The sequence below is a fragment of the Lynx canadensis genome, chromosome A3 (assembly GCF_007474595.2).
Source record: "Lynx canadensis isolate LIC74 chromosome A3, mLynCan4.pri.v2, whole genome shotgun sequence".
Taxonomy (NCBI): Eukaryota; Metazoa; Chordata; class Mammalia; order Carnivora; family Felidae; genus Lynx; species Lynx canadensis.
Genome location: NC_044305.1, coordinates 118292557 through 118524189, shown reverse-complemented (window position 1 = coordinate 118524189; position 231633 = coordinate 118292557). Strand labels below are relative to the sequence as shown.

Here is a 231633-nt window from a genome sequence, read left to right as displayed (position 1 = left end):
TTCCCGTTGTCTGAACAGAAAGTCCAGACTCCTCCTCGTGGGAAACAAAGCCCTTTGCAATCTGTCCCTGCCAACCTCACTGTACCACACCCCAACACAAAACCTGCTCCCCAGGCCTGCTGAACAACTCAGAGTCCCAGAATAAGCCATGCCTTTGTTCTCGCTGGTCCTTGGGCCTGCCGGTACCCTTCTACCCCATCCCTTTGCATGTTTGGAAAATTCCTGGTCCTTCCAGACTCCAGCATCTCTGCTCCGAAGCCTTCGCTGACCTTGTCACGCAGAAGAGATCACTCCCACCTTTGTGTCGTCTCTTAACTTCGTGTGTGCCACTTTCGCTGCCCTGCCACTCCCTCCTGTGAGGGTTTGCCTGTCTGTAAACTCCTTGGAGGCAGAGACCACATCTTATCACCAGTTTCTTAGCACATGTCTGGGGTATAGTAGGCACTCGTTAGATGCCTGAAGAGGGAAACGCCTGAAGGGTTTTCCAGGAGGGAAAACCGCAAGGCCGGTCTGGAGGAAGATGCTTTTCACTCACCCGGGACTGTCCAGCTCCTCTGTCCTTACAGTCAAGGAATAGCACGCGGCCCCTGGATGCTGACCTGGCCTCTCGTCTTTCTTTGCAGCTGGGGTATGGCAGTCCATGTGTACTCCACGTCCGTGACCAGTGAAATCTGAGTCGCCATGATATGCTGGCATGGGTCAATGACTCCCTGCACCTCAACTATACCAAGATAGAACAGCTCTGTTCAGGGTAGGAGCCTGGGTGTGGGGGGAGTGGGCCCTGCTGGAGGGAAGAGGGAGAGAGGAGAGTGGGAGGCAGAAGGGCCACGGCAGAGAACAGAGTAGGAAATTAGGATTGAGGAGGAGAGCAGCAGAGCCCTAAACTAGTCACAGTCGTGGCGGTGAAGGAAATGAGGGTCTCGTGGAATGGGAAGAGTCCGAAGCGAAGAGCGGGAGAGGCTCAGGGAGGGCTGCGGATGAGGGCAGGGGCCGTGGGGTATCAAGAGCCGGGACGGGCAGCGAAGCCAGCGGCCCCCAGCATGAGGTCCAATCTGGCCACGCTGGGCCCGAAGCTCAGCTCTTCTTGCAGCGCAGTCCTGGGCAAGTCGCTAGGTCTCAGTTTCCCCATGCACAAGATGGAGAGAACATGCCTGTCAAACTAGGGCTGCTGTTGGGATTAAATGACACGTACGCAGTGTTTGACGTGACTGCATCAATCTGTCGTAGTTGCTTTATTCTGGGAAAGCTGGGGGGGGGGGGGATTCCGGCCGTATCTGTCCCACCTAGGACTGACCCTGCCAGGACAAGGAGAGAGGAGACTGGGTAGTTTGGGGGAGCAGCCCAGGCAGGGGACCCCCCTCAGGCAGCTGTGCTTCTCCCAGGGGCAGCCTATTGCCAGTTCATGGACATGCTCTCCCCGGCTGTGTGCACTTGAGGAAGGTGAAGTTCCAGGCCAAACTAGAGCACGAATACATCCACAACTTCAAGGTGCTGCAAGCAGCTTTCAAGAAGATGGGTGTTGACAAAGTAGGTGCCTGCGCTCCGGGGGGCCCTGAGGAGCTGTGTGACCCTGGGGAAGAAGATGACCGCCAAGCCGGGGCAGCAGGGGCTGCTGGGGTCATTCCAGCTCTCACGCCTCTCTCCACCCCCCTGCTCTCTGGAGGGAATGTTCCCCAGCTCGAGGCATGGTGGAAAAACCCCCCCACTTGATATCCTATCCTGCCGACATTCCTTCCCCTTCCTTCTCTCTGGACCCTGTCTGTCTCAGCAGCTGGGGCCTCAAGTGCGCCGCTCCTACTAAGGTCCTTCTCTGTAGGGCCTGAGGAAGGAAGTCTCTTGGATCACTCTACTGCCTCAGTGGCCCCCAGCCCCTGGTTCCGGCACCCCCACCCCCACAGGCACACGGCTGGCAAGCACCGAGGGCGAGGGCCGCAGCCGGCTCCTCCCGTGCCTGGAGGAGAGGGCCGTCTCTGGCTCCCAGGCCCGGCCACAGCGTCCCGGCTCCGGTGCCGAGGGAGGGGCCCCGTGGAGAAGGTGGAAGACGCCGCAGCCCAGGAGCTGGCTTTCCTGAGAGCAGTGGACCCTCTCACAGAGGAAGGCAGCCCTGCGGCAGCAGGTGGCTAAAGTTCTCTGCTTGTGTGGTCTGTTTCAGATAATTCCCGTAGAGAAATTAGTGAAAGGAAAATTCCAAGATAATTTTGAGTTTATTCAGTGGTTTTAAGAAATTCTTTGACGCAACTATGACGGAAAGGATTACAACCCTCTGCTGGCGCGGCAGGGCCAGGACGTAGCGCCCCCTCCTAACCCAGGTGATCAGATCTTCAACAAATCCAAGAAACTCATTGGCACAGCAGGTAACGTGCCCGAGCTGGGGGAGGGAGCGGGGGGGCCGGACCGGCATGGCTCCGCAGCCAGGAGCGCCCCCTGGGCCGCCGGCCCGGCCCTGCCAGCCTAGAGGAGACTGTTATCACGGAGTTCAGATGACGCCGCCTGCTGCCCGCCCAGACCAGGGGGAATCACAGTAGGGAGGACAGGGATGGAAAGAGGGCCGCAAACGGAGAGCACCGGCACCAGCCATGGGGGCAGTGGTGCTGGGAGGCCCGGGGCACTGGCTTTGTGCCTTGAGATGACGGGGCGGCATTGTGGCGCGGTTCGTCTGTCCAGGTCCATCAGGCCAGGGGCCTGGTGCCTGCACCACACACCCTTCTTGCCCCCTGCCCACTGGACGCCCCCCGGGGACAGGAGTCTGCCAAGCTTCCCCATTGGGATCGATCTTCCCCTATTCCAAAGGCCCACAGCCCTGAGTCCTCAAGAGATGAAGTCTTTGAAAGGAGGCTTGTTCTGGGTTCGAGAGGAAAGGGAGAGAAGCAATAGGGCGTTTGGGGGATGAGAGGGTTGGGGAAAGGAAGAGAAAGGAGCAGCCCCAGCATCTGAACCCGTCATAGCAGAGCCACTCCTCTGTTGCGCTGCTGTCCCCGCCTGGGCCTGCCCCCCCCCCCCCTTCACCTGCTTGCTTTGGTGTTAGAAGCAGCCAGGCTCTGTCTAGGAGCGGCCATAGCTAGGAAGACAAGTGGCCTCAGCATGCCGGGCTTGTGGGGGAGGAGCGGGGTCCCGGAGTCAGGCCCAGCAGACAGCACAGAGGCCCATCCTGAGGCAGGGATGCTGGGAGGGGCAGGGGCCCTGAGACTGAGCTTATCCCGGGGAGGGTGGGGCTTCTGTCGGGAAAGGACCCAGCAAGTGCCAGACTTGAGACCCTGCACCAGCTGCTTTTCCTCAGACTCTGGCTGACAGTATAAGAGGGCCCAACCCTCCCAGCCCCACTTCCCAAATCCTCCTTCCTGGTTGCCCTCACTTCTCCCTCAGGCCAGCTCCCCGCCACCCCCCCACACCTCATACCTTCTTTGCTTCCCTATAGTCCCTGCTCTCCCAGGCTTGCCAAAGAGCTGCCCGGTGCTGTTGGTGTCAGTGTGGCAATGGCTTGAGGCCTAGATGTCGATGCCCATCCCGAGTGGGTAGAGGAGGGGAGGGCAAGAGTGCCTGCCTTTCGCATGGGCTGCCCCCGCAGTCATCACACCAGGCTGTCTCAGCCCCGCGAGCCGTGGGCTCACGTGGCCCCATCCGACCTTTCTCCTCTGGGCAGTTCCACAGAGGACGTCCCCCACAGGCCCCCAAAAACATGCAGACCTCTGGCAGGCCTGAGCAATGTGGCCCCACCCTGCATCCTCCGGAAGAAACCCCCCATCAGCCCGGAATGGCGGCCATGAGACCGATGCCCAGATTCTCGAACTCAATCAGCAGGTGAGTAGGGTGGGCGAGGGTCACTGAGAGAGCCCTCAACAAAAGCCAGGACCTTGGGTGGGAAGGGGAGTCTGGGGCAGGGGCCTCTGGCCTGAACACCGCCTGTCCCCAAGCAGCTATTGGATTTGAAGCTGACGGGTGGATGGGCTGGAGAAGGAGCGTGACTTCTACTTCAGCAAACTTCGAGACATCGAGCTCATCTGCCAGGAACACGAAAGTGAGAACAGCCCGGTTATCTCGGGCATCATAGGCATTCTCTATGCCACCGAGGTGAGCTTGCCTTCACCGCTAATGTCCCAGGCCCACTGGGCCCCTCCCCGTCCTGCCCCCTGCAGACCACAAGGGGTACGCACCCGAGGGGCCTGGGGGGAACAGGGTGGGGAGAGCCCACTGAAGTCAGAGCCCAGGGCCACACAGAGATCAGCAGGGGAGGTGGGACTGGCTCCAGCAGAAGTCTCCCCTCTGCCTGGCCTGCCTGGCTCACACACTTCACCTCTCCCTTCCCACCCTCCAGGAAGGATTTGCACCCCACGAGGACGATGAGATTGAGGAACACCAACAGGAAGACCAAGACGAGTACTGAGGGCGGCTCCAGCCCTGGCTGACTGCACGGCTGCCGTGCCTCCCCGCCCTGCTCCCGCCCCAAATTATAATCCTTTCCTTACAGCCGGTCGGCGCCGGGTGCTTTGTGTCAGTGCCGCAGCACTGGGGAGTCAGGCAAGGAGCGAGGCTTGTGGGGACGGGGCAGGTGAGCAGGCAGAGGCCGGTGGGCGCTGGGCGAGGCCTCTGTCCACTCCTCCACCCCTATTATTTCCGTTGTCTCTACGCTGTGTCGGCCAACACTTCCCAGGGTGGCGCTGCCGCCGCCCGCCCCAGCCAGCCGCCCACTCCCCTGACAGCCAGCAGCTGTATATTTGACAAAGTCATTGGTATATTTTACTTACTGGATTTTCCTTGCACTTTACCTGTTCTTTTCCCAGGGCTGACAGCACGGGGCTCCGGGGCAGTGTGCCTGGCTTGGCATCCCTACCCCATTGCTGGGAGCCTCGGCAGGACTCACCCGTTCTTATTTATTTTGTCTTCTGACTTCCCGGTAGTTGAGGGGAAGGCTGATGTCGGGAGAGGGCTAAGGGGACCGAGTGGGGGGTGCCTGAGGCCCCGGTGGTCAGGGAGAGGCGGGGGGAGCACGTGAGGGATGAAAATGACCTCCTGGCACCAGGCTCACCCACCCTCAGCCCCCTGCCCCCAGCACCGAAGCCCAGCACCGCCCCCAGGCCCCCAGCCACCCCTTCTGCAGCTTGGTTCATACCACACAGATTCTGCCTGGACCTTCCTGTTCGTCTGCCTCCCGTCTGCCCTCCTCCCCGACCCTCTGCCCCCTCGGGCCACCCAGCCTGCATATGTGTTCACTTTATTTAAATAACTTGTGTGGTAAAAGTCCATGCCCTGTCTCCCTCAAGCGAGCCACGGCCTGGGTCTCAATGTTTTTTCTCCTCCCGAGCACTCCCCTCTCCAGAGGTGCCGGCCCGGAGCACTGCACCCTGCCATCCTCTGTCAGGCCTAGAAACTGCCATTGGTGCTTGGCCTCAGAGGCCAGCTCTGACCTAGTCCCCATCTCTCAACACTCGTGCCAGGGCTCTAAGGGAAGGAATTCACGGAGGCCCCAAAGCCCCAATCCCCGTGAAGGAACAAAGTTTGGGGCCGTGGCTGTGACGATGGGCAACCAGTAAAGTGGCTGGGGGTGGGGGCAGTAACTGGGGGCGGGCTGGGGGCCCGGCCAAGGGTGCTTTGGTTCAGTCTCCTTTGGGCCAGTCAGGGCGCATATTGTTATATACCTCACAACTGTGATCCAGCTGGGGACAAGGTATTATGTGACAGAGAGAGCTGAGTGGGTTACAAAGAGCAAGCAGCTCTGAGTGCTGAAGCCTAGGACAGCGGTGCCCGAGCGGTTCCTCCTTCGAACAAGCTCTGAGGAACCAGGAGTCAGGAAGCCTCACATCATCCACACAGCCCTACATTCCTGGTGCGTGCCCCTGCAAAGGGCCATCGTAACCAATGGCCCGGAAGCCGACCAGGGACCGAGGGCCCTGAAATGAATGTGGGAACCAGGCCCAATCAAACAAAGTCATCTCATTTACTGATGAAGGGACCAAGGCCTGCTTGTGACATGACTCGCTCAAGGTGGTAAAAATCTAGGTTAGACTTCAGACCTCCTGACGCATGATTCGGCGCTCATCCCCAAAGACCACGGAGGTGTGACCTCCAGAGTGTTCTGTGGCTGCAGGCTAGTAGTCCTTGTAGGTGTTTCCTCATCATCCTGAATTATGATCAAACTGGAACCGTTTCTCCTGTGACCCTGCTCCCTGAGCCTCTGCCAGACCACTGCCATTCTCCAGTGACTCCGATAGAAGCCTTAGAGAAGCAGTTCATTCCTGGTCATTCCTCATTCGCTTCACCTCCTCCTTTTGACTCCCACCCCCACATAGATACTTCTAGCCCTATTCTACTTCTGTTTTTCTCCTCCCAACAAGTCCTTGCCTGCTTTTATTGATCGTTATGAGTTCATTCCCTTGCCTAACTTCAAAGGGCTTTCCCTCCATTATTCCAGGTAGACACTGTAAGAGGTAGGGGTGCCCGGGTGGCTCAGTCGGTTAAGCGTCCGACTTCAGCTTAGGTCTTGATCTTGCAGTTTTGTGAGTTCGAGCCCCACGTCGGGCTCTGTGCTGACAGCTCAGAGCCTGGAGCCTGCTTCGGATTCTGTGTCTCCCTCTCTCTACCCCTTACCCGCTCATACTCTGTCTCTCTGTGTCTCTCTCTAAAATAAATAAACATTAAAAAAAAAAAAAAAAAGAGGTTAAAGTAGTTGTTCTGTGTGGCCCTAATCTTCAGGCCAAGACCTCACCCCGCCAGCAAAGTGGGTGTGGTCGCCAAAACAATGCCTCCTCCCTAAAGGTGTCTGGGTCATAATTCCCAGAACTTGGAAGATGTTAGGTTACATAACAAAGGGGGATTAAGGTTGCAAGTGGAATTAAGTCACTAATCAGTTGACCTTAAATAAGGAGAGTATTGTGGGTATCCAGATGGGCCCAGTGTAATCACAGGGTCCATACAAGTGGAAGGGGAGCAGAGGAGTGATACCCTGTGAGAAGGACTCAATCTGCTGGCTTTGACGATGGGAGGGGCCTGAGCAAAGAAACTCGGGCAGCTTCTAGATGCTGCAAAAGGTGAAAAAACAGATACTCCCGTAGAGCCTGCAGAATGGATCACTGTCCTGCAGACACCGTAGTTTAGCCCAGTGAGACCCTGCCAGACCCTTGCCCTCCAGAACTATAAGATAATAAACGTGTTATTTCATCCACTAAGTTTATGGCAAGTTTGTTACGGCAGCGATTAAAAATCTAACGTGGTAAGTCACACTGCTTCAGTGAGCTCACCCTTCCTGCCCCCACACTAGACACCCACCTGTCCTGCTTGACCCCACATCTTGATTCTTCCCTCAGACCCCACGTGGGTAGCTGCCCAAGTCCGCTGCACGGCTAGTGTCTGAGGCTGCTCTTGGGAGGCCCAGAGTTCAGGGACATAAAGCCACTGCCGCCTCCTCCACCTCTTCCCAGTACCCTCATCATACTAAGTGTCTTCCTCGTGGAACACTTAGATGGTGAACTATAATTTTCTGCTTCCACATTTGTCTCACACAGGCTTCGAGTTCCTCACAGGCAAGTGAGGTGAATCCTCTAGCCCCCTGGCCCAGTGCCAGGTGCTTAGGTAGAGGTGCTTAGAAAGTGCAGAAGCGCCTAAGTAAGCGAATGACTTCTCACCCCTGGATACCAAGGTACAACAAATGAGCGGTCAGGACCGTCCCAAAGAAAGATAGAAAAGAAAGCCCCTCCCATCCTTTTTAACTACCTCCACCATGGGGCAGGACCCTATGGAAAGCCCGGCCCGTTCTGTTTCTCTTCAGAAAAGAACATCTCTTCGGTGACCCTACACGTGACACAAAAAGGGTGAGCAAAAGAGATCTTGTTGTGAGGTCGGGTAGAACTAAACCGATGATCCGAAAAAATGAACTGATGAACGAGCAGCTCAATTACGGTCCTGGGCAAAAGCACTCCATTTCAGAGGAAACGGAGGCAAGGTCAGCCACGGTCAGGCCAGAAGGGGCTAGAGGACAGGCAGGAGGCTTTCCCCCCGCCCCACCCTATCCTTCACATATACTCACTTATTTTTCCAAAACAGTAGATTGTGCCACTTTTCTCACTGGCTCCCAGTCCACATTTCTGGCAGACCATAGCATATGGGTTCGGATCGCTTTCCACCTTCTTCACCTCCCAAATCTCATTAAACACCATCACACTGAATACTTCGTTTCCCAGCTTTGCCCTGCTGTGCCCCACCTCTAGGCTTTCACTTAAAGCAATAAACCCCATACGGCTGGCCTGTTCTTTGCACCTGTCCTGATCGCCAACCAGTGAAAATTCTCCCTGTCCCCGGACCCATCTCAAATACCACCTCTTTCAGGAAGGCTTCTCTAATCTCCTTCCTATCCTTAGGATATCCTCATCACTTCCCAAGCTGTTCATCCTGTAGGCATTTCGACTCTATCAGTTGTTACTACAAGGCCTCGCCTGTCTTGTACTTGAGTATGGCAGGTATGAATCTCATCCTTGAATCTAGGAGTGTACCTGAAACAGCACATTTCCTTAATTGTAATAAGTTACTTTCATTTCTCCTCTCCTCCTCCTCCCCTACTGGGATGCTTTACATTTTGTGGTTTCACATGATACTACAAGCATGGTGGAAGGCCCTCCAAGGACAGAGAAAGTCAGCAGTAACCTCTTTGAGTGGTTCCTCAGGTCTGGGGCTCTTCTTGATGACTCCCTGCCACATCTGGGACTTGGGACTGACTCTTGCACTGAGGGTCAGAGCCATTCTTTCCTATTCCCTGTAGGGGAAACAGTCCTGGCTTGTCCCAGAACCCCAGGCTTTTCTCTTCCATCAGCGGGGGCCACGGCTCTCCATTTCCTGCCCTCCAAACACTTCCCCTACCCGCAAGCTCCATCCTCTTCCTTGTTCTTCCACAATAGATTTTTTTTTATAGCCCAATAACTTAAAGTTTAACCACTAACAACAACAAAACTAGCACTTTCCTAGAAGGGAGAACAAATGTAATCTTCAACCTCGCCCCGAAGGTAAGGAGAACGTTCCATTCCATCTTTCTGGCACCACTAGAAAGCAAAGAAAACCGCAATTGGTTACATTTCCAAGTCACCCAATGCAGTGCCTTCATACAGTAAATGCCCAATTAAAATGCTCTGAATACAACAGCCTCTCATCTCAACGCCTTTGCGTGGATTTTTTTTTTTTTTTTTTCTTTTTTTTGCTACGAAGGAGACCCCAGCCGCCCGGCCCGACCCGATACCTTGCTAGAGATAACGCGGCGAAAACGAAAGACTACAAGTCCCAGGCTGCCTTGCGGTCGGCGTCACGCGCCGCGAGGCCCTGCGAGGAGGACGTGGCAGAGCGCGGTGCATCCGCGCCGGACCGGAAAGCCCAGGGAGGTGGCAGTGGCGGGAGGGTCGGAGCCATGGCAGCCAAGGCAGCTGGTGGGGGGCGCTGGGAGGTGGTGAAGAAAGGGCGGCGGCCCGGGGCCGGCGGCAGTGGTAGAAGCGGCGGAGGGGACCGCGGGCTCTCGGGGAGGCGAACGGTGTGTGGAAATACGACCTGACCCGTGAGTACCCCACCCGGCCGGCCGCCAGCGCCGCCTCCCGGCCCCGGGCCTGCCCCTCCGGCGAGGTAGCGAGCAGCCACCCGAGCCCCTGGGCTGTCCTGCCGATCGGCACCCCCCGTTCGGCGAGCGCTGCCGTGCGTCGCCTCTTGAGCCTCACAGGAGGTAGACAGCGCTAGGAGGGAGCTGTCCTCGCCTCGCAGATGAGTTAACCGAGGCCCAGTGGAGTTAGGTGCCCTTTCCCGGGGTCACATGTCAGAGGGGACCAGGACTGCCGTCTGCACACACCCTACCAGCTGTTCCCGGCCCTAGCCTGGCCTCTGGGGCCAATGTCTGAGAGCTGGGGATAGGCAGCCGGCTTCATCGTGCTCGGTGCCGCCTCCTTGAGTAACCAGCAGGTACTGGGGGGGGGGGGGGGGAGACCGACGGGGGGGGGGCCGGCAGCGGAAGGAACGACCCCACCACTCATTCTCAACACCCAGCGAGTATTTAAGTGGCGCCTCTTTCCTCGAAGTCTCCTGGAGAGTGGAGAGAGCTTGCCCACTTGTTGATTATAGAGTTGTCACACTGGAACCAAGACAGAAAAGTCCTGACCTCCCAGACTGGTAGCCACTCACCAAGGAAGCCAGCCCTCTGTATCCTACTCCTCTGCTAGTTCCCACGTACTCTGACTTATCTAATAAAGAAATGCCTCACCTCTTTGAAAGAGCCTATGAACTCAAGAGCTGCTATGACTGAAAGAAGCGACCGGGAGGGCTGCCCGCCCTGCTCCTTAAGCAGGACGCAAGAAGGGGCGTTGAGGCAGGCTGCCCACTGGAGACGAATTGGTGACCATGTGGGGGAAGGCACCGCTGTTCCCGTGAGGCCCTCATGACTCAAGGATGGTCCCCCTTTCTCTGCCTGTCATTACCCCAGCTCCAATTCAGACGACAAGCACCCCTCTATGAGCGGGGCTTTGAGAGAATCCTGAAGCGGCAGAATAAGGAGCAAGTTCCACCCCCTGCTGTGGAGCCTAAGAAACCTGGGAACAAGAAGCAGACTAAGAAGGCGGCCACCCTCGCCAACCAGAACCAGAAGCAGGGTCGCTTCCGCAGCCTGGAGGAGGCACTGAAAGCTGTGAGTGTGCCTAGACTTTAGGTGGGGAGACAACAGGGACGTGAGGCGTGGAGAAGATGAAGGAACAAGGGGGGTGGCGGGGGCCACCGAGGGACCTGTGAAACTTGAGACACTACTTTTGGGAGGAAGCATTCAGGAAAGGGCAGAAATCCCAAGGTATAGAATGCTTGCATTTAAGACAGATCGGAAATAAGTTTCTAGGGAAACCTAGATACGCAAGGAGAGCCTTGAAGACCCAGGGATACTGGGGAGAGGGTAGAGAAACAGCTGTGGTTCCTCACCCTGTGGAAGTAGCAGTGTTTCATTTTCCGTTCTGGTCCCCTTGAACGTGTGAAGGGCTTAAGAGTATTGGGCCTTGAGATCAGCAATCCCAGCTGTACTCTTTTCCCCAAATATCCGGGTGCAGCAATATTGTGGCATTCCGCATACTTAACACTTAAAAGCAGAAAACCCTTTTTTCCTTCTGCCTTCACCTAGTTCACCCGTTTTCCCACCTCTGTCCTGTTTCCCTGTACTCACTCATAACGCACCCACGGGGGGCCTGTGTCCCTGGCAGCTCGACGTGGCAGCTCTGCAGAAAGAGCTAGACAAGAGCCAGAGCGTGTTCTCTGGAAACCCGTCCGTGTGGTTGAAGGACCTGGCCAGCTATCTCAACTACAAGCTCCAAGCACCTCTAAGTGAACCCACTCTAAGCCAGCACACTCACGGTTAGTTCTTCTGACTCCCTCAAATCAGACCAGTTCAAGAAAACACCGAAAGGGCTGTGCGTCAGCACATGAGTTAGTAAAAGAGCCCAGTGCCCCTACCCTGTCCTGATTCCTGTGCTGTGAATCAAAGATGTTCTCGAATCGTAACAGCTGTGACAGCGCCTGGGCCTCACTGGGATAGGGAGGATGCCAGCCTCAGTGCAGGGGGCCTCTGCCTGCACTCCCCATCCTCAGGGAGTGCACAGAGCTGCAGAAGCTTCTGGTCCTAGCACTCACATGGAGGCCTGTCGGCCCCAGATTATCCCTACAGCCTGGTAAACCGGGAGCTGCGTGGGATCATCCGAGGGCTACTGGCCAAGGCAGCAGGGTCTCTGGAGCTCTTTTTTGACCACTGTCTGTTCACTATGCTGCAAGAACTGGATAAGACGCCAGGTGAGTGGGCCCCCCTGTGAGGGTTAGCCCCCCCCCCCCCCATCTTGGAAACCTACTAGTCCCTTTTTTCTACTTCCAGATGGGCTGGGTGGTTCTGTTTCCAACAGGGAAATGTACTGATCTCCACACTCTTTTGGAAAGAGAAAGTTAGAAGTCGCTGGGCCTGCGTTCTGGGCTCTCAGCTGCTAGAAGGGAGATTTCAGATTTGGGATGTCAAGTAGGGTATGTACGTCTGAGAACACATGTCTCTTCAGGGGAGTCACTACATGGTTACCGCATCTGTATCCAGGCCATTCTGCAAGACAAGCCCAAGATTGCCACCATGAACCTGGGCAAGGTGAGCTCAGGCTGGTGGTGGGGACACCAGGAGGCTAGGACTGGGGAGGCTGGGCAGAATCTACACTCTGGACCGAGTTAAGAGGTAGTAGAAGACCCTGTAAGACCAGTATTGATGGCTAATGCTGCTGGTGCTTGCCTGGATGTGCTTTGTATGTACGTGAGGTAGGTACTGCCGTTACTCTCCTTTTATAGAGGAGAAGGTTGAGCTGCGGAGGGGTTCAGTAACTTTCCTAGAGTTAGTAAACTAGTAAGCGGAAAGTATGGTCGAAGGCCACAGCCTGGTGCCAGAGCACATGCTCTGAATCGCTACCCTGTACTACTCCACTGCTCCGTGGCCTGTCCCTTGTCTCCCTGTTGACATCTCTTCCTGCCTGGCGTTGGGGTGCTCCTGGTGCTTTGCCCCATCCCAACCTGCCTTTCCCACCGGTCTCCTCAGTTCCTGGAACTGCTAAGGTCTCACCAGAGCCGTCCAGCGAAGTGTCTGACCATCATGTGGGCCCTGGGTCAAGCAGGTTTTACCAACCTCACTGAAGGACTGAAAGGTAACGGAGAAGGGGGGCAGGAAGAAGGGTGGTCTTGGAAGCAGTAAGCTTTTAACATCCCCAGTGGGTCCGAGCCTGAGTCTTCCTCCCTGAACTTTGTCTCCTCAGTGTGGCTAGGGATCATGCTGCCTGTGCTGGGCATCAAGTCTCTGTCTCCCTTCGCCATTGCATACCTGGATCGGCTGCTCTTGTGAGTAACTGCGGGGGGGGGGGGGCAGCCAGGAAGGCTTATGGTGTCCAAAGTTCCTGCTTCGGGGGCACCTCGGTCAGCTGAGCATCTGACTCCTGATTTTGGCTCGGGTCATGATCTCATGGTTTGTGGGTTTGAGCCCTGCATTGGGCTCTGCACTGACGGTGCTGAGCCTGCTTGGGATTCTCTCTCTCTCCCTCTCTCTGCCGCTACCCTGCTCATGCTCCCTCCCTCAAAATAAATTTAAAAAACTTTTTAAAAATTTAAAACAAAAAACACAAAGTAGCTGTTTCAGCAAAATGGGATGCTGTGATCCTGGCCTCCATAGATGTGAGGAAAACCAGGACCAGCCCCTCCCGATCAGAATGTGAGGAAGGAAAGGAAAGAAGCTATTAAGGGGTAGGGGGTGGGGCAGGGGTTTATGCCCATTTCCCTAGATGTTGGGTTTTAGCTGGGTTCACAGCCTGTATGGTAGTCTCCACAAGTCTTTTCCTTCCTTCCCCCCATAGGATGCACCCCAACCTCACCAAGGGCTTTGGCATGATTGGCCCCAAGGACTTCTTCCCACTTCTGGACTTTGCCTACATGCCCAACAACTCCCTGACACCCAGGTAGGACTACCCTGGGGCACACCTGCTGTGAAGGATCCCAGCAGAGTCAGGAGCAGGCAGCATATTTCCGTCCCCTCTTCTCCAACCATCCTAAATTTGAGATTCTCAACCTGCAAGGTTCAAGGGATCGGTGAACCTCCTGAGATTGTGTGGGCCCTCGAGTATCATTGCCATATGGACGTTTTCCTGGGGAGAAGATCCATGACTTCAACAGATTTCCCGGGGACTCTCTGTGTTTGAAAGACTCCTTGCCATTATAAGGCCCTTAGCGACTCCCCTCTCTCGGGCAGGAAAAGGGACACATCACATAGCTCCATTTAGAGCCTGTGCCTGGCTCTCCTCCCCACCCCCACCCAGCCTGCAGGAGCAGCTGTGTCAGGCTCTACCCCCGACTGAAGGTGCTGGCGTTTGGGGCGAGGCCGGAATCCCTCCTGCATACGTACTTCCCCTCCTTCCCTGTCCAGAGCCACCCCTAGCTGCCCTCCTGAGATGAAGAAAAGAGGTGAGGAAGTGGCGGGAGGCCACTGCAGAGGTCCCTACCTGCTGGTGAGGTCCCTGCCTTCATGGGACACGTTTCCTGGGCAACCTCCTTAGCTCCTGATAGCCACCCGCCCCACTCGCACACCACACTCACGAGGACGGAGCTAAGCTGGTCTCTGATGTCCTGCCTCTTGTGGACGGGTGACCTTCCAGCTCAAGCTCTAGGTTGGGAGTTCCAGCCTCCCCCGTTACGACCTCTCAGACATTTCTGGGGTCTTGGCATGATTTCCCCATTCTCTGGGATGGGTGTGTTGCCTGGGCCTGCCCCACTTGGGGCCAGGGGTTACCTGTCAGCACCCTCCCCTCCAGCCAGCCCCAGGCCCAGCAGTTTCTCCTGTCCCCTATGCAGCTCCTGAGCAGCCTGACCGAGTGCCTGACGGTGGACCCCCTCAGCGCCAGTGTCTGGAGGCAGCTGTACCCCAAGCACTTGTCACAGTCCAGGCAGGTGGGCGGTGGGGGGCTGCCCACCTCCAGTCCATACAGAGAAGCCTAATCCATGCTTCCCCACCTGTCCCTAGCGTAGAAGTAGAAGGGGAAAATCTGTCACTGTCCTTTGGGTTCGTGCCTCTCAAATTGAGCGGGAACGTTGCTGGGGTGGCCTCTAGGAAGCTGCCCACTGTGGGAGGGAAGTGAAGGAGCCAGGGCCTAAAGGGGGACGGGAAGGGCCAAGTGGGCCCCCTGATTGCAAGGGGTTGTGCTTTCCCCATAGCCTGCTGCTGGAACACCTGCTCAGGTCCTGGGAGCAGATTCCCAAGAAGGTGAGGAGCTGGGAGGACATGGCAGGCTGAGCCTCGTCTGGGTTCTGGGTTCGTACCCTTCAACCACTGCCCCCCCTCCCTGAGAAGGCACTGTATTCACTGCGTGGACAGTGAACAGGGTGGAGGCTCGGTTCCCTTACAGACTGAATGCTGTCCTCTCAACCCAGACTTTTCTTATCCGATAGACACAGAAGTCTTTGCAAGAAACCATTCAGTCCTTCAAGCTTACCAACCAGGAGCTGCTAAGGAAGGGCAGCTGCAACAACCAGGATGCCGTCACCTGTGACACAGCCTGCAACGGTACCAGCACCCAGCCCTCCCCAGCCCGCGCACCGTCCTACACCTGTGGCTCAGCACATTCTCCGCCCCACCTGTCGCTGGAGGGGAGGAGGCCTGGCTTGAGGCCCGCCTTAGGAGGCGAGGACCACCCCCTTCGCTTCTGACCACCGGTCCTTCCCCCTCCCCTCGTAGGGCCTGTTGCAGCAGGCACGGGGCTACCGGCTGCCCTGGACACGGCTGCTCTACTGGTGCTGATCTTTGCCGTAGGTTTCCTGTGCCATGACTTCCGGTCACATAGCTCTTTCCAGGGTAAGCAGTGATTGGCAGGTGAGGAAGATAGCACGAGGGTGAGGCACGGAGCTAGGTGTAGTGGCCACTGCCCCTAATACAGCCTTGTCCTAGTCCTACGGAAGAAACCTTTCCAGGCAGGCTTTTCTGTCCACAACTGTGACATTACCGCTTCAGATTGGACTGTTGCTTTGCAGTGTAGAAATGCTTATGTATGCACGGTCTGTTTGAGAAAGTGTTATCTCCTTTTTAACTCCTGAGGAAATTGAGGGTCACATTACCAATTAGCTTCAGATCACGGCTGGTAAGTAGACGGGTGGACCCTCCAACCCAGGCTTCCTGACACCTGCCTGGCTGCCTCATTCCCATTCACCGGCCCAGCAGGAGAAACGGGCTCAGCTCCCCAGGCCTGCACCCCTCCCTCCAAGCGAGCATGCTCCAGAGCAGACTGGAGCCAACTCTGCAGCCCTGTGAGCACGCTGCGTTCTGCTACATCCCCCACTGGGCCTGCTTTGGGCCTGTAGTGTCTGTCTCCCCACTCCCTGTCCCCCTTGCCCCCCAGCTCACCACGGGCCCCCTTTACTCAGCCTCCCTCTCTGGCCGGTTGCTTCAGTCATCTGGGTTCTTGCCTGCTGGCCAGCACGTATGTGCCAAGGTCTACTCCTACAGCCTGCAAGGCTACAGGTGAGCTCCGCCTGGGGAGGGGAGAAAGGAGGGTGGCAGGGAGAGGGCTTGGTGCTCGAGGTGGTGGCGGGTATCGGTCGGGAACGATGGCAGTTTTCCCTCCCCAAGGCCTCCCTTCCCCCCAGCTGTTCTCAGGGGAGCCGAGCTGTCTGAGGAAACTCGGCCTTCCTTTCTCCCCTCCATCTTGTACAGCTGGCTGCAGGAGACCCTGCCAGCTGGGGCTCCCACCTGCTGACCGCGGTGAGGCCGGTTTGCAGCTGGCCTGGACCCACACCAATGCCACAGTCAGCTTTCTTTCTGCCCACTGTGCCTCCCACCTTGCCTGGGCTGGTGACAGCCTCGCCGGCCTCTCCCAGAGGGTAAGCCAGATACAGGGAGAATGGCTGGTCTGCCCAGGGGCCGGAAGGTTGCAGCCCCGTGTGGAGCAGGTCCTCAGGACCAGGATGCGTTCTCCCGGTGCTCTAACCGCCCCCCTGCTCTGTGCTCCAGCTACAGATCCAGCTCCCCGACACCCTGATCCAGCTGCTCCGGTCTCTGAGGGAGCTGCTCCTGCTGCTTTACCACAGTGTGTTGCTGCCGCTGTGGCACGTCCTGCTAGAGGCCCTGGCCCGGGCCCAGGAGCGCTGCCATGAGGCGTGCAGGTGAGAGCCGCGTCCAGCGCTGCAGCAGGAGCCCCGGAGCCCCCTGCCCTTGCCCAGGGACAGGGCTCTCCGTCCAGTCTCTCCCTGTGCCCCGCCCCAGCGGTCAAGCGTCCCTCGGCGACTCCGGGATGCGGGTTGTGGGTCTGAGCTGCAACCCTGTGACTTGACACCGCCTCCGAACCCCCACAAATGTTATGCTTTCCTCCAGAGGTGAGGTGACTTGGGACTGCGTGAGGACACAGCTCAGTGCGGCTGCCCGCTGGACCTGGCTCTGCCTACAGGACATCACGGTGGCTTTCTTGGACTGGGCACTTGCCATGATATCCCAGCAATAGGCCCCGCGTCCCTGTCTGGGGCAGCCCTCGGAGACTGCTGGGGGGTTTCCGCAAAGGAGTCTTTTTTACTTGGCGCCCGAGTTCTGTCTCCTAGGCAAGTGGCCAGTGGCCTCGTCCCACTCTTCTACCTTTGGTGGGGACTGAGCCCAGAGGCATCTCAGCCTCCTACCCCTGATCCCACTGAACACTTGCCTGGCCCTGTTGCATGTAGCTCCCGGCCTCTGTCCTCAGGCCGGTAGCCTCTGTAGCCCGTTCTGGTCTCCTGCTCTCCACTTCCTTCCATCTCATCCCCGAAGCCCCAAAACAGCTCCTCTCCAAAGTGGTGGGACTCCACTGAGTGACATCTGCATTCTTTTGACGAGTGATTCCTGCTCCCAGACTTTGGTCACGGTGGAACAAGGAGAGGGGCCTCCAGAAGAATATAGCACCGTAGTGGGCGACAGCGGCCTCGCCTCAACCCACAGCCTGGGCGTGACTGTCGGTGGACGTGAGGCCTGGCCAGAAAGGCCTCTCACCTCCAAATGCCCAACTTAAGTCCTTTGAGGCCCCTCACTGCCCCCCCTCCATCGTGGTCCTACTTCCTTACTCTTCACTCCCCTTGTTGCTGGGGGACTCTGCCTCAAGGTTCAGCTTATCTCTGCCGCCCAGCCCCACCGTCTGCCTGGAGAGCAAAGCCCAGGTGGTTGTGTGCCTCGGGCCCAGCGAACCTTCCAGCAGCTCGTCGGGACGGGATTCAGCATGTGGCCCCTGGGTATGCCTGCTGGGTGGAATAAAGGACACAGGTGTGATTGCCAGCTTTCCTGTCCGCATCGTCACGTCGGGATTCCCGTGGTTGTGAACGGCACAGCGAAACACTGGGCATGCGTGTTCTCCTTTGGCCCCCTGCCTCCTGGAGGTTGTAGCCACTGGCTGCAGGGGAGCTTCTGGCAGGGAAAGCTCACGCCCATCACTCTAAACTTGGACCTGTTGAGGATTCCAGACGCTCCTTTTGCTGCCCTAATCATATTGTCTCACTTGCCACTATGATTCGTGTCCCCAACACCTACCTTGATGGCTTGACTATTTTAAGCTGGAAAAAGCAGGGAGAGTTTCCTAGGGGAATTCTTGGTCTGTGATTGGTGGTGTTCTCTTCCTTGCTAGGACCTTCATTTTATTTTATTTTATTTTATTATTTTATTTTTATTTGTGTTTTTATTTGTTTTTGGGTAGGCTCCACGCCCAGTGTGGGGCTTGAACTCACAACCCTGAGATCAGAGAGTCACATGCTCTCGGAGAGAGCCAGCCAGGCTCCTTGCCAGGACCCTTAATTTATTAATTAGTTTTATAAGGCAAGGATGTGAAAGATGTAGGACTCCAAAAGACACACGAGTCAAGGGCCTATCACCAAAGCCCCTTTTTGTTTTTGACTGGGGACCGTAAGAGAGCTGCACAGGCCTTTCCACTCTCCCCTCAAGATTCTAATGTTTGAAATGTAAGCAGTGCTAGAGGTGTGCTGTCCACTCCAATCCCCCCCAGGCTGGTTCCTGCTTCCATCAAACCCTGAGATGACAGCAGGATGATGGCCAGCTACCACTTTCCCATTCAGTTGTTGCCCTGAGACTCTGCCTATCAAGTAGCCAGCGTTAGAAAATCATGGCACAAAGTGAGGTCATGAGTACAATGGCGTCTCCCGTTGTGTTCTCTTCCCTTGTTAGGATGTAACTCTTACCCTGTCGAGCGGTTAAACAGACCACATTGGGCAGAACCCTGCTCCTAGTGGCAGGTGACCACGACCCTTTTTCCCAAGGGAAAAAAACCCACCTGGCAGCTAAGGTCTGGGACTGCTAGGCAGGACTGTCCAAGGTCCCAAGACCACTTCTTCCCAATCAGAAACAGGTGCAATTCTTAAGAATAGCTAATCCTTCTAACTGCCTGAATTCAAGGCAAGTTGAAGGAAGGGCTGCTGTGAACCTGGCTTGGCAACAGCATAGGACAAGTAAAATTGACGACCCTGTCCTATGATGACATTGAATCACCAACGCTGCTGGACCTGTCACAATCCAGCAAATCAAAGAACGCCACTTAGGAGTGCTGCGTTGGTTTCTAGTGTGTACGAGATTTACCTTGCTGGGTTGTTTAATTTCTGACCTAGAATCCTGGGGTACACGTGTAATCAGGTTGGCTGGGGCCTCCAACAGCTTTTCATAGGGGACACTGACACCCTAATTGGCTTTATTTGATAAACCCCGTTGTTTGACCTGTTATTGGAATGTCCAGAATTTCTCTGGTGTCAGAGAAGTAGTCCAACACTGCACCTGCTGTCCAATAAAGCTAAACAGACACCCAGAAGTTTCACATTTGGCAGACCTGTCAATGCACAAGCCATCTAAGCTGAGCCAGGTGAACTGACCTAGTGTGGACTAGACGAGCAGACCCAGGCTGACAGGTGGGCTACCACCCTATGATGATGGGTGTTACTGGAGGAACAGAAGTCACCTGACGCCTCAGAAGGTCACATTTGGACATTGTAACTTTACTTTTTACAACAGCTGGAGTTCTACAGATAACATGCCCCAAACAACGAAGGGCAGTTTGAGTATGGTTATCTTTTGTCAATCTCTTACCAACTCCTGTATGGGCCTGCGAGTTCTGGTACATGACTCATTTGAAACACTTCTTCCCAAAAGCTTTAAAGCACGTTTCTGGATGTGTACCTATAGCGCCAGCTTTACAGCAGGGCAGCTTAATGGGTGGTCTGACTTCCCCAAAGCATGGCGTCGCTAGACTCACCTGTAGCATTGCCCAGTCCCTTCTCAAATGCCATCACCTCTGGGGTGGAGTGTTTCCCATGGAGACGGGCATTCCTGCCTGTTCAAACGATGATTTCAAAGACTCTCTAAGGACATAGGAAAATGCTTATAATTGAGCTCAATTTGTTGAAAATGGGCTATAATAAAAGTATCCAGAAGAGCGTTGGCAAGGATGTGGAGAAATTAGAACCTCCTACATTGCTGGTGGGAATATAAATGGTTCAATCAGTGTGGAAAAAATTTGGTGGTTCCTCAAAGAGTTAAACATATAATTACCACAAACCCCCAGCGATGTCACTCCTATACACCCAAGATAAAAACACATATCCACACAGAAACTTGTACACGAATGTTTATAGCACTGTTATTCATAAAAGTTAAAAGGTGGGAACAGCCCAAATGCCCATCAATAGATGGATAAACAAAATGGTATAGTGATACAATGGAATATTATGCAACCACCAAAGGGAGAAGGTGCTGACACGTAACACAACCCGGAAGAGTCTCAAAAACATTATGACAAGTGGAAGAAATCGGACACAAAAGGTCACATATTTTATTATTTCTCTTATATGGGATCTCCAGAATAGGCAAAGCCATAGAGAAAAAGCAGGTTAGTGGTTGCCTGGGCAGGGGCGCCGGTCGGGGATGTGGGGGAGTGGTGGTGGGGAATGATTACTTAAAGAGTACAGGATGTTCTTCTAGGGTGATGAAAAAAATAAGTTTTGAAACTAGAGAGAAATCATAATTTGCATAATACTGTGAATGCACGAAGTGCTACTGAACCGTTCATACTTTAAAACGGTTCGTTGTATGTTATGGGAATCTCGTCTTTAAAAAAAAAAAAAGTTCGGTTTACCAGCATCCTTCCCCTCAAGAAAGAGTCAATGGGCACACTAAAGAGTGAGCCAAGAAAACTGCCCAAATTAACACTCTCGGACACAGTGGTAGCATTTGAAGCGCAGCAGAATGAAGCTAAACTAAGAAATCGGTGGGGGAGATGTTAACCTCCTGCTTCGTGGGTGGGCGCAAGAGTGAAAGCCCTGTGTGCTCAGTGACATCAGAGACCTCGGATTTAAAGTGTAGGGCTTGCAACGGGTCCTAAAACCATCACTGGACCTGGATTTGCCCGGGGCGACTGTGACTCCAGGTAGCCCAGGCCGCAGAGCTGGAAATGGTCCAGGTCTTCCCACACAGGCACTCCGCCAGACCACCAAGCAAGGCTTCGTAGGGGAGGTGGGTTTTAGGTTGGCTTCAAAGCCCCAGGAAATTCTGGTGGGCAAAGGATTGTAGGCTGGCATTCCAGGCCCTTGGAAAGAGGCGCGGAGGTGTGACGAGATAGGGGCAGGGCGGACGGGTGACTTGGCCTCGCCCAGGGCCCCCTCCGCGCTTGCGGCCAGGCCGGAATCGCAGGCTTTCTGCGCCGCGGGACGGTGCGCTGTCCTGCACACAGCGAACAGCTCTGTGGTTTGCATGTTTCATGCTCCAGCCAGAACGAATAAATCCTGACAAAATGTTGGTTAACTGACCTAATGAATGTCCTTACATCAGGAGAGCAGTAGGATTTACCGGTGCCCCAAGACACCGAAGGGAAATCTGGAGCAAATAGCGAAAGTAAGCCCTCGGCTTTGCAAACTGGACTTGCGCCTTGCAACTGCAGAGCACATGTGCGTGCCCGCCGCGCACGGGAAATGCGCCCAGCGGCCCAAGGTTGCGAGCGGGATCTCAAAGCGTCCTCAATCCTATAAAAGCCACGGGGGGTGAGGAGATGTGGGTTTTTTTTTGTTTGTTTGTTTGTTTGTTTGTTTGTTTTGTAAAAAACGGAAATGGAAGGTAAGTGTATTGCCCCATTTCCTTTGTCCAGAGTTGGGAAGCAGGTTCTTTGCCCGAACTTGTTTCCGGCTTCCTTTGTTTCTGTGCGGCTTGGAGGGACTCGGCAGGAGAGCTCCTTTTATAAAGCGGGGTGGGGAGCTTTCCCCCAAATCTTCTAGGTCTTGTCAGAGTAATGTGGCGTTGGTAAGCATTAGGGAGGAATTGGCAGACGCTGGAGACAGCGGAGCCTTCGATAGCTCAGTTGGTAGAGCGGAGGACTGTAGTGGTACGAGTTGCGGCAATCCTTAGGTCGCTGGTTCGATTCCGGCTCGAAGGACTTCGTACAATCTTTTTAGCTTCCAACTCAAGCCAATCAAGTCGTAGGGAGAAAGTTTCACTCAGAGGCTCGCTGTGGATTTGCAGGAGGACGGCAGATGTTCGGTGAAACACATGTGCAGTAAGTAATCAGTGTACGATCCAACCCTCTTCTGTGTTAAATGCGAAGATATGTTATTACTATTGCTTACGTGTGATTATTATATGCCTGCTTTTAAAAATCTTGCCCACGATCCCCCTATACACTGCTAGATAAAGGTTTGAATTACGGTCGGTCCTCGGGTCAGCGGCCAGCCTAGAACAGCCTGTAAGGCAAAAGGAAGAGAGGCGGCAGCAGGCCGGGGGATTAGCTCAATGGTAGAGCGCTCGCTTAGCATGCGAGAGGTAGCGGGATCGATGCCCGCATCCTCCACTGAGGCTTTTTGCCCCTTGTATCAGTGTCAGAGGATTCCTGAAGGGCGGGAGATCCGCTGACCCAGGAAGGTATTTGTATTACACAGAAGAGCGCGGTGCGCAATGATTAGCTTCGCACATCGTCCTTTTATTTTGCAGGTGAGTCTTCCGGTTTATTTCTTGGTCACTTTGTATTGCCCTCCTCTCAGCGGGCAGGCCGTTAACCGTCTTCTGAGAAGAACCCGGTGGAACCCTCTGGCCGGATCTGCCCGCGAGCCCCCAAAGCCCACTGGCTCAGGTACCCGCTAACGTGCGAGGGAACCCTGCGTGCTGACCAATGGCAGCGAGCCTTACTGGGCGGGTAGCCAGCTGTATCAGCGGCCAATAGGCGAGAGACTTCTTGTTTCCTGGCAGAGCTGGGGTCCCGGCACCGCGGCGCTCGGGTTTTGTTTGGGTCCTGGGTGGAGGACCCGGGTGCCCGGGCCCGAGGTGGCGCCTCGCTAGCGGGAGAGGGAGCGGGATCGCCGGCCCCGAGAGAGGTGAGGGGCGCTGCGTGGAGCGCGGGCCCCGCCGGCCCCGGCCCCGCCCCCTTCCTCAGCCTCCTTTCAGCCCGGAGCCCCTCTGGAATGCCACCCCGCCCCACGGCCCGGCCGGGCCGCACCCCCTCCCCCCCGGCCCCACTCCCACGCCCGCACCTCCGACCCCCCCCAGTCCTGCCCCGAGTGTGAGACCCTGTCGTCCATTCATGCCTCCGAACCCCCGCCCTGCCCAGGGCGAGCTCGGTCGGTGTGAGGTGAGGGTCGTCAGAGTCGAGGGTCGAGAATCACCCCTACCCCCAAGTGGGTCTCTACCAGCCACGTTTTTAGAGGTGCTCAGCATACCCATCACTTACCACAACTATTGCCAGCGTAGCTTTTTCAGGGACTCCAGTGCTTTGCAGGGCGGGAGGGGGCTGGAGACAGGACCCATGCCCTAACTGGCATTGAGCTACAGTTTTCAGGTGAGCAGGTGGCTTCTGCCTGTTTCTTTTGACTTGGCAAAGGCCACCGTTTTCGAGGCATAGGGTAGTGACAAAAAAGGAAGAACTAGCCCTTCCAAGGGTTTCAGGGGAGCCACAGACGAATGCCTGGTCAGGACTTGTGAGGACAGAGGAGTGGAGAGAAGCAGCTGCCCATTTAAACTTAGAATCTTGGCTCTCTCCGCTGCTCTGCTCTGCTGGAGATCGGGGAGCCAGTCTAGGAACAAGAGATCCAGAACGGCCCGTTTTTCAAGGCGGCCACGTGCTGTGGTGGGTGTAATCTGGGTAGGTTTGAGAAAATCTGACCTCTCCAATGTTATTCTCTAGTCTTTTGCAAAAAAAGCTTGGACTCTAGTGTTTCTCAACATTAGTTAAGCCATGGAGTACTTCATTTTGGGTAAGCCAGGATGTAGTAAATGGGGTCCTTTTAGGTCAGTTCTAGCCCTTTGTGTGGCGTTAGACAACTGCTTTCTCTTAGCCTTTGCTAGAAGGCCACTTCTGCCTTTTCTGAGGTGGAAAGAGCCTCTTGTTTCTTAGGGCATCTCCTAAGAAGAGCTTCCATTGATCAGGAGATACCCAAAAACCTTGTTTTCATTTTTCTTCCTTCTTCCTACGCCACCCCCCACTCTCCCCCAGCTCTCAGGGCCAGAGTGGGCAGGAGGATGCTTTCCCAGCCTCACCATGGAGCTGCGCTGTGGGGGATTGCTGTTCAGTTCTCGCTTTGATTCAGGGAACCTAGCCCACGTGGAGAAGGTGGAATCTGTGTTCTAGTGACGGGGAAGGAGCAGCAGGTGGGGCATCAGCAGCCCCCACCAGTAGCATCGCCTCTTCTCCTGACTACGAGTTCAACGTGTGGACCCGACCGGACTGTGCTGAAACGGAGTTTGAGAATGGGAACAGGTAAGGGGGAAAGAGGGGAGGGTGGAAGAAGGACAAGAGAGGAGGTGGCCAAGGCCCCAAATGCAGGCTCATTTCGCTGTCTTACAGTTCATAACCGTCAGTACCCTTCCTCTCCCTCCCCTCCTCCCTCCTCCCTCGCCTCCTCTGTACCGAACAGGCCTTTCCCAATCTTGCTCGCTCCAGCTGTTTCACGTAGCCTGTCTCCAGCCCTCAGTATATAATGACCTATTCCTCCTCCTCTGGCCCTCAGGTCATGGTTCTACTTCAGTGTCCGGGAGGAACTCCAGGGAAACTCATCAAGATCAACATTATGAACATGAATAAGCAAAGCAAGCTCTACTTCCCAGGGCATGGCCCCCTTGTGCGCACACTCCCCACCCGGCCACGCTGGGAACGCATTCGGATCGGCCCACCTTTGAGGTAAGTTCTCCATGAGGGGGAAAGACAGACTTGGGTGCTAAAAGCAGAAGAGGGAAGAAGAGAGGAGTTACCCTCGATACAGAGTACCAGGCAGGTGGGACGCCAGGTTTTGGTATCAGCTTTCCCTCTACTGCTAGCTGGAGTCCAAGATAAGCCCCTGCTTCAGGAAGCCCAGAAGGAGCCGACTGTCATATGGAAAGTCCCAGAGGGAGGGAAGTCGGGAATTGTGTTGAGGGTGTAAGGTCAGTTCTTGGCGATCCCAATAGGATCTTAGTTCTCACACCAACAGCCCCTCCCTCTTCCTCCTCTGCTCCTCAGATGACAGAGACGCAGTTTGTGTTATCCTTTGTCCACCGTTTCGTGGAGGGCCGTGGGGCCACCACCTTCTTCGCCTTCTGCTACCCCTTCTCCTACAGTGACTGCCAGGACTTGCTAAACCAGCTAGACCAGCGCTTTCTGAGAACCACCCTACCCATAGCAGGTGCCACCCCATCCTTACTCCTGCCACCCAGTCCTCGACCAGACAGCACCTCTGCTACTTCTGGAACTTGCCCCAGGAGCCCCGAACCAAAATGTCACCCGCTCTTTTTCTGTGCAGAGTGTGGGACTTTGGGTACCTTTGACCAATATGTTTCTGTGTGACCATGACCTCAGCCTACCGCTACCTGCATTCTACTCACCCATCTGCCCAGTTCAAGCCTCTTAATACCCCAGCTCCCATCAGTTGCCCAGAACTTAGCCCCGCCATTGCCCAACACACCTTTTTTTCTGTCCCGGCAGAGGGTGAGTCTGTGTACGAAGTCATCACATAGTAGAGAGCCATAAACTAGGGAGAAAACAATAAGTTCATCCCGTCTTGTATTCTGCATTCTACTAATTCAGACGACCCAAATCCTCAGCCTCATTTAACACTCTGAGGGACTCTAAGGCCCCAAAGGTTAGCGTGAAAGACCAGATCCTACAAATCCTAGGCCGGGGACGAGGCTCACCTCTTGCTAGGACTTTAGGGACTTCTCGTGGCTTAATCATTTTTATCCCCATAGCCCCCTGGACACCATTTACTACCACCGTGAGATCCTTGCTATTCTTTGGATGGACTTCGTGTAGATCTGTTAACGATCACTTCCTGCCATGGGCTTCGAGAAGATCGAGAGCCCCGTCTAGAGCAGCTATTTCCTGATACCGGCACCCCCCGACCCTTCCGTTTCACAGGCAAGAGGGGTGAGTGGGAACGCATAAAGGTAGCAGCATGGCCTTTTCGTAGCTCCAAGCCCTGTGGATAGCTTAAGGCCATGTTACCTCTGGGAGTCGTGGCCGCATTGGGAGGCAAGCAGGGCTGCTCCCAGCTCCACTTGCAGACTCAGCCAGCTGCAAATCCAGTGGCTCTTCCTGCCCGCCCCCATTTACTGTTAGAGTGGACCTACCGGGTAACTGGCCTAATGACCGCTCTCCTCTTCCACCTCAGATATTCTTCTTAAGCAGTAGGGTACACCCTGGGGAGACTCCATCTAGCTTTGTCTTCAATGGCTTTCTGGACTTCATCCTTCGACCTGATGACCCCGGGCCCAAACCCTGCGTCGCCTCTTGTCTTTAAGCTGATTCCCATGTTGAACCCCGACGGTGTGGTCCGGGGCCACTACCGGTAAGCAGCCTCCCAGCCTGTCAGGATTGCTCCCGGTCCCCTTCGTGTCCTCCACCTCCGTGAAATACTATCAGCCTCTCCTTTAACTTCTCCTGCATTCCCAGTCCTCTTGTACCCGAACAAGGGCAAGCCCATCTCGTTGTCCAGGGACCAGAGAAGGAATGTGGCACATCTAGCAGCGCTCTCTGGAAGGAGCAGAGTTAGAATAATCGCAGGTCCATCTGGGTAGACTAAGACTAACCGTGCTTAGTCTCTGTGGTCGGGGGGACAGCCCACCAAGGAGAGGGCCTGTTCTCAATCCTTTCCTTCCTAATGCAACCTGGGCCTCTCATTTTGCAAGTCAGTCTCCCCCAGGCCCCCTTTCATCCACTCTCATGTCTCCTTCACCGGCTCAGCGCTCTAGACTCTGCTTCAGTCTCTGTTTTCCTATAGCACAGACTCGCGTGGAGTGAACCTGAACCGTCAGTACCTGAAGCCCGATGCAGTCCTGCACCCAGCCATCTACGGGGCCAAAGCTGTGCTTCTCTACCACCACGTGCACTCCAGACTGAACTCCCAGGGTCCCTCTGAGCACCAGCACAGTCCCCATCTCCCTCCTGATGCTCCCCTTTCTGAACCTCGAGAAAACCAACAATATCCAAAATGAAGCTCACCTTGGGCACGCGTCTGACGGGGATGACCCCGAAGGCTGGACACAGACCGAGTCGGCAGAACAGAAGCCCGGCGGTGTGTGGATTATGCCACAACGGTCCGCTGAGGTTGAGCAGCCGGCCCCCGACACCATCCCCCCTAAAGAGAGTGGCGTCGCTTACTATGTGGACCTGCACGGACATGCTTCCAAAGGGGCTGCTTCATGTATGGAAACAGCTTTAGTGATGAGAGCACCCAGGTAGGAATCCAGAGTGCCACGTGAGTGTGGAAGTGTTGCAGGTCAGGAGATACAGGTTAGGCCAAGGACAAAGGGAAGGTGGTCTTGTGACAGGAAGGCCTGTGGCTGCAAGAGGTGTTCTACCTCCAGACAAGCTTCAAAGGGGCCAAAGGGGGATGGCACTGGGGGCTTTGTGTCTCAGTCTTTACATCATGACCTTTGAACGAAGACCAAGCTGTCAGCATCGTGGTGTTTATTCTACAGTTTGGGAAATCAGCGGGAAAAGGAAAAGTTTGCATTGTGGGAGAGACGAAGCTAAGAGCTTAAAAAGAGAGAGAACTGTACCTTTCCAACACCTGGAAATAAGGTCAAGCACACAGTGACATTTTCAAAAAACACGGTATCTGCCGTGTATTTAGTCACATGGCCCCCTGCTTGCCATCTCTTCCTTGCCCGTTCCTTCTTTCTGTCTGTCTCTCCTGAATTGCCTTTTCCTCCCTCACACAGGTGGAAAACATGCTGTATCCAAAGCTCATCTCCTTGAACTCAGCACACTTCGACTTCCAGGGTTTGCAATTTCTCAGAGAAGAACATGTATGCCGAGACCGCAGAGATGGCCAGTCTAAGGAGGGAAGCGGCCGGGTTGCAATCTACAAAGCCTCAGGGATAATCCACAGGTTGGGGGGAAACTGGGATATAGCTGATGAAGTAACTTCCTTAAAGAAAAACAATACCCAGTCTAAGTTGTTTGAGGGGCAAGGGACAGCCCAATCTTCTCAAAAGACAGGCTCAGCATTAGCATTACTGTCTTTGGCCTGAGAGTCTGACTTTTTGGGACTTCTCGGGTACATGATATAGTGCCGAGGTCAATTGCTAGTTCCTAAGGATTAGCACTTTGTTTGTATCCACTGTTTTTCCAAGTGATTATTTCTTAGACCACCTAGGCTGTCCCCCATGGTTCTGTCCTGATTTTTCCGGGCAGGACACTAATAAAGGTCTCTGTGTCTTAGCTACACCACTTGAATGCAACTACAACACCGGACGCTCAGTTAACAGCATCCCTGCCGCCTGCCATGACAACGGGCGGGCCAGCCCCCCTCCCCCGCCGGCTTTCCCCTCCAGATACACTGTGGAACTGTTTGAACAGGTATGAATACAGGGGATACCTGGGGAAGAGGGGAACCCCAAAGTCTGGAATGGTCTTCACTCCTGCTGCCTAAGGCCCTCTGAAGAGAGGCTCACCCACCGTCGCCATCTCACCACTGTGGTTATTTTCTGCAGTTCACATAGGGGCAGGCCCCTGACTCTGATGGATTGGGACGATGAGTAGGCACTATTTCTGACCTCAAACCACAGAGAATCCCCAGCACATCTGAGTCCGATTCTTTGCGTCTTAAGCTGGTCTTCTTCCTTCTATTGGGTTTGTTCACTCCTACCTAGGCTTAAAAGCACCACCTCTGCAGTGGTCTTTGAGGACCCCAGGGTCCTAGAGCACGCGAGAGAAGGAGAAAGAGCTGCAGGTTATAGAAGAGATTGAAACGCCTTCTCCTGCTGGGAGAATGCCTTCCTGGTGCCAGCCAGAAAGCCCACTTGCTCTTGCCCATAAAGGATGAGGGTCCCAAAATGAGCAACGGTGTAGGGAACGGCTTTAAATCTGCCGAGATAAATAGCCCTGGCACAAAATATAGCCTGCCCGCTGAGGAAATTTGGGGCCGGGCCTCCCCTTCCACTGTGCTGTGCAACCCCCTCCCCAAAATAGCAGCCTGGGTTGGAAGTCCCAGATGCTGAGCCAAACTGGACTACCCCACAGGTGGGACGAGCTATGGCCGTTGCAGCTCTGGACATGGCAGAATGCAATCCATGGCCCCGAATTGTACTGTCAGAGCACAGCAGCCTCACGAACCTCCGCGCCTGGATGCTAAAACACGTGCGCAGCAGCCGCGGCCTGAGCCAGCACTGTGAACGTGGGTGTCAACAAGAAGAGAGGCTCTCGAACTCCACCCAAAGTACAAGTAAGACCCACAGGGTGGAAGGAGGAAAAGGGTATGAAAGTGGAACAGGGCTTTAGAGCAAGGAGTTCCAAGGGGTTTGTGTTCCTCCCCCATCCAAAAGGACCACATGGTGAGTATTTTCAGAGCAAGTTAAAATTGTAAGATTAGTACATTTTTTGAAAATGGGATCCTCTTCCCTCTTCCCTGGAGCTACAGACTTCCTAGGCATCTGGAAACCAGGCCAGGGGATTCCCTGCTCCAGAGCCCGGCACAAAATTAAATTTAATTGTGGTGGGGGTAATGGCAGGTCTCGGTTTCCAGGGGTGGGAATGACCGAGAGGTCCAAGGGAATAAGGGGGGAATTCACTTAAGTTAAGCTGCTCCGAGACAGCCCCGCAGCCCTTAGTATGTTTTCCGCAGGAGCATGTATTGCGACAAGGGCTCCCAGGCATCCTGAGATCAGCTGTATGGCCCAGGTGTAGATACCCCATCTGTGGACACAGATCCCCTCCCTTTCCCTTGCAGTGAGCGCCTTTGCCTTTTTCACCCAAGGTGAAGCTTTCCTGAGCATCAGACCTCAGGGAAAGCCTTGGGACACAACCTCCCGGCCCAGGGCTAACTGGCATCCGCTTGCTTCTTGCAGCGGCTTGCCTGTTTCCTGCTCTGAAAATCCCTTGAGCCGTGCACGCAGTTTTAGCACTGGCACAAGTGCCGGTGGCAGCAGCAGCAGCCAGCAAAAACTCTCCACAGATGAAGAACTCCCCAGCTTTCCTTTTCATGGCAGTCGGCCCACAGGGCTGCCAGGCCTGGCTCTAGCACTCAAAAGGTCAGCCACCGGGTGCTGGGCCCCGTCAGAGGTAAGCCAGTCTGGGAGCCCCTGCAACAGGTGTTCAGTTGTTTGGGGAATTGCTGGGGGAAATGAGAGCTTGAAGATACACACTCTTGGCTGGGACCAAGGGGTGAATCAATAAAAGTAGTTTATAGCAGAATCTGTAGCCTCTCCTGCGACCTTGGTGTTCCCTGCGCCATGAGCCCCAGAGCAGTACTGTGTGTGGCACAGCGGGAGTCCTGGGTACCTGGGCTTCAGCACATGCTGGGAAGCAGGGGGATTTCCAAGAACAAAACACTAGCTGCAACAGGGCCACACTGAAATGTGGAGCCTCCATGTCAGGAATGGTGTCAGACTGTCTTGTTAGGAACAGTGTAAGGAAATGTCCTCACAACGCAAATTGTAGCACCGTAGAGATGGAGAATCCTATCCAAGGTCTCTATGGGATGAAACTGTTCCTGGCTTCAGAGCCTGTTCAGAAAGCGGTATCAGAAGGATTCTAAGTCTTCCAGAGAAAAACGGAACAAGTACAGACAGCTTCTGTTGGAGGCTTACAACACAACAGTCTGGCCCCTCCCAGCAGTCACCACAGCTGCTCAACTGTGCATCAGTACCCCTGGGGTTGGCTTGATGAGACCCTGCCTGATGAGAGATTCTGAGTTCAGAGGTATACCAGAAACAGATGGGTTTTTAGGGAAAAAGAAGAGGAAGAGACCATGGAGCCATTCCCTTGGGGGTGACTCAGACTTGGGTGGGGGGAGATTGTTGTAGTGCCACTTCCAGAATACACGAAACCTCAAAGCAGTATTGTACGTGGCCTCTGGCTGGAGACATCCTGCCAGAGTTTGGAGGCTTGTAAGCTGGAACTAAGAGGCTGGGGGTCTTCAGGCCGCACTCCTCATTAGCACTCCCTGGTAGGGACCCAGAGCATGCCCTGGGTCAGTGGCTGTGGGAACCTGACTGCACCCGCTGGAGCAGCCACAGGGGAGGGAGCAGCTTTGACCAGTAAGACCGTTTATTCCCTCATAAGCAACACAGTTACCGCTGCTTCTATTCCGAGCCCCATTTGAGATTCTCCCTTCATTTGGAGAGGATGCTTTTGTACAGCGTTGTTTGAAGGAGAGTATTAAAATAATAATGCCACGTAATTTAAATAGCATTAAACAGCGAACAAAACAGTATCACATATATATATTTCATTTAGTCCTCACAAGGACCCTGTGGGGTGGATGGTATTTCCATTTCTCTGATGAGAAAACTGAGGCTGTTTAAGGGCGACTTGTCCAAGATTTCATAGCTTAATATTAAGTAGCAAAGTTATTCACTAATCGTTATTCAGACTTCCTCTAATTTCTTTCCTTTTTTCTTTCTGTTTTTTTCCTTTTTGTCAGCCTCTCATACCTCTTCACTCATAGCTCCTGGGAAGGAATGTCAGCGTCCTAAATTCCCCTTCCCTGACTACAAAAGAGAAATAGGAAAGAGTCTTCTCTAGGCCCAGGTCCTCACTGGAGGATTCTAAGCAGTTTTTCGTTCGTAGTTTATTACCGTCCCCACCCACCCCATGCAGAGTGCTGTATGAAGCTCCGTCAGTGAGAGACATGTATTCTGTGTCTTTGTTACTTCCCCAAATAACGAAGAGAAAAAGGTGCATATTCAGTACTAAATACTTCCTGGTTGGCTGACTTCAAATTTAATAGGGGACACAGGACAGTGAACAACATAAAAGCACACACTCGTAAACACAGGGCACTTGGGAGCCACCGTCATAGAACACTCAAGAGTAAATAGCCAAAGAATGTTCAGTTGAGCGAGGATTTTGAAGAATGGATGGTAGCATATGGCTTGACAAAAACATTCCAGAGATGAGAGTGGTAGCCAGGGCCAGTGCTGCTGCGCAGAGAGGACAAGAAGCAGACAGACCTAGCTGGTGCAAAGGGCCAAGCCCTTCAGCACAGAAATTAGGTGGAGAGAGGTTGCAGGAAGAAGTTGAAATGTCTGGAAAACAAAGATGATAAGTTAACTGAGACATAGGACAACGATTGTGCGCTTCAGAGAATGGTGGGGAACGAGAGATTTATGCAAGAGTGGCCTGTGAACTGTATGTATTGGGTAGGTGGGGGGAGGGGAATCCTCACAGTAATTGATAATGAGATAACTAATGGCTATACCAGGGTCTGAAAGGAGAGAGAAATATATGCATCAGAAACAGGTAGCAGGATTCAGTGATGGTGGAAGAGAGGCAAACTAAGAGTTTCAAGGTTACAAGCCAAAGGAGAGAGTCGTGATGTTAAGACATTGTTTGGAAGAAAAAGTGTTGAGTTTATCTATTCAGACATACTTGGATGTCATGGGCTATCTATACGGAGATGTCCTGCAGGCAGAAAAAGAGGCCAGCCTGTAGAAGAGGTGACGTCAAGGTTGGATCTAGGCATCAGCCATACGCAGGTGCAGGTAAAACAAGTGAGAAGCGATGTCCCCCCAGGTAAATGAGCTAAGAAGCAGAAAAAAGGAGCTGGCGCCGGGAAGAGACACCCTGGGGACTTGAGTAAAACTTGTGAGACCTAACAAACTATGTCTCTAAAGTCAATAGGGTTGAGAAGAGGGTTACTAATTCTATCAAACAGGAATACTGGAAGGAGGTGAAAGGTCAGAGCGCTGGAATCTTGACTCCAGGTACTACAGTTTTTGCCGCTTCATCTCCTAGAGTCTCCAGTAGGACTCTAGGATTGGAGACTAGTCCCGGCTTAGGATAGGGACCTGCGGCTTTATTTGTCCGGTTGATCTGTTCTATAGCTTTGTGCTGTTTCCTGGTTCTGCACATCCGGTTCTTTGGCCCCTGCCACATCTAGTCATACTTTATCTTCTGACATAGGAAGAACACAGCTCCTGTATCTCTGAGACCTAACATAAAGCGGCTATACTTTCCAACCCAAAACTGAGATTGTGATCTGACAAAGATTTTTTTTCTGACTTGTAAATTTAAAAGAAGTTCCCACTGATGTATAAAAATCGTATCACACTTAACTGTATACTTAATTCATGACTATCCTTTATTGGCTAGAACAGAGCATAAGATAGGCTATCCAGAAAATTTCAGAAAAGAGCTATGCAGCCCAGCCAGAAGCTTAAAGCAGAGGTTAGGGAACTAGTCTGGCAGGTTCTATTCTCAAGACTGGAGGATGAACATTTTAGGAGGCCAACGAGCAAGGCAACTCAGGGTGAACAGGAATGTTCCTGAGACAGGAGACTGCAAGAGCCTCCAAGGAAGCTTGACCCCACTCCCACCCCCTGACCGCAGTGCCAGGAGCTTCTTTACCTAGTTGCCCCAGCTGCAAAACACCTCTCTGAGCAGCACCTGCCCAGTTATGCAGCTGAGTTCCAGTTCGGCAGGCACAGAACGGCACACAGCGTTAGCAGCAGCTGTTGCTGCAGAGGAAAGCAAGCTCACGGGAAGAGCTTAGTCCAGTGACCGAGTCAGGGAAGTAGGAAGTTGAAAGCCTGCAAGATACTGGTGCAAAACAGAGCTTGAAGGCAAGCCGGCTGGGGTGAGGGTGGATAAATCAACCAGCTCCACCTGTCTGTTATGTAGGGCATAGGACTAAGGTGAAGCTGGTGGGGCGCCCAGGACTCGGGGTCGGGAGTGCACCCTAGGTATCTCATCCTAGTCCTGGCCCTGGATTCATTGCAAGTCTCACCCAGTAACTGAAACATATTCCCTGGCCCTGTGCCTATCTGGTGGGACCCTGGGGTAAAAGACAAGGGGGCAGTGTAAAAACGGAGGTTGTCAGCTGTCATCCCACCACAGCCACCATCCTCCCTCCCCGCTCTGGCACTTGCATCCGTAGTTACTAGAACTCTTTCCTGGCCTCTGCCATGCCATGGCTCAGCCGACGGGCTGCTTCTGGTAGAGCAGCTGAAGTCCGATGGTGAGTGGAGGTTCCTTTGAAAAGTGAGTCAGAGGACAGAGGAAGAATGCCTCCAGCACCATCACTAACTACTTTTACTTTTTCCACTGCACAACAAGTTTTGTGGTTAAGAGTAGATTAAAGCTTGAGGGCAGGAAATGTCTCCTAACACATTTACTTATTCCCTTGGTGCCTTGCATTTATTTATGATCAGTGAATACTTGTTGAATGGAAAAGACAAGAAATTGGGAGCTGAATAAATGCTTGTCTGACCCTTTTCACCCCTTAGAGGGCATAAATCAGGTCTGTGATTATCCCAGGGATTCAGTACGATCTACGGTGCTCCGTGTAGGGACAGTTCAAAGATGCCAAGTCAGTAACTGTTCCTTTAAATTTTGAGACCTTTAGAATAAACCACTCTAACTCCTACACTGGGGAGGTCAGTCGGCTCTACCTCAGACCTTTGCCCCAGGATTATCCTACTCCCAAAATGGAATCTACAGTTGATTACCATAAAATACAATCTCACAACCTCTGGAAGCACAGCTGACTCACATATCACTCTGCACTCAGCCTCAAGCCACTGTTTCTATAGCTTAGAAGCAAGAAATAACAGCTGGGGTTCCTCCCTTAAATTTTTGTCTCCGTGGGAACTGAGGTAGGCCTGGATTATACCAGGGGCCAAAAGTCAAAACATGAGAAATTGGGCTGTGTGCTCACATTGCCAAATTTACAGGGAGGCCTGGCCAGGCTTTAAGACAGTCTTTTAAGGGACACCTGGGTGGCTCAGTCAGTTGAGCATCTGACTTGATTTCAGCTCAGGTCACATCCCAGGGTTGTGGGATCGAGCCCTACATTGGGCTCTGCACTAAATGTGGAGCCTGCTTGGGATTCTCTCTCTCTCTCTTCTCTCTCTCGCTCTCCTCTCTCTCTCTCTGTCTGCCCCACCCTCCCCCAGTGCACACTCATGCTCTCTTAAAAAAAAAAAAAAAATCGTTTAAGTGAGGGTAAAATGCTATTTTTAAATGCCTTATCCTTTCCATATTAGGCCTCTCCTAAACCAGACTGGTCTCCTGTCCTTAAAACTCTCATTAGGGGGCAGGATCCTTGAGTTGTATCTGTCATATCTTTCCCAATAATATGTACATTCACACTGACATTTTTTACATCATATGCCTGTTCTGCTTCATATACCTTCCTGAGTGTTGCTCAGTTTCTTGCTACACAACCTAGAAATGTCCTAAAGGCTTTCATTCACTTTCTTACTTGCTCTTTCTTACCTTTCCTGGGGTGGGTAAGGCTTCATCCTTAACATGATTTCAACATGCCTCTGTGTAGAGATCCCCAGATCATCAAGAAACCCACTATTTCCATCCTTGATCAAGTTCATTTCTGCCTGCTATGCACTGTCATCTGGATATCATCCTGATATCAGTGTTTTACTGAAGAATCACTCAAGGCTAGGTTCTACAGTATTTCTGAGTCATTGGTGGTAGGTAATGCTTCAGGTTGACTGTGGCCATGAGTCTCTGACTTCTGTCCTTTCACTGTGTATCACCTCTTTAGTACCCTAAGGTCTGTTTTGTTGTTGTTGCCTGTTTACTATTGACTTACAATTGACAGGTCTGGTTAGTTTTGACTCTTGGCTCTAATTGGTACTCTAATTGGTACCCAGCCCCTCAGCAAACTCCTCAAAGCTAGAGTAGCTTCTGTCCTGAAATCGCTCCCTTTCTTCTATTCCTTATTCATGTGTCAATTTTTTAAAAATTTGGTTTGGGATTTCCAGAAGTAGTCTGGTCACTGCTGACTACTGCTTCATTATAGCTGGCCAAGATTAGTTATTGTCACCTACTTCCTGATTAGAGGTATTTTGCATCCAACACACGTTACTTTGTAGAGGCCAAGTGGCATCCTGGGACCCTCCACTGAATTCAGCTCCACAAAGCTTAATAGCTCATTCAGTCTGAGAGCATTTGGCACCTGCCATCCCTCTGTGATGAGACAGACCTGCCAAACCTGAGAGCCTCCCTACACCATCCAGTCACCGTCTGCTCTCAGAACTTGTACCGGTGAGGCTCTAGCCAGAGTGGACCAGAAAGAGCTGCCCACGGGAATAAGCATATGTCCTTAGACTCAGATTATTGAGCAGCCCATGGTCTATGGTGGGTGTCTGCTATTCAGGAAACAAAACCTTACTAGCGTCTCTGGTTTCTAGGCAGAGTTTTGTAGGCACCAGGATATACAGACTGGTATCAGACTGGAGAAAAGTCCTTACCCTCAAGAGATTCCAGTTTCAAGCAGAATACTAGTTAACAACTACTGAGTACTATGTACCAGGCATGATCATAAGTACTTGACACGTGCTAGCTTCTTGAGACAAAAAACCATAAATCATTACTAGCCAAGTGAACAAAGGGCAATAAAGCAAGGGAGAACAGTCAATTCTACCTGTGATGGTCAGGGAGGCTTCACAGAGGTGACATTTGAGATGGGACATGTTAAGTTGTTCAAGGTTTCACTAGACGAGGAAACGGACATTGCAGAGGAACCACACAGCTAGCAGCTACAGGGGCTGTAGCAGAGGGTTTGAAGGATCAAGTCAGCATCCTACCAAGGATGGGCAGACTGGAACCACAGTGGATGGAGCTCTGAATGCCATGGTAAAGGGTTTAGACTTTATCCTTTATTTTTTTTATGTTTATTTATTTTGGAGAGAGAGATGCAGACAGAGCATGAGTGAGGGAGGGACAGAGAGGGAGACACAGAATCTGAAGCACGCTCCAGGGTCTGAGCTATCAGCACAGAGCCTGATGTCGGGGCTCAAACCCACAAACTGCAAGACCATGACCTGAGCCGAAGTCGGATGTTTAACTGACTGAGCCACCCAGGCGCCCCTAGGCTTTATCCTTTAAAAGACCTTCAGTATCTCCTCCTTGCCTGAACCAAATGACTTTTGATCAGGTCTAGGTTTGGAATAATTTCTGGCACCGGTGTGAAAGATGGACTGTAAAAGGGAACAGATTCAAGCTAGGGGGACAAGTGGGGAATTTTTTTCAGAAGCCTGATGAGAGATAAAGACCTATAGCTGGACACAGGCCATGGCAAGGGAGAATGAAGGAGGAATCCAAGCAAGGCAGAGGTTAAACACAAATTGTCTAGATTTGGTTAAACACAAATCTAAATATGAGGGAGGAGTCAGACGATGAAACAGGTTTCTAGGACGTTTTTCACCAAGGTAAGGAGAAGAAAAGGAAGGATGGAAGAAAATTAGTTTTGCTGGGGTCATGAGAGACCGCCACGTAGAAATGCCAGTGGACCACTGAACTGTAGTTCGGGAAAGAGGGCTCCAGAGCAGCTTGGGAGTTTAGAGTATGCACAGCAGGAGGGGACCAAGGGTACAATGGGGGAGGGGCACTGGGCATTTGGGGGCAGTAAGAGTAGTTGAAGAGGAGTGGTTAGAGGCAGGAGAAACCTAGGGAAGCTGTTTCAGAAGCCAAGCTCAGTAACTTCTCGGCCAGAAGAATGAATTGGCGAGCGAGCAGGGTGGGTTAGCCACAGAGAGGCGGATGAGGGCTTGCTGTGTCCCAGGTAACCGGAGTAAGTATCAGAGGTCTTTCTACCCACCTTAAATTTACTTCCAGAGAGGAGTGCTGGTGTGATGACAAGTGCGAGAACCAGCAGGGCAGTGGAGTGACAGGGGCCTCACTTACTTGCCCTTTTATCTCCTTGTGTCCCTTCCACTCAGAGCCCCGAAGCCAGGACAGGAGACGGCGGCAGCAGCCACTGACCCATCGCCCTACTTCAAGCAGCCTGGCCCCATCCCCAAATCCTGCTAGTTCTAGCCCAGCAGCCTCACACAACATGGGCTCCTGCCTACTCCCCAGCTCATTCAGCATATCAGGTCTGTACCTACTGCCACCGAAATCTGGGTTGGCCAGCCTCCTTCCTTCCCTACTACCCAGGGTGTAGACCAGACTCCCTGCTAGGCTTAAACCAATCCCTTCAGCTCTTCTTTCTTGACTTGATGCAGAAAGTTAATGCAGGCCTCTCCACACCGGGGGCATCCATTATCCTCCTGGATTATCCTAAACCCGTAAAGCACCCATGCTCTTGTACAGGAAGCGGAAGTTAATGGACGTCTTTGTATAATAAAATAGCTATTGTTTCTTGACCATCTATGTGGCAGGCACTGCTCTAAGCACATTGTCTCACTTAATCCTCAAAGGTGAACAACCTGAATACCTGCTACTTACTCAAGCTTCCTGACTCCAGGAACTGGGCAACATTAGACAAAACTGAAGAACAAAAAAGGCAGAGGCCTTTCACCTGTCATCACAGCAAATGCTGTGTGACCGCATCATCCACATAAAACCTAGGCCACCTGCTGTCCTTTTAAGTTATACACCCAGCTGTGTAAAGGACTGGACGGGAATGATTCCTAAGACTCCAGTCCACATCCTCTAACTCCTCAGAGCCCACTACTCCCAACCTGTTAACGGTCTCATGGGTAGCCCTTGTCAATCTATCATCTTGGGTACTGACTATCCTTGAGCGCTTACTCATTTGGATGCGACAGGCCCTGAAGTCTATAAATTCAGAGTAGTTCAGCTTGATGGGCTGTGGCTCAAGTTGCAAGTTGCTACTCCACTCCTTGGACCCGACTAGAGCATGCCATGCTTCTCAACCAGGGGCCATTTTACCTCGCTAGGGAACATGTGGCAAGGTCTGGAGACATTTTTGGTTGTTACAATGGGGAGGGGACAGAGGAAGAAGAAATGCCATCTAGTAGGTAGAGACCAGAAAGGCTATTAAACATTCTGCAATGCACAAGACAGGTCCCCACAACAAAGAATCATCCGGCTCAAAATGTCAATATTGCCAGTTTTGAGAAACCCTGTTCTAAAGAAAGTTCCCTCTTCTTCTCCACGGCTCCCTACCCTGATAGCAGTTTTCTTTGTTTCCTAGGGAGCAGCTGCTCATTCCTGTCCTCAGGCGACAAGCCAGAGGCGTCATGGTGATTGGGAAAGGGCTGCTAGGGACTGGACCTCGGATCCCCTGTATCAGGACACGACTGCAGGTAACATTTCTGTGTCTTCCCCAAACCCCAGTGTAACAACTCTCACAGAGCCCAGCAAGGCACTGTTCGTCTGGGTAGTGGGAGGGAAAATGCTCAGCACTGCTTTACAACCCCCCCCCCCCGCCCGGCCATATCAGAGAGCTGCTCTGGTGCCCGTGCCTGTCTGTCCAGTACCCCCATCCCTCAGCCAGGTCTCTTGCTTGCTTCCAACCCGCGTCCCTGCCAGATACACCCCAACCTCAGCCTGCTAGCTTTGCACTGCCCGCCCCTGCCCTTAGCTTCTCCTCTCTTTTCTGCCCAGACCTGCCCGAGGAGAGTTCCCGCCAGGAGGGGTCCCGGATTCCCCAGGTAACACATCTGGTTGCTGCTCCTAAGAACAGCTGTGCCACCAACTCCCAATTCAGTCCAGATTTCTCATGTTAAATTGGCTAAAGCTGAGTACAGACAGAGACCGGATGCGTGAAGCCTAAGCTGCTCTGGCAGGGACTGAGGCACAGAAGGCTCTGAGAGACCCACCAATTCTCCAACCGCTTTCCAAACACTGCTTCCCTATTCAGCCAGATGTCAGCCATAATACAGCCATGGAGGTTAAATGCTAGATCCTTTCGCCTCCCCTAGTTAAGTATCACTTAGAGTGTATAGTCATAAACTGAACCTAAGAATTCTCTAGCTATTATCCTGCCTTACCCTCTCAGCTAGGGACAGTGCCCAGAAATTCAAGGTCCCAGTACCGGTGTTGACCCCTGTCCTACACTCTTATGCACGGAAACTCTAGAAGCAAACCCAGAAGCAAAAAAGTTAATGGAAGAATCCAGCCTCTCAGCCCACCCCCTATCCACACAGGCTAGGCCCAGGTTGGGCCGGGGCTCACCGCCGACTCGCAGAGGGATGAGAGGCTCTTCGGGCCCCACATCCCCTACACCCCAGACCAGGGAGAGCAGTGAGCCGGAGCCAGGACCCAGCTCTGCACCAGGGTGAGCACCCGGGTCCAGTCCCTCACCCCACCTCTCACTTCTGTCCCTTCATTCCCATTTCTGCGCACATTCAGGATCATTTTCTTCCTTCCCTAATCCCTCTGACCTCCAAAGACTAAAGGTACTTTCATTAAGAATCTGGTCCCTGATTTTTTTCCCATCATGGCTCAGTCTTCACTCCAAAGGACAAGAAAACAACTCCTTGTTAGGGGCTAAGGCCTAGGAGCCGCCGCATTTTAGCATCAGCCCAAGGTGCAGGCTCAACCCACCTATCATCACCCATCTCCCCTCCCTCCTGTCAGCCCTGTCAGAGTTCTCACAAGCCTGATTGCTCTCTTCTCTGTTGCAGGCTGCCTCACGCCGGGCCCCCACGGCCCCGCTCTGCCCCTGCCTTTTCTCCTATTTCCTGTAGTCTATCTGACTCCCAGTCCCGGATATGTTACAGCGGGGGGCCTTTGGGCCAGCCTGAGGTTTGTTTTGTCCCTAATCACCCCCACTCACTGTTTCTCCCCGGGTCTGATGCCTCCACCTCCATGCCCAGGATATAGCCCCAAGATGGGGTACACAGGGAGAAATGTGCTAGCCTCCTCCCTCAGCTGTTGATTCCATGTGACAACCATAACTCCTATATGAACGGACAGTGAATACCAGCCACACTGTTCTGAGACATCCCAGAGCATCACCTTGAGACAGCACAAAGCAGAAACCTGCTACCCCATCCCTCCCTCCACAGCACAAGATTTTGGGACCACAAAAAATATATATCTATATTTTTATATTGGGGGGAGGGAGTAGAAAAAGCCCCTATACTGGGCCCTACTCAGTGGCAGCTTCTTGTTCCATAGGGTTAAGGAAGACTTTGAGGAAATAAAAGTTGTTTGGAAAAATCCAGGTGTAGTTGCTTTGTATGTTGTGATGGGTAGAGGGATGAAGTGAAGTGTGAAGGCCCCTCACACCCTCCATCTTGCCTCAGCCTATGTCCTGGAACCCTAGAAAAAAGGGGGAAAGACCCGAGGTAAGGAAAATGCTGCAGCTTTCCTCTGGGGAAATCCTTCAGGTATCCACTCCCATCCATCCTGTTCCCCCTTTACATTTTGACCAACACTTAAGGTTCCCCACCCTACCCCACCTTTCTTGTCTAGGGCTTGGGTCTACAGGAGCCACCCTACCTCAGTGCCTCTTGCTCCAGAATTCTACATCTTTACAACCCCCCCCCGCCTCCCCCCCCCCCCCAAATTCTGCCTAAATAAAAGCCTCAACAAGCTTGGAGAAGTGAGGACTCCTTAAGTCCCCCTTAAGTGAAGAGCCCAAATCCTCATACTTGGATGGCATCCTCAGTACCTTTACTCCTCTCTGTGTCAGTGTCTCCTAGTACCCAAAGGCCCAACTTGGGCATGGGGGTACCACGAAGACGGGGGCAGAGGAGTAGGAAAGTCACCCCCATTCTAGCAGGTAAAGGGCGGGGCACTGTAAGGCATTCCCTACTGTGTGCGGATAAAGGGGCTCAGTTCTGGACTGTATCATGCTTGGCCCGGCACTTTCTGATTTGAAGTTTCGAACCCTGCAGGCCCTGGCGCGGCCTCGCCACTCCACTCTCCGCGGGCTGGGCGCTGCAGCCCCGGACCGTTACCTGGGGCGGAGAAAGCGCCACTTTCATTCCTGCTTCTTGGGATTGTTGACGGCCACGTAGTGATAGAGAACCACAAGCAGAAAGAGCGACACGCCCAGCATGTTGGCGAAGATGGCGAGCTGCACGTCTGTGATCATCCTGCGGAGAAGAGGAGGGACTGAGCCTGGGGCTGGCGCATTCCTCGCCCAGGCCGGGACCCGTTCTCGCCCCCTGGACCAGCCACCGCCGAAGCGCCGCTGAGCGCGCTTACGCGCCTCTCACCTGACCAGCTGGGCTCAACGCGGTGTGGTCTGCGCACTAGCTCCAGGTAGGAGTTCCGGCCCGGAAGTTGGTAGCGCGAGCGCAAGCCCAAACCAGGCACTTCCGGCCGTGCTGCTCGGCCGGAACGGGCTCTCTAGCCCCGCCGTCTCGCCTGCTCCCCGAGGCGCCTCGCAGGGGCGGGGTCTCGGGCGGGGCTGCGGCCGGACTGCCCGCCGCAGGGGGTGGGCGAGCCGCGGGCGCGCGCCACAGGCGGGCGGAGCGCAGCTGGCCGCAGCTGGCGCAGCGGGGGACGCGGCAGAGCCGTGGCCGCCTCCCCGAAGCCCAGCAGCGGGCCGGGGCGAGGGTGCGGCGGCGTGGTAGGGTGAGAGGCTCGGCCTGACCCCTAGACTTCGACCCCCGCTTCCTGCCTTGGCCCCCCGCGCTGCTGCCCACCCTCCGCTTCCCGGCTCGGCCCAGCCAGGTGCTTCCTTTGGGCCCTGCCCTCAGGGTCCCCTCCCTGGCCCCCGCGGCGGAGAGGGCGGTTAGAGGCGGTGCAGAATAGGGAGAGAGCTGGGGCGGCCAGAGGCTCCTCTCCTCGGCTCCCGCCTTTTTGCCCCACACCCGCCCAGGGGAACGATGCTGCCTGCGATCCGGCCGGTGCCTCCCTTCCCCGGGCTCGCTCCCCCCACCCCACCCCCGGAGGTGGGCGTCGGAAATAGGGCGGACCCTCCCGGAATCAAAACCCAAACCGTGGGACTTGGGCCAAGTGGGAAATCACCCCCCGGATGTGAGGGAGGGAGAGTGGGAGGGAGGGCCAGGACAAGCAAGAGGGGTTGTGTGTTCTGAGCAGAGTGGATCACTGAGGAGAAAGCCGACTGTGGGTAGATGACTGAGGGTCTCTGGTGAGGGAGCGGCCCTGGAGCTCTACAGCCCTCTGCCCCAGCGAGAACCTACTCCCCACCCCCACCCCCCTCCTTGCTTTCCCTCTGCTTCACCATAAAAGGGAACGGCACCGAGCCAGGCTGGGGCCGGGGGCTGGGCTGTTACTCTGGAGCTGTCAGGGGTAATGGAAGCCAGTTGCTTTGCGGTAGAGGGGAGCCAGGGCTCAGGGGACGCCTCTGCTTCTCTGAGCCAAGGAAAACTACAGGAGCTGCTGTGGGACTGGAGCAGCTGGGGCAGGGGACCGTCTTGGTGCCTGTGTGCACCATGAGCAAGGGGCTCAATAGCCCAGAGCTGGCTTCTGAGGCCTGGGGCCATCAGCAGTGGGTCCTCCATGCGCTAGCCCAGTGGCTCCGGAGGTCAGTCCCTGCCTTGAGCAGTCAGTCTGTCATTCCCCCTGGCCTTCCCCATGCCACCCCCCAGCATTTCCCCGAAGTTTCCTATTTAGGATCCCAAGCCCATGTCCCGTCTACGTAACCGTGAAACCCCAGGCGTGTACATCCTCGTGTCCCTCAGAGTGTCCCAGCCCTGCTCTGGGAGAATGGGGGGTCTAGGTCTCAAAGGACTACACACATTATGCTTTGTGGCTCCTGGAAATTTGAACCAGATCCAAGTCCAGCCAGACACTTAGATCTACTGTTAAAGCAGAACGAAACCCTGGAAAGTAGACTTTCTAGACTGCAAATGACATGAGGGAAGGCCTTGGAAGTATTTCAGATTAACAAGGGTGTCCTGAAAACCAACTGACCTTAGGCTGACAGAGCTGAAAGGGGCCTTCAAGATCATTTTACAAGAAGGAACTGAGGCCCAGAACTAATTGATTTGAGCAGGACTCTACAAATAGTTTGAAACCGTCAACTGATTCGCTTTCCTCTATTCCATACTCCGTGTCAGACTGTGGACTCGACAGGTTTATCCTAGGGCCAGGGACAAGAGGAAAAGGTTTGTTTTAGAAACATCCAGAAATGTCCTTCACCTCTCAGAACTTGCGTGCCTGGGTCAGCAAATCTTTATCGGCCTTGAATGGGTCGTTTGGCCTAGTGCCTGGGGAACTGAAATTAAAAAATGGTCCCCAGGACTAACCTAGACTCAGCTAAGAACTAACAAAACTTGAAAAAAGCTTGGGTGGAAATGTCTGTGGAAAGTGAAAGAGTCAAAGCCTCACCCTTGGGGGAACTGGAGGAGAGAGAGAATTGCTGCGAGGGGCATATGTGGAGCTTAATCTCTGGAGTTAGTGTGACATTTTCAAGGAGAAGACATGAGGGAAGGATCTGGCTAAGAAGTGAAAAGGCAGCAAGATCCCGGAAATGGGCCTGGGCCCTGAGTCCAGAGAGGCTGGCTCTTAAAGTATTATACCTGTGGGAAGGGTTGGGAAGAAAAGGAAAATGTGTACATTTGAGCAGGAGTGGACTTCTGCTCAAGAGTCCCCAAAAGCTTGAATTCCCATCTGGGTTTGCATAACCTAAGACCCAATTCATATCACTCTCATTTTTTCCCTCCCAATATTCAGTCCTCTGACAGAGGGCATTAGACATGAAATGCCCCTCACTGCTGGTGCCCCCAGCTGTCCTGGCCTTGGTACATGAGCTCATTGCTCAGCCACTGATGCCTGACTGAATAATTTAGTTGTCCAGTATAGCGAGGATTTCCCATTGGCACTAGACCCTTGATAATCCCCTATCCTGGAGAGGTTATAAAATAGATCTTGTCCTCGTGCTCCAAGGACTTAGCCATTTTTGGTCTCCGGAATTCTCTTGGCAGTTTCTTTGGACATTTGTGGCTACTCGTCAGTACCACGGCCATCGGCAATGTATTTTCTCTAACCTTAGTCTCCGTTGCAGCCTGCTGGCTCAACACCTCAAGCCTCCCCAGTGAACCCAGAGCCACTGATTTACTTGAAATATCACAAACATTCTATGTCAGCCCCTAGGTCGGGGCTCCTAACTGCAGGACTAAATGAAATGCAACCTACCACAATTGTATTTCAAAGCCAACCTTTTTGGCCTGACATAATATACAACAGATTTTTAAATTTAAGGGGGACACCCATTTAAACTTAAGGAATGAAGGACAACCGGACAGTGACAAGATGGCTGGGATGACTTTTCAGATTGTCAGAGGCCCCCTGATGGGAGGGAGGGTGGCAAGAACAGAGAAAAAAAAACCCACAGCAGCAGCCAGGGCAACCTGAAATGGGTTGGCTTCCTGCCAGGGCCAGGGCCCAGAACTGATGCAGAGACCAGGGACAATGCTACAACCTTCCACTGACAGCAACTTTCAAATCGATCTCTTGGGGCTCTTTCCTTCAAGTCTCCCTGTGTGCTGATCCCCACACTTCCGAGGGCAGCCACACATTTCCATTTCTGTGGATTTCAGCATTCACTTTCATCATCCTGTCGTTTTACGAACATTTCTCCCAGCCATCAAGATCATATTCTGGGCCATAGGACCTCAGGGGCAGATCACACAGAGTCACATAGAAGATTTGGTGGCATCCATTCTCATGATTTCCAACTATTACCCTATAAATGGTTTCCGGAATCAAGACCCACATCTCTGACCATCTCCTGGGCATTTATTACCATTGAACTACGTATTCTCATCTTAAACTCAGTATGTCCAAACTAAGGTCATCTTCTTCCAAACCCGTTCCTCTTCTCAAGTTACCCATTTCTGGCTCAAACCCCGGAATCTTCTCTGATATCTCCTTTACTGTGGCCCCTTATCACCCAGGCAGTCACCAAGCAATCACAGCCTTCTCTTCCCAACCTGCATCATTTTGCAACGTAGAATTTCGAAGGCACCATAGACGGTAGCCAACAGACCTCTAGCAGAGTCATGGATTTGCTCAAAGGGATAAAGATACTTAGAGGAGGAGCAGGAACCGGCATCCTTGTGCCTAAAACCCTGCCCATTGCTCCTGTCTTCCTTCTGCATGTATATTGAGCTCCTACTCAAAAACTTACAATGCAAGCTCCTAACCAGTCATCTGGGCCTCTCCCCAGGTTTTCCACAATCGACTTCTCTGACTTTCTGTCCCACTTCTTCCTGACACAAATAAGAGCTAACACTTACTGAGCGTGAACACGCGCCAGGCACTATTCTGAATGCTCTACGTGTATTAACTTAATCGTCACAAATCTAGGAAGGAGGGTACTGTTATTGCTGCCATGTGGAGCAATGAGACGACAAAGGCAGACCTCTTTCCCCAACCTGAAATCTCTCCCCTCCCCCTGTCTCTGTTCTTCACTTTTCCCCCCCAACACTGTTCCGGCTCTCTCTTCCAAGGGCTCTACTCTGACTCCCCCGAGCGTCCAGCTGTCTTTCCCCTCCTCTTACCCAGAACACATCATCCATTTGTCTGGCTCCCTTGGCACGCTGTCTATCCTGCTTTGTGTTCGTTTTCTGCTTCAGTGTCTGTGTCCCGTTCCCCCGCGGCCCCAGTTACTCATTTCTGAGTCTTACATATGCCTTTGCTACCTGGGCACCCGGGCACCTGGGCACCACCACAGTGCTGCACACAGCACTCCCATCTCCCTTCTGTCTGATACTTCTGCTTCGATCTTGCAAGCGAGCGCCCTACCACACAGGGACACCTGGTCCAGAGCGCAGTGCTGAGGCCAGATGGTGAGGGGGGGGGCCAGCTGACGGATTCGGACATCTCAAGAGGAGCTTTCCCGTCAGGCTGTTGAATGGGACTGAGTTCCTAGCCGGCTACAGAGGCTATCAGGCTTGCCTCTAGGCTGGGGAGTGACTTCCTTTGGGCTCTGTAGATTTAGATAACTGCCCAGTTTGCCTCCTTCCTTCCCCTCCCCCACTTACGGCCTGGCCTTTACCAAGAAAGGCCTGGGATCCATATTCATTTGGTTTTTTGAGAATAAGTCTCCTCCTGCTCATGTCCTCTCCATGCTTGACAGAAGGCTGTGGCCTCATTTCCAGATTCCTTTCTTCCTCCTCTGGCTTCTCTGAATTTCCTGCCTGCCTCAGTGGTGTTCTTTTCCGCCTCCTCCCTGGCCCAGTAGCTCTCTCACCCATCCTACTTCTTCCTCCCAAGTCACTGACCTAGGTATTTAAGTTCTAATCACAGCCCCACTCTTGATGTGCTGTGTTACCTCGGACACGTTACTTTCCCACTCTGGGCCTCACTGTTCACATCTGTAAAAGCAGGCAGCTGGACAAGATGGTTGAGTGATGCCCTGCTGAGCCCTACAAGTTCATTCTCCCTTTTACAGTCCTCCCCTCCTTGCTCGGGTCTTCTCTCCCAGAGGAGGCTTGCCCTAGCCCCAGGGGAGCTGTGGCTCCAGCTCCCGTTCCCTGGCTAAGCGACCAGCCCAGGGCCTCCTCCCCAGCTCTGGCCCCGGCTCCACTCCATGTGGCCCGTCTGAGAGGCTGGCCCCAAGCCTGGCGGCAACTCCACATTTCTCTGTTTTTCCTTTTTTTTCCTCTCTTTCCCGGAGTTAACAAGAAGCAGATGTGGCGCACGATGGTTGGAGAGGTGGGGGGAGGAAGGGGGAGGCTGGACCGCCAGCCAGACAGGGGGGAAGGGAGTGAGCAAGAGAGGGAGGCGGGAGGCCAGGGCCCGCCCCGCAGCCACTCTTGCGCCTCTGAACAGCCACAGGGGCAAAGCCCTGTCACCCCCAGGATCCGGTCATTGGGGAAAACAGATAGGGAGACCAGAGGAGGGCCAGCTGGGGCGAGGGGGGTGGAGGCCCAGGAAGCAGCATCTGAGAGGGGCAGGGACCAGGCACAGGAGGCCAGGGGGCACAGAGAACAAACTCCCCTCAGAAGTGGAGAAGAGGAGAACGGAAGGAACCAAGGGAGGGACAGACAGGAGCCTGAGGAGGAAAGAGGGGGAGAGGGGTCAGGCCAGGCGGCCAAGGAGGAGGCGTGTGGCTGGGGGCTGCCGCCGGCAGGAAGCTGGGGACAGGACCCGGCCCCGGCGCTGTCCCTCGGAGCAGAGGCATCCCGGCTCCAGACAGAGGCGCCAGTGGTCAGGCCGGGATGTGCCTCTGAGGACCACTGCGGAGCGCCCCCACCATGGCCCCCAGCACCCTCTGGAGCTGCTACCTCTGCTGCCTGCTGACCACAGCCGTGGGGGCAGCTAGCTACCCTCCTCGTGGTTATAGCCTCTACACAGGGGGCGGCGGGGCCCTCAGCCCTGGTGAACCCCAGGCCCAGAGCGCCCCCCGGCCTGCCAGCCGCCACAGGTAAGAGTCTGGGTCCCAGCCCAAGGCTGGAGGTGGGTGGGAGGGTGGGTCAGGAGGTTGGTATCCTGGTCCTCGCCTTGGCTACCCTCTCCGGGGCCGTATGCCCTAGTGCAGGGAAGAGGGGGAGAGGAAGCCCATCCATCAGGTGGCCCTGCACAAGCCCGCCTTCCCGTGGGGCATTTCCAGGGCCCCCTAAATAGATAGGTCCCTCCCTTACCTCAGGGGGACCCGTAGTTAGGTGCCCGGGAAAACTCCCCTGAAGGGCACGGGCCGGGCCTTCCTGCAGGCTGACCGTTGCGTCCCAGCCTGGTATCCTCCGGCAGACCTTTATCCCTTCTTAGGGCTTCCTCGGCCCCATCCAGTGATCTGTGATTCTTTCTGACGCTGCGGCTGCTCTGTCCCTTCGGGCTCTCCAGCCGGACACAGATCAAAGGCCAGCATGAATGGGGCCAAGGGTGTAGAACGGCAAGCGATGAGAGGGGCAGCGTTCATCAATGGCTTATTCTCTACTTAACCCTGAGCTGGACCCCTGCCTGCCCTGTCCTCTTCTCTTAGGGGTGGGTGGAAGCCAGCATCCAGGGGATCACCAGAGGGACCCAGCCAGCTGGCTCATACAGGCCACGCTAGGCTGGGGATTGGGACAGAAAGGGACATGAATGAATGTGTGAATTCAGAGGCTCCCCAGGACCCCCCAGCCATGAGAATCAACTTCTTATAGTTGTGGTTTTCCATTCTGTGCTTCCTTTTGCTGTCTTGAAAAGTCTTTACTGACTCTTACGGCACAGGAAAGCGTGGGGGGAGCTGCCCTGCCAAAGTCCTGGCTCCTACAGGTCCCCAGGGGCCCTTCATCTTTTGACCCTCCCTCAGCCCCTCTGGTAGCCCCTGGGCCCTCCTCTGGGGCTTGTGTCTTGGCCCTTGGGCCCAGGTGGGGTTGTGCCTACAGGAACTGGTGTGCCTATGTGGTGACCCGGACAGTGAGCTGTGTCCTTGAGGATGGAGTGGAGACCTTCATCAAGCCCGACTACCAGCCCTGTGGCTGGGGCCAGCCCCAGTGTCCCCGCAGCATCATGTGAGCCCCAGTGCTGGGGGATGGGTACTTGGTGGGGCTGGGCTAGGACAGAAGGAGGGCAGCCAACTCAGGGAATTTGTGCAAAGCAGGCAGCAAGGGACAGGACCAGGGGCTTCGGTCAGAACCGTTTGAGAAGATGCCGAGGCAACAGTTTGGGGCGGATACTGAGGGCAAAGTTACCTAGACCACCCTGCCAACCCCCAAATGCCTTCTCTGGGCTGAGTCAGGCCCCAGAGGAGGAGTTCGAGGTTCCAGCATAGGACAAGGGGAGGAAGAACAGGGATTTGGCTCCTGGCCAGAAAGCTGACAGCTGTCAGCTGAGCACAGACACATGCTGGACAGTAAGGGGGACCCAGCCTGAGGGACAGGCCTTGTCCACCACCAGCAGCTGCCCATCTCTGAGGACAGGTCCCAGGGTCACTGACAGTACAGGGAGGAGTAAAGAGGCCTCCCTCTGCCTCTCCCAGGTACCGCAGCTTCCTCCGTCCTCGTTACCGAGTGGCCTACAAGACAGTGACAGATATGGAGTGGAGGTGCTGTCAGGGGTATGGGGGCGATGACTGTGCTGAGGGTCCTGCCCCGGCGCTGGGTCCTGCACCTACCACACCACGCCCCCGGCCCCGGCCCGCCCGCCCCAACCTCTCCGGCTCCAGTGCAGGAAGCCACCTGAGTGGACTAGGTGGGGAAGGTGAGTGTGGGAGCCGCTGGGGAGAGAAGTGGGAGCTGGTACCGAGTGGAAAATGTGGGGCCAGGTTGTCGAGGGAAAAACCCTGTGCCCCAAGTCAGAAGGGAATAGAAGGGAGTGAGATCACTGAGATTCTCTGCCTACCCATGAAGCCCATGCACTGTGTGTGTGTGTGTGTGTGTGTGTGTGTGTGTGTGTGTGTGACAGAAGCAGATTGAAAGAGAGGGAGAGAAAAAAAAAGGCTGAGAAAGAGAATGTGCTCACGCACGCCCACATGTGGACGAGATACTTCCCAGTTGCGAGCCACTTCGGGAGGAAGGGGGAATTCCTGGGAGAAGCTTGTTCACCACGGGGATAGACTACAAGTCCTAGCATGCACTGCACCCGACTACAGGTCCCAGGCCCCTCGGTGGCCTCTGGAGACTGCAGGTCCCAGAATGCAGCAGTCCCCCCTGCTTTCCTGTCGTGTGTGCACCAGGCACTGCGGACAGACGTGCTGTGTTTGCCTGCCAGGGAGACAGTCATGCTGTAATGATGGAAACAGGAACTTTTGGCTGATTCTCCCACCGTCCAGCTAGAGCTCCTGCAGGCTTCCCGCGGAACCTCGCCTGTCCCTTGGTGTTAGGGACAGGTGCTTGCCGCCCAGGAACATCCACTGTTATGGGGTCCACAGTGCCTCCCCATATTCCCATTTCACAGATGAGAAAACAGTTTCTGAGAGAAACTCTGGATAGTAGACTTGGTGGTCAAATGGATGCCCTGGGTTTGAAACTTGCCTCGGCCACTTACTAAACTCGTAATCCATGGCCCAGTTCCTTAATGTCCCCTGAGCCTCAGTCTCACGGTCTACAGAACGGGGAAAGCTGTGATATCTGTCCGGTGGAGTTTGGTGTAAGGGGTGGGGGAAGCCATGTTACAAACTGGGCCTAGAGGCATTCAGTAAATGGAGTTTCTTTCCATCTTTTCTTGCCCAAATTACCCAGCTAAGGAGTGGCTGACTCAGCCAGGAGCTCTTGCTGGAGCCGGGGAAGGCAGGGCCTCGGAGGTAGGCACTGAGCTCTGAGGCCCGGCCCCTCCGCCTTATGCCTTCGCCTCTCTGCCAGGTCCTGGGGAGTCAGAGAAGGTGCAGCAGCTGGAGGAGCAGGTGCAGAGCCTGACAAAGGAGCTGCAGGGCCTCCGCGGTGTCCTGCAGGGACTGAGCGGGCGCCTGGCGGAAGACGTCCAGAGGGCCGTGGAGACGGCCTTTAACGGGAGGCAGCAGCCAGCGGACGCAGCTGCCCGCCCTGGCGTGCACGAGACCCTCACTGAGATCCAACAGCAGCTGCAGCTCCTGGACAACCGCGTCTCCACCCATGACCAGGAGCTGGGCCATCTCAACAACCATCACGGCGGCGGTGGCGGCGGTGGCGGCGGTGGCAGGGCCCCCGCCCCAGCCCCGGCCCCTCCCGGCCACAGTGAGGAGCTGCCGCGGGAGCTGGAGCGGCGGCTGCAGGAGTCCTGCTCCGTGTGCCTGGCGGGGCTGGATGACTTCCGCCGGCAGCGGCAGGAGGACAGAGAGCGGCTGCGAGTGCTGGAGAAGCGACTGACCTCGGTGGAGGAGCGGCAGCGGCAGCTCCCCGGGCAGGCCGTGGGCCGCAGGCCCCTTCAGGAGTGCTGCCCTCCGGAGCTGGGCCGGCGGCTGGCAGAACTGGAGCGGAGGCTGGATGTAGTGGCCGGCTCGGTGACAGTGTTGAGTGGGCGGCGAGGCACCGAGCTGGGAGGAGCGGCTGGGCAGGGGGGGCACCCCCCGGGCTACACCAGCTTAGCATCCCGCCTCTCTCGCCTGGAGGACCAGTTCAACTCCACTCTGGGTCCCTCACAGGAGCAGGAGGAGGGCTGGCCCGGGCGCCCTGGGGGCCTGGGCCACTGGCTGCCTGCCGCCCGGGGCCGACTGGAGAAGCTGGAGGGACTGTTGGCCAACGTGAGCGGAGAGCTGGGTGGGCGGCTGGATCTGCTGGAAGAGCAGGTGGCAGGGGCTGTGCAGGCGTGTGGGCAGCTCTGCTCCGGGCCCCCGGGGGAGCAGGACACCCGGGTGAGCGAGATCCTCAGTGCCTTGGAGCGCAGGGTGCTAGACAGCGAGGGGCAGCTGCGTCTGGTGGGCTCAGGCCTGCACGAAGTGGGAGCAGCCGGGGAGGCCCGGCAGGCTGCACTGGAGGAGCTGCAAGGGGTCGTGGGCCAGCTCCAGGGGCGTGTTGACGCGCTGGACGAGACGACGGCGGAGTTCGCGCTGCAGCTGAACCTCACGGCGGCACGGCTGGGCCAACTGGAGGGTCTCCTGCAGGCCCGTGGGGATGAGGGCTGTGGGGCCTGTGGTGGTGTCCAAGAGGAGCTGGGCCGCCTTCGGGACGGTGTGGAGCGCTGCTCCTGCCCCCTGTTACCCCCACGGGGCCCCGGGGCCGGCCCCGGGGTTGGGGGACCAAGCCGAGGGCCTCTGGACGGCTTCAGTGTGTTTGGGGGGAGCTCAGGCTCAGCCCTACAGGCCCTGCAAGGAGAGCTCTCCGAGGTTATTCTCACCTTCAGTTCTCTCAATGACTCACTGCACGAGCTCCAGACCACCGTGGAAGGGCAGGGTGCCGATCTGGCTGACTTGGGAGCCACCAAGGACCGTATCATCTCTGAGATTAACAGGCTGCAACAGGAGGCCACGGAGCATGCTACAGAGAGTGAGGAGCGCTTCCGAGGCCTGGAAGAGGGACAGGCCCAGGCTGGCCAGTGCCCCAGCCTAGAGGGGCGATTGGGCCGTCTTGAAGGAGTCTGTGAGCGGCTAGACACTGTGGCGGGGGGACTGCAGGGCCTGCGTGAAGGCCTTTCCCGACACGTGGCTGGGCTCTGGGCTGGGCTACGGGAAACCAACAGCACCAGCCAGACGCAGGCAGCCTTGCTGGAGAAGCTGCTTGGGGGGCAGGCGGGCCTGGGCAGGCGGCTCGGTGCCCTTAACAGCTCCCTGCTGCTGCTGGAGGACAGGCTTCACCAGCTCAGTCTGAAGGACCTCACTGGTGAGGGGGCGAGAGAAGGCATGCGGTGGGAGGTGGTGGTAGGGGGCCCTTTTAAGTCTTTTCTTTCTCCTATCCCTACCCCACAGTAGCCAGTCTTAATCTCATCTACTTTCTCCTTGCTCTGCCCAGCATGAATGGCAGACCCATCACTGTCCCGGGGGTCGGTTTGTCCACAACAGATGACCCAAGCTCCTGGCTCCCCACTCTCCACTGGCAGCTCAGACAGGCCTGTGGGCAGGGGTGGGGTGCTGCTCCGCCAGCCGGGTATCCAGCACGGGCAGCAAGGTGCCCCACCATCTGTCCATGGAGCCATGACTTTCCTTGTCCTTTGGAAACTCCTTTTGTGGCTTTCCTTCAACTGGATTTTGTCACTGTAGGGCCCGCAGGTGAGGCTGGGCCCCCAGGGCCTCCCGGGATACAAGGACCCCCAGGCCCTGCTGGACCTCCAGGACCTCCAGGCAAGGATGGACAAAAGGGACCCATTGGGCCACCAGGTATGTGAGATTCCTACTGCAGCGGGAACTCCCCCACTCCTCTAGCAGCCCTAGGCTCGACATTCTATTCTGAATTTGACAGAGAAGGGAGGAAAGGGGCAAGGAATGGGGGGAGGCCTATATGGCTGACAGGGAGTGACTAGGAACTGGGACAGTCACTATATGGGCTAGTTGGATAGGGTGGCCTCGCTGCTGTATTGAAGACTAAGGCTGGGCTCACAGGGCTATGTAGGGTGTGAAAGGCTGCGGGCTAGTTGCACTGAAGGGACCCTATTCCTCCTTTTCTTGACACCCCCCTTCCTGCTTTGGAGTCTGTGTGACGCCTAGCACAGCGGAGAGATTCAGCAGATGTTTGCTGAGTGACTTAGTGAGAGCTGCCCCCTTCTTACTGCTCCCTCTTGTCTTCCCACAGGTCCCCAAGGAGAGCAGGGTAAGTTCCTCTCATCTGGTGCTGGAGGGAGGGGAACTGAACTAGGGGTTGGAGGATGGAAGGCCTCAGGCAGCCCTGGAGGTAGAGACCCAGGAGGGGAAGGGGGCCAGGCAGCTCTGCACTGAGCATCCACTCTGACACCCCCCCCCCCTTTACCCCTACCCAGGAGTGGAGGGGGCACCAGCAGCCCCTGCACCCCTGGTGGCCTTTTCAGCTGCCCTGAGTTTGCCACGGTCTGAACCAGGCACAGTGCCCTTCGACAGAGTCCTGCTCAACGATGGGGGCTATTACGATCCAGAGACTGGTAAGCCTGGAAGCAGGCTGGCTGGGCAATGGGGGAGACCGGAAAGGCTGTGTAGTGATATGTTCTCATTCTTGCCCCCTCAGACAAGGGGAAATCTTCTCATGCTCTGGTTTGGGGAGATCCCTACTTCCTTCATTTACCCATTTTCACCACAGCTTGGGTAAGGGGTGAGCTGGGGAAGGCAGGAGCGCTTCTGTTCAACAGCTCTTTATTGGGGCCCCGGGGATGCTGTAATGTGCTGGGCGCGCAGTAACGAACAAAACGCCAAATGCCCTGCCCTGGTAGAAAACACTCTAGTGGAAGACAGGTGAAAAGAGCCAGCAGGTTCCTCCTTAGTCCAGGAGTTCTGGGTGGGCTCCCCAACACCTCCCTGGCCCCTGCCACCTGTCTCCCCTCCTGACTGCCATCCTGGTTCCCAGGCGTGTTCACAGCACCACTGACCGGGCGCTACTTTCTGAGCGCGGTGCTGACTGGGCACCGGCATGAGAAAGTGGAGGCCGTGCTGTCCCGCTCCAACCTGGGCGTGGCCCGCATAGACTCCGGTGGCTACGAGCCTGAAGGCCTGGAGAATAAGCCAGTAGCCGAGAGCCAGCCCAGCCCCGGCGCCCTGGGGGTCTTCAGCCTCATCCTGCCGCTGCAGGCTGGAGACACGGTCTGCATCGACCTGGTCATGGGGCAGCTGGCGCACTCAGAGGAGCCGCTCACCATCTTCAGCGGAGCCCTGCTCTACGAGGACCTGGAGCCCAAACAGGTGTAGACAGGGGGCTGGGCCCGACCGGCCCTTAGTGTCTACGCCGGCCAAAGAGCCAGCTGGGGCCGCGGGGCTCCCCCGGCTTCCTGCCTGGGGTGGGGCTCCGTCCCGCCACGCCAGCCCCAGGCGAGCCGCCGTCCCTGTCCCCTCTGTGGCACAGGCGCCCAGAGCAATCTCTTCGCCACGGCCTGAGCGCGCCGGGTGGGGGACTCTGGCATCCCCTCGTCCAGACTTTTGGCCTGCTCGCCGTCCCCTGCAGGGCCGACTGCGGAGGAGCCCATCCTCGCACCTTCTGCTCCTCCAGCTGGCCTCCAGGCCGATGCAGGGCTCTCCCGACGGGCTCCGGCCCCCACCGCCATACTAAACTATTCAGGAATAAAGACACTTGGTTTTTCTAAAAAACAAAACAAAACAAAACAAACCGTCTGCTCCAGTACGTATTCAAGGGTAGACAGAAGTACACAAGGGACGGACGGGGTGAGGGAGGTGAAGCCCCAGGTTGGGGACCCTGGTCGCCCCTCCTCCGGGCTCGGTGGCTCTGCGCGCACTTGCTGTGCACGCGCCTGCGGCCCGTGCCCGGCGCTCCTCCCCGGAACGCCCGTTCCGCTGGTGTCCGCCAGGGGGCTCTGGGAGCCGACTCCCGTCACGTGACCGCCGTTGCTCACCTAGCCGCCCCAGCTGCCCGGTGGGGGAGGCGGGGCCTCGAGCTGGGATTGGCTGGACCTCGGGGGCGGGGCGGAGCCGCGGCGACGCGCCGGGGAAGGCTAGGGCTGAGGGGGCCAGGCCGCAGCTTCGAGGCCCGGCACTACCGCGGTCTCGGGTCTGGAGTGGGAGTCGCAGGTGCAGGAGAGGGAGGGGCAAGGGGCGCCTTTCTACTGCACTTTTTTTTGCATTCAGGAGATTGCCTAGCTGCAATCTAGAGAGGTTTGCATGAGCTTCGAGTCTGCCTGACAAGTGAGGAAATGAGGCCAAGAAGCGGGAAGGGTTGCCATCTGCTGGGCCACGCCACCTGCTAAGGGAAGGCCGGGAACCAAGGCCTCGGGGGTCTGCGTTCCCAGGACCGCTCGGTGGGCGTGGGGAGCAAGGGCCCTGCTCCGTTCCCTCGAGACTGCAGAAGGCTCTCTGAGGGGAGGAGCTCAGGACGCAGAGGAGGAGCCAAGTCCGCCCCAGGAGCGGGGACCCGATCCTCGGGGATAAAACGCAGACCCCGGGAGGAACCCCGTCAGCCAGGCGGGCAGAAAGCTCCGGGAGCAGCCTCATGGAAGACAAGCAGATCCTGTGCGTGGGGCTAGTGGTGCTGGACATCATCAATGTAGTGGACAAGTACCCGGAGGAGGACACGGACAGCAGGTAGGGGCGCCCGGGCCCCTCGGACACCCCAGGGGCCGCTGCAGCCCCACGTTTGAGCCCGGCAGCGCAGACCCCAGGTCCGCGGGGCCAGGGGCCCAGCAGTGAGAGTCCAGCCTCGGGAGCTGGTGTCCCGTCCCCTCCGCCCGGGAGGACCTAGGGAAGGAATTGAGGCCGTTAGTAGTAATAAGGCCCAGGCTTTGGATAGCACTGTGTTCGCCAGTTGCCGTTCCAGGAATCATTATCCACGTTTTACCCATAAGCAGGTAGATGAAGAGATTTAACCAAGGGCACAGAGCTAGTAAGGTGCGCGACCAGCTTCTCTCTTTTTAACAAAAAGACGGCTGCACTTGCCTCTTACCAGCATTTACTTCTAATTTATCTACCACGTATATCTCATCTATTTCTTAAATCTTGAGGTAGCTTACAATAAGTATGCAGTTAGACCGCAGGAACATTTAAAACCGTGGTATTTGAGCTTCACTCTAGCTTCAAGGCCTTGCTGGCCCTGGAGGTGTATTTGGAGATGCTGTGGGTGGTGGATAGAGCTGGTTCGCGTGCCATCACCAACGTGTTTCCCTGGCGCTAAATTCCAAAAGGAGTTTACCAGAAGTCCTTTTTACAAAACACAGCGTCTTTCTTGGTTGTCTGGTAAAAGTGGAAGAGTCGCTGGTTGGCTCTTACATTTACTCTTGATAAGAACCTCACCGTTAATCACTGCAATCCCAAGAGGGCATTTCTGTGGGCTAGAATCTTTGGGTCCACCCAGCCCCGTCACATGCATTACCACATAATTTCCTTACAGCAGCCAGTGGGCAGTATGGAAGGGTCAGTAGGATCCTCTCTTTATAGATGATGAAGCAGCTAAATATGTGGAGAAATTAAATGAGAATCGTAAGACCACATAGTTACTGAGTGGCAGAGCAGTAATTACAGCGCCTAGGAATCTAGTGCTCCAGGCCTCGGTTGTCTCCTGTGCTCCCTCTGCCCATCTCACGGAGTTGACCCTTTGCTTTGGGCTGCTTTGTTTGCCAGAGGTTAGAGCCCTTGCCAGGGGCACAGGGACAGTGGGGGAGGGGCACAAGGGGATGCTGCTCTGTAGACCTAGCCCCCCTCCCTACCAGGTCAAGCTGGCCCCAGGATGCAGTGCACCGTGAGGAGTTAGGCCTCCTCTCAAGAGAACAGTGTGGATCCCAGGACCGGAGGGGCCGGGGAGGAACCGGAGTGCCTGCTTTTCACAAGAGCTGCAGGCCCATTCCCTTTGAGCTTACTTAGGGGGAGAGGTTAGGATAAGGAGATCCTCGGGGCTCCCACTAGGACGAGCTCATTCTGAAGGTGGGCGCAAAGGAAGGTGCCTCTCTAAAGAGACCCTTCCCATGTTCTCCATGCTCTCTGCTCCCAGGGTGTACCCCCCTCTCCCCCAGACCCATAGCTCTGCTCCTCTGCTGAGCAGAGCCCTTGCCCATAGGGCCTCTGTCTGTCATGTGCCTAGCCCACCCAGCCCACCTTCTGGACTCTGTTGTGCTTCCCAGATGGGCAAGCCCAAGTGGGGACCCAGGCCTTCCCAAGTGGGCACCTCAGCCCCATCTGTCCCAGACTCTCTGTGCTCCACGGGCAGCTGGGACTCTCAGGAGCTGCCACCTGGAACTTGGCCAGACCCCTGAGGAACGGCCCTGCCTCCCAGAGTCCAGGCCAAGAAGAGCCTTCCAGAAAGCATCCTCTTGCGCAGCAGAGCATTTCTGCACAGGAAGTTGGGTATTCGTGTGACTTTGAAGGATCTCCACAAAGCCAAAGTGTGCAACCTTTCTGTGAAACCTCATCCAAGCTGGGGCCTAACTACTTTCTATTCAGAAATATAGAGCGCATTGCAGTGGTTTAGGGAGTAAGGAAACCTGGGTTCTGACAGCAGCTTTGTCATGAAGTATTGGTGTGATCTGAGCAAGTCAAATCCCACTAGGCTCCCCCTTTCTAATCTGCATGAAAATTTCTCTAAAGCTCATAGCTTGAGTAATGTTTGACCTTTTACAAATTAGTATCTTTTCTTTTTTTTTTTGTTTATTTTTGAGAGTGAGAGACAGAGAATGAGCTGGAGAGGGACAGAGAGGGAGGGAGACACAGAATCCGAAGGAGACTCCAGGCTCTGAGCTGTCGGCGCAGAGCCTGACGTGGGGCTCGAACCCACGGACCATGAGTGGGATGCTCAACCGACTGAGCCACCCAGGCACCCCAATTAGTTTCCTTTCTAATAAGATCACGGACACCTTTTCCCAAGGCTGAAGAGAACCACAGGGTTAAGTCTTGTGTGCCAAAATACCTTAGCCTAAAAATTCTGTTTCATTTCTTTTTTTTTAAGTTTATTTATTTTTGAGACAGAGAGAGACAGAGCATGAACGGGGGAGGGGCGGAGAGAGAGGGAGACACAGAATCGGAAGCAGGCTCCAGGCTCTGAGCCATCAGCCCAGAGCCCGACGTGGGGCTCGAACTCACGGACCGCGAGATTGTGACCTGAGCTGAAGTCGGACGCTTAACCGACTGAGCCACCCAGGCACCCCTGTTTCATTTATTTCTTAATTAGTGGTTCTTCTTACTGTAAGAGGCCACAGTTACTCTTGTTTTTGGAACTGGAAGAATATAAATAACAGCCTGCACTGTTTACCTCCCAGTATTATTGGAGCACAATGAGAAATCGTTCCAGTGCTTTGACATGCATAAGTAATCATTTTTGTTGTTGAGAACAATGCAGTCCTTCGGGTGTATCTCCAGTTAGTTTCCTCGGAGTACACCTTGAGTTAGGTTTCCAGCAAAGATAGAGAAAAACTGAGGGAAAAAAAGGTAATTATGTGATGGGATGTTGTGTTAACAAACCTTATTGTGGTAATCATTTTGCAATACGTGCGTATATCAAATCACCACATCGTATACCTTAAACTTATGGACTGTTATATGGCAATTATATTTCAATAAAACTGCAAAAAAAAGGGGGGGGAATGGAGAAAAACTGGTTTTCATCCAATAATCTTTTTTTTTTTAATTTTTTTTTTCAACGTTTATTTATTTTTGGGACAGAGAGAGACAGAGCATGAATGGGCGAGGGGCAGAGAGAGAGGGAGACACAGAATCGGAAACAGGCTCCAGGCTCCGAGCCATCAGCCCAGAGCCTGACGCGGGGCTCGAACTCACGGACCGCGAGATCGTGACCTGGCTGAAGTCGGACGCTTAACCGACTGCGCCACCCAGGCACCCCTCCAATAATCTTTTTAACTTTTGACATTGCGTTTTTAAATCTTAAAAAAAATTTTTTTTCCTAAGTTTATTTATTTTGAGAGAGAGGCAGTGCAAATGGGGGAGGGGCAGAGAGAAAGGGAGAGAGAGAATCCCAAGCAGGCTCAGCACTGCCAGCGCAGAGCCCGACATGGGACTTGAACCCACGAAACCACGAGATTGTGACCTGAGCTGAAGCCAAGGGCCGGATGTTTAACAGACTGAGCCACCCAGGCACCCCTTAACCTTGACATGGTAAAAGTTAGCTTTCCCTCCACATAACTCCTACATTGGTTACAGCGTACAGGTTTGCTCCCTGTCTTACTTATTTTGACCTGAGTTGTTACTGAAGCAGGCTCCCCAAGGACAGGAGTAGGTAGCAGATTTGACACCTTTGGGAAGAGGCTCTTGAGTTATCCAGCAATCAAGGTGGAGGCTGAAGGTCCCTCTGCCTGGGGGAGAGGTGGGTCATTGTAACCGAGGAGGAGGTCACCTGAGTTAGTGGAGCCCTCCTCTGAGATACCTGAAGGAGTGAAAATGGAAAAATCAAGATGCTTTCTGAGGGAGGCCTCCCAGCTTTTACACGCCCCGGGGCCCTGCCCCAGGACTGCGTTCGGTCTTGCTTATCCTGGCATCAGCCTGCTGGAGCTGCAGGGACCCTCCCTGTGTTTTGCAGGTGCTTGTCCCAGAGATGGCAGCGTGGAGGCAACGCATCTAATTCCTGCACCGTCCTCTCCCTGCTTGGAGCCCCCTGTGCCTTCATGGGCTCGCTGGCCCCGGGCCATGTTGCCGAGTGAGTGGAGGAAGGAGCGGGCAGACTACCCTGTAGAAGGAAGTCTTAACCCTGGGTGGGGGTGGGGGGCTGGGGGCAGGCTGTGAGAAATGGTTTGTGGCCACCAGAAATGGGTGGGAGGGGCAAGAGTGGGGCACCAGCATCCCAGACCCTCCCAAGCACGGCTGTTTGCTGCTCGGGTGCTAACGCTCTCCTGTGAAAGCTTTTATTTCCACAGCCTGTTTCCCTGGCCACTGCCCAGAGCCTGCTCAGCTTCCCACCTTCTCCTTCCTTGCTTCCAACAGACTCTGCAATGGATGTGACTTTGCCCTTCTCAAGTCCCTAATCCTGGCTACGCTTGTGGCAGGAGGCAGCTAGGGACCTGCTGTCCCAACCCTCCCTCGGGGATGTCCAGCATCCATGGTCCTAGGGTTCAGGCCCACGGTTTCTTCCCCAGCTGAGGGGGCAGGGCCACTGCTGTGTCCCCGTGGTTCACTAAAGCAACAAGAGCAGCCTGCTGAGGACACCCTGAAGCCACGTGCTAAAGCTGGGCCCAGGCCCAGGCCTCCCAGCTCCCCGGCTGTGAGGCTGCAGCCCGTAGGTGGCCCGTACGCTTTCTCCATGTTGGCTGCTGTGGGGACCCAAGAGCCCTTTGACCCCTGGCCCCGCCGACTCAGCAAACGCTTATCAGGAGGTGAGGCCCACACTTTGCCCACTGTGGGCACTAGGGCAGGCTGCCAGGTTGCTGGCCTGTGAAGCACAGCCCTTTGAACCCTGGTTTCATGGGGCTGCTGCCAGAGCCCAGCCCCCTGAGCTGTGGCCAGATTCTCTTCCTCGGTGATCCGGCACAAAACAAATCAGTGGGCAAGGGCCCGCCCTGTGAGGTGGGACAGAGGGACCTGGTGCCAATAGCTGGCCACTTGTCAACCTTCTTCAGTGGCTGTCTTCCTTCCTGTTCCTCTGGCTTAGGGTGGTAGACTCACCTTTCTGGAACAATAATGCCGTTAGGTAGGCCATTCCAAATTCTCCCCCTTTGTTCAGCAAGCATTTAATGAGCACCTACCACGTGCTAGGCATGGAGGGTGCAAAAAATCATTTGGAAAACCACCCTGTAGTTTGCATGCTTTGGAGGGATCCTACTATTTAAAGGATCTTTGAGGTGTACGATGAGGAATGATGCCCCAGCTTGATCAGCGTGAGAAAGGCCAAGATGGTGGCTGGACCAGCGGTCATAGGACACTTTCCAGAGACGCTGCGGCCAGGAAGCGTGGGGGTGGCGCAGTCTCCTCCAGGGTCCACCTCCCACTCACTCTGATTAGAGGGGATTCTGGGGAAGAGTCCTGGACCAGGCCCCACGTCGAGGAGCATCAGGCACTGGGAGCCAGCTCACTGCCTGCGGGGTTCACCTTGCCACGAGAGGTGAGGGTGGTGGGTGGCCTCACCAAGGCAGCACCACTTCCTGGCCGGGCATCACGGAGGCAGCCGCGGACTGAGTGGAATCCCAGTAGCACTCAAGGGACTCCCGAGGGAAGAGTACCGTGAGGATGAGTGTGTAGAGGGCAGCTGGGGAGCGAAGTACCACCTTGGTAATTATCAGTTCTGCCAAGGCTTTGCATGAGACAGACCACAGTGCCCTCACCTGCTTCGTTCAAACAGGGCACGTGCTCCAGGCCCCCAGATCTACCCCATCTGGGTTCACTGAGCACATCCTTCTGGCTTGAGTCAGACTGAAGGACAGGATCCGGGTTGGAGTTTACCTCAGCCAGGACCTAAAAGAACATCCCTTAGTGTTTCTCTCACTGAGTTCCAGGCTCTGTGCCCCTGCCTCTCCTGCCCCTGGCATAGCCTCTGACAGCATGGTGATTCCCGGCTCCCTCCTAGCCCCCTCTGCTTGCAGCCGGAGTCCCTGCCGCCTCCCTCCAGTCCCCAAACCCTTTGCAGCCGGAGTCCCTGCCGCCTCCCTCCAGTCCCCAAACCCTGTCGAACTACACCTCCCCTGGGTTACTCCGTCTCGGCAGTTTTGTCCTGGATGACCTCCGCCGCTATTCTGTGGACCTACGCTACACAGTCTTTCAGACCACGGGCTCTGTCCCCATCTCCACAGTCATCATCAACGAGGCCAGTGGTAGCCGCACCATCCTCCATGCCTACAGGTTTGTACACCTGTCCGCACCTTGCCAGCTGCCGCCGCCGCCGCCATCACCGAACTCCCGGAACGGGACCCTTCTTCTCAGAGAGGCACCCCTGCTCCGGCATTCCTCCTCAACCCTGAGGGAGGCCCAGGCCACTCGTAGGCTCTAATTTGTGTCTCCTTGCCCTTCCCTTGGCTCGGGCTCCACCTCAAGCTTCCTGGTGGCCGACTTCAGGCAGCGGGGCGTGGATGTGTCTCAGGTGGCCTGGCAGGGCAGAGGGGAAACCCCATGCTCTTGCTGCATCGTCAACAACTGCAATGGCTCCCGCACCATTGTGCTCTACGACACGTAAGGCCCCCCCGGCCTCGCCCTGGCACGGCCCACCAATCAGTTCCCTCCCTTGCCACCACGGGCATCCCAACTGCCTGCTCTCTGCCGCCTCTCTCTATACCAGAAATTGTCCTCATGCCAAACTGCTCAGTGATTTCTGAATTGTTTTCAATTAGGAGAGAAGTGAGGTGGGAAGAGATGTGCTTTGTTCTGCCTGGTGACTTGGCCTCGGTCACTACCAAGGATGGGCGGGCAGGCCTGCGCAAAACATAATTCGTGATGTAATTCCTCCGTAATTGGCCAATCAGCAGCCTGGGTATGGGTGTGGGGAAATTGTTCTGAGGAGCGGGGGACAGGAGGTGTGATTCAAACCATCTGAAGCCCTGAAGGGGACTCACTGGAATTTCCAGGGTCAGCCCCAGGGTTGCCAGCCTGCAGCATGGCACCAAGGAGCTGTGTTTGGGTGTTCAGAAGAGATGAGCCCACCGCAAAGCTCCCTGCATAATGAAGCCAGGCCAAATGCCACACACAATTCACAGCTGTTGCTGAAGTAGAGGGAAGGGGAACATTGGGTCAGCAGATCAGGGCCATCTGATGCCATGTTAACTGGGGGGAGGGAATCCCTTTAAAGTTCCAGGCTGCTAGGGAGAGGCCCTGTGGGCCCAGACCCTTCTTGTCTCCCCTAGATTGCCTCCTGAAGAATCTCAGACATTTAGCTTACTAAGAATCTAGCATGTGCCAGGTACTATGTTAGGGCTGAGGTGGTCCACACCCAGCAGCCCTGGGGTTCAGGCTGTCCCTACTGCCCGGCATGACTACTGGACCTGGGGAAGAGGGGGCAATTATCCTAGGACAAGCTTTATGGCCAGTGGTCTCTGGGCTCAGTGTGTCACAATGAATAAGTGAGTGGGCATATATGCAAGCAATGACCTTCACCTTGGTCAATCCTAGTGTTCTGCCCATCAGGTAACAATCTGTAGCAACTTTGATCAAGGACACCACATGGGTATTCACAAGAAGGGAAGGAGAGGAGTTCCAAGGAGAAACGTTTGTTGCCCTCTGGCCTCAGTGTAGGGAGATCCACACACGTTACCTTCAACTGCAACAAGCTGGTGGGTTTGGACCCATCTACCAAATGGGGAAGCAGCCTCAGAAAGGCCCAGGTACTCAGCTAGTTAACTGGATGGATTCGGCTGCAGAGCGGGAGGAATATAGGTTAGGTGTAGCTCACTGGTCAAGGCGGACCCTTCCCAGGGCTCCACACCTAAGTCAGCCAAACAAAAACTCATCCTCAAGCACCAACCTTGGCCTCGGAGTTGTAACACAGAGCCGCCGAACTTAGAACGGTGGTGCTGTCACGGCTGGGACGCCAGAAGTGAACAGGACCAGACCCAGAGCAGCCATAGCCTTTGTAGATCACCAGGGCATTGCATGCTGGGAGCTGTGTGTGCGGCTGGCAAGGCGGAGAATTCTGGGAATTGTAGTCCCTGGTGCTCTTAGAGTATTCTGGGAGATGTGGTCTCCAAGGCACTCAACTGGCCTCTTGTCACATGCTGCAGTTGAGTTTACCCTTAGAAAATATCACAGCCTCCAACACCCAAAGGGCATTCTAGCAAACTGCTTCTAATCCCCTGTCTGGATGGAACTGAGTGGGGCAAGGAGTGGTCAGGAATTTAGCCTGGAATAGCGCCTATCCTGGAGCTGAGCCTCAGAAGCCTGTGCTGTAGAAGCCTGTGCTGTAGAGTAGTTTCTGGCCATGCTGCAGGCAGCACCAGGCAAAGGGGCCCCAGCAACCAGTTAGAGATCCCAGCCTTGGCTGACCTCACCATCATGCCTTTTCTGTCGTTTCTGTCCTATGACTTAGGAACCTGCCAGATGTGTCTGCTGCGGACTTTGACAAGGTTGATCTGACCCGGTTCAAGTGGATCCACATCGAGGCAAGTCCTGCCTTACCTGTGTTTTGAGGGGCTCAACGTGCCAGGTCCTCCACATATTTTGCCTTCTTAGTTTTTTTGAACCATGATGTACCTTAGAGATAAATGAATCCAAGTACCCTCATCCCCTCTCCATTCTTCTTTGTGTTTTCAGGTAGGAAACTAAGGCCCAGAAAGATTGGGTGACTTACTCAAGGTCACACAGCAGGGTGTAGGCACCAGAAGCGGGATGCCGGCTCCAGGCAAAGGCCCATGCTTTCTGTGTTACAGACTGCCCACCTCCTCTAGACTCTGAGAAGTCCCAAGTTCTAATCCTAGCCTTGTGATTTAATTTATTGTAGGTCCTTAAGAAAGTCTCTCTTTTATTCTTTTGTCTCCTCCTCTGTGAAATGGGGGGGGGGGGGGCTGGTTAATAAGGTCTCCAAGGTCCATGACTGCTCTAGAATTTTGAAACTTAGAATGGAGTTCCCGCCCCCTGCCTCCCCTCACCCAGAATTCCAGCAGGGAGGGAAGAATGAGCCAGATCAGCTGGGCACTGCCCAGCTGGTCCTGAGCTGCCCCGCCCCGCCCCGCCCCAGGGCCGGAATGCATCGGAACAGGTGCAGATGCTGCAGCGGATAGAACAGCACAATGCCAGGCAGCCTCCAGGTCAAAAGATCCGAGTGTCCGTGGAAGTGGAGAAGCCCCGAGAAGAGCTGTTCCAGCTGTTTGGCTATGGAGACGTGGTGAGTGGCCCACACAGCTTCCCCTTGCCGCATCCTGCTAATTTGGTCCTTAAAGGGAGCCAAGCATTCCCTTGTTCTGCCTCCCACACCTGGAATGGCTTGGTGTCATTGGCAGGTGGGGGGCAAAGAGGCCCCCAGCTTTGGGCTCCCGTGCAGGCCTCAGCAGTGGCCACGGAGCAAAATTTCTCCGTCCCAGTGGGTGCATAGGTACGAGAGTAGCCAAGGGGTGGGGGCTACTAGAGCCAGCCTCGGAGCACCCTGCGTGGGAGCATCTCCTCCCTGGGCCTCCTCAGTCTCTCCTTCTGTCAAATGGAAGAATGGGACTGTTCTCCCAGGTGTCCTCCAACTCTGGGGTGGGTGGCAGGCTGTGGGGGCCACTGAGGGGTGAGGGAGGATGGGAGGGGACTTGCATAGGGTAAGTTTGGGCAGTTCTGGAATGGAAATGAAATCTGAGTGACAATCCTAGCATCATAGCCTGAGCTGGTAGGACCTCCACTGTGGCAGCACAAAGGTACAGGTGCCTGAGCCACACCCTGGGTTTTTATTTGATTGGTGGGTGTGGAGCTCAGCTGAAGTATTTTTTAACAAAACTCTCTCTGGAAGTTCTAATGTGTAGCTGGTGTTGAGGAAGCTCTACAACCCCTGCCCCTTTGTTTTATAGGTGAAGAAACGACCCAGAGGGCGTAGTTGCATTAGGAAAACAAAACAAAAACGCCCGCGAGAGCCAGAGGTGTAACGTGGCAGTGGTAGCTCTCACCGCCAGATGGCGCTCAAGGCTCGCTGTGGGTTTTCAATTGCAGGGACATTCGTTGCTCTAGAACAAATCGGGGATTTTTGCGTCACAATTTACAGGGCTGTATTCTAGCATATCTAGAGCAAGTATGAAAACGCATCCCAGTGGGACAGCGAGATACTACGTTGGGGATTTAGGTGGCCACATTGGAGGAGTGACATTGCACTATGGGGGCAACGCCAGGCTGCTGGTGGTGAGTGACTGAGCCAGGACTAGGGTGAAGGTAACCGTCAGCCTCTCTTCCACTGCCCACAGGTGTTTGTCAGCAAAGATGTGGCCAGGCACTTGGGGTTCCGGTCAGCAGTGGAGGCCCTGAGGGGCCTGTATGGTCGTGTGAGGAAAGGGTGAGCAGGGGAAAGCCAGGAAGAGGCCTTAGGTACAGAGCGTGAGTGAGCCTGGACACTGGGGGCCGCCCTGAGGAGGGGGGTGAGGCTGGGGGCCCGGGTGGGCTGACAGCCCGGCTGAGTGGAGGGTCTTGCAGGGCTATGCTAGTCTGCGCCTGGGCTGAGGAGGGCGCTGATGCCCTGGGCCCTGACGGACAGCTGCTTCACTCGGATGCTTTCCCTCCACCCCGGGTGGTGGATACTCTGGGGGCCGGAGACACCTTCAACGCCTCAGTCATATTCAGCCTGTCCCAGGGTGAGTACCCCCCCCCCCCCCCCCCCCCCCCCCCCCCCCCCCGCACGAGGCCCAGGGCTGAGGCCTGCCTCTGCCCGGAGGACCTAGCTCATCTAGCTATTTGTCCCTCCAGGGAAGAGTATGCAGGAGGCTTTGAGATTTGGCTGCCAGGTGGCCGGCAAGAAGTGTGGCCTGCAGGGCTTTGATGGCATTGTGTGAATGCCCGATGGTGGCGGTTGCTGGCTTACACCACCCCCCTCCTTGGAGGCTGGCATCACCGGCCGCCGTTGCCTTCTCCCCTCCATCCAGCCTGGCTCAAGGGCTGCCCTGCTCCCTGGGCGGATGCAGACCGCGGGAGGGTTCCGCCTGTGTCCTGTGTCTCTCTCACACTGCTGAGCCACACAGGAAATAAATCTGCCCCAAAGCCAGCTTCCTTCTGCCAGTCTGTCCTTGATTCCTGAACTGCTCTGGCTGGGGACTCCGGAGGCTTTGATACTACAGCCCTTCACCCTCTTCTTCTCTAGTCCCCAAATTAACCTCCTTGCCGAGGCCCAGAGGAGGGGCTGCCTACACCAGAGCAGCAGGGAAGTACCCCAGACTTGCCTCCAGCTGTGCCCTTGGTGGTGACCCAACCGGTCTGGTGAGGAGGAGCCACAGGGAGTGGGTAGAGACCGCGAGGCTTCCTGGCTGGGGGCAGGGGGACACTTCTGTCCTTGTGCCCCAGGGAACCTTCCGAACAATACGCCCATTTGAAAATCTCCTCTGCGCCCCTGGGCTGTCACAAGACTCCAGCCTTAAGGCTCCAGGACTGTCCACAAGGTTGAGCCAAGCTGATGGGCCAATAGGCAGGGAGCCTATTCTGGTTTGGTGGTGCCTTCACAATCTAAAAATATCTCCCCCCCCCCCACGTGACTGTCCCAGAACCAACAAGCCCCACCCTTAGAGCCGCCCTGTAGTTAAGGCTGTGCTTCAGCCACAAATGTGCCCCAGGATACAGTTGCTGTCCCGGAGGGAGACGGGGCCTGAGGGCATATTGGAATTCGCCTATTTTGTAAGCTTCATAGGGGAGTTGGGGCAGGGTGTGTGAGGCCACAGAATGTGATACAGAGCCTGGGCTTTGCAGTCTGACACACGTGAATCCAAATCGGCCACTTAACTAGCAGTGTCACCTTGGGTGTATTACTGAATGCCGTCTTCCTCAGTTTCCTCATCTGTCAAATGGGGCTAATTCTGCCTGGTCATAGAATTATTGTGAGGGTACAATCAGACAACATATAAAATGTCCAGCATGATGGCTGGTACGGACCAGGCTCTCAATAAATGGCAGTTCTTGTTAATATTTGGGGGTGGGCACATACAGGGTGGTGGGAAAGACCTGCTCGGAGCTGCAGGAGGCTTCTGGGTGTCTGAACACCCGGTGGCGGGGGGGGGGGGGGCGGGAAGGGGAGCACTCGGGCTCCAGGGAGAGGCTGTGCTCTCTTCCCCGGCTTGTCTGCAGCCGGCCGGGCCCTACTGCTGCAGCCTGCTTGCCGGGCACCGTCCACGAACACTGGGAAAGCCGAAGCCCCTCCGAGAGGCCCTCCCGGTCCCCAACCCCCTGTGTCCCTGAGATCAGGCAGGCTAGACCTGTAGGTAGACGGCCCGAGTGGATGAGTTCATTCAGTTTTTTATTGGCTGTCTGGGCCCTAAAGCTGCCCCTCAACTTAGGGTCTCCCTGAGCTGCACAGAAAGACCTGTCCCTACTGGGGCCAGGAAGTGGACAAAGAGGCGGTCCTCGTCGCAGCACGTGCGCACACACACACACGACTCTCCGGGGCTTATGTTCTGGTACTGAGACTTCTAGGGAGGCAAACTTGTGACCTCAAGATTTATATCTCATCATTCTCCAGTTGAACAGCATGAACTTCAAAGTCATTTGGGGTGTCCTTCGACTCCAGTGTTTCCCCTGGAAGCTCCTCTGCTTCCTTTCCAGTATCCCTGGCCTCTGCCTGTCCTATAGCCTCCGCTCCAGGGGCTGGGGCTTCTCTTTCAGCCTCTGCCTGTCCCCCAGCCTCCTGTACAGGCTCCAAGGACTCCCTTCTGGCCTCTACCTGTCCCCCATCTTCTCCTCTAGGACCCAGGGCTTCCTGCGTTTCTGGTCTTGATGGGCTTTTAGCCACCAGGGACTGCCTCCCAACATCTTGTGGCTCCAGAGGCTCTTTGGGCTCTGTGTGGCTTGGGGCCTCTCCTGGGAAGTTGACGAGCTCCGCAGGGGTCATGAGCCCATCCCCATTCAGGTCCTGGGTCTCGAGCACCTTGTCCACTACCAGGATCACCTGTGGAAGCACACAGTTGCTGTGAAGTCTACAGTGAACAGAGGTGCTCCCAGAAGCCCTGACCCTCCCAACACCTTCCTACATCCCTGCCATGCAGCGCTTTGAGCATTTCTTCTATAGTGGATTCACCAAAGGAGTCATGATGAAAAAACCCGAAGTCCCAAGAAGCGGCGTCTCCTTCGTGGGGGAGAAGGGGCCCCCCAGCCGGCAGGGCTTACCGGGTTGGCAACAGGAAAATCAGCAGCTCCAGGGGCCAGGGCTGCGGTCAACATGGACAGCAGTTCCAGGCCATCCAGCTGTCCACTCTGGTCATAGTCGTGGAGGGCAAAGAGGTAGAGGAGAACTAAGGGGGAGAAAGAAGCTACATCAGAAGGGGCGCTAGGGACAGATGGAGGAGGCAGGGGGCACCCGACGGCCTGGGGTCAGTCCTGACTCTGCTGCCCTAAGCCCCCCACCCGCCGGCCCCACGGCCCAGGCCCTCACCCTGCTCCCGGCTCATGTGTTCCGGCTCCTCTTCCATCTTCTCCAGTCCCTGTAGGTAGTTCTGCAGAAGCCTGGTGGAAACACGGGAAGTAAGCCCCAGAGAGGCCGGTCTGCAGACCCAGGCCTGCCCCCCAGACCAGCCCACTCACCGGAGCTGCTCCTGGCCTGGCTGGAAGGGGTTGGGCAAGGGCTGCTGCTGCAGGTCAGGATCCAGCCTGGAGGAGGGAGAGAAGGGCCGGCCTTGCAAAGAGCCTCTCACAGGATGCAGCCACCCGCCTTCCACCCTCAAGCTCTTTGTAGGGTTCTCTCCCCAGACCCGAAGGGCATTGTTCTCTCAAATTCCCAAAAACCTGGTGGGGAGGGGGCCCTCCTGGTCTCCGAAGCAGAACCTTACTCCCTCAGACTATTCTTTTTGCAGATTCCTAACTTAGATGCTAAGTGAAAACCCAAATAAAGCATCTGGTTAGACAGAGGCCAGATGAGGCCACACCTAGTAGATACAAGTTGGAGATCCAGGAAAACAGTGAGCGGGTGGCCAGACCACATGGATTGTGGTCACCCTTCTACTTTGGTGCCAGGCCCCAAGGGGCAGGTCTCTGGCTCAGCCCCGAGGCACTGCCCAGTTTTACACAGACCCGATTTGCTCCACAACACAGACTGGATTCTTTTTTCCAAGCTGAGGGCATTTATGTTGGTTTTGGAGTTTGGACCTACTCAGGGTCTCTTTCTCAGTCCTTAAAGCTCACGGTTTGCTCCCAGTTCTGGACAGGGCTACCTGTTTGCCCAAATCAGTCCAGACCTGTGAAGCCAGACTGTTGGCAGGAGCCACTGCAGTGGCCTTTGTCACCGCTGCCAGTCTCGCTGCTGCTCCTGGATCTGTCCCTCCACCCCACCCAGCACATCCACCGTGTAGCATTCATACCAAAAACCTTGACAAAGGATGCTCGCGCAAAATAGAAATGGTCTGCTAAGGAGCTTGATGTCGTCGGCATTCCCACTATAAGGTCTTGCTAAGGGGACCGCAGCCCCTTGCTTGGCCCACAGCTTCCACCTCATGCTTCACACCCGTGGGAACGGAGCTCCTGGATCCCAGACACACTGACCCCAGCAAACGCGTACTGAATGCCCACCCTGCGAGGTGGCTTAGAGGCTGCAGTACCTGGGCAGGGAGCGGGGCTCAGATACAGAGATCAGGGAGCACAAAGCCCCGTCTCCTGCCTCCCAGAGGGGCCCACCACACCCTCAGATTCCCCAGAGACTGTCCCCGTCCCAGCCCACGGCCCTGCCCTCTGAATCCCCTTACCTCACGGTTCCGTCCTTGGGAGCGGCCTGACCCAAGGGCAGCAGCAGCACTAACACTCTCACTGTCAAAGGTAACATCCTGGAACTGAACTAGGAACAGAGGTAGGGAGTCAAGGGGAAGGGGTGGAGGGTCGGTGGGCTAGACAGGAGCACCTTCTCTCCCTGCCCCCACGTGCAACCCAGGTGACAGGACTCCTGCTCAGGGCAGAGGCACAGACATCAGGGATCCCCTGTGGAATTCATTCAAAATGAATCTTACTCCAGACCCCAGGTGGAAGGCTCCTAAAGCAGACCTGCTGTGGTGGAAGCAGCAGTTAGGGCAGGAGCCCCTCCCCACACCCAGCCCCCTCTCCCCCCACCAGCCTCCCCGAGGTGCTCGGAGAAGTGCAATCTCAGTACATCTAATCCAGTCCAGTCACTCATTTTGCAGATGGAAACTAGCTCAGAGAGGTCAAGAAAAAGGCCAAATCAGAAATGCATAGGGATACAAAAAGACGAAGACTCGCACAGAGTAAGACTGTTAGTTTGTATTTATTAAAACTCACCCAAGAACAAATCAATAAAGGCTCAGTCTCCTTGCAACAGATCTAAACTCACATAGGGACGGAAACAAATCAGGGTCAAACCAACAGTGGCCCCAGGAACTATTTACTAAATGCAGTTAGGAAATCCCAATATAAAGAAAAAAAAAAACAACAACAACAACAACTTTCCTTTGGACCTACTTTCTGTAAGCTCCCTGGCAACACAATCGCTTGGTTATATGAAAACAGTCAAACAGAGGAAGGATCGATCAAAAGCACAGAACATGGAGCTTTCTGATTACTCCCAGGTGCATGTACATATCATATGAATTTCTGAGGAGGCACACACCCACCACAGCTGAGGCCTGAGACCCTAGTCCCACTTCTAGGAAGACCAATCGTCAGGTGCTTGACAAATCACCTGGGCGGAGGACCAGGAACCCTCTGAAACCCTCTGCACCCTCTGAAATGCCATTCTGGCTAGCACTGGATTTTCCTGGAGAAACGTTTCATGAGATTCTCAAAGCGCTCCATGATTCTAACAAGGGAGATTCTCAAAGCGCTCCATGATTCTAACAAGGTTCAGAAGCACTGCAAGGTTGGACATCGACTTCCTAAGAGATGTGGGGTAGAGCAGGTGACCATCCGGCCAACGGGAAGACACTTATGGGAGCCTGGCTGCAGTTGCGCAAGCAGAACTGCCTTGAGGAAGAAGCAGCAAAACAGGGACGTCTACAAGAAGGTAAAGCAACTGAGAGGCACGGAAGCCGTCTTTAGTTTTCTCTGCATACGTGGCCCCTACAGATATCGTGAGTCGACACAGTTTATTGGCGTCCATAATCCCCAGTGGCCAAACACGAACACTGGCTGGCAACACAGATGCTTGAGCTTCAGTTGTCGTCCCCAAAAGAGAAGACACGTCTTGGGTCCATCCAAGGGAGGTAGTTGGGACTGAGATCTCCATATCAACTGCGGGCCCTCAGGGGTCTGGATACACCTCAGTGAAAGGGTTGTCTAGAAGAATATCCAGATCTCTATGTCGGAGACTATGATTGTAAATGTTCAAAGAAAGTAACTCCAAAGTTGGATAAAAATAGTATTTTTTCAAATGCATTGAGTTGGCAAGAAAATAAGAAATTCTGAGTGCAAAAGCACAGTGAAAACGGTCATCCTGGGGGGAAGTGAGCTTGAAATCAGCTTTGCCTTAAAAGTGTCTGCCAAACCAAATCCAGGTGAATTTGCACTATCAATCTGAGTGCTTTGTGCAACAGAGGAGCCCAGAGATAAGGTCTGGACCCACCCATCGTGAGGAGACTGATAGAAGATCCCCTACGGAAAGTTGGGATTCAAACAGCCTGACTCAATCTAAGGGTGAACGAAAAGTAAATGTGTCACAAAGAAGGGCAGCACAAATCTTGCCAGTCTTGACCTTGGTGCTGGGTAGAAGGGATAAAGTCTTCCCTCAGAATTTGTAACAAGCCTGCTCTAATGTGGGTTCAGGACCTGAATTAATGCTATCTCTGTGGTTCAAAAACCTAAAGCAGATCATTTATATTTTAAGTGGTACCTGGTTGATGGTACCTCCAGTTGACTAGCAGAGGAAATTATACATCTTGTCCACGAAACACAACTCCAATCCCAGCTCAAAGAAATTCCGAGTATCGGTGAGCATGACCTTACAGCCAGAAAGTCATAAACATACAAGGAAATAAGACACTGTGAATGAGAGCCAGCTAACAAATAACGGGTGAACCCAGACTTGCAAAAATTAAAGACACTGGAATTATCATACAAAGAATATAAGGTATATTTAATATGTTTCAAGAAACCAAAGAGAAGTTTGAAACTATGCAGAAGGAATATGAACATAAAAATGACCAAGAAGATTCGAAGAAGAAACAAACATAACTTACACAAATACAAAGAAAAGGTTGATTTTAAAATGCAATGGGTGGGGTGCCTGGGTGGCTCAGTCGGTTAAGCATCTGACTTCAGCTGGGGTCATGATCTCAGGTTCATGAGTTCGAACCCCACGTCAGGCTCTGTGCTGACAGCTCGGAGCCTGGAGCCTGCTTTGGATTCTGAGTCTCTCTCTGTGTCTCTCTCTTTCTCTGCCCCTCCCCCACTGGCACTCTCTTTCAAAATAAATAACTTTAAAAAAAAAAAAAGCAGTCAGAAAGAAAAGGTAAATACCCCAGAAGGAAGAATAATTAGACTGACAGCTGATTTCTCAACAGCAAGAGTGATGCCAGATTACAGTAGTATCTTAATACATTGAGAAAGGCAGGGGGGAGGGGTTGGGGGTGGGGAGCGGCGGTGGGGAGATTGCCATTCTAGAACTCCAGTCTCAGCAAAATTATCTTTCAAGAATGAGGTGAAATAAAAACAATTTCAATAAACAACAAATTAGAGAATATGCCACCAACATTCCTCCAGTAAAGGAAATTCTAAGGGATCTGTTTCAGGAAAAAGGAAAGTGATCCCCAAAGGATTTGAAATGCAGGGGAAAATGGTGAGCAGAAAAGAAATCAGAAAGTATTTGGGAAAATATAAACAAACATAGATTGACAACTATGTTAATACAGGGGGCAGAAAAGGTGGCCTGAGCTACAATATTAGACAACATTAAGATGTAAGGTGTGGACGGTTGTTTGGGAAGAAAGTAGACATACTGAGCAACTTTGTTAAATACGCATGTAAAAGTTTTAAGGATAACCACTAAAAAATAGAAATGGAATGCATGACCTCAAACCACCAGAGGAAAAAATGAATGGAATTAAAAAAAAAATCAATTCAAAGAAAGGCATTACAAGAGAAAAAAACTAAAAAAAAATTAAAAAGGAAAAGGCAAGTAGAAGGGCGCCTGGGTGGCTCAGTCAGTTAAGTATCCAACTCTTGATTTCAGCTCAGGTCACGATCTCACGGTCTTGAGACTGAGCCCAGTGCCGGGATCTGTGCCGGGTATGGAGCCTGTTTAGGATTCTCTCTCCCTCTGCCCCTCCCCTGCTTGCACACGCATCGGCACTCTCTCTCAAAAAAAAAAAAAAAAAAAAAAAAAAAAAAAAAAACAATAATAGACAAAGGAAAGCTACTATAGCTTTATTGACTAGACTTTTTTTTTTTTTAATTTTTTTTTTCAACGTTTATTTATTTTTGGGACAGAGAGAGACAGAGCATGAACGGGGGAGGGGCAGAGAGAGAGGGAGACACAGAATCGGAAACAGGCTCCAGGCTCTGAGCCATCAGCCCAGAGCCCGACGCGGGGCTCGAACTCACGGACCGCGAGATCGTGACCTGGCTGAAGTCGGACGCTTAACCGACTGCGCCACCCAGGCGCCCCTTGACTTTAACGCATGATTATAAACAAAAGAATGTCATTAACAAAATTCATAAAACTTGAATCCCATAGGAGGATAACATAATTCTGAACTTGTACGTGTCTAATAACATAACCTCAGAACATCCAAAATAAAAACTGGCATATCACTACACACCTATTAGAATTGCCAAAATCCAGACAAAATCCAGAACACTGACAACACCAAATGCTGGCAAGGATGTGAAGCAGCAGGAACTCTCATTCGTGGCTGGGGGAATGCAAAACGGCACAGCCACTTTGGGAGACACTTGGGCAGTTTCGTATAAAGCTAACCACATTCTTACCACACAATCTAGCAATTGCACTCCTTCACATTTAGTGAAAGGAGCTGACAAATTATGTCCGCACAAAAACCTGCACACAGATGTTTATAGCAGTTTTATTCATAATTGCCACAACTTGAAAGCAAAGAAGATACCCTTCAGTAGAAGGATGGAGAAATAAACTGTGGTCTATCCAGACAATGGAATATTATTTAATGCCAAAAAGAAATGAGCTCTCAAGCCATGAAAAGACCTGGAGGAACTTAAATGAATATTACTAAGAGAAAGAAGCCAATCTGAAAAGGCTGTGAGCTAAATGATTCTGACTATCTGACATTCTGGAAAAGGCTAAACTATGGAGACAGTCAGAACATCAGTGGTTGCTAGGGGCTGGGGTGGAAGGGATGAGTAGGAGGAGCACAGAAGATTTTTAGGGCAGTGAAACTACTCTGTATGATCCCATCATGACAGACACATGTCATTATACATTTATCCAAACCCACAGAATGTACACCACCAGGAGTGAACCCTAACGTAAACTATGGACTTTGAGTGATGATGTGTCAATGCAGGCTCAACCGTCATAAAGATTGGACTCTCTGGTCTGGAATGTTGATAATAAGGGAGTTGTGCATGAGGGGCTGAAGGGGGGAGGTATATAGGAAATCTCTATACTTCCTTCTCAATTTTGCTGCGCTAAAAAAATAAAGCCTTTAAAAAAAAAAAACAGGCAGAACTACAAGGAGAAAAGTCGAATCTGCCATTATGGTAGAGAATTTAACATATCTCATTTAGTGTTTGAAAGATTAAGCAGACTAAACATTAGTAAGAATGTAGAAGGTTAAATAAAACATTTAATATGCCTGGGCTAAATGGGGGCGCCTGGGGGGCTCAGTCAGTTGGGCGGCTGACTTCAGCTCAGGTCATGATCTCACAGCTTGTGAATTCAAGCCCCACATTGGGCTCTGTGCTGACAGCTCGGAGCCTGGAGACTGCTTCGGGTTCTGTGTTTCCCTCTCTCTCTCTGCCCCTCCCCTGCTCACACTCTCTCTCTCTCCCTCAAAAAATAAATAAACATTAAAAAAAGTATATGCCTGGGGCGCCTGGGTGGCTCAGTCGACTTCGGCTCAGGTCATGATCTCCCGGTCTGTGAGTTCAAGCCCCGGGTCAGGTTCTGTGCTGACAGCTCAGAGCCTAGAGCCTGTTTCAGATTCTGTGCCTCTCTCTCTGACCCTCCCCCGTTCATGCTCTGTCTCTCTCTGTCTTAAAAATAAACGTTAGAGGAAAAAAAAAAAAGAATCTGTCTCACCCTGTATTATATGCCTAACATACAATTACATTAGAAAGCAATAACAAAAATTATGTAAAAAATCTCACGAATATGGAAATTTAGAAGTCATACTTGTATGTGGATCAAAGAAGAAAATCATAATGGAAACTGTTAAATACTTAGAATTGGATAATACTGGGAGGATATGCATGAAAACAAGATAGGTAATCAAAGTGGTATCAGAGGGAAAATGGATTGACTTCAAAGTGTATATTAGAAGAAAGGACTAAAAGTTAATGAGTTAAACCTTCCAACTCAACAAGCTAGTAAAACAGAATAAACTAAGAAATAAAGTAATAAAAGATGGCAGAAATTAGGAACACGATAGAGAAGAGCAGCAAAGGCAAATACTGGTGTTTCTTTTCTATTTTTTAATAATTTTTTTAATGTTTATTTATTTATTTTTATTTATTTATTTTTGAGAGAGGGTGACAGAGCCTGAGCAGGGGAGGGGCAGAGAAAGAGAGGGAGACACAGAATCCGAAGCAGGCTCCAGGCTCTGAGTGGTCAGTGCTGAGCCCCACGCGGGGCTCGAACTCATGAACAGTGAGATCATGACGGGAGCCCAGGTCGGAAGCTCAACTGACTGAGCCACCCAGGCGCCCCATCACTGGTGTTCCTTTAAAAGGACTAATACAGGGGCACCTGGGTGGCTCAGTCAGTTGAGCTTCCGACTCTTAGTTTTGGCTCAGGTCATGATCCTAGGGTTGTGGGATCGAGCCCTGATTTGGGCTGAATGCTGAGCATGGAGCCTGCTTAAGATTCTCTCCCTCTCTCCCTCTGCTCCCCCTCTCTAAAATAAAAAATAAAAATAAATAAATAAATTTAAAAAGGGACTAATTCAATAGACAAACCTCTGACAATTCGCATTAAGAACAAAGAGAAAAGGTACAAATAAACTGAAAATGGGGACATAACTATAGAAACAGCAGAGATTTGAAAACTTCTTAGAGGATAGAGCTAATTTCCTAGAAAAACTTAGTAGCAAAACTGATGGAAAAGGAAATAGCAAATCTTAATAGTCCTATAACCATTACATAATTTGAATCAGTGAGGATTAACCTATATCACTTGAGGGACTACAAACCTGAAACGTTTCTAGAGAGGTAATCTGCAAATATGTATTAATTGCCATTGCCAATAACACCATCCTGAGGATTACATAGGGAAGAACTCAAATGGAAAAAGAAACTACAAAGATATCTATAACTGTGCTATAAATATTAGTTAAAGAAACAAACAACCTGACATTGTCTAACATTTAGGCAATGGCTAAGCAAATCTCATTATAAGACGGAGCAATAAAAAATGATAAATACTGGGGCGCCTGGGTGGCTCAGTCGGTTAAGCATCCAACTTCGGCTCAGGTCATGATCTCACGAGGTTAGTTGGAACCTCGCATAGGGCTCTCTACAGAGCCTGCTTCAGATCCTCTGTTCCCCTCTCTCTGTCCCTCCCCAGCTTTCGCGTGCGCGCACTCTCTCTCTCAAAAGTAAACATAAAAAATGTAAATACTACAAACTCATAAGTCTTAAAGGAAAAAATAGACAGATTTGAATATATCAAGGGTTTAAACTGCTGTATCACGAAGGACATGGTAAGTCAAGTGCAGTGGGACAAGTGAGGACTGGAGGCAAGTAGGGTTTCAACACCGCTGCCTACTGCAACAGGGGGTTCAAGACAGAAATCTCAACAGAAAGTCCATGGAGACTGAGTGGAAATGCAAGAACTGCAGGGATGTGTGCCTTAGCCAGGAGGGTTAGAGGGAAGGTCCTGCCCGCAGGGCACCGGAGCACCCAGGAAACAATGGCTGAAGGACGATATAGATGAAGGGGTCTGGTATCCAGAATGCTGCTGGGTTTCGGGGGTGGTGATGGCAAGGTTCAGCTGAGGGTTCTCTAAGGTGGAAGGAGAGGCACATAATGGCTGAGAGGGCCAGCTGGCCAAAAGAGGCCAGACGGAGAATGCCAGAAAGTATAGATCCTGGGACCAGATGCCACAGAGGACAGCATGGGTAGCACCAGATGTCAAAGACTTTTCATGACAAAGGCCAGGAGCGTGAGCATCTGTAGGGAAGGCAAGTATAAATACTAAGTTTGCAGAATGAAGATAAAGTGTATTTGGTTCTTCAATATTTATTGAGCACCTACTATATGTGAGGCACTCTTATAAGTGAGATGAGAGTATGAAGTAGAAGTACTTATTCCTTTTTTTCTTAAAGCTTGCAAATATATAAGTAGGAAAAGATACAGATGTTAAGCAATGATTAAGAGAAAGAGAAACACAGAATTATAAGGCATAGGTGGCACAGCCCAAAGTGTAAGGGAAGGGGCCCTAACCTCAGGCTGCCTGAATCCAAATCCTGGCTCTGGAACGCAGTAGCTGTGGGACTTCTGTGTTTCGGGTTCTCGTGTGGCACGTGAGGCGGACCTCTCGTGGGGTGTGGTAAGGGTTAAATGACACAAGATTTGGGGCGCCTGGGTGGCTCAGTCGGTTAAGCGGCCGACTTTGGCTCAGGTCATGATTTCGCGGTCTGTGAGTTCGAGCCCCGCGTCGGGCTCTGTGCTGACAGCTCAGAGCCTGGAGCCTGTTTCAGATTCTGTGTCTCCCTCTCTTTGACCCTCCCCCGTTCATGCTCTGTCTCCTTCTGTCTCAAAAATAAATGTTAAAAAAAAAAATTATAAATAAATAAATAAATAAATAAATAAATAAATAAATAAATGACACAAGAGTTTACATATCTTGTAAAATCCCATGCCTGGCTGTACAATAATGCCTTCTTCCCCTCCAGAAGTTTTCTTGGAGTGCTCTGCAGTGGCTTCACACATCCCCACCCCTCCCTGGATACCCTCAGATGGTGTGGGCATACCCCACACTACCGCACCCCCCCACCCCCATCTGTTTTCTGCCAGGACCTACGCCTACAGGAGGCACTGAAGTAATTTCAATCCCTCAGAGCTGTCCAAACCTATTATCCAGGCTTAATGTGTTATCATCCACTACGAGTTGCCTTTTAAAAGAGGACTCTCTGGGGGTAGCAACTCAGGCATAAAGGAGAAGCACCCTCCGGGCCCACTAACGTACACACTCGTTAGGCCAAATGTGCTGGTTTGAAAAAACATGTCTGCAAATTCTTTGACACTTCTTCCCACAAGGGATTGAGTCTAATTTGCCTTTCCTTGTATATGATCTGGACTCAGCCACTCACTCCTAATGAAGAGCTGAAATGATGCTACGTGACTTTCAAGTGTAGGTCTTAAAAGGTGACATAGCTTGTACCCGGTTCTGGTTCTCTCTCCCTCTCTCTCTCCCTACACGCAGATATGCGCGTCTGAAGCCCTGAGCTGCCGTGGAAGAAGTCTGGCGTCCCTGAAGCTACCACGCCGAAAAGACTGGAGAAACCACAGACAGCGAGATGTCTGAGGAGCCTCGGCTGTTCTGGCCTTCAGCCGCTCACATCTCCCCAGCCCGAGGACCATCCAGGAGAAAGAGCAAACCTTCAGGTGATTCCGACCCCCAGCTTTCCAGGTGCCCCAGCCCACACTGAATGGAGCAGAAATGTGCTTGTCTCCATACCCCTGCCCAGACGGCACGCTCGTGAGCAAAGTCAAAGTTATTGTTTTCAGCCACTAAGTTTCGAGGCGGTTTGTTAAAGTTGCCTGAGTAATCTGAACTGCGTGTGACCTGGGCAGTCACACAGGGGCCCAGCTCTCGGAGGGGCCCTGTGCTTAGTGTAATACTCTGCTGTCACTGTTTTGAAATTCTTTTTAATATATTTTTTAATGTTTATTTATTTATTCGTTTATTTATTTAGAGAGTGCAAGCAGGGGGAGGGGCAGAGAGAGAGGGAGAGAGAAACTGTCAGTGCAGAGCCCGGTGTAGGACTCAAACCCATGAACTGCAAGATCACGACCTGAGCCAAAATCAAGAGTCAGCCGTTTAACGAACTGAGCCACCCAGGCACCCCTCCATCTTGAAATTCTTAATTTTGTTTTTGTCCTGGGCCCTGAAAAGCATGTACCCTGTCCACACGAATTACCAGTACTCTCCTCCTCTCGGTCATATGCACCCATCACAAGTATGTAACTATGCAGCATGTGTAGTGGACAGAGAACAGAGCTTTGGAACCAACCAGGCCTAGGTTCAAATCCCAGCTCCACCACAGGCTGTCCTCACTGAACTTCAGTTACCTTACCTCCACAAGGGAGATAATAACAGTATGCAACTCACAGGGTTACAGTGAATGTTAGTGCATAACGAAGTACTTCTTGCACAAATTAGTGCAGTAGCCTCTCTCTTGCCCTTGCCTCTGGTATCTTCTCCATTTAAAGGACCCTCCATACCCACATTACATTGATCTTCCTTAGCTGGAACTCCAAAATCTTCAGTGGCACCCTATTTCTATTAGAGTCCAAAGTCCTCACCTTGGCATTTTCAAGGCCTTCTACAATTAGATAGATATCAGGTCACCATTTTACACTCATCTTCCGGTGCTCTATGACACTAATGCTCTGCTGCAAACAGAGGAGAGGCTCCCAAAATACCTCTCACTTTCACTTTACAGTGCTTTTGCCCAAGCTGTTCTACCTTCTACCTGGAATAACCTGGGCCCTCCTGACAACCTTAGCATTCTGACGATAGTTCACGTCACAAACTTGAATAACTGGATGTGGACTGTTAATGTCAATCCAAGTAATATTCTCAGGAGTTATGCTTCAAACTGGCATTTTTAGTACAGATGACCCACCTATATTGCTTAAAGGAAGTCAGCTACAGCACTTCAAGTAATGTGTAATGAGGTTGGCATAATGTGGTCCACACGTAAGACATTCCTCAGCATTTACAGAAGCTTTTGTAAGCAACAGAAGAAATAAAGCCATTATTGAACCACTGCCTGTCAATTAAAATGTTCCTAATCATTTCCTATAACTATGATGCTCATAAACGTAATTTACTCTCATGACGACACGAAAGCCACTGCAACTCACAGTTAACAGTTGTGATGTAATAGTTACTCACATCCTTCACACACACTCCCATTCATACACTCCCAGTCACAGCGACTCTCAGGCCTCAGATTTCTTCAAGCCTTTGCCTCCGAGCACGGGAGGGGAGCCCAGCCTTGGGGTCAGACCTCTGATCAAACCCGGCCCCTCCATCCTGTCGCTGGGGCCTAGGTGGGTGCCTGAGTCTCTCTGCGCCTGGAACAACAGTATCTGCCTTGTACGGGCCTGGGGAAGATGCAGTGGGATAATGTCCGTTACATGACTGGCAGCGAGCGCATGCTCTTTGAGTATTTCCAGAGAATCTAGGAAGTGGCAGGGGCCTTTTATCTTGGGTAGCTTCCCATCCAATGCAAAGCTTTCTTCCACAGCATCCCTGTCAATGGCCATTCAGCCCCCGCTTGACTTTCCAGGGCAGGAGTCTAGCACCTCATAGGGCATCCATCCCATTTCTGGCTGAGTCTAACTGTCCCAAAGTTCTTTTGAACCAAATCCTCACCCTTAACTTATCCCTCTGGTGCCCCCTGTGCCTCCCAGGACACTCCCCTCCCCCAAAAGAAGAGAGAGTGGCTTTCCGGCCAAGAAGGTCCCCCACACCTGACAGCTGGTCTCCACCCTAACACTTCCAGCTGGCCCCAGCTGGGGTCCCTCCCCAGTCCCCCTTTTCTTCATCTGTCAAATGAGGATGAAACTCCTGCCTGCCCCCAACCTCCCTCCCACGATGTCAGAGAGACAAAGGAGACATTGGGGGGAAAGGCGGCCGGGGAACTGTGAAACCCCATCACCACGCCTAGAGAGCTCGGGATTCGCGCTCCAGCCCCTTCCTCTACTCGCCCTCCGGGATAACCTCCTCCCGGGAGGTGCCCCGAGGCTGGAGCCGCCGCTCCTCGCCACCCCCGCCCGGGGACGCAGAGGGGCGGCGCCCGCAGCCTGGGCCCCCAGAGGCCGGAGGCCGCCCCCGCCCCGCGGCCCCGCGGCCCCCAGCCCGCCAGGCCCGGGGCGAGGCCGCCCGACGCCGAGCGCGGACCCACCTGCGGCGGCGCGGCGAGGGCTGGGGTCCGGCTTCGCGGCGGCTGGAGGTTGTGCGCCGGCCGCGCCTCGGCTCGCCGCCGCCGGGCCCTCCCCCGGGCCGCTCCACGTGGCCGCTCCACGTCGCCCTCCGGCCGGCCGCCGCCCTGGCCCGGGCAGAGTCCGCAGCGCCAGCGGCCGCGGGCAGGGCCGCCGCCCTCCGCAGCCCGCGCCGGGCTTCCTCCCCGCGGCCCCGGCGCGCGTGTGCGTGCGCGCGTGTGCCCGTGTCTCCGTGAGAGAGACAGGGACAGACTTCTAGAGAGACAGCCGGTGATGCTGGTGTTCAGGAGAAGCGTGCCTAACTGTGGTGGTGCTGCCGGTGCCACTGCCCGCCGGCGCCCAGCCTGTGTACAAGACAGGACGGAACTGTTAGTGTGGCTGTGACTAGTGGATGTGGCCGTGTGCGTGAGGCACTTGTGACAGTAGAGGTATTTTGTGTGACTGTGTATCCAGAGCGACAACATGGCCCTGAGAGCGTATGGCCAGGGTGGGAATGATTGTCCGGGGGTGTGACAGGAGAGGACAGTAGCGGTACATGTGTTAGGGTAGTTGGTTGAACTCTTTCCTGAGTTGTTTGTGATGCTCACATGACAGCTGTGACTGCTGGTTTCCAGGGAAGGTGTCATTGGGTGGCTGTGACCAGGTGCATCACTGAGAAGCGGCTGCATACGAGACACGGTTGGCGAGAGGGCTGGGAAAAGTGTCATCTTAAGGGTGATGGTGGCAGTCATTTGCCAGCAAAGTGTCACCTCAAAATGGAGTGTCACCTACTTTTGTCACAATATCAATTCCTCCTAGGCTTCAGACTACATCTTCACCCACTGGCCCAAGGACTGACTGACTTCCTTCCTTCCTTTCCTTCCTTCCTTCCTTCCTTCCTTCCTTCCTTCCTTCCTTCCTTTCTCTTTTATTTTCTTTCTTTCTCTTTCTTTCTTTTCCTTCTTTCTTTCTCTCTCCCTTTCTTTCTCTTTCTTTCTTTCTTTCATTTTGTGTGTGTGTGAGAGAGAGAGAGAGAGAGCACAGGAGTGTGCACACATCAGCAGGGGAGGGGCAGAGAGAGAGGGGGAGAGAGAGAATCCAAGCAGGCTCTGGGCAGTCATCACAAACTGCAAGATCATGACCGGACCTGAAACCAAGAATCAGACGCTCAAACAACTGAGCCGCTCAGGCACCCCACAAGGACTTAGTTCTTCAAAGGAATAACTTATCTCTTCAGAATCTTCAACGTCTCCCTCTCCTTCAGCTCCTTCCAATCTGCATCTTTCAGAACAACTGACTCTCATCGAAGTCATTCTATCCTCCTTCCTATGGCGGACATTGCTGGACACTACCTGCGAGAATTAGGGGACCCACTGTCCAGCAACACCATCTTCTCCCTCTACTCGTTTCTTCTTAGTTTTCTTTACGCAACAGAGTTCCTCTGGGCTCTCCCCTCACTCCTATCTGTTCATGTTGCTTCCATCACTATCTGTTATGGGTTGAACTGAGTCCCTCAAAAAGTCATATGTTGACATCCTAACCCCCAATACCTCAGAATGTGACTTTATTTGGAAGTAGGGTCGCTGCAGGTATAAGAAGTGAAAATGAGGTCCTACTGGAGTAGGGTGAGCCCACCCCACTCCAATTTGACTGGTGTCCACGTGAAAAGAGGAAACTTGGGGGCTCCGGAGTGGCTCAGTTGGTTAAGCATCCGATTCTTGGTCTCGGCTCAAGTCATGATCTCACAGTTTGAGCCTCAGGTTGGGCTATGCGCTGACAGTGCAGAGCCTGCTTGGGATTCTCTGTCTCTCTTTCCGTCCCCTGCTTGCTCTCTCTCCTCTCAAAATAAATAAATAAGCTATTTTAAAAAGGGCAAATTTGGACACACACACACACCCACACCCCCCCCCCCCCACACACACGGAAAGCATCTTGCGAAGATGCAGGTAGCATGTTCTTGTGGCCATGAAGCTTCTACATGCCAAAGATTGCCAGCATACCACCAGAAGCCAGAGAAGAGACCTGGGACAGATTCTTCCTCACAGCTCTCAGAAGGAACCGATCTTTCTGGCACTTTGAAGTTGGACTTCTAGTCCCCAGAACTGTAAGACAATAAACTTCTGTTGTTTAAGACAGCCAGTGTGTGGTACTTTGTTATGGCAACCCTGAAAACGAATATATCATTTAAATGCTGATGGCTGCCAAACCTCAAATTCCAAGCCCCAAGCCCCAGACCTCTTCAGGAAATGAACATCCTCTAATTTGTGCCTAGATTTTAATGTATAAAGGTGACTGAGTGACAACGTGGAGAGGTCAATGTCATTGAAAGAAAAATTTAGTGCTCCAGTTATCCTGGAAACGACAGGCATAGCTCACTACACAGGATGACAGGGGGCAACCCCAGTGGGCTTCTGTCATGGGCAGAAAGGAGCAAGGAGGAAGGCAGAGGCCACAGCCTTTATTAAGTGGAAAGGCAAGGCAGGGCAAGGTAGACAGCTTAGAATTGGCTAGTTTGAGTAATCAGGCAGGCTTTGGGACATAGGGACTGTCCCTAGTTATGTGATACCTGACCGTGGGTTGATTTAGGACAGGGGAAATATTGGCTTGTCGTGTGAAGTTTAGATAAAAGAAGTGGCTCAGAGTATGGGCTCTGGATTGCAGACGAAATGTCAACTTCGGCTGTTAGTTTGGCCCTGTGACTGACGGATGCCAAATAGACAAATACAGAATCTAAGAAAAAGCAATTAGAACACCTACCAGCACCCTAACCTCTGCGTGTCTGAGTTCAGAACGCATCCTCTTCCTCCTCAAACCTTCCCTTCCCCCAGTTTCCTCAACCCAGGGACTGGTACCGCCATGCATCCCTGAGTCACACAGTCAGAAACCTGGGCATCCTTCATGATTTCTCCTTCTCTCCTGACCTCCTATTCCATTCTGCCTCCTGTCTGAAAGATCTTCACTCCTCTCCCAAGCTCCTCCAGTCCAGGCAGCCACCTGCCATGCCGAAGTACTGTTAACAGCCTCCTAACTGGCCTGTTTCCGTTCTCAGCCTCCTCCAATCAATCCGTTCTCCAAGTCGCCTGAATGATTCCTCTAAAACATAACGCCGGTCGTGTTGCTCACCCCTTTGTAAAACTCTTTGATGGTTTTCCCCCATCCTTAGTCTAAACTCTCACATCCCTTGTGTAGCTGCTCACAGCCTGATTCTTGACCATCTCATATGCTCCAGACAACCAGATTTCTTTTGGTTCCTTTAAGAAGTCTCTCACACCCAGGCTTTTGCTTACGCTGTTTCTGCTCCTGGAACAACTATTCTCTTCCCACCTCTCCCTTGCCTGGGAAACTCCTACTCAATTTTTGGTTTCACCTTAAATGTATCATCACTTAACATCCGGGTACACTTGCTCTGACCCATGGTGTTCAGGCACCCTCCTCAGTGCTCTCACTGCAGCTAGTACTTCCCCTATCTAGCTAGCCCTGTGCCCTACCGCAGGGGTTCAACCCTGACTACACATTTGAATCTTCCAAAGAACTTCTAAGTTATATTGATACCTAGTCTCCTCTCCAAACCAACTATAGCAGGGGGTGAGGCCTGGGCGCTGGCTGTTTTTAAAACTCCCAGATGAAGGGCGCCTGGTGACTCAGTTAAACGGCCAACTTCGGCTCAGGTCATGATGTCATGGTTCATGAGTTCAAGTCCCACATCGGGCTCTGGGCTGACAGCTCAGACCCTGAAGCCTGCTTCATATTCTGTGTCTCCCTCTCTGCCCACCACCCCCCTCTGCCCCCAGCTCACGCTCTGTCTCTCCCTCTCTCAAAAATATAAACATCAAACAAATTAAAAAACAAAACAAAACTCCCAGATGATTCTAATCTTCAGTCACGGCTGAGAACCACTGCTCTATTAGATTACTTATTCGTTTCCACATTCCAGTGACGACAGGAAAGAGCATTCCAGGGGTATCCCACTGCCTGGTACAAAGTGGGGGATGAGTACGTATCTATTGTACTTACTTGACATTATGAAAGACGGTGTAGAGTGATGGTATGTGACTTTAACCTTTGTGTGTGTGTGACTCCATGTGGAATGCCATCCACCCAATAGCTGAAACCTATGTGACTGGGTGCCACAGTGTGAATGGCTGTGTCCAGTATGGGAAGTCCACTGTGAATAGCTGAACACTGCAGGACTGCAGGGCGTCACAAGGTGAGCGGCCACGTCCTGAATGTGAAGTTCACAGTGAATGGCTGCCCTGTGTGAAAGGGCAGGATGTCACCAAGGAGTGGCTGTGTCCTGTGTGTCAGTGACTGGTTGACTGGGGGACCGTAACCAAACTGTCTAACTAGCGTGGCGGGGGCAGAGTTTGAGGAAGGCGCTGGAGGCACGTCTCACCAAGATGGAGGCTGGGGAGAGGGTGGTGGTCCTTGCAAGGGGCGGCACCGCTAGTCACCGGGAGGCGGAAGCAGGAGGCGCCCAGGCGCGCGAAGCGGGCGACGGGCGGGGAGGTCACCACTGGTAACTCGGTTCTGCTCGGCGCGGATCGAGGTCCGGGCCCCGCCCTTTGCCACGCCCGCCGCGGAGCGCGGCCGCGGTGGGCGGGGCGGGGCCCGGACCCCCGCCCCACCCGGCAGCGGAGGCCGTCCTTGCACAGGCTGTCCAATGGCGTGTAAGGGGCGGGGCCCGGCGCACACCGGCCGGCCTCCCGGCCAAGAACCAGGTGCAGGAGCCGGTCAAGAACTGGGAAGTCAGAACCCAACCACCCAAGATGCTGAGCTCTTCCCAGAGCCCTCAGACTGGCACCTGGACAGAGCCCTTCTCTCTGCTTTTGAGTCTTGGCGCTACCCTCTACTTGGGCTACTACTGGATATGTGTGCCCCAGGTGGGTGCGGGTCCAAAGCTCTGGCCGGTGGGTTTCGGATACTCTGGCCCAAGGGCCAGCTTCTAGCCAGGGGATAGAGCCCTTTGTGGGAGGTGGCATGATTGGGCCCCCTGCCCCAGGTGAAATTTGATGCCCCAATTCCACCACCAGCCCTGCCATGCTACAGCAGGGTTCTGTTTTGCTATTATCACCTAACGAAGAGTTTTGCTTCTTTGTCTGCCTAGATTCTCTGCGTCCCAAACGCTCCCCATGCCAGTTGAGCCTTTCAGCCATCAGAGGGGTGCTGCTCCCTATGATAGAGACAAACATTTGAGGAAGGGCCGGCTGGAAGGCATCCTCAGGTGTCAGGGAGACGCTTTCCTCTTCTAAAAAGGCAGTCGAGTTGAGTTTCTCACTAACTTCACAGAACAAAGGAACCGGAGGCCTGTGCAGATGTGACTGACTCCCACCATCCTGTCCACTTAGCAGAGCCTTGCTTCTCTTAAGGGTGGGTAGAGGTTCCCTGTGTAGCTCAGGACTCGTGGATAACCCTGTCGTTGTTCATTCAGCCCTGTGTTAAGTTCTAGGCTCTCCGTGTATATATAATGCAATGGTAAAGTCTCAAGAGGTTGATTTTGATGAACTTGGACACTGAAGTTTAACACTGAAATTTAGACAAAATACATAATTCATATATCCAGAAAAATCTAAATCTTTTAATCTTCATTAAGCTGTTCTAGGTAACTGAGTCTAATAAAAAAATCTATCGATTCAAGCCCTTAAAGATCTATAGGGAATTTAAATGTTATCTAAACTTTCTGTATTTTCAGAGCTTTTTACATTCGCATGTATTAAATCTGCCTTAGTAAAACAAAAATCCAAACCTCACAGTACCCTATAAATCCTACCTTATATGCCTGATTTCAAAAGTCAGTCATTTCAGACCAGAACTGTCCTTAATAAACATTTTCCTTTGCTTGGACCAGCCACAAATAACTCAGAGACCTCTGCCATTTTTTACTCCAAACCCCTCCTTGACTTCCAAATATTGGTTACAATGCAGGAAAAAGCACATTCTGGAAGCCCTGAGGAGTTTGGATTGTCCAGCATGATAATGGACTATTATTGATTTACCCACAGTGACCAATGGCATATTACTAATTAATTCTCAGGAATGAGTCAAGAAATACTTCACTATGGGGCGCCTGCGTGGCTCAGTCGGTTAAGCATCTGACTTCGGCTCAGGTCATGATCTCACGGTCTGTGAGTTCGAGCCCTGCATCGGGCTCTGTGCTGACAGCTCAGAGCCTGGAGCCTGCTTCAGATTCTGTGCCTTCCTCTCTCTCTGTCTCTGTTTGTCCCCCATTCATGCTCTGTTTCTCTCTGTCTCAAAAATCAATAAACGTTAAAAAAATTAAAAAAAAGAAATACTTCACTAGAGCTAAAATGAAATTAACCCATATAAAATATTTTTTTTTTCAACGTTTATTTTTATTTTTGGGACAGAGAGAGACAGAGCATGAACGGGGGAGGGGCAGAGAGAGAGGGAGACACAGAATCGGAAACAGGCTCCAGGCTCCGAGCCATCAGCCCAGAGCCTGACGCGGGGCTCGAACTCACAGACCGCGAGATCGTGACCTGGCTGAAGTCGGACGCTCAACCGACTGCGCCACCCAGGCGCCCCGAAATTAACCCATATAAATCAAATGTGTGACCTAGTTTATTCGACACTACTGAGCTTATTTAATCAAGAATTCCCTAAATTGGGGCACGTGGGTGGCTCAGTCGGTTAAGTGTCCGACTCTCGATCTCCGCTCAGGTCATAATCTCGTGGTTCATTGAGTTTGAGCCCCAAACTCTGCCCTGACAGTGTGGAGCCTACTTGGGATTCTGTCTCTCCCTCTCTCTTCCCCTTCCCTCCTTGCATTCTCTCTTTAACTAAACTTAAAAAAAAAAAAAAAAAATTCCACAGATTGATAACAACTCAAAATCCTGGCAATTAGGAAGTAATATAGTACGGTGATTAAGAGCATAAGCTCTAGAGTCAGACCTGGGTTTGAATTCCAGTTCCGCCACTAGCTGTCTTTGGCAGGCTTCATGACCCTTGACAACTTACTCAACATTCCAACCTGTTCCCACGGGGGATCACAGGATCTACTGTCAAAGAGCTATTGTGAAAATCACAGGGTATAATTATGTAGAGTGCTCAGCACAATGCTTGAAACATGAGCACTCAACAAATTCAACCTACTAGTATTGGTGGTAGTATCATAATTGCGAATTCTGCTTTGCCTCTTGCTTGCTGTGTGACTTTGGGCAAACAACTTAAACTCTTTGAGTCGCTGTTTCTTCACCTATGAAATATGCTCCCTCATAAGGTTGGGCTTAGCCTAGAACCTGCATATAGCATACAATGAATCTCAAGCATTATTATTCCGGGGGTTAAAGACCATGTTATGAGTCACATCTCTCAACAGCTGCGCTAGCAACTTGGCCTCTCTAGTTCATAATTTACCTAGCCTTTTTTGGGTACTAAAACTGCAGAAGACATAGGAATCTGGTCCTCAGGTTCTTTAGGGCTTGCAACAGCAAAAGAAATTTCTTGAGACTGTGACCTTTTGGCTTTGTACAGCATGCCCGTTTCATAAGCCTGCTATGCGGCTAGCCCTCTCATTCACTTGATGTGTACCCAAGAACCAAGCAGAGGGGTGGAAAGTCAGAGCCGAGTCCCCACTGACTTGTCCGTCCCTGCCATTGTGTTACCTTCCCTCTAGCTGGCATGAAACAAAAGGAAAATCTGTTCACATCGAGACCATTCCTCCTTTGGAGTATGGTCTGGCGACAGGGGTCCTATGAGCGAGAAAATGAGGTGCTGTGGTAGAAGCAGCAGTGAGCGCGTGGTAGGGAGGGAACGCGAGTATGTGGCAACGGGGTGCTAAAATCAGGCGCAGCCAGCGTGGCTGGAGCTAGTCTGAGGAAGAGGAGTGTGGTAAATCAATTGCAAGGCAGAAGTCACAGATTGAATGGTACTGCATTTCTTCAGCCTCTGACTAGGATGCCAACCCTTTCCGCAAGGACTCAGCTGGGCAGTTGATATTACCTGCTCTCTGCAAAATGGGTTTGGGGCACAGATAGCCTGAGCGGAGGAGTCAGCACTCAGTCAGCTGCAGCAGTTCCCAGCCCTGGTTCCAGGTCAGTTGAGTCCGTGCCGGAGTTCGCCCTGCAGGACTGGAGTTCGCCCTCCAGGACTGGAGTTCTTTGGGGCTCCAGCTGGACTCTATTATAAACAGAGGTGACTTGGCCATTCCAGGCTAAGGTATGTTAGGTCTCTCACCCCCAGAGGCCGGCCTCTGGAGAGGGGTTGCTCTGGTGTCAGGTGCCTCACTGGCTGTGCAAAATCCAGGGGAGTGAGGTAGACTGTTGTGGTTACAGAGGCCTCAACTGGTGACTGGGCCCCGGTTTCTGGCCCTCCTGGAGCAACACTGTCCGATCACTCTGGAGACTTTCTACCCTACGCTGTGGTGTTTTGAGGGGCGGCTACAAACCATCTTTCGAGTCTTGCTGCAGTCTCGGCCTCCAGTCCCTTACTGGAGGTAAGAAGGGACAGAGCGGGTGAACAGTAAGCTGCAACTATAGGGAAATCCTGTCTACTTCTTAAAACTGAAGGTAATCTTTGCCCCACGTACCTCAGTGTGTTGAGGATAACGAGAGTGGTTATACAGAAGGGCTATTTAATTGCACAACAGTGAGGTAATATTTAATCTTTTACGTCCCATTACACCTTGTTATGGTCTTAATGTGGGGCACAGTGTGTGCCCTCAAATGATACAGGAGGGAAGTTGTGGGAGTTGTTTGTGGGGAAGAGAGGTAAACCTTCTGAAGCACACGGAGTTCCTCAGAGTATCTTGGTGTGCCCTTTTCTCCAAAACCACAGCGAAGTCCTCCAAACCCCAGATGGAGGACAGCTCCTGCTAGACTGGGCTGGCCAGCACAACAGCAGTCAATATCCTGACCCCACCACCCAGCCCATTGTATTACTGCTTCCTGGTATCACAGGCAGTAGCCAGGACTCCTATATCTCACAACTAGTCAACCAAGCTCTGAGGGATGGTTATAGGTAAGGATGGGTCCAGCCCAGAGGCAGTGGGTGGTATCTGAGGCCTTGTAATAGGGAGGCCGATCAAGACCCTGATACCTCCGGGAAGAAAGCACTATATGAGGGGCACTTCTGACTGGGGTCTTCCTGAAGGCTACCAAAAGGGGAGCGGGGCTTCTAGGAAAGGCCTGGCTGAGACGTACCTGTGTGTGTCACAGAGCTGTTGTATTTAACAACCGAGGCTGCCGTGGGGAAGAACTGCTGGTGAGTATCCTTTCCTCATCGTAGCCCTTCACCCCACTCCCTTAACGGATCCTTGGCCCTGGGGTTCTACCTACCCATCCTTCTTCCATTTTCCTTCCATCTCTCGAACCCTCCCATCTTTCTGCTTCTGGCCAGGGCCTCCCTCCCTACCCAATTATCTGGTTTGCCTCAGACTCACAGAGCCTTTTGTGCCAGCAACACTGAAGATCTGGAGACAGTCGTGAGCCACATAAAGCACCGCTACTCCCAAGCGCCACTGCTGGCTGTGGGCATCTCTCTTGGAGGGTAAAGGTTGCCTGGGCTTGACCCAAAGGTCCAGTCTTCCTTTGTTTCCTCCCCCATGTCCTCTCCCCCTTTCCCAACTCACTAACGCAAACCCTTCTTTCACGGCCCCTGGATCCATCCTTCAGGATATTAGTGCTGAACCACCTAGCTCGAACAGGGCAAGATTCGGGGCTGGTGGCAGCACTGACTCTATCTGCATGCTGGGATTCCTCTGAAACCACCCGCTCCCTGGAGACCCCACTCAACTCACTGCTCTTCAATCAGCGCCTCACTGCCGAGCTCTGCCACATTGTGAACCGGTAGGGTTTTGGCAAGTGGGAGGGGGCAGCAGGCAGGATGGGATGGCAGAAATATCAGGTTCTCCCAGTGCTCAGACTAGTTTTGTAACTGGGTTTGCTCATTCATGAGATACGATAGGGTCAGGTCCAGGAGAGTCACACCTCTATGAACTCTTTTGCAGAAATAGGAAGGTGATGGAAAAGGTGGTGAACGTAGACTTTGTGCTACAGGTAGAGTCTTTCAACCACCACCCCCTACCCAAAATTGTTCAGTATCTTCTTATTCCCTATCCTCATCCTAGCGTACCCCACCCTCTGCCACATGCAGGCCCGCACAATCCGCCAGTTCGATGAGCGCTACACAGCTGTGGCTTTTGGATATCAAGACTGTGTTACCTACTACCAAGCAGCAAGCCCAAGAACCAAGGTAGATGCCATCCAGACCCCTGTGCTCTGCCTCAATGCAGCTGATGACCCCTTCTCCCCAGTCCACGGTGAGCACCCCGAATCTGGATGCTTTACAGGCCCTGGGGAAAACAGGTGGTGAGGTGCAAGGGGAGAGAGACCGGGCTCTCAGAAAAGGCCAGTTCCTGACCTCCTCTCTAACCCCTCCCCAAGCCCTTCCCGTACAGGCTGCCCAACACTCTCCCCATGTTGCACTGCTCATCACAGCCCGGGGTGGCCACATTGGCTTCCTGGAAGGGCTGTTCCCCTGGCAGCACAGCTACATGAACCGCCTCTTGCATCAGTATGCCAAAGCCATCTTCCAGCACCCAGTGTCGCTGCTCAACCTCAGGGATCTCTCACCTTCTGAGGGAGGCAAGAACTGACAGGAGTACCACTAGGGTCTCAGTTCAGTCTTTGCTTGTTTATTAAATATCAACTTTTCCTGCTGAATGTGCTGAGGTTCATTTTCCCTTTTCTCAAGGGTAGGGAAGACCATCCAGGAACTTATTGTATATGTCGCCTGGCTGGCTTGGAGCTACCCGGCTGGACCCAGAGATTACTGCCTGGGTCTTCCTTCTGCCCCTTCCTTCCCTAACGGCAAGTCCCAGGCCAGTGCTTGCTCCAGCAAACGCCAGGGGTTCACGTGAAGACCAAGTGATGGACAGCAGTACCTCCAGGTTCTTGGGCATCCTCACATATTTCTGGAGAAAGGACAAGCTCAACTTTGGAGCCTCTGGCAAGCAGAGGAAGAATGCAGGTGGTGTGGCCTGGCCTTCAGATACCACTGTCCTGGGAGGATCCACGGGTGAAGAATGAAGGGTTCTCAGGATTCAGAGTCACACAGGGCCACAGCCAAGCTTTGAGTGGGCAGGGCAGGCAGCGCCCGTCAGTCTCATCAGAGGAACGCCAACTATGGATTCAGGTGGAATGAGCAACGGGGTTCAGGCCTCCACTCTGTTCTAGAAGGTAGTAATGTCCAGGCCCCTGATTCCCTAAGAGCAGAAAGGCTAAAGAAAACCTGGAAAGACACTCTGGAGCAGCAGGATGGTCACAACAATAAGTCCGACACATAGCAAGAGCAGCAGCCACACAGGAGCACTCCCTGCAGGAGGGGTAAGGGAAGAAGTCAGCAGGCAAAGGGGCTAAGAACAAAACCATTCAAGAAGGGGGCAGATGGCTACAAACAAGCGGCCCATTCTCCAAGGGGCAAGTTTTTGCTATAGCTAGAGGTAGGGCGGTACCCACCCCCATCCCAATGACTCACTCCGTGAGGGCAGCAAGTGCAGCTGGCAACGACTATCCACAGCCACAGAGAACAGGGCAGTTTCATGGAAGCCAAGGAGCTCTGGACCACGACCCTTCTCAGGTAGAAAGGCCACATCTGTCACGACAATGCCATGAGCCTCCCTCACATAATAGAGGCGCTGGAGACAGGAGAAGAACTATTGAAGGATGGCCCTGTTCAGAACATTCTCCTGGAAAACAATCTCCCTGTCCCCAGATGGCTTTTCCTCTAGAGCTGGGCCAGACCCTTCCTACACACTTAGGTTCGAGCAGGCCCAGAGTCCCCACCCCAAAGAGCCCTCAGGGCAGTGCCCACCTTTACCCATTACCTGGAGAGAGAAAGCTATGTAGATGGCAACAGAGCCAGTGACTGTGCCCAGGCCTAGAAAGGTGCCCGATTCACTGCAACAAAAAATAAAGTGCTCACTGTCCCGGGGGCCTATGCAGCAACATTCACCAATAGTACTCTTCAGAGCCTCAGACAGGACATCTTTCCAAGCTCCCCCAGGCAACCCACAACCAGCCAAGTCACCACTGTCTCACACCTGACACTAAGGCAGGAGATGACTTCATGGCCGCAGGACTTAGTCCGAAGGGGCAAGAAGGTGGAGCCATCCCAGGCTGTGAGGTAGCAAGGTGGGGGCTGGCGCAGACGCTTGTGGGGAATCTGCACTGTGAAGAGTCGCAGCCTGGCAGGCTGGTCTGGAACCTGCCCAAACCTGGGGGCCAGGTGAGAGGATATTCAGCTCCTGGGGCCTGCTCAGCCCTTCTCAGAGGTTTGTGCCCTCCTGCACCCTGGTCAGGCCTGGGGTAACACCCACCAAGGCTACAATCCTCCCCAGCTTCCCCCCAGTCTCTTCCCTCTCCCCCACCACATCTAGGCTGTGCCTCTTTTAGCTACCCTCTGGGGTCTCACACCTGCAGGCCTGGTAGCGGTAAGGCGTGTTAGAAAAGGTGGGTCCGTTCTCTTGCCAGTGCAGCTGTGTCACCAGCTGATCCTTCTGCCACACGGAGGCCTTAAGGTCCCAGCCCACAGTTACCAACTAGTCAGGAATCAAGATTCCAAGGATGGACAGTTAGGGGATCCACTTACTGGACAAGCAGCATAATCACCTACTTTTTTGACACTCTCACTTCCTCACCTTGCCATCAGGCCCCAAAGCCAGGTCCTCAATCTCTCCTTCATGGGCTCTGAACTCCAGAACTTTCTCTAGGCTGGGTACCTGCGACCAAACCACCATCATGGTTACCCTAGGTACCCAGCAAGGGTGCAATGATCCCCACCCTTCTTTTTTTCTGCCACTCAGTACAGGCTCCACTCAAGTTTCCCAGAACCCATGATCAGTTCATCACAATCTGACCTTGCTGCTACTGACACTCATCCTCTAACCCACAAAACCACACCTTCCAGATACGAACGTAGCCATCCGTCCCTCCAGTGGCGAGCAGGGTGTTATCGTGGTTGAAGCATACAACTTTTTGCAACGGATCAGGGCTGAAGTCTGTCTGCACCGCTTGCAAATTCTCTACACTGAGTTCTACCCCCTCCTGGTGGGTTTCAGCTCCAGACTTCTTCTCTACTGGGGCTGCCCCCTTCCTCTGTCGTGGCCCCTGTTCCTTGCAACCTGAAATACAAAGAGTCTGCCAGGTTTCAGGGCTCTATAGTAAGTAGTACTTGCCCCCTCCCTCGTAGTGAACATCCAGCTTCTTGCCTGCTACCATAACCCACTTCCAACCCCACTTTTTTTGGAACCAAAATAAGTGATCTTACTCATTTAACCCTTACCCCAAAGCTAAAGAGGGAGCTTCTCACCTGCCTTCTCTGTCTTGTTTTTGCCCTTCTGCTGATGGGTCTGGAAGCGCAGAAGCTGACAGTGGGCATCCTGCCCTGCAGCAAGGATGTTACCAGCCAGCGCCAAGTTCATGGTAGCCCGTGTCTCTGTGTCATGAGAGTGTAGCAAAGAGGCGCTCAGGCGCCCATTAATTTGTTCTAGCTGCAGAAAGTGCTGTGGAAGAGGGAACCAGGGTGAGCAAGGTTCAGGGGTGCCCAGACAGCACCTCAAGGACAACCTTACATCCTCTAGTCTAAAGCCCTATCTCTTTGCTTACTACACTTTTTTTTTTTTTTTAATTTTTTTTTCAACGTTTATTTATTTTTGGGACAGAGAGAGACAGAGCATGAACGGGCGAGGGGCAGAGAGAGAGGGAGACACAGAATCGGAAACAGGCTCCAGGCTCCGAGCCATCAGCCCAGAGCCTGAGGCGGGGCTCGAACTCCCGGACCGCGAGATCGTGACCTGGCTGAAGTCGGAGGCTTAACCGACTGCGCCACCCAGGCGCCCCTACACTTTCTATTTAAAAGGCTTTTCCCAGCCTGCTTGCTTCTTTCCTTTTCTTTCTTTCTTTGGAACGTCACAAATCTGTACAGCAAGGAGGGTTGGGATTAATACCTCCAGTTTACAAAATAATTGGGTAATCCTCAGAAGAGCGAAGAACCCTTGCCTAAAGACCAAATGCAGCACTCTTGCCGCTGCTAGAGAGCAGAGACACAGGTCTATGCGATCTCCCCAGAAAAGACCAGGATAAGACCCCTGGAGCTGCTTGCGAGGTTGAGTTGAAGCGTTCCTGCCTAAGCGGTGTCGTGTGCTGTTTTTACTCCACTTTACGATTCGTGGTAAATTCTCAGGTGAAATTCCCGCCAGGGCGCCGGGCTTTCCACCGGGGAGGGGGCAAGCTAGAAATGCAGCTAGTGTGCAGCCGGAGGTACAGCCCACCCCCAAGGCCCCTTACCCCCGTCGCCCGTGCCGTGACCGGCCCCAGTGGCTCTGAGCTCTCACCACGCCATTCTTTATGCCCGTCTTGGCAGCGCCTCCTCCGCCCGCAGCGATGAGCAGCCCCGCGCTGGGGTCGACCTGAAGCGCGTACAACGGGAACGGGGCCCGGTACAGCTCGGGCGCCCGGCGCCGGCCCATCCTGCTCGCCGCGCGCTTCACTGTCCGCACCGGGGCACCCGGGACATGCCACGCCCGGCTTTCGACCACTCGCCCTGCCGCGATTCAACTTGATCCCGTCGCCGCCAGGAGGATTCTCGACTGCTCCCTCGCTCCCTCGGAGTTGGCAAAACTCTTCACCACACTCAGGAATCCATATCTCGGCTCCGAGCGGTCTTAACCCTGTCCGGTGAACGCGCAGTGCGCACGCGCACTTAGCCCTGGGCTCTCCTTGCGCAGGCGCAGGCCCGCCAATACGCGTCAGCACTAGCGGGCATCGGGATGACGCAAGCCCCGCGCCAAGATTCTGTCCGCCTGGGTCGTGAGTCTCCGTCGTGTTTGCGTGGGGTCAAAGAGGCAGGCTCCCCTTCCAGGGGATGTGCTTGGTGATTCTGGGGGAGGAGGGGAGCTAATAAAGGTTAAAAGAGGCTAATAAACCTTTACAAAAAGAAATCCTTGGATGCTCCTGGCTGTCAGTCCCAGGGCATGCTTCCCTTGATCTCTGTGTTGTCCATTCGAGCCCCACCTTGGGCGTAGAGATTACTTAAAAATAAAATCTTAAAAAAAAAAAAATCTTGGATTAGGGTTGTCCGCATTTCAGGAGTGATACCTGATGTGGGTGGGGGGGGGGCGGTCAGAGCGGATGACCAAGAAAGAATTCTTGAGACGTCTTTGGTGCAAAAAGGTGGTTTTATTAAAGTCCAGGACAGGACCCTTGGGCAGAAAGAGCTGCACTGGCGCTGTGAGGGGTGACTGATGATAGACTTTCAAGTTGAGAGGCGGTTAGGGACAGCGTGGGCCTCCAAGGTATTTTGGAAGCTAGGTTTCCAGGACCCTGAGGGGGCTGGCTGTTGTTAGGAAAACGTCATTTATTACTGGTCAGTAAAACCTCAGTCACAGATGCTTCAGATGTGTATCAGTGGGCCATATGCTTGGAGCATGATTCCCAACATGTATCTTGAGGGGTAGAGATAAAGATTCCAAAGGAATTTTTATATGTTAAATTAGATCTACAGGATCCTAGAGGGGCGGGACAATGTTAAGCTAAGACTGACTTTTGCCCTTAGCAAGGTGTCAACATGGAGGCAGTCGAGTTTCCAGAGGTCACTCTGCCTGTCTCAAGGAATTGTCAGTTGTAAGGAAATGTAATTTTTTTCTTTTGCCTTTGTTTCCTACACCAATACACAAGTTTAGCCTTTACCTTTTACCCCAGAGAGGAAGTGATGTGTCCCGGGTCACACACTTTGGAAATTTCACATTTGGGAACTTGAACTGTGTCTCTTGCCTTTTCATGGAGGCAGCATGGACTTTAAAGTCAAATTGGCTTCAAACTCGGAATCCACTGCTTCCTAGTGTGAGGAAACCACTATTTACCTTAACAAATCACCTCACCTCTGTGGTTGGCGGATGTGAGAACCGGCCATGCTTGCAGCTCTGTGACAAGGGAGACGATTCATTTTCAGAAATACCAAATAAGAGCTGAGCTGTCTAGTTACCAGTAGGCTTACAACCTATTGGAAATCTATATGAACTCCCCCTCCCCCCATGGAGTCTCAAACCCTTAGACACTTCACTTCCTGGTTCTTCTAACCCTCTCCGTTTTGCGGGCTTATTTTCCAAAGGCTTTGCGAGAGCATGCGCCAAAGAACAAAGGAGGGACTGAAAGTCTCTGCGTCGCCTCAGGAAATGTACATATGTTCCAAACAGACTACTTTTTGCCTTACGTGGGCATAGGCGAAGTCTGGGTAAGGCTGTAACCTCCATTGTACTCCGCCAATGAGGAATCAGGAGGGACTTGCACGCTAGGAAATAAATTGTTTGCTGTAACTACACCAGATGTGCCTGTCCATCACACACCCGCTCTTGCAAGAATGTTGATTAAATCCTTGCTTCACTGTGCTCCAAGTCTCCACGTCCCTCCTTTGATTGGGTCAGTGGCCTTATTTCTCACATGCATTCAGGGGTTTGGGAATGGGGATTGCTCTACGCTGACACCCTCAGAGGGAGGTGACTTGGCTCCCAGGCAGGGTAAGTCTCTTTAACATGAGGACTCTTAATGTTTCTCTTCAAGTGAACCCTAGGAATGTCCATCCCTTCAAGGAGACACCTCCTGCTGCTCCCCTGGCTGCCCAAGCATCCGTGTGTGTGTGTGTGTGTGTGTGTGTGTGTGTGTTATGTTTATTGCTTTATTTTTGAGAGAGAGAGAGAGCAAGCACAAGTGGGGGAGGGGCAGAGAGAGAAGGAAACACAGAATCTGAAGCAGGCTTGAGGCTCTGAGCTGTCAGTGCAGGGCCCTATGTGGGGCTTGAACCCATGAACTGTGAGATCATGACCTAAGCTGAAATTGGATGCTTACCCAACTGAGCTACCCAGGTGCTCCAGTATGCATCCTTGTTAACCTAATATGATAGGGAAAGATAGGATAAAATAGGCAGAGAGACAAAGATTAGGACCTGAGGTCCCTGGATGGGGAAAAACATATATTTTGGATCAATGCTGGGAGGGTCTGACCACAGTAAACCTCGTTGGGCATAAGATTCCTCTCAAGAATGTAACAGACAAAGCGACAATACATTAAAAAAATTATTTGGGGCGCCTGGGTGGCTCAGTCAGTTGAGCGTCCGACTTCAGCTCAGGTCATGATCTCTCAGTCCGTGAGTTCGAGCCCCGCGTCAGGCTCTGTGCTGATGGCTCAGAGCCTGGAGCCTGCTTCCGATTCTGCGTCTCCCTCTCTCTCTGCCCCTCCCCCGTTCATGCTCTGTCTCTCTCTGTCTCAAAAATGAATAAATATTTAAAAAAATTTCTTTTTTAATTATTCATCATGACCAAGTGGGACTTATACCTGGGATTCAGGGCTGATTCAATATCCACAAAACAATCAATGTGATACATCACATCAATAAAAGAAAGGACAAGAACCACATGATCCTCTCAATAGATGCAGAGAAAGCATTTCACAAAATACAGTATCCTTTCTTGATAAAAACCCTCGAGAAAGTAGGGATAGAAGGATCATACCTCAAGATCATAAAAGCCATGTATGAAAGACCCACCACTAATATCATCCTTAATGGACAAAAACTGAGAGATTTCCCCCTAAGGTCAGGAACAAGACAGGGATGTCCACTCTCGCCACTGTTATTCAACATAGTATTGGAAGCCTTAGCTTCAGCAATCAGACAACACAAAGAAATAAAAGACATCCAAATCAGCCAGGAGGAGGTCAAACTTTCACTCTTTGCAGATGACATAATACCCTGTATGGAAAACCCAAAAGATTCCACCAAAAAACTGCTAGAACTGATTCATGAATTCAGCAAAGTTGCAGGATATAAAATCAATGCACAGAAATCGGTTGCATTCCTATACACCAATAATGAAGCAATAGAAAGAGAAATCAAGGAACTTACCCAATTTACAATTGCACCAAAACCCATAAAATACCTAGGAATAAATCTAACCAAAGAGGTGAAAAATCTATACACTGAAAACTATAGAAAGCTTATGAAAGAAATTGAAGAAGACACACACACATACACACAAAATGGAAAAAGATTCCATGCTCCTGGATAGGAAGAACAAATATTGTTAAAATGTCAATACTACCCAAAGCAATTTACATATTCAATGCAATCCCTATCAAAATAATACCAGCGTTCTTCACACAGCTAGAACAAACAATCCTAAAATTTGTATGGAACCAGAAAAGACCCCAAATAGCCAAATCAATCTTTAAAAAGAAAACCAAAGTAGGAGGCATCACAATCGCGGACTTCAAGCTGTATTACAAAGCTGTAATCATCAAGACAGTATGGTACTGGCACAAAAACAGACACTCAGATCAATGGAACAGAATAGAGAACCCAGAAATGGACCCACAGACGTATGGCCAACAGATCTTTGACAAAGCAAGAAAGAATATCCAATGGAATAAAGACAGTCTCTTCAGAAAATGGTGCCGGAAGAACCAGACAGTGACATGCAGAAAAATGAACCCGGACCACTTTCTTACACCACACACAGAAATAAAACAGATGAAAGACCTAAAGGTAAGACAGGAAGCCATCAAAACCCTAGAGGAGAAAGCAGGCAAAAACCGCTTTGACCTTGGCCGCAGCAACTTCTTACTCAACACGTCTCCGGAGGCAAGGGAAACCAAAGCAAAAATTAACTATTGGGACCTCATCAAAATCAAAAAGTTCTGCACAGTGAAGGAAACAATCAGCAAAACTAAAAGGCAATCGAAGGAATGGGAGAAGATATTTGCAAACGACATACCGGATAAAGGGTTAGTATCCAAAATCCGCAAAGAACTTATCAAACTCAACACCCAAAAACAAATAGTCCAGTGAAGAAATGGGCAAAAGACATGAGTAGACACTTCTCCAAAGAACACATCCAGGTGGCCAACCTGACACATGAAAAAATGCTCAACATCACTCATCATCAGGGAAATACAAATCAAAACCACAACGAGACACCACCTCACACCTGTCAGAATTGCTAACATTAACAACTCAGGCAACAACAGATGTTGGCGAGGATGCGGAGAAAGAGGATCTCTTTTGCACTGCTAGTGGGAATGCAAACTGGTGCAGCCACTCTGGAAAGCAGTATGGAGGTTCCTCAAAAATTTAAGAATAGAACTACCCTACAACCCAGCAATTGCACCACTAGGTATTTATCCAAGGGATACAGGTATGCTGTTTCGAAGGGACACATGCACTCCCATGTTTATAGCAGCACTATCAACAATAGCCAAAGTATGGAAAGAGCCCAAATGTCCATCGACTGAAGAATGGATAAAGAAGATGTGGTATGGTGTAATACAATGGAGTATTACTCGGCAATCAAAAAGAATGAAATCTTGCCATTTACAACTATGTGGATGGAACCAGAGGGTATTATACTAAGCGAAATTAGTTGGAGAAAGACAAATATCATGACTTCGCTCATATGAGGACTTTAAGATACAAAACAGATGAACATAAGGGAAGGGAAGCAAAAAATAATATAAAAACAGGGAGGGGGACAAAACATAAGAGACTCTTAAATATAGAGAACAAACAGAGCGTTGCTGGAGGGGTTGTGGTGGGGAGATGGGCTAAATGAGTAAGGGGTGTTAAGGAATCTACTCCTGAAATCATTGTTGCACCATATGCTAACTAACTTGGATGTTAATTAAAAAATAAATAAATTATTTTCAAAAAAGGAATGTAACAGACACCATCTACTCCCCCTCAGGTTTCCCTCAGGAATTTGACAAAAGACCTGACTAAAAATAAGTAGACCATAAAATGTATGGCCCACAAGGAATGGTACGGCCATAGACCACACCTCATACAGTGGAAACAAGCCAATCAGGAATGGACAACCCAACACCTAGAGCTATCAAGCCAATAAGGGTAAAACCTGAGAAGGAACAAGGGGGGAGGGAATGGGTGTGTGTGGAGGGGGGGTGGGGGGCAGCGACCAGAACCTTATAAAAGAAAGACCCTTGCCTATAGTCCACGGACATTCACTTTCGAATGGCCCCTCTCTGTAAAGAGAGCTTTCATACTGTTCTTCTTTATGATCTTAAATTCTAATACACTTTTACCTGCTACTCATTTTGTGTCCACCTCTTCATTCTTTGAAGCGGCGAGACAATGAATCCCAGGTGTGGAGGTAAAAAATCCTGCAACACTGATGTGCACTCCGAGGAAGGGGCCCACGGCTCCATCTTTGGGGATGCCATTATCTGTGCCACCAAACTGAATTAAACGTGTGAAGAGCCGTGCAGAGCCCTCTGAATATCTCAGGTGCTCATGCCTTATGGATCCCATGCCGTCCTCAGATATATGGTAACAACTCTCCCCGGCCGCTCTGGTTCCTTTGACTCTCCCCCTCCCCTTCTTTAGTTGTGGCCCCCTGTAGGTTCAGCTACCCACTGTGTCTGCTGTGCAGGACGCAAACACAAGTTCTGCAGGGTCAGGCTTTATTGGATACACTGAAGGCCGAATGGGGTCTCAGGTGTCCTTCGTCCTCTTCAGCCAGGAGAGAGCAGACTCCATAAGGGGCTCCCAGGGTTCAAGGCTGGAGAACACACCTGACCTCCGGCCAGCCAGCCCTTCAGGGAGTCTCGGGGGCTCCCTGAGTTCTGGAGCCTGGTGGGGGCAGTGGGGTTCAGAGGAGGTACTCCAGGGAGCCTCCTTGTCTCTGGAACTAGAGTGGCGACTTTCGGAGAATGGGCTCTGAAGAGGCAGGACTCTTTCGGGCAGAGGACGGCCTGGGCTTCAGGGAGACAGTGGCCTGTTTTGGTGCCTGTGGTAAAGGCCCTGAAAAGCGCATAGAGTGTGTAGATCTGAGGCTCCTGGTGGGGGAGGGTGGGCCCCGGGCTGGATCTGCCCGTGCCTGAGCCACCGGTACGTGAGCTGCTGGGGCCTGGGACGCCCGGGTTTGATACCCACGGGCCTGAGCGGCCTTGCCCTGTGGACCTACTTCCTCTGGCCTTCTTTCTGGCAACAGGTGCAAGGCCCTGGCCTGGCCCCGAGGCAGGCAGAGGCCGAAGCCAATGCCTAGGCGGAGTGGTCCAGATTCCTGGCCCTGCGCACAGGGCAGTAGTTGGGGGAAGGCAAGCAGCCGGGGTCCGGTCTTGTACCTGGGGATGGGGCACGTGGGGCTGCGGGGCTTGAGACACACCAGGCATATAGGATATTCTACAACTGGGGCCTGGCCAGTTGTGCCTAGCCACAGGTGCTGTAAAAGCAGTAGCCGCAGGTCGCGTGCAATGCGGCGGTGCCCCAGATGGACCACTAGGGCCTGGGCCAGGGCTCCCGGGTCCATGAACTCTGCAGGGTCCCTCTGGCTTGCCACGCATCCCCCCACCACCCCAAGGGACCCGGTGTCCCTGTACTGGTGCCAGGGCCATGTCTGCCTCTTCCCGTGGACCCCAGGAGAAGGAAGGCTGGGGGCCGGGGAAGTGACAGTGGAGCTGGGGTGGTACCCTGGGTTGGAAAGAGACAGACGGTGAGAGTGGGGGAGAGAGTCCTTCTGTAGCTGAGTGGAAGAGGAGGAAGAAGTAGGAGGAAGGGAGGGGTATAGCTGGCGGGTGGGAGAGGAAGAGCGTGTGAGGGAGAGAGAGAGGTAATTCTGATGAAAGAAAGTGGGGGAACTTGGGAGGGAGGAAGAGTAGGGATGTAGGACAAAGTCAGAACCTGAGTCAGAGTTGTAGAAATGGGAGCCAGGAGAGTGGGACCGTGGGGGAGGGGAGCAAGGTGGGTGAGAGGGAGGGAGCGATGGCTGGGGAGGCAGAGACTGCAGGTTGCCAGAAGACAAGTCCACAAGTTGTGAGGAGCCCTGAGGGGGGCGCCCAGGGGGTGCTGTGTTCTGTGGCAGCACCTCGTCCTTGTTTTGAGGCAACATTGCCTTGAATCCAGAAGGGACTGGGGCCTCGAGACCAGAGATTAGAGACCTAGCAGAATCAGGACAGTATCTCTGAGGCCAGACCTGGCGGAGAAATCAGGGCCTTCTGTGCGCAAGTGTGACTCCAGCCTGGTGTCGGTGCTGCTGTTGGTTGAGGACAAGGAGACACCCAGCCCTGTAGCACTAGGCTCTCCGAGTGTTCAGGCAGGCACTTGGATCTAAACTTGGCCTCTCACTTTGCAGTCAGCCATTGACGAGGGATATATGGGGACAGAGAATCAGAGCTGCCTCTTGGGAGCTGAGGGGCAGCAGTAATCATCTGGGTGGGCCAGGGAGGAAGAACACAGCCCATGGGACCTGTAGAGAAAGAACGAGAACCTAAGATATTGGGAGAATTGGTCCATTTCTGGCTCTGAAGGCTGATTTACTAAGACCCTGAATCCATGTCACCTTTGGGGTCACAAGAGCTGGCAAAATGCTCCACGGAAAGTGAGAGCCGAGGAGGAGAAGGGAGGTGGGAGGTAGAATGGAGTTGGAGGAGGGGGCTTAAGGATGGCTGCTGAGATGGGACTAGAAATTGGGGGTGTTCTGGTGATGTGAGCTCTTACCAATGAGGGTTCCTCCAGGCTGTTTCGCAAGGCACTTTAGCAATTGAGGGAACCTGGGAGAAAGAGGAACAGTCACCAAACGGTGGATACACCCCCCTCTGTCCCCAGTATCTGTCACCCTAAACTCACTCTGACTCAGATTTCTGTTGGAGCCGTGCCCTCAGTGCTCCTTCAGCCAGGAGGAAGTCTTCTGTTACAGGCTTTTGCTGTCCTCAACCTGAATCAAGGATTCTGCAAGCATCCTGGTTTCCTGCCCACTTTGGTTTCCATGACCCCTCGTCACCCCTAATGCTGATGTCCTCTGGCTCAGCCTGGTCCTCGCTGAGATGGCTGAGCACACCCAGAAACAGCAATACCAGTGGGGCCAGCTGGTGAAAGCCTGTGGAAGACCGGGCTTCGTCTAAGGGGTGGCGTTGCCACCCCCATTGGGAGCCAGGAACCCCATTCCCTGGGGGAAGTTCTCCCTGGCATCTAGTGCCTATGTCACAAAGGTCAGGTGCTGACATAATACACTCTCCTCCTCAAGGCTCTAGGGCCTTCTTTCGGAGATCGTCAAAGGCTGGTCCTTGACAAAACTGAAGCAGACAAAATTCTTTGGGGCACTCGGTCTCCCTTTCAGGCCCCAATCCTCCCCCTGCTCTCTGCCCATATACTTTACACTTCCTACCCCTTCCTACATCCAGGGTCCTCTCCAACCACACAGCCTATGTGGGCCAGGCTCTCCCTTCAATTTGCTATTTTCTTTTGCTTTCTGAGCAGTGCTTGTGCTCTACATTGGTTCCCCCATTTGGGATATACTTCTATAGTTTAATAACTATTTTCTTAGCAGCTTTAATGAGATATAACTCATATACCATACAGCCCACCCATTTAAAGTGTGCAATTCGGTGTTTTCTAGTTTACTCACAGGTTGTGCAACTATCACTGACATCTAAGCATGTTTTTCTTTTTGATGCTATCTACATCTAGGTAGATGATAGATATAGATATATCCTAGCGGTGTTTCTCTAGAAAATGGTTTCATTTAAGGTATCTATTTTTATTGACATATAGATTATATATATTTACTGTGATAGATATACAGATATTATAAGAAATTGGTTCATGTGGGGCGCCTGGGTGGCGCAGTCGGTTAAGCGTCCGACTTCAGCCAGGTCACGATCTCGCGGTCCGTGAGTTCGAGCCCCGCGTCAGGCTCTGGGCTGATGGCTCGGAGCCTGGAGCCTGTTTCTGATTCTGTGTCTCCCTCTCTCTCTGCCCCTCCCCCGTTCATGCTCTGTCTCTCTCTGTCCCCAAAATAAATAAAAAACATTGAAAAAAAAAATTTAAAAAAAAAAAAAAAAAAAAAAAAAAAATTGGTTCATGTATCTATGGAGGCCGAGAAGTCCGAAGGTCTGCAGTCTGCAATTTAGATATCAGGAGAGCCGATGGCATAGCTACCCCAAGTCCAAAGGCCTGAGAACCAGGAGAGCAGATGGTGTAAGCTCCGGTTCAAATCTGAGCCCAAAGGGAAGAGAAAACTGATGTCCCAGCTTGAAGACAGTCAGGCAGAGAAAGTGAATTCTCCCTTATTCTGCCTCTTTTGTTCTACTCAGGCCTTCCATGATCGGATGAGGCTCACCCACATCAGGGAGGCAAGCTGCTTCACTCAGTCTACCGATTCAGACATTAATCTCAGCCAGAAACACCCTCACGGACACACCCTCATTAATGTTTAACTAAATATATGGGCACCCCATGGCCCAATCAAGTTAACACATAAAATTAACCATCACAATCTACAACTGAAAGATTAGATGCCCTTCCAAGGGGCTATGGTACCTGTATTAAAGGAGGCTTTGCCCATATCAATATTTCTGATAGTCTTTTTTTCAGGTGCCCTGGAGGTTGTTTTTTTATTTTTTTATTTTTATTTTTTAATGTTTATTTATTTTTGAGACAGAGAGAGACAAAGCATGAACGGGGGAGGGTCAGAGAGAGGGAGACACAGAATCTGAAACAGGCTCCAGGCTCTGAGCTGTCAGCACAGAGCCTGACGCGGGGCTCGAACTCACGGACCGCGAGATCATGACCTGAGCCGAAGTCGGCTGCCCAACCGACTGAGCCACCCAGGCGACCCTGGAGGTTTTTTTTTTTTAGTCCAGGGCAAGTCATGATAAATTTAGGAATGAGTAAGAGTCGTGGCTTGTATAAAGTGACAGAAGGGCACTTATGGGTGGTGGGAAAGAAAAACCAGGCAAGATCTCAGGCACATCAGTTTTACGGAGGAGGAATTATGTGAGTTGAGATCCAGCCTTCAAGGATCGAGAAGCTTCCTGGAACATGGGACTTTTAGTGCTAAAACCAAGACAGTTCTGGAAAAACCGGGACAATTGGTCACACTAGAACTTGGGTCTTCTTGGAGAATATTCATGTTCCCCTCGGGGTATGAGAACCCCACTCTGGAGATTGCTGTTCAAACAAAAAACGTCTGTAGTAATTTCAATTTACACTAATGAATCTCTCCCCTAGTTTGTGCTAATTACCCTAATTACTTGGTTTGTGCTTAGTAAACCTTTCTGGACTGAGTGAACAGAAGTTCTCCAAGCATTTGGCATCCAAGGTGGAAATGTGATATTGTAACGGACTCGTTTTAGTTTGCTAGTTATTTCCTGTTGTAGATATCATCTACCATGCACTCCTCCCACCCTCCGTTTTCTAACCCTGGGCAAGAACACTGTGTATTATTTCCTCCAAATGCTATATAGCATGATCCTTCCAGAAATTTGCAAATGTTTCTTAAGAGGATGGATGGATGAATGAGTAAATTGATAATTATTTAAGAGAATTTGACCTTTGCACTTTTTTCTTGTCCTTTCTTTTCTGATTGAGTTGTACATATGATATGGTAGGAAGGGGCTGTTTACAGAACTACCTTGAGTATTCTTGCAGAGATCATAATTATAAGAGAGGTGTCAGATAACTGCAGATAGGTAAATAATTTATTCAAAAGGGGGAAAAAGACAAATTCTAGGAGCTCAAGTCAGTTTCTAGTTGCTTGCTAGGAAAATTTTACTTTATAATTTCTAACGTTTACTTATTTTTGAGAGAGAGAGAGTGTGTGCACAAGCGGTGGGGAGGGGCAGAGAGAAGAGAGGGAGACACAGAGTCTGAAGCAGGCTCCAAGCTGTCAACACTGAGCCTGACCCGGAGCGAGAACCCACGAACAGCGAGATCACGACCTAAGCCGAAGTAGGATGCTCAACTGACTGAGCCACCCAGGTGCCCCGGAGGAAAATTTTAAACTGGATTATTAAACAGAATGTATGTGAGCTCTGAGAAAGGAAACTGATGATCACAATGGCCAGAGTTGATTCAAGCAAAACAAATTGTGGAGAACATACGGCCATCTGGAAGTGGCATATATGCTGTGTCATCAGGGAAAACAATTATATCTGGCTTTTTACTTTCCAGGATGAGAAATGTGCTCTTGACATTGCCAGCTAAAACACAACAGCCTAAAGTAAGCGCCAGAATACCAACTTTTAAAAAATAGTTCACACAGACGGGAAATAATTCACTCTATAGTCTCTCTCTATAGTCTAGGTATTTGGGAAGACAAAATGTGATCCGAATCCACATCATTGACTTACCATTGGAAATCATATGTTGCAGGGACTGACTTACTGCTTTCAACATCATCAGTATCCTCAAATCATATAGACAGACCTGCCTGGGAGCCAGAAAGATGTTTGATGCTTGGTCTCTGAACAAGGGAAGCTGAGAAACTTAATGAATTAATTGCCTACTAGCATCCAGCTAAGGGGGTTAGTTTCATTCACATCAACAGAAATACTCAAATAACGTTGGGCAAAGTTCTGTCTTTTTTGAACAGTGCTGGGGTGAGCATGATCGGATTTGCCTCTATGACCCTTCTTTTCTTACTCTTCCAAAGTTGACTGACATATTCTTTCAAACTGGCTACTAAGGAGCCTTGTTAGATGGGAATTGAAACCTGCACACCTGTGCTCTGACCTACTGTGAGTTGCTTTTGCAGTTCAGCAAGGCAATATACTTCATCCCTAAGTGTTTGTAGGTACCCACATATACTCCTTGAGTACTTACCGCACATATTTTCCCACGTTGTTTTTATTTCCTACTTTGTAAATGAGTTTTATAACCTGGGAATGATAATAATCCCTATGTATTTTTTATGTTTATTTAGTTAAGTAATCTCCGCACCCAACATGGGGCTTGAACTCATGTCCCAGAGATAGGCAGCCACAGGCTCTTCTGACTGGGCCAGCCAGGTGCCCCTCCCTACATATTTTGATTTCATCAAGGCGTTGACTATTGTGCTGGAAAAATGTGAGCCAGCCAGTTGAACCCCTATTGCTTTTTTGCCTTTTGTCTCTTATTGTTCTTTGAAGTATACAAATGATACACAAATAAATTTCAGTCTACAAAAGCCAAACAATACAGAAGTATCCAGGTAAAATTTAAAAGTTCTTCTTGGCACTCTTCCCTTTTTTTTTTTTTTTAATTTTTTTTTTTTCCAACGTTTATTTATTTTTGGGACAGAGAGAGACAGAGCATGAACGGGGGAGGGGCAGAGAGAGAGGGAGACACAGAATCGGAAACAGGCTCCAGGCTCTGAGCCATCAGCCCAGAGCCCGACGCGGGGCTCGAACTCACGGACCGCGAGATCGTGACCTGGCTGAAGTCGGACGCTCAACCGACTGCGCCACCCAGGCGCCCCGGCACTCTTCCCATTTTTACTCTCTCCAGGGATCTTCACTGTTTGTCCTTTACTTTTGGATTTATCTAATATCTTGAGTTTATTAACTATAATTCAGTATCTCTGCTTATAATCTCTATTTAATCTATCAGTTACTGAAAGGGGTGTGTTAAGATCAACTATAATTAATTTCTCTGTTCCTACATTTCTGTCCATTGTGCTTGATATATTTTTGAGGCTGTGCTATCGGGTGCAAAAATGTGTTTATGATGACTGTCATCTCGTTCCATTGTTCTTCTTATCATTTAGCAAAACACAACAAACTTTAAGATAAACCAACCAAGCTTTCTCCTCAAGAAGTTGGAAAAATGAACACGAGGGCAAAAGTGAAGAAATGAGAGGGAAGAAAGTAAGAATGATCAGGCTAAAAATTAATGACACAGAGACGTAAAAATAATATAGTCACACTCATCAGGGTGGCAATTACAGAACAGAAAATAACAAGTGTTGGCGAATATGTGGAGAGATCGGAACACTCGTATACTGCTGGTGAGAATGTAAAATGATACAGGTACTATGCAAAACAGTACAGTAGTTCCTCGAAAAATTAAAAATAGAATTATCACATGATCCAGCAATTCCACTCTTGGGTATGTGCCCCAAAGAATTGAAAGCAGGGTCTTAAAGAGATACTTGGAGACCCATGTTCATAGCAGCATTATTCACAGTAGCTAAAAGGTTTCTATAACCCAAGTGTCCATTGACAGATGAATAGATAAACAACAATTATATATACATACAACGGAATATTATTCAGCCTTTAAAAAGGAAGGAAATTCTGATACCTGCTTGCAACATGGATGAGCCTTGTGGATGCACAAAGTGAAATAAGCCAGTCACAAAAGGACAAATATCATATGATTCCACTCATCTGAGGTACTTAGAAGAGTCAAATTCATAGACACAGAAAGTTCAATGACAGTTGGCAAGGGCTGGGATTAGGGAGAATGGGGAGTTATTGTTTAATGAGTATAGAATTTCAATTTTGCAAGATGACAAACGTTGTGTGAGTGGATGGCAGTCATGTTTGCACAACAGTGTGATGTACTTAACGCCACTGAACTGTATACTTAAAATTCTTCAAATGGTACATTTTATGTTATGTCACAATTTTTTATAAATAAACATTTTTTGGGGCGCCTGGGTGGCTCAGTCAATTGGACGTCCTACTTCGGCTCAGGTCATGATCTCGCGGTCCGTGAGTTCGAGCCCCGCGTCGGGCTCTGTGCTGACAGCTCAGAGCCTGGAGTCTGTTTTGGATTCTGTGTCTCCCTCTCTCTGACCCTCCCCCATTCATGCTCTGTCTCTCTCTGTCTCAAAAATAAATAAACGTTAAAAAAAATTATAAATAAATAAATATTTTTTAAATATATAGACTGCTTTTTATTTTTATTTTATTTTTTTTTTTAAATTTTTTTTTTCAACGTTTATTTATTTTTGGGACAGAGAGAGACAGAGCATGAACGGGGGAGGGGCAGAGAGAGAGGGAGACACAGAATCAGAAACAGGCTCCAGGCTCTGAGCCATCAGCCCAGAGCCCGACGCGGGGCTCGAACTCACGGACCGCGAGATCGTGACCTGGCTGAAGTCGGACGCTTAACCGACTGCGCCACCCAGGCGCCCCTAGACTGCTTTTTAAAGAATAAAGGCTGGTCCTTGAAAAGATGGATAAGTGAGGCACACTTCCGGTAACACTAAGAACAAAAAGAGAGTTGGGTACAAATGAAATACAGGACAAAGAAAAGGGGTGGGGGAAGCATCTAGACACATAATGGAGATTTAAAAATAAGAAGGGACACCTGGGTGGCTCAGTCCATTAAGCATCTGACTCTTGGTTTTGGCTCAGGTCATTATCTCACAGTTCGTTGGTTTGAGCCCTGAGTTGGGCTGCACGCTGACAGTGGAGCCTGCGTGGGATTCTCTCTCTCTCCTTCTTTCTCTGCCCCTTCCCTACTCATAGACTCTCTCTTTCTCCTGAAAATGAATAAACTTTACAAAAAGAAAAGAAAAGAAAAGAAGGGGGCGCCTGGGTGGCTCAGTTGTTAAGTATCCAACTCTTGATCTCAGTTTAGGTCATGATCTCATGGTTCATGAGAGCCCTCATTGGGTTTTGCACTTGGGATTCTCTGTCTCCCTCTCTCTCTGCCCCACCCACCACTTACATACACACTCTCTCTCAAATATAAGTAAATATTTTTAAAAAACTCTTTAAAAAATAAGAAATACTTGAGGCATTAAGAGAAGTATGAGTGACTGTACTAGCTAGAGGCGGAGGGAGAAGGCTGCTCTTCCTGTCCCCTCCCACTGAACCCACAGCCAAGCAGAAGGATCCTGAGCTTGCCAAGCACTTCTTTTTCAAAGGGACTTCCACCAGTATCCAAGAGGTCATTGTTCCGAGTATAAATAACAACTCCTGAGAGATGGGGCTCAAGTTCTGAGGTGAAGACGATCCTACTCTGCATCCACTTCCTCGCTACACCTCAGTGAGAGCCAATTCCACCCAAGTGGGACTGTGCCTGGGCTTCTTCCTCAGCCGGTGATAGTGGGGGCTGATGGTGCTGTGCTGAAACAAAATCCAGGAAGAGGAGAACCTGTCATCAGCACTAGACGCCAACATAGAAGCCATGAGACCCAACTTCCACGAGTTACACTAGCTTCTGGGACCATACCTATGTCTGACCCAAGAAGTAGATATCCCAGACCAACTTCAAGAGAATACATGATAGAGAAGATGGGCCTTCACCCATCTGCTTCCTGTATTCCCCCTAAAGCCCACTTGGACCCGTGCGGTAGAAGCTGTCCTTGCTATATCCGTGGCCTCGCTGCTGGAGATGAAGCACAAGGCTATGACAGAGTTGCACTCCACAGAGCCACCCACACGTGCGTCTAGGTAGAACCATGCCCCAGAGATAGCCAAGAACAGCACGGACCTGAACTGTGCCCTGGAGATGAGCTTCACCACGCAGAACCCTACTGCCTTGAAGACCAGCTTGTTGAGTTCCAGTCTGCCTTCTCTGATGCCCGCCAGGGAACCTGTAAGATGATGGAGTACTAGAAATGACCTCTGCACCTTCTGGCCTGGGAGGCACCACTCCTTGTACATCAGTCTCACTCTCTCCTGGTTCACCACTTGGGGCTTTGTGGACACTGTTTTTCACTGTGGAAGTTTTCCTTTCTACATCAGCACCCGTGCTATGGATGCAGTGCTGAGGCGGTAGACTGGCACTCCCAGGTTCATCTGGCCATGACCTTGCAGTCCTTCTGAGGACTGAGTCTTCAGGTGGAGGAGCTCCCTGAGGGTGTTCAGATCACCTAACTCTGAAAAGGCACTTGGCACAAGAAGATCTGTTTCCACATAGCTGCGAGTGTGGCTTTTTTCTTCCCTCCTACTTTGTGTCCTGCTGAGGCTCAGAAAATTTGGAGTCAGACCTCCCTCCTTCCCTGATGGGTAAGTTCCTACAGAGGGAAAGAGATCATACCCCTTTACCATACGGTAAGGGCTTCCACAGCTTCTCCTAAAGTCTGACGTTGGCATGGACCTGATTAAATTTCAGATGGAAGCTTCTGGAAGTCTGCCCTATCAACAACTTCATGTCTTCTGAGAAAGAATATTGACCTGAAAGCCTAGAAATGCCCACCATTCATTCCATGGGCTACTCCTCATCTCACAGATGGTTAGAATGCAAGAAACTCAGGACTGCCCAATGAGCTCCCTGGTGGTGGTAGATTTTTGGGGGGTGGCTTTTTGAACCTGTTCTCCGGAACTTGGGATGGGAGCCCCTGTTGATTTTTAGCTCATCACTGGAAGGTTGGTGTCTGATACCTTCAGAGTAGCTACATAAATATAGGAGGATAAAAGACAGTTCTTTTAGGTCTAAAAAACATCTTCTTGCTCTATCCTTCAAAATGATGTTCTTCTGTCCTGAGGTTCTGGGCAGTTCTCTCAAGATTAGAACGCTCTCTGACTGCAAAGGGGCTGTACTTCCCGTAGACGACCTTGCTCTTTAGGAGTGCCATGATAGTTTCTTATGATCTTGAGTTTCAACAGCAAAAAGGTTCATGTTCTAGGAATGGTTCTTATGCCTCTTAGAAGGTGTGGGTCTTTTGTGCAGATCTTGGAGATGTTTCACATCAGTCTTAGCCTCGCAGTCCAGCCACAGAACTGTTGGCCTGTTAGAGTCTCTGAAGCTTTGGGTTTTACCAGAGATCCAAGGTCATGCCCATTTTGTGGGCCAAGTGTTGTTCTTGGGCAAACTGGCCATTCTCAGAGTTCTACACTGTTCTCAGGGCTGAGGAATGCTTAGATTTTTTAAAGAAAATCTCTTCTGGACAGAACTTTTGTTTTTTTCTCATTTCCTTGGAGATACGTTTCTAAGAGCATTTTGTTCATTAAAGTGTTAGAATTCCTTAATGAAATGGCTAAATTCAAAGAAATATAAAAAAAAATACTAAGTATTGAAAAGGAACAGGCGCTTCAATCAGTCAATAAGAAGCCAAAGAAATTGAATGAAAGTTAAAATTTCTTCCCCTCTTCACCAAAAGAAAACTAGTCCTAGTGGTTTTACAAGTAAGTTTTACCAGACTTCAAAAAAGAGTTAATTTCTATATTATGTAAAAAGTTGTTTCAGGGGCGCCTGGGTGGCTCAGTCAGTTGAGCATCCGACTTTGGCTCAGGTCATGATCTCACAGTTCGTAAGTTCGAGCCCCACGTCGGGCTTTGTGCTGACAGCTCGGAGGCTGGAACCTGCTTCGGATTCTGTGTCTCCCTCTCTCTGCCCCTTTCCCACTCATGCTCTGTCTCTCTCTGTCTCTCAAAAATGAATAAACAACAAAAAAAATTTTTTTTAAGTTGTTTCAGACAATAGGATAAGAGCAGCTAAACATCCGACTGTTAGTTTCAGCTCAGATCATGATCTCATGGTGGTGAATTTAAGCCTTGCACTGGGCCCTGTACTGAGCATGTAGCCTGCTTAAGATTCTCTCTCCCTCTCTCTCTCTCTGCCTCTCCTCCCCACTCATGCTCTCTTTCAAAATAAATAAATAAACTTTAAAAAATACTTTTACTTTTAAATTAAAAAAAAAAAAAGAAAATAGAATAAAAGGGAGAGCTACCCAGCTCATTTTATGAAGTTAGTGTAACCTTGATACCAAAACCAAATAATGACAGTTAAGAGAAAATTAGAATCTCATTTCACTTATGAGATGGCTGTAAAAATTCTAAGCAACATATTAACTATACGAAGCAGAAAGTATATTTTTAAAAAAGTAATCACAAGCAGATGAGACTTACCACAGGAACTCAAGCAAGATTTGTCATCAGAAAATACAACAAAATAATTTGGGGTGCCTGGGTGGCTCAGTTGGTTGAGCAACGACTTTGGCTACGGTCATGATCTCATGGTTTGTTTGAGCCCCACGTCAGGATTTGTGCTGATAGCGTGGAGCCTACTTTGGATTCTCTGTCCCCCTCACTCTCTGCCCCTCCCCACTAGCACTCTATCTGTCAAAAGTAAATAAACATATAATAAAAAGAAAATACAACAAAATAATTTAACATATTCGTAGACTGAGGGAGAAAAATCATGATTGTATCTCAGCTGATGGCGGAAAAGCATCTGATAAGTTATACACCTAGTTAGAATAATAATAATAAAAAAAAAACCTACCAAAAACCTCTTAGCAAACAAGGAATAGAAGGATATGTCCTCAACTTGCTAAAAGTTATATATCAAAAGCCTACAGCAAATAGTATGCTTAATGGAGAAATTCTAGATACGTTCAGTGGAGGGTTAGGGGAAGAAAACAGTGCCGTTACCACTATTTCCTGTTAATGTAGTATTGGAAGCACAAGCCAATGCTCTAGGGAAAGAAAAAGAAACAAGTGTAAAGATTGAGAGGAAGAAATAAAACTGCCATTTTGTATCTACTCAGAAAAGCCAATGGAAGCAACAGAGTTTTAAGACTAATAAGAAAGCTCAGCAGGGTTGCTGGATTCAAGACAAACATTAACCAGCATTTCTGTACAGCAGCCATCATCAACTAGAAAACAGAATAAAATAAAAGCATTTGCAAGAGCAACAAAAACTGTGAACTAATTAGTTCAACAAAACTGTGAGCTATTTCACTGAAGCAAGAATACACAGACATTCATGGAGTAAACTATGCAATTAATAAAGGATATAGATGTTTAAAACAAAATGAGAGGGGTGCCTGGGTGGCTCAGTTGGTTGAGTGTCCGACTTCGGCTCAGGTCATGATCTCGCGGTCCGTGAGTTCGAGCCCCGCGTCGGGCTCTGTGCTGACAGCTCAGAGCCTGGAGCCTGCTTCGGATTCTGTGTCTCCCTCTCTCTGCCCCTCCCCCACTCAGGCTCCGTCTCTCTCTGTCTCAAAAAAGAAACATTAAAAAAATAAAATAAAATGAGAGACAGTTCATGTTTTTGGAAGGATTGACTCAAAAGTATAAAGATGGCAATATTCCCCCAGCTAACTCATTTACTCAACAAAATCTCAATCAGAATTTCAGTTGAATTTTATAGGAACCCAATGAGTTTTCTCTAAAATCTATATGGAAAAATAAGGGTCCAGAAATAACTAAATCAACCTTCCAAAATAAGAGTAAAGAGGAGAGTTTTATCATTCCAAGTAGTAAGACATGCTATCAAGTCAGAACAATAAAAGCAGTGTGCTGTTAGCTCAAACACAGACAAAAAGATCAGCAGGACAGAACAGAGAACTCAGAAATTAGCTTTTATACGAATATGGGAACTTATCATATAATAAAGTGGGAGCTACAACTGAACAGGAAGAGAGAATGGACTGTTCGGCAGATGATGTTGGGATAACAGTCTCCCTATAAGGAGAAAATAAAACCGGCTCCCTATATGGAGAAAAATAAAATGCAATCTCTACCAAGCACCACACACAGGATGCTTGAACTTGTCAGTTATCAGATAAAGGCAAATTAAAGCAGCCCTTTATAGCTCTCCCACCATAAAACTGGGAATCTGGTTAATATCAGGTGGTGGTGAGCACGTGGGGCTCTAGGGTCCTGTGCAGTGCTGACTCGGCAACTGTTCCGGATGATGGCACTCTGGCAACACTTAGTCGATTAACCCAGCATTCTGGTCCCAGACCTATGTTGTTTTGTTTTGCCAATCTTGCATAGATCCACAAGGACACATGCAATGGTATCATGATGGCATTTTTGAGGTGATGATGAGTTGGCAGCAATCTGGATGTCCATCCCGGGTTCTCTGGGTGATCAAAAGGTGATGGGTGCGCACTGTGGGGCATCCTGCAGCAAGTCAGAAGAAGGGGCTTAAAAACATAGGATTGGACTTCCGGTAGTGGCAGCGGGAAATGGGTTACCGGGCGGTGTCCAGGCCTGTGCCGAGGGGAATCCAGCGGGAATCGGATCCATCAGAACCGTCACTATGATGCCTGTGGGCAAGAACAGCAAGATGCTGCAGCACATTGACTGCAGGATGAGGTGTCTCCTGCAAGATGGCCGTATCTTCGTTCACACCTTCAAGACTCAACAAGCATTCGAATTCAATCCTCCGTGACTGTGATGAGTTCAGGAAGATCAAGCCAAAGAACTCAACGTAAGCAGAAAGAGAAGAGATACTGCTTTGGAGGGGAAAGCCTGGTCTCAGACGATAGTAGAGGGACTTCCTCCCAAAGATACTGGCATTGCCCAAGTGCCACTTGCTGAGCTGCCGGGGGTCCAGGCAGAGCAGCTGTCAGAGGAATCCCAACTGGTGTTCCAGGGCCCCAGGTTCCTACAGGACTTGCTGGACCAGTCAGAGGGGCTGGTGGGGCACCCAACAGGTGGTGACCCCGCAAGGAAGAGGCACGGTGACAGCCACTGCAGCTGCTGATACAGCCAGCACTACAGGGGACCCAAACCAGTGTCTGCCTGGCCGTGGGGGTCCTCCCCCACTATGGGCCAAGGGGCACCCCCTCCGGGCATGATGGGCCCACCACCTGGCATGAGACCTCCCATGGGTCCCCCAGGGGGAATCGCCCCTGGATGAGGAACTTCAGTGGGCATAGCCCTCTGGGGATGTGGGCCCCCTCCCCTGCAAAGCAAGGGCCCCTCCCCTGGGAATACACCCACCAAGACCCTAGACTCATCATGGCCCCTATAAGTTCCCTCGCTATTTCCTGAAAGGCTGTACATGGTCCTTTTACTTCCTTTTGGCCTGTGAAACTAGTTCATAATAAACTCTTAAGATTATAAAACAGAGGCACCTGGGTGGCTCAGTCGGTTAAGCGTCCGACTCTTGATCTCGGCTCAGGTCATGATCTCACAGTTTGTGGGATGGAGCCTCGCGTTGGACTCCCCAGCTGACAGCGCAGAGTCTGCTTGGGATTCTCTCTCTCCCTCTCTCTCTGCTCCTCCCCTGCTCACGCTCTCTCTCTCTCTCTCAAAATAAGTAAATAAATGTTTAAAAAAAACCACAAAGAGGGGCTCCTGGGTGGCTCAGTTGGTTAAGCGTCCAACTTTGGCTCAGGTCATGATCTCACGGTTCGTGAGTTCGAGCCCCGCATCAGGCTCTGTGCTGACAGCTCAGAGCCTGGAGCCTGCTTCCGATTCTGTGTCTCCTCCCTCTGCCCCTTGCCCACTCATGCTCTCTCTGTGTCTTACAATAAATAAATAAATAAATAAATAAATAAATAAATAAAACCCACAAAGACCTCTCGTTAGGATGGGAAGACATGTGCGTAACCCACCCAAGGCAGAACACCACAGGGCGTGGGGCCACCTTCCAAGTCCACCTGGCTGCCTGGGCTCTCATCCCAACCCCGTCACTTACTAGATGTTTGACGCTGGGTGAGTTGTGTCACCTCCTGATACCGGTTTTCCCATCTGTAAAATGGGGATGTAAGAGTCTCTTTTTCTTAGAAGTTTGTCCTGAGAAATAAATAAGAGAATATGTATAAAGTACTTAGCGCAGTGCCTGACCCAGAGTGACCTAAACGCACCGAGCTTTGAGGAAACTAGCCAGGGTGTGGTCGGTCACGCATCAGTTAGAATACCCATGAAACAGGGAGACCTGGGCTCTCTGCTCTGTGGGGTTTGAAGAAATCTTCACGAACGAAGGGCATAACCCAACAGGCGAAGGCAGCTTTTCCCTGGCAGAGCTGGAGGGAGATATTCCAGGGGATGGAAAAGCACTAGGTTGGAAATAGGAGGCCTGTTTGGGGGGATGGGGATTAGTGCCCCGGGGCTGGAAGGTCAGGTCATTGGCAAGGGGAGGAAAGGTCCTTTTAGGGATGTGTGCAGGCACCCTTCTGGCAGAGGAGGAGGTTCCAGGACCTTCCATTGGCTTGAGCCTCAAAGCTGGAGTCGGGCGACCATCGCAAGACTACTGCGGGGTCAGGCAAGTCTCTGCGAAGGGAGCTCCCTTCCCACCATCCTCCGGCCTTCTGGAGCAGCGGGGGGGGGGGGGGGGGGGGCTCCTCCCAGGACTTGGCCACTCCCAACATCCAGTACCCCCACCCCGGAGGAGCCGGGTGGGAGGCAGGCAGGCAGGCAGGAGGCTTCTCGCGGGGGCTGTGCCGGGTGGGCGGTTTTCCCAGAGCAAGGAGTGAAGCGCGACTGACTTGGCGCCAGCTCCCTCAGATACAGACATGGTCGGCTGGGTGACCAGCCTGCCCAGTTAGCCCGAGCCCGGGGGCTCCCTCAGGCACTGTGCTCCCGTCCTAGGGGCCGCAGCACCACCCTCCAGGGGTGTGGCATGTCACGGAGGGAGGTCAGAAGGCCACCAGCCATGCCAGGAGTGGGGCAGACCCCGGCAAAGGCCAAGCTGCGGCTGGCGGCAGGCACTGGCAGGAAGAGGAGCCGCCCGTGCGGGACAAGGCAGGACCTGTGGGAAGAGACAAACTGGAGGGACCAGATGTGGAGCAGAGCTGCCCCCAGCTTAAGAGGGGCCAGGGCTCCTGGCAGGGTAAGGAATCACTGGCCCTGTGGAGGGAGTGGGGAGGCAGGAGGGGAGGGGCTGAGGCGTCACCTCTGCTGGCAAAACCTCACTCGGTATGACCGACCATACCGTCCCTTCCCAAGAGGGGGACACTGGCACCCGGAACTCCACGGCTCCACACTTGGGTGGTTGGGATAACCGAGCTGGTCTTACCCACAGCGCAGCTCAGAGAGCTCCTTTTTCCTTCTCTGCTGTAGCTGCCTCTTCATGTCAGGACCTGGCTGGGCAAGGATCAGCCCTGCAGAGCAGGGGTGGCTCTGTGCTCCCTGCGGGCCCAGGGCACCCCGACAGCAGGATTCAGACTTGGCCGTGGGTTCAGCAAGGGCTAGAGCGATAGGAAGAGTAAAGGACTCTCAGCTCCTGAGCTGCCATCTGACCCCAAGTGAGGCCCTCTCTCCATTTCCTCAGCCATAAAGCAGGGCAGGACTGAGAGTGCACAGAGAGAGCGTGAGGCCCTAGGGTCTCTGCTGTCCGGCGCATGGCTGCTCACACTAGAACGTTCTTAGAAACCAGGGGCAGATGGGGATCCAGTCAGACTCACTGACCTGGGGTCCTCTCTGCAGAGCGAGGCCAGTCCCGAGAACGCTGCTCGGGAGCGGAGCCGCGTGAGGACGCTGCGCCAGGCCTTCCTGGCCCTGCAGGCCGCTCTGCCCGCCGTGCCCCCTGACACCAAGCTCTCCAAGCTGGATGTGCTGGTGCTGGCCGCCAGCTACATAGCCCACCTCACCCGCACACTTGGTCGGGAGTTGCCTGGCCCCGCCTGGCCACCCTTCCTGCGTGGACTCCGCTACCTGCACCCTCTGAAGGTAGGCCACGAGCTCAGGGCCTCAGGGGGTGGGGTTTGGGATGGACTGGGCTTAGGCCCCCGGCCCTGAGCAGAGCTGACACTGGGACCAGCTGCTTCCTGCTCTCTCGGAGGGAGAGGAGCCAAGGCTGGCTCTTGGGACTGCACTGACCTTGGGTGTAGTGGGGGTGGTGATTGGAACTGACTTCACGAAAATGCGGTTCCTCCAAGAGGAGGGAGATTCACAGAGTCCCAGGACTCTGGGGTGCCTAGCGGCAGGGGAGAAAAAGGAGCGGTTTCCGGGCCTGGGGCCTGGGAAAGGAAACCGCACCAGGAAAGCCCTAGATTCCAGGGCATACCACCCTTTCCTACAACGCCTTGGTGTCCCCTGGACTTCTGCCGTAGGAGGGATCCCCCTCTGGGAGAACAAGGTCTGAGAAAGCCTCATTCTAGAAGCAATCAAGCTGGGGTCGGGGAGGAGTTTGGGGGGTGCTTCCTGCATGCACCACCTCCCCAGACCAGGACCTACCTTTTCGGAGCCTCGGTTTTATCAGATGTGAAAGGAAAGAGGACGTGAGCCTTATTTCTCCTTCCGGGGCATGAAACGAGATCATGAATGAAAAGTATAATTAACAATATTCACCATCGCAATAACGGCAATAACATCACTTGGGTGCTAAAGTGATGTCAGGAGCTGGGCTTAGCGCTTCGGCCATCTCTACCTTTTAGTGTGCACAAGAACCAAATGAGATCACTTTCTAAGTGAGGAAATCGAATCTCAGGGAGAGTAAGTGGCTAAATGCAGTTTGAACCCAAAGGCGTCTGACCTCAGAGCCCGTGCTTACAGCCACCAGGCAGGCCAAGGGGACGGCACTGTAAGTTGCTGTTTGCAGAGTGTAACTGTTATAGAGGAAGGGCCATGCTTGCCCTCTCAGGATAGATACAGCACCGTGATGGGGTCCACCTTGTTTTTATAGAGGATACTTTCACTATCTCTCTCCCTGAAACACAGTTCTGAAACGTCTTGAAAACTTGAGATTGTTTTCTTCCATGCAAATATAGCTTAAATGCAAGAATTCGAGACTACGTGGGGGCAACTCTGAAATACTGACGGGGGCATAGTCACTTCCTTAGCTGTAAAACGATGAGCAAAGTAAGGCCCTTGCACGTAGGAGGTAATGGATACATGTGTTGAAGAAAGAACAGATGAGAGCTGGTTTAGGTCAATACTTGGGCAGTTTGGTGGCATAGGATAGTTTGCTGGGGGCAGTGCCCCTTCGACTCCCCCGGTTAAGGGGCTGCCAAGAGGAGGGGAGACCTCAGGGCAGAGTAACCTGGTGTTTTTGGGGTTGTCCACACTCCTGCTGGAAGAATGGGTGATCTTAGGAGGTCCCCAGCTTAGACGGACAGAGCAGCACTGATAAGTGTGGCCAGAGGCACTTGGGCGGGGGGCTGGGCAAAAGAAGAGGTCGGGACCGGTCAGTACCAGGAGGAACCTCTCCTTGCCCTAGTTCTCTGCCCTCCCCACTGCCTAGCCCCTGGCCATTGCCAACACTGCCATCCACCTCCCTCCCCACTATCGGGGGGCTCTGTTCAGGGCCCTTGCTCTCCTCGAACAGCTCCTTATGGCCACCAGGCTCAGGTGGTCAGGAGAACGCATGGGGCCATAAGTGGCGGTGAGTCCGAGACCACTATCAGAGCAGTGATGAGGGAGGGCTCGGGGAGGGGGCTAAGGAAGGCCATGTTTGGGGTGCCAAGGACTACAAGGGGCTGTAAGAGTGAGTATTACTCACTTACCATCCCCATGTCTTGCAGAAGTGGCCCATGCGATCTCGTCTCTATGCTGGAGGCCTGGGGAGCTCTGGCCTCGACTCCACCACAGTCACCACCTCAAGCCAAAGAACAAAGGAGGCAGAGGCTGGGCCCCAAGTCTCTGAAGAGGCACACGCTCTCTTTCCCACGAAGCCACTCTCACCAGCTCTCGGGGGCAAATGAGTATCACACTTGCCCTTTTCTCCTAGACTACAAGTCGAGCTTAGGGACCTGGATTCTCTACCAGCCCTGCCTGCCTTCACTCTCACTCTCAGCCCTCGGATCAGACGGACTCAGGTTCAGCTCGCAGGTTCCAGCATGCAGACCAGGCAAAGCTGCGGGCTCTTCAATGGGAGGGGACTCAGAAGCACCGGTGGGGGTAGGGGGGGCGCAAGTGCTCATCTGGGCACCCGAGGGGGGGGGTGACTTCTCAGTGGCTCCTGCTGTGGCAGCTGCAAGGGATGTGGGAGAGGAAGAGGTTTGGCTGGGTTGGAAGTTGAGTTAGGGCACCCTCCCCCCCGCCCCGCTTTTCTCCCCTAAGCTTCCCACAGACACTCGGAGAATGCAAGGACAATGACAAGGCTGTGCAGGTGCAGAGGTAAAGGCCTAGGACGGCAGCAGCTGCGGGTGCTGGTGGGAAAGTCTAGGGCCAGACACGTGCGTGTGAATAGAACTGGGCCGGGTCACGTGGCCAGATCCTGGCGACACGGGGACCTGTCGTTATCGCTCCACAAACCCTAACCTGATGGCGAAGAAGCAGCGGGGAATTTAGGAGTCTTGTCCACATGATGGTCTCTCCAGCAGCCCAGCATCACTACATTTCCTCCCTCTCTGGGCCCCGAGACCTTCCACTCTTTTCTTGGTATGACTTATACTTACAGGTTAAGCCAGAAAAACCTACATTGCTTGCATTCCAGTTTCCACAGAAGCTTTTAGATGGTCCCAGCTGCCTAGTTTGAGACGATCTTATCCCAGAGGCAGGTCTATCTACCGGAAATGAACCAGACAGCACCTTGCATCTAAAGGATATTGATGGGCCTGATTACATCCTTGAAGGACCTTAGAGAGAGAACAGATATCTTTTCCAGAGGATGATAATTACAGCCTTCTCTTTCCATTATGTTAGAAACCCAACTTCCAGGACAAACAAGATAGGCCTGGGTTCAGTGGGTTCTTTGTATGATTTTTGGCCTGAGGTCTCACTGGCTCTGGAGTTATTTCTACCATCTGGCTACAGACAACTGCCCCAGAGGCAGCTGTGCCCCACAGGCGCTGCCCTCCTAGGCACTCCTTAAGTCTTGCCATGGGGTGCCAGAAATCTGTTAGAGCTTTAGTGGAATTTCTCTCTGGCTCTGAAGAAATAACTTAAGGACTAATCACAGAAGTCTACACATACTGAAAGTAACTTTCCTTTCCAGATCAAGTATAGCTTCAAACCCAAAGGCACCTGAAGTCCAGACAGAGAAGTAACCAGCTTTTTTTAAAAATTTTTTTTTAACATTTATTCATTTTTAGAGACACGGAGCATGAGCAAGTGAGGGGCAGAGAGAGGGGAGACACAGAATCCGAAGCAGGCTCCAGGCTCTGAGCTGTCAGCACAGAGCCCCACACGAGGCTCAAACTCACAAGCCAGGAGATCATGACCTGAGCCTAAGTCAGAAGCCCAACCCACTGAGCCACCCTGGCGCCCCCAGAACCAGCTTTTTGTTAAACATCAGTGCCTCAGAGCGGGAGGGGATGGGCCAGGCCGACCCTGAATGGGGTAGACTTAGAGCCACCGTTGCCACTGTGAGACTAAATGAGGTTCTGGGCAGGCCGGGAGTGGCCAGAGGCCTGGGCTCTGAAATGACGAGCCACGGCTCCTCCACAGGGCTGGCCAGGGCCTCAGGGGAAAGGGGCTGAGGGGTGACTCAGCAAGTCGGGGTGGAGGCTGAAAAAGACACACAACACGCCAGCCACAGGCTGCATGGGATGTGGGAGAGCGGCTGATCTGTGGCTGGGAGCCACAGGGAGAAGGTCTCAGCCAAGGCCAAACTCGTAAATCTACCAGGTCCCCACCGCGGGGCCTGGAGAGCTTGTGCAGAAGCGCTTCTGAGCAGCTGGGTGAGGCCAGGCAGGGGCAGGGACCAGGTGCGTGTGGGCGTGAGCGCAGTGTTCTCCACGAGACCATAAAAGTCCAGCTTGAATATTCTATTTTTAAAGCCAAATAGCAATGTCTTCCTGGTTGAGTCTGAAGGTGGCTGGAAGAGGAGCAGATGAATTTCCTCCCAAGCTGGTGGCACAGTCTTTTTCTGGGGACGAAACTGGGAAAGCTGGTTTTAGGTGTATGGAGGCTGCCCCAGCCCACCCCGCTCAGACTCGAGCCTTTGCCCAGCAGTATCAGACCCCGTCCTGTGCCTGACCCCGAAGAGACAAGGAGAGCAAAGGAAGATGAAGCTGGCGGAGGGTGGCTGAGGAAGGACAAGCGCCATCCCGTCGATACAAGTGGCTTAGGCTGCCTCAGGCTCTATCCGGGCAAAGCTGTTTTCCTTCGTACCCAGGCCAGTCTGGGGTCCAGAGGCCGTGGCCTCCAGCCAGAGAGCACCCAGCACAGGCCACGTTGCCAAAGGGCTCTGAGAAGGCAGGCAGAGCCAAGGGAAGGACCGCAGCATGAACAGGAAGAACCAGACGAAATGTCAGGTCAGAGACTTGGATCCACAAACGAACCAGAACCAGGAGTTCTTTGCCTCTGCCGCAGAGGAAGAAAACACCTGCTCACTGGGAGACTTTTTATTCCCACCAAGTCTAGGGGCATGCGGTAGGCAAGAGTAGAAAGAGGCAGGTGAGACTCGGGTCCAGAGACAGCTTGGTCCCCTGCGAACAGGGGTATGTGGGAAAGAGGCTCCAAAAGGAAACAGAAGCACAGAGGACAACACGTCACTAAGGTGGCCTAGCTCAGGAGTCAGAGGGATGCCTGGCCCACTTGGTTAGCTTTTCCTGCCTGCCCAGGTGCCCAGGACATGAGGTGGGAGGGGAGGAGGCAGTGATGCTAGGACGGCTTCCCCAGAGTTGGATGTGCATTATGTTTCCTGATGAGCGGCAGAGCCGCAGGGCAGAGGCTCGGGCCATGGGAGAGGGAATGGCTAAGGAGAGGGTAGAGACGGTCGATTTACCACTTGGGAACTAGGTAATTAAATTGCAAGCTCTAGTTTTCTCTGAGAAATTTCTTTTCTCTTCCTTTGGAAGGCGCCTGGCTAAGTCACATGCCACCGTTCTCCCTCTTTTGTGACACAAGCCCTAAACTCAGGGCACCTGCAAGCTTGGTATTGTAGATCAGAAGCTGGCTCACTGGCCACAGCGTATCAAATCCAGCCCACCTCCTCCCTCCACCCACCATGTTCCTGTAAATAAGTTTTTGTGGGAATACAGTCACATCCATTTGTTACACATACTATGGCTGTTTCCTGATACAGCACAATTGAATAGATGCCATAGGTTAAGCCTAAAATATTTATAATCTGGTTTTTGAAGAAAAAGTTTACTGACCCTCGCTCTAGATCATAGGTACTAAAAGTGTGGTCTGGGAACTCTGGGGGTCCCTGAGGCCCTTTCAATGGTCTAAGTGGCCCAAACCATTTTCTTTTCTTTAATGTTTATTTATTTATTTTGAGAGAGAGAAAGCATGATGGCCTGTGCACAAATTGGAGAGGGGAGGGACACAGAGAGAGGGAGAGAGACAGAGAGAGAATCCCAGCAGTCTCCACACTGCCAGCATGGTGCCCAACATGGGACTCGGTCCCACAAACCTTGACATCATGACCTCAGCCAAAACCAAGAGTTGGACGCTCAACCGACTGAGCCATCCAGGCACCCCTAAAATCATTTTCATAATACCAGGCACTATTTGCCTTTCCTTACTCTTCTCTCACGAGCATAGCAGAACGTTCCAGAAGCCACACAACATGATATTGCAACAGATGGAATGTAGAAGCAGATAGGAGAACCCAGCTGTCTATTGCAACGGACATTAAAGATATTTGCAAAAATGTAAAACAATGCCACTCCTCTCACTAAATATTTTCCAATATGGAAAATAATTATTTTTCATGAAAACATTATATATATTCACATACAGTGGATTAATTAATGTAACTTTTAAGTAACAGCAAGATGTCAGCTGTTGAGCAAAACAGAGGACAAGGGACCACCCTAACTGCCTAGGGCAGGAGCTGCAGGATTAGGTGCAACCTACAGAAGGTACTGGAAGAAGGTGACCACCAGCCACCAGTAAGGTATTAGCAGGGACGGAAGTGGGAACTAAGGACCAGTGCAATGAATAAACTGAGAAGTTATGAAGGGGCAAAGACAATTGAGGTTTTTTTAATCTGAAAAGAAACAAAAATATGATCCAGAAATCAGAAGAAGAACAATCCTCCACAGCAAGGAGGCTAGAAGGAGAAAAACAAATTCAGTAAATCAGACCTAAATCACATCAGTTACATCAGACTACAGTGGGCTGGAACCTCTGGGTTGTGGCCAAGTTGGATGAAAATAGATTCTATGTTTCACATCTCAGAAACCACAGCTAACTGCAGGCTGGGTGGCAGAGCCCCTGGAGCTCCTGGTACAAATACAGGCACACTCTCTATAAATGTGCTTGGGGAGGGAGCCAGCCATAACTGATGCACCCATGTCGGGTGAAGAGAAAACTATGAAGGTCCAATAGGCTCTGAGAAGAAGTACAGCAGCATAAATCAGAAGTTGAAGCAAAGCTCAGTTATAACCGCTGACGTGTGGGCATGTGCCAAGCCTGCTGGGAAGGGCTACATCTCATCGCAAGAAGCCATTGGCCCTGATGCTGGGAGGGCTGCCAGATGTGTGATGTGCCAGTCAGCAAAATTCCTCCTCCTCCACGGGCAAGGCTGGTTGAACGTGCCGCTCTAACACAGTTCTAGTACTCCACCATCTGGCCAAGGAAGTGAGCCTCCCCTTGACCAGTCTCACCTATCTTGGCAACAATGTGCCACCACCATTAGTTCCCTGGACATAAAGGCAGAGCAGGGCACACCCTTCTTGCTTTGGGGAGCTGCATCACAAGAATACGCCACTGACCCGAACGGGCAGGCCCCTCATACGTTACTATAAAATGAATATCGACTTGTGCCTTTAAAAGGGAGAACTCAGGTGGGGGATAAAATGGTGTTACTAAAAAATTATGAAATCCTAGGCTGTATTTGAAATCCCAGACGGGGTACATACAGGACCCAGGGTCAGCAAATTTTCACGGAGTTCCTGTTACGTGCTAGCCAGGGGCGTGTGGGGCGGGGAGAGGAGTTGAGGGAGGAGTACGACTGGAGAGCCCTTTTTGAAAGGCAGTGTCACGTTGTAGAAGAGATCTTGACATTGCAAATCATTCCAAGAAACCAGCTGTTAGAAACACCACCAGTGAAGCGGTGGGTGTGTTACTAACGCTGTGCTTATTTAAGAACTAGAATGGGTAGGGGCCCCTGGGTGGCTCAGTTAAGCGTCCAACTTCAGCTCAGGTCATGACCTCACGGCGGGTGAGTTCGAGTCCCACCAGCATTGAGTTCTGTGCTGACAGCTCAGAGCCTGGAGCCTGCTTCAGATTCTGTCTCCGTCTCTCTCTGCCCCTCCCCTGCTCATGCACACACACACATACACACACACACACACTCTCTCTCTCTCTCTCATTTATAAATAAACATTAAAAAAAAACAAACCAAAAAACTAGAAGCGAAAGGGACTGGTCTCATGAATATTAAAAGAAGCCAGAGCCTTCCACAGCTTCCCAGAAACAGTAAAAATCCAAAGTCAATCATTATATGTCCATCCTCCTCAAGCCCTTTTAAGAAGAAAAGTGTTATTTCCAGCTAAAGATGACACAGAAATTGGTGGTGCTTCCTGCCCCACACCCTTTACTGGAGGATATTTTTTCCTTACGGTATTACAAGGATGATCTTTGTCATGATTAAGTCAGAAGTGGAACTATCAAAAAGCCGCCCCCAAATTGACAAAACATCTATGTTGAAATATCCCCTCTGACTTTACCAGAATCTTTTCCACTTAAGTTTACATCCTAAGCCAGGGAAATCACCTATTTTGAAACAACTCCTACCTCTTCCCAAATTGCAAAATTATGGAAGAAAGTGACTCTGATGTTTTGTTCTTTAAGGTGTTCTTTTTTTGTTTTGTTTTTTGGGTTTTTTTTGAGAGAGAGAGACGATGGGGGAGGGGCAGAAAGAGGGGGACAGAGGATCTGAAGCAGGCTCCATGCTGAAAGCGGACAGCCTGATGCGGGGGCTTGCACTCACAAACTGTGAGATCATGACCTGAGCCAAAGTCAGACGCTTAACCAACTGAGCCACTCAGGGGCCCCAAAGTGACTCGGATCTTGATAGAAGTGTATCAAAAGGGATCGATCAGTTCTCCCATAGCCTTTATTTTATCCCAACTCGATGTGGTCCTGGATGATCGTCTCATTACCCGGGGCAATAATTCCTCACAGGGCTTTCGTTCAATCTGTGCTCCCTTTACCTGTGCTCCCTTTACGGCAACTATGCAACTCTGTTTCTCCAGAGACACTCTAAACAAACATGAAGAAACAGAGCAGGAAACAGAATACTTGGGTTTATAAAACATACTTGACTGTGAACTAGAAATTACCTGCTTTATATAGGACTCCTGCATGAGGGACATGTCTTCTAAGAAAAATCGGTGGACTTCCATTTCTGACAATACGGTGGACCTGATATGTGGAGAAATCTTCCTGGTACAGAACACTCAAAATGATGGATCAAATATTGAAAACATATTTTTAAATGTACTTTTGGGCCAACAGAAAAGTAGGGGACAAGAATAAGAGAAGGGATAAGAAACCATAAAACCAACACTGGTAAGCCAGCACTGAGGCCCATACTGCCTTGGCAGTATCTGCCGATCGTTGGTGCCCCGAGCCAGGGTTTTAATAGGCCAAATTTGGATACAAGAGACAAAGCCTGGGACCTATACAAAATGGGAAGTTGAGTCAGAGATCCTGTCACAAAGCTGGGGTCGCCGAAATGCAACACCCTCAAGTATGTAAAAGAGAGTTGACCATACTTGCCCAAATAGACCTTGGCTGGGGTGGTGGGAGTGAGGGGGGGAGGAGCTTCCCAGAAATTTCTTTTTTTTTTTTCATGTTCATTAATTTATTTTTGAGAGAGAAAGGTGCGCACAAGCGAGTGGGGGAGGAACAGAGGGAGAGACTGAGAGAGGGAGAGAATCCCAAGCAGGCTCTTCACTGTCATCTCAGAGCTCGAGGTGGGGCTCGAACCTACAAACGGTGAGATCATGACCTGGGCCAAAATCAAGAGTTGCCCGCTCAACTGACTGAGCCACCCAGGCACCCCTTCCCAGAGATTTCTAAGCTCTCAAACTTTGGGGGCAAAAAATGCCAAAAATTTTCATGACTCTCAATTTAGGAGTGTTTCTAGGCACAAGCAAGTACAATTCCTCTGTGGAAGAATATCCTTTAAGTCTAGCCTTCGAAGGATTCCCATGAAAAAAATTCTAACAAACTTGGGCGCATAGCAGTTATAAACATCTGAAAGAAACATAAGCCCCCATAAGCCAATGATGGCAGAAACACTGAACTGTAGAATCACATTTGCAATGACTGAAGATACTGTAATGTTTAGGTACATCATACCCATTAGACATGCTTCCTGTGTTTAAAGAAATAACGAGTATTTTGAAAAGACAATCCAGGAACAACAAACTAAAAATGAACAGGCAAAATTGGGGAAAATCATGATTTGTCGCAATTAAAAATATAATATTTTATTTTTTTTAAATACAATATTTTAATTAGAAACCCAGCAGATGATTAGAAACTGCTGAAAACAGAACAAGTAAATTAGAAAATACATATGAAGAAACTACTCATAATTCAGGACATACGGACAAAGAAAAGAGATGAAAAATAGAAAAAGAAGACTTTGGAGACTATATTCATGGATCTGGAATAAGGAGATACTGTTTAAAGAAAAAACAGCCTAACCCTAAAGGAAAAAATGTAAAGTTGTACCACGTAAACTTAAGAACATCTATTCATCACAAGACACCAGTTCAGAGAGTGAAAGAGACAAGTTCACAGACTGGGAGCGGATATTTGCAATGCATATAATCAAAAGGGTTTATACCAATGATGAGAGAAACAAAGTCAAGAAAAACGTAGTTGAAATTAAATTCCCTTACAGCCTGGAGCCCACTGATAGATATCAGAGACCTGCATGCAGCATGTAATACTTCCCAAGACGTGTATGGCTGCCTTAATGCCTTAATGTTTACACTCCCTTAAAAAACTAAAAGCAACCTTATCTTGACAATAGCTAAATCTTCAGGGTCCTGTGAGACCCTGCTTTCAGCGTCCAGAAATTCCTTGGAAACTAACTTTATCTCTACCCCCCTCCCAAACCTAAAACTACATAATCAGTCCCTCCTCACAACCCCAGGGCAGCTATTTCTGCCCATGGGTCCTGTCCCCGTACTTTAATAAAATCACCTTTTTGCCCTAAAGACATCTCAAGAATTCTATCTTAGCCATTTGCTCACGAACCCCACTTCAAATTTCATCAAGAGTATATTAAAAATCCCCACAGAGCAATAAGAAAAAGCCGGACCATCCAACTGTAAATAGGCTAGAGACTTCACGATGCACCTTAAAAAAACAAAACAAAACAAAAGTGGGGCTTCAACTTGCAACCTCAAAATCAACAGTCCCATATTCCACCAACTGAGCCAGCCAGGCCTCCCAATGAGGAACCTTTTTAAAAGTTTTATTTATGTAATTAATCTCTACACCCCACTGTGGGGCTGCAACCCAGGACCCCAGACATCAAGAGTCGTGGGCTCCTCGGACCCAGCCAGGCAGGCGCCCCACGAAGATACTTTCTAATTAGGGAGGATATCCCAATGGCCAAAGATGGCCAACTTCAATAGTAATTAGAAACATGCAAATTGAAGCAGCTCTTTCTGCCCAGGGGTCCTGAATAAAACCATGTTTTCGCACCCGAGGGGGGGAAAAAAAAGAAAAAGAAATACGCATATTGAAATCACAATTCACAATCACCAGAACAGTTATCTGTATCTATTAAATCCAGCAAGTACACTCCTTGGTATACACACCCAAAACACGAGTACACAAGAATGCTCGTAACAGCATTATGTGTAAGAGCCCCAAACTAGAAACCTGTACTCGTTTCCCGTAGCTGCCGGGACCGGCCTCCTTGCAGCTGCAGTTCTCTTTGCCAGCTGGCTCCTTGTTAAAGTCCGCCAACAGGGGGTGCTAGAGGAAACCTGCAAAGTGGGCGGGGGAAGCGGGAATGGACTCGCGACCCACGCCAGACTGTAGTGGTGGCAACAGCTCTCCCCAACCCCGGCCCCGCTACCCTTCCCCCCTACCCAGTTCCCGGCCACCTCAGGCGGCGCGCTAGGTTCGAGTTTCCAGCTTGAACCCTCCCTACAACTAGTCTCCATTGTGCCCCTTAAAGATACCACCACCAACGCTCCAGCACTCCTTCCTCCGCGGTCCGAGTTCCACCTCTCCCAGGCTCCTCCTCTAAGCTTCCGGGTTCTAGTAAACTTGTAACTCTTAGCCCTTTGTTAACCGCTACCCGTCCAGGAGCTTCCTTCCGTGGCCACCTGTGTTTTCTTGGCATTTCCCTTCGGCTTTTGCCGCCCTTACAATAAATTTTCTCTGTTAACTGGTTTCTGTGTTCTTGACTGGACCCTGACTGATAGGACAGACAAGGTTTGATTCTTTCGGAATCTGCCCTGCCTCCTGACCAGGAATGCATTGAACATCACTCCCGTTTTAAATAGGGAACCTGAGGGCTGCGACAAGTTTCACGGATCCTCATAGCCTCAGTTGGTTGTCCATGACGTCTTGACACGGTTACAGAAATCAGCTAAGGCCAAAGAGAGCAGAGCATCTTGGGTGTCTATTAGTGTGCCTGCCAGGAGGACAATTAGGTTCGCACCAAACATGAACACTCTCTGGCCCATAAATATATATTTATTTGTTTGTTTGTTTGTTTATTTTAATGTTTATTTATTTTTGAGAGAGAGAGCACGCGAGCAGGGGAGGGGCAGAGGAGAGAGAGGGAGACACAGAATCCGAAGCAGGCCGCAGGCTCTGAGCTGTCAGCACAGAGCCTGATGTGGGGCTCGAACTTCGGAACTGCGGGACCATGACCTGAGTTGAAGTCCCACACTTAACCGCCTGAGCCACCTAGGTGCCCCTCGACTTTTTTGCCCCCGTGAATGTGCACGGGAAAATGGCATCTTTCCTAACGTCTTCGTGCCCCTCTTCAGGTAAGCTGTTGAGGAAACTAAATTTGAGAACATCTAACTCCACAGGTGCCCTGCCTGCCGTTGCCATGGCCACCATTGTGTACATTTGTGTTTAATAACGTCATTGTAAGGGCTGATTCTTTAACCAGATGGCAAACATGTGTGCAGAGCTTGCCCAGCAAAGGAACAAGAAAGTTATGCAATTTGTAAGCAAAACAACTTGAGCCAAGACCTTGCTTGATGGGCCATGATTTTTCAGTGTTCTTCCTCCCGCGGGCTGTACCGACCATTATGAATCCTTATAAACCCAGACCACCTATCCTCCCCACCCCAAATCCCTCATGGTGTATAATTGTCCTACCTCACCATTGGTTTAAATGGTTCACACCATTTAAATTTGTGTCTAAACAAGGCAGAATACAAGCCATTATTCAGAAGCTTATTTTTATTTACACTGTAAGCCAGAGTACTCTCATAAGATTTTCCTAATGCATAAATTCTAAATTGTGCCACAGTTTGGGTTCTGCCCAGCGGCATCAACCATCCTGGGGATCTCGGCTCCTCACTTCCGCAAATGCGACGTCGTATTATTTTGCTTCAGCCACCTACGTGTACGGTCATGCCCTTTACCATTTCATCACCAATAACTGCACCGCCTCCAAACTCGCTATTTCCAGAATTCTGACTTGATATTTTGATCCTTATCGCCTATCCTCCGTCTTGCTTAGGCTAGAGCATGCAGTCCAGTATATCTTGAACCTTACCGAAACCTATGACTCATATGCTAACCATCTGCCCTCACGTCCTCACTTCCTCTTTACTCATCTCGGATCCTCCGTTCGTTATTGTGATTGCTCCCTTGCAAATACCTCTATCCCTTGCCCCCCTTCCGCTGTTTTTGCTTGGCAACACCCTGACCCTGTACTATTTTCTACTCCAATCCTTGCCTGAACACTGCGGGAGATGAACACACCGTTTAGTCAGTGGCCTCCCTTGAAATTCTCACCATGAGTCTCAGATGGGCAACTCAACACTGTGTGGCAACTTTCCCCAGTGTGTTTACTTTCCACATTCTAACACACTTATTTCCCACTCCTTTTCTCCACTCAGACCTCCCAGCTTACCTTCACCACATGGCTTCGTGGAGAAAGCAAGAACCATCAGGCAGGAACCCTCCATCATCATACCAACAACCACACCTACCAATTTCCAGCTGTGTGCCCACGCTTCCGATACACAATGTGCCTTCTATGTGGACCAAGGTCCCACCCCCTTTTGCCCTTAGGAGGGCCTCACTTCTAAAAATATTCCCTCTGCCTCCTTCTGAATCCTTAGATTTTTCCATCCCTGGGTCATTTCTCCCATTTAAATCAGCCTACAAACACTCTCTCAGTGTAACACCTTCCATTAAAAAAACTTCTTTGACCTCATAGCCCCATCTGGCTATGACCACACTTCCCTGTTCCAGTGCATAGCAAACCTTTAAAAAAAATACTCTCAGTTGTCTTTCCTCATTCACTCACTCTAACGTATATCTCCCTCTTACCTCTAAAACTGCACTGATGGGGTGCCTGGGTGGCTCAGTCGGTTGAGCATCCAACTTCGGCTCGGGTCATGATCTCAAGGTCTGTGGGTTCGAGTCCCACATCGGGCTCGGTGCTGACAGCTGAGAGCCTGGAGCCTGCTTTGGATTCTGTGTCTCCCTCTCTCTCTGCCCCTGCCCCACTCATGCTCTGTCTCTCTCCATCTCTCAAAAATGAATAAATGTTAAAATAAATAAATAAAAATAAACACAAATAAAACTGCACCGGTAAGGTCATTCATAGCCTCCTTTTTTGCCAAATCTGATGTTCGTTTCTATGGCCTCACCTTAGTGTTTTAAGTATCATTTGACTCGTTTGACAATTCTGTCCTGTTATTATTATTGTTGTTGTTTTAAGTAGGCTCCATGCCCAATGTGGGGCCTGAACCCAGGACCTCGACATCAAGAGTCGCATGCTCTACAGGCTGAGCTAACCAGCCAGAGAGAGAATCCCAAGCAAGCTCCACAGCCTTTTTTTTTTTTTTTTAAACTGAAGGAAAACTCTTTTTAGTCTTGTTAAAGCAATCTAGTTTAAAAACGAGCTGAGGGGCGCCTGGGTGGCGCAGTCGGTTAAGCGTCCGACTTCAGCCAGGTCACGATCTCGCGGTCCGGGAGTTCGAGCCCCGCGTCAGGCTCTGGGCTGATGGCTCAGAGCCTGGAGCCTGTTTCTGATTCTGTGTCTCCCTCTCTCTCTGCCCCTCCCCCGTTCATGCTCTGTCTCTCTCTGTCCCAAAAATAAATAAACGTTGAAAAAAAAAAAAAAAAACGAGCTGAGGTTGGGGCGCCTGGGTGGCACAGTCGGTTAAACGTCTGACTTCAGCCAGGTCACGATCTCACGGTCCGGGAGTTCGAGCCCCGCGTCGGGCTCTGGGCTGATGGCTCAGAGGCTGGAGCCTGTTTCCGATTCTGTGTCTCCCTCTCTCTCTGCCCCTCCCCCGTTCATGCTCTGTCTCTCTCTGTCCCAAAAATAAATAAACGTTGAAAGAAAAAAAATTTTTTTTTTTTTTTAAAACGAGCTGAGGTTAAGCAAAAAGAAAGAACACGAAACCTTCCACAGACGCACAGTCAGACAGATAGACAGGGGGCAGGGATGCTGGCAAGGGGCCTCCTCATCAGATCTTCTCCATCTTGGAGATGAGGTTATCACCGATTTGGGTCAGTTCCTCATTTTCCTTAGTCTTTTGCTCAACTCTGTTCTTTCTTTTTCTTTCTTTCTTTCTTTTTAAGTTTATTTATTTATTTTGAGAGGGGGGAGGGGCATCGAAAGAGGGAGAGAGAGAGAATCCCAAGCCTGCTCCACAATATCCGTGTGGAGCCTGATGTGAGGGTGGCTCGAACTCATGAACCATGAGATCACAACCTGAAGTCGAAATCGGACGCTTAACCAGCTGAGCCACCCAGGTGCCCCAACTTTGACCTTCTTGAAACACTTTTCTTCTCTAGGTTCCCTAACCAACTGTTCCTTCTCCTTCTCTTTTCTGTTTTTAAAGGTCAAAATAGCATTGTACCAGGATTCTCCCACAGAAAGTTGTGACACGGAGGCTTTTCTTTCCAGGAAGCAACTTTATTCCTGACGGCACCATTCAGTTGGGTTCGTATCCGAAGAACTGAGCCCCAAATGTCCCGTGGCATAGTTTTTCATACTTTTTTTATTGTTTTGTCTCCCATATATGGTAACACACACAAACAGGTAGTCTGATTCAGTAGTCTCAGTTTACAAGGTCATGAGGGATGTTGTCACATAGGCACATAACCAGGTTACCTTGAAGTTTTCTGTTTTGTTTTGTTTTTCTTTTCTCTCTTCTTTTTTTTTCTCTCCTTATAGAGGGGACCTTACCACATTCCCCCCTTTGATGCTCGGACCCCTGTATTTTGGGTCTAAGACCAACCATCATCTTGGTTTAGAGGTTTATATTTTTATAACATTATTACATGAGTGGCCGTCCTTTTTATTTTATTTAAAAAAAAAATTTTTAATGTTTATTTATTTTTGAAAGCGAGAGAGAGAGACAGAGCATGAATAGAGGAGGGGCAGACAGAGAGAGAGACACAGAATCTGAAACTAGTGAACTCCAGGCTCTGAGCTGTCAGCACAGAGCCCGATGCCGGGCTCGAACCCACGGACTGCGAGATCATGAGCTGAGCGAAGTGGGACGCTTAACCGACTGAGCCACCCGGGTGCCCCCGTCCTTTTTAAATCGTGGCCTCATTGAGACTGGAGACAGACCGTACAACCAAGGGAGCTAAGCAGGGGAAGATTAAGCACCCTCCTAAAATGAGAGGATAATTCCCATGAGGGTTTTGAATCCCCCCATGAGTTGAAAACCATCCTCCAAATAACTCCCCAGGGTTCCAACAGTTCCAGGTCTGGACTGGACGTGAGCAACCTTTTTTATTTGATCTGTGATCTCCTCTATGACTCCTCCCTCATCGTCTATCTGTAGGCAGCAGTTGCACGGGTAAAATCCTCTGCAAACACCTCCCTCTGAAGCAAGCAGGTAATCTAAGGCCAAGCGATTTTGATAGATGGCATTGAGCATTTTCGTTTGCTGCTTGGCCAGTAAGTTAAGAGCTCTGGCAGTTTTATTGGTTATAATTTCTACAACTGCTTGCAGTCTGATGATGCAGTTTGGCACGTAAATGGGAGTGCAGTAGCCCCAGGACGCATCCTCTGCCCAGGCGGCAGGGCCATAATACTGGATTATACACTCTGGAGCCATTTATCATCTTTTTAACTGCCAATTTGTAAGGCACGCTGCTTCCTTTGAGTCTCCCTGTCCCCATACACTTGGACTCCCAAATGTTTCCCTCTGGCAAGTGGGAGCAGGAAGAAAGATGGATGAATAGTTTCCAGCACACATGACCCTGACCAGACTGAGAGAAGTACTATGTAGGCTGTCCTTCCACGTGTCTAGTATAATCCACCTGGGACCCGCCATTTGATGGCCGCGTTGACACTGTCTCAGGCCTCTTGGAGATGAGAGAGGTTAGATAAGGAATGGGGATCTGGCTCAAGGTGATCTTGGGTCCCCCATCACTGGGTTTTTTGGGCAGTTGAGTTACAGAATCTTTGGCCTAGGCATGTTAAGTTTTTAACAGAGACAACGATGAACTTTTTCCCCATTAAGCAAGACAGTTTTTCCCAATAATTGAGCTTTTGAGAAGCCAAACCCTGGTTGTAAGATGGGGGTATTTTGGTTTACTACAAGGTTTGTGGGGATCTACTTTTCTAGTCTCTTACAGCCATTGTTTCCCCATTGTTTCATTGGTACCAATGACGTATCCTATCCACAAAAGGAAGGTGAGTGCTAACAGAAACCTCTCACCACATTTCCAGCCGGCCGGGGCGGCCTCAGCCAATCCTGTGGCAAAGAGTAAAGCAAGAATCACGAGAATAGTGAGAAACAAGGTGTGACAGTGCATCACAGTAAGGAAACATATAGAAAATGAGGACAGTCTTTTGTTGCATCAGACCATCGATTCCTCAAGCTTCTGCAGTGCGTAGATTAGTCAACTTCCGGAGTGACTAAAGCAGGGCTGCAGCCTCCTGGAGCCTCTGGAGTTGCAGATTGCTTTTTTTCGTACGGTCAGCTTGCACAGCATTGATGGATCAGGAATGCACTCCCAGTTTCGGGACGCTGGCTTCACTCTGCTGTAGTGAATCCAGGGACCCACGTTGGCTACATTTACTGCAGGAGGGGTGGACAAAATGATAGTGAACGGGCCCCTCCTGAGGGGTTTTAGGTGTTGCACATTTCACTCCTTTATCCATATTGCATCGGATTCACAGGCGATCGCTCCCTGACCCAGCGGTGTAAGGTGGTTAGGGTAAAGCTAAGGGCCCGCATCTGTTGTCGTAGGGTTAGGTTGTCTGTCTCATTCAGATCCCCTCCTTATGCCCTGGATAATGGGGGGAGGGTGCCCATAAAGGATTTCATCTGGGAGAACCCCAGATGTTTCTTCAGCCTCCCACCTGCAGCTGCAGTGTGCCTCCCTGAAGGTCCCTTACCTCTTCCTGCCTAATGTTCACCCTTTCCCTATTTATTTCTCCCCTGGAACAGGTCCTGTAACTGCTGTTAGGGAACAAGGATGATGACTGTTCTGGCTTCTTCACGCTGATAAGGGACGGTGTAGGGGTACAGCAGTTAGGGTCAGTCCAGTGGCCCACGGTATGGGTTTACAGGAAGGCTGGCAGGCATGAGGCAGCATAAAGATTAGCAGACACAGAGAAAAACACAAAGTAAAGATTATACTGACCAATAAGGTGGCATCTTAAGATAATGTCTACAGTTCCCAAACCTGACAAATAACTAGGAGAGACCCTGACGTTGTAGACAACACATGTCAGGGGATCTCTCATAACCCAGGTGATAGAGGAGCAGTAAATAATTAATGGTGGCTCTGTTTCTGAGAGTTTGGCCCTAACTTAATTTAAAAAGATGTTTAAAGCATCCAATGCTTGTGAGGTGTTATTTATAGTTTTGCTGAGTATAAGTAGACAGTTCGCTTTATTTCGAGGTGTAAAAGTTTTCCAAGAGCCAGGAATTCTACTCCAGGAAAGAGGCAAGGCAGCCATCTACCATTATTAATTTGTAAATTTTTAGGTAAGCCAAACCTGGGTATTACTTCATAAAGCAGAATTTTTATTACTTTTTGTGCCTTTTCCGTCTTGTATGGGGAAGGCCTTTACCCAATTAGTAAAAGTGTTAACCCATACCAACAGATGTTGGAATGTTTTTGACCTTGGCAGATGAGTGAAACCTAATGGTCAGTCTTTTCTGGATGGCCTCCAGTTTCTTGATTGCCTGGGAGAGCAAGTTTGTGGTTGAAAGGATTGTTCCTAAGGCACACTTCACAGGCTGATACTACTTGAAGAATTGTCCTTGACAATTTTTTTTTTCAGTAAACATCTTTTGGGCCATTTGATAAGTTTGTCCCTCCCTAAATGAAAGTCCTGATGCTGTGCTTTAATGATCTTTTAGCTCTGTGAACTTGGGAATAGTAATTGCCCTGCTCTGTTTGTAACCATTCCAAGGGCTGGAGACAGTGTCTAGGAATCAGACCCCCGTTTATTTTTAGGGGGACAGTAGGTGGGATTGAGTCTCCTTTAATAATTGGTAAAGCAGGCAAACTGTTAGGGTCAGGCGTAAGGCAGGGTAAAGATAGGAGTCAGAGGCTAAAAAATTTTAGCAGTCAAAGGCTTTATTTGGGAACTAAGGTCTCAGGCGAGGTTCCGTGACTCAGGGAGAGAGAGAGAGGAGTCAGGGAAGTCACCCCCAGGTATGGTGGGATGGGGTTTTTAAGCTGCAGCGGTTCTGGGTTTAGGTCCGGGTGGGCCTTTTTCGCATCAGGTCGTGCTGTCGCTCTGTGATTGGTTGACCTCCAATTCGTTCTGGCACCCTACTAGGGGCTTTTCGTTGGGTTGCCCTGGCAAGATGGCCGTCCCCTCTACTGTGGTTCCAAGGACATCCTAACACAAACTATTTTCCTGAACCTTGGTATCTGTAGCCTACAATATCCAGTAATTTTCAAAAAGTCACATAATTGTTTCTCTGTCCTGGGGTTAGTAGCACCATAGTCTCTAATTTAGCTATAGTGTCCCTTTCTAGCAAGGGGGTAAGGCTCTCTGGCATTATGAGGAAAGAATGAAAAAAAAATTAGGTTTTTCCATATACATCCCAGGGGCTGAGAGAAAAATTTAGTTAGAAGTTTTTCGAAGACGGCTCTAATTGTCATGCTGCATTTGGATAGTTGTCCTGGAGTGGAAAGGAGGACAGAAAAGGTAGCTCTGGTGTTAAGAAGGAAATCAACCAGTTTCCCTTCTATATTTAGAGTTACCCGAGCCTCTGGGTTTCTGACAGACAGTTGGTTTAGGTGAGCCACTGTGAAGAGCCCCAGGCCCTGGCTAGTGCCTTCCAGGGACATTGGTTATCTGAGCCCTCACAGATAGAAGTCCCCGAGGGCATTCAGATCTCCAGTGATTGTCTGTCTCCACAAAAGGGACAGACAAGGCTTATGGGGTTTTCATTTTGGTTGTCCCTTCTGAGGACATTCTCATTTTAGTGCTCTGAAAGGCCATATAAATGGTACTTGGTGCCAGGACATCAGGAAGTCCCATCTGATGTAGTAAGTAAGGCCATAACTAAGCCTCCTTTTCTCTCTCTCTCTCTCTCTCTCTCTCTCTCTCTGGGTGTGTTTTAAATTCTTATTCTCCTCTTGATCTTGGTTGTAATATACCCAATTGGCAGCTTGTAAGAGCTCCTCTAGGGTCCCTTCAAGGCCAACAGCCAGTTTTTGCATTTTCTTTGAATATCTAGGGCAATTGAGTGACAAATTCATCTTTTAAAATCATCTCAGCCTTAGGGGTGTCAGGGGAGATAGCCATATATTTAATGAGAGCCTCCCTCAACCTCTCCAGGAAGGCTGTTGGGCTCTCATTTTGTGTTTGTAAAATAGTGGCTAATTTAGCATAATTTAAGGGCTAAATCTTAGATTTTCTTAATTTTCTTTTAAAACATCTGTCTCATTAAGAGTCTGATTTAACAAAAGCATTATATCTTGCCAGGTCAACTCAAAAACATACGTAATATTCTGAAAAGCCTTTATATACTTATCCGATCAGAAAATTTACCTAGATCTCCTTTTATCTGTCTTAAACCTTGTAATGTAAAGGTTTTTTTCTTCTGGCATTCTAGTTTCTTGTAAGCGGAACATGCCTGTTACATTACAGGGAGGGCCTGGATAAGGCGGGTAGCAGGGAGCAGAATTGTATTATTATATATACATATATAGATTGAGGACCTGAGGAGGAGGTGGTTAAGGTGGCAGGCTTCCCTTCCTCCTTCTCTAGGTCTGTTTTGGGTACAGGTAAGGGGCCCTTAGTTGTTTCCCCTCCTGTTTGCTGGACTCTAGAAAAGAGTTGCCATTAAATTAGGATCCACCTTACACTGCTTACATATATCTCATTTTTTTTTTCTTAAGGCCCAAAAGCAATGAACATAGGGGAATTCTCCCCATTTCCCTTTACATTTGCAAAACCAGTCCAATTGTAGGATAGTATTGTCATTGATATTTCCCTCTGGTGGCCAGGTTCCCTCTTCCAATTTGTATTGGGGCCAAGCCTTTGTGCAAAAGAAATTGAATCATAATGCATTCCAAAGGAGTAATGGCCTTGGTTGGGGAGTTACTCATCTACAGGAAAAAGGAAGAAAGTTGTCCCTTATCTCAATTTCCTGTAGCTGGCCAGGAGAAACCTCATCTCCTGGCCCGGCATTTTGGGTGGCTATGGGATTGGCAGCCAAAAACCCTGTCAGTCTCGCGAGGTGCTGGGAGTAGTCCTTCTTACCCAGACTTTGACCCTACCTCTGAGAGCTGATCTGGTCTTTCTTGCTTTTTTTACCCCTCCAGTTTCCCACCTGCAGGACCTCGGGGGTATGGACTGTGACCAAGCAAGACTTTCCTGGTTGTTGTAGGATGCACTCATTTTATTTTGGCCCAACAGTAACTTACATATTGATCATTGGCCTTTGAGGGAGGGGGTTAAAGGGCCAAAGTCAAGGTCTATTCCCCTGCCTTTTTCAACAATGCCCGCATAAATATGTTTTAGCCATGTGGATATCCATTTTTGGCATACAATGGGCTCAGTTTAGTAAAATGGCTCCCATGTATCTTAGTAAAAGCCCTTCATATATCATCCCTCTCTCATATGGCAGAGGCATCCAGTCCTCTGCTAAATGGGAACAACACAAATGTGGAGGATTTGGAGGCCGGCGCCAAGGGTATTGCCATCATTTTCCCGGCCTTTGGATCAAAGGAGGAGGAATTTTAATCTTAACCCAGTGTACTTTTAAAATCCATTTATTTATGGGGCGCCTGGGTGGCTCAGTCGGTTAAGCGTCCCACTTCGCTCAGCTCATGATCTCGCGGTCCGTGAGTTCGAGCCCCGCGTCGGGCTTTGTGCTGACAGCTCAGAGCCTGGAGCCTGTTTCAGATTCTGTGTCTCCCTCTCTCTGACCCTCCCCTGTTCATGCTCTGTCTCTCCCTGTCTCAAAAATAAATAAAACGTTAAAAAATTTTTTTTTAATCTGATTTATTTTAACCTTAGTCTGTTCCGACCATATATTAAAAAAAATTTTTTTTTAAGATTTTCCTTCACGAACCCTCTACAACTTTTCTTTACGTTTAGATTTTGTCCCAAGCCATTTCTCTCCAAATAAACAGTCTCATTTAGGACAAAATTACTTTCTTTTACCTTCAACAAAAATATATTTTCATTTCTTATATATTTTTTTATATCTCTTACTTTTCTACACACACACTTGCTTTTCTTATCTTTATCAGTTTTAACTACATTTAGTAGAATTTTAACTCTTAGAAAAGTTAGTCTCCAGTGAAAACTAAGTAGTAACCAATTGTGAACTCTACGTTACATCAGAATTTTTTTTTTTAGATGGCAAACTTATGAATCCATTAAGCACAAAGCATGTTTTCCCACACACCCAAATATTCTTAGTTTTTTTGCAACAAGTCAAAAGCACAGACCTACATCTAGTAATTACTGCTTTAGCCTCTTATCTCATTAGATATCCAAGGAATTTACTCTCAATTTATCATGCAAGCAAAACGTTAACGTTTTGGGTTACCAAAGACTTTGAAAGCTATCTTAACAATTACCCATGAAAACTCTGAGACAGACAGTCTGATGGGTGGCACTCCCTGAGCTGGTTCCTGGGCCTCCCGGGTTCCACTGGCACACAGGGGGTCCTTGCCCCGGTGCACTGGGAGAGCTAGTCTCCTGTGGATCAAGTGGTTCACTGGCACCAGGTGAGGTCCCTTTTCTCAGCGCTCTGATGCTCGTATCCCTGGTGGCAAAGGAGGTGGAAACGTAACATCTCTGAATCCTGGACAAGGCCCCAAGTAATGTAGCAGGATTCTCTCACAGAGTCATGACCCTGAAGATTTTCTTTCCAGGAAGCAACTTTATTCCTGCCAGCACCATTCAGTTGGGTTCATACCCAAAGAACTGAGCCCCGAACGTCCTGTGGCATAGTTTTTTTATACATTTTTTATTGTTTTGTGTCCCCTATATAGTAACATACACAAACATGTAGTCATTCGGTAGTCTCAGTTTACAAGGTCATGAGGGATGTTGTCACGTAGGGACACAGCCAGGTTAACCTTGAAGTTTTTTTTTTTTTTCTTTTTTTTTTTTTCTCTCCTTAGGGAGGGGACCCTACAATAGCATGAGAAAATTAGCAAGGCAAAAATCACTATAAGAAAAGTCAAAAGGCAAGTGACAGAATGGGCAACAGTTGTAATGGAAAAAACTCAGTTTTTCCCTTCCAATGTAGGGGAAAACCCAGTTCTTTTCTGCTATGTGTTTTTCTCTTGTGTGTCTCCCTTACAGAGAATACTTCACTTCTGACACTTCTGGTCACAAATGTTTGAGGGTTTTTCCCTACAACAACAAGCAATTCTCCCAACACCAGCTAGGTGTCCTACAATTTAACCCAATTCTAGCATTATCTACCTGAAGATAGAGTCAAATCTCACAGGTAAGGGCTCAGTCCTACAAGACTGCTCCTCACGAATCTCAAGCTCAGGTTATCTATCACCTGTGCTTCTGATCTACTGGCTATCTATCCCTCCTTGGTTTAATTAACTCGCTAGCACAGCAGAACACTGTTTCCAAGTTTATTAAAGTATATGATAAAGGATACAGATGAACAAACAGATGAGGAGACACACAGGGCAAGGTCTGAGAGGGTCCCAAGAGCAGGAGTGTCTGTCCCAGTGGATTTGGGGTACATCACCCTCCTGGTGTGGATATGTTTGCCAGCCTGGAAGTTTCCTGAACCCATACCACCAGGATTTTATGGAGGCTTCTTCACGTAGGCATGATCAATTATTAAATCTATTTCTACCCCCTTTTCCCCTCTCTGGAGGATGGGGGGGCGTGGTGGGACTGAAAATTCCAAGCTTCTCCTCACAGTATGGTCTTTCTGGAGACCAGCCCCCATCTAGATGCCCACCCAGGATCACCTCATTAGAACAAAAGATATTCTTCTTTCTCTTATCCTTTAGAAATTTACAAGGGTTTTAAGAGCCCTGTGTCAGAGATGGGGTCAAGACAAGTATTAGAACAAGAGATATTCCTAGTGCTCCTAACATTTAGAAAATTACGAGGGTTTTAGGAGGTCTGTGCCAGAAACTGGGGGCAGAGGCCAATATATATATTTTCTATTGTCTCATAACAGTATTTACAGTTCAGGTCATGGACATAGTGATTATATCCTAAATATTCAGAGAGAATTCTCTTTATCTGCCAAATCAGTAAAGAGACCAACAACCCAACAGAAAATTGGAGAAAGAATATGAACAGACAGATCTCAGGAAAGTGATATAAATACATTTTATGATACAAAGACATAGGGGCACCTGGCTGGCTCAGTCAGCAGAGCATGTGACTCTTAATCTCAAGGTCATGAGTTTAAGCCCCACACTGGCCATGGAGCTTACTTAACAACAACAACAACAAAAAGTTACAAAGATATAGGCAAACTCATTAATAATAAAGGGAAATAAAGATGAAAATCACACCAAATATCATTGTCAACTATCATACTGATAAAAATTCAAAAGTTTGACAATATACCCTATGGGAAAACAGATCCCATATGCTGCTGTGAAATTAATATGAAAAGATCTCTGAGATAGATTTTTAAATGGATAAAAGGAAAAAGACAAACCAGCTCCTAGAGCATATATGATTTCCATTTTTATTTGCATAAGGACACACACACACACACACACACACACACTGAAAAGTGGTTACTTGTTGCAGTGGGAACCGGAGTGGATGAGGGATAAGGTGAGAGTAAGTGTATACCTTTTAAAAAAAAAACCAAAAGAACTATGGTCCAAAGAGTTTCCTAAAAGGCAAATCATTATATGTGATAAAAACAGAATACTGTTGTTGTTTTTTAAAGTATCCAGAAGTTTTGAAATGTACCCTATGGCAATGACTCCTATGTGTACAATTGCAAAAATATTTTGTGTGTGTGTCTGTATCCTGGCTTATTTCCGAGAAGACTAATTGGCAGAGAACTTTTTTTTATATCAAAAGGGTGGTTAAAGGGTATCTAAAGTGCCAGAAAAAAAAATGTGGTGCAATGGCTTCTTGGCAGTCTTTGAACAGGATGTTACAAAACATTTCCCAAACATTCAGTTAATGGGAATCCTCCTGGCAACACAGAATAACAATGAGCTTATTCATATGAAATGTGTCAATATGGTGGTTATGAATAACCTGAGGCAGACAGGAAATGCACAGTCAAGTGAAATACCTTCACTGAACATTTACGATATCAGAATTTGGAATCCTTTCCATCATTCAAATATGTTCTGACCTGTCAAGAGAAACCACACAATCAATTAATTTAAAAAGACAAGTATCATATGATTTCCCTAATATGTGGAATCTAAATAAACAAACAAACAAAAAAATCAAACTCATAGATACAGTGAACAGATTAGTGATTGCAAGAGGCAGGGAGTAGGGGATGGGAGAAATAGGTGGGCCTATTTTTTTTTTTTTTTTTAGTTTTTATTGAACAAAAAAATTTTTTTTTTCAATGTTTATTTATTTTTTTGGGGACAGAGAGAGACAGAGCATGAACGGGGGAGGGGCAGAGAGAGAGGGAGACACAGAATCAGAAACAGGCTCCAGGCTCTGAGCCATCAGCCCAGAGCCTGACGCGGGGCTCGAACTCCCGGACCGCGAGATCGTGACCTGGCTGAGGTCGGACGCTTAACCGACTGCGCCACCCAGGCGCCCCAACAAAAATTTTTATAAAGATAAAACATGGAAGTAACCTGAGTGTCCACTGACAAATGAGTTGATAAGCAAAATATGGTATATACATGCAATGGAACGTTATTCAGCCTTTTAAAAAAGGAAATTCTGCAATATGCTACAATATGGATGAAACTTGAAGACATTAAGCTTAATGAAATAAGCTGGACACAAAAAGACAAATACTGTATGATTCCACTTACATGAGGTGCTTAGAGTAGTCAAAATCATAGAGACAGAAAATAGAATGGTGGTTGCCAGGGGCTGGATGGAGCAGGAGAATCGGGAGTTATTGATTAATGGGTATAGAGTTTCAGTTTTACAAGGTGAAGAGAATTCTGGAGATGGATGGTAGTGATGGCGGCACAACAATATGAATGTATTTAGTATCACTCAACTGCACACTTAAAAATGGTTAAGATGGTATGGGACGCCTGGGGGGCTCAGCTGGTTAAGCATCCAACTTCAGCTCAGATCATGATCTCACAGTTCGTGAGTTCCAGCCCCGCATTGGGCTCTGTGTTGACAGCTCAGAGCCTGGAGCCTGCTTCAAATTCTGTGTCTCCCTCTCTCTCTGCTCTTCCCCCATTCATGTTCTGTCTCTGTCTCCTTTAAAAATAAGTAAAAACATTAAGAAAAAAAATTTTAAATGGTGAAGATGGTAAATTTTAGGCTGTGTGTTTTACCACGATAAAAAAAGTTTAAAGAAATAGAAAAAAAGAAAGCTAGAGTGGCTTTGTTAGTATCAGACAAAATAGACTTCAGAACAATACAATTACCGACATAAAGAGGGACTTTTTTGAGAGAGAGAGAGAGAGAGAGAGAGACTGAATGAGTGGAAGAGAGAGGCAGAGGGAGAGAGACTGAGAATCTTAAGCAGGCTCCATGCTCAGCATGGAGCTTGATCCCATAATCCCAAGACCCTGGGATCATGACCTGAGCTGAAATCAAGAGTCAGACGCTTAACCAACTGAGCCACCCACGTGCCCAAAGGGATACATTTTATAATGATAAAAGAGCCAATTGACAAGGAAGAAATAGTAATCCTAAATGTGTATTCACCTAATAACAAAGTTTTAAAACACATGAATGAAAAACTGATGGAACCAAAGGAGATTTATAGTTGGAGACTTCCACACCTCTCTCTGTGTAACTGATGGAACAAGTATACAGAAAATCAGTAAGCACAAAAAAGCTCTGAACAACACTATCAACCAACTTGATGGAACTGACATTTAAAAAAAAATGTTTTTTAATGTTTATTTATTTTTGAAAGAGATAGAGTACAAGTGGGGGAGGGGCAGAGAGAGAGAGAGAGAGAGAGAGAGACAGAATCTGAGGCAGGCTGTAGGTTCTGAGCTGTCAGCACAGAGCCTGATGCAGGGCTCGAACCCACAAACCATGGGTTCATGACCTGAGCCAAAGTCCGGTGCTTAACCAACTGAGCCACCCAGGTGCCCCTAATGGAATTGTGTGAAATAGAACAATCCACACAACAACAGTAGGAAGTCTTTCAAGTTCACATGAAACATTCACAACCAATAAGGTAGACCATATTCTAGGCCATAAAATAAATCTTTACAAATTATTAAAAATTAAAATCACACAAAGTACATTTTATGAACTCAATAGAATTAGGTTAAAAACAATAACAGAAAAATATCTGGACAATTCCCTAATAATTAGATAACTTCTAAATAACCCATGTGTCAAGGGAGAACTCTTCAGTGAAATTAGAGAAAATATTTGAGCTAAATTAAAACTTGTGCTATATTAAAACTTGTGAAATGCAGGGGCAGCTGGGTGGCTCAGTTGGTTGAGCATCCAACTTTGGCTGAGGTCATGATCTTGTGGTTCATGGGTTCAAGTGTCACATTGGGCTCTTTGCTGTCAATGTGAAGCCTGCTTCAGATCCTCTATCTCACCTCTCTCTCTGCCACTTCCCCACTTGTGCACTCTCTCTTTCTCTCAAAAATAAATAAAAACATTAGAAGGTTTTTTTAAAAAAAAACTTGTGAAATGAAGACAAAGCAGTGCTTAGAAGGAAATTTATGGCATGAAAAACTTTTATTAGAAAAAATGATCTAAAATCATCTAAGCTTCCACCTTAAGAAATATTTTAAAAAATTAAAAATAAGAGCAAATTCAGAGTGCCTGGGTGGCTCAGTCAGTTAAACATCTGACTCTTGGTTTTGGTTCAGGTCATGATCTCATGGCTTTGTGGGTTCGAGCCCTGCATCAGGTTCTGCACTGGCGGTGCAGAGTCTGCTTGGGATTCTCTCTCTCTCCTTTCTCTCTCTTTCTCTCTCTCTGCCCCTCCCCCACTCGTGCTGTCTCTGTCTCTCTCAAAAATAAGTAAACAAAAAAAAAAGAACAAATTCAACTGAAAGCATGCAAGAGAAAATAAAGAGCAGAAATCAATACAATTGAAAACAAAAACACAACAGAGAAAATCAATAAAATTAAAAGCTAGTTTTGGGGGAAGAATAATAAAATTGATAAACCTGTAGCCAGACTGAAAAAAGAATACACAAATCATCCATATAGGAATAAAAAGAGAGATATCACTACAGACTCTACAGACCCTACAGACATTAAGTGTATCAGAGAATACTACAAAACAAAAAACAAAAAAATCAAAACCCTCTATGCCTATAAATTTGATGACTTAGATGAAATGGACTGATTTGTTAAAAGATACAAATTACCAAAACCTGTTCAAGAAGAAATAAATGAGCTAAATAGTCCCACATTTATCAAAGAAATTGAATTCATTGGGGAAAGCCTTCCAACAAAGAAAACTCCAGGCTCAGATGGTTTAACTAGCAAATATTTAAGTAAGAAATAATACAAATTTGACATAATCTCTTCCAGAAAATAGAAGAGAAGGAAGCACATCCCAAGCCATTTATGAAACCAATATTTTTGTCTCAGGTCAGGCTGCTAAAATGAAATAGCATAAACTGGGTGGCTTAAAAACAACAGAAATTTACTTCTCACAGTTATTGAGTCTGTAAGTCCAAGACTGGGGTGTTAGCATGGTTAAAATTCTGGTGAAGGCCCTCTTCTGGGTTATAGACTGCTGTCTTCTCATCCTGTCCTCATATGGTAGCAGGGGTGCAAGAGAGCTCTTTGTGATCTAACGGCCTTAATATCATTGAAGAAGGCTTCACCTTATGACCTAATTACCTCCCAAAGGCCCTACCTCCTAATACCACCACACTGGTGGTTAGTATTTCAACATATGAGTTTTGAGGGAAACAAGCTTTCAGTCCAAGTGCAATTACCTTAATATCAAAACCAGAACCAGTGTGGTATTAGGTTACAGGATAGGCACACAGGTCAATGGAACAGGACACAGAGTCCAAAAATAGACCCACACAATTGATTTTTGACAAAAGCGCAAAGGCAATTCAATGGAGAAATGATTGTCTTTTGTACAAATGGTGGTGGAATAACTGGACAGCCATTTACAAAGCAAAATAAGCCACCACCCAAACTTCACATTTTATACAAATTTAACTCAAAATGGATCATGAATTTAAATATGAAATCTAAAAGTTTCAAAACTTTAGAAGGAAACACAGTAGGGAATCTTGGTAACCTGGACTTAGGCAAAGAGTTCTAAGAAATGACACCAAAGGCCTTAGAGAAGAAAGACTTGATAGATGGGAGGGATTTCAGGACTTAAAACTGACTCTGTGAAGAATACTCTTTTTTTAATATAAGGTTCCAAATTCCTGGAAGTTTTTTTTTCTCTTCTTTTTGTATTTGAGAGAGAGAGACAGAGACAGGGAGAGAGCATGAGTGAGGGTGGGGGGTAGAGGGAGAGAGAGAGAGAGAGAGAGGGAGAGGGAGAAAGAATCTTAAACAGGTTCCATGTTTAGTGTGGAGCCTAATCCTGAGTGCGGGATCATGAAATCAAGAGTTGGACGCTCAATTGACTGAGCCACCCAGGAACCCCTGTGAAGAATACTCTTAGGAGAATGAAAAGACAATTCAGGGGCGCCTGGGTGGCTCAGTGGGTTGAGCATCCAAGTTCAGCTCAGGTCATGATCTCACAGTTTGTGAGTTCAAGCCTCACATCAGGCTCACTGCTGTCACCCTGTCAGTGCAGAGGCCACTTCACATCCTCTGTCTCCCTCTCTCTGCTTCTGCTCCTCCCCTGCTTGTGCTCTCCCAAAAATAAATAAATATTAAAAAAAGAGAGGGAGAGGGGCGCCTGGGTGGCGCAGTCGGTTACGCGTCCGACTTCAGCCAGGTCACGATCTCGCGGTCCGTGAGTTCGAGCCCCGCGTCAGGCTCTGGGCTGATGGCTCAGAGCCTGGAGCCTGTTTCCGATTCTGTGTCTCCCTCTCTCTCTGCCCCTCCCCCGTTCATGCTCTGTCTCTCTCTGTCCCAAAAATAAATAAAAAACGTTGAAAAAAAAAAATTTAAAAAAAAAAAAAAAAAAAGAGAGGGAGAGAATGAAAAGACAATTCAGAGATGGGAAGAAAAAATTTAAAAATCACAAATTAGACAAAGGACTTGAATCCAAGATATATAAGGAACTTTCAGAATGCAATTACAAGGAAATCAATTTTTTTAAATGGGCAAAAATTTGGAAATATAAAATTTTAGAAGACAGCACTGACAACAATTTCTTTGACATTGGCTATAGCAATATTTTTCTAGATATGTCTCCTGATACAAGGGAAACAAAAGCAAAAAAAAAAAAACAACACAACCCATTGGGACTACATTAAAATAAAAAGCTTCTGGGGCGCCTGGGTGGCTCAGTTGGCTGAGCATCCAACTCTTGATTTTGGCCCAGGTCATGATCCCAGGGTCATGGGATCGAGCCCTCGCACTGGGCTTGGTGGAACCTGTTTAAGATTCTCTCTCTTTCCCTCTGCCCCCATCCTCTGCTCTCTTTCTCTGAAAAAAATAAAAATAAAAAGCTTCTACACAGCAAAAGAAACAATCAACAGAACTAAAAGACAACCTGCTGAGTGGGAAAAGATATTTGCAAATGAAATAAAGGGATAAATAAAGGGATAGTATCCAAAATACATAAAGAACTTATACAACTCAACACACACACACACACACACACACACACACACAAATAATCCAATTAAAAACGGGCAGAAGACATGAACAGATATTTCTGTAAAGAAGACATACAAATAGCCAACAGACACAGGAAAAGATGCTCACCATCACTCATCATCAGGGAAATGCAAATCAAAACCACAGTGACATATCGCCTCACACCAGTCAGAATGACTAAAATCAAAAACACAGAAGACAAGTGTTGACGAGGATGTGGAGAAAAAGGAACCCTCGTGCACTGTTGGTAGGAATGCAAACTGGTGCAGCCCCTGTGGAAAACGGTATGGAGATTCCTCAAAAAATTAAAAATAGAATTACCATATGATCCGGTAATTCCACTAATGGGTATTTACCCAATGAATTATGAAAACACTAATTCAAAAAATATCTATGCACCCCTATGTTTATTGCAGCGTTATTTACGATAGTTATATTATGGAAGCAGCCCAAGTGTCCATCCACAGATGAATGAGTTAAGATGTGGTATATACATACAATGAAATGTTACTCAGCCATAAAAAAATAATGCAATCTTGCCATTTGCAACAACATGGATGGAGCCAGAGAGTGTAATGCTAAGTGAAATCAGTCAGTCAGAGAAAGACAAATACCATATGATTTCACTCACATACGGAATTTAAGAAAGAAAAACAAATGAACAAAGGAAAAAGGAAACAAACCAAAAAACAGATTTTTAAGTACGGAGAACAAATTGATGGTTACCAGAGCGGAGGTTGGTGAGGAGATGGGTGAAATGGTGAAATAGATAAAGGGAATTAAGAGTATACTTACGATGAGCACGAGTAATGTATAGAATTGTTGAATCACTATATTGGACACCTGAACCTAATATAACACCGTGTGTTAACTATAGTGGAATTAACATTTTTTTTAAAAAGGGCAAAGATTTGAACTGATAATTCACCAAAGAAGCTACATGGATGGCAAATAAGTACATGAAAAAATGCTCAAAGTCATTAGTCGCTAGGAAACTGCAAATCCAAATCATAATGGTGGGGGCATCTGGGCATCATAACGGTAGGGGCTCAGTCAGTTAAGCATCCGACTTCGGCTCAGGTCTTGATCTTGAGGTTCATGAGTTCGAGGTTCTGCTGTCGGCCTGTCAGCACAGAGCCCGCTTTGGATCCTCTGTCCCTCTCTCTCTGTACCTCCCCCACTCATGCTCTCCCACACACAAAATAATAAATACTAAAAAAATCATAATAGTATACCACTTCATAACCAATAAAGTGGCTATAATAAAAAAATACAGACAACAACAAGTGCTGATGAGGATGTGGAAACACTGGAACTCCAATACACCACTGATGGGAACGTGAAATGGCCCAGTTGGTGTGGAAAACAGTTTGGCCGTTCCTCAAAAACTTAAACATAAATCACCACACGATCCTGCAAACCTACTCCTAGGTATACACCCAAGAGAACTGAAAACACGTTCACACAAAGACTTACTTGCACTTGAATATTCATAGCAGCATTATTCATACTAGCCAGTGTGTAGAAATAACCTAAATACGTGAGTGATTAATGGATGAACAAAATGTATTTCCACCCAAGGGGATACCACGCGGCCGTGACAAGGAATGAACTATGATGCACACTGCAACATGCATAAGCCTTGAAAGCATTATGCTAGGTGAATGAAGCCAGACACGAAAGGCCACGTGCTGCATGATATGATCCCATTTATATGATTGTCCAGCAGAGGCAAATCCATAGAGACAAAAAGTCGATTAGTTATTGTCAGAGGATGGGTGTAGAGGGGATTAGTAGTGACAGGGCTTCTGCTGTGGGTTATCTTAATCAACTGCAGCTGTCATAGCAAAATACTGTAGATCGGGTGGCCTAAACAACAGAAATTTCTTTTTCATGCATCTAGAGGCTGGGAAGTCTAAGATCAAGGTGCTGGCAAAGTAGGTTTTAGTCTGAGGCTCTTGGTGTGTGCATATGGAGAGAGAATCCTCTCCACCTCTTCTTATAAGTGCACGAATTCCATCAGGGGGGCCCCACCCTCATAACCTCATCTGTCTCTAATTACTTCCCAAAGATCCCAATCTCCAAATACCTTCAACTTGAGGAAGAGGACTTCAACATGAACTTGTGGGTCAATTCAGTCCAAGCAGGGACTGATGGAAATGTTCTAGAATAAGATAGTGGTGGTGGTTGCACAACTTTGTGAATATACTAAAAACTATTGAATTTTATGCTTAAACACACACATACACACACACACTAAGATGCCACCATCTACCTGTTAGAGTGGCTAAAGTTAAAAAAATAAAGAAATAAAACAAAACACATATGACAATACAGAGGGCTGCTGAGAATGTGGAGGAACCAAAACTGTCACATATTGCTCAGGAGGGTGTAGAATAGTTCAGCCACTCTGGAGAACAGTTCGAAGGTTTTTTACAAACTTAAACACACACATACCACAGAACCCAGAAATCTCACCCCGTGTTATTTGCCCAAGTGAAATAAAAGCCTGTATTTACAGAATAACTGAAAACCACTTCACAAATGTTGACAGTAGCATTGTTTGTCGTCACCAAAACCTGGAAACAGTCCAAAAAATTGTAGCACATCTATAAAATGGGTCGCTAGTTAGTCATTAGGAAAATTGCACTGATACCACAACACAAATAACTCTCAAATGCATTATGCTCAATGAAAGAAGCCAGATTCAAAAACTTACAGGGGGCGCCTGGTGGCTCAGTCGGTTAAGCATCCAACTTTGGCTCAGGTCATGATCTCACAGTCTGTGGGTTCGAACCCCACGTCGGGCTCTACGCTGACAGCTCAGAGCCTGGAGCCTGCTTCGGATTCTGTGACCCCCCTCTCTCTGCCCCTCCCCCCGCCCCTCGTGCTCTGTCTCCCTCCATCTCTCAAAAATAAATAAGTGTTAAAAAACAATTGAAAAAACCTTACACACGGTATGATTCCATTTACGTAATATCCCGGAAAGGCAAAAGTGTAGGGACAAGACCCAATCAGTGGTTGCAGACAGACACCGTACCTTCGGTTCCTGCTGGCCAATTAGCTTTCTCTTTATTGGTGTGCCCTCCACTCCCCACCTCCACCTGCCGCAGCCCTCCCTCCCATGAGCGCCCTTAGGCTTAAGCTTCTCCGTTCTACTAAATCAGTTATATTACTCCTCCGCCGGCTTTCGTTTTCCAGAATTGTGTTGACATTTCTTTTTTTTTTATATAATTTTTTAAAGTTTATTTATTTACTTTGAGAGAGAGAGAGGGTGCACGCACAAGCAGGGGAGGGACAGAGAGGAGAAACAGAATCCCAAGCAGGCTCCAGGCCATCAGTGGAGAGCCTGCTGTGGAGCTTGAACTCAGAAACGTTGAGATCATGACCTGAGCTGAGATCAAGAGTCAGATGCTAAACCGACTGAGCCACCCAGGAGCCCCTGTGTTGACATTTCTTAACTCTTATCATCTCCTCCCCCCTCTTTAGCCCTATAGGTTTATGGTCTTTTTATTTCTTTACTGTTATTACAGTGGGGATTTGGAAGGGAAACGGATAAATGCACAGTCAATCTGTCACGTTAACTGACACAGCTGTTCTTTAATCAAGTCTACAACATAAATACAGTTGAGGAAATGGATACTATTTTCTCATGAATATATATAAAGTTTATCACTAGCCAACCTGAGAAAATATAGATGTTTAGCAGATAGGATCCCAGTAAGGATGTCCATGCAAGCCATTTGATTTTTGACTCCCAGAGGGGACACCCTAAAAAGAGTTGCCTCGCGGTTTCCGGTCTGTCAGCCAGAATTTCCAACAGCTGCCTAGGCTATGGGCCAGAGTTCATGAGAGTCTGGCAAACCAACAGTTTTATACGGGCCTGTGGGAGCTGGGGCAGCCCCCTAGCAGCGGTAAGCTGGTGACTCAGCAAAGGAGTTGTAGGTCTGCGTGTATCTATCAGCAGAGTCCCAGGAATCACACTTAAAATCAAGACCCAGAAATGCCTTTTCATTACTTACATCATAATCATCCCCTCACATAAATGCGTAAAACTTGTGTTGAAATAGCACTGACTCCCAAAGGAAACATTCCTGTTCTCTCTCGTTTCTATGGCACTGTGATCTTCGGTCTCAAGCAGTCTTTGAAAAAGGCAGTAATACTCAAATCTTCCACATCAAGATCACATCAAGTTCCACAAAAACGCCAGAGTCTCAGGAAGCAGCTGGGCTGTTGTTTCCCCCTTCTTTAGATGTCCCACAGAAAAACTGAAGCACACTGGGTGGTGGCTTTTAAACCTTTGGATCCCCCAGATGTCAATTGCAGGTTGTGATTGCATCTTACTCTGTCACTGTTCATCTTTGCCAGCTGACCCTGAAAATTGAGATTTTCCTCTGTATTACTATAAAACTGTGATCTTGTATCTCACTCCAGCACACCACCAATACACAGAAAGAGAGATAGACATACAGACAGAATTGGGTGCCTTTGTGTTTATGTGGAAACTCCGGGCCATGTAAACCAGGGCTTTCTTTTTTACGTGTGAGGGTGTATAGTGTACTTTATTGATGGTACGTGACAGGTAGGGCTCCCTAAATGCCTCCCCTTCTTCAGGGGGTTTGGAATGGAAACTGTGTTGAGGACAAGCGATTTTTCAGTATGTCGAGGGACCCCTGTAGGGCAAGGACACCCCAGCAGCTGAGGGCCTCTCTCTTGCTCACATGCCTCTCCCTGGGGCTGGTGTTCCCAGGGTTCTTATTCCTTGGAGTCCATGTGTCCATCGCCCTATTGCTAGAGACAGATTCATTTTCATCAAAGGAAATAAGCTTGACAAAATGGTCATTGAAGGCAATGTCAGCCCCAGCACCAAAAGTGGAAGAGTGGGAGGGACGCCTGGGTGGTTCAGTCAGTTAAGCATCCCACTTTGGCTCAGGTCTTGATCTCGCCGTCTGTGAGTTTGAGCCCGGCGTCGGGCTCCGTGCTGACAGCTCAGAGCCTGGAGCCTGCTTCAGATTCTGTGTCTCCCTCTCTCTCTGCCCCTCCTCCACTCATGCTCTGTCTCTGTCTCTCAAAAATAAATACACATTAAAAGTTTTTGAAAACCACATTAAATAAAGGTGGAAGAGTGGGTGTCACCGTTAAAGCTGCAGGATACTGGTCCGTAGTGTAGCCCAGGATGCACTTGAGAGGGCCCTCTGATGCCTGCTTCACCGTCTTTTTGATGTTATCCTATTTGGCAGCTTTCTTCAAATGGTAGGTCAAGTCCATGACCAACACATTGTGGGTGGGGATACAGAAAGTCATGCCAGTGAATTTCCCATTCAGCCCAGGGATGATCTTGCTCACAGTCTTGGCAATACCAGTAGAAGGAGGGATGATGTTCTGGCTGGCTTCTTAGCCATCATGACATAGCTTCTCAGAAAGGCCATCTATGGTTTTCTGGGTGGCTGTAGCGACATGTACTGTGGTCATGATTCCCTCCGCGATGCCAAAGTTGTTATGGACGATCTTGGCCAGGGGCTCAAGCAGTTAGTGGTGCAAGAGGCGTTGCTGACTATCTTGAGAAAGTTGTCATGCCTCTTACTCTTGGTTCAAGTCCATCACAAATATGGGGGCATCAGCAGAAGAGGCAGAGATGATGACCCTTTTGGCTCCACCCTTCAAATGAGCCCCAGCCTTCTCCAGAGTAGTGAAGATACCAGTGGGTTCCACAAGAAATTCAGCACCAACCTCACTCCGTGGGATGTTAGTGAGATCTTACTCCAGGGAGACTGAGATAGGCTTTCCATCAATGACAAGTTTCTCATTCTCAGTCTGGACTGTGCCATTGAACTTTCCATGGGTGGAATCATACTGGACCAAGTAGACCATGTAGTTGAGGTCAACGAAGCTGTTATTGGTAGAGACAATATTTACTTTGCCAGAGTTAATAGCAGCCTTGGTGACCAGACACCCAACAGAGTCAAAGTCATTTACTTGGGCCTTCACCATCATGTCTCAGGGACACAGCTGTTGTCAAACAGGGAGGGGCAGAGAGCCAAAAGGAGCCAGGACTTTCTTGAACAGAAGTTAAAGGAAATCTTGTAAAGCAAGGAGGCAGATGGTTGGTTGCTACTCTTAGGCACTACTGTCTTATTCTTGCTAATGAAACGCTGATTTTGTGAAGTATGGTCTGGCAACAGACTCAGGAATGAGGAAGGTGTCACCTAGCAGCATTGCCGGAGTCTCAGAAAAAAAAATATAAACACACCCAGTTAAAACTGAATTTCAGACAAACAAGGAATTTGCAGCCCTATTCACCACCTCCTTCCGAGGACGAACTGTGATTGGTTAAGACGAACATGGTAATTCCTTCTCCCTTTGCTAGGGATTGGTTTGGAGGTGGGCATATAGCACACTTCTGACCCATTGCATCTGGGGGAGAAATCTTCTGGGGGCTTCTGGGAAAGATTTTCCTCCCTGATTAAAAACAGGAGAGCTAGGGGCGCCTGGGTGGCTCAGTCAGTTAAGCACTTGACTTCAGCTTCAGGTCATGATCTCACGCTCTGTGAGTTCAAGCCCCACGTCGGGCTCTGTGCTGACAGCTCAGAGCCTGGAGCCTGCTTCAGATTCTGTGTCTCCCTCTCTCTCTGCCCCTCCCCTGCTCATGTTCTGTCTCTCTCTGTCTCAAAAATAAATAAAAACATTAAAAAAAAATTTTTTTTTAAACAGGAGAGCCAGCCTGTGAGCAAGGGAGAGAAAGCACGAGAGCAAGCAATGCGGGAAGCTCTTCATGCTTCGTGCCTTCAGTAACCTCATGTGAGGATATGGTGCTGGGACCAGCAACAGTCACTTTGTCACCATGAAGAAAAAGTCATGAGGAAATCAGAGAGACCGAGCCAGAACTCTGCCATTGTTGAACTTCTGAATGAGGCAGCTCTGGAATTCTCTTTGCCAGACTTCTTGTTTTGTGAAAGAATGAATGTCCTCACTGTTTACGCCTCTTTTAGTTGGGCACTCTGTTTATGCTGCTGGAAGCCTCCCAAACGATTCACCTGAAGGTATTTTGAGTCTCGCTCGGTGTTAAAATGGCTGTGGTTCACAGGCCCAATCTCCTGTCCAGATCAGCAAAACTATCTTGTTATACCATCTACTGGCCTAGCAGTATCGCATGGATCTTTCTCAACTTCTCACAAAAGAATCACAGAAACCCTCCCACGGACTTTGGAGGTGGGCAGGGGACTGTTTCTTGCCTCTTAGGATGGAGTAACTATGAACAGTTCTCTGTGTCCTCAATGTCACTGACAGCTTCAGAGATCTGAACTGGCTGCATGGGGAGTGCTAGCCAGGCAGGCCAATTTTATGGGAAAGACGGATGCTGTTTCACAACTGTGGGTATAAGATAAGTAACCTTTAGCCCAGAAGAAGTTGAGGCTCAGCATCAGTGGCGTTTGTGCTACTACTTTCTTTTTTTTTTTAAGTTTGTTTGTTTGTTTTGAGACAGGCCCATGGGGCGCATGCCTGGCGAAAGCAAGTGGGGGAGGGGCAGAGAGAGAGGGAGAGAGAGAGAATCCCAAGTAGGCTCCGCCCCGTCGGCACAGAGCCCTACGATCTTACAAACTGTGAGATCATGATCTGAGCTGAAATCAACAGCTGGACGCTTAACCAACTGAGCCACCCAGGCACCCCACTTTTAATAATACCCACTATTGGTTGGTTCTACTTCCAAACATTCTAAAATTAATACAGTTTATCAAATGTTTGATGGCCACAGTTTGTATAGGTGGCAAACATTTTTACTTTTTAGAATTTTGAGGTGTGCCTGTGTGGCTCAGTCGGTTAAGTGTCCAACTCTTGACTTCTGTCAGGTCATGATCTCATGGTTTGTGGGTTCAAGCCCCACATTGGGCTCTGTGCTGACAGCAAGGCCTGCTTGAGATTCTCTGTCCCCCTCTCTCTCTTCCCCTCCCCCACTCATGTGCACACACGCTGTCTCACTCTCTCTGTCTTTCAAAAATAAACATTAAAGGGGCGCCTGGGTGGCGCAGTCGGTTAAGCGTCCGACTTCAGCCAGGTCACGATCTCGCGGTCTGTGAGTTCGAGCCCCGCGTCGGGCTCTGGGCTGATGGCTCGGAGCCTGGAGCCTGTTTCCGATTCTGTGTCTCCCTCTCTCTCTGCCCCTCCCCCGTTCATGCTCTGTCTCTCTCTGTCCCAAAAATAAATAAACGTTGAAAAAAAAAAAAAAAAAAAAAAAAAAAAACAAAACAAAAATAAACATTAAAAAAAAGTTTTCGAATAGATTATAGATGCATGTGGCATATGTAGAACTCAGACCAGTAAGTTCCCCATCCATCCTCGTCTCCTTTTTCCCTTCTCTAGAAGCAACCATTGTTACCAGTTTCTTGTGTACCTTTCCAGACTTTTGTATACATGGACGAATATATAAATATGTACAGCTCTTTTAAAGTACAAATGATAGAACATAATGCACATTAATTATATCTTGAAGATTCCCCAACACTATTAGTCTTTACACTACCTTACTTTGTTCAAGAACTGCATAGTGTTCTAATGCATGGATGTGCCATAATGTATTAGGTACCTCCAATTGACAGACACTTTAGTGGACATTTGTCATGTTTTCTGGTTTGCCAACTCCTTTGGAATACTTTTCTTATTTATTTATTTATTTATTTGAGAGAGAAAGAGACAGAGTATGAACTGGGGAGGGGTAGAAAGAGAGGGAGACACAGAATCCAAGGCAGACTCCAGGCTCTGTGCTGTCACCACAGAGCTTGACGTGGGGCTCCAACTTGTGAACCATGAGATCGTGACCTGAGCCGAAGTCGGATGCTCAACCAACTGAGCCACCCAGGCGCCCCTGGAATACTTTTTATGTTTGTGGAAATACACATTCTGCAGTCTCTGAAACTCCACCAACCAGTTGCACCCATGCCAGTCTCCAAATCAGAAGTGGACCCCAGGAGGAAACGGGCTTTGTGCAGGACGCCTATTATGCTGGCAAGGGTGCGTCACAGCCTTATGGCCTTGGGGGCAGCATGGGTTACAAAATGAGTTCCTGATGCAAAAGAGACATTAGTGGTGCAGGTCTGAGCGACAGGTGCGATTGCAGTCAAGTTCTTGGGGGCATTGCAAATACAGCATCTAGTTTTTGGTGGCAGCAGAATGTTCTGGGCCTTTTGTTCACCAGGCTATTTATATATGTGGTTTGTGGCTTTAATTCTTGAAGATTGTCATCAAGCCTCTTCTCTAGCCCTCTCAACGGTTTTCTTTATAACAAATGACTTTCTGCTCATCAGCCAGAGTCACTTCTGCTTCTCGCGACCAAGAGCCCAATCTGAGACAAACATTTTGTGTTCTTTCTAATTTGTTGTTTTTATCGTCTAATTTGTTATTTATATTATTTGTCCATATACATCTTTGTACCTGTGTGCAAGTAAACCTGTGGCATAAAGTCCTAAAAATGGAAATGCTCTGGAAAAGCATATTTGCAAAAGATATGTCTGATAAAGGAGTATTATCCAAAGCATACAAAGAACTCTCTTTTTTTAATGTTTGTTTATTTGTTTTTTAGAGAGAGAGAGAGAGAGAGAGAGAGAGAGACATAGAGCATGAGTGGGGGAGGGGCAGAGAGGGAGACACAGAATCCGAAGCGGGCTCCAGGCTCTGAGCTGCCAGCACAGAGCCCAGTGCCGGGCTCAAACTCACGAACTGGGAGATCATGACCTGAGCAGAAGTCAGAGGCTTAACCGACTGAGCCACCCAGGTGCCCCGGAAATGCAAATTAAAACGAGATAACACCACAAGCCTATTAGAGTGGCCAAAGTCCAAAAAACTGGCAATACAAAAGCTGAAGAGGATGTAGAGAGTAACAGTAACTCTCACGCCTTGCTGGTCGGGTTGCAAAATGGTACAGCCACCTTGGAAGAGAGTTCGGCAGTTTCTTACACAACTAAACATACAGTCTAGCAATCATGCTCCTTGGTATTTAACCAAATGGGCTGAAAACTTATGTTCACTCAAAAACCTGTGCACGGATGTTTATAGCAGCTCTAATCATAATTGCCAAAATTGGAAGCACCAAGCTATCCTTCAGTAGGAGAATATATAAGCAAACTATGGCCCATCCATACAATGTAGTATCACTTGGCGATACAAAGAAATGAGCTACCTAGCAGCAAAAAAGACATAGAGGACTTTTTTTTTTTTTTAAGATTTAAAAAAATTTTTTTAAAAAGTTTATTTATACATATATTTTTGAGAGAGAGAGAGTACAAATGGAGAGAGAGAGAGAGAGAGAGAGAGAGAGAGAGAGAGAGAGAGAATCCCAAGCAGGGAGCCCTATGTAGGGCTCGAACGCACAAACTGTGAGATCATGACCTGAGCCGAAACTAAGAGTCCAGCATTTAACCGACTGGGCCACCCCAGGTGTCCCCCCCCTCCCTTTTTTAAAGTAATCTCTACACCCAACATGGGGCTCAAACCTACAACCCTGAGATCAAGAGTCACGTACTCCACCCACTGAGCCAGCCAGGCCCCCTGACATGGCGGAACTTTAGAAAGTGTGTTGTTAAGTGAAAGAGGCCAATCTGAAAGGGCAATGTACTATAGGATTCCAACTGTATGACATTCCAGAAATGACAAAGCTATGGAAGACAGTAGCAAGATCAGTGGTTGCCAGTTGTTCTGAGGGAGAGAGGGATGACAAGGTGGAACACACGGGATCTTTAGGGCAGTAAAACGATCCTGTATTATACAGTAATGGTAGACACATGTCGTTATACATTTGTCAAAACCCAGAGAATGTACAACACGAAAAGTTAACCCTAATATAAACTATGGACTTAATTAATAATAATGTATCAATATCGTTCATCAATTACATGTATTACACATTGTATTACACATTAATACAAGATGTAAACAATGGAGGAAATTGTGTGCTCAGGGAGAAGGGATATGTGGGAAATTTCTGTACGTTTCAATTTAGATTTGTAAATCTAACGCTGCTCTTCAAAATACCAAAAAAAAAAAAGGGGTGCCTGGGTAGTTCAGTTGGTTGAGCGTCTGACTCTTGATTTCAGCTCAGGTCATGATCTCATGGTTCGGTTCAAGAGATAGAGCCCTGAATTGTGCTCTGCGCTGACAGTGTGGAGGCTGCTTGGGATTCTCTCTCTCCCTCTCTCTGCCCCTCCCCCAGCTTGCACACATGCTCTGTCTCCCTGTCTCAAAATAAATAAATAAACATTTTTTAAATATCAACCCCCCCCCCCAAAAAAAACCCCAATGAAAACTTTCTTACACCCACTAGGATAAAAAAGATGGGCAATAAAACTTGGTTAGGATGTGGAGAAATAGGAGCTCTCATACATTGCTGGTGGGAATGTTCAATTTGCAGCCAGTTTGAAAAACAGTTTGGTAATCCCTTAAAAGTTGAAACATAGAGTTACCGTACGATCCAGCATTTCCACTCCTAGGTATATAACCAAGAGAAATGGAACCATACATCCACATAAAAACTATCCAAAGACAGAGAGGAGCCCACTCTAAGCACCATCTGTGCTTTGGATTTTGAGGCTCCCTTGCAGAAAATTCATACAGAGCATGGCTTCTTGGGATTGCCTGTCAGAGTCGAATGCTAAATATCCACGAAGGAGATTGCATGGAAAGTCACTCACATCCAGTACTTACATCACCCAAGAAAAGCTGTTTCTATGCTGTTGCCATCCAGGACAATCAATCTATAAATGTAATGCAATCCCAACCAAATTTTAAGAGAATTTTAAAATTGGAATTCAAGAATTCTGATTCTTTTCTGGAAGAGAAAATGTTCGATAACAGCCCTCAAAATCTGAACAGGATTATTGAGTGGGAATTCACTCTATATAGATGAAAATGTAAATGTAAAAATATATAAAGCTATATGAATATAACCCAAGCAGATTTAACAACATACAATAAAGGGATAATTATAAATCAGTGGAACAGAATAAAGTGCAAACGGATCCATATATCTGCACAAATGAAGCTTACATAGAGGCAACATGTAAAATCAATGAAGGAAGGGTGGCATTTTTAGTAAATCATGTGAGATAATTGACTATCTACTGAGGAAAAATGACATTAGATTGACCCTCCTCCCCCATCACATCAAACACAGCTGGTACAAATAATTAAACATTAAGGGGCCAAAAGTTAAAATACTTTAAAGGTTTTAAAACCAAATTTTAAATAATATTGGGGTGGAAAATGTCTGCCTAAACGATACAAAATCCAAAAGCCGTAAAAAACTGAGAGATTTGTAGGTGTGCCTGGCTAGCTCAGTCAGTACAGCATGTGACTCTTGATGTCAGGGTTGTGAGTTTGAGCCGCCTGTTGGGTGTGGAGCCTATTAAAAAAAAAAAAAAAAAAAAAAAGCAGAGAGATTTGTTCTCAAAATTTAAAACTTCCGTTAAAAGAAACACTATAACAAAAGTTATAAGAAAAGGGAAAGTTGGGGGGGGGGGATTGTTGCATGGAATTAGTACCCAGAATATATACAGAATTCTGGCAATTATTTAAATCAACAAAGGAAATGACCAGGAAACTCACAGAAAAATCCAAACCAAAAAAGAAGGAGGTAGAGAAGGAAAAAAAAAAAGGAGGAGAAGAGGAGGAGGGGGAGGGGGAGGGGGAGGGGGAAAGGGGGAGGAGAAGGAGGAGGGAGAGAAGAAAAGAAAAGGTGCTCAAATTCAATAGTAATCAAGAAAAGTAAATAAAATGAGGTGGAGTGTTTTTCCCCCCGTCAGCTTGTTCAACACTTAACCAACTGAGCCACTCAGGTGCCCCAGATTGTTCAACACTTAAAAGATTGCTTGTCTAATTGCTCTGTAATGCTTTAGTTGCAATATGATTCTAAAATGGTTTATAATTGCCAGTATGATTTTATTTTTAATACAGGTTTATTTAGAAGGGTTATTTAAACTTCCAGATGTATAGGGATTTAAAAAATATTTTAGTATTGGGAATACATGAATTGTTCAAAATGAAAACGTATAAAAAGTGTAGAGAGATGAGACACAAGCTGCCCCCCGCCAACCTGTCTCCTTGTCATCTCATCCCCTCTCAACAGACAGGGAGACTCCCCTCTTCATTGGTGTAAGCTTCTTTTGTGCCCCTTCCAGAGGAAGTTTGTGCATACACAAACAAGTAGGAATGTATTCTTTTCCACATCATTTTACTACAGTGACCTACATTATTCTGCACCTTGCTTTTCTTCTTAATATGTGAGAAGGGAGAGCTATGTCAATGACCATCATATGATATTTAAAATTTTTTACTGAAAAATATACATAGAACATATAAGACATACTTTAATGGATGTTTAAAGTGATCCTTTGTGGGTGCCTGGGTAGCTCAGCGGTTTAATAGCTGACTTGGGCTCAGGTCATGATTTCATGGTTCGTGAGTTCAAGTCCCGTGTCGGGTGAGCTGAAGCCCCGCTTTGGGTGAGCCCTCCTTCTCTCTCTCTTTCTCTCTTTCTGCCCTTCGCTCGCTTGCACCCTCTCTTTCTCTCAAAAAATAAAATAAATAAAAATAAAATGATCCTTTGTGGGGCACCTTGGTGGGTCAGTTGGTTGTGCGACTGACTTTGGCTCTGGTCATGATCTCCCAGTTCATGAGTGCCAGCTCCAAATCAGGCTCCCTACTCTCAGGATGGAGCCTGCTTCGGATCCTCTGTCCCCCTCTCTCTCTGTGTCCCTCCCCCACTCTCTCTCTCTCTCTCTCTCTCTCTCTTAAAAATAAATAAAACATTAAAAAAAATAATGGAAGGGTGCGTGGGTGGCTCAGTCAGTTAAGCACCCAACTCTTGGTTTGGGCTCAGCTCATGATCTTGCAGCTCATGGGTTCAAGTCCCACATCAGGCTCTGCACTGGCAGTGTGGAACCTGCTTGGAATTCTCTTTCCCTTGCTCTCTGCCCCTCCCCCACTTTCACTGTCTCTGTCTCTCAAAATAAATATACTTAATGAAAATAAATAAGTCATGTGACCCTTTATGATATTCCCACTCAGTGTAGCACTAGAATATTGCAGGTGGCTGCAAGCCCCTTCCCGATCACATCATCCGCTCTCTTCCCTTGAGGTCATCTCTCTTCCTGGCTGTAGGGTTAATCATTTCTTTGCTTTAAAAAAAAAATGGTTTTACCACCTTTGTATGGGTCCATAAACAATAAAGCATAATTTTTTCTGTTTTGAACTTTAACAAATGGAATTACGGTGTTTTCTTCCATGACCTGCTTTCTTTTGATCAACATTTTACTTGTTGATGTGTATGGTTGTGGTTAATTTTTTGTCATTGCTGCACAGCATTCCTGTAAGAATATAACACTAGTTTTTATGGACTTCGGGGTTGTCTCCAGTTTGAGGCCACTATGTTGCTAAGAAAGTTCTTGTACATCTCCTGGTTTAGGGCAACAATTCCCAAAGTGTGGTCCATGAACCCCTAGGAGTGCTGGAATGTTATCAGGGAGTCATTAAAGTTAAAACTATTTTCTTTTACGCTAACACTAAGATGCAATTTACTCTTTTCGCTCTGTGGACATTTGCACTGATGGTACAAAATCAATGATGGATAAAACTGTAGTCACTTAGCACAAATCAAGTCGATAGCGCCAACCTATACCCGGAGTTATTTTTTTGCCAGTTTGGTTAAGAACGTAATTGCATATTATTTGGGTTTTAATTGGAATATTCCTGGTTATGAATAATATTGAGTTCCTTTCCACATATCCTTGATTACTAAGAAGACTGAATTCTTTTTCACATATTTGTAGACCATTTGGATTTCCTTATTTATAAACTGTCAATTCAAATCTTTTCCTCAGTTTTAATTATTTGTCCTTTTTACATTGACTCGTAGCTCTTTATGTCATATGTTCTTTAAGTCAGATATATTTGTTGCAAATAGATTTTCCCTACTTTTTGTATGCTTTTTGTTTGTTTGTTTCTTTGTCATGTTAGCCAACATTCAGTGTAGTCTTGGCTTCAGGTGTAGATTCCTATGATTCATCACTTACATCCAACACCCAGTGCTCATCCTAACAAGTGCCCTGCTCAATATCCATCACCCATTTTCTCCACCTCCTCAACACCCCACCCCCATCAAACCTCAGTTTGTTCTCTGTATTTAGGAGTCTCTTATGGTTTGCCTCCCTCTCTGTTTGTATCTTATTTTTCCTTCCCTTCCCCTATGGTCTTCTTTTAAGTTTCTCAGATTCCACATATGAGTAAAATCATATGATATCTTTCCTTCTCTGACTGACTTATTTCACTTATACCCTCGAGTTCTACCCACATTGTTGCAAATGGCAGGATTTCATTCTTTCTCATTGCCAAGCAGTATTCCATTGTATATATAAACCACACCTTCTTTATCCATTCATCAGTTGATGGACATTTGGCCTCTTTCCATAATTTGGTTATTGTTGATAGCACTGCTGTAAACATTGAAGTACATGTGTCCCTACAAATCAGCACTCCTCTACCCTTTGGATAAATTCCTAGCAGTGCTATTGTTGGGTCATAGGGTAATTCTATTTTTAATTTTTTAGGGAATCTCTACACTGTTTTCCAGAGTGGCTGCACCAGTTTGCATTCCCACCAACAGTGCAAGAGGATTCTCCTTTCTCCATATCCTCACCAACATCTGTTGTTTCCTGAGTTGTTAATTTTTAGCTTTGGATTCTGTGCCCCTCTTTCTCTCTGCCCCTCCCCCGTTTGCGCACACACACTCTCTCTCTAAAAAATAAACATTAAAATTTAAAATTTAAAAACAAACAACTTTGATTATAGTTAAAGAAATTAAATTATTTTTCCTTTAATTTTGGTTATAGTTTTAAAAGCTTTGTTGTAGATTGTTTTCATAGATATACTTAATCAGGTTAGGGAAGTCCTTCTTAGTGCTAGCTTTTCTCCTAAATGAATGTTGAACTTCATGAAACCTGTTTCTGCATCTGTTGAGATGATAATGAGATTTTTACTTTCATCTGTTAACATGGAGGATCATATTATTTGAGTTTCTATTGTTAAAGCTACCTCCTATTTCCGAGATAAACGCAATGATGATGATATATTATCTTTTTTATATACATTGCTGAATTCAGTTCACTAATATTTCATGATTTTGCAGCTATGTTCATGATAATATTGACCTTTATACTTTTCCTTTCTGCTTATGCTGTCTCTGTCTGGTTTTGATATTGGATTGATGCTATGATAAAAGATACTTAGGGGCGCCTGGGTGGCGCAGTCGGTTAAGCGTCCGACTTCAGCCAGGTCACGATCTCGCGGTCCGGGAGTTCGAGCCCCGCGTCGGGCTCTGGGCTGATGGCTCAGCGCCTGGAGCCTGTTTCCGATTCTGTGTCTCCCTCTCTCTGCCCCTCCCCCGTTCATGCTCTGTCTCTCTCTGTCCCAAAAATAAATAAACGTTGAAAAAAAAAAATTAAAAAAAAAAAAAGATACTTAAAATTTCATGCTTTAAATGTTTGTTGCTGCGTGTGCCTTGGTGGCACCAACTTGGTGCCTCGGTTAAGCATCCAACTCTTGATTTCGGCTCAGGTCATGATCTCACGATCAGCCCTGCTTATCGAGCCCTCCATGGGGGTCTGCACTGACAGTGGGGAGCCTTCTTGAGATTCTCTCCCTGTCTCTCTGTTCCTCCCCCACTTATGCTCTCCTCTCCCTCTCTCTCAAAATTAAATATTAAAATATTAAAAAACCTTTTTAAGAACTTTAAATGTTTATTGCTGGAAAAGAGAAAATGCATTCAGGAAAGTTCCCTCTTCATCTATACTCTGGAATCGTTTATGTAAATTTAGAATTAGTCATTCCTTGAAAGATTAGAACTCAGCAGTGAAGCCATGTGGGCCCGGGATTTTCCTCACGATTAGAGGTTTTATTTAATATTGTTTCTTTTTACTGGGAATAGGGCTATTTGCATATCCTATTGCTTCCTGAGTCCGTTTTAGTGATATTTTTCTAATAATTTGTCCATTTTCATCTAAAGTTTCATATTTGTTGGCCTAAAGTTGTTCATAATCTGATTACCATGTTAATGTCTACAATATCTGTCATTATGTACCCTTTTTGTTTCTGGAATTATTTGTGTCTTCTCTTTTCTCTTGATAATTTTTGCCAATTGGTTTTATTATTCTTTTCAAAGTCCCAAATTTTGCCTCGTTGAGCAATGTGAAATTGGACTGCAAATCTAATGAGAGCGGATACGAGATTTTCCAGAGATTTTTTTTCACTGCTTTGTTTGGGTCTAATCCAACTCTCCTTGCACTTGGCTGGCCCCTCTGTGGATGTCTTCATCACCCTACTTAGGCTGACACCACGCCCCAGGCTACCTCACCCTTCTTGGGCTCCCATCTGACCACAGGTCTTCCTCCTACACAGATGTCCTCACTTCACTCGGGTTCTAACAGCTCAGGCTGGGCTGCTCACATAGGCAGATACCCTCTTCATTCTGTTTGAGTTCTGCTTCCCCATGTGGGACACATGCAGACACACGTACAGGCTGGCTCTGACAACCCACATCAAGCCACCCTCCTTGAGGATGCCCTCCTCATGCTGCTCAGACTGACGCCCCACATCAAGCTGCCCCTATGCACAGACCCCCTCCTCCCGTTCCACTCCAGCAAACAGCCCACACCAAGTCTTCTTTTGTGGGGGTGTGTGGGGTATGTCTTTTTCATGCTCCAACCCCTCACCAGGCTACCAAACCACACGGACACTTTCTTCGTCCCAACTTGGGCTGTAACACCACACGGCAGGCTGTGCCTCCATGTGGTTGCCCTCCTCATCCTGCTTAGACTATGATGTCTAAGCTGGGCTACTCCCATCCATGGTCTCCATTTCACTTGAGCTCTGACATGCACACCAGACATCCTCCAGCACCGATGCTACTTTGCACTGCTCCACCTAATGGCTTTAGGACTGAATTATGCAGCAAGAGAAGGGAAGAGGAAGAGCTCAGATAACTATACCCAGAGGTATTTTTTCATGAAAGTTCTTAGTAACATAAAGAATATATATGTGTGGACTGGATCATAACGTGAACATAGTCCTACTGTGGGTCTGTCAAAGGTTTGAAAGCCACTGACCTACAAAGGTTCTGGAATGATGGCATAGTAGCACCCCCCATTTAGTGTGTTATAGTTGTCTGGACTATCTCAAGATTCCCTGTCACCTGTGGACACCCCATCCAAACTGACATTCTTCCATGGCAACAGAGATACAGCTTTGATTCTAGTCCTACAACCTGGGTTCTAGTTCTGCCCCTCAACCTCTCACTAGCCATGTTATGTTACCTTATATATTAAAAATGCAGATGTTACACAATGCACTTCTCTCCCAAGGCATAATATGGGGTAGTACATGAAAAGTGCCTTGAAAACTACAATAAACATGATCACACTGACATCAAAGGAATGAATAAGTCCTTTACATGCAATGTAACTAAATATTTTTTTGTTTATTTAAGTAATCTACACCCAACGTGGGTCTCAAACCCACAGCCCCAAGATCAAGAACTGCACACTCCATCAACTGAGCCAGCCAGGCGCCCCTGTAACTAAATCGTTAAACAGCTCTGTGAAATTCACATTTAATAGATGAAAAAACTAAAGCTTAAGGAGGTTAAGTGGATGAACCAGCATTTGAACCTAGATCTGTATACTCGACTCCACCATCACCAGTGGTATTTTTAAAGATTCAATTTTTAAGTCATCTCTACTCTCAATGTGGGGGTAGAACTCACAACTCTAAGACCAAGAGTTGCGTGGTCTTCTGAGCCAGCTAGAGGCCCCCTAAGTGGTACTTTAAAAATGTGCAAATAAGTTTACTTTGTTAAAAGCAGAGCATCTTTGTTCTGTTATGGACTTTGAATTATTTACACGGAGTACCAAATGTTTTAACCCTCTCCCCTTAAATGTCATAATCCTTGAAACCTTTGAATCCTGTGGTTTTTCCTCTTTTCTCTGCTAACATGCAAGGGTTTTGGACTGAGGCAACTTTGAAATAATGGTGGCACCTGGTGCAGGGTCCTGAGGTGGCATAGTCATTTTCTTGGATGCAAAATGGCGGTCAACTTTAACGCCCTTGCACGTAGGTGATGGATAAACATGTTGAAAATGAACAAAGCACAGCCTGGTTAGATCTAGAACTCTGATAGCTTGGTGCGTGGGGGTAGTCAGCCAGGAGCAGCACCCCCTTTGCCCCCAGGTAGAGGGGCTATCAAGAAGGCAGACCTCAGGGCAGTCAACTTGGCATTTCCTGAAACTGTCCACAGATCTGCCTGAGGGGCCTGGAGAGCTTATGCAGAGTTACTTCTGTGCAGTTGGACAAGGCCAGGCCAACCGAGGGCCTAGGGTACACGGGCTTGAGCTGTGCTCTTCACAAGAGTCCAGCTCCAATGTTCTATTTTTATTATATATTTTTTTAAGTTTATTTATTTTGAAAGAAAGAGCACAAGCAGGTGAGGGGCAGAGAGGAAAGACAACCTCAAGCAGGCTTAACACCACCCAGCAAGTAGCAGCATTCTCCCAACAGCCTCCAAAGTGAAAATTTGAGCAGCGGTGATTGTACCAGTCAAGGACAACATGGGTGGGACAGGAGACGGACTGAGCTGCAGGGAACGAACAGCAGCAGAGGGAGTGTGCATCTTCCACCCAGATAAGCACAATGCTGCTCCCTGAAGACATGACAGCCAGTCTGTGCAGGGGTAGAAGGGGCTCTATCACTGCCATGGACGGGCATGGGGTGAACCAGAGCAGCTGTGAACAAATAGTACAGGAACCCCGATTCTAGGCCCATTAAGCTTTTATTTCCTAGGAACAAAGATATGTGGGAAAGAAACTCCAAAAGGAAACGAGTACAAACAACAAAATGACACTAGGGTGGTGTGCCAGGTGGGTGGCACACTCCACAGTGGACCTGGTCATGCCCTGGTTTCTTGGATCTACATCTGTCCCGTCCCCAAGTGCCCATTACATAGGTGGAGGGTGCGGGCAGCAAGGTAGAAAGCTTCCCAACTTTATGCAAAGGAGATGAATGTACCAATCCTTTTTGGTTTTTTTTTAATCTTTTTTTAAATGTTTTTTGTTTGTTTTTTTTGAGAGAGAAATTGAAAGCATGAGCAGGGGAGAGACAGAGGATCCAAAGCACAATCCACGTTGACAGCAGTGAGCCCATGTGGGGCTCAGACTCATGAACCGCGAGATCACGACCTGAGCCAAAGCCAAGACGCTCAACTGACTGAGCCACCGAGGCACCCCGTACCGGTCTGTTCTGAGAGGACTCTTGGGGACAACTAACCCTCTGCCTCAAGAATGGAGGTAGACAGGTAAGAATGAGAGGAGCCTCGGTGTCACGGACAACCTGAAAGTAGTCACGGGCTCTCTGTGGCTGACAGAAACTATGCTCAAAATAGGACTGCAAAAGAAGTGACAGCTGGCCAAGGCAGCTTTGTATTTAACGGTAAACATGGCCAACCTTGTCAAATCAGGCCCCAGAACAGTGATAACCAGCACTGCAGTTTCTATTCACTTCAAAGGATCCTGATGATGATTAATCAGAAGCCATTACCCACTCCCCAGAGGATTTGCTTTTATACCCTTTGCTAGCAAAATCCTGTCCAATGCAAGCCCGGTCTTCTAGAGAATAGACTGTCAAGGGACAAGTAAAAACCCTGTCCTGCCCTCACACTTCCCATGTTATGATGGCTTCTACTGCAGCCCAAACATCTAAGAACAAGGTCCTTTGGTGGGCTAGGTAATCTAGTCCTTGATTGTCTCTGCATCATGCATCACATAACTCATCACTATACTACAGGCTGCCTCTGGGACTGGGACCCGAGCTCAGATCACAGTGAGGTCTCCTGCAGGATGAAGGTGGGGCTGCTCCCCTGGTGGGCTGAACCTTCCTCAGGCACGGCCATGGCCTCCTTGTCTCTGCTATTCTTCAACATCCCATTACTCATCTTTTCTGGAAACGCAGGGGTATCCACCGAGAGATCCTGGAGAACACACAGACCAAAGGGAATGAGACACTGCTTTGATCCTTGCTGGAAGGGAGATCAGCAAGGGGCAGCGGGAGAGAAAGGGAGAAGCAAAGCACACGGTGAGCAGGGAGGCAGGAGAAAGGAAAGGCCAGCATGTTGGGCACCTCTCCGGGCTGAGACCCTTCTGTCCACCAAGCCAGCACTCCCCCATGGGTAGAAGCCGGGGGGTTGCTGGGGGACGGTCCAGGTTCAGGCAAACAATCAGGTTTGCTGGGGAGAAAGGAAAGGGATGGAAGGAAACCTAGAAGGTCTGGTAATAATCTGGAGAGGTAAGGGAGGGTATAATCTGGGCAACATAACTGCTACCTGGCTGTAGCTTTTGCAGTAAAATCGCTTCTGACAAGACAGGGGCAGGAGATCAACAAGTCTTGAAAACACTGGGGAAATGGTCCGAGGGTTCAGGGTCCGGCCCCGCATTCCCCCTGAAGGCAAAGGCAAAGGCACTTCTGAGTCTCCTACTCAGTAACCAGTGCACACCCAACAAGCCATCTGTTCTTGGGGCTCTGAGTTCTCAGCCCCTGACAACCTCCCAGAGCTCAGCCAAGAAGTCTGACTGTTAGACACCCAGGAGCCCAGAGGGCAGGGTCCGTTCTACCCCAGAGTCCAGATTCCCTGATTAGCCTCCCTCAGCCTGTCTTGCTTCTCTGTGCCCCCATCCCACATGCCCTCACCAGTGAGCCAACTGACAATCAGGCCCACCACAATGACTGTGGTGGAGTTGTGAGCGCTGTACCATAAATACGACAAGGAGTAGAACCGTTGCAGTCCTGTAGGCCTGGGGAGAACAGGAATAAGGATAGTTAGCAATTTACTGACAGGGCATTCCTCAGGGACCTGGTTCTACCCACCTACACTGTCCTAGGGTCTTGGGACCCAACTCTCAACACTGCCCTGAGGACTCTGGTGGTCCATCCCTTAGCAAGGCCCCTGGGAAACCCCTCAAAAATGAGCTATTCTCCCCAAGTAGAAAGTAAGTGAACCCCAACTCACCTGGAGCGAGTGGTTGAGGGCATCAGTGTGGTCATGGCAACGGTGGTCAGGTTACTAGGCAGGGAAAAGCTGGATATATTAGAGGGAGAAGGTGCCACGCCAAAGGCCATCTTGGTCACTATGCTCCCAATGCCAATCCAGAATGCCATGACAAGTCCAGCCAATAGGCCCACAATGGCACCCTGCCCAGAGACACAGCACATTTCTCCAGTTATGATGCCAGCCCTAATAAACCTTCACATCAGTTCCCAGAACTCACAGGGAGAGCCTTGCCAAGCCATTCCCCAGGCCCACCCCTGTAAACGACTGTGGAGCCAGACGGTCACTCACAGGAGGGTTGGCACAAGGAAAGAACATCCCAAGACAGAAGAGTCCGAGCAGCGGCCCCCCAACCATGCCAAAGATGCTGAGTGCTGCCTGCGGAGGATAGGGTTGAAGAAAAAAATAACAGAGAATATTCAGGCTCAGAGACCCCCCCAGCCTCACCAATGTAGAGTACAGCCACCCGCCAATGGCTCAGCGCCCCCCTTGTCAGATCTGTGTCTTCTACGTGAAAATGTTAGAATGCAGGATTCCAGAAGGCATATGGGTAAGGAAATGTGCTGTGGGTTCTCCTCTGAGGCTAAAATAATCCCCAGATGTCTGAGCCAACAAGGACCTGGGAATGACTCTGGAGAAGGCTACTCACAGCTAAAGGTGGTCCATCAAAGACGAATTTTTGACACCCATCCCTATACCATTCCCTTCACATCAGTGGTATTCCTCAACTTCCCATCTCAATCACCTCCTTATCTCCCTTAACAATTGCTTTCTTTTCTGCATAGTCCTTACCTGCAGCACAGGTCCCATCTGAGAAGAAATATAGGCCATTCCCAGACAAAGTAGCCCATAGCCAAACGCTGGGGGAAAAAAAGGGAGAAAACACGCAGAGGTAAGTAAATAGAACTAAAAGAAGAAAAAGCAGAGGAAAGCTCCTTCCCCAAACCGCTACCTCTGTGTCCCTGGAAACAGGGCATATTACCTCCTGCCCCAGCTCCAGGTCCCTCCCACCCGGTCCTCACGCTTATAGGACTCAGAGACCTTCCCAGGAAATGCCCTGAGATAATAAACAAGGTTGTGTGCTTCATGTGGCAAGCGCCAAGCCAAGGCTAAAGCCGGTGCCGTCAAGCAGACTGATTGATGACAGTGCTTCAGGTGTGTCTTAGAAAGAACACAACTGAAAAGATGAGGAAGCATAATCCCACCGAGGATTCTGGAAAGCATGATGGCCTGGACTTCAGAGAACTGAGGGAACCAGGGTCGGATCAGATCTTCCATCGTAACAGTTGCCAATGAATTAAAAGCAGAGGATATGGTGCTGAAAGAAGGAAGAAAAAGATGAGCTGTGTTGACTCTGGGAGCTGAGAGGCAAAACCACCAGGGGCCCTACTAAGGGAGTAGCACTCTAAAGGCAGGAGAAAACATATGCAGCCAGAAGCCATCCTCACAGTTGGCAGCCGAGGAAGAGGCCTGGAAGGCAAGGACACCTGTCCTTTTCTGAGTGGGGTACAGGTTTTGATCAAGTAGAATCAATTCCTGGTGTCGTAAAAAGAAGAATCCTTCACCAAAAGGGGGGCATCTCCTGGAAGATGATATGCTCTCTCCTACACAGATAAGCTGTCCCTCATCATCCACAGATAAAAGGGCACATTGAGAAACTCAGAGAGATCCCCTCCTCCACCTGTCACCTTGTGTCAAGCAGGGATCAGCTGCACCAAGCCTGAGGAAAATGGTCAAAGAAGGTACCTGAGGGAACCACTGAAGAGGCAGGCAACAAAGAGCCCAGGCAGGCCCGGCAGGCCTTTCAGGAGATCCATCACAAAATACAGGACGAACTGCAGGCAGAGCAGAAGTGCACAGCTCTCTTGAGAGAGGAGCCCTTCCCCAGGGCAAGACACGTGAGAAGCCCCCTACATGTGCCCCTGCCAGCCTACAGAAACCCGGTGATTAAGAAGGGCGCTAAGCACTGAAGGTGACCCACAGGAAGTAGAAAAAAACGGGCTCTGGAGACAGAACACAGTTCGCACCCCAGCCATGCCCAATTAGCAGTGTGACGAGCATGTGGGCCACCCTGATGACTTTTTTCCATTCTATAAAATGAGGCTGTTGTGGGGATTAGACGAGACCGGGTACGTGACAGCTCCTAGCAAAGCGCATCACACGGTGCATAGTGGTGAGCCAATGAAGGTAGGTCCCCACCCCAGCAGGGTGAGCACTGTGATTAGGTGATACTGGGAACTGGGACCCTCATGTGCCAGATTGTAGAATCCCACAGTGAAAAGCCACTTACATCCATTTCCTACCCAGGGTGGGAGTCCTTTCTGCAGCCAACCAGACACTCCTCTTGGGGGCCTAGGTTGGCCCTCATGGGCACAGAAGAGTGCCAGGGAGGCCTTCTCACCTGGTCAGGGGCTGCTTGAGCCTGCTGGGTGCTCATGGGATACTTCTGGTAATAGGCAAACATGACCAGGCCAATGAGACAGCTCATGCAGAGGACCACCTGCTGGCAAGGGAAGACTGCATAGCAGGAGCTGCAAGACACCAGTGCCAAGGAAACAGAGACTGTTAATAGACATCTTCAGGCATGTCCCCAAGTTCCAAAAGGCAAACCTGTATCCTGACCCCAATGGGTATGTTTGCGCTCTGGCATCATGCCCCCACCCAACTGCCCCGTAGAACAGGGTCCCACCATCTTCTCTAGCCCCTGCTCCCTGGTCTTCCTGTCCCTGCACTCACAGTATAGCAGCCTTCTCCGTGCGGGAACTGAGGTAGCGCTGCACCTGAGCCTGGTTCACCCCATACAAGGAGAGCATCATGAAGACACCCCCAAAAGCCAACGTCCAGAAAGTGTGCCGTACAAAAGGATCTGGATTCAGCCTGCAACAGATGCCAAATGGTCACTGTGGCATAGCCCCCAACAGTCTCAGCCTTCCTCGCACTCCTACAATGAGGGTCAGAGAAAAGCAGAGCACAGACGCTGCTGCAAGGGCCAAGGAGCTACCGAAGGCAAGAACTGGGTGGACACGAGAGACGGTGCAGCAAGATGGAGGAAGGGTTCTATCCCTCCAACCCACAGCCTCATTCCAAGTACCAAAAACATCCTGCCCCTCCTTACCCTCCAGCCAGATTCCTGTGATCACCCTCAATCTCTGCAGTGCCAGCTTCCCACCCATCTCAGTGATGCCACCTAAGGCTTACACAGCTTGTCCTCTGCTTACTGCAGCCCTGAGTTCAGGTTCTAGGATGGGCTCGGCTCAGAGGCACTACAGACCCCAGCCAGGGGAAGGGGTACACTTACTCAATCCCAGAGATGCGGCCATGCTGGGAAGCCACTTCCCACGCATTCCCCAAGCCGCCCACCCTGGTTGATCCCACAATGATAACCACCAGCTGCCCTAGGAACATGACCAGCGTCTGGAACACATCTGTCCAGATGACTGCCTTCAGACCACCCTGCAGGGAAAAGAAAGCACACCTGACACGGATGTCTTTAAAACCATCCACAAATTAAGACACCGGACCACAAGCAAGGGCACTATACCACCAGGGGCCTAATTCCCACCCCACCCCCTACCTTCAGTATGCCGTCCCCTCTCCTACGTCCCACTTCCCACCAAAGTCCTATCATATCTCCTACGTATTATTTCATCCCACTCTAAAACTCCATCCCATCTTCCCACCTACATTTTTACCTCATCCCTTCTTTTTCTTCCCATCTCCCCTCCTTACTTGACCTCTTCCCCTCTCTCTTTTAAGATTCACCACACTTACCAAAGCAGTGTAGATAGTACAGACAATGCCTAGGGTCAGCACTGACAGCCACAGATCAAAGCCAGTCACTGCAAACAAGTAAAAACCACAATTCTGTCTCTAGAAGAGGGTTTCCCAAAGACTAGAAAAAAACCCAGTAAGACATGAAACGTGCAGTCATCAAGGATGTAATAAATCATTCACTATAATCGAAAAAAATGTTCGAACCCCACCAAAAGGTACTGATTAACCAATTCAGACGAGACATGGTAATGTCTGATTAGCTTTCAAGTGAGGCGAACCAAGGTGCTTCCACCTCCGGCAGAGACAAGCCAAGGGCCCATGCAGTGAAATAACTCCCCGGCCAAGGTCAGATTCTTTTCTGCACACTCTCCTCTACCTGCCCCTCCCAAAGGTGTTTTCCCAGCCTGCTGTGGCTGACAGCCAGGGGCTGTGACTCCTCACCTGCATTGAGGGCCAACGATGGTGCATAGAGCACAACCCCCATGTAGATCACCTGTCAGGTATGGAAAAGAGAATGTGAGGGGGAGGGGAAATGAGGGTGGGTACGGAAAGGAGAAAAGATGGACCTCAGCTCCTAATGGCCTCCCTTCATCTAGGCTCACTTTCCTTTCCCTTCTTCCAAATTTTAGCTTGCTGCCACCATACTGACTGTGCTGGAACCAGAAGGAATAGGAAACAGGATGCCTCTGGTGGCTTCAGGGACACTGACACCTTGCAGGACCTTTAATCCTGCCTGAGAGCAGAGGAAGCTCAGAGTGCTTCAGAATGCCTGAGTTTGGGTCCCCCTACCAAATCCCAGGCTCAAATTCTACCTTCATTTCCACTTACCATCTGAAAGATGAAGGTCACGGTCCCACAAATCCGCACAGCCTTATTGAAGCGGAGCTCCAGATACTAGATAGAAATATGCAGATATAGATATATAATTGTAGACATCTTTATACATTTAAAGGCATTCCTCCCCACTCTACCCCCACAATTCACACACAGCATCCCTCAAGAAGTCCAGGAACATGAGGGAATATTCAACTCCTATCCACTCTGGGCCTCCATTCACAGTACCTTCCTTCTCTCCCCACTCCCACCTGACTTCACCCAGAAAGAACTTGGAAACACATGATGTGTCCCATCGCTCTAATTAGGCAGAAAAGGTCCAGGGGCCCAGATCCCTTGTATGTGCCCTCTTCCTCCTTTCCATCTCTGACCCTGGTGGTCCTATGTGCTCCTCCCTTCCTCTCTGCTCACCTCATAGGCACTGGTGAGATGCAGGCGGTAGAAGACAGGGATGAAGACGTGTGCAGGGATCACCAGCCCCAGGAAATAGCAGCAGCCCAGGAACCAATACTGGGTCCCAAATCGGTAGATCTCGGACGGCACACCCAGAATGGCCACAGCTGACTGGAAGGTGGCCAGCAGCGACAGAGCCACAGGAAGACAGCCCATTTTGCGGTCTGCCATGAGCAGCTGGCCAACAGTATGCTGGCCCCAGCCACGAAAGGCATGGTAGAGCCCAATGGCAAGGGAAAGAACCAGCAGCAGGGCAAACACCACATAGTCCACAAGGGAGAAGGCAGATGTGACCACGTCTGTGTCTGAGGCTGGAAGCAGGGGAGTAGAGGTGCTAACCCCCACACTCATCTTCACTGTGTCTGTGACCTACAGTCACTTGCTGCTCCTGGGCTCTGGGCTGCCACTCAGCTGGGCAACGGCAGGCAAGTGGCTACAACCTGGCTTCCGGCCACGATCTCACAGTCCTTCTCCTCCACCAAGTGACATTGTCCAAGGTGAGTTGCAAAGGAATCAGCTCCTAGTCAGGCCTGTCTTGCCTTCATGCGCATCTGCCCTCAGGCCTGTGTATCCAACAACCATCAAACTTGGACCAGCCAGTTCTGTACAGCCCTTGGAGATCTGGAGGTCCTGGTATGGTTTGGTAGGGGAGGAAAGAAGCAACAGAGTGAGACAGCCAGGAGACAACTATTTGGCTAAGACCGTTTTGGGCAGACACAGCTGAGAAATATAAAAACTTTCTTAGGTCTCCACCCCAGTAACAAAAGAAAAATCAACCCGAGCCCACATTTCTTCTCAAAAAATTTCCCTGCCCCCACCTGCAGGCACAGACCCAGTCACTACAATGTACTAAGCCAGCAGACCCCAACCTGGCGCCACAGCCCAGCAGGGAAGAAGAAATGGAGACCGATAACAGCATGGCTTCCTCTATTTCCCCTAGCCTCAGCCCCCACCTCCCATATTCCTAGTGTCAGCTTCCTAACAGGACGCCTTCTTAGCCCTGATCCCTAGTTAGATTACCTTCATGGAAGCCCAAACTCCATTCCAGGCATCCCCAGGCCAACCACTTTGCTCTCTCCTGCCACCCACCTCCCAGCTCCTCCCTGTAACACAACAGTTAATAGCAGATCTGGGAAGAGTGATAGAATTCAAAAGTGAGAGGGTAACATGCTGGAGCCAGGAGTTCAACTTATGATTATAGAAAAGCAGATCAGCCAGGGAGCTGGGGCAAGGGCAGCTGGGGAGAGTGCTCCTATCCTCCTGAGGTAGACACCTACCTAGAGAAGTAATCCTGTTCAGAGGCAGCGCTGCCTGGAGAAGCTGTGTGTGTCTAGAGCTGGGCAGAAGCTGAGAGTCTGGCTCTGTAAGTGGTGGAGGTGAAATCGGGAATTAGGGGTGAAGTGAAGTTCAGCAGTTATTTGTTCTGGCTGCTTTAAGGAACCAATGTGATCCAAATGGCCCTATCACCCTATGGCCCCCAAACTCTAGCTCAGTCCTAGAGATTCCAGAATGGGGAACAGGGAGCTCACATTCAACAGCATTCCTAGCTGGATTAGGCTTTCGCTGTAAGTCACACTTGGCACTGTGTGCTAAAGGGAATTACAAAGAAGGAGCTGAGAGAAATGGGAAAGTTGCTTTTCTGACTCGTGCACAAAAAATACTAATCCTCAAGAATATAGCATTATCCTCAGAACAAGGACAAGATTATACACTTCAAAACTTAAAGGAATATTAAAAGATCACTATTACGACCCCTCGTTACCAACAAAGACACCGAGGCTCAGTGATTCAAGTGATCTTTCAAAAAACCATAGAGCTAATTATTGTCAGTCCAGATCAGAGCTCAAGTCTGGTGATTCCCATCCAGCCACTCTTCATTTATACCATAATGTCTTCAAAGAATATCTGTGAGATTCTCACTGATATGGAGAAAATACCACAGCATGTCAGATTTTTAGATAGCCTAAATGATGACAGGTAATGTTGTCTTCAGTATCTCTTTTTTACGTTTTCTTAGTGAAGCATCTCACTTTTTGTAACCCAGCGGTATGCCGTGAACTTCAAAAACTCCAATAATGATAAATAAGGAAAAAGTAACCATTACTCTCACTTTTAAAACACCATGCCTCAGTTTATGCACTTTACACAAACATTCTCTGATTCTCAAGGAAGCAGAGTTAGACAACTTAAATAACTTGCCTAAGGTTACAGGGCACAATACAAAACAAAGGAGAAAGAGCGAGCACTAACTGCAGGTATGACAGGTGATTCACCTGGGGGGAGGGGGACATCCTTACTATTCCTAGAACCAGGGTAGGAGCAGAACATTAACTGCAGTCAGTCATTCGCAGAACAAAGTTTAGATTTAAACTAGTCTAGACACACATTAATATAACCTATGTCTTCTGTGCTTGCCCACTAGGAGAAAGATCAGCCTGGCTGTCTTATGGTTCTCCCACACTGTGTTCTTGGGCAGATGTTGCCTGGCTGGCAAGATACGGCCTTACACAGACCAAACCTGAACTCTGAACCTCGTGGACCCAACAAAGATAGGAAATCAGAGCCGGCAACTCTTGGATCACATGTTCTACAAGTCTCAAATGTTAGTTCCCAAAAAAGCGTTCCCACCAGGTCCCTCTGGTTTAACCTAAAGATTCCCTGCGGCTCCTCTTTGGCAAATTTGACTATGACAGAGGTGATGAAAAATACTAGGAGTAAGAGGGTGTCTGCTGTATGCAAATAAGAATGTGTAGCCTCTGTCTCCCTCTCTCTCTGTCCTGCTTGCTTTCTTCTCTCTCTCTCTCAAATAAGTAAACATTAAAAAAAAAAAAAAAAAAGAACATGTAGGGTTAGTGACAAAGACAGAGCGGTTACAGAAAGGAAAAAAAGTCTCGGTATAGACTAGAACACAGACTTACAGAACTGGTGACCCTCTACTTCTGGGGTAAATTGGTGGAGCTTCTTGATAGAATTCTATTAGCATGAGGTGCAGAGAACCTTCCCAGAAGGCTGAAGAGAGGCAGGCAAGACAGGTAAAACCTGACCCAGTGAAGTGTTCCTTAGACAGGATTCTGATTCTAGGAACAGGAGAGTTAGTGGCTTTCCAAAAACTCTACACCATTGTAAAGCCCATGGACTCGCATCTGAGACAGTGGGAGCCAAAAGTAAGAGCTGAGTTGTGTCACTAAAACTGAAACACACAAGGCACAAATAGTGGACTGTGAGACCCCTTCTTAAAACTATAACACACACAGAAAGGGAAGAGAATCACTTACACCACCCTACCCCCCCCAACCCCTTGCGCTGAACTGCCTGGACTCCTACAAAAGGCAAATGGGGCCACCGCAGGACCCACTGCCTTAAAAAGATTCCTTCAAAATCTGTCCTTGTGCCTAGAATTCCTCAAGGTCTGAAAGGGTTTAGTACCCTCATTAAAATGCTAATAACTACCAAAGCCTTAGAGAACGTGCCGCCAGCTGAAAGTAAATCCTTTTAGGAGAGTCCACGTGCCCGTGGATAAGTGCAAGGGAAGCCCGGGGGGCCACTCTACAGGCGTCAGCTTTGATGAGCTTTTGCCTGGCCCTCAGCAAAGGCACCACGCAGTCCCTTCGGGCGCGGGGCTCCCCAGGGCCACCCTCGGGGAGCGTTCGCCTTTCCCTTACCTCCGTGGCTCAGCCAGGGCTAAGAGAGTCCAGTCGTTTTTCTCGTGATCAGCATTAGCCCGTTTTTCTGGGAAGGGAAAGGAGATAAGAAGGCAGCGAAGCGCGTGTCCCGCCCCTCCCTCCTCACCAAGCTCCGACAGCCACGCGGTCTCCTGACTGAGGTGACGGGGCCAGGGTGCCCAGGGCGTCCCCAGGCTCATCTCCTCCCGCCGGGGTTTGCCCTTCACTCTTCGCTCCTCCATCACCCTTACCCTCTTTATTTGCTGGCTTCCCGCCTTCCCTCCACACGTGAGGTGGCTTAACCACTAGCACCACGAGGCTCGCAACTCAGATCTTCCCGCGCCTCCACGAGGGGGGCCGACTCGCCCCGCCCCTCCCTGCCTCGGCGCCACTCTCGGTAGCCTTTAGGCACTGGCCCCCTGGCGCCGGCCCGCCCCATTTGCCGGGTCTCCACGGTTGAGTGCGGCGGCGGTGGCAAAGCCTGGCCTGCCACCTGCCGGCTGAGTGACAGCGGGGCCCGCCCCCTGGCCGCCTCGCGTGGCGCCGCCATGTTTACTGAGGGCGGCGGGAGCTGCAAGTCGCTGCGGTGACGCGACCTCGGCATCCGGAAGCGAGGAACGCGGAGCTGAGACAGCGGCGGCTGGGAGGCCTTCGCTAACGGGGGAAAGGAGAGGGGGTTGGCCAGTCCTCTCTAACGGGGACTGGGACGCACTGAAAAGAACTCTGACCTCCTCAACCCGCAGCAATCCCCCAGCCCGCTTCGGGCCGACTGGGCCACACCCGCGGAGGGCGGAGCCACACGCGCAAATCTCGCGAGGCGCTCAGAAGGACAAAGGGAGCGAAAAATGGCTCCTCGCGGGCCGGGTAGTCCTTCGAACCTGGTGCCTTGGGCAGCTGCCGTGCTCCTTGTTGTGGGCGCGAAAAGGGCCCTGGCGCTACCCGAGGTACAGAAACAAGTTAGAGGTCGGACTGCAGCATAGTTCCTGGGCAGCCTTGTTTCGCGCTCGCCCGCCCTGGTCTCTCGGCTCTCCCCAGCCCGCCGGCGGCGACGATTTCGTCCCTGAGGCTTCCCTCGCTGTAGCCCCGCCGGCTCCCGCTCCCGTGTACTCACGCTGCGTAGGTCCCCCAGTGACCTCGCCTTGCTGACGTGGACCTTTAAAATTTGATCTCCTTGCTCTTTTGAATAATTGTAAATTGTTCTTCTACCGACGAGTCCTCTGACTGTACTTCACCCTCGTCACGCGCGAATGCCGTATATCGTGCCCTGGCAGGACTGTACTTTCTGTAATGCTTGATGACTTCTTTGTATACCTGCAGTGCTTTTATACCTGGCCAAACCGGGTCTGTCAGATTGAGAAGTCACTGGATAGGGCATAATAAATATTGTCGAATGGTGATCCTCGAAGACGAGGGCCTGTCCTGGGTGAGCTCTGGTACAGAAAGTCTCTAGTGTGCTGATTTGGCTCCTGGCTCTAGGCGAAGAAATGCATCTCCTAGTCAAACTTGACATAAAGATAGGACACCTACCTGCCCATTGTTAAAGGAATTCTGAAGAGTGTACTGGTAGTTAACTTTTGGCCCCTGCTTGTTCTTGGTTTTTCTTTCTGGAATCCTAATCGTTTTCTCTCCTCTGCAGATATGCATCCAGTGTCCAGGGAGTGTGCGAAATTTGTCAGAAGTGGCGCTTTATTGTAAGCAGACACCGGAGCTAATGCTGCAGGCCCGCTGCTGCCTGAATCAGAAGGGCACCATCCTGGGGTGAGAGAAGACAACCCTGGATACTGGAAGAGTTCTGGAACTGGATTCTTAAAGGCTTACCTGATTGGCTATTGGGATAAATATTGGTGCCTATTTTGGAGTCATCCAAGCCATGATTCTCACACTTTAAAAAAAATTTTTTTTTAAGTTTGTTTATTTTGAGAGAGAGACAGAGAGTGAGCCAGGGAGGGGCAGAGAGAAGAGAGAATACCAAGCAGGCTCCACAGTGCATGAGGCTCGAACTCATGAACCGTGTGATTCTCATGCTTTTAAATGTTAGTAGCATTTTTAGCTAAACAACCCTGTTATTCTTCTATGCAGTTGAAACTGCATAGAAGTCATAATTTTTACCCACTTAAAAAAAAAAAAAGGCTTTTATGGCTTTCTTTTAAAAGAAGCTTTGTTCTCTTGTTTGTTTTCAACTCTGGATTATTCACTGTGTGTCTCCATGAAATGACTCCCTTAGCCTCCAAGGCACGATGCTAACAGAATTTTCTTCCCTTCCAATTAATTCAAGTTTGTCTTTGAGGCAAATTCCTCTTTCATCCCTTACGAACATTAGTCTCTGTGTTTACTCCCTTTACGCTTTTTTTTTTTTTTTTTTATTTTTTTTTTTCAACGTTTATTTATTTTTGGGACAGAGAGAGACAGAGCATGAACGGGGGAGGGGCAGAGAGAGAGGGAGACACAGAATCGGAAACAGGCTCCAGGCTCTGAGCCGTCAGCCCAGAGCCTGACGCGGGGCTCGAACTCACGGACCGCGAGATCGTGACCTGGCTGAAGTTGGACGCTTAACCGACTGCGCCACCCAGGCGCCCCTCCCTTTACGCTTTTGAGGCTCCACCTATTCTCATGACTTCAGCTATAACCACCACGCAGGTGTCTCCCAAAACTAGATCTCTTTTAGTATCCTTGGCCTTCTCTCCAAGCTGTACACATGGGCACCTCTAGCTTTCTATTAAGCATTTCCTTTTGAGAGCACCCTCACTTCAAAATCATAAATGTCATCTGTCTTCCATTCTCTTTCTCCTCTAATTACCTAAATACTTCCTTATAGGAAACTATCTGAAAACCATTTTTTCCCCATTATCCCTCCATTTTTAAAATTTAATTGTCTGTTGCCCTCAGGATAAAGTTCAAACCATAAACCACCACAGATTGGTTTCAATCCACCTTCCCAACATTTTTTCCCAATTATTTGCCCACTAAAATCCTTCACAAGGGTCTGGCTTCAGCCAGACTTGCCTACTTACAAAAGCATTCCACTTTTGTTTTCTTTGTTCAGGCCTCTCTCCTTACCTGAAATGTCCTTCCTCCACCAAATTAAAACATATTCATCCTTTAATTCCAGCATCTTCTGTGAATGCTCTCTACTACCAAATACCAGGGTAATATCTCATTTTTTTACTTCCTCTAATTCTTAGTGTTTGTACCACTTAAAATTATTTATATACTTTCCTGTGATTTCTTTCATATCATACTTTAATGTTTATATTGCTTTTAAATTTTTGGTTATGGTCTTCCTCTGCTACGTTGTAAGCCACTTGAAAGCTAAGATACTGAGGGTTTTCTTTTATTCTCCCAAGTTTTGCAGTTAGTAGGTACTCAATAAATATTTGAAAAATAAAGGAACTAGCAATAGATAGTGAAGAAAAAAATAATGTGACATGGTCCTTAACATCCAGTAATTTATCTCCAATCTATGGTAGAAATGCATTTGGAGGGGCACCTGGGTGCTCAGTAAGTTAAGCATCTGACTTCAGCTCAGGTCATGATCTCACTGTCAGTGGGTTCAAGCCCTGCACTGGGCTCTGTGCTAACAGCTCAGAGCCTGGAGTCTGCTCCAGATTCTGTGTCTCCTGCTCTCTCTGCCCCTACCCTACTTGCACTCTCTCTCTCTCTCTCTCTCTCAAAAATAAATAAACACTTAAAATTAAAGAAAAGAAAATGCACTTGGAAAAGACTTTCATTTATGTGACTTGCATTTTTTTTCCCATTTGAAGGCCCTTTGTGAATCTGAGAATCATAATACAACGTGAGATTCACTAACCTAGACAAGAAACAAATTTCTTCCAATACATGCACAGATGCATAGGTATACCGATGAGAACAGCACCGTCCAATAAAACTTTCTGCTATGATGGAACTGGTCCATATCTGTACTTTCCAATACAGTAGTCACTGATCACAAGGGGAGTGGTTACTGAATACTTGAAATGTAGCTAGTGCAAATGAGAAACTGAATTTTTTTCACTTAACTTAAATAGCTACATGTAACTAATGGTGACAATGGGACAGTGCAGATTAAAACATATATCACAGCATCTAGTGTGTGGCCCTGAACACAGCCGTGTTCACTTAATATTAGCTGTAAAAAGGGTTGTATTAGTTTACCATGAATGAAGAAGAGAGACATAATTGTACTGATTATTTCCTCAGGCTGGATCTCCAGAACTGTTCTCTGAAGGACCCTGGTCCAAACTTTCCTCAGGCACAGACTGCTGTCATCATGTAAGTGGTTGGTTATCCTCCCTCCAAAGGGCCAGTATGGTGAAAGGGTGATGGGAAAAGTCTTTAAGGATGAACTTCTAAAAAGATGTTTGAATATTAATGTCAAACGTGGGCAACTCAGAATAAGAACTGGATTGCCAGTCCAGGAAGATGTGTAAATGGAAGCAGAGTGTTTTCCTAGAGCACAGTGCTAACAACGTATGCTTTGCAGAGACCTGCAAGCAAACCCCCTCAAGGATGACTTGGCCAACATTTTCCGTGGCTTTACCCAGCTCCAGACTCTGTGAGTAAGGGTACAGGGTGTGGGAGAGAACCAAAAAGGGACAGTGCTGTGAGCGCGGCAATTTGGGGCTGTGTGTTATGACTGCCTGTGTTGTGTTCAGGATACTGCCACAAGATGTCAGCTGTCCTGGAGGTATTAATGCCTGGAATACTGTCACCTTTTATATGAACAACCAAACCTGTCAAGGACAAAGGAACCTTTGCAACAGCACGGGGGACCAAGGTATGTTGTCTCACTTCCATCCTTCTAGGAACTGCCTTTCTTCATGTCTACTCCCCATTTTAGGTCCAACTGTAAAGTTGCGTACGTGCCTCTTGTTCAAGTTTCTGAAGCTCTAACACCTTGAAAGGAAAGGTCATAAGATGCATTTTATTATTGTTGTTGTGTTCTGTTTATCTGAAATCTTCTTTCTTCTACTTTGACCTAGAAATAATTGAGAGAATGAATCTAAGTTGAAGCAGATATTCGAGAAATCTACATGATGAGATCCAGTGATTTTCTCTGTTTCTCTCTGGCTCCCAGAAATGTGTCCTGAGAATGGATCCTGTGTACCTGATGGTCCAGGTCTCTTGCAATGTGTCTGTGCTGACGGCTTCCATGGCTACAAGTGTATGCGCCAGGTGAGGAATTAGGCCTTCTTATTAGGAATAGGAGAAATGCATAAGGAAGAACCTCTTTGAAAGAAGAGCCATAAGACCAGAACTGATGCAAATCATCTAGAGAAGGAAACTCTAAGAGAATTGCCCTGGGTAAGGGGATTGGTATACTAGGAAAGAAATAGCTGTTAGGATGTAGTCCTTGATGAAACGCTGTATGAAGTTTTTTTGGTCTGTCATTCACAGGGCTCCTTCTCACTGCTTATGTTCTTCGGTATTCTGGGATCCACCACATTATCCGTCTCCATTCTGCTTTGGGGGACCCAACGCCGAAAAGCCAAGGCTTCATGAACTGCATAGGTCTTCCTACTGACTTAAAGATTATCTTGATCTGCCTTAGCCCAGCCAGGGAGATTTTCTACCTAGACAGGCATGGTGGCCAGCAGATCCTCCTCAAGGATGAAGCCGCCATTTGGCAGGAAGATGGGAAGTTGCATAGCTTTGGGGTGTTGTGGACACTGCAGTCCAGGAGTGGACAAGGACCGGTGCCCCATTTGTGCTTGACTATAATAAACATCTTTACTTGTCGTTCTTTTTTTGTTTTTTTAATTTTCTTATTTTTTAGGGAAAGACGTCGTGGATTTGTGTGTTTCTTGGAGTGGGAGAGAGTGCTTTGGACTAGTCGGTTGTTTTTCAGGTTTCCCGGGTCTCTGCGGTGGGGCGGTGTTGGGGAGGGCGGGGACAGGAGACGCCCACCACGCCGAAGTTAATTTGGCCCCGCCCTCTTACGTGCTCGGCCCCGCCCTTCACGCTGCCGGCAGCTCGCGCCGCCGCAGTCTGCGGCTGCCCAGCGCGCCGGGAGCTCCTGCGCCTTCCGCGGCCCGCGCTCCAGCCACCAGCGCGGTTAGCCACGTGGACCGACTCCTGGCGCGCCGACCTCACGTGGTTCTAGCATCGGCTGGGGCTTGCTGCGTTTCCCGCTTCTCTGTGCTCGCCCCCGCCTCTGAGCTCCGTTCCCATGGCGGCCCTGATGTTGGAGGATGGGTCGGTCCTGCGGGGCCAGCCCTTTGGGGCCGCTGTGTCGACTGCCGGTGAAGTGGGTAAGCAAGCTCGGGCCGGCTGCCGACCTCATCCCACTCTCTGCTGCCCCTCTCTGCCCAACCTGCCCTGCCCAAACCCGCCATTTTCCCGCCTGCACACCCAGCCTCCCACCCCCATTTGGTGCCCGTGTCCCCACCCTAGCCCCTTTTATCCCTCAAGGTCAAGGCAGCCTCCGCTGGGGCATTGTCATCGCTCAGGGCAGTGGTGGGAAGGGTGTCCTGCCCAAGCCCCAGCCCTGCCTCTTTCTTGCAGTGTTTCAAACCGGCATGGTCGGCTACCCCGAGGCCCTTACTGACCCTTCCTACAAAGCACAAATCTTAGTGCTGACATATCCTCTGATCGGCAACTATGGCATCCCTGCAGATGAAATGGATGAGTTCGGTCTCAGTAAGGTAGCCACACCCAATGCTTTCTGTACTTTATCTTTTCAAATCAGTGGTTATTAACTGTTAGTCAAGTGAAGACATTGACATTAAGTTAGACATCCTGGAGAGAACAAAGATACACACTGAAGTGATAATACAAGTACTACCCACAGCTTAAGTACCTTAAGAGGCACAGTGCTGGAGGCCAAGCCAAAGAGTCTGGATTTTGGTAAGGAACCAGTGAAGATTTCTTAACAGTGGTGTGATGGGAGGAATGCTTTAAAATACATAGTAGGAAAGAGACTGGAAATTAGGGCCACACCCTTCTCAGTGGCTGTGGGTCCCAGTTCACCCAGCAAACCAAGTTGGTAATCGTCTTGTAAACCTACTTTCCTTGCCTTGACTCATTTTTTGCCACTTTTCAGCGGAGTTCTTATCTCTAGATAAGAAAACTCAGTCTCCTCCCACAGTGAGGTTCCACCTATTCCTCCTCCTCTGGAATTTGGAAACTAAGTTGCGCTGTGAAAATTAAAGTAATGAAAAAAGTCCACAGAGATTAATAGTGGAAATCACCACAGCCTAGATACAGTATTCCTCAAAACTCATTTTGTCCTGGTATTCCACGCTTAGTGGGCCTTTAATTCCTTAATTCACCCTGACATTTAGGAGAGGGAACTCGAGATAAGGAGTGAAAGGACCATTCCTTATCACAGATCTGTAAGTACACTGCATTCTAGTTTATAATGCAGTATGTTGGTTAACACATGGCAGTTTTTAGCTTTGTTAGCTGTAGACACACTGACAAAATGAGAGTTTATGAACCTGCAGAATTGAGGCCCATGACAGAACCAGGGTGAGTATGGCCTCCTAGAGCCTCTAGCCCACCATGGATACTTTTGTGGCACGTGTGCTGTGAATGCACCTGTCCACATGCAGACTTGTCTTCCTGGCCACGGAGGGTTCTGCCAAACTCTCCTTCAGATCCGTAAAGAACAGTCTCAACATCCATCTTCTTTTAAACCTCTACCACTAAACAGATGTGATTTAAATATACCATTCCCTCCCATGTAAATGACCCATTTTTCTCTTTAATTATTAAATGTTTATCTACTGGGTAGCAAATTTATATTAACTTTATTATTATTATTATCCCTTACATGGAGGGGGGTAGAATCATGCCTAGCATTGTACCCTGAACCTTTATTTTTATTTGATGAGGTATTGTGCACCTATCTTATTTTCTGTTTTTACCACATTCTGTAATTGTGATCTTGTGTATTTGCATGTTACTTTATTAATTTTCAGGCTCCCTAAGTAGTAAATTCATATGGTAAGGACAGGGATCTTGTCTTTTTGCATACTCACTGCTCCTCCCCCAACATCTGTTACAATGCCTGAGTGGGCACTCTGTAAATGTTTGTTGACTGCTGCTGTGTGTCAGCCACCTTGTTCTTGCTAAGTTCACAGTTTGGTGAGGAAGACAACACAAACACATATACGATACAATGTAAGTAGCAAGAACAATAGAAACAGTGAGTTTAGGTGAGCCCCTAAGGAGGAGGCACAAACTACAGTGAGTGAGGGGGTGGTATCTTCACAGAAGTAGGATTTATAATCTCAGTTTTGGACTAAAGAAAAGGAAGGGAAGGAAAATATTTTCAGTTATTAATCAGGGCCCAGCTTTTGGTGTTTCATATGAGGAACAACATTGTTGGGAAAGGACAAAAGCAGGAGATGCTTGCTGTGTTAAAGGAATGACTGGGTCATTTATTCAGTGTGGGTGAAGTGTAGGGTCTCAGCCGTACGTTGGGAAAAGAAGATAGGAAGATGTGTGGCCCTCGGCCCCTCATGCTCTCTTCGTTCCATCGACAGTGGTTTGAATCCTCAGGGATCCATGTGGCAGGACTGGTGGTGGGAGAGTGCTGCCCCACACCCAGCCACTGGAGCGCCACCCACACCCTGCATCAGTGGCTGGAACAGCATGGCATACCTGGCCTGCAAGGTACGGTGCTAGCACAGTTGTGTCTGGGCAGAACACAGGTGCCTGGATGGAAAGAATCGAGATCGAGGTTGTGATAGAATGTATCAGATTTGGAAGGTTTAGAGTAGGGTCTGGGAATTGGAGAAAGAACTGAGTTCTCACTCAAATGGAAAATTTTGTACATACAAAAGGAAAGAAGAATATAATGAACCCCCAGCTTCTGTAATCATTAACTGAGGACTAAACTGCACCACCATGACTAGAACCTCCCTAATTATTTTGACGCAGGTCTCCATCGTTGTATCATTTCAGCCACAAATAGTTCACTAATCTATGAAAAAGGAGTCCTTTTTAAAAGAGCCACAGGGGCGCCTGGGTGGCTCAGTCGGTTGAGTGACCCACTTCGGCTCAGGTCATGATCTCACGGTTTGTGAGTTCGAGCCCTGCGTCGGGCTCTGTGCTGACGGCTCAGAGCCTGGAGCCTGCTTCAGATTCTGTGTCTCCCTCTCTCTCTCTCTGACCCTCCCCTACTCATGCTCTGTCTCTGTCTCAGAAATAAATAAACATTTAAAAATATTTAAAAAAAATAAAAGAGCCACAATAACATTATGGTACTTTTAAATAAGTAACAATAGTTGCTAAATATTCAGGTGATGTTTATAGATTTCTCTGTTATCTAAATGTTTTTTATTGCTTATTTGAATTTGGATCTAAATAAGATTCATATATTGCATTTGGTTGGTATGTCTAATTTATGGGTATTGTAACCCACTTGACAAAAACAAGTCGGTTTTCCTTTAGAGTATCCCACAAGCTGCAATTTGTCAGTTACGTTCCTGTAGTGTTGTTTAGTGTGTTCTTTTGTCTCCTGATATTATTTTCTGTAAACAAATCTAGAAGTCATGGTTCAATTCAGATGTGATATTTTTAGCAAGAATACTTCATGGTAGTGTATTTCCATCAGGATGGCCCAGGATTTTGATGCCCATAGAACAGCTGTGTGTGACTCAGGGCTCTGGAATGCAGTGCTCCTGAAAGTCTAACCTCATGCATGACTGAGTTGGGGGAGTGTGATCTCTGAGAGTGTGCTATTTTGACAGGAGTGGATACTCGGGAGCTGACTAAGAAGTTGAGAGAGCAAGGGTCTTTGCTGGGAAAGCTGGTCCAAGATGGAACAGAGCCTTCAGCCCTGCCATTCTTGGACCCCAATGCCTGCCCCCTGGTGCCAGAGGTCTCGATTAAGGTACAGAGGTAGAGTGGGAAAATGTTGCAAGCTATAGCACATCAGTTTTATTCTGTTCCTAACGGGTGAACACTTGAGGGCAAATCAGAAGAGGCCTCAAAGGCAGGGGTTGGTGTGTGTATATCTATACTCATTGATTACAACTGCCCGCTCTTGCCCTTTATTCTTCAGGCTCCACGGGTCTTCAATGCAGGGGGCACCCCTCGGATCCTTGCTTTGGATTGTGGTCTCAAGTACAATCAGATCCGATGTCTGTGCCAGCGTGGAGCTGAGGTCACTGTGGTACCGTGGGACCATGCATTAGACAGCCAGGGTGAGTAGCTGGGGCGTGTATAGGGCTACAGACAGGTAGCTTGGGTGGAAGATCTGTCCCTTGGTCCAGTCGCTGTAAGTCAACATGAATTGCAGGGAAGGAGACAAGAGATCAGGGCTTTTGCTCTGATGGTAAGGAAAGGCTGCAAGTTTGTCTCTCTGGTTAAACTACTGGTTTTGACATCATCTTTTCTGCCCACTCCAGAGTATGAGGGTGTCTTCCTGAGTAATGGCCCTGGTGACCCCGCCTCCTATCCCAGTGTGGTATCCACACTGAGCCGTGTCTTATCTGAGCCTGATCCCCGACCTGTCTTCGGGATCTGTCTGGGACACCAGCTGTTGGCCTTAGCCATTGGGGCCAAGACATACAAGATGAGGTGGGACTTGTGGGGAGAGGAAGGGCCTGAACTACTGACATGAGCGGTGGGGAGTCTTGGGGATGGGAATAGAGTTGGTGTTCGTTAGTGTTGAAACAGGAGCAGGGGCTGGTGAGGGTCCTAAGCTCAACAAAAGCTGGGTTTGGTACAACGGTGAAGGGAGGGTGAAGAGGGCCTGTGACTCAGTGTGCTTCCATCTCCAGATACGGGAACCGAGGCCATAATCAGCCATGCTTGCTAGTGGGCTCTGGGCGCTGCTTTCTGACATCCCAGAACCATGGGTTTGCTGTGGAAACAGACTCACTGCCAGCCGGCTGGCTTCCTCTCTTTACCAACGCCAATGATCGTTCCAATGAAGGCATTGTACATGACAGCCTGCCCTTCTTCAGGTGAGCTAGAGTGATTCCGGCAGGGTGACTGGATCTGTACAGCTTGGAAGCCCCGGGGTCTTGAAGATCAAAAAAGGAAGCGCAACAGTGGGCCCCAATCATCTATCCTGATGCCCGCTTCCAAGACTACCAGTTCCCAAGTCAGGGATAATGGCAGATTTCGTGATCCCATCTCTTCAACAGTGTCCAGTTTCACCCAGAGCACCAAGCTGGTCCTTCAGATATGGAGCTGCTTTTTGATATCTTTCTGGAAACTGTGAAAGAAGCCACAGCTGGGAACCCCGGGGGCCAGACAGGTAAGCCCCTGAGTAGAACTGGGTTTTGTAGAACTAAGTAGAAGTAAGAACAGGGTTGGCTCCAGGATGGGCATAAAATGGGCATGCCCTAGGAAACTGAGATCTGTTTGGGAGGTTAAGGGGATGAGGTGGGAAAGCAACCAAGCCAGGATGATTCATTTACTTCTTCTACTGAAAGGAGCTCCAGAGTCAAGAGTCCTGGGTCGTTGTTCCGCGTCTGCCACTCATTAGAGGCATGACCTGTTTTGAATTCTTCTGTAAAGTGTGGGAGTTAATACAGGTGATCTCTCAGGTCTCGTTCAGCTCTAACATTTATGACTTTCTTTGCCTCCACAGTTCGAGAGCGGCTGGTTGAGCGCCTCTGTCCCCCAGGGATTCCCACCCCAGGCTCTGGGCTTCCACCACCACGAAAGGTTCTGATCCTGGGCTCTGGGGGCCTCTCCATTGGCCAAGCTGGAGAGTTTGACTACTCAGGCTCTCAGGTAAAGCATGTCCATCCCTGCCCCTCTGGGTGTGTGACCCTCAGGAACGGATGGTCTTGAGGAGAGGGCTGAGGCATAAACATTGGTTGTAGGGAGAGAATGAATCAGGAGATCTGGGGAATGTTCAGAAAGGTGAAGTGCTAAGGAAAAGGAGTTGGTTATGAGAGACTGGGAGTACAGGAAGGGAGAGACACGTTGGTGGTTTCAGACTTGGTAGTCTTGCTTCTGTAGGCGAGGCTGGTACGCCATTTTTGTCTCCCTAGGCGATTAAGGCCCTGAAGGAGGAAAACATCCAGACGTTGTTGATAAACCCCAACATTGCCACAGTGCAGACTTCCCAGGGGCTGGCTGACAAAGTCTATTTCCTTCCCATAACGCCTCACTATGTAACCCAGGTATGACTGGCATAAGGGTGGACTGAGGAAGGGACCCACGTGGGCAGGGGTATTCTGTGGTCACTCTGGGTTTCTAAACTTCTTTGATCCACTCTATACCCCCAAGGTCCTAACGTTTGTTATTCCTCTTCTCCCTCAGGTGATCCGTAATGAGCGCCCAGATGGCATCTTACTGACTTTTGGGGGCCAGACAGCTCTGAATTGTGGTGTGGAGCTAACCAAGGCTGGAGTGTTAGCTCGGTATGGGGTCCGGGTCCTGGGCACACCTGTGGAAACCATTGAACTGACTGAAGATCGGCGGGCATTTGCCTCCAGGATGGCAGAGATTGGAGAGCATGTGGCCCCCAGTGAGGCGGCAAATTCTCTTGAACAGGTTCGAGGGGCGGTTGGGGGAAGGTGGAATGATGTCATTTTCTTTGTGTCTTATTTTCTCTGGGGCCAGGAACCCTCTATGCAGCAAGCAGTCGAGGCCTGATCACTGTGTTCATCTCTTCTGCTCGTTACAGGCCCAGGCAGCTGCTGAGCGGCTGGGATATCCTGTGCTGGTTCGTGCGGCCTTTGCCCTGGGTGGCCTGGGCTCTGGCTTTGCCTCCAACAGGGAGGAGCTCTCTGCTCTTGTGGCCCCAGCTTTTGCCCATACTAGCCAAGTGCTGGTAGATAAGTCCCTGAAGGGATGGAAGGAGATTGAGTACGAAGTGGTGAGAGATGCCTATGGCAACTGCGTCACGGTGAGTGATGGAGGTGGGCTGGGAGTAATGTCAGGCAGTATGAGCTCCAGTAAGAGCAGAGGTCATAGCTGAGATCTTTGAGGGTTCGATGTCCCTCAGACCCAGAATGGGTACTGTCCCAAAAGCAACAGGACCCTGGGATGCAGCCTCTTGCCTCTCTTGACTTCCTTTGGCAGTGACCTCCACGGGATCCTTCTTTCACAGGTGTGTAACATGGAGAATTTGGACCCATTGGGCATCCACACCGGAGAATCCATAGTCGTGGCTCCAAGCCAGACACTGAATGACAGGGAATACCAGCTACTGCGGCAGACAGCCATCAAGGTGACCCAGCACCTTGGAATCGTCGGGGAATGCAATGTGCAGTACGCCTTGAACCCTGAGTCTGAGCAGGTGAGACCCTAGGCCCTGGAGCTGATATTCTAGCTGTTGCATCTCCATCCATAATTTTGGGTCTTTGAGGCCAGGGGACTCTTTGGCCCTACAGACCTTGAAGTAGAAGTCAGGATTGTCTGTGGTAAGGTTGGACTGGGATGGGGGTGGTGCTTTTGTTATCTGTGCCTTTGGAGAGGGCTTAGTTTTCTGGCCCTTCTAATACCTCTCCTAGGTGGGCCTTCTGGGCCAGTTATCTGATGTCTTTCCCTCTCTCTCTCTCTCTCTCTCTCTCTCCCTCTCTCTCTCTCTCTCTCTTTGCAGTATTACATCATTGAAGTGAATGCCAGGCTCTCTCGAAGCTCTGCCCTGGCCAGTAAGGCCACAGGTTATCCACTGGCCTATGTGGCAGCGAAGCTAGCATTGGGCATCCCTCTACCTGAGCTCAGGTACAAGGGTGGGGAAAAGATCACAGAGATGGGGAGGGGAGCTGAAGAAAACATTCATGGGACAAGGAATTTAAAAAAGATATTGGCCTGGATGTGTGGGGTCAGAGGAAGCTATCTGGAAGCTCACTCTGCGTCTCCCACTCTGTCCTGACACCTCCACGTGACGGCTCCCAGGAACTCAGTGACAGGGGGAACAGCGGCTTTTGAACCTAGCCTGGATTATTGTGTGGTAAAGATCCCTCGCTGGGACCTCAGCAAGTTCCTCCGTGTCAGCACAAAGATCGGGAGCTGCATGAAGAGCGTCGGTGAGTGAGCCGTGCCCCAAGAAACCCTTCCCCAGGTCACTCTATGGGGTCCCAGCAGTCCTAAGAATCTAGAATATCATAAAGTTAGTTCCCTGGCATAGGCTTTCAGATCCTATATTAGCGGCAGCTTGGGAACATGGTTTCTTAGAACTCGGACATTTCAAACTCCGTGGTCCTCATCAAGAGCGGGAATCAAAGGCATCTGGAAATCTGTGCCAGAATACACATGCCACCTCCACTCCCCCGCCGTCTGTCAGAATCTCTGTGATGGGGTGATGGCCATCAAACTATCTCCTCTCTCTTGGTTTACAAATAAGTAAACTGAGGTGCCCGCAGAAGGAAGGTGACATGGCCGAGTAGAGGGTAGAGCCAAAAACTGAAAACTAGATCCGGTTGCTAGTTATGTGCACCTCTGTCCTACTATGTTGCCTGTCATCGGCAAGACCAGTTTCATGAAATTCTACCCACAGCCTTGCATTGCATTTTGCCCACGGCCTCATCACTAGGTTGTTAATGCCAGTGACAGTTTGTTCTCCATGTGACTTTAAATACTGATGCTTCGGGGAAAGAAATGATGCCTGTTGTTTTGTGAACCCTTGTATATCCAAGTTAGCACAGTGACAGTCGTCGTTAACGCCTATCAGCTTCTCTGGGTACTTTCTGCCATGATCACCCCCCAAATTTTTTTTTTTTTTTTTTTTTTTTTTTTCAAATTTTATTTATTTTTGGGACAGAGAGAGACAGAGCATGAACGGGGGAGGGGCAGAGAGAGAGGGAGACACAGAATCGGAAACAGGCTCCAGGCTCTGAGCCATCAGCCCAGAGCCCGACGCGGGGCTCGAACTCACGGACCGAGAGATCGTGACCTGGCTGAAGTCGGACGCTTAACCGACTGCGCCACCCAGGCGCCCCACCCCCCAAATTTTTTAACATGTTTAAGATCAGAGCCGAACATCAGAGCCCTTTTTCATAAAAACAAGGAAATTTAGTAGCGAACAGCATGCAAGCAGTGGTAGAGTATGCTGGAATTGAGTTAATACGCTTCCCTGTAACGTCCCTTTAAGTCATGTTAGGCTGTTCTAAAACGTTTCAACCAAAGCAAGCATTTCACATACCACAGTGCCACCAGCCAAGGATAAGAACATTTCATTGTGTTGCAAATATCCATTTACAGCAATAGTAGCCTTTATTTATTTTTTTATATATATTTTTTAACGTTTATTTATTTTTGAGATAATGCGAGAGACAGAGTGCAAGCAGCCAAGGGGCAGACAGAGGGAGACACAGAATCTGAAGCGGGCTCCAGGCTCTGAGCTGTCAGCCCAGAGCCTGACGCCGGGCTCGAACTCACGAACCGTGAGATCATGACCTGAGCTGGAGTCGGAGGCTTAACCAACTGAGCCACTCAGGCACCCCATCAATAGTAGCCTTTAAACAAGCAAGTCTAAGTAAGCTCAGATATTATTTTGGAATTTTTAGAAATCTTACAAGACTGCCAACTTGTTCCTTCTGGAGATGAATTCCTGTTGTGTGAAAATTACGATAAACATGGGAATAAAGCCATAATTAAATTGTTGGTAAAAGAAGTGGACTGAAATAGGATGAAGATTAATCCCCAGATGAGATGTTTAATGTTTTATATCTATTCAGGTGTTCTTAGAACATGATCTTCTTTGATAACTTTTTGTGACTTTTATCGTGCAAGTAAGATACATGAACCATTGAGAAATTAGTAAAGTAGTTAAACCAAAAAAGAGTAATCCTCTGTAGTCTTGTTACACAGGGATTATTTGGGTATATATATATGATTCCAGAATCTTCCTAGGCATGTATATGTGAATATGTTGGGTACCTCTCTTACTCAAAATAAGCATTTACAATAAAACCATACTACAAAGGAATTGAACAAAATCATTTATCATTCTCTTCCTTAACACTGCTATTAGCATTTTAGTGTTTTAAAGTTCTTTTGAAGAAACAATTAGGATTGTAAATAGAAAAATACAGTTAGTGGGGCGCCTGGGTGGCGCAGTCGGTTAAGCGTCCGACTTCAGCCAGGTCACGATCTCGCGGTCCGTGAGTTCGAGCCCCGCGTCGGGCTCTGGGCTGATGGCTCAGAGCCTGGAGCATGTTTCCGATTCTGTGTCTCCCTGTCTCTCTGCCCCTCCCCCGTTCATGCTCTGTCTCTCTCTGTCCCAAAAAATAAATAAACGTTGAAAAAAAAATTGAAAAAAAAAAAAAAGAAAAATACAGTTAGTAAAAAAAGAAAGAAAGAAAACACAATTGGTAAGATGATCCTAGGGTAAATTGTCAGAGGACATTATAAAACTTTGTGGACGAGGAAATAAATAAGCAAATCTGGGGAGTTGTAGGGAGAGGGGAGTTCCCTTTTATTAATAAATAGAAATCTAGCTAAAATGAGCAAATTTAAGAGAAAAATTGTTTAAAACGATTGTATGTACTTCTTAGAAGATGGTGAAACTTATACTTGTAAGCATAAACTTCTGTGAAGCAAGTAATACTTATTAAGACCCAGAAAATTCTTACCTATTTCTCCTGTACTTCTGCAAGTTTATACTAAGGAGGTAACCCAAAGCACTGAAGAACTCACAGCCTCACTTAGAAGGATGAACACTTCAAAGCTAGGTGTCCTTCCGTAAGTGAGTAGTTAAGTTATGGTAAATCATACAGGAATTAAACTGCCGGTAATAAGGTCACAAAGCAGTGTGGGAACATGATTATGATAAAAGAAAAAGCATGATAGAAATTGTATGTGTACTCTAGTCCTATATAAAACATATATTTGAAAGAAGTCCAGGAAGGAATACTCTAAAATGAGAGTTGTGAATGTGATTATTTCTGGATGGGTTCAAAGAGCAGTGGGATCGGGGCGCCTGGGTGGCGCAGTCGGTTAAGCGTCCGACTTCAGCCAGGTCACGATCTCGCGGTCCGTGAGTTCGAGCCCCGCGTCAGGCTCTGGGCTGATGGCTCGGAGCCTGGAGCCTGTTTCCAATTCTGTGTCTCCCTCTCTCTCTCTGCCCCTCCCCCGTTCATGCTCTGTCTCTCTCTGTCCCAAAAATAAATAAAAAACGTTGAAAAAAAAATTAAAAAAAAAAAAAAAAAAGAGCAGTGGGATCATCTTCCTATTATTCAGACTGTTGAAAAGTTTTAAAGGATGAGACTGATCCCAGATGGTGTCATCATGATAGGAATAAAGCACATAACTGGATAGCTATCAGTGGTTGGGCCATTGTGATCAGCTGCGCTATTTCTAGTATCCACATGTCCATTTTAGGCATCTTAATTTCATAGTCCGTAATAAACACAAAACAGAAAATGGTAAGGAGAGAAGTTCCAGGTTAAGATTGCTCAATAACAAAACATGATAACATACCACTGCTTTGGTTCTTGTCCTGAGAATCTTCCAGAATCTTGACTAAATCATAGACATAGGAACTTCCTACCTCCAGGGCCTCAGTTTTCACATCCTGTTCCTCCAGGTGAAGTCATGGGCATTGGGCGTTCTTTTGAGGAAGCCTTCCAGAAGGCTCTTCGCATGGTAGATGAGAACTGTGTGGGCTTTGATCACACAGTAAAGCCGGTCAGTGACATGGTAAGTGGCTCTCTTCCCCTGGCAACACCCCTGAAATGGACCCTCCTCTGTCCCCAGTCTGTGGACATGTTACCATTAATAGCAGCAGTCATTACTAGACATTTGCATTTTTCACTTGGCTCAGAATTTTGTGGTTCCTCTCATCTATTCTATAAGGATGTATTCTTTTTTTTTTTTTTTTTTTTTTTTTTTTCAGTAATGTTTGTTTATTTTTGAGAGAGACAGACTGTGAGCAAGGGAGGGGCAGAGAGAGGGAGAATCTGAAGCAGGATCCAGGCTTCGAGCTGTCAGCACAGGGCCTGATGTGGGGCTTGAACTCACAAACCATGAGATCATGACCCGAGCCAAAGTTGGACGCTTAGCTGACGGAGCCACCCAGGCCCCCCTCATAAGGATGTATTCTTAAACTTGTTTCTGTGGACATTGAAACAAGCCTAGAGAGCTTGTGGAACTTGCTAATACATTAGCTGCACAGCCAGAAAGTGGCAGAGGTAGGATTTATATACAGGTTTTTGCAATTACAGAGTTGCTGCTTTGGCTCCTTTTTTGCAGTGTCTTTTCCTAAAACAGTGTCACTCATGCTCTCAGGCTTTATGAGGTGCTAAAAATAGATTGGGAATGTTTTGCTTAACAATCGTACGTCTCCTCCCTCTGCGCAGTCCTTCCATATCCATCTGTCTGCCCTCCCCATTAGGAGTTGGAGACGCCAACTGATAAGCGGATCTTTGTGGTAGCAGCTGCTCTGTGGGCTGGCTATTCTGTGGAGCGGCTGTATGAACTCACACGCATCGACCGCTGGTTCCTGCACCGGATGAAGCGGATTATAGCACACGCCCAGCTGCTGGAACAGCACCGTGGACAGCCTTTGCCCCCAGACCTGCTACACCAGGCCAAGCGCCTTGGCTTCTCAGACAAGCAGATCGCCCTTGCGGTTCTGAGGTCAGAGGTGGTGGTGAGGGCCTTGGGCTGAGGATGTGGGGCAGAGAATCTTGGTACCAGTGAGGGGCCCTCGGAGAGATTGGGGTGTTTTGGAGGCTTCTGACCTTCATCCCTGGGTTGTTTTCCTCTTAAATTCCTGCCCTGGCATCGCACCCCTTTACTAAGTCTGAACCCCACCAGGGCTATATTTTTGACCCTTCTTCTCCTTTAGCACAGAGCTGGCGGTTCGCAAACTGCGTCAGGAGTTGGGAATCTGCCCAGCAGTGAAACAGATTGACACAGTTGCAGCTGAGTGGCCAGCCCAGACAAATTATTTGTACCTGACATACTGGGGCACCACCCATGATCTCACCTTTCGAACGCCTCACGTCCTGGTCCTTGGCTCTGGCGTCTACCGTATAGGCTCCAGCGTTGAGTTTGACTGGTGTGCTGTGGGCTGCATCCGGCAGCTCCGAAAGGTCCAAGAGCTAGTCTTTCCTACCGTCTTATCTGCTGTTCTATTCTTTTTCAGTTCCAGCAGTTGCCTTACGCCCACATTTAATCCTGGCACTTTCTGTTAATTGCTACGCTTAGAGCTTTGGGAAGAGTGTGGGGGTGGTAGGGGCGGGGGACTCCCCTTAGGCCATCTTGTGCCCCACACAGGGTATGTGTCTTTTCTCCCAATACTTTGTACCTGTCTCTCTAGTGCTTGGCCCCACTTCCCTCCCAAGGCAGGTGTCCCATACAGCTATTTCAGAGAAAGCTTTTTGGCTTTGCCTTAGTTTCTCCATGTTTTTCCTCCCATCTTATAGTTCAATCTCATCTCCCTCCCTCTCGCAGATGGGATATAAGACCATCATGGTGAACTACAACCCAGAGACAGTCAGCACTGACTATGACATGTGTGACCGACTCTACTTTGATGAGATCTCTTTTGAGGTGAGAGAGTTGAAGGCTGCTCGTTAGCCTGGGTGGCCAGGGTCAAGTGGGAATGGCTGGCTGACTTAAGATTCTTTGGGCTCTGTGGGGTTTGAGGGGACGTGGGTAGAGGGTGAGAAGCAGTGAGCAGGAAGGCTCAGATCCCTGACTACCTGCTACCTCCACTTGATTTCTCCTGTTGCACTAAGGTGGTGATGGACATCTATGAGCTAGAGAACCCTGAAGGTGTGATCCTATCTATGGGTGGACAGCTGCCCAACAACATGGCCATGGCTCTGCATCGGCAGCAGTGCCGGGTGCTGGGTACTTCCCCTGAAGCCATCGACTCGGCTGAGAACCGTTTCAAGTTCTCCCGGCTCCTCGACACCATTGGTATCAGCCAACCTCAGTGGAGGGAACTCAGTGACCTAGAGGTGGGCTGGGGCTTGGTTGGGGGCTGGAGGCTAGATGCGGTCAGGGGTGAGTGTGACCAACCCAGCTGCACCCTTCTTAGTCTGCTCGCCAGTTCTGCCAGACAGTGGGGTACCCCTGCGTGGTGCGCCCCTCCTACGTGCTGAGTGGCGCTGCTATGAATGTGGCCTACACTGACGGGGACCTGGAGCGCTTCCTGAGCAGTGCAGCAGCCGTCTCTAAGGAGCACCCTGTGGTCATCTCCAAGTTCATCCAGGAGGCTAAGGTAGGGCCTCAAACAAGTCTCTGAGGGCAGCCTCCCCAGCCTCAGAGGAGACTCCTCTCTCTGGTCCTATAACAATTTCTAGGCACAGAAGGCTGGGAAGGATGGGTTGTATCAAGGCTCTTCAAGGAAGGGAGCCTCCTGGGGCAAGTGGGAGAAGAAAACGGTCCCCGCCCTACATCACATTGCCTTCACGTCCCCACTAGGAGATTGATGTGGATGCTGTGGCCCGTGATGGTGTAGTGGCAGCCATTGCCATCTCTGAGCATGTGGAGAATGCAGGCGTGCATTCAGGCGATGCCACACTGGTGACCCCACCGCAGGACATCACTGCCAAAACCCTGGAGCGGATTAAAGCCATTGTGCACGCTGTGGGTCAGGAGCTGCAGGTCACAGGACCCTTCAATCTGCAGCTCATTGCCAAGGTAGTAAGAGGGGGCTAAAGGAAGAGACTAACGGGCATTAGTACCTTCTTGCTCTGTGCTGGCCACAGTGCCAGTGAGCACTCACTGTCTCCTGCCCTCATCAGAGTAGGCCCAAAAGCTGGAGGGAAGGGGCTCCTAGCTAGAGCCCACAGTGTTGTAATGGTTTGTGACAGTCTGTTCACAGCCTGATCCCTGTTCCCCTGTTCAAGGTTGATTACCCACAGAATGGTAAATGAGGGAAAGAGTCCAGGTCAGTGGAATAGTGTCAGCAAGCCCAGCCTACAGAAAGTCTGACCGATCCCTGTCTGCTCTAGGATGACCAGCTGAAAGTTATCGAATGCAACGTGCGTGTCTCTCGCTCCTTCCCTTTCGTCTCGAAGACACTAGGTGTGGACCTAGTAGCCTTGGCCACACGCGTCATCATGGGGGAAGAAGTGGAACCTGTGGGGCTCATGACTGGCTCCGGAGTCGTGGGGGTAAAGGTACGGAGGATTGAAACCTTGAGGTTAGCAGTCAGAAGCAGGGAGACATAGTGGGAGAAAGTTCACTTACCACACATGTGAGTCCGCATGTAAACTGAGCACCTATCATGGGCCACAAGGGTGATAAGGGTCTTTGTCCTTTAAGAGCTCACACTAGTAATGGAGACAAGGGAAGTTGGGTTAAAAAATAGCTTGTTTCTAGAACAGTCTATGGTAAACCTGCGTAGTAAAGATAAGACTAAAATGCTATAGGAGTTTACAGACAAGAGATGGCACTTCCAAAAGGAGTAATCTGGGAAGGGCTGGGAGAGGTGGTATTTAAATGGAGTCCTGAAGGGTGGTCAGGATGTTTGATTGGCAGAGCTTGTTGAGGAAGTGTTCCAAGGCCAAGGAATTAGCTTAGTGGAAACTGCCGGAAGCCCCGAACTATATTTGAGAAGCAGCTCACCTACTGGTGTAGAGCATAGGCAGAGCAGCAGCAGGCAAGGCTAACCCTGCCGTCTGGCTGAGACCACGGGAAAGGAACTGTGGCTGCTTCTTCTGATGAGGGGAAGTGGGCCCTCCTTGCCTTGGTGTCTCATATCCTGCTCCCACAGGTGCCTCAGTTCTCGTTCTCACGCTTGGCGGGTGCTGATGTGGTGTTGGGTGTGGAGATGACCAGTACCGGGGAAGTGGCTGGCTTTGGGGAGAGCCGTTGCGAGGCCTACCTCAAGGCCATGCTAAGCACTGGCTTTAAGATCCCCAAGAAGAACATCTTGCTGACCATTGGCAGCTATAAGGTACAGAATCCAGAGGCAGGGGCTGCCCAGAGAGGTGGGGGCAGATAGCCTTGGTTCTCTGGGCCTGGGCTGACCTTGAAGTGGAAGACAGAAGAGATACAACCGCATCCTCCTTCTGCTTGGTTCAGAACAAAAGTGAGCTGCTCCCAACTGTGCGGCTGCTGGAGAGCCTGGGCTACAGCCTCTACGCCAGCCTGGGCACTGCTGACTTCTACACTGAGCATGGCGTCAAGGTACCGGGGCTCCCGCAACCTACCCCTGCTTCGTACCAGAGAATTCTGTGTTCTCTTGCTTTTTCTGTCATTGCATAAATCCTCTATATTTCGCATAGAGCAAATAGAGTATACAGAAAAGCAAAGAAAAATTTTCCTTACAGTCTCTCTACCACTCTTAACATTCTGGTGTATTTCTTTCCAGAATATCATTTCTATATGTACATGTATGGGCTCATATTGCACAGTCCTTGATAACCATAGAGTAGATGTTTTTCCTATCAAGAATGTACTCTGCCAATAATAAATAGAGGCAGCCCTGGTCCCCACCCTATAGGTCCTCAGTCTCTTCCTCATGGGTTCCTGGGCTACCTCTCCTCCCTTTGCTGTCCTTCGTGACTCCTGCCAGGTTCAGGTTGGCCCTGACCTTATCTCTGGGCCACAGGTAACAGCTGTGGACTGGCACTTTGAGGAGGCAGTGGATGGTGAGTGCCCACCGCAGCGAAGCATCTTGGAGCAGCTGGCTGAGAATCACTTTGAGCTAGTGATTAACCTGTCAATGCGTGGGGCTGGGGGCCGGCGTCTCTCTTCCTTTGTCACCAAGGGCTACCGTACCCGACGCCTGGCCGCTGACTTCTCTGTGCCCCTCATCATCGATATCAAGTGCACCAAACTGTTTGTAGAGGTACCTGGGACCTGGGTGCTAGGAGAGCAACAGCCAGTGTTAATGGGACAAGAGGGAGAAGTGAGTGTGCCATGGGGTTGGGAAATCTCAGTATGAAGCAGTTACGGTAATAACCGGGCTTTGGGGCTACAGAGAGAAGTTGGGTATTGGGAGGTAGAGCCTGGTTTATGCAAAACCTACAATTCCTGGGTTGCCCTTAAATCAGAGCTGACTGTGGTTTTCACCTGCAGGCCCTAGGCCAGATTGGGCCAGCCCCTCCTTTGAAGGTGCACGTTGACTGTATGACTTCCCAAAAGCTTGTGCGGCTACCTGGTAAGTGCATCTTCTGGGAGAACCCAGCTTCTGCACACTGGTAGCATCTGGCTCAGAGATCTGGGCTGTGGGACCCACGCCCTGCCTGGACTGCATAGAGTGTGGGGGCCAGAATCTTTCTCACTGAGCTCTTTCCTCCCACGATCCTCTGTGCCCTTGACTGAAGAACCTTGCCACCTCTCACCCGTATCAGTGGCTGCTCATTTTCCTACCACCCCAGTTCACATCTTTGATGTCCTTTGTGTCTCTGAACCTTCCTCTAATCTTGCCACATCCATGTTCTCCCAGGACTGATTGACATCCATGTGCACCTGCGGGAACCAGGGGGGACACACAAGGAGGACTTTGCCTCAGGCACAGCTGCTGCCTTGGCTGGGGGCGTGACCATGGTGTGTGCCATGCCTAATACCCGGCCCCCTATCATTGATGCCCCTGCCCTGGCCCTGGCCCAGAAGGTGAGCCCTTGTACTCCTGCTTCACGGTGATCCAGACGTCTCTGCCTGTCTCCCAGACCCATCCTCCTTGTGCCCTCCCAGAAGCCTAGGGGCCTAGGCCACTGGTTCCCAGGCTGGCATGGATGCCAGGGGGTCTTATCTCATTATCTCATATGTATCTTCCCCAGCTGGCAGAGGCTGGCGCACGCTGTGACTTTGCCTTATTTCTTGGGGCCTCGTCAGAAAATGCAGGGACCCTGGGTGCTGTGGCTGGGTCTGCTGCTGGGCTAAAGCTCTACCTCAACGAAACCTTCTCTGAGCTTCGGCTGGACAACGTGGCCCAGTGGATGGAGGTAGGGAGTGGGCACGTGGGAGGAGGCAGCCAGTGTCCTGGCTTGAGGACCACACAGAGTGGGCTAACCAACAACAGTGAGGTGTCAGGAGCTCTGTGAGGGCTCTGGGCTCTGATGAGCTCAGAGAATTAAGGGCTCTGCACGCTCCCCGATAAATTCTTTCTGTCCCCAGCACTTTGAGACATGGCCATCCCACCTCCCCATTGTCGCCCATGCGGAGCGACAGAGTGTCGCCGCCATCCTCATGGTGGCCCAGCTGACCCAGCGCTCAGTGCACATATGTCATGTGGCACGGAAGGAGGAGGTGAGAGTACACCCGGGATCCCAGTGCCCCTTCTGTTTTCTCAGTTGACACCCAGAGGTCAGGGTCTCCTTGGGGGCCGGAGGGGGTGGGGAGCAGGGAGCCAGTACCCTCAGCATGTCTGCCCCGTAACTTCCCTAGAGGGGGTGTTGGCTGCGGAGACTTGGAGGGCAGGGCACGAGGGAGGCCCCTTCTAGATCTCCTGTCCCCCCAGATCCTGCTGATTAAAGCCGCAAAGGCCCGAGGGCTGCCAGTGACCTGTGAGGTGGCGCCCCACCATCTGTTTCTAAGCCGCGATGACCTGGAACGCCTGGGGCCCGGGAAGGGCGAGGTCCGGCCTGAGCTTGGCTCCCGCCAGGATGTGGAGGCCCTGTGGGAGAACATGGCTGTCATCGACTGCTTCGCCTCAGATCATGGTGAGAGGGCCCACAGTGTACCTTTCTGCCCAGCAGGGCTCGTGCCCCAGCTCAGGGCCCCTGGGCTCTGTGAGGATACAAAGGACTTGACCTTTGTAGCACAGTGCCTGGGCTGTGATGGGTGCTTGATAAATGCTCCCTGAAGGAACTAATGAGCAAATGATAAAAATTATAAATGAGAGAACATGGGTAAAAGGTGTAGTCCCCGGAAGGTGGCAGCTGTCATGGTTTATCTGTTTTCCAAATAACCAGAGGAGAGGAGCATTGAGATGTGTAGCGAGGCAGTGCAATCCTGGTGGCCTGTGTGACTCCCCAGATGTGGAGGCGATGGGGCCTGAGGGTGCTGCTCTCTTCCTTCAGCCCCCCACACCTTGGAGGAGAAGTGTGGGCCCAGGCCTCCACCGGGCTTCCCGGGGCTGGAGACCATGCTGCCGCTGCTGCTCACGGCTGTCAGCGAGGGCCGGCTCACTCTGGATGACCTACTGCAGCGGCTGCACCACGGCCCTCGGCGGATCTTCCACCTGCCCCCACAGGAGGACACCTATGTGGAGGTGTGGGCGTGTGGGCGGCTGTGGAGGGTGGGCGGCTCTGTATCCCCCGCAGCTGTCCCAAGGTGTGGCCCTACCCTAGCATCACCCGTGACTCTGGGCAGGTGGATCTGGAGCATGAATGGACTATCCCCAGCCACATGCCCTTTTCCAAGGCCCACTGGACACCCTTCGAAGGGCAGAAGGTCAAGGGCACCGTCCGCCGTGTGGTCCTACGAGGCGAAGTGGCCTATATTGACGGGCAGGTATGTGTGTGGCCTGAACCCCATCCCAGTAGTGACTTCCTTGGTGCTATTGTCAACTTGCTCTGGCACATCTCTGTGGTTCCAGCACCTCCTCCAGCTGCCCTGGACATGGGTGGGCACAGGTCCCCTGAGGCGTGTTTCCTTTTTGCTGGCTTCCGTTGCTTTAGGGTCTCAGTCCAGCTCTTTGCCCCCTGCTCACTCGCCTGCTCCTGCTTTCTGTCTGCAGGTCCTGGTGCCCCCGGGCTATGGACAGGATGTACGCAAGTGGCCTCAGGGCGTTGTTCCCCAGCTCGCACCTCCAGCCCCTGCCACCAGTGAGATAACCACGGTATCCACAGTGCTTTGGGACTGGAGGGGGGTGTTGGGGGATGTGGCCAGGAACAGCCAGCAGCACAGATGTTATAATTAGTGGTTTAGGGGTGGAAGGCTCTGTAGTTGACACTAAAAGTCCCCCACCTATTTCTTTGTCTACTACAAAACATAGACTTAACTCTCAGTTTAGGAGATTACCTACCTAGGGGAAACACAAGCCCCTTATTAACCCAACCAGAGGTTTATCTGAGGGCCTGTCATGGGGCTAGCACACACCTCTAGGAGGCTAGTTGGTCTTCCTGTGCCACAGCAGCATAGCAGAGGGATGAACCTGAGGGGAGATGATGGAGAACGGGGTCCATTCCATTCTCGCTACGGACAGTGAGCAATTTGGCTTTTCTCGAGGAATTAAATTTGAGGAGTTGGGTCAGTACTTTTTAAAATGTGAGGCCTATATCTCTCCAGACACCCGAAAGGCCTCGCCGGGCTATCCCAGGGCTTCCCGATGGCCGCTTCCACCTGCCTCCCCGAATCCACCGAGCCTCTGACCCAGGTCTGCCAGGTAAGAGGAGGGTCCTGTGACACGGAGGATGGGGCCACCTGGACTCAGAGATGTGTAGGGACAGGCTTCTTTTCCCCCAATGTCCCCCTGATGGACTGGGGTCGGGCTCACAGCCCCCCCCCCCACCCCCCCAGCACCTCACTTTGGTCCACTTACCCTGTTCTTCCTGCCTTTCCTTCATACTACTAGTCTGACCCGCTGTACCTTCCTTTGCCTAAATCAGTCTGCCCTCTGTGAGGTAGGTACCCCACAGCTTCTCACAGCCCTTTCTTGTTGTGGGCAGCTGTGTTCCTCCGCCCAGGAGCTGGGATCCCACGGGGCAGCAGAACGTGGGGTAAATCCAGGTTACTGGTTGGTGTGAGCCTGGCCGTTCCCCTTGCCTAGGATCCCTTTGCCACTTGGGCGGGCCCTGGGAGGGCACCACTGCTCTCACACAGCAGCCCCCGTGGGAAATCACTGGTGTGTCCCCAGGGCTACTGATCCTTGTTGTCCCCTAACCTGCTATAGCTACTGTTGTGTGAGTTGGTTTAACACAGACGCTATGATCCAGAGTGTGCGGAAATAGGGGTTCTTCACAGACCTTAGTTGCAGGCTTATATCTGTCCTGTTGCCCTATTTGTAGCTGAAGAGCCAAAGGAAAAGTCCTCTCGGAAGGCAGCTGAACCAGGTGAGACTTCCCCAGAGCCCACGCTCACTTCGGGGACCTGTCTGACCTGACCTCTGTAGGAGGAGCCCTCTGACCCACCTCTTCTGCCCCGTCCCTCACTGCAGAGCTCATGGGAACCCTTGATGGCACCTGCTACCCTCCACCACCAGTACCTAGACAGGCGTCACCCCAGAACCTGGGGACCCCTGGCCTGCTGCACCCCCAGACCTCACCCCTGCTGCACTCATTAGTGGGTCAACATATCCTGTCTGTCCAGCAGTTCACCAAGGATCAGGTGCCTGGGGGAGGGAGGATGGGGACACCCAGAGCTTTGAGAATCTGAAAAGTTGGGGCTAGGACCCACTGGGGTCCACTGCCTTTCCAGCTGACTTGGGGTCTTTTTTAGATGTCTCACCTGTTCAATGTGGCACACACACTGCGTATGATGGTACAGAAGGAGCGGAGCCTCGACATCCTCAAGGTCAGGGTCAGGGCTGTGGGCTACAGATCCAGGACCCTGTCAGAGGGATCTCCCTCTCCTGCCATAGGTCACCTTGTGTGAGTCCAGATCCTCCACTATAAGTTGCTCTGCCTTCTTTATTCTGGAAGGTCCTGCTGACCTAGACCCCTGACCCCCACATGTTTGCTCTCCTCTGACCAGTATTTAGCTGATTTGTGAGGCCCTGAGTGCCGGTGCATCAGCCTGCTAATCTGGTCACTTGCTCTGTGCAGATGTATTCAGTGGGATAGATCTGGGGTGTTTCTGTTTCTCCCAGAGAATGAATATTTCATTCAGATATTTACCAGCGGTGTTTCGGAGGCAGAGCCTTTAGCTCAGAGCGATGCTAATAGAAATGTCAAGGTTAGGACAGGTCACAAGGAGGTTTGCAGGGAGTTCTCTCAGTGTCCCTCCTGTGTAAGTGGGCGAAGCAAGCAGCAGCCTATACTTTCCCCAAGATGAACACACACTTTCACACTGAATCTTGGCCCTCCCCCCCACAGGGGAAGGTGATGGCCTCCATGTTCTACGAGGTGAGCACGAGGACCAGCAGCTCCTTTGCGGCAGCCATGGCCCGGCTGGGGGGCGCTGTGCTCAGCTTCTCAGAAGCCACGTCTTCAGTCCAAAAGGGTGAATCCCTGGCTGACTCTGTGCAGACCATGAGCTGCTACGCCGACGTCGTTGTGCTTCGGCATCCCCAGCCTGGAGCCGTGGAGGTGAGGCCAGCTGTCCACTGGACAGGGTTGATTGGGATGGATCTAGGGACATGACTGCAAGTCTCTGGTTGGGCCACATGGGTGAGGGGACCCAAGAAGAGTGGGACTCAGGCAGGGAGCAGGGGCCACTGGGATGCAGAAGATAAGGCTCTCCTTTCTTATTCCCATTTTCACAGCTGGCAGCCAAGCACTGTCGAAGGCCAGTGATCAATGCTGGGGATGGGGTTGGAGAGCATCCCACGCAGGCCCTGCTGGACATCTTCACCATCCGGGAGGAGCTTGGGACTGTCAATGGCATGACGGTGAGCGCAGTGGCAGGGGTTGGGAGCCTGCCCAGGCAGGGTCTGAAGAGGGGGGGCAGTTGGGCAGTACCTTCTCTGTTCCGAGGCATGCTGCATCAGGGAGGCCTGTGTCCTGATCCTGAGACTGAAAGCTTTGAAGTGGGGGGACAAGGTGCTTGATCTGGGGGCCCTCTTGGTGATCGGGTTCCTCCCCTAGATCACAATGGTGGGGGACCTGAAGCATGGACGCACGGTGCATTCCCTGGCCTGCCTGCTCACCCAGTACCGTGTCAGCCTGCGCTACGTGGCACCTCCCAGCCTGCGCATGCCACCCAATGTGCGGGCCTTTGTGGCAGCCCGCGGCACCAAGCAGGTGAGGCCCTGGGAGGCCATGGGGAGCTGCGGGTTGGGCAGTGAGAGCCTGGCACTGCATTCACTCTGACTCTGCCTCCCCCTCCAGGAGGAATTTGAGAGCATTGAGGAAGCGCTGCCCGACACTGATGTGCTCTACATGACTCGAATCCAGAAGGAACGCTTTGACTCTAGTCAGGAGTATGAAGCTGTGAGTACCAGGGCTGAGGCGAGGCCAGGGCTGGAGCCGTGGGGCATCCAGGCTAGTGGCCAAGAAGGCTGGGCCCCAGGAGCTTGATTGGGCCTCTCGGTTGTGATAACTGCATGTGGGTGTGGAAGGAACCCTGGAGGAACCCAGGCTTGTGGCCCTACGGCCACCCTGGCCCTGAGGTGCTGACAGGGCCCCCGTCTGCCTCGCAGTGCTTTGGCCAGTTCATTCTCACTCCCCACATCATGACGCGGGCCAAGAAGAAGATGGTGGTGATGCACCCGATGCCTCGAGTCAATGAGATAAGGTGACACGGCTTCAAAATTGAGGATACACCAGGGGCTGGCTGTGGGAGGACACTTAGTCTTGGACAGGCTGGGGTAACTGTTTTCTTTCTCTTGTAGCGTGGAGGTGGACTCGGACCCCCGAGCAGCCTACTTCCGCCAGGCCGAGAACGGCATGTACATACGCATGGCTCTGTTAGCCACTGTGCTGGGCCGCTTCTAGGGCCCAGCTCCTCAGACTCTTCTCGTCAGGCCCAGCTGCTGGGCACAGATTCTGGTGCCCCCCACGGGGGCAGCACACTTAGGAGATGCTCCGGGGCGTCCAGGCAGCTCACGTGCTCACACATACACATGCAGGCCACACTTGGGCACTGGACTGGACTGGAGCGCTCTAGCATGGGGGTAGGTCCCCATCTCCTTTATTGCACCGCAAACCTGTAAAGTCATTTTTCTACTGACTTAATAAATAGCTAAGCTGCTTGTAAGTGCCTATTTCCTTGCATGTATCCTGGCTTCAGCATAGAACACGAAGTGTAGTGGGCAGGACTTCTGGAAATTTCGAACAGCTGCCCAAATCCAAGAGCAGCCTTGCTGGGCAGGCTCTTGCTCTGGCCAGGGCTGAGCAGCGGGGCTCAGCGTTTTCAGTCGTGGCTCTTTGGGGTTCTGGGCGGGGGTGTGCTGTTCTGTTGGTGCTGAGTCCTGTGCTGCACTGACAGGTGTCCAGTGTCCTTCCTCAATTAAGTTGCACTCAGAGTTCTGAGTTATGGGAAAAGGAATGCCAAACAGCTGGGTCCTCTGGTGAGGCCTTCACTCTTCTCTCTTCTGTCTGGTTAGTTCTCTCCTTCAGAGGCTGAGGTGGCCATTGCGTCCTCAAAACCTGGCCTTGGAGTTCAGCTACCATCACTGTTAGGAGCCCCTCCCACCTGCTATCCCTGGGAGCCTCTGGCTGACGCTGGACATTCCAGACTGGACACGGGCAGACGCTATGGAGGCTGAAGAGCACTTGGCTTAGAGACCGTGGGATTGGGGACTGAGGTGGAGTAGCTCCTGTGTCTTTGCGGTTCAGGGCTTCTGTGGATCATACAAAGTACGTGAGCTATTCCATTCCGTTCCATTCCATTCCATGCACGTTAGCAGCATTCAAGAAATTTGATCCAGGAGACTCCACCACCCAGGTACAAAGTACCATGTGCAGCGAGAGTGCAAGAACAAACAAGAGAATTCTCACCCTCAGTTTTGAGGCCTCTTAGCCAGTAAGGCATCCAATGACTACCACAGGTCGGACTGCTGCATGCTGGCACATGATGGTCTAAACTGCATTCGCATCATTCAGGAGGAACCTACTTCACACACACAGCTATTAGCACGTCACAGAGATGGGAAAGTGAGAAAGGCACTCATTTTCTGAAAACTGTGAGCACAGAATTTCACATATTCTCATGTAATCTTACACCAACTTTCTAACTGTTTTACAGATGTAGGAACTCTGAAAGGTCCCTGGGTGGCTTATTCAAAGTCACGTAGCTAAGATTCATATATAGGACCACTTAACTCCAAACCCATCTCTCCTCTAGTAAGAAGCAAAAAGGAATTTCACGCGTTAAGGGCATCCAAAACCAGTGTGAGAGACAAGCCACTCAAATCTAAACAAGGAAAGAAGTCTAAGATGGGAGCCAGTTTTCAGAAGAGAGATCAGCACAAACCTGGACCTCTGTCCACGGAGTGGGGTTTGGGGCTGTTGCCCGAGGAAAGGGCAGGTTGGGTGGGAAGAGAATCCTACTGCCAGCACCGCTTGAACGTAGGAGTGGCAATTCTGTGTCTGCGGCACAGTGAAGGGCTACACCCGGACCCCACAGGGAACACCTGCTTCATACTGTTAGGGATGAGGGTGACAGACCAGACCGAGAGGTCTGGGTGTGCTTTCCAACAGAAACAGGAATTCGTAACCACAGGCGCTGTTGGAGGGTGGAACTGGGTATGACTCTATCTGCTCCTGGAGAGCTGAGACCTCTCGCCCTGCTAATGTTAATCCTTCCAGGCTTCCCAAACCCTGACCCTGACCAGTTCTCCCTCTGGTACCTAGAGGACTTTGTTGGTTGGAAAAGAATATCATTTGGAGTACGCTTCTCCTTCCTAGAGCTCCGGTTACCCTTCTTAGGCTATTCAGACACGTCAAGAGATTATTTTCCCAAGTACCTGGGAATCTGCCACACACAGATTCCCATAGAACTCCGTCTCGGAGCCTCGTCCTCAAGGAGAAGCAGGGTTTGCTGCCAAGCGGCATACACATTCTACTCAGTTGCTAAGTGGTGGGAGGTGTTCCTGCTCTGTTCCTTTCCTTGACTCTCCTGATCATAAAACGGCTCCAAGTTGAATAAACCTCTTTTCCCTACAACCAGAAAGATCTTGGTACATTGGGCAATAAATGAAGCTATCAGCAAAGAATAAAAACAGTCCTTTAAACAAAATATATCTAAGGCTATTCCACATCCACTGAGAAACTTCGTATGTCCCATGTGGTTATCATTATAAAAAGTTAAAAGTTTTCCGGGCTCCTGAGATACTTAAGCAATTTGATCTTTTTTTTTTTTTTTTTTTTTTTTTTTAAGTTAACATAGCTCTAATTATGTGCCGAGCACTGTTCCAGCACTTTACAAATATTAACATTTTTTTTCACTTTTACTTTTGGATGAACCCTTTAAATATGCCGCTCTGTGAAAAAAAGGTCTGACCTAATGTGTTCACTCATTATCGTTGCAAAGTCACTTTCCGCAACTCTTCACTGTCTACCCTAGTGAAGAAGAAAATCTCAAAATAGGAAAATAGGTCTTCTTGGAGCTTTGCCACTTTCATCCTATTCCTACCTGTTAGGATTAATGAGCTACAACCATGGCAAGTCGGTGCAGCTTTGGGCTTCAGTTGAAAGCCTAGAGTTGGGAATTCCCAGGGTGACATTGTAGGTGTCTGTAATTGTGTAACGATATCCCATACACGGGGGGGGGGGGTGGTGGGAGAGGGGGGACACTGGCTGGAAGAGATGTGGTGCAATGACTGCTAGGATAAGGGAGTGCACAGGAAGACTAACCTGGCAACAGCATCGGGAAGAGTCCACCGTCGGGGAAGCCAATTAGAAGGCTATTGCACTAAAAGCAAATGACAGGTGAAAAGGGTCTGAGTGTTAGAAAATACGAAAATACTAAGGATAGGAAAGACTAGAAAATGACTCCATGGCATGGGACCTCGAAACTGGGAGAATGAGGGCTGATGTAGATCAGAGAGCCAGTGTCGGGTAGGGAAGGATGAATCCTGTTTGGGCATGATACTTTTTAGCTGCTGTGGGACATATATGGAGATGTATAGATACTGAAGCTGGGAAGTTGGGGCAACGTGCAAGTTGGGATAAATATGTGTTTACATAACGACCTTACTCATTAATATATCCCAAGCACCAAGAAAAGTATTGAGTCCATAACAGGGGCTCAATCAATATTTGTTGACTGAATCATTAACAGAAAGGTAATCAAAGCTCTTCAAATATGTATCTCTGTATTAGTTCACCAAGAGAATGAGAGCAAGGAGAAATGAGCAGAATCTTAGTGTGGAGAAGAACTCTGAAGAAAGCCCTCAGAGTCCCAGGGTTGCAGGTGTGTGAGGTGTGGGGCGAGATGTCAGCGGATCAGATCCTGCAGTAGGTCAATGGGGCAGGGACTTGGTCACAGTAGTTACTCTGATGCTTTGTGGCTGTAAGGTGGACACCACATGTCATGCATGGGCTTAATGAGGGACTAGTCTGGAAGCTGAGGTCATTTGCCAAGAGGTAAGGAAAGATGGGTGTGGCATTAGGACCTGAAAGGTCCAGAAAAAGCTGGGAAAGCTGTGATGAATCCTCGGGAGGGTAATAAAAGGGTCACCGAGTGGGGCTCAATGGAAAGATAGACATCATGAGCTTGTAGTAGGGTTGGGGAAGCAATGTGCAGGGCAGGACCAGAGACAGGCATGTCACCCACCATGGAGGACTCTGGAAATATCAATCACTTCCTCTTTGGGAGGCGTCTGATTAGTTACCACCAAATGCTGGTGCAGATTTACCCTGGAGAGTCCGCTTGTAAGGCTCATTGGCTCGTGGGCAGGAGCCTAGGGAATTAAGATGGCAGTTTATAGGCTTTGTGTGACCCCGTGTCCATTTGTTTACCATCTTTTCATCCATTCACTCCACCAACACCTATTGCTGAGTATCTACTAAGTGCCAGGCAAAGGTAAGGAAAGCCAGTGCCTTCTTCCCTCCGGGGGGTGTGCGATTTACCGAGCAATCTCACCCCATCACTGTGCTTCCCAGAAGTTCCATGTGACCGAGTCCTGATCTGAACCCTGCTCTGGTGCAGCAGGTGGGCAGGATGGAGGAGAACAGGGAGGCAATCTCCGGGCCAGGGAAAGCAAGTTTGCTATTGTAGGGCCCGAAACCTGCTTATTTTGGTAAGCTTTAGCTGTCTTTTAGTTCCTGGGTTTGGTTCCATTGGTTTCTCCTTAGGCTTCTGGCTCCAGTCCTTTTAAAATTTATAGTGTGTCTTAGTTGAGCCAAAGAGAACAAGAGACTGGAATTGAATGTTCAGACTGTTTGGGTCAGAGAAGATGTCAGGCAGTAAGCCCTGGGAACCAGGTGCCATGGGCATAGCACCCGATTGGAGAGAAAAACTCAGAAGGGATTCACCTGGAGACCCCCATGCGGGGCTCTTCTGTTCTATTCTGGGAAGCTTGTATGTTTCCTTTTAAGAATGGAAAAGGAACCTACATAGAGTGCTAAGCTAAGGTGAGAGAGGACATTGCTGGCTGCACTTTCCTTCTCTCCCTCCTGAGGCACCCACTTAGGAATGGACCAGAGAGTCTTCCCCAGGGAGTGGAAGATCTGGTGCAGGAGGGGAGGAGGGGACTAGCCCATGAGCGGCCATGGGATGTGCCCTTCCCAGGGTGGCCACCAGGGCCTCTATACTGGTGACTAGCGCAGAGGGTCAGCTCTGACACAAGGGGACCTGTTCTATGAGTGAGCTTCTCCAGGCCCAGTGGGAGCTGCTTCCTGGGGCTTCAGGATGCTGTAGCCAGAGAGCAGGTGAGGGAGGCTGGGGCAGAGAGAGGGCAGGGAGTGGGGACTGAAGGAGAGAGACACAGGTCTGGCCACCCTGGGCCTATTCTTCCTGGGCATTCTCCCCACCCACTTTCTCTCACTAGACGTAGCAACAGGGCCCACTACGTAGGACCATTCGTGATCACCTCAGACTCTGCCCCACTGCCCAGCACCCCTTGTAAGGTATTGATCTAGTGGTGATGGGATGGCTCTGGTGCTCAGATCAGGGACTGAGAGGTCCTGGGCACTCCCAGAGTTGGGGATAAAGAGTCCTTCAAGTACAAAGGAAACTTCCTAAATGCAGTTCTCCACAGGGGTGGGGGAATTTGCCCTGAAGAGGGTGAGGGCTCTTCCCATCTAGCCTTGATTCTGAGATTCCCTCCAGAGCCTTCTGGTCTGGTCGCCTCTGCTGCTTATCATAGCGTGGGCCGCAGGGGGGCGCTGCTCTCCCTTTGATGGTCTGGCTAAAGGCGGCCGGGATGGGCTCCCAGCTCACTGAAGTTCCTGAAAAGACGGCAGGGTCACCAGAGGGAGGAAGATACCAATTTATCACCCAGTGCTTCCTCCCGGCCCGAGACAAGCAGTTCCCCCGGTCCGCTGGGTCGTCAGGCCTTCCCCTTGGACAGAGAGGTTCAGCCCCACCCCGCCCAGAGGGCCCCAGGTGAGCCCCACAGTGAGGGGGCGGGGCCTGCCCATGTGCCCGGATGTTCCCACGCCCCCTCCCCACATCCACGCACCCCCATTCTGGCTTCTCCTTCTGACTGCTGGGTCTCATATCTCTCTCGAACGCTCTGACCATGGCACTTCCAGCATCCCGGCCTGTCCCTCTCTCCCCCCTGTCCACCCCATCTTTTTCTGGTCCCTGTCTGCCTCACAGGCGGCCGTCTCCCCTCCCATCCCCTGGTTAACCAGCTGTGTAAAGTGCTGCCAGGGCTGGACTGATGGATGGGCCCTTCCCCAGCCCTGCTCTTGCTCGTGCCTCCCCGGCAAGCCCTTTCTCCTCACCTCTCCCTCCACCACATATTTTATCATCAGGGAAGGACACCAAGAGGAAAGGACGTTCTGGATAAGCAAGTGGAGGTGGGTTGGGCAGATAATGGGGGGATGCGGGCAGCTCTTGCAGATAAGGGTTTCCAAGACTCCCTGGAGAGTGCTGTATGAATGAGGGAGAATGCCCCTGATCCTTCTGTCCTTCCATGACCCTGACTGAGCAAAGCCTGAAGCTGGGAGATGGATGGAAAGGGAGGGTGGTGCGTAAAAGGGCTGGGGATTTAGAGCAGCCAGAAGGGAATTTGCATCTCAACCCCAACAGTTATTAGCTGCAGGACTCCGGGCAGGTACACCTCAGTTTCTCCATCGGTAAAGTGGAGGTAAAGCGGTCTATGGTGCCTTGCACCAGTGTAAGCTCAGTAAATGTTGGCTCCTATCCCTGCTATTAGGGTGCTGGGCCACCCTGTTCCCCTGAAATCTCTCTCACCCCTGCATCCTGGATTCCATCCAAGAACACCTATTCCTACACGCCCTTTATATACCAGGAACCTTCACATCCACACTACCATGTAATTCCTCTTTTTATAATTACAAAGGCAGGAACACAGAGAGGTTAGCTGGACCAGTGTATTAATAGAAGCTGAGGCAGAACCAAGAAGCCTGAGTCCAGAGCCCCAGGATCTGCCATGCTGGTGGCAGCAGGTTGCTGAAAAAGAAACTGAGCAAAGGTTTGCTGAGAAACTCCACTGGGCAAGAGCTTCAAAGAGGCCTGAGTGGGAGTGAGAACCCTGGTTCTGCTCCTGCCCCTGTCACTTGCTGGGTGACCTTGAGGAAGTTCTTTTCCCTCTCCAAGCCTCGGCTTCCACTTCCTCATCTCGCCAGGGTGTGGGGCAGAGGTGGGCCACATCCTTTGTGAAATCTCATTCCACCCCGAACACTGTGTTCCCTCCCCTACAAAGGAACCCAGCATTGTGATATATAGTGGGGCTGAGCTCAAGGCTGGTCATAGGGTGAAAATCTAGTCCTCATTTTCCCCACCCTTCATTTCCTCACTCTTCCCCACCCCCATCATGTCGCTTGGGGCCTGTAACCAATGAGACGTAAAATGAGAAAGTATCAGGAACTAGCAAAGCATGGAGAGCAGCTGGGGCATCCTCGAGTGTGATGGACTGCCAGCCCTTCACCTCAGCCCAGCCTCCCGTGCCTGACTGACGCAGGCCAGCAGGCCAGCCGAGACTCACCCAGCCTGGGGGCGGCGGGGGGGGGGGGGGGGGAGTGCAGTTGGAGATCAGAGTGGGGAGGCGTATTTTCAATGAGTCCAAAAGCCTCACCTTAAAAAAAAGCAATGAAATGTGTATGTATTGCCATGGAAAGATACATCCAGCACGTATGTTTGAGTCATAAAAGCAGGTTACGTGATCTCACCTATAAAGTGATCCCATCTATGTTATTACATAGAACTGTTGGTTCATACATAAAAATATGGGCAGAGAGACTCCAAACTGAATAGCAGTCACCTCTGGGAGTAATATAATAGGGGAAACATTCACTTCCTACTTTATACACTTTTCCTTTGTTGGACTCTTAAAGCAATCATATATTGCTCTTATAATAAAAGAAAGATCGTTTTATAATAAAGATATTTCCATTACGCAGAGGAAAGCCTTGCAGAAATATGCACGGGCTAATGAAAATGCTGTTTCTTTGCTTCAGGCTGGAATTGTATTAACCTAGGGTCGCAAGGTGTGAACTGCTGATCCAATGCACTAGATCTAAAATCGAAGCACAAAGAGTTTGATTTTTAAAAGAGAAAACCCACAATCCCTTAAGTTTAAGGGAGGCCTTAATAGTAATAATAATCCTTTAAGTTTGGTTTCTAAGACTAAATCTGTCCAAATATATGATACTTAGGGGCGCCCGTGTGGCTTGGTTGGTTATCTGACATTTGGTTTTGGCTCAGGTCGTGACCTCACGGTTGTGGGATCGAGCCCCACGACAGACCAGACTCCATGCTGTAGAGCCTGCTTGGAATTCTCCATCTCTCTCCCTCTCCCTCTGCCCCTCTCCCCCACCCATGCTCTCTCTCTAAAATAAAACAACAACAATAATATGTATATGATTCTTAAAGGCAAAGGGAGGATAATTATAAAAGAGGTGCTTGGTGGGGCACCTGGGTGGCTCCGTCGGTTGAGCGTCTGACTTCAGTTCAGGTTATGATCTTGCAGTTCCTGAGTTCGAGCCCTGGATTGGGCTCTCTGCTGTCAGCCTGTCAGCGCATAGCCCACTTCAGATCCTCTGTCCCCCTCTTTCTGCCCCTCCCCCACTTGTGCTCTCCCCAAAATAAATTTTTTTTTTTTTAAAAGAGGTGCTTGGTGTCCACAGCCCAAAACTGGTCTCAGGATGAGGGCCTCTCCCCCTGACAGCTTATACAGCTCAGGAACTAGGCCCACAGCAGCATGTGGTCCAACCACTCTCCCCGGAAGGGACAAAGCTTCTCTATGACCAGCCTGAGGCCATGGTGCCTGCGGGAGTCTTTAGGAACGAGTCTCCAAGATCCCTTGGCTCCCTGCCTCCCAACTTTCTCCTGCAACCAGGCCCGTGGTGTGTGGGGCCTCTCCCTGAGCCAGCGACCCAGGCTGTGAAGTCAGGTAAGGTAATAAAAGGACTGGAGGGTTTTAGCCTACATGGGAATGGATATTGGAGGGTAGAGAGGGTGGAGGGGCTGGGTAGGAGGTGGGAGGGCTGTGGAAGGAAGGTCACTGTGGCTTCATGATTCCTTTAACCCCTCCTGAGGAGTCAGTGCAAGGGCTGAGAGATGCAGTTAGACACAAGTTTATTGGTGGAGCTGCAGCGGAGTCCTCCCTCTCTCTGGGATAGCCGAGGGCACAGCACCAACAGAGGGATGGACAGACAGACCCCCAAAAGGACACATGGATGGTGCAGACTCAGAGAGACTATAGCACAGCCACATAGGCACAGAGACACACAGGCCACAGCACCAAGAAACACACACACACGGAGACAAAACCACAGGGCTAGAACACACGGACAAAGTGCGGGCTTTGGGGCTCCTGCATAGACAGAGCGAGGGCCACGTGGGGAGGGGGCCCCTGCTGACCTCCCCCAGGCATAGGCACACCAACAGCACACAGACAGGCAGATGCCCCCAGCCAGCCAGCCAGCCAGCCTGCCACACAGACAAATGAACTGCATGGAGAGGACGCTTGTGCTCCCCAGACCATAGAGTGGGGACTGAGGGCCTTCTACACACCCCCACCAATTGATTCCCATTCAGCCTGACTCCTGCCCGCCCCCCACACCCACTTTGGTCTTGCCCACTGGGGCTCGGGGCTGGGGCGCCGGCAGGTGGAAGGAGGGAGAGAGGAAGGGGTATGGGCCCAGTTCTGTCCCTTTTCGGAGAGCGGGGAGGCAGGTACTGAGAGTCCAGGGCTGAGCCAGGGCCTGGCAGTGGGGTAAGGGCAGGGCCTCGGCTCAGGCCTGGGGGGGCTCCCGGCAGCGCAGGCACTGGGCCATCTCGGGCTGGTACTGCTCAACCTGCAGGGTACAGCTGGAGAATCCAAACCGGGAGTGGAGCTGGGATGTGGCTTCAGCCAGGACAGCTTCAGGGTCGGCCGTGGAGTCTGTGGGAGAGTGATAAGAGGCAGCAGGTTCCCAGGGGAGTCGGGAATCAGGCAGGGGCCAAGATAAGGCCGGGTGAAGGGGGACCCAATGGCTTGCACAGCATTAAAGCCAGGTTTGAATGAGAAGCTTTATTTTCTTTCTGTATTGTATGAACAGCATAAAAATGCCAAAGAAAAGGCTGGGGAGACTCACCCCCTAATCAACCATGCTACCAGGCTAAAACACCAAACCATTCTTATTTTTCTATTCTCTTCTGCTCTTTGACTATTAACACGCAGCTGTATGTTTCAGCAGCCATAGTACCCGACTTTCCAAGACAATCCAGATGTTAAATATTTTCTCCCATTGTCCCTCTAGAGTTACCATCAACTATCCTACAAAGTATAATATTTTTGGCATCCAAATTGCATGTCTCTGATTGCTTCTTGCATCTGGAAGAAACTCAAAAATCCTTTGTCAGCTTGTGAGTCACCATATATATTTTTAATAGTTGAATCATAATGTAGATATAATTTTACATTCAGCTTTTTTCTCTTAGCTTTATACCATAAACATTTCTCCTAGTTGCCATACAGTGTTCATAAATCATCATTTTGAATAGTTCCATGTTACCCCATTGTCATAACTTACCTAACTGTGCCCCGTCACTAGACCTATTGGTACTAGTAATCTGTTTTTTTTTTTTAAGTTTATGTATTTTTTTTGAAAGAGAAAAAGAGAGAGAGAGAGAGAGAGAAAGTGTGTGTGTGTGTTTGTGTGTGTGTGTGTGTGTGTGTGTGTGTGTGTGTGTGCATGAGCAGGGAGAGGGGTAGAGAGAAAGGGAGAGAGAATCCCAAGCAGGCTCCGCGTTCTCATTGTGGAGCCCCACACAGGGCTCAATCTCAAGAACCGTTAGATCATGACCTGAGCCAAAATCAAGAGTCGGACGCAGAGCCACCCAGGTACTAGTGATCTTTTAAAGGGTTGCTGATTCTCTGCACTACCTCAGAGAGGGGGAAACCTCCCCTCCAGAACACCCTGTCCAGGGTTCCTTGTCTCCAACATGCATGTGTGTGTAAGAGAGATCAAGAAAGAGACAGAAACAGCAATTCAGGCTACCTCCCTAGGTTTGGAAGGGGAGTGTGGGGGGTGGGGTTGGAAGATGGGGGACTGTTTCTAGGAGGTAACTGGCTAGGGCCAGTGAGGACTCACCGATAGCCAGGTGTGCGGAGGCAACATGGTAAGTGAGCGTAAGGGACCACAGGTGCAGCTCATGAGTTGCCCGGACTCCTGGCACTGACAACAGTGTGTCCCGCACGGGCTCAAACCCCACACTTCGCGGGGAACCTGCAAACAGCACCCGCCATGCTTACTGCCAGGGCCACTCCTGCCCAAAGGCAGCCCCCCCCACCAGACTCTACCTCTCCTACCCTGTACCTGCTTACCATCAACCCCCACAATTCCCCCTGTGCCTGAATCCTCCTTCTAGCAATAGGCCCCAGGGCCCAGACCTTCTCCCAACATTCTCTTCAGGGAAGAGAGGTGGCTCAGAGCTGGAGGGAGATCAGAGAGGGCCCTGGGCAGGGAGAGTGGCATCTGATTTACCTTCCATAAGGACACGAAGAACATCTCGGAGGGTGGGAGCTGTGGATCCAAGGGCACAGATGGAGAAGAGGAAGGTGCTGATGGGGTCAGCTGCCTTGTACTGAGGCTATAGAGAAAGAGATCTCTAAGCCCAGGAAGCAGGAATATTCCAGTGGAAGATCTAGGGGTGTCTTGGAAAGACAGGACCCGAGAGGCCCCTGAGAGCCCTGCTAAAGGGGAAGGGACCGTGACCTGGGGAGCCGGGAGTCGGCGGGGAGGGAGGCCAAGGGTCCTGGGAAGGAGGGGACGGATGTGGAGCTGGGGAAGGCAGGCTGGGGCAGGCTTGCGTGCACAGTACCTTGAAGTAGATGAGGACAGAGGCGGCCAGTACCCCAAGGCTCTGCAGGAGGTCCCCCAGCACATGCACAAAGGCTGCCCGGACGCTGGTGTTCCCCAGGGGCAGGGGCTCCCCCGGCCCCTCCTCCAGCGGTGCATACTCCGCCCCCCTAGACCCGTGGCTGTGGGGGGGCCCGGCCTGGTGCAGCACAAAGGCCATTCTGAGGGGGAAGCAGAGCAGCTCAGCCCAGGTGGCCTGTTTCTGGCCTCCTCTGCCCTATTTCCATGGCTCTCCAACTCACCTCCCCAGGAGCCCTTTCTCCACCTATTGTCTCCCTGTTTTCCCAACCCAGGGAAGAAGACAGCATTGGATAAGAGAGACAAATCGTGCAGCCTGGGGGGAAAAATACCGTACATGGTGCAGGAGACAGGGATTCAGATCCTGACCCTGCTACTTGGACAGCTGTGTGGCCTGGGCAAGTCACCCGACCACTTCTTGGGACCTATTTCATTAACTGTACGCTAAGGGCGACACAGTCTACCTCATAGGGTGGTTGTGGGCCTTAAATGAGACAGTACTGGATGAAAACCCCCCGCAGAGCAGCTGGCACACAGTAGGCCCTTCATAAATGTCCGCTGACTCTGACGTCTAGGTCTCTCTCCTGTCTGTTCTCAGGCAGCCCTGGGGCAGACAGTTGAGAACCGTGTGTGCGTGTTGCATGCCTGTTGGGGAGGGGAGAGAGCCAGCTCTCCCACCCTGGAGGAGGACCCCTTGCCCTGAACCCCGCATGGTGCCTGCTCCATGCTGGAACGTACAGCAGATTGGCACAGACTGCGATGCTGGCGGTCAGCAGCATTGCACCCCCCTCGATGTGGTAGTCGCTGTGCAGCAGGCGGATGAAGGCCAGGTACAGGAGGATGCCAGTGACCATCCAGAGGGAGACCACGGAGGCCAAAGCCCCCAGAGTCTCTGCAGGGGGAGACAAGCTATCAGAGACCCGCCCGGGACCCTAGGAGGTACCTTCTGGTAAGATCAGAGGCTCACTGGGCCACGCAGGGCCTTACCTGAGCGGTGCCAGCCAAAGGTCATGGTGCGGGTGGCTGGACGGGTTGAGAGCCAAAGGGAGAAGAGGCTGCCCATCATGCTGCCCACATCCGCCAGGAGGTGGGCTGCATCCGTCATGATGGCCAGGCTGTGCGCCAAATACCCACCTGCAAGGGCAAAGCAATGGACGGTCTGGGTCCAGTTGGAAGATATCATGCTCCGTGGTAGTGTGTGTACAAGCACGGAAAGATACTGCGGGGACGTGCACCAAAATGTGAACTGTGTTTTTCCCTGGGGATGAGATTACAGGGAGTTTTTATTTCCTTCTTTTCACTCACCCACGTTTTCTAGTTTTCCTATAATGACACATTTTGATATCAAGAAAATAGGACTTTAAAAAGACTAGCTAATGCCAAGAGGCCAGCCCTGGCCCTCTGCCCCCAGACCTCGCCCTAAATATCCCTCGGTGCTATCCCTCACCCTCTCCCACTTCCTGAGCCCCGGGCACCCAACTCCCCACCCCAGCCATCCCTTTCTCTGCTTGTCCACCCAGGAATATTATTGGGATGCTCTCTCTGGGTGGAGAGCGGCCGAGGCAGGTGTCGAGAGGATGGGGTCGGAGGAGCTGCTCTCCAACTTACCGACCACCTCCCCGGCCATGAAGACGCAGCACACAGCACAGGCCGCACACAGCTGCCTCTGCGCCTGCAGCCTCTCGGGGGTGAGGCCCGGCGGGGGCAGGGGGTCCCTGTGGCAATGGTGGAAGGGCATCTCCTCAGGTTTAGGTTCCTCAGGGAGGGGCTCCGAGGGCTCTGTGAAGAGACTGAGGCAGGCAGCACAATTCAACCTGGGGCTTGGCTACAGTTGAATCTGTTCCTCACTCCCAGGCCCTCGGTCCCCCAGACGGCCTTCATCAGCTATGGCCCCGCACTCCCTCTGTCTGTCCCCAGGCTTGCTCAAACCCGGGAGCCTCGGGGACAGAGGGCCACATGAGAGATGGGGGCTAAGCAAACAGCTCGGATCCCAGCTGCCCTTTTCCTCTCATACGCGGAGCCACAGAATCTCACAGCTGCAAAGCACCATAGAGGTAGTCTAGTCTAACATTTTATTACAGAAATTACAAGTCTGAGGCTCAGAGAGGGAGAGGACATATGGAGGCCACACAGCTAGTTCATGGTAGAGAGCCGACTCCACCATAACCAATTGATAGGCACCATAAGGCACACAAAGTCAGCAGGATCATGCTGATCTCTGGGAGCTTTTGGTGAACAAATGTGTACCTAAGTACTATGATATGTAGCAGAAGGTAGCTATCGCCATCAGAGCAGTTAAAACAAAGTGCTATCAGCACTCAGAGGATAGAGGGGTAGAGGAGTCCAAGAGGAACCAGGGAAATAACTGAAGGAGGCACCAAGAGAAGGGCCTTGGAGGATGGGGAAGGTGTTGACAGAGACAGGGTGAACATGCCAAGCAGAGGCAATATGACCAGGTGGTGTCAAAGTGTGAGGCCAGACGAAGCACGTGATCCTGGTCTGAGTGCCTCTCTCCCAGACCCATCTCCTTGTGCCTCCACTCCAGATCCTTCACCTTCTCTATCTAGACATGCAGCTGAAATGTGGCCATTTAAGAGAAGAGTGGAGGGCCGCCTGGGTGGCTCAGGCGGTTGAGTGTCTGACTTCAGCTCAGGTCATGATCTCACAGTTTGTGAGTTCGAGGCTGTCAGTGTGGAGCCCGCTTTGGATCCCCTCTCCCCCTTTCTCTGCCCCTCCCCTACTCACACTCTCTTTCTCAAAAATAAATAAACATTTTAAAAAAAGAAAGAAAGAAAGAAACAGAGAGGAGGTGGAATGTTGGGACCCAAAAAGTCTGAGGATCCAGGCACAGAGAACTAGTGGCCGGATTCCACACTGAGGTTGTCATGGGGAGGACGAAGGACAGACTGCTGTGGATGGGGAGGCAGTGGTAGGAGCAGTGGATCTGGAGTCTGCTACATGTTAGCTGGACCTCAGTCTGACCATAAATGCCCAGTGGAGGCCGCCTTAACTGTACCGTGCCGTAAGCCTCCCTTGATAAGTGAATGGGGCTGGGTCCTCACCTGGGATGCCAGAGCTTGAGCTCAGGCTGAGTTTTAGGCTCTTTCTGGCCCAATTCTCAACCCTAGTACTACCCAACCTGAACCCCAACAAGGCCAGAACCTTCCACAGAACAAAGAACCTAACTGGAAAACACAGTCCTAGAAATACTCATGGAGGTGTGACAAAAATACCCATGAGTGAAAATGAAGGCTCCAGATAGAAATGTGATCACAGCAGTAAAGTGAGGAGGGATGCCTGGGGCCTTCTGGCTAGGGAGAGCTCTGCCAAGTGGGTGAACTGAGGTGTGAGGGAGGTGGGGGGGACATTGGTGCTTGTAGGGAAAACTCAAGTGCTGGCAGGTAGATTAGTTTCTCGGAATTTTCTTCCAAGACTTAGAATCTTGGTGTGTATGATTCTGGGTGTGTTTCCAGAGGAGACAAGGAGGTGAGGGTGGCTTTGAAATCCATCCTCATTCTTCAATGAGGTAGACACATAGTTGGGTGCCCAGGACTCAGGTGGCCAGGCAGTGCACACATAGCGAAGCCCAGTCTAGTGGGGGAGATAGATGTGTCACAAATGACTTACTAGGCAAGGAGGGGTTTGGGCCAGGGGGATTTATGAACAAAGGACTTTGGAGCACCAGGCAGGGAATGATGGACTGTAATGGGGGTGAGGAGAACATAACAGAGGGAGAGATGTTTAACACGAGACCTAGGTGAAGAAGGGGCTCCGGACACATGGAATGCCAATGACAAGATGAGTGGCTGGGAGTTTTAACTGTCAGGAGCCAGGGCAAGGGCTGAGGAGGAAAGTGAGGGCTCAAAGGAACATCAAGGGAGATATACTGATTGATTTCATATATCCTTCCCTAGCCCTGAGATGACCTTGCTGGTGTATATTAGCCTGGGAGGGAGAGAGGAGAGGAGATGGAAGGATCCAGAATAGATCAAGCCACAGAGCCCCTCCAGAGAACTTTAGGGGAGGGGCAGGTAGGTAGGGAAGAGCCTCTTTCAGAAAATACTGCAGGATTTGGTGACTAATGGTCATATGAGAATGAAAGTGAGCTGGGAGTCCAAGATGCGGGTCTGGATAGCAAGCAGAGGCTGCGTGGCTTTGGGGCAGTGGGCAAGATGCCTTTTTTGTAAGGCACAGAGTAGCTAGTCATCAAGGTAGCCACCCATCAACAGGCTGCTCCCTTTTGTTATGCATGAATTGGGCACTAAAGAAGCCTCATTGTTGGGGTGCCTGGCTGGCTCTCTCGTTAGAGCATGCGACTCTTAATCTCAGGGTCATGAGTTCAAGCCCCACATTAGGCGTGGAGCCTACTTAAAAAAAATACATTAAAAAAAAAAGAAGCTTCATTGTTGGTGTGGGTGTTGGGGGGGGGGGTTGTCTACATGCTGTTTAGAGAGAAGGAAAGGCAAGGCAGTTTTCTCTTGCTGGCCCTCTGAAACCCCCAACAAACAACAAATAATAGTGGGGTAGAGGGGAGGGTTAGAGGGGGCGGGTGTGGGCAGGGGACAAAGGCCTGAAGCAGAATCAAAAGGATAGGTGAAGAGACGCCAGTGCCTGGGCTGGAGCCCCCACAGCTGCCCACGTCTGCAGGCCCCTGCAGGAAGGAGTCAGACGGGAAGTCTGTCCTCCCTTCTGTTCATCCACTCCCCCACCCACTCAGGTTTATGGCCCCCACCCAGGGAAACAGCGAGAAACACACAGAGGCATCACATCAGAGACAAAGGGAAAGGTGCTCGGAGGGAAACAGAACGATTATGAGAAATGAAGAAAGAGGAAAAGCCGGAGAGCCTGTCAAATTTCCGAGACAAACGGACGGTCAGCCAACAGACAAAATGGCCAGTGGAGGTGGCCAGGATGGGCCTGGCGCGGCCGCTCTGAGGGACAAGGCGGACAGAGCTGGCGGGCGCCCGGCGCGGGAGGCCGGCGGGACGCGGAGGAGGTTCTCCGGCCGCCCCCGGCCCGCTGTCCCGGCCGCTCCGCGCGCCTCATTTCACACCTCGCCGCCCCCGGCCCCGTCTGTGCGGAGCCGGGAATACCCCCTGCCGCCCAGACCGCACCTGCTCCTTCCCTGCCACCCCCTCGCTTCCCGGCGGCCGCCGCCCCCCAGGGGCCGGGAAGAACCGCCGTGGAGCCCGGGCCCATGGCCCGGGTGCGCACAGCTGGCCATGGCTGGAGGGGGCGCCCCGAGGCGCACGGAGGGAAGGGCCAGGGGCCTGCAGCGGGGGCTCCGAAGCCTGGGAGGCGAGGTGCTCCCACTGCCAGGGCCCTGGAGCAATGCAGACATCGGGGCACCTGGCGCGGACTCCAGCCCGACGGAGGAGCAGTTACTCGCGGAGAAGTCAGATGCGGCGAGGGCGGCAGAGAGGTCCGGAGGCTTGGGGGACCGGCCGGGGAGCCGTTTTGCGGGACCGAGAAAAAGAAGGTGGCCGGGAGGAGGCAAAGCAGGCTGCTGGGAGGGTCGGGGGGTGCTGGCTATGTAGCCGGAGAGGACAGAGCCGGGCGCCGAGAAGCTGAGGGAGTTGCGGTGCGCCCGGGCGGCCAGCCGGGGCCGCGCCGAGAAAGAGACAAACGAAATGGACGGATGGCATGAGGGTGGCGACCCCGGGCCGAGGGCCGGCCCAGGTCTGTCCTACCTCTTCAAGCGCAGGCCGCCACCGGCGCCGCCGCGGTCCCGGGGGCTCACCAGGCGAGTGGTCTCCGAGCCCCCTGTGGCAGGAGAGGGCTCCATGTCACCGCGGCCCCGACCGTCTAGGCCCCACTGAAGAAGCGAGAGGCGGGGCCGGTTCTGCACCAAGTCCGAGCGTCCAGCCGACCCCCGGACTCCCCGCAGGGCCGCGGGGCCACCACAGTGGAGGGAACTGCAGCGGCTGTGGCGCGGGGACTCCGAACTGCAGATCCCGCGGCCTTTGGAGCCCCGCCCCGCGTGGGGCGAGCTCCCCAAGCCCCGCCTCCAGGCTCCCGGGCCTCTCCCCCAAGCCTAAGCCTCACCCCCCGGAGCCCCGCCCCATTGCCAAGGCCCCATTTCCAGGCGCCAGAGCCAGGTGGGGGCGACGCGAGCCCTCTGCTCCCCAGCAGGGTTCTGGAGAACGCCTTATCTCTATAGCCCCACCCCCTGGGTAAACTAGCTCCGCCCCCACCCAAGCTCCGCCTGCCGGCTCCGAGCGGTGTTCCACAAGCCTAGGCACCTCCAGAACAACCGTCTTCTAAGGAACATCCCCCCTTGCAAGCCTGCACGGGGTCGTCGCTCAGCCCCCCACACGGAGGTAGAAACAGGTGTGGGTCCATTATTACCCAGCTCGAGAGAACCAGAAAGTGTGGGGTGAGCAGTGACACATCCGGGAGAACTCCAGGGACTGCGGCCAGAAACCCCTCTGTGGAGGATGTGGGGTCGGAATTTGTAAGCAAAATCTGCTGCCAAGCACTGTACCGCTCATTATCATTTATTTTTATAGAGACATTGGGTGACAAGCTTCCTGCTCTCCTCCAATCCATTACTATCCCTATTTTTCGGATGAGTAAACTGAGTTGCCGAGGAAGAAGCATCTAAGGTCATGCAGCTGGTGAATAAAAGGCTGGGACTGGAGCCCCCTCCTCTTTCCCTCTCCAGTTCTGGGCGCTGCGCTGGTGACTGAAGAGAGCGCGCGTCGCAGTCTTGTCACTCAGGCTGGGGCAACCGGAGGAGGAAGAAGCCATGCCACCTCTCTGGTCACAAGCCACTGTTCTTGGAGGGAAGCTGCAGCTTGTCAGCAGGTGATTCTTTACCTCTGAATCCCTAGCACCTGGCTGGGCATTACCTCATTTTGCCTCATTTTAACGGAAGCCCCAGGGGAAGGAGTGACTTACAGCAAAGTGGGTGGCCAAGCCTGGAGTCAAACCTTCAAACGTTCAATGCTCTCTGCCCCTCACACCTGCGGCCACTGTAGGATGAAATGGGGTGGGGATTGCAGTGTGCCCTCCAAGCTGTGGACACTCTGTGAAGAGTCTGGAGGAGGAGGGAGAAAAGTGAGCTTGGAAGGAAAGCGTGGAGGGTGGGAGTGGTTCGTGAGTCCGGCAGAGAAACCCATTAATCAATGGGCACTCTTCATGAAGAACACACTGGGGGGTCCGTCATGTAGGGTTCTGGGAATAGACACCTAGCCCGTTATTATCCCAAACATTGCGAACCGCGTGTACACCCCAAATAAACCATCAAACAAACATCAGGAGCACGTGCCAGATAGAGTGGTTGGAAGAGATGGGGTTAACCCGGGAGAGCTTCGCGGAGGAGGTGAGGCTTGAACGGATTAGGCAAGCTGGGCGGCGGGATGGCTGTTCGGGCGGGGGAGAGTGAGGCCCTTGCCAAGGTTTGCGGGCGGCGTGCGCTAAGGGAGCGTAGTGCTCCGGGGAACGGTGCGGAACGTTAGAACCAAAGGGTCTGCACTAGCCCTCGGCGCCGCGTCTCCACCCACGCCGCGCCGAGGGCCAGAGCACCCTCCCCCAGACTCCCCGCGGAAGGCCCAGGCCAAAGCCCACGAGTGAGGGTGGGGGTCCTTTCTCCCTCCAACCTCCCCTAGAGGAGTGGGGCCTCAGCTCCTTCCTAAGGTCGTGGGGTGCAAACTGAGATAGCAAGAGGGGGAAGCCACCAGCCAAGGTCACCTTGTAGGTTCTTGTTAGAGCGGGGTGGAACTCAAGCCCAGCCCGCCTGGGTCAGGGCCCTGGCACGTCCCTCTTGGCGCCGTCGGTTTTCAAAACTCTGAATCGGGCCTGGGGCTTCCCCATTTCTGAGACCCCCCCCCCCCCCGCCCCCCGGAAGTAGGATGAGGAGAGGCCACCGCGCACTCCAGGGCTGGGATGCTGTAGTCTCACCCGAAGCAGCCGGGGCAGGCAAGCTCGAGAATGGGGAGAAACAGCGGACCCCTGGGCGGGGAAGGGGCTTCTTCTAGCCGTGCCTCAGCAGATGACGACAACAGGGGACCTAACAACAATGGCTTCCTCTGGGGGATTTCCCTTCCTGGGCAGTCCACAGTGCGCAGACAGCAGTCCCGGGTTCCCGAGAGGGGGCGCAGACGCCGGCACACGCCCGCCCCGCCACAGGGCAGGGAGCGAGCAGGCGGCGGGGAAAGAAGCGTGGGAGCAGGTGGATTACAGGGCTGCCCTCTGCCGCGCGGCTCCCTAGGTGTTGGGCCTTGGAACGTGCCGCCTCCAGAAACCGAGGGCACCAGCGGGGAGAACACCAACAGTTGCCTGTGCTTGGAAATTTATGCAAGAAAAGCCTGGCAGCGAAAGAGACTGCTTGCACCTGTTTCTCAAAGAGCCACCAAGTGGCCCTATGAAAATCTTTGCAAAGGGTCCTCTTGAATGCCAGGTCTGAGAAAGGCATTCTACACCTGGTTAGGAGCTACGAAAATTATGCAGGAGTTAGAAGGGCAGCTTAGGGCTGGCTGTAAGGAACTGAAATCTTGTAAGAACTATTCATTCAACATTTACTGAACACTTACTTCTTGCCATGTACTTTGTTAGGATAACTGAGGAGTCCTGGTGAACAAGATAGGTGCATTTCCTCCCCCTCCTGGTTTTAACGTGATTGCAAGAGATTTCTATTCTGCAGTCTTTGGTTACTGATTTACCCACATGTTCTTAATGTCTGTCCTGTCCTGCCTCAGGTATCAATTTTCTCTAAGGAGATTCCTTAGGCCACTTTGAGTCCCAAAGGGCTGAAGGAGACAGGAACCCCTGGAACTTCCCAGGAGGATAGGTCAGTGGTAGAGCAGAGGGTTGGGAGAACGGGTCAGAAGGCGGCTTCAGGGAACCCAGCCTGGACCAGTTCATACTGAGAGAGAAAGAGAGCAAAGTCCAGCCCTGAAGC

The 231633-nt window shown here is 50.3% G+C and overlaps 15 protein-coding genes, 1 long non-coding RNA gene, 2 other non-coding genes and 2 pseudogenes across 43 annotated transcripts; 12 read left to right on the top strand and 8 right to left on the bottom strand.

The window, feature by feature from the left end:
- Positions 1 to 630: 630 nt before the first annotated feature.
- MAPRE3 (microtubule associated protein RP/EB family member 3) lies at positions 631 to 5238 on the top strand. The gene is given in 12 exon segments (XM_030311471.1): positions 631 to 664; positions 667 to 765; positions 1383 to 1412; positions 1415 to 1527; positions 2153 to 2354; positions 3641 to 3666; positions 3668 to 3694; positions 3696 to 3731; positions 3733 to 3798; positions 3915 to 3935; positions 3937 to 4068; positions 4313 to 5238. Coding segments are annotated over 12 exon segments (855 nt in total). The 3' UTR covers positions 4382 to 5238.
- A 4115-nt stretch (positions 5239 to 9353) lies between these two features.
- TMEM214 (transmembrane protein 214) lies at positions 9354 to 17780 on the top strand. Its single transcript, XM_030311470.1, is given in 24 exon segments — positions 9354 to 9473; positions 9476 to 9526; positions 10439 to 10461; positions 10463 to 10639; positions 11196 to 11346; positions 11644 to 11778; positions 12033 to 12115; positions 12554 to 12659; positions 12768 to 12849; positions 13359 to 13460; positions 13818 to 13839; positions 13841 to 13915; positions 13917 to 13970; positions 14350 to 14441; positions 14710 to 14758; positions 14944 to 15055; positions 15228 to 15275; positions 15278 to 15346; positions 15913 to 16009; positions 16202 to 16221; positions 16224 to 16256; positions 16259 to 16368; positions 16499 to 16650; positions 16859 to 17780. Coding segments are annotated over 24 exon segments (2061 nt in total). The 5' UTR covers positions 9354 to 9382; the 3' UTR covers positions 16986 to 17780.
- A 4053-nt stretch (positions 17781 to 21833) lies between these two features.
- On the top strand, positions 21834 to 21923 carry TRNAY-GUA. The gene is given in 2 exon segments: positions 21834 to 21870; positions 21888 to 21923. It is a non-coding gene; the product is annotated as a tRNA-Tyr (tRNA).
- Positions 21924 to 22262: 339 nt separating this feature from the next.
- TRNAA-AGC lies at positions 22263 to 22334 on the top strand. Its single transcript has one exon. It is a non-coding gene; the product is annotated as a tRNA-Ala (tRNA).
- Positions 22335 to 22734: 400 nt separating this feature from the next.
- On the top strand, positions 22735 to 40888 carry AGBL5 (ATP/GTP binding protein like 5). The gene is given in 30 exon segments (XM_030311469.1): positions 22735 to 22854; positions 23970 to 24098; positions 24100 to 24233; positions 24484 to 24503; positions 24506 to 24631; positions 24634 to 24653; positions 24972 to 25107; positions 25110 to 25134; positions 25697 to 25728; positions 25731 to 25873; positions 26119 to 26212; positions 26215 to 26235; positions 26238 to 26295; positions 26728 to 26911; positions 26913 to 27132; positions 27135 to 27184; positions 27671 to 27840; positions 28174 to 28180; positions 28182 to 28310; positions 28974 to 29114; positions 29116 to 29169; positions 29232 to 29239; positions 29798 to 29958; positions 29961 to 30011; positions 37634 to 37789; positions 38854 to 38892; positions 38895 to 38965; positions 39809 to 39939; positions 40289 to 40422; positions 40425 to 40888. Coding segments are annotated over 29 exon segments (2634 nt in total). The 5' UTR covers positions 22735 to 22854; positions 23970 to 24014; the 3' UTR covers positions 40460 to 40888.
- OST4 (oligosaccharyltransferase complex subunit 4, non-catalytic) lies at positions 40700 to 41936 on the bottom strand. The gene is made up of 3 exons (XM_030311468.1): positions 41831 to 41936; positions 41570 to 41707; positions 40700 to 40928 (listed from the first exon to the last, which is right to left on the bottom strand). The coding sequence occupies exon 2, from the start codon at positions 41704 to 41706 to the stop codon at positions 41593 to 41595; it is 114 nt and encodes a 37-aa protein (XP_030167328.1). The 5' UTR covers position 41707; positions 41831 to 41936; the 3' UTR covers positions 40700 to 40928; positions 41570 to 41592.
- Positions 41937 to 47601: 5665 nt separating this feature from the next.
- On the top strand, positions 47602 to 55140 carry EMILIN1 (elastin microfibril interfacer 1). Its single transcript, XM_030311466.1, has 8 exons — positions 47602 to 47955; positions 48899 to 49024; positions 49492 to 49712; positions 50813 to 52744; positions 53122 to 53238; positions 53651 to 53668; positions 53835 to 53972; positions 54392 to 55140. The coding sequence occupies exons 1-8, from the start codon at positions 47786 to 47788 to the stop codon at positions 54727 to 54729; spliced, it is 3060 nt and encodes a 1019-aa protein (XP_030167326.1). The 5' UTR covers positions 47602 to 47785; the 3' UTR covers positions 54730 to 55140.
- A 348-nt stretch (positions 55141 to 55488) lies between these two features.
- Positions 55489 to 79980, top strand: KHK (ketohexokinase). 4 transcript variants are annotated; one of them, XM_032592713.1, is made up of 8 exons: positions 55489 to 56073; positions 60008 to 60124; positions 62449 to 62583; positions 64430 to 64502; positions 65078 to 65224; positions 66273 to 66361; positions 66499 to 66656; positions 79553 to 79980. In XM_032592713.1, the coding sequence occupies exons 1-8, from the start codon at positions 55982 to 55984 to the stop codon at positions 79564 to 79566; spliced, it is 825 nt and encodes a 274-aa protein (XP_032448604.1). In that variant the 5' UTR covers positions 55489 to 55981; the 3' UTR covers positions 79567 to 79980. The 4 variants fall into 4 exon arrangements, with proteins under 4 accessions (XP_032448604.1, XP_030167320.1, XP_030167321.1 ...); XM_030311460.1 differs by lacking the exon at positions 79553 to 79980 and adding an exon at positions 66769 to 67064 and having other exon boundaries at positions 55490 to 56073; XM_030311461.1 differs by lacking the exons at positions 62449 to 62583; positions 79553 to 79980 and adding exons at positions 62122 to 62256; positions 66769 to 67064 and having other exon boundaries at positions 55490 to 56073.
- On the bottom strand, positions 59528 to 63969 carry LOC115511022. Of its 4 annotated transcripts, XR_003967924.1 has the most exons (5): positions 63869 to 63969; positions 63659 to 63758; positions 62277 to 62499; positions 61743 to 61872; positions 59528 to 59854 (listed from the first exon to the last, which is right to left on the bottom strand). It is a non-coding gene; the product is annotated as an uncharacterized LOC115511022 (long non-coding RNA). The 4 variants fall into 4 exon arrangements; XR_003967922.1 differs by lacking the exon at positions 59528 to 59854 and having other exon boundaries at positions 61145 to 61872; XR_003967925.1 differs by lacking the exons at positions 59528 to 59854; positions 63659 to 63758 and having other exon boundaries at positions 61145 to 61872.
- Positions 68286 to 82329, bottom strand: CGREF1 (cell growth regulator with EF-hand domain 1). 2 transcript variants are annotated; one of them, XM_030311464.1, is made up of 6 exons: positions 82266 to 82329; positions 70737 to 70825; positions 69583 to 69648; positions 69434 to 69504; positions 69169 to 69293; positions 68286 to 68950 (listed from the first exon to the last, which is right to left on the bottom strand). In XM_030311464.1, exons 2-6 carry the CDS (start codon positions 70811 to 70813, stop codon positions 68504 to 68506), a joined length of 786 nt encoding a protein of 261 aa, XP_030167324.1. In that variant the 5' UTR covers positions 70814 to 70825; positions 82266 to 82329; the 3' UTR covers positions 68286 to 68503. The 2 variants fall into 2 exon arrangements, with proteins under 2 accessions (XP_030167324.1, XP_030167325.1); XM_030311465.1 differs by having other exon boundaries at positions 70737 to 70820; positions 82266 to 82307.
- Positions 82330 to 87047: 4718 nt separating this feature from the next.
- Positions 87048 to 92952, top strand: ABHD1 (abhydrolase domain containing 1). The gene is made up of 9 exons (XM_030311457.1): positions 87048 to 87161; positions 90573 to 90733; positions 91075 to 91257; positions 91455 to 91500; positions 91673 to 91785; positions 91911 to 92084; positions 92246 to 92294; positions 92392 to 92557; positions 92682 to 92952. The coding sequence occupies exons 1-9, from the start codon at positions 87048 to 87050 to the stop codon at positions 92891 to 92893; spliced, it is 1218 nt and encodes a 405-aa protein (XP_030167317.1). The 3' UTR covers positions 92894 to 92952.
- Positions 92911 to 97004, bottom strand: PREB (prolactin regulatory element binding). 3 transcript variants are annotated; one of them, XM_030311454.1, is made up of 9 exons: positions 96632 to 97004; positions 95608 to 95800; positions 95199 to 95419; positions 94937 to 95017; positions 94713 to 94837; positions 94340 to 94513; positions 94124 to 94196; positions 93775 to 93952; positions 92911 to 93612 (listed from the first exon to the last, which is right to left on the bottom strand). In XM_030311454.1, exons 1-9 carry the CDS (start codon positions 96764 to 96766, stop codon positions 93518 to 93520), a joined length of 1275 nt encoding a protein of 424 aa, XP_030167314.1. In that variant the 5' UTR covers positions 96767 to 97004; the 3' UTR covers positions 92911 to 93517. The 3 variants fall into 3 exon arrangements, with proteins under 3 accessions (XP_030167314.1, XP_030167315.1, XP_030167316.1); XM_030311455.1 differs by having other exon boundaries at positions 93775 to 93934; positions 96632 to 97002; XM_030311456.1 differs by lacking the exon at positions 93775 to 93952 and having other exon boundaries at positions 93559 to 93612.
- A 5753-nt stretch (positions 97005 to 102757) lies between these two features.
- PRR30 (proline rich 30) lies at positions 102758 to 123674 on the bottom strand. Of its 3 annotated transcripts, XR_003967920.1 has the most exons (7): positions 122141 to 123674; positions 120873 to 120932; positions 119713 to 119884; positions 118393 to 118490; positions 104797 to 104849; positions 104273 to 104545; positions 103042 to 103101 (listed from the first exon to the last, which is right to left on the bottom strand). XR_003967920.1 is itself a non-coding variant. In XM_030311447.1 (6 exons), exon 6 carries the CDS (start codon positions 104186 to 104188, stop codon positions 102989 to 102991), a length of 1200 nt encoding a protein of 399 aa, XP_030167307.1. In that variant the 5' UTR covers positions 104189 to 104545; positions 104797 to 104849; positions 118393 to 118490; positions 119713 to 119884; positions 120873 to 120932; positions 122141 to 123674; the 3' UTR covers positions 102758 to 102988. The 3 variants fall into 3 exon arrangements, 2 of the variants coding, with proteins under 2 accessions (XP_030167307.1, XP_032448603.1); XM_030311447.1 differs by having other exon boundaries at positions 102758 to 104545; XM_032592712.1 differs by having other exon boundaries at positions 102758 to 104545; positions 120873 to 123674.
- LOC115511013 lies at positions 117010 to 117847 on the top strand (annotated as a pseudogene).
- On the top strand, positions 119317 to 122338 carry TCF23 (transcription factor 23). Its single transcript, XM_030311453.1, has 3 exons — positions 119317 to 119526; positions 120123 to 120365; positions 122159 to 122338. Exons 1-3 carry the CDS (start codon positions 119317 to 119319, stop codon positions 122336 to 122338), a joined length of 633 nt encoding a protein of 210 aa, XP_030167313.1.
- Positions 123675 to 142879: 19205 nt separating the features above from the next.
- Positions 142880 to 157005, bottom strand: LOC115511288 (annotated as a pseudogene).
- A 13851-nt stretch (positions 157006 to 170856) lies between these two features.
- SLC5A6 (solute carrier family 5 member 6) lies at positions 170857 to 183162 on the bottom strand. Of its 13 annotated transcripts, none has more exons than XM_032592710.1 (19): positions 182978 to 183143; positions 181867 to 181933; positions 181123 to 181281; positions 179482 to 179565; positions 178163 to 178834; positions 177746 to 177811; positions 177359 to 177410; positions 176915 to 176982; positions 176442 to 176596; positions 175880 to 176020; positions 175545 to 175674; positions 174890 to 174978; positions 174349 to 174461; positions 173936 to 174003; positions 173435 to 173521; positions 173105 to 173286; positions 172786 to 172889; positions 172421 to 172536; positions 170857 to 172069 (listed from the first exon to the last, which is right to left on the bottom strand). In XM_032592710.1, exons 5-19 carry the CDS (start codon positions 178553 to 178555, stop codon positions 171917 to 171919), a joined length of 1917 nt encoding a protein of 638 aa, XP_032448601.1. In that variant the 5' UTR covers positions 178556 to 178834; positions 179482 to 179565; positions 181123 to 181281; positions 181867 to 181933; positions 182978 to 183143; the 3' UTR covers positions 170857 to 171916. The 13 variants fall into 13 exon arrangements, with proteins under 13 accessions (XP_032448601.1, XP_032448600.1, XP_032448598.1 ...); XM_032592709.1 differs by lacking the exon at positions 182978 to 183143 and adding an exon at positions 182118 to 182271; XM_032592707.1 differs by lacking the exon at positions 181123 to 181281 and having other exon boundaries at positions 182978 to 183162.
- ATRAID (all-trans retinoic acid induced differentiation factor) lies at positions 182505 to 187606 on the top strand. Its single transcript, XM_030311445.1, has 7 exons — positions 182505 to 182810; positions 183503 to 183624; positions 186064 to 186135; positions 186347 to 186418; positions 186519 to 186640; positions 186941 to 187038; positions 187261 to 187606. Exons 1-7 carry the CDS (start codon positions 182712 to 182714, stop codon positions 187363 to 187365), a joined length of 690 nt encoding a protein of 229 aa, XP_030167305.1. The 5' UTR covers positions 182505 to 182711; the 3' UTR covers positions 187366 to 187606.
- Positions 187607 to 187856: 250 nt separating this feature from the next.
- CAD (carbamoyl-phosphate synthetase 2, aspartate transcarbamylase, and dihydroorotase) lies at positions 187857 to 211493 on the top strand. 2 transcript variants are annotated; one of them, XM_030311435.1, is made up of 45 exons: positions 187857 to 188114; positions 188368 to 188507; positions 190353 to 190482; positions 191562 to 191704; positions 191876 to 192017; positions 192222 to 192393; positions 192597 to 192782; positions 192966 to 193078; positions 193415 to 193560; positions 193824 to 193955; positions 194095 to 194328; positions 194462 to 194683; positions 194888 to 195076; positions 195380 to 195504; positions 195679 to 195809; positions 199310 to 199422; positions 200117 to 200361; positions 200573 to 200819; positions 201181 to 201279; positions 201468 to 201692; positions 201773 to 201955; positions 202159 to 202377; positions 202692 to 202859; positions 203456 to 203638; positions 203767 to 203871; positions 204296 to 204535; positions 204766 to 204847; positions 205136 to 205302; positions 205470 to 205634; positions 205807 to 205938; positions 206150 to 206351; positions 206712 to 206902; positions 207004 to 207144; positions 207371 to 207472; positions 207922 to 208018; positions 208302 to 208352; positions 208641 to 208685; positions 208790 to 208959; positions 209071 to 209145; positions 209667 to 209879; positions 210056 to 210181; positions 210378 to 210533; positions 210621 to 210722; positions 210932 to 211026; positions 211124 to 211493. In XM_030311435.1, the coding sequence occupies exons 1-45, from the start codon at positions 188033 to 188035 to the stop codon at positions 211224 to 211226; spliced, it is 6729 nt and encodes a 2242-aa protein (XP_030167295.1). In that variant the 5' UTR covers positions 187857 to 188032; the 3' UTR covers positions 211227 to 211493. The 2 variants fall into 2 exon arrangements, with proteins under 2 accessions (XP_030167295.1, XP_030167296.1); XM_030311436.1 differs by lacking the exon at positions 208302 to 208352 and having other exon boundaries at positions 187858 to 188114.
- An 8435-nt stretch (positions 211494 to 219928) lies between these two features.
- SLC30A3 (solute carrier family 30 member 3) lies at positions 219929 to 228701 on the bottom strand. Of its 2 annotated transcripts, XM_030309059.1 has the most exons (8): positions 228422 to 228699; positions 224340 to 224521; positions 223719 to 223865; positions 223470 to 223623; positions 222676 to 222874; positions 222339 to 222444; positions 221946 to 222080; positions 220542 to 220753 (listed from the first exon to the last, which is right to left on the bottom strand). In XM_030309059.1, exons 1-8 carry the CDS (start codon positions 228514 to 228516, stop codon positions 220605 to 220607), a joined length of 1167 nt encoding a protein of 388 aa, XP_030164919.1. In that variant the 5' UTR covers positions 228517 to 228699; the 3' UTR covers positions 220542 to 220604. The 2 variants fall into 2 exon arrangements, with proteins under 2 accessions (XP_030164918.1, XP_030164919.1); XM_030309058.1 differs by lacking the exon at positions 223470 to 223623 and having other exon boundaries at positions 219929 to 220753; positions 228422 to 228701.
- Between the last annotated feature and the right edge of the window lie 2932 nt (positions 228702 to 231633).

What these genes read in the sequence shown, in the direction of transcription:
- OST4 (XM_030311468.1), bottom strand. Translation starts at nt 41,706, where the DNA reads ATGATCACAGACGTGCAGCTCGCCATCTTCGCCAACATGCTGGGCGTG.
- EMILIN1 (XM_030311466.1), top strand. Translation starts at nt 47,786, where the DNA reads ATGGCCCCCAGCACCCTCTGGAGCTGCTACCTCTGCTGCCTGCTGACC. An exon ending in CAGTCTGAAGGACCTCACTG is followed by an intron (nt 52,745 to 53,121) that starts GTGAGGGGGCGA and finishes TTGTCACTGTAG; the next exon opens with GGCCCGCAGGTGAGGCTGGG. An exon ending in CTATTACGATCCAGAGACTG is followed by an intron (nt 53,973 to 54,391) that starts GTAAGCCTGGAA and finishes CCTGGTTCCCAG; the next exon opens with GCGTGTTCACAGCACCACTG.
- KHK (XM_030311460.1), top strand. Translation starts at nt 55,982, where the DNA reads ATGGAAGACAAGCAGATCCTGTGCGTGGGGCTAGTGGTGCTGGACATC. An exon ending in GCCCCGGGCCATGTTGCCGA is followed by an intron (nt 60,125 to 62,448) that starts GTGAGTGGAGGA and finishes CTCCACCTCAAG; the next exon opens with CTTCCTGGTGGCCGACTTCA. An exon ending in TATGGTCGTGTGAGGAAAGG is followed by an intron (nt 66,362 to 66,498) that starts GTGAGCAGGGGA and finishes AGGGTCTTGCAG; the next exon opens with GGCTATGCTAGTCTGCGCCT.
- CGREF1 (XM_030311464.1), bottom strand. Translation starts at nt 70,813, where the DNA reads ATGTTACCTTTGACAGTGAGAGTGTTAGTGCTGCTGCTGCCCTTGGGT. An exon ending in CCCAAGGACGGAACCGTGAG is followed by an intron (nt 69,649 to 70,736) that starts GTAAGGGGATTC and finishes TCCCTCCTCCAG; the next exon opens with GCTGGATCCTGACCTGCAGC. An exon ending in CCAGGCCAGGAGCAGCTCCG is followed by an intron (nt 69,505 to 69,582) that starts GTGAGTGGGCTG and finishes TGTTTCCACCAG; the next exon opens with GCTTCTGCAGAACTACCTAC.
- ABHD1 (XM_030311457.1), top strand. Translation starts at nt 87,048, where the DNA reads ATGCTGAGCTCTTCCCAGAGCCCTCAGACTGGCACCTGGACAGAGCCC. An exon ending in GCTCTGAGGGATGGTTATAG is followed by an intron (nt 91,258 to 91,454) that starts GTAAGGATGGGT and finishes TGTGTGTCACAG; the next exon opens with AGCTGTTGTATTTAACAACC. An exon ending in ACGTAGACTTTGTGCTACAG is followed by an intron (nt 92,295 to 92,391) that starts GTAGAGTCTTTC and finishes TGCCACATGCAG; the next exon opens with GCCCGCACAATCCGCCAGTT.
- PREB (XM_030311454.1), bottom strand. Translation starts at nt 96,766, where the DNA reads ATGGGCCGGCGCCGGGCGCCCGAGCTGTACCGGGCCCCGTTCCCGTTG. An exon ending in CTTTGGGGCCTGATGGCAAG is followed by an intron (nt 94,838 to 94,936) that starts GTGAGGAAGTGA and finishes ATTCCTGACTAG; the next exon opens with TTGGTAACTGTGGGCTGGGA. An exon ending in GCACTTGCTGCCCTCACGGA is followed by an intron (nt 93,613 to 93,774) that starts GTGAGTCATTGG and finishes CCCCTCCTGCAG; the next exon opens with GGAGTGCTCCTGTGTGGCTG.
- PRR30 (XM_032592712.1), bottom strand. Translation starts at nt 104,188, where the DNA reads ATGTTGCCTCAAAACAAGGACGAGGTGCTGCCACAGAACACAGCACCC.
- TCF23 (XM_030311453.1), top strand. Translation starts at nt 119,317, where the DNA reads ATGTCACGGAGGGAGGTCAGAAGGCCACCAGCCATGCCAGGAGTGGGG. An exon ending in GGGCCAGGGCTCCTGGCAGG is followed by an intron (nt 119,527 to 120,122) that starts GTAAGGAATCAC and finishes TCCTCTCTGCAG; the next exon opens with AGCGAGGCCAGTCCCGAGAA. An exon ending in GCTACCTGCACCCTCTGAAG is followed by an intron (nt 120,366 to 122,158) that starts GTAGGCCACGAG and finishes CATGTCTTGCAG; the next exon opens with AAGTGGCCCATGCGATCTCG.
- SLC5A6 (XM_030311440.2), bottom strand. Translation starts at nt 178,555, where the DNA reads ATGAGTGTGGGGGTTAGCACCTCTACTCCCCTGCTTCCAGCCTCAGAC. An exon ending in GTACTATCTACACTGCTTTG is followed by an intron (nt 176,597 to 176,914) that starts GTAAGTGTGGTG and finishes TTTTCCCTGCAG; the next exon opens with GGTGGTCTGAAGGCAGTCAT. An exon ending in GCAAAAGCTACAGCCAGGTA is followed by an intron (nt 172,070 to 172,417) that starts GCAGTTATGTTG and finishes TGTGTTCTCCAG; the next exon opens with GATCTCTCGGTGGATACCCC.
- ATRAID (XM_030311445.1), top strand. Translation starts at nt 182,712, where the DNA reads ATGGCTCCTCGCGGGCCGGGTAGTCCTTCGAACCTGGTGCCTTGGGCA. An exon ending in GCACAGACTGCTGTCATCAT is followed by an intron (nt 186,136 to 186,346) that starts GTAAGTGGTTGG and finishes TATGCTTTGCAG; the next exon opens with AGACCTGCAAGCAAACCCCC. An exon ending in GCTACAAGTGTATGCGCCAG is followed by an intron (nt 187,039 to 187,260) that starts GTGAGGAATTAG and finishes TGTCATTCACAG; the next exon opens with GGCTCCTTCTCACTGCTTAT.
- CAD (XM_030311435.1), top strand. Translation starts at nt 188,033, where the DNA reads ATGGCGGCCCTGATGTTGGAGGATGGGTCGGTCCTGCGGGGCCAGCCC. An exon ending in TTGATGAGATCTCTTTTGAG is followed by an intron (nt 201,280 to 201,467) that starts GTGAGAGAGTTG and finishes TGTTGCACTAAG; the next exon opens with GTGGTGATGGACATCTATGA. An exon ending in CCGGAGTCGTGGGGGTAAAG is followed by an intron (nt 202,860 to 203,455) that starts GTACGGAGGATT and finishes CTGCTCCCACAG; the next exon opens with GTGCCTCAGTTCTCGTTCTC.
- SLC30A3 (XM_030309058.1), bottom strand. Translation starts at nt 228,516, where the DNA reads ATGGAGCCCTCTCCTGCCACAGGGGGCTCGGAGACCACTCGCCTGGTG. An exon ending in TCTTCGTGTCCTTATGGAAG is followed by an intron (nt 222,081 to 222,338) that starts GTAAATCAGATG and finishes TGCTGTTTGCAG; the next exon opens with GTTCCCCGCGAAGTGTGGGG. An exon ending in CTCCGCACACCTGGCTATCG is followed by an intron (nt 220,754 to 221,945) that starts GTGAGTCCTCAC and finishes ACTCTCCCACAG; the next exon opens with ACTCCACGGCCGACCCTGAA.